At 38.5% G+C, this 228245-nt stretch overlaps 1 protein-coding gene and 1 long non-coding RNA gene across 2 annotated transcripts; both read left to right on the top strand.

Moving 5' to 3' along the window:
* The first annotated feature begins 22668 nt into the window (after nt 1-22668).
* On the top strand, nt 22669-226005 carry LOC134652292 (GTP-binding protein RAD). The gene is made up of 6 exons (XM_063507465.1): nt 22669-23129; nt 186531-186737; nt 186925-187101; nt 215606-215688; nt 220841-221030; nt 225597-226005. Exons 1-6 carry the CDS (start codon nt 22709-22711, stop codon nt 225872-225874), a joined length of 1356 nt encoding a protein of 451 aa, XP_063363535.1. The 5' UTR covers nt 22669-22708; the 3' UTR covers nt 225875-226005.
* LOC134652053 (uncharacterized) lies at nt 52619-66060 on the top strand. Its single transcript, XR_010097155.1, has 2 exons — nt 52619-52708; nt 65900-66060. It is a non-coding gene; the product is annotated as an uncharacterized LOC134652053 (long non-coding RNA).
* Nucleotides 226006-228245: the final 2240 nt, after the last annotated feature.

Here is a 228245-nt window from a genome sequence, read left to right on the forward strand (position 1 = left end):
TCAAAATGGCGGAGTCGTGATAGCTCCCGCCTAAACAAATAGTTGTATCGGTATCATAAGAGTTTTTTCTTTTTGAGATATGTTTATAGATTAAATAGCCAAAAATTCAGAAAATTTGTATCACTGGTTTTGGCGGTATTTAGATATTTAGTTTTTACTTGAGAATGAGTAGCTAAATTTCGTCAGCTTTAGTAAGAACTATAATGGCGTATTTTGCAAACGTTCGCTTTTTTTGTTTGCATCGGCAGGTCCCTGGTTCCATCCCCAGTAATTGTATACTGCTACATAACTTTTTGTATTTTTTTTATACTTACATTTCGTATAGTTGTTTTTTATTTTATTTTTTAATTTTGAAAAATGAAAAATTTCGTATTTTTCATTTATCAAGCGCGGGTTAAGCGTATTCGTTTAATTTTTGTTTGTAGCTTTATGTAGTTTTTAATTTTTTGTTTATATACATGTACTATACCTATATTTTAATAAATATTTTTGCCATACATTTATTCAGTTTTAAGCTCTGCTCGCGAGGTCTACAGCTCACAGAGCCACTAGTTATAGTTTGATACGGGTTTTAAAATACAAATTGTGTCTAAAAATAACTGCTGTCTACGTTACTCTATTAATCTTCTGGTGCTTTATTTCATGCTTGAAGTAAAATAATTTATTTTAAATACAGTCAAATACCCTATACTGTACCTTTGTTATCAACATTTGAACCAGACTCATTCCTTAATAAATAATGAGATAACTGTCTAAGAAGTCTATTTTGACATTATATTACTTCACCTCAGACTGAGGTAACCTCTCAAGTAATGTATTAATGAAAAGCGCCGGATTTAAAGCCTCACTAAATCAAGAGCAGCGATGATTTATGATGAAAAGAAACGGCCAAGTGCGAGTCGGACTCGCGCACGAAGGGTTCCGTATCATCACTACATAGTATAAAACAAAGTCTCTTCCCGCTGTAGATCTTTAAAACTACGTACTTAACGGATTTTGAAGCGGGTTTTTTTTATTAGATAAGAGTGATTCAAGAGGAAGGTTTATGTACCTATAATTTGTTAACCCGTGCGAAGCCGGGGCGGGTCGCTAGTTACGCATAAAACGGTAAACAAATCACGTTTGTTGTATGGGAGCCCCACTTCAATATTTATTTTATTCTGTTTTTAGTATTTGTTGTTATAGCGGCAACAGAAATACATCATCTGTGAAAATTTCAACTGTCTAGCTATCACGGTTCATGAGTTACAGCCTGGTAACAGACAGACGGACGGACAGACAGCGGAGTCTTAGTAATAGCTAGGGTCCCGTTTTTACCCTTTGGGTACGGAACCCTTAAAACGGCCAAGTGCGTGTTGGGTTTATATTTTTTTAAAGCTTTTTTCATGATAATCTCTTCAGTCACTAGTGGGTAGTTAATGTTTACGCTTATCGTTTCTAATGAATTTAAAATATAACCCGGGGTTTCCGGCCTTGTTCTAGTACGTGAGGTCACGTAATTTTTTATATGTTACCAAATACTAGCTTTGAGAAGGACAGCACCAAAATAATACATAAGTATTAAGTATACTTTTACGGAAGTCGTACTGCGGCGGTAGTACTGTCGCATTTTTGTCGCTTGTCACCATGCCTGTCACGGTCTGACAACTATGTAAGTGCGAAAGTGACGGGCATAGTGACAGTTGACAAACATGGAACCATGCTGCGCCGAACAAAATTGATATTTGACAGGTGAAGGTTACTAACGATGTTGTCTTAACACATACGTTCACTTTGTAGCGCTAGCGGTTCGCCAAAAAACGCTGCAAATGGTGTTAAAGGTATGAAAATTGGTACCTACGATTGATCTTTAGGACATTTGAAACAATTTGACCCGAAGCACCAACAAATAAAAAAAAACGAGAGGAGTTATGACGTCATCTCTTTTTTGTATGGAATTTAAAAAAAAAATTGTTTAGAAACCTATCGTGTGTGGTATTAAATGAAGGGGCTTTTTGAGCCGATTCCAAAAATATATCACATCATTACATTTGAGTTCTTTTTTTTTAATTATAATAAAAATAATTTTCAAAACATACCAAGTTTTCTCCAGATACAATACCGTTAATTTTTTTTTTGTAAAATATACCTCAAATTATACCTAATATCCTCATATCTAATCCTAATCAAGCAATTTTGAAAACATTCAGTATTTTTTTTTAATTTTTAAATTTATTGCGGTATTGGTTCTTTGGGTTGTCATATTTGCTCGTCAGTCGCGTTATCATTATTATATTTCGTAAAGTAGTCTCCTTACATATTTCATTGAAATGTTAGCACCTTTAACCCTTTATAGGGCACCCTGAGATATGAAATGGGAAAAATGACTATCATATATTATAACTGTATTGTTCTTTTGCAGAATTTCTAAGACTTTTAGGAGAGTTGTGGCTTGAATCTTGTATTTTTTTAATCTTGACTGTGAATTTGATTAAATTTTTACATTGTATACTAGGCAAAAATGTACAAATGACATGGTTACTTAATACACATAAGGTAAACGTACTGGTGCTCGACGCGGTCCCAATACATGCCATCTTAAAACATAAGTCATTGTCAATAGCGGTGACAGCAGGGTGTCATCTATTGGGCATCAAGGCCTGTGAACACCGGCTGAGTCTGCGTGACGCTTTGAGTATATACTCAAAGGCGTGACGTGCACGTGCGCGTGCGGCGTTGTAGTATACAGATCCTTATGAGAGACGGCACACCACTTGCGTGACGTGTGCGTGTGCGGCTTCAACATCCAACAGTTCACGCAGCCGGTGTGCACAGGCCTTGCATGTCGAGCACTAGTACGTTTACCTTAAATCTTTACAAAACAACTAAATAATTGAAAGTACCTACCTATGTTTCTTATTTGAATACGCTGATCTCTAGTATGAATTATTTCATAAGTAAACTTTGCCTACAAAACAACACGTCAACCAAACAAATTGTGTGTTTACACAGAGCCACGTACAGTGTTAACATGTGGGATATAAACGTTTGTTTCGACTTTTTTGCAATTTTTTTTTACACAACTTCGGTGGCAAACAAGCATACGGGCCGCCTGATGGTAAGCAGTCACCGTAGCCTATGGACGCCTGCAACTCCAGAGGTGTTACATATGCGCGTTGCCGACCTTTTAAAAACCTATACACTCCTTTTTTTGAAGAACCCCATACTGTAGACCCTCGGGGAATCCTCGGAAGGGAGCTCATTCCACAGCCGGAGCGTCCGCGGGAGGAAATTCCTCTTAAACCGCACAGTACGCGACCATTTAGGTTCTAGGGTGTGTGGATGAACACCCTGCCAATTACTGCCTGCCTGCAATTTACGTCGTTACCGTTAGGATTCGCTTAACCCCTGGAACGCCCCAGAATTACCGTATGGAACTCCTATACTAGTTACTAGCACACGTGTCTTGTTAGGGAATAATCTTGTTATCGGGCAAGTACTCAGAATTAATTGAAAAAAAGCGAAGGTTTTAGTATCGTTTTGCTTTAAATGTTTTGTCCGACATCTAAACCCTACTTATTTTCGATACAACTGCGAAAAAGAGGAAATTCGAAACGAGTGGCGATAAATTAAAACACGATCGAAGGGAGTGTTTTAAATCGACACGAGTTGCGAATTACCTATTCGCATGTGTATCGAACAACGTTTTACAGTACATATGGCACTTTAAAGTTTCGACATACGCACGAAAAGTGCTATTTTACGCACTAGTGCGGAAAAGTAGCCCCATATGTACTGTAAAAGATTTTTACAGTACATATGGGGCTACTTTTCCGCACTAGTGCGTAAAATAGCACTTTTCGTGCGTATGTCGAAACTTTAAAGTGCCATATGTACTGTAAAACGTTGTTCGATACACGTGCGAATAGGTAATTCGCAACTCGTGTCGATTTAAAACACTCCCTTCGGTCGTGTTTTAATTTATCGCCACTCGTTTCGAATTTCCTCTTTTTCGCACTTGTATCGAAAATAACTATTTTTTGTTTACAAAACTTATGATGTCGAACAATGTTTTTAAGTAAAATGATGATATGTCAAATTTTTTTTATAAAATGTTCCCTAGATGACGAAATTATAGAAATAGAGGTCATAAAGTTACTTCGAAATGAGAGTGAAACCAAAATAATGATTATTTATTTATGGCACCTGTTGTTAGTTGCAGTTAATTACATGTAATAGAACTGTCACTTATTACGTACATAATATATCATTTATTTTGCCAAATTAAATTTTCAGATCCTGAATCTTGACCACTGGTGTTTTTTAGTACAATTTGAGTGTAATAATGTGTAAAACAAGATTTTTTAAGTCAATATGTCCTAATACTATTACAAGTTAACCCCAATGTAATTTAATTCATTTTTAAATGGAACAGAATTCTTGATTTTTTTTTCGTTTTATTGGATTTAAAAAAAGAAACAAATTCTGATTTTTTATGGGCCAGTAAAACTCAGAATGTTCTTTCGTGCCACCGACTAACATAAAATGTTGCCTCAGTAAAAGTTTTTGTCAAAAATTTCATTTTTGATACAGGCTTTTATCACTGACTGTACTTTCCTTTCCACAGGCAACTAATACTCATAGAGACATTTCTAAAAACCTCAAACAAAATTAGGTTGCGTTGTTTTATCACAGAGTTCCTATGGCCACCTCCTATCTCCATCATCAGATCAGCTCGATGGTACCATTATATTGCATTGTCACCCGACTTAAATATGTATGCAAATTTTCAGCTTCATCGGAAACCGGGAAGTGGATCAAATTTAACTTGAGTTAAGTGTCTTGAGAGAACGGAGGTCTTCTTATAAAACACCGATGAGGAGGTATTTACTTTATTTGATTTTACAATTACGAGTTTAATTCAATATAGTTTAGAAGCGCGAGGGTGTATCGGTACACCGAGCGATTCGGAGCTCACGTGTAGCCTGGTCGCTGGATGCGAACTAGATGAGGACTCGATGAGAACTCGATCAGAACTGTCTTCCGCTGGTCGGGATGGCCGCTTATATTCATCCCGAAACCGTGGGGATGCGTTGTCTGGAGTCACGTAGGCCATGAGAAGTTTCTGGAGCGTTTATGCTGTCGCTGCCATTAAGATAATGAAGAGTCGATCCCGTGGGACCGGCATTAATTGACAACCGCCATAAAATAGGTGATACATTACATGCGCCTGTACTTGTATCAAAGGGTGCGTTTGTTTATCCCATTAGGTGCGTCTGCATTCCTTCTATCGACGCTGAAGATAATCTTTAATGTCTTGCCGTCGGTGTGTTGCTGGAGGTCGGGGATACGTGGGAAGCGTTCCTTAACTCCTCCCCCCTTAAGAGAGAACTAAGGGTGTAGCTTGTTACGCCCGTGTTCTCGATGCTGCTACGGCGTTGGGTGCACTTGAGGTATATGGCGCACCCGATGAGGCACATAAATATGCTTATGCTCCACACGCTGGGTATCCAAATATGTTGATGTATGTTTGATTTGATTGTTGATTCTAATGGCTTCAGGTGTATTTGTAAATCTTCATCCGTATATTGGATCTTATCTGTTTTTTGTTCTAAGTGCATCTGTATCTGCTGGACTTCTTCTTTGAATAGATTGTTGGTTTTCGAGATCACTTTAGTATATAGGTTCGCCATCTGTAGTTCACAGCCGGGATTAAGGTGTAGTTTATATGGCCCTTGGATGACTTCGTAAAACGTTTCATTGCAATTGATGGTTACTCGTTGTGGTCCTCTTGAGTATAACAGGAAATTGCCGTCGTTTATTGTTGTGATAGCTTCCTCTTCTTCTAGTTTCGTCGTAAGGCACGTGTGGTTGTTTTTGAGAAGCAGAGCTTGATGGATGCAGTCAGGTGTTTTATTGGAGTCCTTCCACCAAACGTGTTTGCAGACCATCATGGTTTTCTTAGCTTTGCATTGGTCAGCACTTGGGTAGGCGTACCATGAGTTTTTAATGAGGATTGAAGGTTTTTGGATTTCGAGGATTAGACCATCATGAGTCGGGAAAGGGATGAGGTTGTATGCATTACCACTTTTAGCTTTAATTTCCGCTATTTTTGCAACAAAGTGTATGACATTACTAACAGTGTAAACCATAATACGATCGACTTCTACATTGTTTGCCTCCTCAAAAATGTCTTTACAAGGTATTCCTGGCTTAGCTAATGTTATGCCTAACTCTAAGATATTAATTATATCTTCCATTAATATAAAAGTAGTTAAAATATCAATATTTGCCTTATTAGTAAAACTTACTTCGTACATAGTGTTTAAACGTTTTGTAATGCTTTTAAGCCTTAAGTCAACTTTGTTAATAGTTTCGTTTAAGTTGTTAAGTAATGTTTCTTGGTTATTTGTAAGGGTTTGAATGTTGTTATTAATTTCTTTTAAATCATTCGCATCAGGGTTTCCAGCTATAAATTTAACTATTGTTCCAAGACCATCAATGAGGCCGCGTTTGGATCGACCAACGTTTTGGTTCATTAATCCTTTTAATCTTCCTAATAAATGGGTATAAAGACTGTTAATGTGGTAATTATCAGTTTGAACTCTATTAGACATTAATTTGTTAAGGATGTTAAGGATTTCGGTTAGATTACATCTTTTGGTTAGATATCTGTAGCCTTCTATTTCTGCAATTGGTCCTATTTTTTCGAGGTATATGCCATTGGGATTTTCTAACTTCTTGATTTGGTAGGGTTGACTACCCTGGACTTGGAGGAACCTGTAACAACAACAGGCCTCAATTTATTTGCTGCTCGTCGTTTACCTCGACTATCCAAATATATTTTTGGGGCTTTTGTGTCGCGAATGTAGGTTTTTCGGCGAGTACAAAATACGTTAGCTTGTTTATTAGTGGTTGGGAGTTTTTCGTGAGTTTCGACTATTGGGGCTGGTAATTCGGTATTCTTATTATATTCGTCTGTTCTTTTTATTTGAGCATCCCGTTTTATTTTGTATATATAATCGTAAACCGTTTTTAAATGTTCTCTATGTTTTTCCAATAGAGTATTTAACAACTGTGAATCATGGAGAAAGTTAAACAAAGGTTCCGTTTCGATATGTCCAAATAAGATTTCATGTGGAGTTAATTTTGTGTCTGATTGTATCGAGCTGTTGTATGCTATTAATGCGAGTTTCATTTTGTCATCGTGCGGTAGTTTATTTTTATATTGTTCACTAAGCAATCGACAATGTTCTCTCAACGTTGAGTGGAATCTTTCGACGATCCCGTGTGATGCTGGATTATAAGGCGTAGTGAAATTAATCTTAATGTGATATAAATTAACTAATTCCTTAAGTAGTGCGAATTCTTTTCCTGCGTCAGTCGTTATTTCTGCAGGGACACCATAGTGTGCAAAGTAAGAAAGAAGTTTTGACATAACTGTTGAGCTATTTTTATCTTTTAATCTTTTAACTACTGCGAAACGAGAGAATCCGTCTACTATAGATAAGTAAAGCTTGCCTTCAATATCAACAACATCGCAAAAAATATGATTAAGTGGTCGCAAAGTTATTGGTGGCAATAACATTGGTGGACGCATTGGATGCCGTTCGTATTTGCCTGCCTTACAAATAGAGCAGTTATTAATATATTCGCGGATATCGGACATAATATTTTTCCACCAATATTTCCTACTAATATGCATTAAAGTTTCGGTAATACCGCGATGATTCGTTTTTCCTTCGTGATAACTTTTTATGATATCGATTTGCTTTTCCTTTTCAACTACGGTTTCCACTATTTCAGTACAACGAGTTATACGAATTTGAGGATTATGTTCTTTAGTGAGGATCTTTACCATTTCTTGATATAATTCATCTACGTAAAAGAAAGCGTAATAGTGAATACCTGGTTTTAAATACTCGCGTGCAAGTTTCCTGAGTGCTTCTCCTGGTCGTTTAGATGTATACAGGCTAACTTCTATGATTTCGTTACCGTCTTCCTTTCGCACGTTTATATTATCTAATTTATTGTGTAGTTTAAAATAAATTTGATGTGGCTTTTTATTTATGACATCATTCATAATAGGAATTCCCTGGTGTATGTTGTCATCTTGTGAGTGCTGTGTTTGGATTTCTTCGCGGTTATCATTGTAGTTAATTTGTTCATCCATGTCGCTACCGTTCTGAGCTAATATTGATTCATTATCGTTAAAATTAATTTTTACCCGTGACAAAGCATCTGCGTTCGAGTTAATAGAGCCTTGTTTGTATTTTATTTCGAAGTCGAATTCAGCTAGTCGAAGTCTCCACCTAGTGAACCTAGAATTGGGGTCTTTTAAAGACATTAACCAAGTTAAAGGTTTATGATCGGTGTAAATGATGAACTTACGACCATATAAGTACGGTCTAAAGTGTTTGCAAGCCCAAACTATCGCAAGTAGCTCTTTTTCAGTTGTAGAATATTTAGATTCTGTATCAGATAAAGTTCTAGATGCATAAGCGATTGGTTTTTCGACATTATCTTCTTTCTGAGACAAAACCGCTCCTAACGCTATGTCACTAGCGTCTGTGGTAACAATAAATTGTTGATCAAAATCTGGATACTTTAAAATAGGTTCGTTGGTAATTAATTCTTTTAGCTTCTGTACTGACTTTAAAAACTCATCATCTATTATAATCTTGGCGCGTTTTTTTAAGCATTTAGTCAATGGTTTTGTTATTTGAGCATAGTTATTAATGAATCTCCTATAATAGCCTGTCAATCCCAAAAAGGATCGTATTTCTTTTTCGGTTTTTGGTACTGGGAAATTAACTATGTCTTGTACTTTGCGTTGGTTAGGTGTTAGACCGTTAGGTGTTAACTCGTGTCCTAAGTACTCTACATGTTTTTGAAGAAACTCAGATTTATCTGGTTGTATTTTTAAATTATGTTGTCGCAAGCGTTCAAATACTTTTCGTAATTTTTGTATGTGCTCGTCCAACGAAGTTGAGTAAATGATTATATCGTCTAGATATACGAGGCATGTATTATATAAGAGGTCGCGTAATATTAAATCCATTAATCGTTGAAATGTAGCCGGAGCGTTTTTTAAACCAAAAGGCATGCGTAAAAATTCCCAATGTCCGTGATTAGTTGAAAACGCAGTTTTTTCGATATCTTCCTCGTGCATTTCTATCTGATGGTACCCACTCGCGAGGTCTAGCGTAGTGAAGTACTGAGCTCTACCTAATTTATCCAATATTTCCTCTATATTTGGCAGAGGATATTTATCTTCGATTGTCTTTGCATTTAATTGCCTATAGTCTATGACCATGCGCCAGTGTTGGCCGTAATGTGTAATTCTAATTAACAATTAATCATTTCCATTAACCATTAAATCCGCAATTAGTCAATTGCATTACGCATCAATTTAAATTAAGTTAATTAGAATTGAATTTTGAGACGTTTAATTACATTGATTGTCAATCTAAATTAACGTTTAATGCAATTAAATCAATTTTTTCATAAATTAATAATTAATGTTACTATTGCTTAGAAACTTGGAGCTAGGTATTAAAATTAAAAATAAGCATATGAATACAAGCTTCAGTGAATTATCAGGTCGTGATATTTTAAAATGAGACAACAAAATGACCCTGAAACCTGGCAGTAGGTACCTACTGGAACTCAGGTTTGGTGCAACATAGACACACGCCGTTTAGGCTATTCGACTCGTCACAATGAGCACTTGGGAGAGCACTACCCAAGATGGAGCTGATGCTGAACCTTGGCTGTACCTAGTGGAACTCAGGTTTGGTGCAACATAGACACACGCCGTTTTGGTCATCCGACTCGTCTTGATGAGCACTTGGGAGAGCAGTACCCAAGATAGAGCTGATGCTGAACCCTGGCAGTACCTAATGGAACTCAGGTTTGGTGCAACATAGACAAACGCCGTTTTAGTCATCCGACTCGTCTTGATGAGCACTTGGGAGAGCAGTACCCAAGATAGAGCTGATGCTGAACCCTGGCAGTACCTAATGGAACTCAGGTTTGGTGCAACATAGACAAACGCCGTTTTGGTCATCCGACTCGTCTTGATGAGCACTTGGGAGAGCAGTACCCAAGATAGAGCTGATGCTGAACCCTGGCAGTACCTAATAGACCTCAGGTTTGGTGCAACATAGACAAACGCCGTTTTGGTCATCCGACTCGTCTTGATGAGCACTTGGGAGAGCAGTACCCAAGATAGAGCTGATGCTGAACCCTGGCAGTACCTAATGGAACTCAGGTTTGGTGCAACATAGACAAACGCCGGTTTGGTCATCCGACTCGTCTTGATGAGCACTTGGGAGAGCAGTACCCAAGATAGAGCTGATGCTGAACCCTGGCAGTACCTAATGGAACTCAGGTTTGGTGCAACATAGACAAACGCCGTTTTGGTCATCCGACTCGTCTTGATGAGCACTTGGGAGAGCAGTACCCAAGATAGAGCTGATGCTGAACCCTGGCAGTACCTAATGGAACTCAGGTTTGGTGCAACATAGACAAACGCCGTTTTGGTCATCCGACTCGTCTTGATGAGCACTTGGGAGAGCAGTACCCAAGATAGAGCTGATGCTGAACCCTGGCAGTACCTAATGGAACTCAGGTTTGGTGCAACATAGACAAACGCCGTTTTAGTCATCCGACTCGTCTTAATGAGCACTTGGGAGAGCAGTACCCAAGATAGAGCTGATGCTGAACCCTGGCAGTACCTAATGGAACTCAGGTTTGGTGCAACATAGACAAACGCCGTTTTGGTCATCCGACTCGTCTTGATGAGCACTTGGGAGAGCAGTACCCAAGATAGAGCTGATGCTGAACCCTGGCAGTACCTAATAGACCTCAGGTTTGGTGCAACATAGACAAACGCCGTTTTGGTCATCCGACTCGTCTTGATGAGCACTTGGGAGAGCAGTACCCAAGATAGAGCTGATGCTGAACCCTGGCAGTACCTAATGCAACTCAGGTTTGGTGCAACATAGACAAACGCCGTTTTAGTCATCCGACTCGTCTTGATGAGCACTTGGGAGAGCAGTACCCAAGATAGAGCTGATGCTGAACCCTGGCAGTACCTAATGGAACTCAGGTTTGGTGCAACATAGACAAACGCCGTTTTGGTCATCCGACTCGTCTTGATGAGCACTTGGGAGAGCAGTACCCAAGATAGAGCTGATGCTGAACCCTGGCAGTACCTAATAGACCTCAGGTTTGGTGCAACATAGACAAACGCCGTTTTGGTCATCCGACTCGTCTTGATGAGCACTTGGGAGAGCAGTACCCAAGATAGAGCTGATGCTGAACCCTGGCAGTACCTAATAGACCTCAGGTTTGGTGCAACATAGACAAACGCCGTTTTGGTCATCCGACTCGTCTTGATGAGCACTTGGGAGAGCAGTGCCCAAGATAGAGCTGATACTAAACCCTGGCAGTACCTAATGGAACTCAGGTCTGGTGCAACATAGACAAACGCCGTTTTGGTCATCCGACTCGTCTTGATGAGCACTTGGGAGAGCAGTACCCAAGATAAAGCTGATGCTGAACCCTGGCAGTACCTAGTGGAACTCAGGTTTGATGCAACATAGACACACGCCGTTTTGGTCATCCTACTCGTCTTGATGAGCACTTGGGAGAGCAGTACCCAAGAAAGAGCTGATGCTGGACCCTGGCAGTACCTAATGGAACTCAGGTTTGGTGCAACATAGACAAACGCCGTTTTGGTCATCCGTCACATCTTGACGAGCACTTGGGAGAGCAGTACCCAAGATAGAGCTGATGCTGAACCCTGGCAGTACCTGCAGGTTCAATATGTGACGGATGACCTAAATAGCGTGGGCCTATGTTGCACCAAACCTGAGTTCCACTAGGTATAGCCAGGGTTCAGCTTCAGCTCTATCTTGGGTACTGCTCTCCCAAGTGCTCATCAAGACGAGTCGGATGACCAAAACGACGTGTGTCTATATTGCACCAAACCTGAGTTCCACTAGGTACAGCCAGGGTTCAGCATCAGCTCTATCTTGGGTACTGCTCTCCCAAGTGCTCATCAAGAGGAGTCGGATGACTAAAACAGCATGTGTCTATGTTGCACCAAACCTGAGTTCCACTAGGTATAGCCAGGGTTCAGCATCAGCTCTATCTTGGGTACGGTCTCCCAAGTGCTCATCAAGACGAGTCGGATGACCAAAACGGCGTGTTTCTATGTTGCACCAAACCTGAGTTCCACTAGGTACAGCCAGCTGTTCAGCATCAGCTCTATCTTGGGTACTGCTCTTCCAAGTGCTCATCAAGACAAGTCGGATGTGGCGTGTGTCTATGTTGCACCAAACCTGAGTTCCACTAGGTACAGCCAGGGTTCAGCATTAGCTCTATCTTGGGTACTGCTCTCCCAAGTGCTCATCAAGAAGAGTCGGACGACCAAAACGGCGTTTGTCTATGTTGCACCAAACCTGAGTTCCACTAAGTACAGCCAGGGTTCAGCATCAGCTCTATCTTGGTTACTGCTCTCCCAAGTGCTCATCAAGACGAGTCGGATGACCAAAACGGCGTTTATCTATGTTGCACCAAACCTGAGTTCCACTAAGTACAGCCAGGGTTCAGCATCAGCTCTATCTTGGTTACTGCTCTCCCAAGTGCTCATCAAGACGAGTCGGATGACCAAAACGGCATGTGTCTATGTTGCACCAAACCTGAGTTCCACTAGGTACAGCCAGGGTTCAGCATCAGCTCTATCTTGGGTACTGGTCTCCCAAGTGCTCATCAAGACGAGTCGGATGACCAAAACGGCGTTTGTCTATGTTGCACCAAACCTGAGGTCCATTAGGTACTGCCAGGGTTCAGCATCAGCTCTATCTTGGGTACTGCTCTCCCAAGTGCTCATCAAGTCGAGTCGGATGACCAAAACGGCATGTGTCTATGTTGCACCAAACCTGAGTTCCACTAGGTACAGCCAGGGTTCAGCATCAGCTCTATCTTGGGTACTGGTCTCCCAAGTGCTCATCGAGACGAGTCGGATGACCAAAACGGCGTTTGTCTATGTTGCACCAAACCTGAGGTCCATTAGGTACTGCCAGGGTTCAGCATCAGCTCTATCTTGGGTACTGCTCTCCCAAGTGCTCATCAAGTCGAGTCGGATGACCAAAACGGCGTTTGTCTATGTTGCACCAAACCTGAGTTCCACTAAGTACAGCCAGGGTTCAGCATCAGCTCTATCTTGGTTACTGCTCTCCCAAGTGCTCATCAAGACGAGTCGGATGACCAAAACGGCATGTGTCTATGTTGCACCAAACCTGAGTTCCACTAGGTACAGCCAGGGTTCAACATCAGCTCTATCTTGGGTACTGGTCTCCCAAGTGCTCATCAAGACGAGTCGGATGACCAAAACGGCGTTTGTCTATGTTGCACCAAACCTGAGGTCCATTAGGTACTGCCAGGGTTCAGCATCAGCTCTATCTTGGGTACTGCTCTCCCAAGTGCTCATCAAGTCGAGTCGGATGACCAAAACGGCGTTTGTCTATGTTGCACCAAACCTGAGTTCCACTAGGTACTGCCAGGGTCCAGCATCAGCTCTATCTTGGGTACTGCTCTCCCAAGTGCTCATCAAGACGAGTCGGATGACCAAAACGGCGTGTGTGTATGTTGCACCAAACCTGAATTCCACTAGGTACACCCAGGGTTCAGCATCAGCTCTATCTTGGGTACTTGTCTCCCAAGTGCTCATCAAGACAAGTCGGATGACCAAAACGGCGGGTGTCTATGTTGCACCAAACCTGAGTTCCACTAGGTACAGCCAGGGTTCAGCATCAGCTCTATCTTGGGTACTGCTCTCCCAAGTGCTCATCAAGACGAGTCGGATGACCAAAACGGCGTGTGTCTATGTTGCACCAAACCTGAGTTCCACTAAGTACAGCCAGGGTTCAGCATCAGCTCTAACATGGGTACTGCTCTCCCAAGTGCTCATCAAGACGAGTCGGATGACCAAAACGGCGTTTGTCTATGTTGCACCAAACCTGAGTTCCATTAGGTACTGCCAGGGTTCAGCATCAGCTCTATCTTGGGTACTGCTCTCCCAAGTGCTCATCAAGACGAGTCGGATGACCAAAACGGTGTGTGTCTATGTTGCACCAAACCTGAGTTCCACTAGGTACTGCCAGGGTTCAGCATTAGCTCTATCTTAGGTACTGCTCTCCAAGTTCTCATCAAGACGAGTCGGATGACCAAAACGGCGTTTGTCTATGTTGCACCAAACCTGAGTTCCATTAGGTACTGCCAGGGTTCAGCATCAGCTCTATCTTGGGTACTGCTCTCCCAAGTGCTTACCAAGACGAGTCGGATGACCAAAACGGCGTTTGTCTATGTTGCACCAAACCTGAGTTCCACTAGGTACAGCCAAGGTTCAGCATCAGCTCCATCTTGGGTACTGCTCTCCCAAGTGCTCATTGTGACTAGTCGAATAGCCTAAACGGCGTGTGTCTATGTTGCACCAAACCTGAGTTCCATTAGGTACTGCCAGGGTTCAGCATCAGCTCTACCTTGGGTACTGCTCTCCAAGTGCTCATCAAGACGAGTCGGATGACCAAAACGGCGTTTGTCTATGTTGCACCAAACCTGAGTTCCATTAGGTACAGCCAGGGTTCAGCATGAGCTCTATCTTGGGTACTGCTCTCCCAAGTGCTCACCAAGACGAGTCGGATGACCAAAACGGCGTTTGTCTATGTTGCACCAAACCTGAGTTCCACTAGGTACAGCCAAGGTTCAGCATCAGCTCCATCTTGGGTACTGCTCTCCCAAGTGCTCATTGTGACGAGTCGAATAGCCTAAACGGCGTGTATCTATGTTGCACCAAACCTGAGTTCCACTAGGTACAGCCAGGGTTCAGCATCAGCTCCATCTTGGGTACTGCTCTCCCAAGTGCTCATTGTGACGAGTCGAATAGCCTAAACGGCGTGTGTGTATGTTGCACCAAACCTGAATTCCACTAGGTACACCCAGGGTTCAGCATCAGCTCTATCTTGGGTACTGGTCTCCCAAGTGCTCATCAAGACGAGTCGGATGACCAAACGGCGTGTTTCTATGTTGCACCAAACCTGAGGTCCACTAGCTAGATAAAAAAAATTACGATATATTTTTGTTAATTGATAATTATCAATAATATTTTTAATTGTCATTAAAAATTGATTTAATTTTTAATGGTTTGTGAAGCATTAACCATTAATTCTTTTTAATTTTTAATGGTTCGAAATAAATTAATATTAATGCAAATTGATGTTAATGCGAATTGACAATTAATTTTCCTTCAATGGTTAATGGTTAATTCGAATTAACCTTTTCAATGGTTAATTTTTAATGGTAATTGGGATTAACGTTCGGCCAACACTGCCATGCGCCATTTAACCTTACCGGATGCGTCAGGTTTTTTAGGTACAATGTGAACAGGACAACTCCAAGGGGAATTAGACTCACGGATAATGCCATTTTTAAGTAACTCGTTAACTTGTTTGTCTATTTCCTCTTGTTGTTTTGGTGGTTTCCTGTAATTGCGCACATAAATGGGTGTATCATCTGTCAAACGTAATTTATGTTTAACTGTATGGGTAAAGGTAAGTGGCTCTTGACCCGTATGAAACACGTCTTTAAATTCGTGTACTAACTTGGTAATTTTAGCTTTTTCTTCCATATTCATATGATCCGTTCGAATCGTTAATTTACTAGCTTCCGTTTTGTTTATTTTAACATTGTCTAATACTTCCGATACAGATTTTAATCCATTCGGTATTGATTGTAAGAAATTATCAAAATTATTTTTGAATTTTTGGGGCCTAGGACTTAGGTTTGTGACACCTAATCTATATTTGCCATCTATCACTGACACTAATGCACAATTAATGAGGACGGTGTTTGTCCCGATTTCAGGGATAAAGTATTCGCCGTCCGGTTTGTTAGATACACATGTAATTAGATTATCCGAGAGCGGATCGATTTTTGAGATTTTCTCCGGATAGTCTATGCTAATTGGAATTATTTTGTTTGGCATGATAAGTTCACACTTTTTTGGATGAATTATTGCGTTAAGCTTTAAAATCAGGTCCCATCCTATCATTCCCGCATATTTGGGGTCAAAGTCATAGATCAAAAATTCATGTTCTATGTCTTCGCCTAACGGGTATAATTTTAAATTAATAGCTCCTCGATGTTTTGTTTTACTATGAGCAGTCGTAATTGTAAACTCTTTATCGATAACTTTATTATTAAAATTCCTATTAGACTTCAATATTGATGATCCAATAAGGCACCTATTACTACCAGAATCTATTAAGATTTTTCCTCCCCATTCATCTATAGTGATATATGGGAGATGATCTTTATCTAAATAATTTAATTTTACGTCAATTCGTTTTGTGGTCCTGTTTCTTGAAAAAAATCATCGCCATCATACGTGTTGGGGTCATAATTATGTTCGTAATTACCATTATGTTCATTGGTATTTATTTGTGTATTAAAAACTTCTACCGGTCGCGGTCTTGGCGGACGATTTATAGGTCGCCTACTAGTCGCGGTTCTCATTGAAATATCACTATCTAAATGGTCAGTTAATCTTTGAGGTTGGTGTTTTGGCGGGTATGTTTGTCGCCATTGTTCCGGAGTTGGTCGCGGTTGGTTGGCCCAATGCATTTGATTGTTGTTGTTATTTAACTGCAGATTAGGATAAGATATTTGTGCGAATTGGTTAGATTGGTGTTGATTTACGCGGTTTTGATTGAAATTCGGTTTTAGTATAGTATGTTGATTATAGTTTTTATTATTATAGTTAAATCTTGGATTAGATTTAAATGATTTTTCTTGTTTTCTCTGGAAGTACTCGGGGTGGACTTCTAACTCGTGTTTTAATTGATTATACGCGTCATCAAAAGTGGTGTGTTGCGCGGAACGGATTAATCGATCAGTCGCGATATCCAAGTGTTTACATAATTGGTCGATGCAAACGTTCTCCAAAATGGCTGTTGCTTGCGGTGAATCCGCTTTATTTTTCGCTGCGTACAAAAGTTCTTTTATTTTATCAGCAAATCCTAGAGCACTTTCGTTAGGGAACCGTTTAATGCGAGTGATTTCAGAAAGAATTTGTTCTATACTTCTAGTGTCACCAAATTTAGACCTTAAGGAATTTACAATTTCTTCTACCGTGTTGTTTGGCATGTGAGCAATTGCTTTAATTGCTTCCCCGCGTAACTTGCTTTTTAATATAATTGGAAACAGGGCCCTTGCGTCAGCGTCTGCTGCTCTAGCTAACATAGTAACTTGATTTAAAAAGAAATCTAAAGTTTGTCTATCACCTTCATATTTGGGCAAATATTTTTCGATCGTAGTATGATTCAGAGCCATTTTGATATAAAATTAATTAAATCCTATCAAATATGAAATACAGAATCGAACTCTTCTTTTTTTTTTTTTAAAGAGAAAAAAAAATTGTGGAAATGCGTACAAAATAATTAGGAAAATGAAAGGAAAATGTAGGAAAACTCACAGGGTAGCCGCCAGTGCGATGAGTACTGTGGTCTTCATAAGGCAGTGGTCGAATCTCTTCAGGTTGAAACCTTCCAGTTCGCGCCGACGATGTGTAGCCGCTGCTCGCTGGGAGACTCGCCCGTCGCTGTCACCAGTTAAGTGTCTTGAGAGAACGGAGGTCTTCTTATAAAACACCGATGAGGAGGTATTTACTTTATTTGATTTTACAATTACGAGTTTAATTCAATATAGTTTAGAAGCGCGAGGGTGTATCGGTACACCGAGCGATTCGGAGCTCACGTGTAGCCTGGTCGCTGGATGCGAACTAGATGAGGACTCGATGAGAACTCGATCAGAACTGTCTTCCGCTGGTCGGGATGGCCGCTTATATTCATCCCGAAACCGTGGGGATGCGTTGTCTGGAGTCACGTAGGCCATGAGAAGTTTCTGGAGCGTTTATGCTGTCGCTGCCATTAAGATAATGAAGAGTCGATCCCGTGGGACCGGCATTAATTGACAACCGCCATAAAATAGGTGATACATTACATGCGCCTGTACTTGTATCAAAGGGTGCGTTTGTTTATCCCATTAGGTGCGTCTGCATTCCTTCTATCGACGCTGAAGATAATCTTTAATGTCTTGCCGTCGGTGTGTTGCTGGAGGTCGGGGATACGTGGGAAGCGTTCCTTAACTCTTGCATGGTTTGATTACAGACAACGGGACAGGTGAAATTAAATATAAATAAAAGCTTGTATAAAAAACATACTAAATCTGCCACCGCTATTACGAAAGAATGACGTATAAAAGGGACTGGAAGAAAATCCCACTGTCGACAGGTGTTTTTAGATCGTGACGCCATTGTTGTGACGTCATTAAGATTATTTTAAACTCCATAGAATGCGACCCTTCTGTGAGACGAGAGCGAGAGATACGACCATTGGCTTATTTAATAAAGCTACAAGTTACAATTTACAAGCGGAAGTCTCTTTCTAAAGGGGGCTGATTATCTGTCCACCGGACGATATCGGTCTGTCAGAACAAAAAGTTGACAGTTACGCACAACTGACAGGCTGATATCGTCCGGCGGACTGCAGGTAATCAGTGGGCCCCTTTACACTTAGGCCACATATGTGTTATCTGTTTACTAATGAAAATAACCGATTGATGCAAGTTTTGTATGCAAAACTCTATTTTCTTAGTGTTACAATTTCTAGCAACGAAAACTAGTAGGTACCTACGAGACACAAATATAATAATATGTTACTTGAATGTTTATGTCAAATATCATAGCTAACATTTTAATATTTTTAATAATGTTTAAACTAAAAATGCATGAAATTTTAACTTTTTCAGTCAATGTTTATTATTGTATGCATTATAGGTATTATTGTGAACTAATTTTAAAGAAGTAGAGATATTAAAAAAATACTCATATAAAAATTTACAGACTCTTTATACTTATTTTACATCCGATACCTACTCATTGAAGTCCCTTGAACCCATAACCACCATAACTTTCAGGTAGAACAAAAATGGCTGGGTGTGACGTCACAAAACAACCGCCACACGCAGCTTTTCACCCTCGTCTCGCGCTGACAGCCCTGACCAAACACCGGGAACACTCGGAAATAATATTATAGTAGTTATTAGTATAGTCAGCATTAAATAGAGGCAAAAGTGGCCAAATATATCGGTACACAACCTTATTTCTATAGATATTGGAAGTTTCCAAAATAGTCAAATTTCTAATTGGAATAATTTTAGAATGCGACGGAGCCCCAGGGACTGAATACAATAGTTTCTTAAAGAAAACAGCATCAAAAATAAATGATAAATGGGGAAAGGCATATTCACAAATAATTTTCTGGCTGAAAGTTAAAGTCCTAATTTCTGTGATAAGAGCTAGCTATCTCCGTAAGAGACGTAAGAGTCAGAGGTACGAGACGACGTGTCAAAGCTTTTGAATGCGAAGACGGAGCAGGAATCCTGTACTGAAAATTATACCGAAGAGTGAAGATCCCTCAAAATATTTAATACATATATTTTATATGTTTGTAACTCTTACTGTCTCCTCCATACCTATATAATTGTTTACGTTGAAATAACCTTTATCGACATCGACATACAGCCTGATTCTAATTTTAATAAACATACCTACTATGTACAGGTAAATATGTCAGGATCGTATTTAGCAATTGGAAACCCGTACCACAGAATAAGTAATAGTATTATCATACAGAACGGACACGCACCGCCCCGCCCCGACTCGGATTACCTCGCCCGCGACTGGCCGCGACATGAATGTGTGCGTAAGTCGCTCTACTGAGATTCCGTCAGGATTCCGTCAGAAACTCAATGACGCGTGTACAGACGTGCCGCGCACACATATAAACGCAAATCAATTTTGATGTATGGCGTGTCCGCCCTGTGCCCGTACTCTCTGCGTACCCGGAAACAGGCGTGATTATATGTATATATGTATGTATATTTTACAGTGATGTAAACACCGTACCCAAGCTATGTAAAAAATAATATATTATAGTTACACGCTTGTGCTTCTTATATATTATGTATTACAATGATGTGAACTTATCTACATTTACCTACGAGGGCTGTTTGATAAGTACCCGTTTATGAAAAAAATAATCAGTTGTTTTTGTTTATATGCATTTATTTTTCTTCATAGTCTCCTTTTAACTCTATACACTTGTTCCACCTATATTCAAGCTTCAATAAACCATCCAAAAAGTATGATTTCGGAAAGTCATTAAAATAGGCCTCTGTGGCGGCAATGACTTCGTCATTTGATCCAAATCGCTTACCACCGAGCCATTTTTTCAGGTTGGGAAACAAAAATAAATCGCATGGGGTCAAATCTGGAGAATACGGGGGGTAAGGCAATAGGGCGTAGCGTAATTGTGTTAATTTAGCCATCACAACTCTAGACGAATGAGCTGGTGCGTTGTCGTGATGAGACAGTACTTTTTTATTTTTTAAATGGGGTCGTTTGTCCTTCAACCCAGCGTCAAATTCATCCAATAAATTGGCATAGTACTGCCCTGTTATCCTTTTTCCCTTTTCTAAGAACTCAATATGTATAATACCCTGCGAATCCCAAAAAACGGTCGCCATGACCTTTCCAGCCGATGGAACGATTTTTGCTATCTTTCGCGCAGGTTCACCCGGTAAAATCCACTGCTTCGACTGCCCTTTCATTTTCGGGGGGTAGTGGTGACCCACGTTTCGTCTACGGTCACGAAACGACGCAGAAACTCCTTCGGGTTACGTTTGAACACGGCCAAACACTGCTCCGAAGTAGTCAGTCGGTTCCGTTTTTGCTCCTCCGTGAGTAAACGCGGCACCCACCTCGCCGATACTGTCTTCATACCCAATTTTTCTTCTAATATGTTTTGTACCCGCTCGATTGGAACATTTACAGCATCAACGATTTCTCGAAGTTCAATTCGGCGGTCGGCTAAAACGATATTTTCAATTTTCTTAACCATATCGTCTGTAGTCACCTCAATTGGGCGGCCTGGGCGATCCTCATCAAAGACGGTTGTTCTCCCCCGCTTAAACTCGTTAAACCAGTATCTGACGGTTGTCATAGAAGGAGCACATTCATGGTAAACCGCTTGCATTCTTACTTTTATTTCATCACATGTTTTTCCTTCCAAAAACAAGAATCTAATTACAGACCGATACTGCTCTTTCTCCATTTTCACAATTTTAAGTTCACGCTTTCACTGAATCGCTGTCAAATGAGAAAAAAAGAAAAGAATGCTGTTTTTTTTTCAAATTTTCCCACCTCTGAAAAATGGCTTAAAACGATTGTATACATATTTTCGGCTCGTGATATTAATACATTTGGAAAACGGGTACTTATCAAACAGCCCTCGTATTTTTCAATAGGTAACCAACGCTACAAAAAAGTTATAATCACCAATTCACAGATTTATACATATATACCTAAACGTCTATCTAATCATAATAACAGATTTAAATATAACGAACTATTCTTGTATATATGTACCTATATATATTTCGATAGATTTCGATAAATTCTATCTATTCTATATCGCTAAGTTTTATCTCTAGGAAAACGCGCATTTTTGAGTTTTTATATGTTTTTGTATGTATCCCAGATATTAGGTACTTCTTTAAAACCTCAACAGTTATTTATTCACCACATGTAACAGTCAGTTACAAAAGCCTTCATTTTCCTCTTTCCGTCAAAAACTTCCCATTTTGCGATAAACATAAACATTCATCGTAAAAGCGCAAAGAGCCGCCCAAAGCCCTTATCTGCGAAGGGCGGCGAACAATCGAGCGCTTATCAACGACTAGCCGCCCAAAGATATATTGCGCTGTTTGGGTATAATTTTATTAGGGAAAACAATAGTTATAGGGCACACGATAATAGTTTATTCTGGGTAAATATTAACGCCTAGATATACTTTCAAACATTTAACTAAGTACGAGTGTATTCACGATAAAATGTGTTACCTTTAAACGAGCAATTCTTGTTTATTTATATATTTCGGGGATCTCGGAAACGGCTGTAAAGTATCATTCTATGGAACTTGCTAACTATGTAAACAAACCTCCATATTGAAACTGTCAAAAAATATGAATTTACTAGCGACTTTTGTTTAAGTACATAGTTAGCAAGTTCCAAAGAATGACACTTTAACGATTGGGATGAAATTTGCTTGGGGGGTTTTCGGGGGAATCGATATAGCTGTGTTGCCTGTCTCTGGAAAAACGCGCATTTTTGAGTTTTTATAATATATGTTCATAAATCGTAAATAATAACCGGTAGTATTTTTCAGTAAAAGAAAATACAATTCTATTATCAAGGCAATAAGAGTGCTCTAATATTTTTGTCAGTAGTGTAAAGTTACTTGCAACGTATTTATAATAAGGAAATTAACAGGAGTTATACAATTACGGCGGAAACAGGAAGCGTCTTACATAATTAAAATTAAGCAAGACTAATAAGCAATAGTCAAATTAAATTAACAAAGTTCCAAACTGGGCGCTTTAAAACTGAACTTCATCATTAGAACAAAGTGAATTAACAGTTCGAAACTTTCCTATAATAGACTAACAGTTAAATATTTAACACCGCTTTGATCCATTATTAATTGTACAAATGAGCGGGCGATGCAACAAGTCCGCCCGCCCCGTCAGTACCGCCGCGACCATGGCATCGGACGGACGCACGAAGCGCTCGCAGTCGATATGCGCGCCGGCTTCCGCTAGCATGGAGGCCCTTGTGGCCCCCATGGAGACCACCCCGGCCCCTCGCCGCCGCCCCGCAGCGCGCTCCCAATCCGCCAGAATCACTGGCGGCCGAAGTGTCAGACACCGGCGTCAGCAACAGCAACAGCAGCTGGATAGAGAGACCAGAGCGCGCTACAGCTCCGAACCAAGACTAGCAGAAGCAGAAACCCCCCCTCAAGTGAGAAGGCAAGCTTCAGCGAGACGCAGACCGCCGCCCGGGCATAACTCCCAACCACGCCGCTCCAATGCCTTCCTGGATGTTCCAAAACACCAACCAGAACAGGAGGAACCAGACGAGGATTCCTACAGGCTCCGGACCTTCAACGTCACGCAGAAAGGAGGTCAGTGTATCAGAACCTCAGAGCGTTCAACTCCGCTATTTTTAAACGTGAAAGTTTCAGTCGGCCTTCTTTTCAACGAAAGTTGGCAGCCGACCGTGTGCGTTTTGTACGTTCAAGTTTTAGATTTAGAAGCGCTGCAGGTGGCCTAGCGGGAAGAGCGTATGACTTTCAATCTGGAGGTCGCGGGTTCAAACCCCGGCTCGTACTAATGAGTTTTATGGAACTTATGTACGAAATATAGATTTTTACCAGTCGTTTTTCGGTGAAGGAAAACATCGTGAGGAAACCGGACTAATCCCAATAAGGCCTAGTTTACCCTCTGGATTGGAAGGTCAGATGGCAGTCGCTTTCATAAAAACTAGTGCCTACGCGAGCCGTGGCAAAATGCCGGGATAACGCGAGGAAGTTTAAGATTTATAGAAACATCTGCGTAACTTCAAAGAATAGGGGCTCGTGAATTGGTCCGTAAATCAGTTTGGTTTACTTTTGCGGTAAAAATAAACTAGCGCACTCGACTTGTGGAAGGTTACCCATGTTTATCTTTCGAAATAAAAAACGGTCCAGTCTTCCCCAAATTATACAAGTGACGTCACCGAAACTAAATTCGCTAATGAGTTCCTGGAAAGTACCTATATATTCGCTTGGCTTCAATGTGTTTGCGATTTCTCATCTAGTGCTCAGATAATATCTGACAGATATATCTTTAGGACATAAACAAACATTTTAACGATGCTTGTAATAGAGAAAGAAGTACGATGTTGCGACGGGGTAAGTCGTTTGAAATTGGAATCTTTAAGAGTAAACAACAGGAAGTAATTTCTATGACAATTTTTAAGACTTACTTGTTTTCCTCAGTGAAAACTGTTGCGTCAAACAAGACATAAGTAGTTTAAAACAAAGTCGCTTACCGCTGTCTGTCCCTATGTATGCTTAGATCTTTATAACTACGCAACGGATTTTGATGCGGTTTTTTAAGTTGATAGTGTGATTCAAGAGGAAGGTTTATACATAATTTGTTAACCCGTGCGAATAGAAAATAAACTGAAATCATATTTACGCTCATATCAATCAGTTTATATGCCGTTGGGCAATGCAGATGACGTCAATGAATTACAACATTTAGGTAAGATTAGGCCGACTGTGTGGCTACCACCAGTTTGGCACTGACATTAAACGCTATCGAGAACATAGTTTATTTCTATGCATCTCGCTCGTACTCGCATATTAGAGCGAGCGAGATGTATAGAAAGTAAATTACGTAGACGTTAGCGTATATGTCAGTTTTGATAATGTCAGTGACTCGTGGTACGGGTACTGTTCATTGACCGAGTGAAATACAGATCTTCGTTTCAGCTTAAATAAAAATGGTTTCGTATGTCTGACTGTTTTCCTCAACCAGTCGCATTTTCCAACAGATTCTAGTGAAATTTTGTGTGTTAACATATAATTATGTACTTCAATTTTGTTTATTATTAAAAAAAATGTTAATTTAAGAAAAAAAAGAAAAATAGAAAACATAATATATTATCAACGTTAGTATATTTCATTTTCTTTGAGTTTTAAACCACTCTTGTAGATCAAAATACGGCTAGGGCCGCCGAATATCCAACGTTTCATCTTACAAAAACCCTTATTTTGCCTAAATTTACCTAAACATACAAGAATGAATACATTATTATGAGTAGTTCGTTTCAACCCTTTGTTCCCCAAGTTTTTTGTTATATTCCGCCATTTGTTTAGCATAAGTTATTTGGTACAATCCGCCTAGCCAGAGTCAAGTAAATAATTCTGAATTCATTTTATTACAAAGACAAATAAACACATAGACTGGTATCAGCGCTTCTTATAATTGTTGATGTGCACATGCCTCTTACATACTCGTATTTAACTTATACTTTTTGAAATATTTGACGTCTATTACTTACATATTAATAAAGATTGAATACTTTATTACTTACTTTTCTTCTTGCCTCAAGTCAGTTGGAGCAACCAGGGAGAAAATTATCCTAATCTGCTTACAGAAGATATGAATTTAACTTGGCTGCGAGTTCAGAACTTTAGGATTAAGTTTTAGGAAGTTAACAAAATCGTGCTTAAGTTCTAGGACGTGTTAATAGGCTACGTAATAATCCATTTTGGTAAAGTTAAAATTTAATTATCGTGAACATTTATTTATACATTATATCATATTTCCAGACATTTTATGGGGCAAAATTTTATGACAGCTAGGGAGTTCCTATATCGATAAATTAAAGTACCGATACTTTTCCCGAATACCATCTCCGTATAAAAGTAAGATTATACGATAATATTAAAATAAAACTTATGAGAGAGGAAGAAACTCTTATTAGTATTAGTGTCTACGAACTTTGTCGTGAAATATATAGAATCGGGAGCGGATATCCATTTCTCACATCTACTAAAATAATATCTACGACATTAGAGGCGTTTGACCGTGACGTCTGGAGAGAATAGTAATAAACGACACAATAAATCAAACAATAATGTCTGATTTTTGTCAAGAAAATGCCTGTTTTCCGACAATATTTGGGAAGATTAATTATACTTCCGTATTTTTGTGTTTTATCAGTCATTACTAAAGTTATAATCACCTAACTAACGTGGAAGTGAGGGAAACAGTTTTCATTTGTTTAGATCAGTCAACTGTTTGTTTTATTTTAGATACTTACTTGTGGTTGGGTTAAGACGTTTTATTTAAGCTAAATATACCTATTTTTTGTTCAATCCTGGTTTCCCAATATATAATTTTGTATAATTTGATTTAATTCGGTAAGGTTAATGTGGCTAATTCCGTCATAGGGACTATTCCGTCCACGAGCATTTCTTTGAATTTCAATCGCAGGAAAAAAAAACCATCTGCTTTTGATTACCTATTCAAACTAAAAGCAATCGCTGCTGTGTCGATGAAATTATCAATTTTGTTGGTGGACCGAGAAAAACGCTAGTGGACGGAATAGCCTCTATGACGGAATTAGCCACATTGACCTTAGGTAAAAATAGAAAACACAGGTTGGTTATAAAAAAAAGTACTTACCTAGTAAATCGCTGTTGTCCATTTGGGTACCTACTTCTGGTATTGATATTTTTAAGGTTCACTTAACAATTTACCCTCTTTACACTTCAGCCCCTTTTATAAAGCAAAATCATTCTGCTCCATAAACTGTTCAAAGCGTTATTATCTAAGAAACACATCGTTGAACTAACACGAGTCGCGGTGAGGCATTGATGGAAAACATACAACCGCGAACAAAGTTTGGTTAACAGAATAATTGTGAATAATTGTTTCAACCTGAAGCGTGAGTGGTAACAGTCGTGGAACTCATTGATGGCGGGAAAGCTGGGCTCCGGAATCACTCAAAGGATCAAAGGAGGAAGGAGGAAAATAATCAAAGGATCTGACCTCCCAAGACGGCACTGGTGCAACCTCAACAGACTTCCCACTGGCCATGGTCGATGTGCTTACTACAAACACCGCTGTAGATGGGTGGAATCCCCGACTTGCATTTGTGTCGAGACTGCACAAACAATTCAGCACATTATAGAGGATTGCCCCCACAGAACATATTAAAGAGGTTAGAACGGCTATCGCGCGCAGTTAGTATCGGAACCGGTGTCGCCGCTCGTTCCTCTCCACATTACCACATTTCTCGCGCAACGGTAGTAAAAACTTGTGTGCCTGGTGAATGGATACGCTTCCTTTAGACAGATTTGATGTCTGGCTTCTTAATCTGAACGTTATTGTGGCGCAAAAGGCATGTTTACGTTTTTCGGTCAGCGCGGGCGAGTACTAGCATGCGAGCGTTTGCTCATAACCGGCGGCGACACGTACCCTGCTCGCATCGCCATTCTACTTGTTCTGTGATTGCCCCATAACGCGATATGCCAACGGACCTCCTGAAGACCTGATCCTAAGCGGCGAGGCCACCAAGTGGCTGATTGGACTTAATCTGAATTAATAACTGTTTTTTTTTTCTGTTTATTATACTACGCCATACGATTAAACAGAATCATACTTAGTAGGAAATGGGGTGCTATTCTAATAGCATTCGAGTCGAACGCTCAAACTAGGAAGTATACAATACAATATAATGAATACAGCAACTTACTCGTAAGTAGAGGTCAACTACAGGTAGGTAGTCTAAAGGGGTCCACTGATGATCAGTTCGCCAGACGATATCAGCCTGTCAGTTGTTCGGAATTGTCACCTTTTGCGTTTAACTGACAGGCCGATATCATCCGGCAGACTGATCATCATATATATCGTTTCGTCAGTAAAGTGCGGGCAGGCGTGTCTCACTCCGCGATTTCGTCGCTTTGCTACAGGTAGCTAAAAGTACATCCGTTCGGCCCCAATTTTGGGGAAAGCCATAAGCCGCGCGTGGCGCTGTCGCCACCTAGCGGCCATATCTTGTGCTGATCGTAACAGACGCGTTTTGTTAGAGAGTGATTCTTCTATACTTAGTACTATTATTTATTCTGTGGTGCGGGTGCCAGACTTTGACCATAATTTGTGACTTTTGGTACGTTACAATCTTTTCTAAACAATAAGAAATCTAAGGGCCGTTTTTGCATTTAATTAGCAGTCCATTAACTAATTAGAAAAAAGAAAATTGGAAAACTTCGACTCGAACCGGTGCGAGGTTCCACAGGCTGGAATAGGTAATATTTCATTACAAGAACAAAATTATTTTGAAATTTATTTTTTTATTTTGGCTAAGTAATGAAGCTAATTAATTTGTCCATAAAATAAAATGTTTTCTGCGACCTTCGTGTATTTCATGGTAATTTTATGGTATTCCGAGTTAATTTACTGGAATTCACTAAGTTAGTCACTGGTTCGCATAATTTTTAAAGTGTGCATGACGTTTTTCGGTAGTTGCTTTTAATAAAGGGATATTTGGGTTTCGCAAATAGCCACGATGGATTGTCGGATGTTGACTAAAGAATTGTTAAATGCGTTTCAAGACTAATTCGTATTTTTTTATATAAAAGAAAAAAGGGAAAACTTACGCTTCCGGCAGGATTTGAACCCGTAACCTCTGCAATCCGTGCGAATTGTAGTATCGCTCGCTCGTATCTTCTTGTTAAAAATTAGTTTAAACCTTTATCAGGCTGACAGTTCAAAAATTACAATCGAATATGAGTCTTACTCATTGCAAATAGAAGGGTTAATTCGTGATTAACTTTACACTTCCATGTTAGTTCACTCAGCATTCATGAGCAAAAATAAAAATAAAATCTTGAGTCGACTTCAAAATGTTGAAGTTTTTTATTTATTTAGAAAACAAACAGCATTTTACAAATAACTTACAAAAATGACTAAAAATATGCCTAAAGTTTCATACGTTACTACGAGTAAGTATAGACTATTACAATGAATTGTAGGTTACCTACTTAATTAAACCGAAAATCCCATTATTTATCTTCATACGTACATTTAGGTACTAAATGAAACTGACTTTTCGTGATTTTAGAAAGAAAATAATGTAACATTATTGGTGACAATGGTGTCAGGAAAATTTGCGAAGACAGGTAAGGCAGATGCCTTTTCTATAGGCATTTTCATATCTTCAATATTGTTCTTGCCTCAATTGTGATTCTGTAATATTCCGTTTCCAAGTTGATTATTTTTACCCTCGTACTATTTGGGTGTCAGCTGGCCGAAACGATAAGAACTGTACGGTTACCATCAGTTTGTCACTGACATAAACGCCGTCGAGAACGTAATTTACTTTCTATACATCCCGTTTTCACTAATATGCGAGTGCGAGCGAGATGTATAGAAAGTAAATTACGTTCTCGACGGCGTTTATGTCAGTGACAAACTGATGGTAACCGTACTGGACAAAAAATGTTCGTCGTTCGAAACGTCAGAAAATATAAAATACTTGAATAAAGTTCGCTAGATTAATACCTCTCGCGTCGAATGATGGTCTTGTGACGGTTCCTTCAAAAATATTTTGGTTGGGCTTTTATAATTTAAGAAATAATTGAATAAATATGTCTTTACCGCATTTTTATTACTTAAATGTTACATTTAACCAAAAATGTATTCTTGATGAATCAACAGTTTTAGACATAGACTATCTTATATAATATTATTTCGGGGATCTCGGAAACGGCTCTAATGAGTTCGATGAAATTTGCTATATGGGGGTTTTCGGGGACGAAAAATCGATCTAGCTAGGTCATAGTAACTCGCATTTTCGGGTTTTTATAGGTTTTCCAATCAAAACTCGGTCTCCCAGATTGAGTCTATGCGGAAAAAGAAGAGTCGTGGATTGTATTGGGCCCCATACATTCCACGACTCTTTTCTTTCCGCACAGAATCTATTTAAAATGAACTGTCGTAGGGACTATCATTCGACGCTAGAGTATAAATCCCATTACGTGAAAATAACTTGCCATTTAAATGAAAACTTTGCGTGTAGCATTTAAATAACCTATAACGTGTGAAGGTCAGAGCTTGGTCAGCCACTCGTGTCACGAGCTTATCTCTAATTCTTTGACTGTCAGTTTTAAGTTGTCATTTCACATTACAATTATTTAATTGCCACGTAAGCTTCCTTTGAAATTACCGCATTTACAGCGGCTATTCTGGGTCTACGGGTCTATAGTTTTATCTGAGTTTTATAGATAATATTTAAGATAGTAGGTACTTTTATACCGAGTCTATTTTATGCTTCATTTAGTATTATATGTACCTCGTTTTGTGTTGCTAACTATCTTGGCATTGTAGGTAATGGATGGAGGGGAGTAATCACGGAGTAATGTCAGAACACAGACAAGACATCCTCTAGACTGAGCACAGTAACGCTACCCCCTCTGCCACTATATACGGTAGTTTTACTCCATCTTCGAGTCAAAGTGGCAGAATCCCGTGCCGTGATTGGTCCGTGTCTTTGAACGGAACAATCACGGCCCGGGACTCGCTCACCTCGTCCCCCGCACCTCAGTATTTTTAGCAGCATCGGTTTCATGAATTAATTGCTCTAAACTCCGTCTAGAGGATTCCTAGTCTATGTGTCAGAAATATGTTTCGTTAAGCCTTGCGAATAGTGCTCCGACTGAATGAGAAACAAAACCGTGTTCAGCAAAGTGGTGGTATTTGAGCAACGTAATATGTATTGGAATTATGAAAACCAAAGTTACAGTTTTAAGTACCTAAAACATAATAGTTCACGATTTTGATTAGGTAATCACGAAGATTAACTCTCAACTCGTCTTATTTAATAACTTCATTATATTTCGCCTTTTTTCCGCCATTCGTAATTCCATTATTCTAATTATTGCATTGTCAATAGTAATGTCATTTACTATTGACAATGCAAAACACAACAATGTGCCTTGTTGCCTGTGCAATGTGTGCAATGGGGACAGGTTGCCAGGCAAAGTGATGGCAGGTGGGCCAAAATGTTAACGGAGTGGTGGCCGCTTACAGACGAAAGGAGTGCCTGGCGTCCGTTGGCTCGCTGGGTAGACGATATTCGGAAGATTGCGGGTCACTTCTGGATGAGATTGGCTCAGGACCGGGATAAGTGGCGTACTCGAAGAGAGGCCTATGCTCAGCAGTGGGCGATAAAAGGCTGATATGATGACGAATGTCGAATGCATTAATATCAGTCCAATACTGAAGTAAGATATTTAAACTAACTTCATTACTTGCCGTCATTAATTCATTCCAATCTCTATACACTATCACTATAGTTCGTTTTTTTAGCATTAGAAAGAACTTGCAAGAAGGTAAGCAGCGATCTTAACATGTCTTTTACTTGAAAAACGCTTTTTAAAAATAAAAAACTATTACTTATGAAAGCAGATTCAGATTCAGAGTTTTATTTGCTTAAACATGGTATATACAGGTCTTAAATACTAATACAATAGAGCTACATGTTTGGTCATAGAGACATGCAAATATTGTGTGATGTCATGTGTGTCGCATGCATCATATTTAAATGAAATTAATTAATATCTAAGTACTTACTAACTAGTTCTTATAACTATGAATATATGTCATTAAGATATTCCTGAATGGTGTAGTAGGCTTTGGATGTTTTGGATGAAGGCAGAAGAATATAAATGATCGTATTAGATACATAATTGTTACATATTTGCCGTAACTTATTTTTAAAATGTGTTTTTTAATTAAAAGACACATCAAGATTGTTTACCTTATTACTAATGCTAAAAAAACGAACTATAGTAATGTAATAAAATTTATCTCATGATAGTGTCTGACCCGTATTATAATATTTATAAATAACTCTAGTATAGTCACCTGCAAAAATATGTTACTCTTCGAAGGCCGCATAAATATGTGACACGCTATTATGGCTCTACAAATAAGCTCCTGTCAGATATTTTTGAGGTCTTCGTTGCGTAACATATTATTACAGGTGAATGTATCTACACCTGATGGAATATATTCTTCTCTATCTTGAGACAACATCAACTTGAAATAAAGTGCTACAAATGTTCAGTAAATGCGCCTATCAAAACGCCTTCAACAATGCCGTCAGTATAATGCACGATACTATTCATTTCACCAATCCAAAGACCAGTTTACTTTGACCTTCGATACAGTAATGTTGTCAGAAAACTAGGCTTCATATTCCACTAGCTCAAATACAAAAGGTTTTGCGAAGAGATACACAGCACAATGGGGAAGAAGCATTGTCTCTTAGGTTGTAATTTTCATCGCTTTTGGAGTCTTGACTCATGTAAACCGATACACTATGATCTTGAAATAAAGCTAACTCGTAGATTTATTATGCATATTATCGTAAAAAGTTATAGGACACATCGTGTATAGTGTGAAATATCATCACCATTTTGAATTTAACATTCTTATCTACAATTTCTATAATGTTTTCGGGACAAAAGCTAAAGTTTATCCATAAATGGCAATTGAAAAGTAAAACTGTGTGGGGTTGATAATATAAGATGCAACGGTTTAGGCGGAGTATGTCACTTTCTTAGGAGGTCACTTATTTCGAGTTAGGTCACGTTCTGAGGACGTCACTTTCTGAGGACGTCACATTCTGAGTTCGTCACTCTCACGTTCTCAGAAAGTGACGTACTCAGTATGTGACTACCTCAGAATGTGTAAATTGATAATTTTTCATTCACATAACGTAACAAATGACGGGAATCACACTGTGTGTACATTTAATTACACGTCAAGGTAGAAAAGGCAAACTTAAAATAAAATTGGTTCCTAAAAACCCTAAATAATAATTCCGGCAGGTTACTAGTAGTAAACAATTAGGAGCAGTAATATAAAAATGTGTGTTGATAAACAATTACGTTAAAACTGACGAATAGCATGGAAAATGATTAAAAGACATAAAATATGAAAACATAAACAATACTTTAGTGTCTGAATTTTTCCTGAACAGATTTTTTTTATAGAGCTGTCGATTTTGGAGTCACATTTATGGGCCATTTTATTTAAAGTTGTCCCCTACACTTTTTTTCAAAATTGGGACTTTTTATCTTATTTATACTCAGAATCATGAGCTCTTTTGATCCTAATAGGAGAAAAAAAAGTGTCCCAAAACTTCTATAAATTTTTCGATCTTTCCATTCCGTGACCGCCATACAAAGTTTATGAAAAATTGTAACGGAATGGGAAAAACACCTTGGGACACTTTTTTTCTCCTATTAGGATAGAAAGAGCTCGTGACTCTGAGTAGAAATAGCATAGAAATTGACAAAGTAAAAAAAAATGATAGGGGACAACTTTAAATAAAATGGCCCTTATACTAGTTGGCCTAAAAGTATAAGGGAAGCATTGGCAACAACACTTGGAGGATATAATCAAACGGAGACGCCATGTCTGTAATTTTCTGTACAAAACAGTCTGCCGATTTTTGCGGGGGAGGGGAACGTCAAATGTATGCGTAACGTAAAAATAGCCATGTCAGATAAACGTCAGTCCATACATTGTGTATGACCGTTGGCCGCCTATTTTCGACAGAGGGGAAAGCCTGTTAATGGCTACTCCGTTTAGTTGTATCCTCCAAGCAACAACACGCCAACTTCTTGGGTGTCATGGGATTGTGAGGCTGTATAGAAAATGTATTACGTTTTATAAGAACTTCACATTAAAGGATGACTCACGTTAGACCGGGCCGTGTCCGGGCCGGAGCTTCCAGCGCTTGTTTTTCTATGACAGATGACAGGTGATCACGTGACGCTTTCCATAGAAAAAGAAGCTCCGGAAGCTCCGGTCCGGACACGGCCCGGTCTAACGTGAGTCATCCTTTATGGGACAAAATGGCTTTCAGATACGAATCTGGGACATTAGGAATTCGGGAAATAGGGCGTTGGGACAAAAGGTGCTAGGTACTACGAGTGAGACAAAGAGGGATCGAAATTGGCATTATTTTATCCTGACGTTTTGAACGTGACATTAAACGCACTTGGTCTGGCATACTGGCGAGGAATTGTATATATAAACCATCTTTAGCCGCACACCTTTTTTTAACTATACCTATATAATATATTTCAGTTCAATTAATAAGTGAAGATTGTATATGACACCGTAAGATTGTGAACCCGTTAGTTTATAATCTAACGTAGGTTAGTTTAGGTTAGATTATAATCTCCCTACCGTCAGTTTATAATGTAACTAGCGAGATTATAATATGACGAGTGTTTACAATTTTACAGTGACATAATTATATAAGTTTAACCTCTAGGCACCCAGAGACCTATAAAAAGGTCTCCCGTTCCATTCTAATTTGAATCTTTCTTTTGACAAATCAAAATTGCATTTTTCTTGGCATGTTTTGACGTCTGGGCTGCTAGAGGATTAATTAACATACTTAACTAGTCATTACATTTGTCAACCTTATCTCATTGCAATACGGTTCACGAATGGTCAATTAACCACCTACCTTATTTACTTTTTAACATCAACATTTCAAATAACGCATTATCCCGTGAATAAATGATTACATCAGCAAAAGCTTGGGCGCCGTTAAGCCCGTTAATTACTTATTAATAAATATTTATTCAAAGCCTGCAAGCGTAACTTAAACTTCTTTATTCGAGGACCGATTTTTAGAGCACTTCTAATGCATTTTGTTTCTGCAGTATCCTTTCAGCAAATTATGCCTTTATGTCCTTTTCTAGGTTATAAACTATCTTACGTGCCGATATCGAAATCCGTTAGGAAGTTATTGCGTGGAGCAGGAACAAAACATCTGCCTCCGATAAATATGCAAATCTCCACAAACTTTCACATCTTTAATAGGGGTGACGATGATGATGATCCTTCCGACCGATTTCGGCGATGGAGACCACTTCGACTCCAAATAATATAATACCAAGCTTTCTCAAGATTACCTAACGTGCCAATCATTGCCGGTAACAATCTCAAGTCCTGCACGGCGCAGGTGAAAATTTTAAGGGTGTAAGTTTCATAAATATAACATTTATATCCTTATTCGCCTGAGCCACACCTCGGACACTGGCGATCAAATGTATGAAACAAACGCGTTCCTACGCACACAGCCTAAGCTCGTGTAGGTGAACGCGTACCATGCTTGTGTGAGTGAGATAAGACGAAGAGAAGATATAGGGTAACTGTGAGGTAACCGAGAGCGGGTCTCAGCGGGTGGGCGGCACTTTCAACGGGAGGCTGGGAGCGTCCATACTGTATGCTAGTACTCTTTATTATACTGTGCCTGAGCTGTGCGAGACTTTGCCAACAACACTAAAGTCACAAATACGTACACCAGAAGACCGGTTACACGCTGAGGGTGTTCCAGCTTCGATCGCGCCATTACGTGCACTTCAACTGTTTTGTGGTGCGCGTGCCGCGACCGCTGCGGGGGACCATCGAGTGCGCCGACTTCTGGCCGAAGGGTGTCGTGTTTCGGAGGCCGGGGCAAACTGCCGAATTTGACACAAGACCAGACGATTCAACGGAGACACGCCGTTTTGTCGGCCAAATAGTGTTTAGTTTGTAAGTTTATAAAATGAATATATATGTCGGCGACGGATGGTCCCGATGGCGGTGGGCGCGTGGGGGTAGTACCTAGATGTATTACTTCACAGCCAAAATAGTAGGTATGCTACCAACGCATGAAATAAACATTCGGACTCATTAACCATACTAGTGCCTACTATTATTTAAGTACTAAATCATCAAAATAACAACGATCTTACGATGGAATCGGATTCGATAAAAATAAAAAGATCACATGAAATCGTTCAAATCTTTATTTAAGTCAAACTACACCGGCTCCAACCCTACACCTCTGACCCGAGAAGATTTAACCCGGCAACAAACTCGGCGGGACACATCTTTTCAAAACAACACATAGTTTCTTTATTTTACAAAAGTAAGCTTCTAATGGCACATAAGAAATCAAAATAACACTTGGAATAAAACACTTAGCTAAACGGTTAAACAACGTGAGAATCTATAAGCTTTCAGAATAATCCTTCAGGTGTAAGCCTTCAGGAACGTAGCGAATTAGGCACGAGCTTGGCTAACGTCCGATCTCTAGCGCGGTCCGATCAAGAAGAAGGAAGCCAGTTCCAGCGGCGGAGCCAACCGCTCCCGCCTCCAATTCAAGTTGGTAAACCTGCCTGACCAGTCTACCAACATAACGACAAAAATGCCTGCTCGTGCCTACGTTCACTCAAGATACTACGTCATCTTGACGTTCCAAAGCCTTCTACCTGTCATTTAGTTCAACAATACGCCAAACATTGCTAATCGATTTTATACAGGCGTCTAACTATGAACTGTAATGCTGCAATACGTCTTTCTGGTGTCTCGCTCCGACACGGCCGTCCTGCGCTACACACGTCCTCGTGTGTGGGTGTACGCATTTGATTCTGTAACAAAACATACAGCACAGTATCTCATCGCTCGGTCATTCCTGACCAACAAATTGGGTCTCACTCAAATTACTATTAAAATCAAACTTTGTTATCAATCAAACCAGAAAAAATAATTGTTCAAAATTACTTTAACAATCCTCAATTCTCAAGTCAAAAATAGTCCATCGAGCAACGACTAAATAAAAATAATCATCAGTAATCATCGCCGCTATCTAACGGATACACTCCAATAATCATCGCCTCCATCTGGCGGATACTCTCAAATTTATGTGAAAACAAAACAATCCCAAACATCAAAAACAAATCACAACGGCTCTAATTCATTGCTCGACAGTATCACTACTATTGTCGTCAATACCAATTTACGAGGAAATTATCTGGCATAAAAAAAATTGGTCATATGTGATCTAAATTTCTGTAAGACATCTTAAAATAAATAACATTCTGAATTGATAGTTCCAATTTTACTCATATGAACACAGTACTTAAACGGGAATTCATTTTTAACAAAACAACACCAGTCCTTCGGTGCATTGCCAGTCCTTCGGCAGATACCAGACCCTCGTCAGAAGTAACTATCTCAGCTGCGTAAGTGCTACTCCTCGCAAAGAGCATTCTGCACATAAAAAGCAGACCACGTGCACCTCTTACATGCTCCGGCACTTCTGATGCGGTCACTAAAAAAAATACCCAGTCCATCGGGCATACTTTCAGTCCATCGAAAGCAAACCAGTATTGCCCAGTTCATCGGGCGTGCCTTCAGTCCATCGAAAGCATGACAGTATTGCCCAGTCCATCGGGCGTGCCTTCAGTCTATCGAAAGCAAAACAGTAGTGCCCAGTCCATCGGGCGCAATTTCAGTCCTACGAAAGTACAAGCTTTCAGTCCGTCGAAAGCAAAACAATGTTAACAGTGAATTCCAAAAAATAAAAACAGGTCTTTAAATCATGTTACTCGGAACCATTGGTACTATCAGCGTCAACTGATCAACTGAAACTGAACATTACTGATCAAAATCACTAAAGATAGCTTTCTTCTTTAGCTTTAACAACAGAAACTCGCTCAAGACTTCTATGCAGAAGTAAAACATCTCAAAATAATCCCAACGAAATGGGAACTGCTCACCAGCTTAATAAAGTATGATGCACGCGACAAAGTCAAAGGTGGTGGTGGTGAGGTCCAACCCAAGCACGGAGGCTGATCCTTTCCGCTTGCCGTTGCCGTTGCTGGGGCAGATTCCGAGAGACACGATGTGGTTCAACATAGCTGGCTGTTACTGAAATCATCATTTGCACGGTATCAGGTTTATCATGTATGCAGGCTAAACTCAACAGGTTTATGAAATGCAAGGTAGCAGACACAAAAAACATGTTTCCAATGTATACGGGAATTCAAAAATCTCAAGAATAAAATTTAAACTTCAATGAGTGCGTTTTATTTCATTCCATGAACAAACACATGTTCCAAAAATAAGTAACACGGTCAAATGGGCCAATACGAAAGGTGACAGCTTATTAGTTACGTTCGACTGTTAATGCTTCGCCATTACACTCAAAATAAAATTCACTAATAAACAATTAGAACGAAACCTGTCCTTTTATTTTCAAATCTCCAGTACAGAAGATAATGCACAGCTGCTTCTGTGTCACGGGCGTAATGGTGTCTGCAAGTTCGCTCGGCTCTGGCTGCAGGACACTGTAACATTAATTTTCATATGCGTAGCTCATGTTTCCATAGTATGCACGATTTGTGATCTATCACGGCATTACGAGCAATAATTTGTCGTAATTTTATTAATTACTAAACGTTACAGGGTAAAGATTACATAATCCTATGCATTGGCAAATCAGCAGGATCAATTTCTAACGGTGCATTGTATTTTCATGAAAAAAATATTTTTTGAGGGTAGATGCACAAGTGAGCAATGAAATAATATCACGTCGCGACAGCCAATATTTGATTTTAATTAACAATATGGATTTCACATCAAAATAACTTAAGATCACTTAGATTTAAATGGATTTTAAAAATTAATTGTATTTTCATGAAAAATCAATTATTGAGGGTAGATTCACAAGTGAGCGATGAAATAATATCACGTCGTGATAGCTAATACTTGGTTTTAATTAACCGTATGGATTTCAAATCAAAATAACTCAAGATCGCTTCGATTTAAATGGATTACAAAAATTAATTATAAAGAAACGTGGCGATACCAGAGATGACGTCACGTCACGACCACTCTGTTCGATAGCCCCAATCATAATTCACAATTTCACAATAATTCTCACCAAATAACAATGAATAACACTCACCATTCAATCAAGGTTAGACACGTGAGCTTACCTTACCACGTGTCCAGATTATGGAATGTAGGTCACTAGAAATACAAACCGGAAATACACCTGCGCTCCCACGTGGCTGTGTAAGCAATACATGAAACTCCGCATCTATCCCACTTCTGATGTCGGCGACGGATGGTCCCGATGGCGGTGGGCGCGTGGGGGTAGTACCTAGATGTATTACTTCACAGCCAAAATAGTTGGTATGCTACCAACGCATGAAATAAACATTCGGACTCATTAACCATACTAGTGCCTACTATTATTTCAGTACTAAATCATCAAAATAACAACGATCTTACGATGGAATCGGATTCGATAAAAATAAAAAGATCACATGAAATCGTTCAAATCTTTATTTAAGTCAAACTACACCGGCTCCAACCCTACACCTCTGACCCGAGAAGATTTAACCCGGCAACAAACTCGGCGGGACACATCTTTTCAAAACAACACATAGTTTCTTTATTTTACAAAAGTAAGCTTCTAATGGCACATAAGAAATCAAAATAACACTTGGAATAAAACACTTAGCTAAACGGTTAAACAACGTGAGAATCTATAAGCTTTCAGAATAATCCTTCAGGTGTAAGCCTTCAGGAACGTAGCGAATTAGGCACGAGCTTGGCTAACGTCCGATCTCTAGCGCGGTCCGATCAAGAAGAAGGAAGCCAGTTCCAGCGGCGGAGCCAACCGCTCCCGCCTCCAATTCAAGTTGGTAAACCTGCCTGACCAGTCTACCAACATAACGACAAGAATGCCTGCCCGTGCCTACGTTCACTCAAGATAGGTACACATCTTGACGTTCCAAAGCCTTCTACCTGTCATTTAGTTCAACAATACGCCAAACATTGCTAATCGATTTTATACAGGCGTCTAACTATGAACTGTAATGCTGCAATACGTCTTTCTGGTGTCTCGCTCCGACATATATGTTAGTCTGTAAGGTATTTGTAATATGCCTTGTTGCCTGATTTAAATTTCTATATAAAATAAATAAATACATACTCAGTCACTTAAGGGGCCCACTGATTACCAGTCCGACGGCCGATATCGGCCTGTCAGTTGTTCGGAGCTGTCAACTTTTTGTTCTAACTCACAGGGCAATATCGTCCGGCGGACTGCTAATCAGTGGGCCCCTTTACAAATCTTACATGCATACAGTCCTACATAAACTGATGAAATCATAATGTCCTTTAGCTTTGCCGCAAACGAGTAAAAAACTTGGTTTTCAGTCATTATCACTCACAAATTCAAATAATACGCAAATCTGGAAAGTTTAGGGATGCCGCAATTAAATTTGTCTGGAATGTTTGAAAGTTTGATTATTAGGCACCAATTAACGCTATCCTATTAAACTGGGAAATGGAGGAAAGATCTGAATTATCAATGTTAAAACTGGGAGGTATTTACAGTTATACGATTTAAATTATAAGTGGATACTTTTCTTATATAAACACTAGTATCTAAAAAAAATATTAGTTGCCTTGAGTTTACCTTATTAGTTATAGCTTCGAGTGATAATTTTGAGAATCTTGAGCACATGTATTAAATTAATGACGACCAAAGATCTGGAATATACGGCCCGGTCAAGCGAGAGTCAACCGTAAGATGTAGCTCACTGACTCAGTAACAATAACTTAACATGGTGTTGTCGTACCTATCTTTCCAGAGCTGAATTTTATTTCAAAGATATATACCTTTCTCTCGTCTACTAGGTACAAAACGGTTGACGGACAGCTCTTGTTAATCCTGTAAGCGTAATTAATATGTTACGCGCGAGTGCTCCGTCTCGGGCACTCAATTATTTTGTAAATAAACTATTCTTTTTGTCACGGTGCCAACTGTGGACACGTGAGGCGGTCAACGCTTCACGGAAATGGAATTGACCGTTTTTAAAGCGACAGAAAGTCTGAGTGAATGCAGGATTTAAACGTGTTTCTTTAAGCGACTGAAAAGATAATATATCGTACAAATAAATAAAATAACAACGCACCGTCACAGCATCTCCACCACATGTGTATCTAGGATGATAGTGGATGCAGAATTTAAATTTTATAGGGTAATTCGCCAGTAACTGGCCACTTTTAGTAATTGGCCGCCTTAAGCTAAAAATGAATTCTATTCACCTATAAACATAATTCATTTCTGTATAAGGCGGCTAGTTACTGAAGGCTGGCCAGTTATGAAACTATTTATGAATGAACCAGTTATGAATTCTGTTTATAGGTGAATAGAATTTATTTGGTGGGAAATTACTAACAGTGGCCAGTTACCTACTGGCGTATTACCCTACTTTATTTATACGACTGAAACTATGCCATATAAAAAAATAAAATAAAAATACACCGTCCCAGCAGCTCCACCAGATGTGAATCTAGCGTGAAATAGTATTGTTTAAACTCGAAAACGGAATAAATCAAAAAATCTCAATTATAGTCTAATTGACACTTATTGTTAGTCTCATCTGTGATGTTATTAGACAACATGTGAGCGTTGTCCGTTTCGATATCGGATGTACGATCCTACTACACTCGCTTCCGAAGTATCGCAGTATTCCAGTGTCGGATGTACATAGATATATCCGATATCCGACATCCAACAACATGTAGGCTGAAATTATCGGAAAGGGTGTCATTCTGAATCCCTAATAACTTTTGCCCTAAAGTCACTTGCCCTAACTGATTTGTCCTAATGGGCACATGCCCTAACGATCAATTGTCATAACGATTATTTTCCATAATGTAAGGTTCTAAAAAATGGTTAAGTTTTAGAACTTGCTGCCACACAAGAGGGTTAGGTTAGGGTTAGAACTGCGACCCGCGCAAATATGAAAATATGCTTAATAACATTAGGATAAGTAATCAAGAATTAGGGAAACCAAAATTAGGGCTTTTAGAGTTAGGACAACTGATCATTATGACAAACAATATTAGGAAATGCAAAGCTAGGAGAAAATACTTTAGGGATTCAGATATAGATCCATCGGAAACTAGTGCTTCTCCGATATCAGAAGTTAGATGGGGCCTATGAGAAAAACAGCTGCTAGAAATTGCCCTATGGCATCAAGTCTGCCGTTTTTGTATTAAGATTTTTTAAATCAATAAATACAGAAAAACGCATACTTTACGGGGTCCCTTTGTTTCCCATAAAGTTTTATGTCATAATGTATTGTTTGTCATATTATCATTAGTCATAAAACTGAAACCGTTAACTTTTCAGGATTTTCGTAAGGTTATCCTATAGAAAGGTTTTAGGTTAGGTTGGGTTTGTTTTATGGCAATCCTGGAATTGACGCGTTTCTAAACCAAATGAATTATGACTAACGAAAATGCGGGCAAACATTATGACTTAAAACTTTTTGGGAAATAATAGAGACCCATATTTTACACATTTTACTTCTACCCGATGTCAGATTGGACAATGTGGCGTGGACAAAAAGCGCTGGTGGCCTAGCGGTAAGAGCAATACGGAGGTCGCGGGTTCAAACCCCGGCTCGTACCAATGAGTTTTTCGGAAAAAACCAATAAGGGCCTAGTTTACCCTCTGGCTTGGAAGGTCAGATGGCAGTAGCTTTCGTACAAACTAGTGCCTACACAAATTCCTGGGATTAGTTGCCAAGCGGACCCCAGGCTCCCATGAGCCGTGGCAAAATGCCGGGACAACGCGAGGAAGATGATGATCGGATTGGACAATGTGAAAGCGCTCTAACAATGACAATCTGTTTAGGTATCCATCCAAATACGTAGTCAGCGTAGTCTACATACTCGTATGTTGGCGAATCACTGTCGTCTCGACTGTCGGAATCTTATGCAACAGTCTATTAGCGAATAAAATGACAAATGCCACACTGTGCTCTGTTTTTATTCACGATTCAGAGATTCTGCAGCACGTTTGTTAAATAATTGACGAAATTTTTAAAAGTGGCTGAACAAATGTTGGTCAGTTTGAGGAGTACAGCCTACAGTTTAATTTATTGCGCTCCTGTTATAGACAACATCCTGTATGTTGATGACCAACAACTGTGCCAAGTTTCATACTTTTGTCAAGAAAAGTAAAGTTAGATTTTTTTAGGGTTCCGTACCGAAAGGGTAAAAACGGGACCCTATTACTAAGACTCCACTGTCCGTCTGTCTGTCTATCACCAGGCTGTATCTCATGAACCGTGATAGCTAGACAGTTGAAATTTTCACAGATGATGTATTTCTGTTTCCGCTATAACTAAAACAGAATAAAATAAATATTAAGGTGGGGCTCCCATACAACAAACGTGATTTTTTTTGCCGTTTTTTGCTTAATGGTACGGAACCCTTCGTGCGCGAGTCCGACTCGCACTTTGCCGGTTTTTTTCTTGCTAAGAACCATAATAATGGTTCATCAGCGTACATTCTAACCGCACAAAAATGCCGTGACGCGTGTGTTTATTTTTAACCGCGACTTGATGGAGACTATACGCCGTTTGTTTATCTATCTGTCTCTTCCCACTTTTCCTGTGAACTTTATGTTTGATTGCTCTTTTACCCTTGATAAGTTAACTCGTTTTGTTTACGGTTCTTTTCAAATAGATGAAGCGCGTATAATAAGGACGTATTTTATTTAATGTCTCTATTTAATATAATAGCCAATTTAGTAGGCTAGTTCTACAAATAACTCTTCAAATACATGTACACAAAATTTTACGAGTACCACGTTTTGGTTGTTAGTTCTAAGTTCTGGGCTACAATTACCCAAGTTTCGACCAAAAGATAATTCAGATATTCCAGATAAGCGTGTATCTCCGGGAAACTTGGACCAATTTGGCTGTATCCCGCGGGATCACCCCGCTCATCCCGGGAACGGCGATTGAGATACAACTCGTACCTGAATGAAAAAGAAATAAGGCGCTTGGGACCACGGATAATGTATATTTTTGGGAGTACAGTCACTTGTCTAATTATAAAAATATATGCTGTTTGTAATAAACATTTTTTTAATATACAGCGTAGGAGAGCGGGGGGCTTGTTGTAACAGTTTTAGGAAACAGGCCGTATTGTCTAAAATGTGTATAATTTTATGATTCTGAGTATGAGGGTTTGTAAAGTATTTATCTAAGCACTAATTCCGATTACAAAATAATTTTAAATGTTTTACACCAGACACTTTTTGAAAAACTGGGAGTTGTTACAACTTACCCCGTTTTTTTTTTCAATACCTGGTCGAAACAGAGCTCGTATGCACATCCACTCGCTTCGATGTCTGGCGGGGCAACGGCGGTGTATACGTTATTCCTCGAGTTATAAGAAAGTCATTCAGCAAAAAAAAAATTATATAATGTTTTTAATTCCCCGTCAAACTTGAGCGTTATACCTACTACTTAGGTACCCCTGTTACATTAAGGCCCCGGCTCCCCTACCTATAATTAAAGTTTCGCTAAACTGTAAGACGACTGTGTAAAGTAATAAATTGACCTTTCCTAACAAATCAGAAAGAAACACACCAATTGAAACCTTATTGTTAAAAGTGCCCAATTATTTTCAGTAAACATACAACAACATTAAACTATAAAACTTAAATTTAAACTAAATCTAAAAAAGTAAAACTAATCTATATAACTAAAAACTACATATCCCTTGCGGCATGGTGCCGTAAATGCTGCAGCATTTCGTCGCTGTATCCTATAAAGTGCCCAATTACTATGTAGTGCCCAATAACTATAGCAGTCACCCTATTACCCTTAGGCCCACTTGCACTATTTTTTTAAATAATTAATGGGCTTACTCATGGCCACAGACTAGCCGAGGCGAAGACTTGGCCTACGATGGAGCGAGCCTGCCCAGAAGGTGCCTGTTCGCCCTTGATTTGAAGGTTGCCGGGTTATATGAGCTCGGAAATATAGACGCCGTCAAGGAATTCCATTCCTTGGCAGTGCGCATAAGAAAAGAGGAAGCAAAGCGCTTCGTGCGAATGGGTGGAATATCTACCAAGTAAGGATGGAAACCGGCCGTGCGTCTAAAAGTCCGATGGAGTCTAAAAGACCATCCCACTAACCCGGGTTTAAGCGGTTAAAACTTAAAACGTTAACCTTGTGTCAAATTGTACTAGTAACCATGGTAACTCCAGGTTTAACCAGTGGTGCAAGTGGGCCTGAGATGGCAATGACACAATTCACACAATGCTTCAATAAATTTGTAAACCTGCATCACCATCCACAAACTTCGAATGTCTGCGAACGACAGGTAAAGGCAAATAATCAATTTCGGGCCCCGGATCCGGTTCCGAATCCGGCCGCCGGATCTGCCTGTAGCCGACATCCCGCCACGTTTCGGCCCTTCGCTTGATAACAGTCGTTTGAGCGATTTTCAATTTATTCGTGTAAAACCATTGTGATTTATTTTCATTGTTTGGCATCCGGTTCGAAGGACCAACATTTTACATGCCTGCAAGTTTTTATCGCTGACTGTACTTTTCATTCAACAGTCAATTCTAACAAATTCTAATTAAAAAAAGGTTTCAAAATTGTGCTTATTGCACTTCAGTAATGATTGTGGTATTTCTAAATTTATCTTTTTGTAACACCTTATTCTAAAAATAAATACGAGTAATACTAAACTTAAAATAAACCTATTTAAAAATTAAAAAATAATAGAAAAAATACCCACCCATGAAAAAGGTTTTATCAGATATAGTCTATGTTTTGGGGGTCTAGCCAACATGACAATCGTACATACATCGATCGACAAACGGCAACCAAAACAAAAAAAAATGTATCGGGATAACAGAACAGCTAGATGTCATCATATTTCATTCTACCTAAATGTTTAACTTCAAGAAGTGGTTTTTAATTAATTTCCAATGTTTTTTTTTAAATTTTTATTGAGAAACAAACAATCATTATTTAACATTAGTCAGTAGATTAAGCAGCAGTAAATAGACCTATAGTTTCCTTAATTTACATATTAAATACGTAGCTAATGCACCCATAAATACAACAATAATTGTATATAATGCAAACAAAATTTTACAATACTTTAAACAAATATCTGTGAGCTGGTCTAAATGAATTTCAAGTGATTAACATCAGAAAAGTAAACTATAGCTGGTCAAGCAGATCTTGTCAGTAGAAAAAGGCGGTAAATTTGAAAAATGTAGGCGCGAAGGGATATCGTCCCACAGAAAATTTGAATTTAGCCCCTTTTTTTACTGACAAGATTTGCTTGACCAGCTATATGTACAGTCATGTAAAATTTAAGCTAAATAATTGCATCTACATATTAACAAGATAGGTTAATTAAAAGCTTATATAACTTATAACTTTTGCATGAAGTATCCGACGCATCATGCAAATAAATAAATGCACTCACGAGTAACTGAATTAACGGCAGCATCAGCAAGTTATATAATATTTTACTGCTATATTTTTTTTTGCAGGTAAAATGGCTATCCGTAATTCGATAAAACTTTTGAGCCCGGATTTTATTTTAATGGATCTATATCTGAATCCCTAAAGTCTTTTCTCCTATCTTTGCATTCCCTAATATTGTTTGTCATAATGATCAGTTGTCCTAACACTAAAAACCCTAATTTTGGTTTCCCTAATTATTGATTGCTTATCCCTATGTTATTAAGCATATTTTCTTTTTTGCAAGGGTCGCAGTTCTAACCCTAACCTAACCCACTTTTGTGGCAGCAAGTTCTAAAACCTAACCATTTTTCAGAACCTTACATTATGGAAAATAATCGTTATGACAATTGATCGTTAGGGCATGTGCCCATTACGACAAACCAGTTAGGGCAAGTGACTTTAGGACAAACGTTGTTAGGGTTTCATAATGACAACCTATTTTAATAACAGTGCCTTTTAAAATTTGCAGTGCGATATATGTCTTAAATCCCTATTGATACATATATTAAGAGCGTTGGTGGCCTAGCGGTAAGAGTCCGACTTTCAATCCGGAGATCGCTGGTTCAAACCCCGGCTTGTACCAATGAGTTTTTCGGAACTTATGTACGAAATATCATTTGATATTTAACAGCCGCTTTTCGGTGAAGGAAAACATCGTGAGGAAACCGCACTAATCCCAACAAGGCCTAGTTTCCCTTCTGGGTTGTAAGGTCAGATAGCGGTCGCTTTCGTCTTTTCGCCTTGTATGGGATTTTGAGTTTCCGAAACGTCCCGCTTGGCGCGCTGTTCAAAATCCCATACAAAAATAGACACAACGCAAGCGCACGTCACGCTATCGAATGAAATTTACACTAGGGTTTAATGAAACTGATTACAACAAGCATATGTTTATACAAGTATATATGAGTATTTACTTGTAAAAATCAGGTAAAAAGCACAGAAGATTTGGATGAAGATCAAAAAGCACCCATGATATTACTCAACAAAAACTGCTTTCCAACGTAAAATCTACACAGTAATATCTTCATAAACCTTAATTGGACAGAAATTAATATTCCCCCGTCACTCGACAACTCGGCAACGAAGGCACAAAGATCTCAGAGAAAATACAATTTCATTTCTGTAACCGTGAAAAGGTTATTAATTGTAAAAGCCGTATGTTACTTTAAAACATGTATACATATGGGTAATTCTTATTCTTATGTCTTTTTTGTCTAACACGTAAGAATAGCATATATTTTTAAGAAAATAAATAAACTGTATATCAATATACTTAGCAATTTACCTCTAGTTTTAGGTCAACCTAAATTTATTGTCCTAAGAGTATTAAAAACATATTAAAAAAAATTACAAGTTCGAAATGTCACGGACCGAGTAGTGTGACATCCCCGGATTTTGTGATAGTTTAATTTTTTTTGAAAAGATATGAAGTGATTTTGCAAGAATTTATATCAAACATAAAACATTAATCTCCGTTCTACAACATGGTTTAATAATTGTATTTATACAATTTTAAACAACATACATTTTGTGCTCAGTTTTCGTGTCACCGTCGCGCGTGGTGTGGTAATATAAACATGCGGTACTCGGTAGAAAATTATCTTTACTATTGGCAGCCTATTTAAAGTTTTTTAAGAACAGCAACACTGTGTTGTTGTCAGATTTGCAAATGGCTGATGGGAGAAGTTTTGTCGAGAATTATTTATTTGTGTTAATTTGTAAAAATGGTCAACCTTAACGCGTCACCGCCGTGTTTGAAATTTAAAAATAAGTACCAGTTTCACGTTATTGTTTGTAACATAAGATATACGTCATACATTGAAGATTAAGCTAGTTATTTAACATTTGCAAAGTAGAAGGTAATTTTTAGGTAATACCGAACATGCTCCAAATTGTCACGACCGTGGTCTCAAAAATCTGTCACCTCCACGGACTTTTGAGCCCACGTTTGTGACATATAGACACGTGGTCGTGAAATTCTTAATTAGTTTGATTAATTAAGAGGCATATATACTCTTTAGAAATGGTATTTTATTATCTATAGATCATTTGCTATTATTGCCCCACTAGCAAAGCAGAAAAATGTTTTTCGCGTGTATGTATTTATGTGTATCCACTTCTTTGTCACGCTCTACAGCATTTATAGTTTGACATATTTCAACATATAAGCTGTCATTAGGTTTGTCGTAGTCATGGTAGTAACTTAGGCTATGTTAAAATAATTATATAAATCAAAATAGTGGAGTTGGCCGCCAAAATGCCGAAATGTCACGACTGAGGGACAGTTTCTCACAACCGTGTTTATGTACTAATTTTATTTACCTATCCTGAGGGTATTAAGCTTGACCATATACATCAAAAATTTGCTTTTTGTATGTTCTTTTGATATATGTAACGATATGTGAAAAATAAAAACTTTTGTGAAAAAAAATATTTCTGGACACAATTTAATCACCATATAAGTACGACTTTTTAAATAAGTTGTCTAATTTAGAAGGTTTAGGTAATGTTCGTGTTTCGTAGAAGTATTTTTGTTGGAGTTAGTTATGAGAAAGTCGCGTTGTGCGTTATGCTTATGATTTATGATTATGGTGGTTTGTTAAGCTTGACATGAAAAAGCTGACTGTGGAGTTGGACTTCGGCAAAGCAAAAAGCGGCCAAGTGCGAGTCGGACTCGCCCATGAAGGGTTCCGTATTTAGGCGATTTATGACGTATAAAAAAAAACTACTTACTAGATCTCGTTCAAACCAATTTTCGGTGGAAGTTTACATGGTAATGTACATCATATATTTTTTTTAGTTTTATCATTTTCTTATTTTAGAAGTTACGGGGGGGGGGACACACATTTTACCACTTTGGAAGTGTCTCTCGCGCAAACTATTCAGTTTAGAAAAAAATGATATTAGAAACCTCAATATCATTTTTTAAGACCTATCCGTAGATACCCCACACGTATGGGTTTGATGAAAAAAAAATTTTTGAGTTTCAGTTCGAAGTATGGGGAACCCCAAAAATTTATTGTTTTTTTTCTATTTTTGTGTGAAAATCTTAATGCGGTTCACAGAATACATCTACTTACCAAGTTTCAACAGTATAGTTCTTATAGTTTCGGAGAAAAGTGGCTGTGACATACGGACGGACAGACAGACGGACAGACGGACAGACGGACAGACGGACAGACAGACAGACAGACAGACATGACGAATCTATAAGGGTTCCGTTTTTTGCCATTTGGCTACGGAACCCTAAAAAGCAAGGATTATTAATAGGGAGTATTACTGCAATGGTTTGCCGCCATAGTGCACCACTAGCGCCTTTTAAACCATAGAGTAACTGATACATAATGTACCTTAGACTGTTTTTGACAAGTTTTCACAGAATCAAATATGACATTGGTAAGTTCAAGTGAGGTAAATGCAACTATGGGGTTATTGCGTCTCTCCGTTCTTTCTCGAATACGATTGGTCGAAACGCCCTCTACTATGCAACGTTTCATGCCTGAGCTACTTGGAAATGAAACGTTGCATAGTAGAGGGCGTTTCGACCAATCGTATTCGAGAAAGAACGGAGAGACGCAATAATCCCATAGTTGCCTTACCTCACTTGACCTTACATCAATGCGGTTTGTTAGCCAAGGGTCTACCGGGAAACGCGAAATGGAAACTCAGCTTTCTGCCTCTTTATCGCTTGAATATGTAAGAGTGATAGAGAGATTAGATAACAAAATTTCGACTCTCTCATTTGCGGTAGACCCTTACATTTTGACTTATTGTGGGAGTGGCGCCTCCTACGCAGAGTTTCGCGTAATATTCCCTATTGTTGAATATAAGAATTCAAAACGTGCTAAAGAGGTTACGACATTCCTCTTAATGAATAATAGCTATGAAACACCTCTATAACCATTATACAGCTTTAAAACAACGTTTTTAATTAATCATACCTCGTCAATCCAATTCACGCTCATACGTAATTACGATCTGAAAACATTACCTGTTGTTTCAGTCAGCAGAGGCGGCCATGTTTTAATGATCTGCTTTCCAAAAATATCTGAACACTACAGCACTTTAATCCCTATGAAATAAAGTACATTTTTGTAAACATGTTTATGAACTGAACGTGTAATATTCTCGAGTGCAGCTTAACATTGTCGTATCTGTATATGAATTTGATTGTGATATACGGCCTTTGGGTTTTATAGGGCGCTTTATGCGGATAGTGCTTATGATCGGTATGGGCTTATGGTATAATGTGATTGTATAGGTACTTACGTGAACTCGCTAATTGTATAAAAACATGAACAGTTAAATCACTTCATGTCGTGAACACTTGAACGGTTTTCTGAATTAGGTGTAGGTATAAAATGTAAGAATTAGGGTTTAAAAATTAGATAATCTCGATTTTTTCTTACCAGATAGACATGCGAAAAACCGTTCACTAAGTTGAAAAGAGTTATTCATATCTTTCGCTCGCGGTGATATATATCACTCATTTCGCTCATTTCGCTCAGTGGATCTGTAGACTATATTGTTCCCTAGTGAGTAGAGAAAGAAGTCAATCAATCAGATACATACAGCCATAAGTGCGACCGAGATGGTGAATCACGCGATACGATCCCGCCGTGTTTTTCCGAAGCCCTCCGAACCGCTCCGAAACCTATTCGCGGTCTCACTCGCTCACTCGCTCCTCGCGCTCGGCCGACTCATTCGATTCATGAGTGGGAAAGAGCGCGCAAGGAGCACTGAGCGACTGAGTTACTGAGCGAGTTAAATCATCAGTGAGTTGAAAAGTGAGCGAGTTGAATCAAATGATATAGCTCATTTAAATCACTCACTCGCGAGCGACACATGTCTATTACCAGAGTTTGCGCTTTAGTAATTTGTGGTATCCACAGTATTTAAACTTGATGCCCTTGTTTTTTACCTATTATTTAAATAAACGGGTCATAATTCTTTTTGTTGTCTTGTTTTTTGTCCCCAAAAAATGTGACGGAGTGGAGCTACGTTTGTATGGGGTGAAATTTAGTTTTTAATTGTTATCAAGAGAATTATAATCTACAGCTAGAAAGACATGCAATAGCACTCAACTATTTTTATTGATTTGATAAAAGACAAAAATAGAAGCGTGACAGAGTGGTCAGAAACAACACAATGAAAATAATTTGACCCACACCCAAATATATCGCTTAGCCAGTGAAGATCGAACCAACCAAAAATTATACAAATCGGATTACCTAGTTTTCCCCGTAAATAAAAAATATAAACAGTCAGCAGCAGAAGTTGCTAAGCGGGCGAGGTGTTCAACATTACCTTGACGTGCTCTTATTCTCTTAACAATAAAGTCGCGTCAAGATCATTTTGAACAGCTCGCCCGTTTAGCAACTATTGCTGCTGACTGTACCTACGTCTAACTGCCGAAAATTTGCTATTAAGTTACCTTTATTATTGGGAGGTTCCAGAGCTTTTAAGACGCTTTAAATAATTTACTCAGTTAAGTAGCAGTTCATGTTCATGCTTGCAAACGCTTGTCAGGCTCCGCAGGGATTTTGAACTAAAATCTTTTGCGTTTTTGGCGTAGTAAGCCAATAGGTATTTACCTTTATTTCAATTTCAATTTCAATCATTTATCTCAGACATAAGCCCATATCATTTGTTTAATAGACTTGTATTAGTAGTACGTTCGTATTTGTCATGCTACTTCAGTCAACCTTGGTACTTTTTGTTCTGAGACTGACTGAAACAGCAAGACACGTCCGTACGTTTCCGTGAAAATACGATATTAAAAAAATTATGCACTACACCTGTACGCCACTTGACGTTATGATTCAGAAAAATAATCCTCAAACGTATATTTAGCCTGTATATAAAAGATGCAATAAAAGAGAGATGATTTCTAACAGAGTTAAGATAACACAAAAAGGACAACAATAAACAAAAAGAAATTACCTACTCGCACCAGTCTTGAACCCCAATCCTCTTGCACGTATTTCCACGAACATACCGTAACGCTATTGCAGTATACTTACGTTGTGTGAAATTGTCTACTATAAGAATCACGGAAACACTGTTTGCATGTGTGAGTTATAGTAGGAAAAAGCATGACAGCAACACTCCGTCGACTTTAAAGGGTGGTTTTTGCACAATGAAGTATTCAATGTTTATTTTAATAGTTCAATATTTACTTAAAGAGTTCGCTAAACATACTTTTAAGTATACAAATACCAAGACCATTCCATAAAAAATAAAACATGAAATTTTGCGAAAGTGGCGCCATCTAGCGAGGGTTAAGCTTTGAGTAACCTAGTCGAACCACCTTAAGAGAAATAGGATCATAAAATTCTTCCATTCTCCAATATTCTCCAAACATTGATATCTCATGCATAATAATATCATTATTCCCCCCTAGAGGGTTATCCCTCTGAAGCCTTGAAAAATATATTATAGTAATTGTTATTACTGAGATTTTCTTTCAGCCTTATATTAATATATAATGGGGAAAAAGTAATTTGGACGAGAAATGGAGAGAATAATTTCTCTCGGCATCGCTGCATTGCGAAGGGAAAAAGTGAATTAAGCTCCTATTGAGGTATAATGTCTCAATTTGGGGAACCATATATGTGACAAGCGACGAAATTGTGAAGTTATTGTGGGCAAAACTCACGCGTTCCTAACGCTTTTTTTTAAATAAGTACAGTAAATAAGTAAATAGAGATAAAAATATAAGTAAAGACAGGTAAGAATAAGCAGTCTTTTTGGTAAAAATTCTTTTACATAACTGTATCTTATATTATGTGTGCATAGTACATATTACGAGTAATATACAATTGAGCCATTTAATTTAAAATTATACATTATATTTTTCTATAATTTGGTATTTATCATAATTATATTATGACGACCGGTCTGGCCTAGTGGGTAGTGACCCTGCCTGCTAAGCCGATGGTCCTGGGTTCGAATCCCGGTAAGGGCATTTATTTGTGTGATGAACACTAATATTTGTTCCGGAGTCATGGATGTTTTCTATGTATATAAGTATGTATTTATCTATATAAGTATGTATATCGTCGCCTAGTACCATACAAGCTTTGCTTAGTTTGGGGCTAGGTTGATCTGTGTAAGATGTCCCCCAATATTTATTTATTTATTATATATAAGGTATTGATTCTCAGAATCACGAGCTATTTCGATCCTTATAAGGTACCTATACAAAGTGTCCCAAGATTTTCCATTCCGTTACATTTTTTCATAGATTTTGTATGACGGTAATGGAATGGAAGGATCGAAAACATATTTGGAAATATTTTGACACTTTTACCCTAAAACTGAACAAAAAGTGTTGTAGTGTATCTACAATTTTAGATAAAATGGCCTAGTTGTTAATTAGACGCAGAATTGTAAATAAGATCCTTCTAACTAGCTTATATTATTATATTCTACTACTATTAGCTATATCAGACGTGCCAAGTAATTTTAATGTCAACAAAAATTCAACGAATTAAATTCAAATTATACAATTAGCCAAGGCTCGCGGAAGTCAGATTTTTAATTAAGAACAACTTCAGGAAAAACGGCTCGGGAAAATTACTCGTAAAGTGAATTTAAAATATAATACGCTCGGTTTTAACGTTTTTCCGAGAAATCTTGAATGTAATCTGCTAATTATTTTACAATAATTAAGTTCTTGTTGAACTTGACGTGTGGAAAGCATTTTTAATATGTAAGTAGGTAGATTATATTTTTAATACATGTTCATTATGTTAATGTGAAATGTTAATTTCCAAAACTAGTAGAAAACGGACAGCCTACCAAATCAAAAAAGTAGCTAAATCTATTTCTTATCTACTTGGAGAAATCGATCGCTGGGTTTTATTTTGTAATTTTTATAAAAAATGTTTTGCAGTTTTTTTGTAAACTTACTTACCTACAGTTAGAAATGTATAAAATTAAAACAATATAAAATTAAATATAGCAATACACTGCAAATGGGTATCTATTGTTTCCCAAAAAGTTTTAAGTCATAATGTATTGTTTGCCTGCATTTTCGTTATTATAATTGATTTGGTTCAAAAACGCGTCACTTTTCAGGATTGCCACAAAACAAACCTAACCTAACTGGGTTTAAACCTATCTATAGGATAGCCTTACGAAAATCCTGAAAAGTTAACGGTTTCAGTTTTATGACTAATGATACTATGACAAACAATACATTATGACTTAAAACTTTATGAGAAACAAAGGGACCCCACTGCAAATTCACAAAACTAATTTAACTAAACTTATAACACACCTAAGAAAGTTTTATCCTAAATTCAGCCAGTTTTGCGACGAAATTGGTAATGTTTGCAAACTAACATTAGTACCTACTAAAAACATTAACCTCTTTGTGATAATCGGGCAAGTAATTAATAAACTTTGGTGCAAAATCGTATGTTTTAATAATAATATCTTATGTACGAACGAATAGGGACTAGGTGTAGGTACTTTGCTTTGTAAAGCAATTATTAACAGTTTGTTTTCTTAAGTCCTACAAGTAATACAACCCAATACATTCTAGAACTATTCTCCTTCTGCACAAATAGGTTTAATTAAACACTAGCGACCCGCCCCGGCTTCGCACAAGTTAAAAAAAAGTTTTAAAGATCTAAGCGTACATAGGGACAGACAGCGGGAACCGACTTTGTTTTATACTAAGTACCTATGTAGTGATTATTGACTTGGCACGATGTAAGTACTAGTTTAACTTATTGAACACCAAAGACGTCAGCAGACGCGCTAAGCTACAGCCCAATATCAACCTTCGTGCACGACAAGAATGTGTCGCCGCGCACGATAGGCGTGGTGTTCGAAGGGTTTAGTAATCTAACTTCCACTTAAACACCACTTAAACAATGCTATTGTCAATTAAATCGGATCCGTATTTGCTTTCAGATATCCATTTACTCTGCTTTATATTGTAAGGCGTATGTGATTAAGACAGGCACGTCTGATACGCTCTTATTCTACAAACAATAACATTATATAAATTAGAATCGGTCGTATGTAAGCACAAACTATATTTACACATACGTCCAAATAATTCTTAGTTATGTAAGAGATATTGGTATTGGTGTTCCGCCCTGGTTGATTAAAATTGGTTTTATAACCTCTATAATGTTAATATGGTTTAATTCTCGTCTTAAAGCTTATACTTATATCTAGTGTAGTATGATCCTTTTCTTTGTTATATGTACCTACTGATAGCTAGTTTATCTAACAGGCCTATTGGAACTGATAGATATTGGGACGGGAAGGCGCACAAGTGACACACAACGTAGCTGTTAGCGAACTGGTTTATTTAACCCGTTACCGGGATTATAACGCGGTGGGCGCAGCCACCGTACGTACTTAATACCTATGCATGCATATACAACAATCCCTTTCCCATAATCTTACACTAACTTAAAACTAGCACAGTCTGACGCTTAGAAGTACTGTTTATAATCAAAACGCGGGCGATCCCGCTTGAGCCGTGAGGACGCGGCCGGTGGGTCCGCGGACTCGGGAGGCGCGCCGTGCGCTGCGGCGCCGGGCGGCGGCGGCGGCGGCGCGCGGCCGGCGGCAGTTGCCGGCGCAGGCACAGAAGCCGGGCTTGGCGGCGCGGCCACAGACGCTGTGTCAAGAGGCCTCGCATCTTCCTCCTCCCCCATCGTCAGTTCATCTTCGTTATTCAGGCCTACGGGCTCGTGTGACGGGGATTGCCTAGTCATTGCTTCCGGTCCACCAGGTAATATGTTAGGCCCCCCAGTAGTAGCTGGTACGGTGGGCTGTGGCCCGCCGACATCAAAAACGGGAGGTGCGTCAGGAGATGATGACTCGCTGGAGGCTTCCAGTGTTTTGTTTGGCTCAGGATGACTCACGGCTGTCGGTGTGACTTGGCCCTTATATTTAACAACTTGGTTAATATGTCTTTTCACTGTTTTGTTTGTTTTGTTGTCCTTTATAAGATAAAGCACACGACCTAAGTTTTTTATTATAGTTCCCAGGGTCCAAGTGAAATGATTTTTATTTGTAAAGTTTTTATATAAAACTAACTCGTCCGTTATGAAAGGACATCTGTTTACTCCACGGTAATGTTTAATCTGCGAGCACTGTTTATTTTTAACAAAAGAGTCGAGTGCGGTGAGCGAGGTTGATGACCCTTGTGACGTAACACGCAGTAAATCTAATCGCGATCTTAATTGTCTACCGAATACCAGCTGTGCTGGTGATTCCCCGGTAGTAGTGTGTTTTGAATTTCGATAATGGAATAAATATTTCAGTAATTGATTATTTATATTTTTACTTTTGGAGTTTGACAAGAGCGCAGCCTTAAGGCCCTTTTTTATTACTTTAACATACGACTCCGCCATGCTATTACTAGACGGGTGATACACCGGTGACGTTAAATGTTGTATGCCATTTAAAGCGCAAAAGTCTGCGAAGTACTGACTGACAAAAGAAGTGCCATTATCGCTGACTATCGTACACGGAATACCGTACCTAGACATGAACTCGTACAATTTATCAACCACGTTAATCGACGACGAATTTGTTTTCATATCATAGCATCCCATCCTCGTCGCCACTGATAGATATTGGGACGGGAAGGCGCACAAGTGACACACAACGTAGCTGTTAGCGAACTGGTTTATTTAACCCGTTACCGGGATTATAACGCGGTGGGCGCAGCCACCGTACGTACTTAATACCTATGCATGCATATACAACAGGAACGTACACTGACATACACTGATATCATTTATTATGTCCGCGGCCTTAGAAAAAAAAACTGGCCAAGTGCGAGTCGGACTCGCGCACGGAGGGTTCCGCACCATCGTGTTTGTTGTATGGGAGCCTCCCTTAAATATTTATTTTATTTTATTTTTAGTATTTGTTGTTATAGCGGCAACAGAGATACAATCATTTGTGAAAATTTCAACTGTCTAGCTATCGCGGTTCATCATCACTTCATCAGATACAGCCTGGTGACAGACGGACGGACGGACGGATGGATGTATGGACGAACAGACGGACAGACGGACAGCGAAGTCTTAGTAATAGGGTCCCGTTTTTTACCCTTTGGGTACGGAACCCTAAAAAGCGTATTAAAATAAATGTTAAAATTTTATTAATTGTTAATAATCGTTAGTAACGGCGGCAATATTTAAACTGCCAAAGAGGCCAAAGAGGCCAGAGAAAACTGTAGCATAGTTTTTTTTTAAGTATTCTTTTTTTTTTCTAGCTTAGGGCGCGAATATTTCAGCCTCCCGAGCTCCCCTCGTATTAATACAGGGGATGAAATTATACCAGTTATTATACATTTGATTGAAAGGGCCTTTGTGAACGGTCAACATCTTGTAATTGGTTGAAATTGATATGTAAATGGTTGTGAGGACTGTATAATTTGAAAAGGATCGACTTGATTGCTTCTTGTCAACTTTGGTGACAACATTTAGATTATAAGTATTATGATACAAACAGCTAGAGGGTAATTGTGAGGCGGAATATTTTAATCGTAATGTATTTGTTGAAATAATGAAATGAAAATGATAATCATTGTCGGGAGTGACTTAAAACAAGTGAGTCTAAACCGTAAAATTATTCAAAATCATTGGTGGGATGTTAAGGGGCCCACTGATTACGAGTCCGCCGGACGTAATCGGCCTGTCAGTTAGAACAAATAGTTGACAGCTCCGAACAACGGACAGGAGTAACAGGCCGATATCGTCCGGCGGACTGGTAATCAGTGGGTCCCTTTAGATATAAGCATGGTATCCTCTGGGATAATTTTTACAAGTGTAACAACATAATAATTGTATTCTTAATTGATTTTTTTCTGTTTCAGGTAAGACTGAACTCTGCTTAAGATTTGGAACAAGCAGGTCAATATGAAGGTTAGATTTGGGTTCACGCTGCAAAACCGTTACTGCTCTGTTACAGCGTTGCTGTTGATTTTGGCATTTGTTTACAGCAATTCTGTTGGCAGCGATACTAGCATTGTTTGCTAGAGCAACAAGCAAACAATTCTAATAGATAAGTACAAAAAAACTATATGAATGTTGCCTCAGACATTTTTACAACCGCTAATGTACCTATTTGCTATCATTAGAATCGAGCTATTGCCAAAAAAGTATTTTAAAATTTAAATTTGAACACATTATTTAGGTGTGGACCCCTAGGCGGGTAAAGGTATCCAGGCATTTCCAATTGTCTCTAACAGATGCTATTTCTGTCCTATTTTTACCGGCTATCTCTACGATTTCGTCTTCCCATATCTCTTTTCGTCTTCAAGATCGCTTTCTTTGTCCATCTGCCATCTTGGTAAATATAAAAGTTAAATGAAAAAAGATGTCGCACAAAAGGTGGCCAGGAGTTGTTCGATAATGCCCTAAATTTGCCACCTCACGGCCGTTAGCACAATAGAGAAAAAGTCGCGTATCTATGAACAATTGTCTAAGTTACGACCTTTTAGTTGTACTGCTTAAAATAAGAGTGGTTCTTAGTATGTATACAGGGTAGGGAAGATGCGATTCGAAATAGAAAGGGATTGAATAAAGTTTGTATCATACTGTATAGCTTCAAGCGATTACAAAACAAAGTTAAAATTTACTAAGTATTTTTCCCATAGGTTGGGTACGTGAGCTGTCATCTCAATACAATTTTGCGATTTAACGTTATAAATTGTATGAAGATGACAGCTATCGCTATCACCATATCCAAGCTATTAAAATTAAATTAAATATCCTTTATTATTATCAACTAAGGCCCATAGATACATACCTTACAAACTAACATACATACAGTAATAAAAATCTTACAAGCTAGAAATTATTTGGGCGACACGTTCCGGTGTAGGATTTGGCAGATTCCCACGGAACAATAATATGTCAATAATATTACAGCCTTGTCAACCTGTCAATTTCGCCACCCGTCCAAACATGTCCTTTATGTGCCTTCCTGAATTGAAAAAACAAACAAGTACCTGATGAATCGATGATAACAAGCAATCATAATAAGTGTTTGTGTTATCATGAATATTTCACCCTCATTTATGTATATACCAAATTTTTATATATTCGTATACGTAAGTATATATATGTGGCTTTCCATAAGAGAAGGGTCGTTATACTTCATGGGGTTAAGTACCTTTCCATCAGAAAATAGTCCTAATGCCCCATGTGCATACCGAACCAGGGCTATAACCGCGAAAATCGAAGTTCGCAAATTGCGACATTTTTCTCTGTCACTCTTATTACGCCTTCATTGGAGTAAAAGAGAAAGATCCTCGCAATTTGCGAATTTCGGTTTTCGCGGTAGCCCCTCTAAATTCGCCGCACACACATCAAATTGCTTTAATTTCATGTAGATTTACTAATTAACTATATATGATTGGACTGGGTATTAAAATATTAATTAATTAACTTATATAAAATAAAATAAAAAAACATTCAGATCACACTTCCGATTTTACCCTGTATGCTTACTCTTACGCCCTTGTAGGTTCTGTCAGGGGTAGAAAACCTTTTATAATAGATGCTAAACGATGAGAACCCTCACAACTTTGCCCACCGCACGTGACATAAATTTCTGGAGCATGATTTAGAAGATTAAGTTAAAGTTCCTCATAAATATTTGTTGTTTTCGCTTTTTTTCCGTTGGAAAGGTCAGATTGATTAGTGTAATAAAGGCACGGCATGTACAGTCGACGTCAAAGGTATGTTTACATTTTTCGCCTTATTACAAAGGAGTAGGTAAGGTGCAAAAGTGTAAAAATATCTTTACACAGCCGAAAAGGTTGGTACTTAATCACCACTAGAACTAGAAATCAGAAGTGGCCAACTAGGAGCCCGATTAATATGGCGGTTTGTTTACATAGTTAGCAAGTTCCATAGAATGACACTTTAAACATCGTTAGCGAAGAAATTATAACAACAAACATAAACCAGCCAGTGGCTATCAATCTTTCCGTAGCTCAAATAATCGTTCCCCAATACCGGCATTGCCAACTTAATGGAAACGTAGTTTAGTATAAAATTGCGTCGTCCAATTTACCTTTTAGAAACAAGGCCAGCTTAAATACCAGCTGAATTAAAAACGACGTATTTCCAAAGAAAACCTACCTCAATTCTGCCTTGTTAAATGAGAAGACAGAATTTCATGATAACATCGCAATTTCATACGTTAAATAACGCTAAAGTGAAATTTAACTGCTTATTTCGGTCGCATTTTTTCTTCATGTGGTGAATTTATGTTGTCGTTTACTTACTTCCTTAGATGTATTTGATTTTTAAAGTAGGTAGTTGTGATGAACCTTAAGTTTTGTACTCCTGGTTTTGATTTAAGGTGGTCTTCAACCTTTACAATTGCGAAATCCATATTGAAAAAAAATATCATATTAATTGAAAAATAATATACTATTTGAAAAACTAATATAAATATGATTAAATGAAAGCATCAGACTTTTCCATTTATTATTAGTCCTATTCTGTAGCCTCACTTACCTCGCATTATGGTTCAACTTCTTCAACTTCAACTTCAACATTTATTCAGCAAATAGGCCACAAGGCACTTTTACACGTCAACATTGAATTTACATACAAGCAAAATAATAATAATAATACATCAACAATTATTAAATACAACTACAACTACCAAATCAAACTAACGTAATACAATTACTTAGAGATGTATAAGGTCTCTTAATGTCGAATTACATAAAAAAACTATAATAATAATATTAAAATAAAAACAAAACAGATACATGGGAAAAAAAAATCTAAACTTATTTAGAGGTGTAAATGTCTCTAAGTGTCAGAACTAAAAAAATAACAAAGTTTATCAAATTATCCTTAGAGATGTATAGGGTCTCCAAGAGTCACAATCCTGTATGATTAACACATTACGAGAAAAATAAAACATACGAGAACCGAATGAGGCGTCTCACTGCAATTAAATTAAAAAATAAAGTTACTAAATATATTCGTGTTAGCTTAAACCACTGACAATCCAACCTCTAGACTGAGCTTAGGCCAATTCTTTCATGAAACCGATGCTGCCAAAAATACGGGGGTGCGGGGGGACGAGGTGGGTCAATTTCTGAACACGATTTTTTTTCTGTCCGTGATGAAAATCGCGGGTTAGCATCAGATAATACTTACCATTTTTTTTTTACATAAAGAAGTCACACTTTCACACCGAGTTCCATATGAATTCACTGATTAATTGGTTTTTAGAGTACACTTAAAAATACCTAAAGGCTCAAATTACTGCTCCCGTGCCCTGTCCGGAATCTACTTTTGAGCATAATGAAAAATCCTACGAAAAATTCTACATTAGTATCACTAATTTAGTGTCAAATACTTAAACTAGATGATATTTACTATCACTGAGCACATACACTATTAACTTCATTGTGGTAAATAACTCGTGATCGATGTTTAAATTTTGTCCGAGCGCGCGTGTACAATTTCGTCGGCAAAACTCACAGGGCTCTGACAGCCGACGTCTGTATTTGAACCGCCTCGTGTCCCGCCTCACCTGTACTGGCAGTATTCGGCTGTCTTTCAAAGCAAACGGATGTACGTCAAGCCGTGGCGTGTTTGAGCAAATCGCGTAAGTATTTCGGAATCCGGGTGGGCGACAATTTTTTTCTAATTTCGATGCCCCTTATAAATTTTATTTTCCACATAGCTTTTCAATAACAATTGTCATATTTAGGAGCCCTTTATGTATCTTTATGTAAGCGATAACATAACAGTTTGGTCAAACACGATTTAAATTTTTGGCGAATTTTTTTATTACGAATTCTAATTTCCGTGCCCTAATTCCCATAGCAAATTTACCTAAAACAGCTGATTAAGTGGCACGGGAATTAGAAAGTATTACATTTATTGTCAACAAATCTTTTATTGGGGGCACTTTAAGTTAATTGGCAATGTTTACGTCATATTATTATTACATTTATGTATATTGGCATTGAATATATATTATATGTAATAATAATATGACTAGGGCTTGCAAATATTCGAAACTTTCAGATATTCGAATATTCGACTTTTTCTGACGACGTATTCGAATATTCGAATAATTATTCGAATATTATAAAAAATAAGAAAAGGAACGAGAAATCGGTTTATTATCGTTTTATTCAAAAGCTTTTTTCACATATTGCTAAAACTAAGGATATTTGTCAGAAATCCACTTAATTGACTAGATTTTATCATCCTACTATTTATAAGATGCCCACATTTATAAAAACAAGTAAAACGCCAAAATTAGACGTATTTAATATTTCTTGATAAAACTTATTATAAATGCGTCGTTGCGTGAAATAATATAACTTTAACCGTCCAAACACCTAGGTATGTAAGATATTTTTTTAGTAGGTAATTATTTTCCGATTTAAATTAACTTGTCACTCAGAGGCCTGTAAAAAGGCCTTTAATTTCATTGTATTTTGAATCTTTATTGACTTTATTTGTTTTGGCAAGTTATTATTCCTAATGGCCGGCTAATTATAATAATATTGGAATATTTAAGGGGAAAAGTTAGTTGAGTGAGTACTGGGTGGATTATTCGTCAGCTAAAGGTGCATGGTTAGATTACCAAGTTGGGCAGGTTTGGTATGATTAAATTTGAGAATTGCGATAAGTGGCAAGGTTTAGACTTCAAAAATTCGCTTAACGTACGCTTGTACTGAATATACAGAATGACTCTTTAACTTAAAACTTACGCACCATAAAAATAACATACTTTTTGATTTCGTTTTCTTTTAAATTGAGTTAGGTTTCACTGTATTCACGAAGTCTATCGAGCGGAATACAGTAAAAATATTATTTCCTTCGTATTTGGGTACCTACCGTTCCTCATTCACTGTAAATACCCGTAAAACACACAGAAACTGTAACTACAGCGGATGACATAGATTTTTTTATAGTAATAAAAAATATTCGAATATTCGAAACCTGAGCGGCCGAATATTCGAATATCAAAACAGGTCGAATATTCGACAAATTCGAATATTCGAATATTCGAATTGCAAGCCCTAAATATGACGTATATCTTTCTATTTTGCATTTAAGGAAATCTTAAAGAATGCACAAAAATTTGTGAACGGTTTTTTAGTATAAGTACTATAGTACATACAGGGTGGACCCGAATAACCCGGGCAATTTTAATACGTAAGGTAAGGTGGGGTAAGACGACACCGGGGTAAGACTATCACTTGTATGGAATCCTTGTACTGTTAGTTTTGCCCCACCTTACCTTATTCATTGATCATATTATAACATTAAAATATTATATAAACATAAAACTATTTCTGGAATTATTACATATTATACCTGTACCTAAGGTTACATGAAACAAAATGAATCAAATTTGCATTTTTTTTTTGTAAATTTGACAGCTGACAGCGTATACCGTATAAAGTTTAAATATCTGGGAGACCGAGCTTTGCTTGGAAAACATATACCTACCTAAAAACTCAAAAATGCGCGTTTTCCCAGAGATAACACCTAGCTAGATCGATTTTTCACCCCAAAAAACCCTCATATATGATCAAATTTCATTCGAAATCGTTAGAGCCGTTTCCGAGATCCCCGAAATATATACAAGAATTGCTCGTTTAATAGATTAGTTGTTATAAATTAGCTTTTCTAATTCAAGAAAAAATAAATATATATCCTATTCTTACTATATTATAAATGCGAAAGTATCTCTGTCTGTCTGTCTGTTATCTCGTCACGCTTAAACCGCTGAACCAATATCATCTTGATGATATTTGGCATGGAGATAGTTTGAGGCCCGGGGAAGGACAAAGGATCTAGGGGCACGGCAGTGCCGCCGCCAAGTCGAGCAAAACAAAGTGGCACGGCCGTACCATCAAATCTCAATAACATTCTATCAAAATAACATTTAATGCACTTTACAATCCCTTAGTTTTGTCACTGACACAATCACTCACGATTATCATTATTTTAAGGTACTTCTAGCATACCCAAATTTGAAACGTAATTTGGTTTTAGCTTTTTAAGCCAATAAAAATCTAATAATACTGCAATATTAGTCACGTTCTAAAGATCTAATAACTGCATAAATAAGTTTGTAATCCCATAGAAATATATGCGATAACAACGTTACCTTTTAGTTCTTACAATTAGTAGGGAAAGTAAAGGTACACTACGACGTACGATGTGAGTATGAATAAAGATGTGTATACATAGTATCTGTATGGTATGGGTTTGATTACCTGAAAAGAAGGACAGCCTACAAAAAGAGATGGGATCCTATCAAAAACATTACATGTAAAAAGATGCAAGTTTCGCAACGCAGTTCTTCTACTACAAAAAAGTTTTGAGATGTAATGGGAAACCAAGTCGGTTATTTTAGTCAGTGCCAGGGGGTATTAAAATCGTAATACTATTAGATACCTTATTAGGGTTCCGTAGCCAAATGGCAAAAAACGGAACCCTTATGGATTCGTCATGTCTGTCTGTCTGTGATAGTCTTACCCCACCTTACCTCATATGTGGTCAAACAATTTTTTGTGTTATGAATTTATGAAGGCAGCATATTCGATTTCTTCAGATTAACTTACACAATAACTTCTTCTCACTGTGCCCCTATTTACTTATTTCTTAGTATCATTTCCTATACGGCCATATACCAGATCATACACCTTGTACCTATCTACATGCAGATACATCATGACACTTTTTAATTTAATGAATAGTTTTGTATGTATGTATGTATGTAAGTAGGTATTGTTTTGAAATATGTACATTTTACTAAGAAAGAGAGATTAGTTGCCATTAAAATCAAGGAAACGATTAGTCAAATACGTAGTTTTTAGTGTATCATACTTTCGTAGATTTGTCGTCCGAAACTAATATTAAAGAAGGTAAATATGTTCGATGCCGCTTCAGTATGGTTAAAGTACATTATTGTAGATTAAAATATACATAAATAATAGTTTTAACTACCAAAATAAGTTAAGAAAACAATTCCTGTGCCATGTTCTAATTTCCGTGCTAGTAAAATCTAATTCCCATGGACACACTAATTCCCGTGCCCTGACCAAAATTTTAAATTGAAATAACTTTTATAGTTTTATGAATATTTTTACCCCATAAGAAAATTAATGTTTATTATATTTTTTATCAAATTATCAGCATAATTTTTTTTGTGTAATGTTAGTATTTCAAAATTCCATGGGAATTAGACAAAAATGCTCGTTTGGTGAAATTGACCCAGGTGAGCGAATCCGTGTCTTTGAACGGACCAATCACGGCACGGGATTGACTCGAAGATGGAGTAACGGTAGATGTGTGGCAGAGGGGGTAGTGCGACTATGCTATGTTATGCTAGAGGTTGGATTGTCTGTGGCTTAAACAGACCCGTCTCCACAAACAGCACCCGTTCACGAGTACGACGCGTATCTCAGCCATCGCCTCCCTCAACCTTCATTCGGGAAAGTGGCGACCCGATCAACGACGCCACCGTAAGCAAAGACTTAAGCGAGCATGACATGTTCAAGCTACCGGCCAATATTAATATTAAATAAAATAGTGCTAACACTTTGTGCTCGTATGTTACATAAAAGACGGTATAGCTTCACATAATTACTAGGTTAGTCGTAAAATCACTCTTATTTATGAAGCTAGGTATCTAACATTTTGCAAGGCATACCTAAGGCTCTTTCGGGAACAATACAATTTAAAGCATAGACAGTAAAATATTTCTACAACACAAAGTCAGCCGAGAATCAACCTTACGTTCTAACATTTAAAGTCAACTATAAATACGATTTTGTGATAGTTACTCGTATGAAAAAGGGAAGGTATATTCTGTGTCAACGTGCAATTTGATCGGTAAGCAATAACGCACGTATGACTTTCAGAATATATACTCGATTCATGCCGCAGTGTTCTATACCCCTGCTTATGTATCTACTATGTTAACTGAAAAGGGTATCTGATAGAGTCCTTATTGTCAATACGCTATGGCTTAGTTTAGAATAAAGCGGGTGCAAAAGGAAGTTTGTAGGGATCTGTGTTGACGACCGGTCTGGCCTAGTGGGTAGTGACCCTGCCTGTGAAGCCGCGGTCCTGGGTTCGAATCCCAGTAAGGGCAAATATTTGTGTGATGAGCACAGATATTTGTTCCTGAATCATGGGTGTTTTCTATGTATTTAAGTATTTGTATATTATATATATCATTGTCTGAGTACCCACAACACAAGCCTTCTTGAGCTTACCGTGGGGCTTAGTCAATTTGTGTAAAAATGTCCATTAATATTTATTTATTTATTTATTTATCTGTAGGTTTATCAGGTATAGTCAACATTTTATTGTGTTAACGTTTAATACGGATCCTCTTGTTGTTTTTTACGATGCCGTTTTTTATACACAGGTTTTTACAGAAAAGGGCTGTATTATACTTATACAAATCTTACCAGTACTTTTAGATGTACCTTAGGTAGGTACATTAAATTATTTTATTACTCGTTACTTTATTTCAAACAGATTTATTATGAAGGCAAGCTTATTAAAAGATATCAAAGTCAGTGTCAATGTTTCTGACACAATGAAAAGTGTAACTTAGAAATCAATTTATATTTCGTACCGATTCGCGAAACTCGGAATCCCAATCAAACTTCACTCCTTAAAGCCTATAATTGCGGTATTTCTAATTAAATTGGTTTAGGGAAAAGGGCCCTTTTCTGGCTTGTAATTTTCTTAACGGCGTAAAAACCCGAACCCTTTCAAAAGCGTCAAAGGAATGTCGTTTTCTCGACACGATATTTGAATTTAATTTGAGAACCTTGTGCTTGTTTTCGGCAACTTATGGAAAGGTTTCTTATTTTCTTCTTAACTCCTTTTACAAGCTCATTATTTATTTTTTCTACTCCCGTACTTTTATTTGTCATTTAAAGGGTCGTGCACACAACTTTAAAACCCTACCTTATAGTTGTCAAGACAAGTCTTTAGTCTATTCCCCAAAAAAGAATTTGTGCATACACGCAGTATCTTTTTGGCGATTTTACGATACTTCGTGTAATGATCACTTAAAAAATATTGAATGAAATACAGTGTTGCCAACCTTATTTTAAAATGTCATCTCTGACATTAAGTGAACCATAGACATGTTTTTTTTTAATTTCATTCATTAATTCATTCTTTTCCCGCCCGTACTCTCCATTTTTGCTACTTCTTGAATTAAAAATATTTGTTAAATTTACAATTTTATTTAAAAGTAAGTGATTGGTCGTAGAAAAAGTATTGTATGCAACGTTGTTTAACTGAGTCAAAAAATACTCGTGGCGTCTTTATTAATAATTTTCGGCTTCGCCTCAAATTGTTACTCACGCCACTCGCCTTTTTTGACCTCTCTTAAACAACGGTTGCATAAAATACTATCAGGTATTTTGGTCAAACCTATTTGTCAGTCAGTAAGAACCAGAAACTATACTTATTCTTTTCTTTTGGGTGGTATAATAGTACTAGTGTAAAACAAAGATAGTATGATTCTCTCTGTCCATGTTTGAAAGACAGTCCCTTGACAAACTTTTTCGACAGAAAATGTAAAAACAAATGTACAAAATTTAGGATTCTCGGACCACAAAGCAACTAGTATATGTATACTAGAACCACAAAATTATTACACCACATGGACGATAAACAAAAGGCTATATAATACAGAGAATATAAGATCATTTAAATTAGCACTTCAAAAAATTGACTGGGAAAAAATTATATTAAAAAAACAAACTCTTAATTATAACTATAACATGTTTAATGAAACATTAAAACGTATTTTAGACAGCTGTATACCAATAAAAAAAGTTAAAATATCAAACAAACCGCGAAAAAAATGGCTCACAAAAGGCATCAAAATATCGTGTAAAAATAAAAGGCTACTCCGGATTCTCGCAACATACACCAAAAATCCTATACTTACAAAACATTATAAAGACTACGAAAAAATATTAAAAATAGTAGTTGCCAAGTCTAAAAAACATCAATATATAAATGAAATAAAACAATCTGAAAACGTAACGAAATCTATGTGGCGAATTATTAGAGAACGCACAAACAAAAATGAAAAAAGATACAATCATAATATCGAGTTGTCGATCCGTAATAAACTTACGTCGGATTCGAAACAGGTTGCAAATGCTTTCAACAGTTATTACGTATCGGTGGGGATGGGGACGGCTGGCGGGGATACAGGCACGGCCCCTCCGCGCGGCCGGCCTGTGCTCAACTCAACCACCAATACCATGTATCTGCGCCCGGTGGAGTTAAAAGAAGTAAATTACATAATAAAATCTCTAAAAAATAAACATAGCTTTGGAATCGACGAACTATCACCTGCTTTGATAAAAAAATGTGCCGACGAACTTACTATCCCTTACTATATGCTCATTAACCAATCGTTCGCTGAGGGGACATTCCCGGACCTTTTAAAGACCGCCCTAATAAAACCTATATACAAAAAGAAAGGAGACCGAACTAACCCCAGTAACTATCGACCCATTTCACTACTCCCAACATCATCAAAGATATTCGAAAGAGCCATCTGCAAGCGCCTTTATTCTTTTTGTGAAAAATATCTGATTTTCGATGACAACCAAAATGGATTCCGGAAAAACCGTTCGACCACCTTAGCCGTCTATACATATATGCAGAAAGTACTAGATATACTTAATAGTAAACATTATGCCATTGGAATTCTATTAGACATGTCCAAAGCCTATGACAAAGTTCAATATCAAATACTTCTACAAAAATTATACGGGATCGGCGTGAGAGGAATAACCCATAAATGGTTTACCTCTTATCTAGAAAATCGAATACAATACGTGGAACTACAAAGTATCGATTACAAAACCGGTAGTATAAATACTATAAATTACGTCAAATCTGATGTGCAACACGTACAGAATTCCATCCCTCAAGGAAGTGTCGTCGGATGTTTGCTATTTTTAATTTATATAAACGACCTCCCAAAAATAATAAATCAAAATTGCGTACTATTCGCTGACGATATTTCCGTGCTCACATCATGCCTAAATGACCAAAATCTTAACGAAAATCTAAAAAACATATTGACAAATATAACTCACTGGATGAACGATCATAACTTAGAAATAAATTTTTCAAAGACTAAGTTAATGCAATTTAGGCCCTACCAAAAAACCCCGTTACAAATAGACTTCTCATACAATAACATAAAACTAGAATGCGTTGATAGCTTTACACTTCTTGGCTTGGATATCGACTCCAATATAAATTGGAAAGCGCACGTAAAAAAGATTGCAAATAAAATGTCTAAATTCACCTATGCATTAAGAGAACTAAAAAAAACCACTGACCTAAAATCTGCCCTTGCAGCTTACTACGCGTACGCCTATTCATGGTTAAAATATTCTATCATCCTATGGGGGAATAGCACAGATGCAAACGAGTTGTTTATTCTCCAAAAAACATGCGTAAGAATATTAGCAAATATCTATTGCCCTGACAGTTGCCAACCCTACTTCATAAAATTTAAACTCTTAACCTTAACTTCAATTTATATCTTTGAAATTTGCAAATTTGTACGTAAATACCCCGCTCTATTTAAAAAAATTGCTGACCAACCTAGACGATACGAATCGAGATATAAAAATAACCTTATACAGACAACAAACTCAAATCTGAAACTACATAGCACAAGCCCACAAAATATGGCCATAAAAATTTATAACAATTTACCTAACGAAATAAAAGACATCGAATTGGAAAAAATATTTAATAAAACTTTAAAACAATACTTAATCAAAAAATGTCATTACAGCTTACAGGAGTATTTTAATGAAAATGAGTAAACAGCAAATAAATATTAGGTACGCCGGTCTAACTTCTAAATACCTACTTGCGAGTAAATATAGCTGATCCATTTTACATAATCGTACTTGTTGTGTACCACGGTCTCGGTGCGAAAGAAAAATTTACATACCTACTTATTTGTATAATTCTAGAATATTTACTATTCAACCACCCTGCAATTGATGAAATTATGCTCGAAACGACTAGTATTGTTTATTCCCCATCAGGCGCCCATCAGGGTTTCATGTGTCATTTGTGTACCTACCTATACTCTTAAGTACTTGGAAAACCTGTAATGTACATGTGAATTGCAATAAATAAATACAAATACAAATACAAAACTTCATTTTGATTGAGTCGTCGTTCAGCTTGGGCAAAAATGTGACGTCTCAAGCGTAATGATACATTATGAAGTTTCGCTTTTATGCTATTACTAGCGGCCCCGGCTTCGCACGGGTTAACAAATTATACATAAACCTTCCTCTTGAATCACTCTATCTATTAAAAAGAACCGCATCAAAATCCGTTGCGTAGTTTTAAAGATCTAAGCATACATACAGACAGACAGACAGACAGCGGGAAGTGACTTTGTTAAAACTATGTACCTAATGATTAACATTACCGCCGCTCCAATACTATTGCGGTGCTATGCGACGTAAGCGCCAACCGCCATAAGTTACCTTTTCCGTGGAACATCACAAATGCTTTCGTATGTCCAACTATCTGGACAGGTTTATCAACCTATTTTCTTGAAAATTTCTAAGCATATTCAACAATTATAAGATAGAGTCTCTGCGGAAAGAGAAGAGTCGTGAATTTTTTTTTTGCTATCGCTACCTACAGTCGACTCTTGTTAATTCAAACCTGCGATAATTCGAACCTCTCTATAATTCGAAGTTATCACGAGTTCCCTAGAACATCTCTTTATATTTCGAAATAAATCAATACATACAACCGCACATTTTGAGACAAGTTCAAGTTCGTCGTTCCACTCTTTCGTTGGTTATGTGTACATATATTCAAAGTTAGTGTTAGTTACGAGTCCTAAAAAGTATAAATGCTTGACGATTGCTGAAAAGAAGGAGTTAATCGAAAAAGTGGAGGTAGGTGGGAAGACAAGTGATATTGCAAAATAATTTTCAGATCAGTCTCAGCAATGTGCATTGAAGTAAACTCATGTTTCAGACATCTTCCGAAACTAACCTTTTATATTGTAAAAAAATTAGCACTTAATCAGTATTTGATTATTACCTACCTACTCAATAATTCGAACTTTCATATTTTTTCTCTCAAAAATTTCGAACCATTTGATATTTCAAACTCTCGATAATTCGTAATATTTTAAAAGTCCTTCGAGTTTCGAATTAACGAGAGTCGACTGTACCAAGTTACATAACATAACAGTGAACTTCATTTCATATGACCGCTATTGCTGTCAAAGTCTGGCGGCATCGGGAGCCCGAATTTAATTAAATAACTTTGTAGACTACAACTGTCTGATTTCACCACACTGAATATTACACTCTAAAAAAAATTTGGTTGGCCCTATCAATATCTTGATAGTCGTAATCAAGCATCTTGATTCCATACGAGCCTAACAAGAACTTAGACACATCAAATAAGGTAATTCTGATTGCTATTACTATATCTATGTAACTGAACCAATTAAGATCTTGTTCAATATTTACACGAAAAATAATTATGCTAACTAAATTGATCCTAGCAAGATCAACTAAGGGCTTGATAATTATTATCATGATAAGTTACTGTACCAACTAATACAAACAAGTCAGTTTAACTAAGATGTAGGTCAATATTAACATGAAGAATTACTGTATTAACTATTTGACCCAAATAAGTTCAACTAAGAACATGATTACATCGACTAATGCACCTTATTAGCCTGAACTAAGATATTGTTAAATTTGAATCTCAATTGTTTAATCATTTCAACTAAGATGTAAATCAATGTTAACATGAAGAATTACTGTATCAACTATTTGACCCTAATAAGTTCAACTAAGAACATGATTGCATCGACTTATGCATCTTATTAGCCAGAACTAAGAAATTGTTAAATTTGAATCTCAATTGTTTAATCAGTTCAACTATGAAGCTTGTCTAGTACAATATACCACTATTCATCAATTGTACTAGTACAATAAAACACAACAACAAACAACAAGCTTCATAGTTGAACTGATTAAACAATTGAGATTCAAATTTAACAAAGTAAAGTTTTATGAAAAGGGGGTAAATGAATAAAACAAAAAATATATATAATAAGATGTTAAAAATATATATAAAAAAAATAAAAAACTAATGTAATTAAGTATTTATTAAATATAGAAAATGTAAAATAATCCTATTATGTATCGACCTATAACTGTTTGTTACGAATAATAAATTTCATTTCATTTCATTTCATTTCGATGTTATTTATTCATCTAAACATTTAGAAAACTAAACGTTTTACATTTAAAAATCGAACTTTCTTTTACATACCTTACATATATATTATAATTAACATTTAAAACGGGCTACAAATATAATGACCGTTTGGCGTACAACCGTCGATTTCCCCCTTATGGGTACCCGTTGGCGGCAGGCTCGGGGACGTCTGTCGCCTACACGAGGGTCCCTGGGATGGCCATTGGCCAATGCGCAAAAAATGGCGCACTCTTAGAGAAGTAAAGGGAAACAGTTCCTCCGAAGTCGAGTCCGCAGTTCGGACAGCCGCTGGCGGGGTTTCGGAAGCATGGTCCCGATCGTTTCCCGTGCCTCGCCTTAAAGCCTTGAGGCCGCCAACAGAGGGGTTTTACTGGGTAGACCTGGGGTCTCATTAGTCCACAACAGGGATTCCCACATAACCCTCCCGGCCCGTCCCCGCGCCTTTTATTCCCGTCGCCGCGATTATCACTTGCTCCATGTTGCACATACACTATTATACATTAGGTACACAAAGCAAAGGTAACACGTTCACTGTTCCAGGCTTGCCGTGAAATAAAGGCACAAGTAAAGTTTATTTCGTTGACGCGTACTTGAATGACTAAGTAGTTGAATGTTGAACGTCGAGGCTGAGACTGACTCCCCACTCGCACAGGCGCCGCAGGGGCGCGGGCGGGGAGGACCGCGGGTCCACCGGTGCCCCCCTATTTATCTCTTGATTAAACGGATTAACTGATTATTTAATTTAATTATGAAGAAAATCGATTTAACAAATAATTCTTAATAGAATGGAATATTAGTTTCGTAATTAATACAATAACTTGATCATAATGGGATTGAATGTTTTATCTTCGTTGTTCTAAATATTATATGTTTAGTTGATTAAAATACCAAGTCTTATGTAAATCAACAAAGAGAAAATAGTCACATAAACTATTAAAATGTTCATAACTATCAACATATTTATCTGTTTTAATTAATTTGTTAAGGATTGAATCAACCTACGTTACATAATTATGCCAACAAGTTAATGATAGATGCAAAGTATACAATTGTTAGGATTAATAACATACCTACTTTATTAGTTCAATCACAGATACACTTATTGTTTTAAGTAATCGGGTTTCTTTGATTTATATAAGATCGTTATTGTTATAATTAACTTAACGTCAACTAAGAGAAAACTGCTCTTAGTTGGTCTTCATTTTTTAGAGTGTAACTATACTCGTAGTAATATAATTAATTTTCATGATATTTAAGGCAATAAAGCCTACTGAAAGTTACGAGTACCTATCTACACTAACCGCCATAAAGTCAATGATTTATAACTCAAGATACGTTATAGGCGTTCCAAAATTGAAGCGCTATCTTGTGACAAATTGGACAAGTTTCGTTTAGACGCGGCTGGACAAGCGAGAAATGTGCACGTGCTAACAAGCTCCCGCACACCGAAAGAGAAAGAGACGACCTTATGTTTAACAACGAGTGTGACAAAGATGGATGTAATGAGAAAACTAATCAAAAATAACAGATTTCTTCGAAGGCACAGAAATAAATATGGAAGTATTTTTTGTGCTCCTCAAGTACGAGTATAACCTATCTATGCTTATATAATATCATTGCATAAAGTTAAAACTTGCCAGAAGATTTAAACAAGGAATTTATTAACATAATACCTATAGTAGCTATATAAACTAATGTTTTGTGATCGTAAAAAGAGGGACGGGTAAAGTGTCATTCTATGGAACTTGCTAACTATGTAAACTCTGCTCTTTGTGACTGCCGTCAAGAAGCTCAGACTATAGAGCACATCATTCGGCGTTGCCCCTTACACTCTTTCTCAGGCTCCCCGGAAGATCTGTTTAAGTTAACATCCGACTCAATCTCGTGGATCGGGTCCATGAATGTGGACTTATAATTATAGTTATGTAGCTATTTAATGTAAAAATGTTTATGTATATACGCCATACGATAAAAAAAAAACTATGTAAACAAAAGTCACTAGTAAATTGACATTCAGAGACAATTTTAATATGGCGGTTTGTTTACATAGTTAGCAAGTTCCATAGAATGACACTTTAGTATATCTCGCCGCGTGATACTGTCGCGCCAATCATGTGCTAGCCCGGCTATCCAGCCATCCGGCTAGAGAGAATAATCTATAACTATATACTGTATGTCTACTTGATTTTCGCACTACCATGATCTATCATTAATTTCCTTGGCGCTAAGTCAATATTGTTTGTACACAGTAAGTGTTTGCGCCATCTAATTGCCACTGTGTCCTGTTTGATTCCTATTGGTCGCGCCGAGCGAGTTTAGGGGCCTTACCATGATGTCCTTATTGCGATTCTGTTTAGGACCTAAACTGGCCCCGTAGCCAACATGCGAATCGCTAACGCTCCGCAGCGAACGAAACGCAACTGTCCCTGTCACGCTAATATGGAAGGGTGATAGAGAGACACAAAGCGATTCGATGGCGAAGCGATAGCGATCGTCACCTTGGCTAGGCCGCCTGAATCGCTAAAGAACGAAGCTATGCGACTTATATAGCATCCATAACTCAGGAACAGATATTCGTGATAGTCACAAAAATAAATGCCCTTACCGGGATTCCAACCTGGGACCTCCTGCTTCGTAGGGATCACCGACTAGGCTAGGAGGCCGTTAGAGGCCGAAATTGAACAGATTTCTACTGATTTCTACTGGAACACTAAGGATAATTTAATGATAGTTATCTGATAATTTATTTTTTATGCCTGATAATTATCGATTTGATAATAACCGTAAATTTAAAACCTCAAATATTAAAAAACGCACCATTTTTTTTTACTATCAAAGAATTCAAAGAAAATTAATATAGCACGATCCATCGGTAAGCTAGTGGAACAACATCGTTGTCCTCTTTGACGTTCTGGACATGTTCTAATTAACTTGCCTTTCGAAGCTTCCTACACCCTGTGTAGGACTGTACTTGTACAGTCAGCAGCAGATGTTGCTAAGCGGGCCAGCTGTACAAAATGATCTTGACACAACTTTATTGTTAAGAGAATAAGAGCGCGTCAAGGTAATTGCCCTCGCCCGCTTAGCAACTTTTGCTGCGCACTGTATAATGACATAATTATATACATCATCGGAACGAGTAACCCGACAGATTTTAACAGATTCCTGAGGACATAAGGAGCAATAAATGTTATATGACTTTGGTCAAATTCCGCAAGAAATATGTACACGTGTGTGTGTGTTTTCTGCATACGCCACGTTATTGGTTGCAATTAACGATTATGATTATTTATTTTTACATCTTGGCGAAAAAAAAAACATTACAAAGAATAAGTAGAGGTAAAGTTTTTTTTACAGATATTGCGAGTTTCCTTAAAAACTTTAATATCTGTCAGTAAGTATGTCTATGTCTAAACCAAGTCACATAGTGGCAGCAAAATATATTATATTACTATTAGGTATATTTATGTATCAAATTTGTTTTTCCTCTAAAGGGGCCCACCGATTACCAGTTCGCCGGACGATATCAGCCTGTCAGTTGTTCGGAACTGTCACCTTATGCGTTTAACTGACAGGCTAATATCGTCCGGCGAACTGGTAATCTGTGGGCCCCTTAAATCCGAGTACCTAGTATCGCAGTGAGCTCAGCCATAAATATCCCCACGTGCGGTTAGCAGGATGTTTACTCGACTAATATTAAACCACTATCGACTTGTGGGAAATTGAGAATATTGCCAGGCGTGGCTCACTCCACGATTTCGTCACGTCGCTACAAGTACATGCGGCCCACACCAATTTTGATGTCTAGCCTAGTATAGTTGGTGCGCACCGCTACGGAACGGACGCCTGCTCGCAGTGCTCGCGCTTGCGCCACCTAGCGGTCATATCTGTCGTAAAATCGTAATAGATGCGTTTTATTAGAGAGTGACCCTTCTGTACCGAGTACTATTATTTATTCTGTGATTTTGGTTCGATTATAATGTGTAGCCTGTTTTATCATCTTTTAGTGAATGTAATTTTATTCTATCTCGTTAATTAATTATGTAGGTAAAAGAAATATTTAACAACTGATTTATGGAAGCAATCCCAAAATAAATAAAATAGGTAACAAGCCATTTTTTAATTCCTACGAAGGCTCCATATGATAGTAATAATAAAGTGGTTCTATATGAAACTATATCGGATATTAGGGGGCAAAATTAAAGACAAGTAGAGAGTTTCTATGTCGATAAACTCAATCTAAATAATCGATGCTTTTCTATAACTTAATAATGAAAAACGTATACAGATGTAGTACAATTGTTTTCCTTCGTATTTACTAGGAAACGGTCGTATTTGTGGTTATGTAGCATAATTTCTAAAATCAAATTTCCTAAGTACGAAATTCCTAAAGACAGAACATCGAAAATCAAAATGTCTAATGTACGAAATTCCTAAAGATACATGTCCTACGGTTAATCAACCTACTATTTAAATGTCTAAAGTACAATACTGCTAGTGCACGAAAATACTAACGATCTTTTTTCCTACGTTCAGTTGACTGAAATGTTGATTTTCTATATATTGTCATTAGGCTTATTGAGAGTATTTTGAGCACTAGACATATTGACTTTCAAAGTATTGTCCTTAGGTATTGTGTACAAAGGAATATTGATTTTCGAAAATGAGATCGTTCGATTAAAAGTGTATTAGGACATGCGTCTTTAGGAATTTCGTATATTAGACATTTTGATTTTCGATGTTCTGTTTTAGGAATTTTGTACTTAGGAAATGTGATTTTAGAAATTATGCTATATACCCGTATTTGTCATGCTTCAGTCAACCTCAGTACTTTTTATATAGAGACCGACTGAAATAGCAAGACACGTTCGTACGTTTCCGTGAAAATACGATGGAAAATAATTATGCACTACTTACATCTGTAACTAAGAACGAGCTAGTTAGCTTTAAAATATTATGCTGACGAGTTTCTGGAAACTTACCTATGTAGGATATAAAATATCCTCAGACGTTTACTAGTTTCTAATCTAAAGGAAAACTTCCTCAGGAAACCAGCATTCATGTTCAAAGCTAGTTTACGCTTGCAAGATGGTTTTAATCCGTTTGATTTTCTACCTTTAAGAATAAACAAAATATAGTCTATATTTAAAATATGCCGCCCAAACATATGGACGCGTCCACTCAGGCCTTACACTTACACACACTTTTATCTGCGTCCTTACCATGTTGCAAAGCATAAAATCAATATAACAAACATCAGCGAGACAATGCTGCCAGTATCTTTGGCACTTTGCGCTAGGGGCCCTTTTTTTTAAGTAGTAGTTTAGTTTTGTAGGTAGTTCTAATTGTAGGTTACTTTTTATTGTTAGTTTATACTTATGTTGTTGTTCAATAAAGATTAAATTTAATTAAAGTAATTAATAAAAACATCATATGTTTGGGCGGCATATTTTAAATATAGACTATATTTTGTTTATTCTTAAAGGTAGAAAATCAAACGGATTAAAACCATCTTGCAAGCGTAAACTAGCTTTGAACATGAATGCTGGTTTCCTGAGGAAGTTTTCCTTTAGATTAGAAACTAGTAAACGTCTGAGGATATTTTATATCCTACATAGGTAAGTTTCCAGAAACTCGTCAACATAATATTTTAAAGCTAACTAGCTCGTTCTTAGTTACAGATGTAAGTAGTGCATAATTATTTTCCATCGTATTTTCACGGAAACGTACGAACGTGTCTTGCTATTTCAGTCGGTCTCTATATAAAAAGTACTGAGGTTGACTGAAGCATGACAAATACGGGTATATAGCATAATTTCTAAAATCACATTTCCTAAGTACAAAATTCCTAAAACAGAACATCGAAAATCAAAATGTCTAATATACGAAATTCCTAAAGACGCATGTCCTAATACACTTTTAATCGAACGATCTCATTTTCGAAAATCAATATTCCTTTGTACACAATACCTAAGGACAATACTTTGAAAGTCAATATGTCTAGTGCTCAAAATACTCTCAATAAGCCTAATGACAATATATAGAAAATCAACATTTCAGTCAACTGAACGTAGGAAAAAAGATCGTTAGTATTTTCGTGCACTAGCAGTATTGTACTTTAGACATTTAAATAGTAGGTTGATTAACCGTAGGACATGTATCTTTAGGAATTTCGTACATTAGACATTTTGATTTTCGATGTTCTGTCTTTAGGAATTTCGTACTTAGGAAATTTGATTTTAGAAATTATGCTACATAACCACAAATACGACCGTTTCCTAGTAAATACGAAGGAAAACAATTGTACTACATCTGTATACGTTTTTCATTATTAAGTTATAGAAAAGCATCGATTATTTAGATTGAGTTTATCGACGCTCGGAGCGGAGCGTTCGGCGGGGCGTGCAGCGCGGCGTCGGGGCCAGGAGTAATTTGAGCAGCGTGCACTAAGGCCGCTCCTATACGCTTGCATTTGTTTAACATGCACGCCGCACGCCCCGCCCCGCTGCACGCCCAACTCAAGCATCCACTCAGGCCTTATACTAAAGCCCCTAATCAGAGTGTAAGATCACGTGTTCACAAAGATCACTAGTAATCTGGGTTTTATAGGAGACAAAGATAGATAGCGCTATTCGTCACCGAGACATTTACAGATCTATAACCACGGAGATGGATCTATATGACCACAGTTTAAAATGTTTAAATGCGGACATATTCCATATTCACGGGCTCAAGCGGGGCAGAGCGAAAAGAGGAAAGTAAGACGTTTTGCAAAAGCTTTTCGGTTGTCAATGTGATTTTTGTCAAAATGAACTGAAGTATAGTAGTAGCAAGGAAATTATAGCTTTAAGGGGTCTAGGGTTTGCAATCCGGATCCGAAATGTATGAAATTATCCGGGTCTGGATCCGGACCCGCGGATCTCTCCATACATTTCGGATCCGTCGTACAAACCCTAAAGGGGCCCAATGATTACCAGTTCGCCGAACGATATCAGCCTATCAGTTAAACGCAAAAGGTGACAGTCCGAATAAATGACAGGCTGATATCGTCCGGTGGACTGGTAATCACAATCAGTGGGCCCCTTAACAGCTACTTTACTAATACTTAAATACTAGAGTGACGTAAATATTTTACGAGTATTTCTTGTATTTATAAGTTTCTTGGTTCCATCTGATGAAAAGTCAACCGTACATTTTGAGCTAGGAACTTGAATAGTTGTGTCATACGTCTACGTGTTCGTCCGTTATTATGCTCAGTGTTCGTTAATACAAAAAAAAGCTGCAATTTGGCATGTGAAAAAATGTACGTATATCAATAATGTAAAAAAAGAACTATAAAAAAATATAATAACTTCCGATACATGTATAAAGTGGGAATGAACTTCAACCCTGAGGGGCTACCGCGCAAACCGGAATTCGCAAATTGCAGGGATCTTTCTCTTTTACTCCAATGGAGGTAATTAGAGTGATAGAAAAAAAAGCGGCCAAGTGCGAGTCGGACTCGCCCATGAAGGGTTCCGTATTTAGGCGATTTATGATGTATAAAAAAAAACTACTTACTAGATCTCGTTCAAACCAATTTTCGGTGGAAGTTTACATGGTAATGTACATCATATATTTTTTTTAGTTTTATCATTCTCTTATTTTAGAAGTTACAGGGGGGGGGGGGGACACACATTTTACCACTTTGGAAGTGTCTCTCGCGCAAACTATTCAGTTTAGAAAAAAATGATATTAGAAACCTCAATATCATTTTTGAAGACCTATCCATAGATACCCCACACGTATGGGTTTGATGAAAAAAAAAATTTTGAGTTTCAGTTCGAAGTATGGGGAACCCCAAAAATTTATTGTTTTTTTTCTATTTTTGTGTGAAAATCTTAATGCGGTTCACAGAACCAACAACCACCAACTTACCAAGTTTCAACAGTATAGTTCTTATAGTTTCGGAGAAAAGTGGCTGTGACATACGGACGGACAGACAGACGGACAGACGGACAGACAGACAGACATGACGAATCTATAAGGGTTCCGTTTTTTGCCATTTGGCTACGGAACCCTAAAAATGCCCGCAATTTGCGAATATCGATTTTTGCGGTAGGCCCCCTGACCTATGGGTGTGGCGTATGTGAGTTTCCTAAAGATTTTCTACTTGTATCTATGAACTGTGTAACTGACAGTTAAACCTGTAATTATACCAATCCAGCCGTTAACGGCCCGTTTATGGCGGATGTTAAACGCGTTACGTGGAACCGGGCGTGTGAAATGCTAGGCTTTCCGCAATTTATCCTCGTGACGCCCGTGTACTAAATTTTGCACATGTTCCTAAATTTATTTTAACTTGTAGAATTAAATACAAGTTCTAGATGTTCATCTATCTCTATCTCTCTGGCGGTTAAGTACGACTAGGTTTTAGTTCTATATATTTCAGGTCATCATATTTACGCTCCACTTCTTAAACGGCTACCTTTCCGTATCGTCGCTGCCGTGTCACGCGCATCTCGTGTAACTTTAAAAGTTGAGTTTCGAGATAATTACGTTTAAAGTTTTAAAGATTCAAATGCTGTTATCGTTGACGGTTTATCGTAATTTTTTAATTTTATCTAATCTACATGTAGGAAATATGGTCACAGAAAAGGATCTTTAATTTTTTTTTCGCATAATTGAATAGTTTTAATTTTATTCGAATTAAATGGTTCCGCATGACCAACTCTTCCATACTATAGTGGTCACACGAAGTCATGTAAGTCAAGTTACATGACATACGCGTGATCAGACGTGCCACGTTTTAAGCGAAATAATATTGTTGTCGTATAAACGAAGCGCTCGTGTCTGACGCCATCGGCAAAAAAATGAAGTTACATGAGTTAGTCATATGCTCTTCTCAGTAAATAATGAAGATTTCCAAAATGTTATTTTAGAAGATATATATTTAATGGTTTTTAAGACGATTTAGACTGGTTACCCGTAACTCATGTAACTCGAGTTAATGGAGTTTGGCGTGACACGTCAGGTCGTTTTTCTGCTTGATACAAAATTCAAGTTTTTTATTATTGTTATAATATTAATCTAGTTTTCCTTAACATAGGACAATAATGGAACATTATATACATACAAATACTTCCAACATCCGTATTTCCAAGTAAACACTTACATGGTTGAGTTATTTGCTCGCCCCAAGCGGAAATTAAATATGTCTTGAGTGTTCAGCGTTTGTCGGGTGGAAAATTCTTAGTGAAGGAATTGTTGGCTCGTATTTTATAAGTGTACTAGCGACCCGCCCCGGCTTCGCACTGGTTAACAAATTATACATAAACCTTCCTCTTGAATCACAATATCTATTAAAAAAACTGCATCAAAATCCGTTGCGTAGTTTTAAAGATCTAAGCATACAGACAGACAGACAGACAGGGAAGCGACTTTGTTTTATACTATGTAGTGATGATGGTGTTCAAAATGAGGAAAAGTACTCAGGGGCCTAGCCAAGGTGACAATCGTTGATAGAAATGCCAGTCGACTTAAACAATGTGTGAAAATAGTCACCTGATTTCTCGTATCATTTGTCATATCGATACATTTTTTACACGATACGTGTAAGCGAAACATTTGAGGTTGTACGTGCGAATTTTGATTTGTCCCATATTTTAAACAGTCTCGCATCATGCGTGTCAGTGTCACAGTCCCGTACTATGAATACCACATGTGACATTATTATGATATACGCAAAGAGAACGTGTTAATTTGTCAGAATAAAGTGTCAATCAATAGAACTTGCTAACTATGTAAACAAAAGTTACTAGTAAATTGACATTCAGTGTCAATTTTAGTATGGTGGTGGTGGTAGTAAACTAGTTAGCAAGTTCTATTGAATGACACTTTAGATGCTTTTCAGCGAAAAATATCGTTGACATTTTTTTGATAGCAATTCAATTTGCAGCAGTGATGTCGCAACAGTAATGCAGCTGCGGTTGCCATTGAAATGTCACTTTTAATGACAACATCACTGTTGTGCGGGCGGTATAGCGTTGTGCGGGCGATGCTGCTCTGTTCTGAAACAAAAGTTCTACAGGTTGCACTTCGGGGAGTGTGCTCAAGAGCTACACGAGCTTATTCCACCGTCCCCATTCTACCATCGGACTTTTAGACGCACGGCCGGTTTCCATCCTTACTTGGTAGATATTCCACCAATTCGCACGAAGCGCTTTGCTTCCTCTTTTCTCATTATGTGCACTGCCAAGAAATGGAATTCCTTGCCGGTGTCTATATTTCCGAGCTCATATAACCCGGCAACCTTCAAAATTCAAATCAAGGGTGAACAGGCACCTTCTGGGCAGGCTCGCTCCATCGTAGGCCACGTCTTCGCCTCGGCTAGTCTGTGGCCATGAGTAAGCCCATTTATAATAAGTAATAAAATAAAAGTAAATGTTGCTGCGCTGAAATGTAACCTTAAATGTGACATTCGAATTGCAACTGCAGCTGCGTTACTGTGCCAGTATTACCGCTGCAGCGCTGACGCGGCCGCGGTAACTGTCAATTTACTTCATAAAATGTTACGTTCGCTACATTGCTGTCACGCTGTCTCGATTCGACCGTTCAATACTCTCATTTTATCAAGGCAATTGACAGTGACAGATGCCGAGTCCATGCCGCAGCAATAACGCCGCAACAGTAACGCTGCTGCAGTTTCCATCTGAATAATACCATAAGGGTAACATTCCATTTCTGACCGCAGCTGCACTACTGGTACTAAACGCGTCGCTGTTACTGTCAATTTCCATAGTAAAATGAACAGTAGTGCAGCTGACGTTGGAAATGGACTGTCACCTTAATAGAGTCTGTTCGGAAAGAGAAGAGTCGTGGTATTTATTGGTCCCCACACATTCCACGACTCTTCTCTCTCCGCACAGACTCTATAATGTTTTTCCTATAAACAAAGCTAAGTATTTATGTCATATATTATCTTTCATTGAGTTTTCTAAAAGCTAAGCTAAGTATTTATCTTGTACCTTTTCACTGGTACCCGAGAGAGTGCGCCTCGAGTTCGCTATGATAATTAGAAGTGCGAGTTAATTTTCTAATTAAATTATAAGTTTGTTTCATACACCAGTATTACTGGGAGTTTGATAAGTTCTTGTAGTTTGGAAGTAAGGCTGCGTCTTATGTTTAAGCGGATCGTTAAGGGTGATTCATGTTGAATTCATATTAGATCTATAAAGGTCTTTCACGGCGGATCTTCTCTAATCGTAGTAGTTCATTAACTTTTGTTCTATTCGACTGTTGATGTTATAAATCAAGTCAGTGATCAGTCAGTCAAAAATGGTTGTTAATTTGTTAATTGATTGTTTTTTACTAACAGCCGGGGGCGAGTGGCATTCAAGGAAAAAAGCTACAGGACAAGTTTTTTTTTATACTTGTCTGACTAGATAAGTATTTAGTCTACCCGCTCCCTCAAAAGCCACATCTCAAAAACTTACTTCGGGAATGTAATCCGAATTAAAAAAAAATTATACATCATTAGTCTAAATATCGCTTACGTATTCTAATAAAAACACGCAAACTTGCATAGGTGAGTGATGGCAAACTGCGATCATATTGACATGTAGTAAGTTCAAATCGGCTTCCAGGGGCCTATTGCATACTAATAAAATACAAGCTATTTAATTACTATTAGTAATTTTGTATGTAAAATCAGTAATGACTAATAGTATTAGCTTGTATTTTATTATGCAATAGGCCCCAGGTCTATTTGATGTTTAAAAGTTTAAAAATAAAGATGTGCTATTGATATGATATGAACTTACTTTGATGATGTCGGCGGCGCGGCGGGTTCGTATCGTATGAGTGGAAAAGGAGTTGAATTAAAAAAAAAATCTTTTCGAGGCAGAAATTTACAACATTTAAACATGCTGTGCGTTGTCTGTCAATATAGATATATTGACAGACAACGCATTAGATAAGTGTAAGGCCTGAGTGGCCGCTCGAGTTGGGCGTGCAGCGGGGCGGGGCGTGCGGCGTGCATGTTAAACAAAATGCAAGCGTATCAGGAGCGGCCTTAGATGCATGCTGCTCAAATTACTCCACGCCACGCTGCACGCCCCGCCGAACGCTCCGCTTCGAGCGTCCACTCAGGCCTATATTACACTAAGTAACGCAACTGTTTTGTGTTGGTATCAGTAATGACAGTAATAAACCAAGTTGCGATTTTCAAAATTCGAATAAACCTCCAAGTTGTCCTGTATCAGGGATGCTTTTCAGCACCATTTCACCGACGCCCGGCACGTTGGCGAGTTACACGAACTTAATAAAACTTTTTTGTTGCTAGTTTGCAAACAAACTCTTTGGGAGTAAGTTAGTTGGGATAGCTACTCATTTTACGGGTGTTTCTTAAAGGGATTTGTTTATTTTTTCTGTTTGGGTTTTCTCAAGGAAATAGGTAAACTTTAGGGTTCATTAATCTTTAGTCAAAATGCCTGAAAATAGTCGATTTAGTGATTAAATTTGACAAAGAAAGTTAACATTATCATCAATTTTACAATTCAATTACATGAAAACTTAAAATTACAATATACCTATATTATAGGTATACATAGAAACGAAATAAATAAAAATATAAAGGAATAAATCACCAAGGCCTCCAGTGCCCAGGGCTTTTTTCCTTTGTATATGACATCTATTTGGTTTACTTATAGTTTCAATAGTAGTGTGCTTAAATAGTAGGTAGGTACTTGTAAAAAACTCGTATTAAAATCTTTTCACGTAATTTAATTTTCACCTCAGCAGCTTGAACAAGGGTACTTTGCTACTTAAAAACAGTGAGCAAATTCGCATTTTGCTCACTGAGTGAGACAAAATGAGCAAAATACGATTTTTCTCACCCAGTGAGCAAAATGCGATTTTGCTCACTGTTTTTTTAAGTAGCAAAGTACCCTTGTTCGAGCTGCTGAGGTGAAAATTTAATTGTTGGTATATCTTAAGAAAACATGAGTGAATAGAGGTACCTACTGATGAAGAAGGAATAGGTACATTTTTCGGGTTCTCTAATATGTTCTCACTGCTGAGGTGAAAAGTTTTGTGAACTACACGAGATCAAAGTTATTTACATCTCGTGCGCTTTTGAGTCCCTTACTACGCTCAAGATTCTAAATTAGATTCACTCGCTACGCTCGTGAATCTAGTATAGAATCTTTCGCTTGTGCGGGACTCAAAATAAGCACTCGAAGAAATATCAAACTTTGATCTCTTGTTGTACAAATAACTATTGTTCTTAGAGTACCTATATACATAGATTTTTAATTTGCATTGCGTGATTGCGGGTATAAAATAGTTGCATGATCCATAAAACAATATCTATATATATACATATAGGTATTAGGTATCTCTATTTGGAAAATAGTTCCAGAATGGCAAATAATTTTAGAGTAGTTCTGCTATTTACAATTAAGTATTCAACAATTTCAACACGTAGAAAATTAGCTTTTCTGTATTCGCATGTATTAAGTACAAGGCAAGATAATTAATTCAAGTAACTATGTCGGAGCTCAACTTCAGTTCAACTACTGCTTATGCAAGTAGCTTTAGACTTAGTGTTGAGAGCTAAATACGGGTTAAGATTTAAACTTGCAAATATAGTTTGTGCCTGTTGCTAAAATGTTCAAAAGATAATTACTTCTAATAGTTCTAATAGCCCAAGCTTCACAACTTATATACATAACGTCTATGTAACTTTTAAAAGTCATAATGTAATGTTAGTCAGATTATCATTAGTCATATTTCTGAAATCGTCAATCGTAAGGTAATACTATAGATAGATAGATGAGGTTAGGTTTGTTTTATGGCAATCCTGAAAAGCTACGCGTTTCTGAGAAAAACCAAATTATGACTAACGAAAATGCGGACAAACAATACATTATGACTTAAAACTTTTTGGGAAACAATAGAGACCCACCTTACTTTCTAAACATCTCGCTCGCACTAATATGCGAGTTACGCACACGCTAGCGAATATGAGATTGTCAAACTGGTGGTAGCCGTACAAATATCGTACGCCGCTGCGCCCGCTGTGCCAATCAGAGGGTCTACCGATAAAAACGAAAACCTAAATATCGTTATCTGCCTCTCTATCGCACAAATCTGGAAAAGCGATAGAGATACATTTTGTCTTGGTGCGACACAATAATGGCGTGACGCATCTCATGCACGACTTTTACCTTATTTCGCGTGCCCCAATCAACATGAGCGATCTTCAAGGTCGTGTCACAATTGTAACAAGTTTTTAATACTGAATCAGGCTTTTGGCCTTGTCTGCCTACTTATAAGGGATAGGAAACGGATATTAAAATAATTTTAATGAAATTCCGTTGCTCCTTTGGAAAATTAATATGTTTGGCGTTCTCCGATTTTGCCGGCAGTTTTATTGAATGTTAAAGTTGCGAAAATGCTTATTGTGTGCGAAAATTATCTCCGAAACTAAGTTATTAATTTGTCTGTTCTAAGCTCAAAGCTTATTGGTCAAGTCAAAGAGTAGGTACCCATTTCATTTCATTTTCATTTATTTCATTATAATAAATTACAGTATAAATTATGCTATGTCAATCTACAATAATTTATATTATGATCGTCAGTATATTAAGTACAATTTAAATTGAACCCCTAGTGTAAATTTCATTCCATGGCGTGACGAGAGTTTACGTTTGCGTTATGTCTGTTTGTATGGGATTTTAAACAGCGCGCCAAGCGGGACGTTTTGGAAACTCAAAAATCCCATGCAAAATGACACTTAACGCAAACGCGGACGTCACGTCACGCTATCGAATGAAATTTACACTAGGGGTACTGGGGCCTTACCATGATGTCCTTATTGCTATTCAGTTCTCGGCCTAAACAGAATCGCAATAAGGACCTCATGGTAAGGCCCCTGTAGCTTATAATTTACTGAATGCGTAGGGTTGGGGCCCGATTCGGATTTTGCAATAGACATCTATTAGGTATCTTTTAGACATCACCAAGATACAATAACGATATTTTAAAGATCTAACCTGTCAAAATTGACATTTCCGCGATTCTGGAGATACTCTTGAACGATTTCCACAAGATATGACTTAGAGATTCAATTCTCATCTAATAGATATCTAACTCTATCTAACGTTAAAGTGACATTGGTTGCCCGAATTGAGCTGCAAAAGAGAACTAGTTGAAATCTAAACTATAACGTATCTATAGAGAATGGATCTAATACGTATCATCTCTTGTGAATATCTTGAAGTTCGAATACGGCAGTTAATCCTGCTCACGTTTCATGAATCACCGCGTCTATCCATTTTCTTGCTTTGTTTCTAAGGAAAAGTTCGTAATTATCGGATAAGCAATGAAAGTAGCTACTACTTGGGCTTAGCTAAGGACCCCTTGTTGCAATAATTACGGTTTGTTTTGTTTTTCTTATTCTTAGCGGAACAAAAGGATATATTTATTTTTGTTCGAATGTGTGAATTTTTCTATGTAACTTTTAGTGTAAGGCCTGAGTGGACGTTCGAGGCGGAGCGTTCGGCGGGGCGTCGGGCTCACAAGTGATTTGAGCAGCGTGTACTAAGGCCGCTCCTATACGTTTGCATTTGTTTAACATGCACGCCGCACGCCCCGCCCCGCTGCACGCCCAACTCGAGCGTCCACTCAGGCCTTATACTTAGAGAGACACGAACCTAACAGTCGCTTCCATACAATCTAAACTTTACGCTCTCATTTTAAAACAAAATTCTGAAATAACATGCAATTTGACGTGAATTTTCAAGTAACATATATCTATGTATGTATATGTATGGTATTTCAATTTTAAACAGAAGTATATTTCAAAGTAAACAAGTTAAATGGTAAAACAGTTTGTGTTAAAGTATAATTTCGAATTTGGAGTCCATTCACCATATTAATTTACGCCTGTAGGTACATTCCCCAGCCTGACATAATCCAAGGTAAGAGACCGACTCTCGAGAGTCACTCGAGACATCCGCGCGCTCTACGCTACGCTCTACGACACTTGACTTACTCTCGCGACACAATGCGCACTCGATAGAGCTCAGGTTATCGGAGATTAATATTCTGGAACTATAGCTCACTATAGTGTACCACAGAAATTAATGTCATTAACCCTTAAGGGGCCCACTGATTAACAGTCGGCCGGATGATATCGGCCTGTCAGTTAGAACAAAAAGTTGACAGTTCCGAACAACTGACAGGCCGATATCGTCCGGTGGACTGTTAATCAGTGGGCCCCTTTAAACCGTCGTTTAAGTTTCCCCAGCAAGCTCGGCCGAATTTCACCTTCCCATATATACAAACGGAGTTTCATTCTCATTTTAAAACTCCGTGTTGGATTGTAATGAAATTTTACATACAATGGCATGAGGTATACGTATCTAGTTCTGTAATTAGTTTGTATAGCTCCAGTTTATAAAACAAACGAAATATAGCATAAACAAGTTTTGTATGAATAACTTAAATACGCTGTATTTTTTAACTAAGGTTTCTGAAGGTACATAAACCAATTATAGAACTAGATACTCGTATACCTTATCCTATTGTAATACGTTTGTATGGAGAACGGAGCTTGCTCGGGACCCTTAATATACAGGTTGTTGGTTGTCTGACCATACTCTGAGGTAATATGTAGGTAATACAGAATAACTTTTACTACGGCGCCAAAACACCAAAAACGCCATCGAAAATATACGCTGTATAACTAAAAGCATTACACTGGATTACATTTGCAAAGATTTCCGTCTTGTTTTTTCCTTGCGTGGTATGAGGAAAAATTTGTGTTTTCCCGGCTACAAAGTTTGTTTTAAATCCTCGCTACGCTGAAATCCCATTTCAATTTATTATTATTTTCTCATATTATACTGTATGTTGCGTTAGAAACATTTTAGAAGATGATTCAAATGCTATTTTAGTTCGTGCCTAACAAATTTTATTTACCTCAAAAAGTATACCTATACTAAAGTGTCATTCTATGGAACTTGCAAACTATGTACACAAACCGCCATATTAAAATTGTCTCTTAATGTCAATTTACTAGTGACTGTTGTTTACAAAGTTAGCAAGGTCTATAGAATGACATTCTAGATGGAGATAATTAATCGTCGTCAGTCTATCTATAGGACTCATTTACAAAGATAATTTGACATAGAAAGCAAAATGTTACGGTAACGCTATACAAATTTATCGTCCAATTAAAATAAATGTCGACAGGAAATTTTATGATGGTAATTAATTTTGTAATGCTTTATTAAGGTCATAAGGTAAGGGTGGGGTAAGACCATCGCCGGGGCAAGACAAACACTTGTATGGAATCCTCATACTGTTTGTCTTGTCCCGAGCAAAATAAACTATGTCTTACCCCACCTTACCTTAGTAATTTTTTAATTACCTTTACCACCGGCAGCTCGATTTTTAGGAGAATTACAAGAAATCTGTCTTGGCATTCTTCAGTCTATTTGTGAATGAATGAATTTATGTGTACACAAAAGTGTCGTGATCATGACGTCACTATCACGAAGCCGCCTTGAAGTATGGAAAACAAGAGAATTGCTATTTTGACGGTTCAATAGACATTTTGTTACCAATCAAAGCAAAGACAAATCATGTCAGTTTTACAGGAACACTTTATCTTTATAATCAAAATCACAGTTAAACATTTATATCGACACTTTGGTCTGTACTAATTCTATTGAGATATCAAAGCGTCGCTCCGAGACATTGGTTCCAACTTTAATGGAGTCCCTTGCGATTGGAACTCTGTCGCAATAAGGAAATTTACGATTCCCTTTTTAAAGTCCGTCGTTTAACTGAGTTACGAGACACTGTATCGAGTTGATTTCAGTATTATAAAATATAAATTTTAAGGGATCATTACACCTTACGTCTTTGTGATAAGGATATTAATTGTGCAGCAATTTTGTCTAAAGATTTACGGATACACATTCCTTAAAATTCCTAATGTAGGTAATGTAAAATATTTAATACGAATTAAGCAACTAATCCAACTGCCTTGTCGTATATTTCGTTAGGTTTCAGTAGGGGATACAGATAAAGGTAGGGTAGGTATTGATTGCAGAAAGATCTTTACGAAAGGTTTGGTATGAATAATTTATTTATTGGAAAACAGCCTTGGATAATGATTAAAAGCATCCCCTTCCAACAAAGCAAACGGTAACTACAGACACCCAATAATTCATCACACATACATGCATACGGTCTTATGAACACATACATACATAACTGATGTGCTCTCGTTCATATATATGCGTATGTTTAAGTATGCATCGATCGCCCAGTGGCGCCCTCATTAGGGGAACTGTTTTCTAATAAACCAATTAATTTAATATATAAATCAGTATATTACTATTGTTGTCCTGATTCCCCAACTTTTGGTTTTTGTCACATAGTTTTATTTTGATTTATCACGAAGGTAAACGAAAAAATGTGGCCACCATTGATAAAGCGAAAACTAACCAAAATAACCAAATAAACCAATAAAACGTGGCACTTTTAGAAGCAGGCAAAAATAAAAAAACGAAATTATGACAAGGATAAACAATAGCGCTTTCTCTGCTACTTCTGCTGAAAGTTCTATAGGACCATCTCGTCCGGTTATCATGCATCTCCCCCTCCCCCTAGTTGTCTCTAAGGTTTCGTTGCTGCGAGTTATAAGCGATCACTCTATGTCTAGTACAATCTCAAAATTATATGTCAACAGAGATATTTTAACGTGTTAGGAATGCTAAACTGTAACTGCAAATTTGCACATAAGTATCATTCGTTAATATATTTAACTGCCTAATCCCTAGGCAATGGTGTGAGCCCTAGACAAAACGAGATCTCAAGCTTTATAGCCTAGACTCTAGAGAATCAAGACTTTATTGTCCGTAGAAATTAGTCTGGGGAATTAAATGTGAGTGAACAGGCCAATTCGAACGCACACTGATAACTGCATGATATCTAAATAATGTCATTCAGTTATCATGCATTTCACTCGTACTTATCCGTACATGTATTGGCGCGAGCGAAACGCACGGTAGCTAAATGACATCATTCAGTTATTGTGATGTCAGTGTACGTTTGAATTGCCTGTAAAGAGAATACAAGATGGAATTTAAACGAGACTGTAATGATAAAACTTGATGGCACTGTTAGTACTGAAGTTAAATTAGAAAAGGCATCTTTAAGTCTACCGTTTAACTGAGGCGGTTGTCAGGATTTATTGTATGACCTATGTCAGGCGTGGCTCACTCCGCGATTTCGTCGTGTCGCTACATTACAAGTACATGCGGCCCACACCAATTTTGGTGTGTAGCTATAGTAGTTGCCGCGCACCGCTACGGAACGGACGCCTGCTCGCGCTTGCGCAACCTAGCGGTCTGTCATAATAAACGCGTTTTGTTAGAGAGTGAACCTTCTGTACCTAGTACTATTATTTATTCTGGACCTAGGTACATATTATTCATCTCGCAAAATAATTTAAACAAGCATCCTGTCATCTTCCTCGCGTTTTTTGTCCCGGCATTTTGCCACGGCTCATGGGATCCTGGGGTCCGCTTGGCAACTAATCCCAGTAATTGGCGAAGACACTAGTTTTTACGAAAGCGACGAAGCGAAACCCAGAGGGTAAACTAGGCCTTATTGGGATTAGTCCGGTTTCCTCACGATGTTTTCCTTCACCGAAAAGCGACTGGTAAATATCAAATGATATTTCGTACATAAGTTCCGAAAAACTCATATAACTTTTTGTATGCCCTACATATTATTCATGTGGCAAAATATTGCCCATAATTTAAAAAACCATCCTGTATTGTTAAATAAAACCAAACATATCGCTCTTTGACTAAATAACAGTAGTTCAAATGCAGACCAATTCCAGTTACAAAGCGCTGAAAAAAAAAGTTTGGAAAAAAATAACACAACTCGGTCCCAACAATTTCCAATGCGGCAATCCAGATTAAGGGGAACTGGCAATTTTTGCTAAAACTTCGCCGGATTGGTTTTGTACAGCTTGCCACGGGATTTAAAACTTGTATGGTGTACTTTCAAACTGGAATTAGTGATTCCGTGCGTTTGGGCTGAATAAACATTTTTTTTAATCTTCATGGCATTTTAGATTTTTTTTATAAAGCATATTATTTATTGTCTTTTTTTTTATATTTCTGTTATTTAATTAATCTTCTTAACCAAGTTATGTCTAAGTAAGTATGTACTTTAACCCCAGAGGGCACTTGCACTTCATTCCATTGATTTTTTTCGGAAAAATTGAATTTTTGGGAGGACAAAAGTACACATTCTGTTAAAACAACTGTCTGTTTAAATACTGTTGACATACAGTGAGAGCGGTATCTACTCGTATCCTCAAAGTTTTTATAAATCTCAAAACAAGTATACCTACTATAGACTTGCCATATGTATACGCCCGGTATACAAAGCTCTCAATTTGGCCTCTAACTAACACTTGTTGCGTCTCTTTCTCCTTATGAGAGAGAGTGCATTAAAGTAACGTTTGGATGTTATCTGCAATTAAGGTGATAGCCATTTCCAACTGCAATTGCATTACTGTTGCAACATTACTGCACCAGCGGCGACTGCTGCTGTTGCAACGTGCAGTCGCAGCAGCGTTCGTTCGTTGCTTGTCAATGTTATGTATAATGACAGTGTCAGAAGTATAAATAAAAAACAACGGGTTGCACTCAGGGAGTGCCGGCAGAAGTGAAAACTCAATGACTAGTGCAAAATGCACTATGTATAATTGAGGTTAACGCCATCTAGCCTTAGCGTTAATTACTTGAAACCCCTAAGCACATCACTGTTAGTACTCGAGTTATATTAATACCAGTTAGAGCGAAACTCACTACATGACACGACATTACATGTAACAGTTTTTCATGTAATGTCATTGAGTTTTTCTTTATTGATTTAAATGCCATCTAAATGAGTGGCCATCTAAATCTTACGGTCACGTGATCGTCTTACGCTGTCTCGAGTTTAACATTTTTTCCCCACCTCAAAAAGTGCACAGCGCCGCTAAAGAAGTTTTCACTTCAAAAATACTAATTTACTTTCGTATTATTTACGAGAAGAAACAAGTGACGATAATGTTGCCGCCTCTCTATCTGCCAATTTCCTTGATAAAATGAGCGAACGGAATGAACGTCATATTAATCGCCGCAGTATTGCGTTGGGGGTTGTCACGATTTTTACACATTATTAAATTGTACAACGGGATTTAATCGCGTATATAAGTTTTAAGATTTACCTTCGACGTTTCGAGGACGGCGTTGTTCCCGTGGTCTCGGAGAAGAGTGGCTAAAGTTGACATCAACATCTTCTAGTCGTGCGAGTTTTTCGAACTAGTGCACTTGGTCTTGCTTGTCAGCACTTGTCAGCTTAAACATTTTCTGTTCAAAAAGTATAAAACGAATATTATTCAAAATATACGTTGGTATTTGCAAATAATTATTCAACTGAAATTCACGGATTAGCAAGTATAACATGTCATCTGTATCACGCTCGCAATATATCAAGTTTAATTGGTGCACTGCACGTAACATGTGAAATTCGGAACAAAACGTAGTAACACATTACAAATTATTCGTTTTATCATCTAGCCGCCCATACGTCAAACCTTGCCAAGCAAAATGAAATTTTATTTTGTCAACACAATGTTCAAATTAGAATGGAACAGGAGACCTTTTTATAGGTCTCTGGGCGGTTTATATTACTTTCAGAATCGAGGACATTTTGTAACGTTGAATATTGTGTCGGCACTGAATTTTAATGGGGTTTAAATTTAAATTGTTATTTTATTATTCTGCCGGAACAGGCAATCAACGGAGGGGTGAAATGGAAATTTTTACTCCAAAATTTAGTAGGTTTAATAAAAACACGGAATAATACTGATAGGAAAATAACTCCAAGCATTATACTGCTAAATGGGTATCGTCTTGGGTCGTCCGATTCCTTTTTCGTCAAGTTCTTAAATTAGTCCTATTCTGAGCGCCTACCGCGAACCACGTTCGACGTGTTGCCTCTCTGTCGCACTTGTAAATTCGTACGTAAGTCTGACAGGGAGGTAACACGTCGAACGTGGTTCGCGGTAGGCCCTCTGCTTTCGTCACGCATTCTACATTGAAAGCCCCCGACGATTGTGACGAATGTAGAATGGGTGACGAAATCAGAATAGGACTAATTTAAGAACTTGACGAAAAACGAATGGGACGACCCAAGACGATACCTACATGTAATAAAGTGTGCGGAAAGATTATATGCAGACAACGATGAATTACAATAGGAATACTAAATATAAAAATAGTATTTTATACAATCGTGATATAATGGAGAACTTTTCAGTCGAGTACTGTGTTTAGGCAACGAAGCTTGCTGAGTTGCCTAAGTAAGGTACGACATTTAAAAGCTCGATTATATCACTATTGTATACAATACTTTTTCTACGAGTCAACAAAAAAAATACTTAAAACTAGTAGAAGAATCATATATGTAGGTAAAAAAACCAAAAGTATACAGCTAAGATGCGCTAGCAGCCGCGATACATTCATACTCTTACGCGACCCGGCCCCCGCGCCCCGCGCCCCCGGCCGGTTGGTCAACGACACCTTCTCGTAACTCATGAGGCCCTGGTACTTGCTCCGCGCTTTCGATTGGTCAATTTCATTATAGTTGACTAAACTGTATCGAAATGAATATTATAGTTGACTAAACTGTATCGAAATGAATAATATAGTTGAGTTGGGGTCCCATAGTGAAAAATGTATGCGATTTCACTTTGGTATACGTCTTAATTCAAGCATTGCAGTCGACGAGTAGAAAAAATCTATTTAAATAATATTAATCTATGGCAGACTCGGTGAGACAAATTATGCCTTGAGATTATACAACATTAAATAATACGAGTATGTTTACATGTTTTTTCGATTTTTTTATTATTATTAGAAAGGGGAGCGAAAACTTTATACAAATTTGTAAATGATCCTAACTCTTATAATAACAAAAAAAAAACAAATGAAGGGGAAAACTGTATGTATTATACATTATTCTCTTTATTTACTTGAACTCTTAGGCTAGGTGATTTATAATATGAATATAAAAGTAAAATATAAAAACACTTACAAAACAATAAAAAATACATATAAACATATTATAAAAAATCTAACCTAGGGTGCCGCCAGCAGCGGGGCAAGGCCCCAAGCTGCCGGTGGTCAGGGCCGCAGAGAGAGGAACCGGCGGACTAACCGCGCCGTGTCCAAGATCACCGCCTGCTGCATCTGGCCCTTGATCCAACCACCTAGCGAGAGTCTCTCAAGATGTTGGTCGAGACTCTTCGCTATTAGACCGTTCGCTGAAACAACTATCGGGACAATGATCGTCGAATCAACATCCCAGATGGCGGTTATCTCGTGAGCCAAGTCTAGGTATTGACTGGACTTGTCCTTATCGGCTTTCACGAGATTCTCATCATGGGGGATGGTGATGTCAACGAGCACGGCCCGGCGTTACGCTCGATCTATTATCACAATGTCAGGCTTATTGGCTACAATAGTCCTGTCAGTGATGATAGATCGATCCCAATAGAGCGTGGCACGACCATTCTCGAGAACTGGCGCAGGTGAATACTTGTAGTACGGTACTTCGCGGTCTACAAGACCGTATAGAAGAGCAAGCTGCTGGTGAATAATCCTGCCTACGAGATTATGTCTGTGCAAGTACTCGCCGTTAGCAAGATGAGAACAACCGGAAACCGGATGCCTGAGTGACTCTCCGGGTCGGCGGCATGCCCGACAAATGTCGACCGTACCGTCCTTCAGGATATATTTCCGATAGTTGTTCGTCATCATTACTTCGTCCGCAATTGCACAGGCAAAACCCTCGGTTTCTCCGAAGAGGTCCCCGAATCGTAACCAGTTCACCGACGCGAGCAGGTCCACATCGGGTCCCGTGAGGGCCTTGTAGAACCGCCCGTGTAGCACCTTACTCTGTATTATTAATTTGGATACCTAAACCTATTTTCTGTAATGTTAATATCCAGAGAGAAAAATGGGGCACTAAGTTTGTATGATGAAGCGGCAACGATTTATTTTAAAATGTATTTTATGAAAATTGTAACTAAAGAAATAACAATATTATTCATCACTGAACATGAAAGATGTTTAAATTTGCAATAGGCCTCAGAGTCTCGTAATATAGTTATATTTGAACGTATTGTCTTGCTTTCTACCCCAAGGGAAAACATTTATTTTATACACACAGGTTCCTAAACCAATTTACCATTTATCACAGTTATCCCGGACTTTATTAACTTTTTAGGTCACACGATAACGTCTGATACACTCCCATTCCAACCTTACTTACAAAACATCATATCTCTTCGAAATAAACAATTCGAAAAACGACCTTGGTCCATAGACAATACAATACAATTTTGAATATGAAGCATAGGAAAGTTATGGGTTTGATAAAGTGAAGCAACAAGTTTTCTAATAAACTGTTGATTAAAATGGCTTCCATTGACATTTTTCGTTCTTATAACTGAAATGCAGTAAGTGGGTAAGCTTTGTCACACAAATTTGTACCTTATTTAACTTTCGTTAAAGTTTCATATGGCAATTGAGTTGCCTAAATATACACGGTGTTTTTTTAAAGACCTTTAATATCAAGGGTGCATTTATGAGCTTAAATTATGTAACTTATTGCTCAAAGAAACCAGTATTCTAATTAACTCAATTTTGGAGATAATTTATGTTTTACTTTTTTTCTAATAAAGTAAAACATCATACGCCGTGGTAATCGTACGAACGATTTACTTAGGGCCTTAGGGCCTATTTACATTTGCCACTAAACGTAAGTATTACGAGTAGCAAGTAGTAAATGCATGAACACGCAATAAACACTAATCAACGTGTATAGACTAAGGTCTATACACCTCCTTCCTTATGTTAATTATATTTCAATATCCCTTCCCTAGTACGTCGAAAAACACCGTGTCACAACTTACTATATACAGGGTGCTTCCTTTAACAGGAGCAATAACTTAAACTAAAGGCTGTACTCCTCAAACTGACCAACATTTGTTCAGCAACTTTTAAAAATTATGAATCCTTCAGACTTCCTCTTTTTCATACAAAATAAATATTGCCTTCAATGTACGCTGACATCAGTGTGTTTGACGTTGCTTGTCACGCTTTAAACATAACAAAATTTGCAATACATTGCGTCTTAGAATAAATTTTAAAGTGTAATAAAAATTAAAACATGAGTTATTTTCAAAAGTTGCTGTACAAATGTTGGTCAGTTTAGTTTAATTTATTGCTCCTGTTACAGGAAGCACCCTGTATATGTTACGCAAAAATTTAAAAATACATTCTCTGCTATTTTTGAAAAATGACTGACCCATGAGTGACGTCGCTACGAGCTCGTAGGCCCTCTACGTCAGTTACGGCAGCTACGTCAGCCTGCTACGCGGTTATGACGTACTACGTAGGTAATAAATACAATGGGCCCGATTCGAACAATGCTTAAAACATGTCACAGCGATACGATACCAATCTCGATCTGTCAGTGTCAGGAGACATTACTTCAACCAAAAAACGTCACTTTTCACACTGACAGATCGGTATCGTACCGTTGTGAGTTCTTATAGGCATTGTTCGAAGCGGGCCGAATATTTATGATTCTAACCTAACCTCAGTTACGTTTCCAACCTTCTTTGAATTTCTGTAGAAAATTTTATTTACAAATTTGTAATTTTAATTTTGAGAAATTTTAGGTCGTATCGAAACCAGTTAAAAATCAAAACCGGCCAAGTGCGAGTCGGACTCGCGTTCCAAGGGTTCCGTACATTAAGTCCGACTCACGCTTTACTGCACTTTTCTAATAGGTTTTCCTGTCATCGATAGGTAAAGAACTATTTTGTGTATTTTTTCAAAATTTTAGACCCAGTAGTTTCGGAGATATAGGGGGGAATGGTCGGACAAACAGAGAGACAGACGCACGAGTGATCCTATAAGGGTTCCGTTTTTTCCTTTTGAGGTACCTACGGAACCCTAATAACAATTGTTAAATTGGAGTTGACCTCAAGGCAAGGATATTGGAAGCTTAGTGGGAGTAAGTATTATTGAAACCGGTTGGAGACCGCGACACAAGGGATTAGGGAGCCCGGGCTTAGACGGTTAAGTGCGGTTTAAATTTATGAGGTCAGTGTATGAGATAAATACATTGTTATTTCATGAAAGGTCTTCAGATTATTATCCTTATTTCACATTAATCCATACTCAAAATTGGATAAAAATAGCCATCGGCCGTATGTGCTTTTTTCTGTTGATTCAATTTTTGGAAAATATTGAAACCATAAAGTCCACAGCTCTGAATCCCTAGTGTAAATTTCATTCGATAGCGTAACAGCGTTCGCGTTTACGTTACGTCAATTTTTGTATGGGATTTTGAACAGCGTACCAACAAGTGGGACGTTTAGGAAACTAGAAATCCCATACAAAATGACACTTAACGAATGAAATTTACACTGTCCTACTGCTCACAGGCTAACTGGTTACTTTTGATCTTTGTATTTTATTATTGTTTTTTTTTTACCAGAACTGCTTTTTACGACAGTTCCTTAAAATCATGTCAAATATATCGTCTTTGTATTGAAATACGATACAAATAGGTCGCAAATTGTGGGAAGGAATAGAAAGAAAATATTTACTGTTAAATAATTTAGACGGGGCAGGGCAGCGTTCAGTCTCTGCCACATTTTGTTTGTGGCAGTATGGTCTCATACATAATGTATGACGGATGCGAGGTATATTTATTTTGTTTCCACGTACAAAATAAACCTGGATACCTAGTGTTTTTAGATAGTTATCGACAAGTTTATCGAAGCGTTAATTTAATTTTAAAGTTTTATAGTTCGGTAACGAATAGTATCGGTTTATATTTTCTAATTCACAAGTAGGAGGGGTATTCAAAATATTCTCGGTATGAGAATGAAAACAAACAAGTACGAAAAGTTTGATATTTTTATTTTTCAATATACTCCCCCCCTATGTTCATACACTTAAAAGATCGATCAATTATTTTTTTTAATCCCTCGTAAAAATATTTTTTATCTTTCGTGTAAAAATGCTCCTCCACTGCCGCCTTCAATGCTTCATCGTCAGAAAATTTATTTCCACGCAGATCCTTTTTAAGATTGGGGAGCAAAAAGAAGTCGCTGGGGGCTAAGTCCGGACTATACGGTGGGTGAGTAACAGTTTTAAACCCACGTTCAACAATAGCTGCCTTGGCAATATGAGCAGTATGGACGGGGGCGTTGTCATGCAGAAGCAGAATACCTTTGATTAACTTTCCTCGCCTCTTTTCTTTAATTACATCCTTTAATTGACGTAGAATGTTAGCGTAGTACTGTCCTGTGATATTTACACCTTTTTCTTTATAATCGATTAGTAATACTCCTTCACAATCCCAAAATATCGTGGCCATGACCTTGCCAGCTGAAGGGATGACCTTCAACTTCTTGGGATGAGCTGAACCCTTAATGTGCCACTGCATGGACTCTTGTTTACTCTCTGGGTCATAATGATGAACCCAGGTTTCATCTCCAGTAACTATTCTTTGCAGCACCTCATCAGGATTTTCACCGCACAGGTCAATAAAATCGGAACAACAAGCTACACGCATGTCTTTTTGAAGCCGAGTCAGCATTCGCGGAACCCATCTTGCACTTACTTTTGACATATTAAGATGGTCATGTATAATATCATGTACGGTACCAATAGAGAGATTGGTTACTTGTGCTATAGATTTTACCTTCACTCGACCATCTTCCAATATAAGTTTTTCCACTTTATCAATATTTTCTTGTGAAGTAGCTACTACAGGCCGGCCAGGTCTAGGGTCATCTTCAATACTCTCCCTTCCGCGTTTAAACTCGCTTGACCACTTTTGAATGGTAGATAAAGAAGGAGCAGACTCACGGTAAACACAATCCATTTCCTCTTTTATGGTTTTTTGATTTTTACCCTGTTTTGTCAAGAATTTTATCACGCATCGATGTTCTAATTTAGTTAACATTGTCAATTCGCACAGGATGTTCATGTTTGTTCAGCAATTGCAGAAAAACAAAAGACTATCTCGGTTCGAATTATACTTTTTTTAATGTCAATGAATAAACCTTAGCGGCCAGTAACGAAAGAAATTTTAGAAGAGGTCGTAAGATATCAATACCGAGAATATTTTGAACGCCCCTCGTAGGTATTTAACATTGTAAATAAGTATATTACATTGGGTTACCTATATGCGTTGGTTATACGAGTATATAATATGTACAAGCGAATGTATGTTCCTATTTATCATCAGAACAATTAAGTTGTTTCATTTGTTTGCTGTTTTCGATTTATTACATAAGACTGTTTTGAAGATTAATATTAATTAATTTAGGTTACTACGTAATAACGAAATTTTGTTTGAATTATTTTATATACCAAAGTATTACGGAAAAACCAATGCAAGTAATATTAATCAAAACGACTTCCCTCACATTACCTTTAAACAAAAATTAATAAATATAATATTAATTATGAAACATTTAATGTCTTATAATCCAATCATACTACGTCCCAAAACTCAATAAATCAAACCAAATACAACCCTATCCTCTTCTCCAAAGATGCAAAGTGCAATAAACGTGATTCAGTCTCCACATATACAAAACAAGTCCTTTGAAGCCTCCTTTCATCTTCTGCATGACTTGGGGAAAACACGCGTCACGTATCACCCAAATTAAATATACCTAGTTGTCGAAACGTGTCTCGTATGCGTGATCACCCTGTATACATAAAAGTGTGTGCAATCAGAATATTGTACGAAAAAAGGCATTTTTGCGGATATACTCGGTTTTTGTTTGCTGAAATCGCCTAGTCAGACCCCTAGTCAAGTAGTCACATAATAAATAATAGTACTAGGTACAGAAGATATACTCTCTAACAAAACGCGTATATTACGACAGATATGACCGCTGTGGCGTCCGTTCCGTAGCGGTGCGCGGCAATTACTATGTCTAGACACCAAATTTGGTGTGGGCCGCGTGTACTTTTAGGTATTACTTGAAGCGACGCGACGAAATCGCGGAGCGAGCCACGCCTGCCCTAGTGTAAATTTCATTCGATAGCGTGACGTGACGTACGCATTTGCGTTAAGTGTAATTTTCATGGGATTTTGAGTTTCCAAAACGTCTTGGCGCGCTGTTCAAAATCTCATTCAAAAATAGACAACGCAAACGCGAACGCTCGTCACGCTATCGAATGAAATTTACACTAGGGGTTCAGGGGAGGATATTTTAAGCTGAAAATTCTTACTGGATAATTTACATTAAACATCTTAAACTAATTTTTTGACAACGCAACATTCCTTGTTTAGTCATGGTCTAATAAAACATGTTCTTCTCTTCCCAGAGTGTCACTTGCCTACGTCACAATAACATTGCCACTTTATTTCAACATAACATGTTACATGGGTACATTATATCTATGATTAATAATTTTCATTTATATGTATTTTATCTTAAATTTTACAATAACACGTTATTTTTAATTATTCGTTAGCAATATCTTCCGATTCACGAAAGAAATTTCAGACGTTCGGGTAATTCTGTTTACACTACTGGCAACACAGGATAGCGCTGTCACATTTGACAATCCGCCATTTTGTCCCTGACCGTCATCCTTGTCGAACGCGTGTTAATTGTCATTTCCTTCTCGCTCAGTGTCAGCAGTCGCAGTGTTTTCCAAACTTTTCACGTCGTAAGCTTGGTAATTAATGTTTTGTTACGAAAATGGTTGGCTGCTCTATTCGGAACTGTAAGAGTAGGAGTGAAAATTGCAGTATATATTTGTTTTATTTTACTATGTTTCTACATGAATAACTTAAAATTCATGCCGTTAAAATAATTTTCACCGTTGGTTAAAATTCTCCCACATTTTAAAGTTTGAGAACCTGTAAATAGCATGATGACGTAGGCAAGTGATAGGTAATTCGCGAATCTCGGAAGAGAGTACCAGGCGGAGTATGGAGTATATTATTATACCATGTTGTTTAGTATAATTTTAATGTATTGTAAGTAGTAGGGCATGCCTCAAAGACTAAGTAAATTATTATTTAATTTTGTTATAATATCGCAAAGCTGATGTTTTAGGGTTCCGTATCCGAAGGGTAAAAACGGGACCCTATTTCAAACACTCCTCTCTGTATCTCATGAACCGTGATAGCTAGCCACTCTAGCCAGTTGAAATTTTCACAGATGATGTACTTCTGTTACCGCTATAACAACAAATACTAAAAACAAAAAATAAATATTGAAGTGGGGCTCTGATGAAACGTGATTTTTTGCCGTTTTTTGCGTAATGGTACGGAACTCTTCATGCGCGAGTCCGACTCGCATTTCGCCGGTTTCTGTCAAAGGTTTTCATTCCAAGACGTTTCAATTTCCTTAAACTTACTGTCTATTGACTAGGCTTCGCGTCTGTTCAGTCGTTTTGTTACAATGGTTTGTACAGTCATCAGATATATCGGAGCGGCCAAGATGTTCACAATATTTGAACACTCACTCTAAAGCCCTGACAATAGAGGTGTGTTCAGATATTTGTGAGCGCCTTAGCTGCTCCGATATATCTGATGGCGACTGTAGTCTCGGCCTAGAATATAGGCCACCGCGCGGTCATGCTTAATGTCAAGGCACAGGCATTCTTTGCATTATTCTGCCCCAGTATGCAGCAGCGATAACAGCCGTTTGGTATTATTTGCAAATAAAGTAAAAGTTGTAATATGAATATTAAATAAAACGGCGCGACTGCATCACGAGTCGTTAGTTTGTATCGCTACTGGATCGCTTCTTTTGCGCTTTGTGAATACGATAAGGGGTTAAATTCATGTCGCGATTTATTTCACGAAACGCGCTACTGAATTGTTGCAAAAAGTCTCCGTGTGCTAGGCCTTATTTTGAGTTTTGTACCCGAAGCTATGTACGTACTATGTACAGAAGCCTTCTAACAAAACGCGACTGTTACGACAAATATGACCGCTAGGTGGCGCAAGCGCGAGCAGGCGTCCGTTCCGTAGCGGTGCGCGGCAACTATTATGGTTAGACACCAACATTGGTGTGGGCCGCATGTATTTGTAGCGACGCGAGGAAATCGCGGAGTGAGCCACGCCTGCCCAAAAAAGTAGCTTTCTATTATACCGAAATATCTGACGCGCCGTATTATGCATACCTACTATATTACGTTGATATATCGTGGTATAAAGGTAGGTACATCATTGAGTGCCCACCTTGAAGGTATTTCATACCCATCCATCAAAATATATCTGTATCTTACCAAAGATACATACAAACGTTCACGCGATTTTAGCACGTAAGCTGTTTGTACAGTTGATAAACATGTATACATTTTTTCACCTTATTGCAATGGATTACGGTGAGGGAATGTCTACATACATATGAACTCCGCTGTAATTAGGGGTATATTCGTGTGACATGACGGAACATATATGGGTCGGACCTGACTGACCGCATCGCGTTGGTGTTGGACGTAACCACATATGCGACACTAATATCTGTTTCGGAGATGTTCCATATTTAAATATGTTATTTAAAGGTCAGGATACTCTGAATTATATATTTAGGGTACGTAGTCAAATATGAACTCATATTTTCACTGTTACAGTTCTACCTTCGTTCTGTTCGTGTTCTGTTCTTATTCGGATGATTGCGGGTCAATTAATCAACAAAGGCGAAAAGCGCTGGTGGCCTAGCGCTAAGAGCGTGCGACTTGCAATCCGGAGGTCGCTGGTTCAAACCCCGGCTCGTACCAATGAGTTTTTCGGAACTTATGTACGAAATATCATTTGATATTTACCAGTCGCTTTTCGGTGAAGGAAAACATCGTGAGGAAACCGGACTAATCCCAATAAGGCCTAGGTTACCCTCTAGGTTGGAAGGTCAGATGGCAGTCGCTTCGTAAAAACTAGTGCCTACGCCAATTCCTGGGATTAGTTGCCAAGCGGACCCCAGGCTCCCATAACCCGTGGCAAAATGCCGGGACAAAACGCGAGGAAGATGATGATTGCGGGTCAATTCTGGATGAGATATTGGCTCAGGATTGGATAAGTGGCGTACTCGATGAGGCATATGCTCAGCAGCGGGCGATAGAAGGCTGATATGATGATGATGATGAGTTCTACCTTAGTTGGTCAAAAGGTGACGTAAAAGCCCAAGCGATTGCATATACTTAATTTTTTTTATTCAACCGCAGTCTTTAAAGGGGCCCACTGATTACCAGTCCACCGGACGATATTTATTTAAACTTTATTGCGCAAAATACAAATAAAATGTACAAATGGCGGACTTAATACCTAAAGGTCATAATCAGTGGGCCCTTTTAATTATGATTGTCATTCGTGTCTGACGTACAACTTCATGTCATTAAACCGAGTCGTGCCCGACCGCATATCGGTCGCAGCATAAATGGATGGATAGGGAAAATACTTAATATCATTAATATGTATTAAAAATTCTTACGAAACCGCCTCCATTAAACTGCTCCCAATCCAATCGAAGTTATCATTTTAAAACGATATAGGCTTAAATTACATGAAAATTGGCATATCTACGTAACATACCTATTCGTTTATTGCTAAAAATTGGTACTAGTTATTATTGCAAAAAAATTATTTTACACAGAAAATAAGAACATCAGGCGATTCGTCTACTTGTTTGCCTTTTATTATCATAATTAATATAGGTACCTATATATACATTTTTCCTATTATGAATATTTTGACAATAGATGATTTTTTTTTATCAATTATTCTTTGAAAAAACCGGCCAAGTGCGAGTCGGATTCGCGTCATCTATAGGTAAAGAACTATTATGTGTAGTTTTTTTCAAAATCTTAGACCCAGTAGTTTTGGAGAAAAAGGGGGGGGGGGGATGGTGGGACAGACAGACAGACGCACGAGTGATCCTATAAGGGTTCCATTTTCCCTTTTGAGGTACGGAACCCTAAAAGCTGTTTTCATACCTACCAAATTGATTTACAATCTCTCTAGCAGCCGTATATTAAATTTTCTACAAATTGTTTCCCGAAAACTTACAACAAAGTTTGTTATTGTTGAACAAACACATCACTATTCCGGTTTAAACCTCAGAGCAAACCCTTATGTATCTTTCGCACGTTATCAAAAACGAACCTTAACCTATACGTTTTAAAGTCGCTTTTTCAAATACCAAAATAAAGTGTTCAGAGAAAAATCGGTATGGTAGTTTAAATATTAATAAGGCCGTTGTTATCGGGAGATAACGGCGGGCCTTGTTCGATTTTGTTTTAATTAAGATTTTGGGCGTTATAGCGATGTTTTTGTAGTTAAGTTCGCTTTCGCAACCGGAAATTGGCCCCAAGTTATCATAAATTACGTAAGTAAGTATCATCATCTTCCTCGCGTTGTCCCGTCATTTTGTCTCGTGGTAGCTTGGGATCCGCTTGGCAACTAAACCCAGGAATTGGCACCGGCACTAGTTTTTATAAAGCGACTACCATCTGACCTCCTAACCCAGAGGGGAAACTAGGCCTTATAAGGCAATATATTGGAATTAGTCCGGTTTCCTCACGATGTTTGCCTTCACCAAAAAGCGACTGGTAAATATCAAATGATACATAAGTTTCGAAAAACTAATTGGTACGAGCCGAGGTTCGAACCCGCGACCTCCAGATTGCAAGTCGCGTGCTCTTACCGCTAGGCTACCAGCGCTTACGTAAAGTAAGTATATTAATTACAAATACAAATCGCTTATAAACTGTAATAGATCTCAAAGAAAAAGTGTCCAAATCCGGAATCAACCCCGCGTCTTCAGCTAACGGCCTGACCCCTAGACCACCCAGCCACGGCAGTACCCTTCCCAAATTTTCTGATGTAAATGCTGTTTTTGAAAGGCTACGCGTCTTTGATCAACTCTAAGGGCTCTTTAGTGTAAGTATGACATCTTGTTTCGATTTATCTCAATCTCAACATATAATTTTTTCATCCAATGACTCCACCTAAGCTTTAAAAGCCCTTTTGATCGGTATGTCACAACGTAGTTATGTCCTTTTTGTGAAAAGATTAGAAAATCCCCTGGTCGTCCTAACCGGCGCCCCCTGGCGGCGAGGCCGGTCAAATTCGCATGCTTGGTGAATTCGTAATGGGGCATTACGTCCCCTAGCCACTTGGGTAGGTTGATGCATAAAATATAGGAAAATATTAGAAAAGTTGGGAGTTGGGTCTTTTGTTTCTATTATGAAATTATAAGTTATTGTCGTCATAGTTTGAAGAATGTTTCAGAATTGGCTAGGTGATATTCGGATGTCGACTGCAGCAGCATTACTGCTGCGGCGTTGACGCGGCCGACGTCACTGTCAATTTTATTTATAAAATTGGGAATATTACGCAAAACTCTGCGTAGGCCCAACTACAATCTAAATCCATCACAATCTGGAAGTCTACCGCGAAACAAGAAAATCAAAATGTCGTTATCTAACCTCTCTATCACTCTTGCATATTCGAGCAATAAAGAGGCGATAACTAAATTTCGATTTTCGCGTTTCCCGGTAGGCTCTTGTTGACAAACCGCGTTGATGCATCAATGTCATATTTTATTGTTTGTGCAAACTTGTCAAAAAAAAGTTTAAGGCACAGTATGTTTAAGTTACTCTATGGTTTACTAGCTAGCTTAGTGCTGCATTTGCAGTAATAGCCCCTATTTTATTTATAAAATTAGTGACGGATGTTGAATCTGTTTTAATCTCTGCAGTAATGTGGCAACGAACGTGACTTATAGATCTGAACTGAACGCAATGCTACAATTGTAATGTAACTACAGTTGCAATCCGAACGTCACCTTAACATTCTATAAGTATCTATAAAAAGAAAAAGAAAAGTTATACCTGAAAACATTATTTGAGTTTTTTTGTAGATGTACGATTTTCAGAACTGAAACACTCTATTTTATCACGCATACCAAACGATTACACATACAAACATACGATTTTCAGAACTAAAACCAAAAACTAGCTCATCATATTTTATCACGCATACTAAAAGAACCATAACTAAGAAATTATTTTGCTGAACAAAATCTAACAACACATTTCTTCTTTTCAGGTAAGCAGAGTTTGCGATCAACGAATGCTTGTTGGCGTAGCAATTTAGTTTTTTACAAGTAAGTATAATATACCCCTTGTACTAACTCATTGAATGATGATACGTTAACTAGACGTATTTTTTTAACTGTTATTGATAAGATTAAATTGACCTTCAAGAAAAGAGCGAACCTGCTTCCATCTAAATGCCGGCGACGCACTTGTAACCCCTCTGGTGTTGTAGGTGTCCATAGCCGACGGCAATGGCTTACCATTTGCCGATTCGTCTGCTCGTTTGCCCTGCTTTATCACCTCCTGCCCTGCGTAATTTTTTTTTGTATATATTCCATCCACGACCTATTCTGAGTTCTTATCTTAGAATAACTTTATCTTAACTTCCAAATTCGAACACAAACCAACTGAAAGTTAAGTGAAGTTGATGTACCGGTCGATGAGAGATGTGGGAGAATTAAAAATGCAGCGTTCATGCAGATAGGTAGTGCAAGACTCTTTATTCAAGTAAACAACTATGCTTGATGATTTTTAGGACCCGTAACGCCATCTATTAGAAGTAATGAGTATTATTACATAAGATTGATACGTTCAATGGTTCACATGCAAAATTAGGACTTTAAAATTATTGTGATTACATAGTAGATGGCGTAAACATCAAATCGTATATGAATTAACTTGAACATACTCCCCCGGAAAGGACGGAGTCCTTTACACAAGGTAAAACACATAATTTAGTTACAGATCTTTGCAAAACACCAGAAATTGTACGTATTTCGTAAGTCCGAGTTAAGCCATCAGGGCCGGGATGTTTCCCTATAATACGGCCCATAGGCCAGCTTCCAGGCGGGAGTCGTTGGTCTTTGACCAGTACCAAATCGCCTATGTCCAGATCTTTGGTTACGCGGTTCCACTTAGGACGTTGCTGAAGACGGGTTAAAAACTCCTTCTGCCACTGTCTCCAGAAATCTTGCAACATCTTTTGCGGTAGCTGCCATCTAGATAGCTGGTGAATCTTAGAGTCTGTATAGTCATCATCAGGGATACTAACAATCTGTTCAGTGGTCAAAAAATGACCTGGGGTTAACGGCTGTAAGGAATCCGGATCATCATTGAGAGGGTATAAGGGCCGAGAATTAAGGCACCCTTCAATCTGGGTGAGGAGCGTCGTTAATTCTTCAAAGGTGAGGGTTGAATTTCCTATGACCCTTTTCATATGATATTTGATAGACTTAACGCCGGCCTCCCATATACCACCAAAATTTGGAGCTGCAGGAGGAATATACTTCCATTTAATCCTCATATTGTCCAACAGGGCTGCAAACTCGTCTGGGATTCTTGCTTGACCTTGGCGCCACATGGCTATCAAGTCTTTCTTGGCTCCTATGAAATTTGTGCCATGGTCGCTCCACATCTCTGCGCATCGTCCTCGTCTAGCTACGAATCGTCTTAAAGCTGCTATAAATGCCTCTGTACTTAAACTGCTCACGAGTTCGATGTGAAAAGCTCTGGTCACCATGCAGACAAATAGAGATATGTACGCCTTGGTGGATTTTGCCCCACGACCTTTGCTCATACGCACGTTTATAGGTCCTGCAAAATCTACTCCGCTGATCAAAAAAGGCTTTGCGGGCTTTACTCTTATAGCAGGCAGATCCCCCATGAGCTGACTGCCGGTTTCTCCTCTCTGCCTGATACAAACGATGCAATTGCGTACATATTTCTTTATTTTATTAGTCATGTTGATTAGCCAGTATTTGGATCGAAGATACATCACCATCAATTGCGGACCGCCATGAAGAGTGCTGCTGTGTGCTTCTGCTAGAAGAAGAGGTAACAGAGCATTGTCTTTCGTGATTATAATGGGGTGCTTCTGTTGGGCTTCTAAATCAGCATGGCGTAGTCGGCCGCCTACTCTCAACACACCCTTTGGATCTAAAAAGGGGGCGAGTGACAACAATCGACTTTTCCTTTTCAGCTGTCTCTTACTCTTTAAATCTTCAATTTCTTCTTGAAATTCGATTTCCTGGGATCGTCTTAAGCAAATGGTAAGTGCTTCATCTCTCTCTTCAGTCGTCAGGTAAGTTGGTAAGTGATATTTATTTTCTCTCTTTCTTTTCAGGTGCAGCATCCATCTACGACAGTATGCGATTATTCTAACCAGTTTCCCGAGCGACGAGTATTTAGCTATCAAGGTGCGTATTAAATCCTCTTCATTTTCTTTAGTTGTAGTAACTAATGTTTTAATAACCTTTCTGCATTCTAAGTCTGTTTCAGGTACTTCGGTTCCCGGCAGTTCTATGGCTGGCTCCTTGAGAAACGCCGGTCCATTCCACCAGAGTGTATTTGTCAACAGCTTTCTAGGCATCACTCCTCGTGAAGCTGGGTCCGCTGGATTGTGTTTAGTATTGACATAATACCACCCGTTTATCTCGTTCATCTTCTTTATTTCAGTAACTCGGTTTTTAACAAAAGGAGTCCATCGACCTGGGTCGCCTTTTATCCATGACAGTACCACTTGTGAATCTGACCAGGCAAATACTTGATGTTTTTGAACTTTTAATATGCTTACTACATGTTTCAGGAGTCTACACAGCAGAACAGCAGCGCACATCTCCAATCTGGGCATGGATATTTGCTTTAAAGGCGCTGTTTTCGTTTTAGCCGTGAGTAGAGATACTTGTACTTGCCCGTCTGTTTCGATGACTCGGACGTATATTACGGCTGCGTACGCACTCATCGAGGCGTCAGAGAATCCATGAACCTCAATCGAGCTTCTGTCTGCGTTGGTATGTATCCAACGATTTATCTTTACTTCTGTCAATGCAGGAATCTCTTTTCTAAACTTCAGCCACTCTTCCTTCACGTCATCTGCGAGTTCTTCGTCCCAACCAACACCTAATTGCCATAATTTCTGCATGAATGTTTTAGCGATTACTACCGCAGGCGCCAGCCAACCCATTGGATCAAATAATGAAGCTATATCGGCTAAAACATTCCTCTTCGTGACAGGTTGTTCAGGTGAGTCTTTCAAATTATTAGTTATTTGTAATTTGTCTTCTTTAGTGTTCCAAATGATACCCAAAGTCTTAATACTGTCTCTTCCATCTACTTCTCTTTGGGCCTTTGGTGATCGTTTTACAGGTTCAATCTCTTGCACGAATGCTTCACTATTTGAACTCCACTTTTGAAGCTCAAGCCCACCCTTTTTGAGAATTGCTGTGATTTCTTTCTGATTTATTTTAGCTTGATCTTCTGTCTCATGCCCCGACAGGACGTCGTCCATGTAGAAATCCTCTAGTATTATACGCTGTGCTTCAGGATACTCTTGACCCTCATCTATCGCAACTTGACGTAAGGTTTTGATGGCCAAGTAGGGAGCGCAAGAGGTCCCGAAGGTGACGGTAAGTAGTTTGTAATCTTCTATCGGTTTTTGAGCATCAGTTCTCCAAACAATTCTTTGATAATTTGTATCTTTTTCATTAACTTCAATCTGCCGATACATTTTAATGATATCCGCGACATATGCGATTTTGTGTGTTCTCCATCTCAGCAGTATGTCGCGTAAATCTTCTTGCAGAGTAGGGCCTACGAGTAATGCATCGTTTAAGGTAACCCCGTTAGTTCCAGCACATGAAGCATGAAATACAACTCTAACTCGTGTAGTTTGTTTGTCGTCTCTTACAACAGCATGATGTGGTAGGTATACGCAATTCTCGGTTAGTTCTTTATCATCTACTTTCTTCATGTGTTGCAGATCTATGTACTCTTGTAAGACGTCGTTGTAATCTTGTTTCAATTTTTGATTCTTATCTAATCTTCTTTCTAGCGACATCCATCTCTTCACTGCTATCTCTCGTGAGTCACGTGGTAGCACAGGTGGTTCTTCTCTAAATGGCAACCTGACCACGTAACGACCATCTTCTTTTCTTTTGTGTGTCTTCTCATAAATGTCTTCTGCCTTCTTTTCGTCTGAGGTTAGTGTATTGATTTCTTCTTCTATGGTTTCTAACTCCCAGAACTTCTTCAGCATGTTGTTAAGATCAACATTGAGATGCATGCTGACGATGTTTTTTGTGGCAGTGTGTTCTGTCCTCACATTTCCGCAAATAATCCACCCCAGGTGACTGTCTTGTGCTATAGGTGTTCCTGAGGGGCCATTGATCACTCCAGGTTTAATAACTTCGCTCCAAACTTCGACTCCTAAAAGCAAGTCGATGTGACCTGGAGTGTGACATGTTGGATCTGCGAGGCACAACTTCTCGACATGTTTCCAGTTTTCTATCTTTACTTCATTCTCCGGCATAATGTCGGTGACGTGTCGTACAACATAAGTAGTTGCCTTCATCTTCATCTTAAGCTCGATTCTTGATGAGAACTCTATTTCCGTTACATACTTGAGTGTAGTCTTCATTTTCTCAACTCCCGTGACATGCCCACTGACTGAGGTACGTCGTAAGCGAAGCCTTTGTGCTGCGGCCTCAGTTATAAAAGACTCTTGTGAACATGGGTCCAACAGCGCTCTCATCAAGTGTTTTTCTCCGTTTTCAGCATATACTTGCACTAATGCAGTTGGCATCAGCCGCGCGCGACTCCCCGTAGTGAGGTGAGATATAATACTCTTTTTATTTTTATCTTCTTTTTCTTCCTTGGTATCTTCTTTATCCTCTAAAAGCTGCGCTGATGCCTCCGGAACCGGCGCAGAGGTCTGAGACTGCGGGCTCCACGTGCTGTGCAACAGAGAGTGGTGTTTTCTCCCACATCGGCGGCAAGAAGATCGATGTTTGCAGAACTTGACTGAATGCCCCGGTACCAGGCAATTAAAACAAAGCCGCCAGCCTTGCACATATTCCACTCTCTTATCTACTTCAAGTTTCGTAAACTCCTTACAAGTGTATAATAGGTGGTCTTGGTTACAAAAAATGCATTTCTGTTCGCTCTTATTTACATGAAAACTTCTTTTATTTACAGGTGCACTCGACGGCGGAGCTTGTATCATTTCCAAAACACGAAATCTTTTTTCCAGGAACTTGTCTAACATGTTTAGTGTTGGTAATTCACTAATCTCTAGGGACCCGAGCTCGAGTTCCCATTCTTTGTGTGATTCGGAGTCTAACTTATTGACAATTAAATGAATTACCAGTGTATCCCATGTATCTACTTGTATATCTTGATTTTTCAATTTATTCATACATTCACTTGTGGTGTCTAACAAATCTCGTAACCCTTTTGATGTTCCCGTAGTTAATTTTCGTTGATTCACTAATCGTGCCAAAATTGTGTTTACAATAATTCGTTTGTTGTTGTATCTTTTTGATAAAATATTCCATGCCATGTCGTAATTACTCTCGCTGATAGGTATATGCTTAAGTAATTGTTCCGCCTCACCTGATAAACAACTTTTCAAATAATGCATTTTTTGCACTTTATTGAGTGTGGTTTTATTGTGTATTAGCGATGTGTACATATCGTGAAACGAAGTCCATTCGTGATAACTGCCCGAGTACTGTGGAATATTAATTTTAGGCAGCCGGACTTCATCACTAACACTAGTGGCAGTTGGAGGGTTATGTGAACTCGATGTACTTTCTCCGCTCCGTGAACTTAACTTCAATAACAAGTCCATCATATCTGACCGTAACTCGATGTATTGTTCTTCGACTTCCATAAAATAATCTTTTGTGAAATATTCATACTTTCCTCGTTCATGTTTAGGTACCAATTTCAACATTTCCATGTGATTGCTGTGAAACTGATTCCAATATTCGGTCAATATTTCCATTCGTAACTGTACATAACCACTAGTCAGTCTTTGTTTCGGCGATTTCTTGTAATTTGAAATAGTTTTCGTCAACATCGCGTACACGTTTTCTTGTTCCTTAATATAGTCTTCCATAATGAAGATATAAGCACACCAACGTTTGTATACACTTATCAAGTCTATTTATCACGTATTATACAGTTTTTTCACTTTAATTTCTTCTTAAATCCATTTAAATTCGTTAAAACGTAAACAACATTTGAGGTTAATTTCGATGTCACACTAATATAGTTCTTATATCCGTTCGGTAAGGACCACTTTTGTACCGGTCGATGAGAGATGTGGGAGAATTAAAAATGCAGCGTTCATGCAGATAGGTAGTGCAAGACTCTTTATTCAAGTAAACAACTATGCTTGATGATTTTTAGGACCCGTAACGCCATCTATTAGAAGTAATGAGTATTATTACATAAGATTGATACGTTCAATGGTTCACATGCAAAATTAGGACTTTAAAATTATTGTGATTACATAGTAGATGGCGTAAACATCAAATCGTATATGAATTAACTTGAACAGTTGAAGTTTAAAATGTTATACGAACAGGTTAGGTATAAAAACGAATTGTCAAATCAGAATCGACCTCTAGACCCTATTTATCGCAACATCTATTATAAAATATCGGCTGGCAACGTAACTAGGTTTGGGCACGCCCGTTCACACTCCATTTGCCGCGGGCCGGCCCACTGGCTCAGAAATATTGAACTTTCTAGTGGGCGACATCCCTGTAGTGCTTTCACGGATGTGGGGGACTGTCGGGGAATCTGGGGCGAATATAATTTTGAATTCCGTGAAACCACTCTACTATAGTCCAATAGTATGATAGGAAAAAAGAGATGCTTATTAAATACAATAAAAAAAAACCGGACAAGTGCGAGTCGGACTCGCGCACGGAGGGTTCCGCACCATCAACAAAAAATAGAGCAAAACAAGCAAAAAAAAAACAAGCAAATAAACGGTCACCCATCCAAGTACTGACCCCGCCCGACGTTGCTTAACTTCGGTCAAAAATCACGTTTGTTGTATGGGAGCCCCACTTAAATCTTTATTTTATTCTGTTTTTAGTATTTGTTGTTATAGCGGCAACAGAAATACATCATCTGTGAAAATTTCATCTGTCTAGCTATCACGGTTCCTAAGCTCAGAGCTAGCGTCAGCATGGGCACAAAGGCCTCAATCTTCCAGGCAGAAGTCTTCGCCATCAACAAATGTGCGGAGATTAACCTGGACAGAAACCTAAGACACCAACATATCTACATCAACTCAGACAGCCAGGCTGCTCTGCTGGCACTAGAATCCCTTGAGTCAAACTCAAAACTAGTCCAGAACTGTAAAACAAACCTAAATGCACTGGCTAACTCCAACAAAGTCACACTTAGATGGGTACCAGGGCACTCCGACATTAACGGAAACGAAGAAGCAGACGAACTTGCAAGAAAGGGCGCAGACACACCCCTGGTCGGCCCAGAACCGTTCTGTGGAATCACAAAACGGGATGCATATTCTCTGCTCAGCGACTTAGAAAAAAAGAGAGCAATCGATTGGTGGAAGTTCGCTAAAGGACAAGTACACTCGAAAGCTCTAATCAAAGGGTTCAACAGCAAAATCGCTAAGGAGCTTCTGGGGCTCAAAAGGCACAAAACTTGCGCGGTGACTAGAATACTGACTGGACACTGTAAGTTGAACAAGCACATGTTTCAAATTGGCAAGAAACAAGATGCGACATGCAGGTTCTGCCAGGAGTCAGAGGAGACTGCAATGCACATTCTCTGTTCCTGTGGACCACTAATGTCAAAAAGAAGTACCTACTTAGGGCGGCATGTATTGCAACCCTATGAGGTACAGAACGTTACGGCCCAAAGCATCTGTAATTTTCTGGATGCAACGGGCATTAGTAATGAACTTTAAAGGGCCGTCACAATAGATCAATACTTGGTCGACGTGACACTCAAAGGCCCGATACCACCCCAATAATAATAATATCACGGTTCGTGAGATACAGCCTGGTGACAGACGGACGGACGGACGGACGGACAGACGGACAGCGGAGTCTTAGTAACAGGGTCCCGTTTTTACCCTTTGGATACGGAACCCTAAAAATAGGAGAGGCATGATGGTAGGACACCTGATACGGCATGACAACTTTTTCCTAAACATCTTGGAAGGCAGGATTGAGAAGACAAGAGAAGAAGGGAAATCTAGAATGACTTATCTCAGCCAAATAAAAAAAATGCGTCGTATGAGGAAATTAAAAGACTGGCACAAGAAAGAAATGATTGGCGATTACTCCATCGACAAGAACAAAGCTCTTAAGTTATGATGATGATGATGATAGTCCAATAGGAATGAAACAGAAAAGAATAGAACGCGTTTATTCGTGGCAAAAAAGAAGAAAACAACACATAAATAGGTAACATAACTTAACATAAAAGCCCGGTCCCGACTTAAAGGTGGAAAAAACCCAGTAGTTACCACTGGTAACAACTTGGTGGTAACACTGGTAACTAGTGGGGTGGGAATGACCCAATTTAAACTGCCGTGAGTCATAAATAACATAGCTAATTTTATGGTGGAAAAATAAGTGAATTTAATTGTAAAATTAATCTAATATTTGCAATGTGGGCATTCTGATTTTTAAAATATCAATGTGATTTGTTATTTATATAATACAAACATATCAACAATATATTAACTTTTGGTTCGGGTTTTTGAAGCGCGCTAGATTGACTGCGAGTACATATTCACCCGACTTCTATTTTTAAACATATACCAACTTTTTCATACACCTGTATGGCGTCGGGTAGCTGCACAAATCTCTGTTTTGACATTTTGCTGGGGCATCAGTTAGCCACGACCACGACCAGTGAAACCTGTGTCGAAACGTCGGTAAATAAAGGTAATAAAATAAATTGTATATAAACTCCACCAATGTAAAAGGGCACTTCAGCATTAAGTGAAGTGTGAAACGCCTTTTAAACTGACTTTAAGCGATAGCTAGGTAAGTAGGTACTCTTAGTTTCCAGGTGGAAACGTGAGGTAAATTCACCGTTGCAGATTGCGAAGCTCGAAAAATAAAGTACTCTGAGCGTTGTTTGAGGAGAAAATTGGGGAATTTACGAGAAAATAATGGACGTTGAAAAGAATGCTGCCCAGTTTCTATCGTAGCGTTTTTATTCGCTTTACTCACTCAAATTTAATATAAACTCCGTGATAAAATCACCATTTTGACATTTCGTGCCGTAAAATCGGCAGCAGTATTGCAGCGCCACATTACTGCCGATTGCATTGCTGCCACAAATGTCAAAATCGATGTCGCCGCCCGGAATTTTGGTATTTGCAGCAGCAATGCCGGTGACATACTGCAACAGTATTGCTGATGCAATCTGAATCCGAAAATAAAACATGGCATCTGTCAAACGCGTATATGAAATACTTCGCGAATCTTCCGTAAACGTTCGTATTTAGATTACCCACAGCTATGATATATGGCTCTCCAGAGCTCCCTTATTGATATATAATACGAGGGGAGGCTGAAATATTCGCGCCCTAAGCTAGAAAACAAAGAAAAAAAAACTATGCTACATTTTTCCCCGTCTCTTTGGGAGTTTAAATATTGCCGCGATTCTTCTTTCCAGTCTGTTACCCCCTGCTGGGGTGTAGGGTTCGAATCTTTTCCTTCCACTAACTCCGGTCCTGGGCAGCTTGGGTAGCCATTCCCAATACACCCAGCTCTTGTTCCACAGAACGGGGCGCCAAGTAGATTTAGGGCGACCATGTTTCCGTGTGCCGCCATTACTAACGAATATCTGGGTGACCGAGCTTCGCTCGGAAAACATATAAAAACTCGAAAATGCGCGTTTTCCCAGAGATAAGACGTAGCTAGATCGATTTTTCGCCCCCGAAAACCCCCATATAGCAAATTTCATCGAAATCGTTAGAGCCGTTTCCGAGATCGCCGAAATATATATATATATATATATATATATATTCACGTTGAATGAAATATTAATAACATGTAAGAAAATTAAACGCAAAAAATCCAAAGACAACAATGACATGTCTACTGAAATTATTGACTGCTTCCCGCCGGTTGTAATATCATTATTCCTATTATTATTCAATACGTGCATCCACGCCGGAGTATATCCTGATAGCCTAAAGGAAATTAAAGTACAGCCGGTTTACAAAGGCAAAGGTGAAATGCACCTACCTAAACATTTCCGTCCGATATCACTGATACCAGTTATTTCAAAAATATTTGAGCGAATGATAAGCAATAGGATAATGAATCACATTACATCAAATAACCTATTAAACCGGCAGCAATATGCCTACCAACCCGGGCGGTCGACGGCGGACGCGGCGCGCGATGTTGTGACGCGAGTGCTGGCGCACCTGGAGGGCGGGCGACAGGTCGCTGCGGTGTTCTGCGACCTGTCGCGCGCCTTCGAGATGATCGACCACTCACTCTTACTAGCCAAACTCTCCCGCTACGGCTTCAGTGGAAGTTTTCATGACGCCATCGCCTCGTTTCTAAGCAATCGAAGGCAATCTACATACGTGCTCAATACGAAGTCAATTCTGGAACCGATAGGATGTTCTGCTGTTCCTCAAGGATCCGTGATGGGCAATAACTTGTTTCTGATTTTAGTAAACGATATCACAACCGCTTGTCCCTACCCCGAGTATGTGATGTTCGCCGATGACACCTGCATCATAGTCAACGCCGATAATTTTGACAACTTAAAATTGAAACTTGCCCACGTAATGCATCAAATGGCCGAGTGGTTTAAGGCAAATGGTATGTTACTAAATGTTGATAAAACTAATATAATTCATTTTCAATTAAAAAAGACACACAATCCAATAAATATAACAGTAAACGATATCACAGTTCCCCAAGTTGACACAACAAGGTACTTAGGGTACATGATCGACGCCGGGCTGACGTGGGCCGCGCACGTCGACCACATGTGCGATAAGCTGTCCTCGGCGTGCTACGCCCTGTCCAGACTCGCGCCCACCCTGTCTGCCAATAACCTGCGTAAAGCGTACTTTGGATATTTTCACTCTGTCTTAATTCAAGGAATTGACTTATGGGCCACGTCGGCCACCTGGGAAAGACTCTTTAAATTACAGAAACGTGCCCTACGCATCATTGATCGGAAACCGCTCGACCATCCGGCGAAAGAAATATTTAAAAATCATAAGATCTTAACCTTGCCTAGTATATATATACTGACAGCTTGTGACTACATACGCGAGAACCTACATAACTACCAAACACTAAATAGGACGTCACGTAGGCAACCGCTGCTAATAGCTCCAAACCGGCGGCTGGCGAAGGCCCGTGCAGCGCTCAGTGTTGCAGGGGCGAGCATATATAACCATGTTCCTCTAAACATAAAAGAGGCTAAAAGCAACGCAGTATTCTCTAAAAAACTGAAGGCAATGTTAATGGACCTAGCGTGTTACACTGTCTCAGAGTTTCTGCAAATGACCAACCCGTTGACCCTAACACATCAAATACCGGTCTATAACAAATCATAGTATATATGAATGTAAAATGTAATAATTTTAAGATAATATACTTAATACATAATGTAAATAATTGATTAATTATGAACTGTGTGTACCCTAATATTATGTTGACTTATAAATATGTTATATTTACAAATAAATGATCTGAAATCTGAAATCTGAAATATATATATATATAAATAAACAAGAATTGCTCGTTTAAAGGTATTAGATAGATTATTAACGATTAATAATTAATATTTAATACTCTCTTTCATTTTTTTTCTAAGGCCGCGAACTTTTCAGCCGCCCCTCGTATAACAGCCTATTACAGTGCTAATACTACCTTCAACGAATCATCTAAAACCAATCAGTATTAGGCCTCTCATCACGCAAAAGTTTTATGAAACTCGAGGTCCCGCTTATGATATTTATGTTGACACAGTTGACCATACGTGATTCTTACTGCAACGTAATAAGGCTCACCAAAAGTCAAATTGTGCTGCGGTTAGTACATTAATAAGCCCTTTTGATTCTAGACTAAAATACGCAGTAAGCTGTGCAAACAAGATATCCGATAGAGATTTGTTACTCAACAAGAAGGAAAAACGGTTACTAGGGGTGTAATAATGATGGGATTTGTTTTTATTTTCTCTTTATACTTACCTATGACTTGTGTGAGTAACTGTGTAGGTAAGCTCGTTTCAAGATTTTTAAGCACAAAAGTGAAATTTTCTTTTATATTATTGCACTGCACTGCAGTGTTGCCTACTTTCCCGCACTAGTGCGTGAAATAGCACTTTTCGTGTGTATGTCAAAAGTTTAAAGGGCCTTATGTATTGTAAAACGTTGTACGATACACGTGCGAATAGGTAATTCGCAACTCGTGTCGATTTAAAACACTCCCTTCGGTCGTGTTTCGGTCGAATTTCCTCTTTTCCGCACTTGTATCGTAAATAATTATTAGTTAAAATAAGAAAGCGCTATTTTACTGCAGCATCAATTTTCATTAACATATTCTGTATCTGTCAAAATGAAAAATAATGCAATAGACAATAAACGATAACCATATGCTAACGATGTCAAAAGTGTATGTTATTATTAACACCCTCTTTTTGGAAAGTAACTTAACCATCCTAGGGATATTTTTTTAATTCTTCTACTGGAATACACATCAGAAAAATCTAATTTAGAGTAGAATGAGTCAAACATTGCCAAATCTAACTCCTTCCTTCGTCTTTCCTTGATATTGGACAAGATACAAAGAATTGTGCTGTAAGAATGTCTCTAACTGTCACATTCTATTCTACAACACGATAAAATATAATGAACTCTGACAAAGACTATCTGTTAACATCTAAAAAAATAAAACAGCATTATTAAAATATAAAAAATGCAATGTTTCATAGTCCAGTATTATCGGCTGTCATATTAGTTATTATTGTTATCATTTAAATGAACTCGTAATATAAATCATCCCAGGAAATATTTCTGTTTTTATGAAAACGACAAACCTGTCACCACATTATTAGCTCACCAAGCAAGCCACATCGTTAAAATGTATCCTACACTCATATTCACCGCCACGCAAACATTGATGAGATTCCGCCATTCCGCCATCTTCCTATTCTACTCAATAGCCCTTAAAATAGCGTACGTTCCCATTCCAGTAACGCACCATCGCACATAAACAGCATTTGTTTCACATCAAAGCCGTAACGTTTTCCAATTTTAAAACGGCCGAACGGTTCCGAAAATAACCGAGGTGGCCCGACCGGAGACGAAAATAGCAGACGCACAGACGTAATTCTTGACCCTATTTCATGGATTGCCTTGCTTCCGCTTCGGAAATATGCGTAAGTTGTAAAATTGGAATAGAATTTGAGAGGGATTCATTCAGTTGCAGTACATTTTGCCTGTGGTGGTTTGGCTTCACCGAAGTTCTGTACGACACCCTGCTTCAAACTGACGTACTAGGTCTTTGTCAATTTAAAAAGCTTTAAACTATATTGAGGAGTGGAATGTATATTTGCTTTTATTAATGTCCAATTGTCAATATCAGAAATAGATACCTACATTGTAAAAAGTAAAAAAAAAAATAACGGAACCCTCGGCGGGCGAGTCCGACTTCCTTTGGCCAGTTTTTACTTCTAAAGCATAATTCTAAACCATATTGTCTGAACAGGGTTTTACAAAAAAGAAATATGAATAATGATTCACCACAACTTCAAAAGTCACTTCACAAACTTTTTAAATAACCGCGTTCACACAATAACTCAGCATTAATAAATCCCACAATTTTACGATCCAACGAGTTCCTTAACAACACTCAAGGGACTTAACAGCCATATTCGAACTTTAAGATACGTCAAATATTAAATATTGAAACGATATGGATTGGATATGTCAGTGTCAAACAAGTGTCTAATGTGACATGTGACGTTTCTTCAAACAAACACGTCACTTTTGACACTTTTTTGACACTGACATATCCGATCCATATCGTTTCAATATCTGATATTTGACGTATCATAAGTTCGAATATGGCTGTATTAAAGTATGAAGACCTTAACTTCTACTTTTCAACAATTTTGATTAGTACACTGTACGCGGAATCGACATCTTTAAGAACTTTTCAGGCAATTTCCTTATTAAAGTCTGACATTGATGGCAAATTGCTCGTTGAAAGCTCAGCTTTGGGAGGAAATCTTTATGAAAGATTGAATAACTATTTGCGAACGTAGGCAAAGTTAGAGTTGATTGTAGCCAATTAGTTAGTACTTCTGAGCATTTTCCGCAAATCGACAACCATTGTGCCTATTTTGCGTGAAACGGGGTAGCGCTACTCTAGCCACCCCAGCTCCTCCATGAAGCCTAGCAATGTTTTTAGGTTGCTAAATGCCTCTTTTAGTATGCACGGAGTCCCTAGGTATTTGCTCCTGTATACTTTTACCTGATTGCAGTCTATTACGAGTAGGAAAATGTGTTTTGTTGTTTCCTCTCTTTCCATGTACTTGATTAACATGCAGAATTGATTGTAATAGATAGACGAAATATTTTACTTTTCGATTGGCGTTTGTCAATTTACAATTGTCATATTTGGTTGGATGGTCAGCTTCATTTGGCGGTCCTACAAACGATTGTCACTGGTGTATGCCCCGAATCGCGTTACTGACATTTATTTGTGTGACGGGCAGTTTATTAATAGTATTTTATGCAACCGTTGTTTAAGAGGGGTCAAAAAAGGCGAGTGGCGTGAGTAATAATTTGAGGCGAAGCCGAAAATTGTTAATAAAGACGCCACGAGTATTTTTTGACTCAGTTAAACAACGTTGCATACAATACTTTTTCTACGACCAAGCACTTACTTTGAAATAAAATTGTAAATATAACAAATATTTTTAATTCAAGAAGTAGCAAAAATTGAGGCTACGGGCGGGAAAAGAATGAATGAATGAAATAAAAAAAACATGTCTATGGTTCACTTATTTGTTTTTTGTCAGAGATGACATTTAAAATAAGGTTGGCAACACTGTATTTCATTTAATATTTTTTAAGTTGTCATTACACGAAGTATCGTAAAATCGCCAAAAAGATACTGCGTGTATGCACAAATTCTTTTTTGGGGAATAGACTAAAGACTTGTCTTGACAACTATAAGGTAGGGTTTTAAAGGTGTGTGCACGACCCTTTAAATGACAAATAAAAGTACGGGAGTAGAAAAAACAAATAAAAAAATCAACAAAAACGCATCACAAACGTATTAAAAATAAACTCGACCAAGTTATTATTGCATCCCGTGAAATGCTTCAACCAAGAATTCTGGTGCAATGTGTTTGGAATGTCAATGGACGCTCGTTTCGCCGCCCGCATCGACAAATTGGTCGCGTGACTCGCGTGGTACAAATAGACGAAATATTTTCTATTATTTGAATGCTCGATGCGTCAAACTTTTAGCTCTAGTTAGTTAGACAAATAAATATTTTGAGTTAAGAGGTGACATGTTTAATTATATTTTGGAAACAGATTTCTGCTAATGTGACTGTCGCCTATATAGAGTGAAGTTTGATTAAAATAACGAAAATGTAAGGGATAATTTAGAAGGAAACAATAAGTTAGAGTGTGTGCGGAAAGAGAAGAGTCGTTAAATGTATGGGATCCAGTACATTGTCTTTCCGCACAGACTAAGAAGTATCAAAAATGCTTGCCGCGTCATAAAAAATATTTTGTTGGAGGATTTCTTTATTTTATTTTTATCTTAATTACATGTAAACAAAAAATGGCCACTAGATAATTTCCAAAAGCCTATAAAACTCAAAATCTATGCCAAAAGCCACCATTATTGCATCACAAAGTTCACGGCGCCCTGAAATGCCACCCTTTTGGATAAAACGACCTATGTTCGTAAAATCACCATGTCTCTTAAGACTTTTTTTACTAATAAAATGAAGGCTTTGGCATTCGCCGCCCCATCGCGTGCCAGGCCTGCGTTTGTTCTCCTGTGACAGCTAGAATATTAAATCTGGCATAAATCTGCAAATCTGGAACAGTTCTTTTAAATACTTTCAGCGTTTAGGTACTACGCTCATGTACAATCTGGGCGCTAACTTGGCATGCGTTTGTGGGGTAAAGGTCATAGCAAAGTTCTCATGTAAAGTTTGTATTGTTACTTTCTTTTTTGACTAAAATGTTGGTCTTACGTAATTATGTTGCCAATAATAATATGTGTAATTCACCGAGCTAATGCTGCCAGTGCAAAACGCATAATAAAACTAGAAAAGCAGTAACATTAAGGGGAGTACTATAAAAAGAAGAACTATAGTACCTAAATAAGTAAGTAAGTAATCATTTATTGGCAGATTGTGCATATCAGTTTACAGATGTTAGTACCAGAGCTGGAGCACCGTTAATCAAAAAGTTAACTTCGTTAATCGTTAATCCGTTAAATAAAAAGAACGTTAAACGTTAAAACGTTACTTGTCAAAAGTTTTAACGGAAGTTAAAGTTAATCGTTAACTTGAAATCGTAAATATACGCAATAGGAAATAAAACTAGTAGAAATAATCATATCGTCGTGTCGTGTGACCGCTCGGTCTCGAATAGTAAGTAAGTTGTTATATTTGTCTCGCTCGCACCCGTGTATCTTATATGGCAACTGCTCAGGTTGCCGCAATCGACTCTGTCATACTCTCGTAATAACAAAATTAATACGGCGCTCGGGGTAAGCAATATGAGACTCTTAGTCAGTAGTACGATCCGCGCTATGTAAAGTTGCACTGCATACAAACCTAACGCAAAGTAGTCGGGACGTAATCGGCGCGGCGCGGCAGCACGCGGCCTTGGTGTGAGCAGGTAAGTACTCAGGTATTAACAATTAATGGACTTAAGGAAAGTTAACGGAAGTTAACAAGTCCGTTACAGGTATAGTTGTGCCGTTCTCGAGAACGTTCTCCCTTTTGTATGGGGAATGTTCTCGCTCGAGAATATTTTCCATAGTAAATTGAGAACGTTCTCGAGAACGGCACAACTATAGTTACAGGTTTTTAAAGTTAACTTAAAAGTTAATCCGTTACTCGAAAACTTAACTTCGTTTATTAACGATTAACGGATTAACGGACTTCTGCCGAGCTATGGTTAGTACATATTGATTAGTGAGTGTCACAACCAACCGGTTTACGGCACACAGTGTACTTATTCCTAAAATGCAATATTATAATAACAATACAAATAAGCTATTAGCTAACAAAAAAAAAGAAAAATTAAATAAAAGTCAAAGTTATACATAGTTAACTAAGAAACTTTTGTTTATAAAGACGCTAAAAGCTTCGTTTGACTCGATTATTTTGACCATTAAAAGGGTATCAGGATGATCAAAAGAAGCCCGCAACTTTCCCGTTAGAAAGCATCCCTTAACAATAGGGTAGGTAATTTGATTAAGCAAGTCGATATAATTCAGCGAGGCGGGTTTAATCGACTTTAATCGATATTGACAACTAGATTCATAAACAATTTGAATCCGACAACGGAGGCATCTAATATAACTTGATCCAGACGGTAGGAGAGACATTGGCGTCAAACGTTTAACACCCCTATTTTTGCATCAGAGACTTAAAACTTATAATTTTTAAATTTAAAATCCATCATGCCAATCAAGCAATCATCATATCAAGCTTCATGCCAATTCTCAAATTATTAAACGGATTAAAAGGAGATCAAATTTTAGGGCGTCCGCTAGCTGGCGCGGGTGCACGCACACGGGTGCCATTGCAGGTAAAACCCATCGCACGCGTCCGCGCCAGTTAGCGTTTTGATCGTACTATTTTTCGTAAACCAGTACGGTTACCATCAGTTTGTCACTGACATAAACGCCGTCGAGAAAGTAATTTACTTTCTATACATCTCACTCGCACTCGCATATTAGTGCAAACGGGATGTATAGAAAGTAAATTACGTTCTCGACGGCGTTTATGTCAGTGACAAACTGATGGTAACCGTACCGCTCCGAGCAATCGTGCGCCTACCGCGAACCACGTTCGACAGCTGCGTTGCGTTGCGTTTCGTCACAAACGACGTTGACGTCGCGTCGTCGCAACGCATTAATGTGGCATGTCATAATGTCCTAATAAAATATGTACAAAAATTTTGTACATATTTTATTTTCGTCGTGTTTGTAATCTACCTACCTATTTGTAAAATGTGTGTTGTCGCAGCAAACAAATAAACGATTTATTTATCTATCTATCTATCATAAAAAATATATGTAAAACGACGCAGGGTTGACGTCGCAACAACGCGACGCAACGCAACGAACCAGTGTGGGCTCACTCTAAATGGACAATGGCAGCGAAATGGTAGGTAGGTTGTGAACAATTTACGATGGCAAGAGCTTAGGGGAAAATGCGTTTTTCTCTTTATTAACTCTCTGGGTTCCATTCGATAACATTTCAATGGCGTTTTCTTTTCTTTAACTTGGATACGGAAATGTCTTTGTGTGGATTTTTAACCACAATTCTAGCTGTCTTCAATTTTGAAACATAACTCATCACGTTTATATTCTGTTTTGAACACATTTCCTTTAGAACTGGATAAGCGATTGCGCTCCCATACAAAAGGGTATAGCAGGATAGCCTTTGCAAAATTGCCCTCAGCGTTTTTGGGTCGAAACTATAATCAAACGATGCCTTTTGAAGAGGTAATACCCTGCACAGAGTTTCATCCCTCTGTTACCCCCTGGGGGTGAAAAACACCCGATTAACCCCAAAACTGTTTTATTCATTTTTTCCTAAACTATGAAAGTGACGAATTTCAAATTTTGTACAAATATTAATGAGACTAAAAGCTATATTGTTTGATTATTGTTTCGATCCAAAAACGCTGGGGGCAATTTTTTAAAAGCTATTCTGCTTTACCCTTTGACCTCAATTATTCTAGTTATGAGCTCTTTCTAGTAATTAGGTGGTCTGTCTTCCTATCTTCAGTTCTCTTCTGTCTTCCTATATAAATCCTTTCGATTCAAGTATTTCGTTTCACTCAATAAATATATAGCCAAGCTATTTGGCGTATAACTCTTCCGGAGTCAATGTTTTCCAGGCATTTTTGATTTGGACACTTTCCAGGTTGTAACGGATGAATAATGTCCAATCGTATTTCCGTTTTGTTTTTGCTTTAGAGCACTTGGTAAAATAATAAGAAAATATCTTTATTACAGAATATTAAAAACTCCATAAAACTTTGTTGTACTATATCATTATATTAGATACATTAAAATTTAATCATAACAATAATTTTTATATCCATATTATAAAATAACCTAACTTAAGACCAAAAATAAATAAAGAGAATAATAATCGAAATAATATTTAAAGCAATAAGGTTACATTTGAATAGCGACTGCTTCATTTCGTTGCTACAGTTGCAAACGGAATAAAACCTTTAATAAAACCGTGGCTCTGTAACGATCATTCGGAAAATGTGACTATCCCAGAGGCCAATTCCAACTTATGTTGTGACAACAAGATGATATCTAAAACGATGTCAGTCGTTCAAGCGTCTCGCTCGCGCCAATAGATACATGTACCCACAAGTACATAAAAGTACGAGCGACTTAGGTACATAATTTAGATATTTTGATATCACAATGTAGGTTTGCAATTCTTCCCAGTCCAACTTTTGATTGCCCTCTTTCCGAGCTAAAAGAGAAAAGCTATAAAAGCTGTACCATCCTTTACAGAATTTAATAGCAAAACTAATACAATTTCTTATTTCATTAAGGAAAATTCAATGTCTCTGTCAAAGAACTCTGAACTTTTAGTCATAAACTACAAGTGGCTGCAGTAGATATACGACCCGATTCGGATTTTGTAATAGACATCTGTTAGATCAGCCGCATTCGAGGGAAGCCAGTGCTGTCAAACTGGTTTAACTTGACAGACATTCAGACGTACTCATTTGAGTAACCACTGTTGAATTGAATTGAATTGAATTGAAACTTGTAAGATATCTTTTAGACATCGCCAAGATACGATAATGATATGTTTAAGATCTAACCTGTCAAATTTGACATTTCCGCGATTCTGGAGATACTCTTGAACGATTTCCGCAAGATATTACTTAGAGATCTAATTCACATCTAATAGATATCTAACACGATCTATCGTAAAAGTGACATTTGTTGCCCGAATTGCGCTGCAAAAGGGAACTAGTTGAAATCTAAACTATAACGTATCTAGAATGGATCTAGTACGTGTCGTCTCATGTGAACATCTTGAAGTTCGAATACGGCAGATACTAATTTGCTAGAACGTTTTATTAGCAGCAGCGACATTATTGAGTAAAGGGTACTAAGAACAATATCAAAACAAAGAACAAAAGCTAACACGTTTTGGAGCCTTCCCAAATAAATGTTTTCAGAGTTTTAGTTATCAATATATGTAATACCTGCAATGTGTAACATAGTATATGCGCCCGATTCGGATTTTGAACTAGATATCTTTTAGATATCTATTAGACATCACCAAGATACGACAACGATATTTTTAAGATCTAGCCTGTCAAATTTGACAGTTCCGCGATTCTGGAGATACTCTTGAATGATTTTCACAATGTCAAAAAAGCGGCCAAGTGCGAGTCGGACTCGCCCATGAAGGGTTCCGTATTTAGGCGATTTATGACGTATAAAAAAAAAACTACTTACTAGATCTCGTTCAAACCAATTTTCGGTGGAAGTTTACATGGTAATGTACATCATATATTTTTTTTAGTTTTATCATTCTCTTATTTTAGAAGTTACAGGGGGGGGGACACACATTTTACCACTTTGGAAGTGTCTCTTGCGCAAACTATTCAGTTTAGAAAAAAATGATATTAGAAACCTCAATATCATTTTTGAAGACCTATCCATAGATACCCCACACGTATGGGTTTGATGAAAAAAAAATTTTTGAGTTTCAGTTCGAAGTATGGGGAACCCCAAAAATTTATTGTTTTTTTTCTATTTTTGTGTGAAAATCTTAATGCGGTTCACAGAATACATCTACTTACCAAGTTTCAACAGTATAGTTCTTATAGTTTCGGAGAAAAGTGGCTGTGACATACGGACGGACAGACAGACGGACAGACGGACAGACGGACAGACAGACAGACAGACATGACGAATCTATAAGGGTTCCGTTTTTTACCCTTTGGGTACGGAACCCTAAAAACATCTCGTTACCTACGTATTTTTAGATCTCAAATTTTGAGATCTAAAAATACGTAGTGATGGGTAGGACATCAATTTAAAATGAGTTTGTATGAGTACCTCATTTTCTAAAATGTGGTGTTACAATGTCTTACTTCAAATGAGGTGAGGTACTAGCATATTTTCAGCGTCGACTATTCTATTAATTCCAACAGCGACATTTTTTTTATGTATATACATATTTATGTATTCATCACTTCCTTTACGCACGCGAGCACCTAGCGCCTCGCGCGATCCAGTGACTCTCTTGTGAGTTGTGAGGAGTGTATGAGTTTTGAGGGTCGCGAGACTCGCGAGTGAATTTGAACGGATAAGAGTTTTTTTGAAATTTGACGTGTGTGAATGAATAGAGAAGTGAAGTAAGACATTTTTGCGGTACGAAGTACTGCGACAAATTAACAAAATGAGTGGTACAAATGAGGTGCCTCACGAGTGAGCGACTCAACACTATCTCAAAACGACCTTAATACGATAATTTAACGTAAAGTGACATTGATTGCCCGAATTGAGCTGCAAAAGATATCTAGTTGAAATCTAAACTACCAGTTATCTAGTACATATCGTATCGTTCTCATTTCTAGAACGGATCTTGTTTTCCGAATACCGCCGTCTGTCTATGCTACACTTGGGAATACCGGTATATTATACAGGTTAGAACATTTCTAGAGACTGAGCTGACAGGATAGTGTTATCTAAGTGATCTACAATCGTAAAGTTATTATAATCGTAAAGCTGGATAAAAAGTAAAACAAAATCATTAAAATGAAATATTTTTATACCAGTGTCAACCCTACCACTACAAATTTATTTACATTTTAAATTGACACAAAATGTGTCATTAATTTGACTTTACATTCGATGCTCGGATCTACTTGCTAGGGTTGAAACATGCAGATTTTACCACTAATGTTAACAAACTGTATTTCATAACGGTTAGAAATATTAACCATACAAATCCGACTCATATTGGAGCCACTGGGAAATTAGAGGTTAATAAGTGAAAAATAACGTACTTTATTAAATTGTACAACAGGACTTAATCGCGTAGGTATCTAAGTTTTAAGATTTACCTCCCACGTTTCGAGTTTAATCAGTGAAATAACGTACGTAGCCTAAACAATTTCCCGTTTGAAAAAAAGTTCTTCGTTCTGTTCCACCCGATATATCGGTGTTGACGCAAGTTGCTTATAATTTAATATCGCAGCTCAATAACCGTCGCCTGGCGATAACGTGTGATAACCTGATAATACCTTCCTGCATAGTTCACAATGACCAATTAGGAACCTTATTGCAAAGCAATTAAGGTCCATTGATGGTCAAAGAGCGTCGCAGATACAGCTACCATCGCCACACTGTTAACTGACAGTTCGTAAACTTTATTATAAAAGGCATACGGTCCTTTAATGGACAGTGAAGAGTGTTGCTGTTTGTATATTGTAAGACGTAAGTAACAGGTAATATGTTAACGGTAGAAGCTTAAACAATAAATTTGCTTTCAGATGTGCATATAATAATTATTATTGGGGTGGTATCGGGCCTTTGAGTGTCACGTCGACCAAGTATTGATCTATTGTGACGGTATGTGCATGTAATAGTAAACCTATCTATCCGCCATCGCTGTAATGACGACGACCTGCCTGGTGATACCACCGTATACACGAATGAATTGTGATTTTTTGGCAAACGTCATATTTACCTCATATTCTACGTATCGGGTCCGTATTAAATTATTGTAGTTTTAATTTAAAAAAAAATAATAATTATATTATTTTGTAAAAAAAAACTGTAACCAAGAAAATTATTTCTAAAAATTCTTTAGCGACGTATTTTTGAGCCATCCTGTACCTATACAGCATGTGGCCTGTAACACGGGCGAATAATTAAAACGTAGATTCTACTCCTCAAACAATAAAACTTTTGTTCAACAACTTTTTGAAATTATGTAGTCTTAAGATTGTCGCTTTTTCAAACAAACTAGATAATATTTTCAATGTAAGTACTTTAAATTCCGTCTAATTGACATTGCCTGTCAGTCTTGTCACCGTACAGGCATAATCAATTTCGTGATACATTGCGTGTTCGTATAAATTTTAAAGTGTTTTAAAATCCAAACCACGAATTATTTTTAAAAGTCGTTCAACAAACATTGTCTAGTTTGAGGAGTAGAATCTACGTTTTAATTATTCGCCCGTGTTACAGGCCACACGCTGTATAAGAAAGGAATAGTGACATAGAAGTGGCAAGCGACGAACGACATCCAAAATTCTTCGTTCTCGACGACGGCCCTTTAGTGGAAGTAATTTAATTAAGTTAATGAGTTAACCCATGACTCTAATTAGGCGAGGCACGAACCTTCCCAGAAATTGTGCAGGGTGTTATAAAAGTAAACTGAAATAAAAACTTGATGCTTTGAAATGACAGGTGTGAGATTTTTGACGGACAGTGGCAATAATAGTTGTCAAAGGAATGTCTCATTTCAAACATAGAGAGAATCATTATAGTTTGTCAAAGGACTGTCTCATTTCAAACATAGACAGAATCATTATAGTTTGTCAAAGGACTGTCTCATTTCAAACATAGACAGAGAGAATCATTACTATCATTAGTATCTTTGTCTTACACTAGTACTAGCACCCAAAAGAAAAGGATGAGTATAGTTTTCCTGGTCCTTACTGACTGACAAATTGGTTTGACCAACTTGGAATTTTCTAATCAACTGAAAGAAATTCATTTAGGAGTTTGCTAAGTTTTTTCTTGTTCAGTAAGTTGAATATAACGGAACTTTTGCCTATTACTCAATTTTCTGAGTTAACCTAAAGTCTAATGTCATTGTTAAAAGCTTGTTCATTATTTATGTTGTTTTTGTTATGCTAGTTTTAAGGTATTTATGTATGGGCCACTAGTTGCCTGAAATAAACGATTTCATTCATTCATTCATTCATTATTTACCTGTATCATCCTGTATACATATATTATCCTCATAAAGTCAGCCATTTGGACTTTGTTGTTTAGTAAATTGGCAAGAATTTCGTTTGTTTGAGAAAGCAAAACAAATACTAAAACCAGTTCTGAACCGCAACAAGTTTTTGAACCTGAATCGAGCTCCTAGTCCTAAAAAAATGTCGGCAAAACGCTAGCATGTTAACCTCTAGCAGCCCATACGTCAAACCTTGCCAAGCAGAATGAAATTTTATTTTGTCTACACAAAGTTCAAATTAGAAGGGATCGGAGACCTTTTTACACGACTGCCTCAAAAAAGGAGTCTATTGTTATAGGTCTCTGGGCGGTTAGAGGTTAAGACTTAAGACATCGATCTTCCTTATGTTAGTAGACAATTTTAACCCTGATGAAGTACTATTCTCTCTTCTTTTATAGTTCCGATAATCATCCGTCCACTGACCCATTTGAGAACTCCAACACCAAAAAGTTTAATATCCATTCTCTTCAAAAGTCAAAGTAAACCTTAACTACAGCGCTTAAGGTATATGTTATATATTGACATGTGTGGGTAGATAAGAAGATCTGCGGGTACCCCCAGTTCGGTTCTAGCCAGCAAGCCAGCACACGTACGTAACATTCTGGCGACGGGATTTAATTCGGAAATAGGCTAAAAGTGCATTAAACATAGTGTTTGAATGTTTAAAAGTGTTATTTAGTGTGGTGAATAAAATGGCGGTAAAATTTTGTGAATTTCATATGGACAAAGACAATTGGAAAAATTACGTGAATAGGTTCGACTATTGTTTGCTCGCGAATAGTATTCAGACGGATGAGTTAAAAAAGGCGAATTTCTTTGCAGTTTGTGGTCGTGATTTATATGATCTCGTTGAGTCGTTAATTTCACCGAAAAAGATCACAGACATAACCTATACAACGGTAAAAACCACGTTAGACGATCATTTTAATCCAAAACAAAATGAGATAGTGCAATCGTATAAGTTTCATATGAGGTGTCAATCGAGCAGTGAAAATATAAAAGAGTACGTGGCTAGTTTGCGTAAATTGGCTATAGAGTGCAATTTTACCGATTTGGATCGTACGTTGCGCGACCGGTTAGTATGTGGCATTCGTGATAAAGATATACAAAAGCAACTGTTGCAACAGACAACGTTAACTTTTGATCAAGCGGTAAAATTAGCGTTAACGGCTGAAACGGCGGACGCCGGAGTGATAGTCATGGCGACGCCAGCGACGGCAGCGACCTCTAGCGTGGCGCCTACTAGTACAGGCGGTGACGAGCCAATGGAGGTTAATAAAATTAAAGCTAAACCGTTGGAACCGAGCAAGGATTGTTGGCGGTGTGGCAAAAAGCACGGAAATTTCTGTAGGTTCAGATATAGTAGGTGCTATGTGTGTAAAAGAATGGGCCATATTGCAGAGGTATGTTCGGAGACACGAGACAAAAGTAAGTCAAAGGAATCGAGTCGGGTTAATGGATTGTATGAGGATGTCTCGTGTAATTGGGTGTCGAACAAAGTGGCTCCATTCTATGCAAATGTAGAATTAAATGGTCGACTAGTCAATTTGGAAGTCGATTCTGGAGCGGCATTTACCATGTTGAGAGAAAGTACAGCGAGGAAAATTTGGAATGGAAACTTGCCAAGGTTAGATGACTCAAGAGTTAGGTTAACAACCTGGACGGAAAATCAGGTGGAGTTGTTAGGAGAAGCCACAGTTGATGTAAGGTTTAAGAACATACATACAAAATTAAACTTGCTGATAGCGAAAGGCAATGGGCCTGATTTGATGGGCCGTGATTGGTTTCCAGAGTTAAAGATTGATATTCATGGAATTTATAACGTGAAATTGGAGGACGGAGGTATAGATACTTTACTGGAAAAATATAAAGAAGTTTTTCAGTCTGGTTTAGGAAAGTACACCGGCCCGGTAGTAACCATACCTTTGAAACCTGATGCGAAACCAAAATTTTTGAAGTGTAGGCCTGTGGCGTTTGCAATTAAAGAGAGAGTTTTACAAGAGATTGATAGATTAGTTGCAGAAGATGTTTTGGAACCGGTGAGTCATTCTGAGTTTGCCAGTCCTATAGTACCTATCATTAAGAAGAATGGGAAAGTCAGACTTTGTGGGGATTACAGGGCCACTGTGAATACGGCTACTGAGACTGATACTTACCGTCTGCCTACGTTAAATGAAGCTTTTGCGGTTTTGCAAGGAGGAATTATTTTCAGTAAGATAGATTTAGAGCAGGCTTACACCCAGGTGGTAGTCGATGAACCGACTTCAAAACTACTTACTTTAAATACTCCTAAAGGATTGTTTCGGTGCAAAAGATTAGCTTTTGGGGTTAAAGCCTGTCCTGGAATTTTTCAGCGCATGATGAGCAACTTATTGGCAGGCGTGTCAGGAGCAGCAGTACTGTTGGATGATATTGTGGTCACTGGACGCACAATACAAGAACACAGTGACAGACTTCAACGCATCTTGCAGGTCCTAAAGGAAGCTGGGTTAAGAGTCAACAAGGAGAAGTGCAAGTTTGGGAAGGCAAGTGTGGAGTTTCTGGGACATGTGATTGATGCCAATGGCCTACATCCTTGTGGAGACAAGATCAAGGCTATAATGGAGACGTCGGCACCAAAAAATGTAAAGGAGTTGCAGGCTTTTCTTGGATTGCTGAATTTTTATGACAGATTTATAGCACAGAAAGCAACGGTAGCTGAACCACTGTACAAGTTGTTATTGAAAGGAGCCAAATGGGTATGGTCACCAAATTGCCAACAAGCTTTTAGTCTCTTGAAAAGAATGTTGACTACAGGGAGTACATTAGTACATTATGATTTAAAGAAACCGGTGGTTATCACATGTGATGCTTCGCAGTACGGTCTGGGTGCAGTTCTGGAACACAGGATGGAGGATGGTTCTTTGAGACCAATCATGTTTGCTTCCAGGACGATGAGCTCTCATGAACGAAATTATTCGCAGATTGATAAAGAGGCTGCTGCAATTATTTTTGCAGTACAGAAATTTTACTCATATATTTTTGGCCGTAAGATAGTCATTCAGACAGACCATAAACCACTTTTGGGTATATTTGACCCAAAAAAGCCAATACCTAATGTGATATCACCCAGGATGTTAAGATGGGCTTTATTGTTAAACTCGTACGATTACGAGTTACAATATGTTGAAGGGAAAAAAATTGGGAATGCTGATGCCCTAAGTAGATGGCCCGGTCCTGAAAGCAGTGGAAAAGAAGAAGAGCTGCAAGAGGTGAATGTTTTGTTGCTCAATGAGACACCAGTGGAGTTACAGATGACGGCTAAGGAGGTGGCTAAATTGAGTAAAACCGATGGTATATTAGCAAAGGTGATGTTCTGGATTAGGAATGGTTGGCCAAGTACAGTAGAAGAGAAATATAGAGATTATTATGTAAGAAGGGATGAATTAACAGAATACAATGACTGTATATTGTGGGGAGGTAGAGTAATTGTGCCTCAGAAGCTACGTGAAGGCGTTCTTCAAGAGCTCCATAACAATCATGATGGTATAGTTATCACCAAAGCAATGGCAAGGAGTTATTTCTGGTGGCCTGGTCTCGACAGAGATATAGAGAGCTTGATAAATAATTGCCAAACTTGTAAGGAAGTAAGGAATATGCCAGCCAAAGTGACGCACAGATGGATTACCCCACCAAAGGCTTGGTCTAGGCTGCATATTGATTTTGCAGGGCCTTTCATGGGCAAAGTTTTCTTAATATTAATTGACGCTTACTCAAAATGGCCGGAGGTCAAAATAGTTAGTGACCAAAGTTCAAGTATGGTAATTAATAAGCTAGAGGAGATATTTGCTGAACAAGGGCTGCCAGACACCATAGTGAGCGATAACGGGAAAGCGTTTACGTCAGAAGAGATATGTCAATATTTTAAACAGAATGGTATTAGACATATACTGGTACCTCCATATCATCCTGCGTCTAATGGACAGGCAGAAAGAACGGTCCAGACAATAAAATTGAAGTTAAAAAAGATGTCACATCTCCCATGGTCAACCAAACTGCAAAAGATATTGTATTGGTTGCGGACAACACCCAGTTCTGTCACCGGTAAAACACCCGCGGAACTCCTTAACAATAGACGTTTCCGAACTAAATTTGATAGGCTACACCCTCTTTCGATTCAAGAAAAGGAGACAGAAGATATCCAGGAAAATGAAACAAAACGTGTGAGAGAATTTAGAGTGGGAGAGACAGTCTGTTTCAGGAACTATAGAGCTGGGCCGAGATGGTTAGAAGGGACAATAGTCAAAAGGATTGGAGTGTTAAGATATAAAATTAAACAAGGAAATAAATTATTTATTAGACATGTCAACCAAATGCTTGGTTTTACTAGAAGTGGCACAGAAGAAGAACCACAAGCGGAAATCAAGGCAAGTAATAGTAAAGAAGTTCAACAAGGGGAAGAAGAAAGAGAAGATGAGGGTTTTGGCACATTAAGAATCCCTCCACCAAGTCAGTGGGCAGAGATGATTGGTGTTAAAGGTCCAGAAGAGTGTGTAGTACTGGATTCGGATGATACAGTGCCTAGAAATGAACTGAACAGTAATAAACGACCCCGGTCAAGTGAAAGCCCACCGTCCAGCAGACCATCCTTGAAAAAGATAGCTCTTCAAGGATATGGTAGGACAGACATTGAGTCTGATAGTGGAGATGATGAACATTAGAGTGCAGATAGCCAATAGTTAGGTAGTTACTAAATAATAACAAAGACTATGAAAGCATGTTAGGGTATTAGTGAACAATATAGTTTAAGTGTATAAACAGTGTAGTGCAAAACTGACTGAGTGTCATCTATCCAGAGGGAAAGGCATGTTATATATTGACATGTGTGGGTAGATAAGAAGATCTGCGGGTACCCCCAGTTCGGTTCTAGCCAGCAAGCCAGCACACGTACGTAACAGTATATTTCTGCAGTTCAAATGGAATTGTCTTCGATCTTTATATAATTTGATTCTGATTGACGTGACGCCTTACAACGTCGAAGCATCTATTCTCCTTACAAGACAAATAATACCTTAATGAGTGAATCTTAAGGTGTGTTTTTGGAGAATTTTAGTTATATTCTTACTAGTTAGGAGACTATAGTCCGTTTGACGTAACATCTACCACAACATACACTTTACAAGGCAAATTATACCTTAATATGAAAGTCATAAGGTGTAGTTTTGTAGTTGATTGGTTGTTAAGTCTTTTTGTGTGGTAATATTTTCCGTTTGACGTGACTTCTACCACCATACCGAAGCGTCTATTCTCCTAACGCTTTACAACACAAATGCTACCTTAGCATGAACATCTTAAGGTTTATTTTACTAGTTGAATAGCGATGTGGTTAAATCTTTTCTGGATTGGAATATAGTCCGTTTGACGTTATGTCGACCGTGAAAGGAGTAGGTTGTGGCAGTTCGCAATCGCAATGAATTAGTTTGTTACTAAGCTCAAAGCACTAAAGACTCACTTCGCTATTATTTATGTTCGAGTGGTGTTCAAACTTTAATTATTCAACTCAGAAATTACTCGGTGAAATAATTAATTAAACAAACTCCTAGCCTATACAGTAGTGCCTATGAAGAAGAGGAATAACATAACCATAAAACTAACTAATAATAAGTACACAAAATGAGAGGTTGCGCTAAATGGTCCTAACTCAGCTTGGTGGCACGGTATGAGCCACGTGGCACATTCCGCGACGCTGATTTTCAGTAAGGCGCAGGGGATGGACTAGGTGGCACTCAGTAAAGAACACAACAGAACATAAGATAGTTTATATCATCCTCATTCTACGCAGACGAAGTCGCGGGTAGAGGCTAGTGTAAGATAAAAATATTCAATGTCTGAAAATACCAGCACGTTTTTCGTTTGCCCACTGCTGCTGACTGTATTTTTTTTAATCGTAACGTTTTAAGGCCCAAGCCCCGTAAGTTGTACCCTTGAGACGCTTTTAGTCCGTTAGGTTTTTACATTTCAAAAAGCGACGTTTAAGGAAAGAAGAACTAAGAAGACACTGCTGATTTTCTTACAGCTTTTACACTGTCAAATTTTCAAATTGTCATTTTCAAAGTGTAAAAGCTGTATAAAGGGGCCCACTGATTAACAGTCCGCCGGACGGTATCGGCCTGTCAGTTGTTCGGAACTGTCAAATTTTTGTTCTAACTGACAGGCCGCTACCGACCGGCGGACTATTAATCAGTGGGCCCCTTAAGCTGCTTGATAAATTGATTGAAACAGGGTCAAACTGACATATACACTAACGTCTGCGTAACTTACTTTCTACATTTCGCTCGTACTAATACCTACGTGAGTACGAGCGAAATGCATAGAAAGTAAGTTACGCACACGCTATCGAATATGTCAGTGTCAAACTTGTGGTAGCCGTACTTCTTAAGAGTCAATCAAACGGTGAGTCATTGTCGGTATTGACGTTTTCTATGCAAAAAATCTACTCGTTCTAATGTCTTTGTATTAGATTTTCTAGCAACGAAAACTATTACCAGACATGGATGTATGTACGATTAGCGACTAGCGACCCGCCCCGGCTTCGTATGGGTTACACAAAACCTTAACAAATTATACACTTAAACCTTCCTTAAAAATCACTCTATTGACAGGTGAAAACCGCATGAACATCCGTTCAGCAGTTTTTGAGTTTATCGCGAACATACATACACACAAACAGACAAACGCGGCGGGGGACTTTGTTTTATAATGTGTAGTGATTTTCATCTTGGCTAGGCCCCTTGAACATATTAAACAACATGCCCGCTTAACTAACTGTAGATCTGTTTTCTAATTCGATCACAAAAAATACGCAGCGAAATATTTTTCAAAGAAAAAGCAACAAAAAATTGCAAAGCAGGAAGTAGAATCATAGTCTACATTCTAGAAAAAATCTAAAAATTAAATCTTTCTTAGCCTCAACGCATTCCTTTAAATGCCGGTATTCCACAGTCGTATTTTCCTAACGAGATTTTTCTAGAACGTCGGGTAACTGAACAGATTTAATGCGAGGAAATCAACTCGGGGAAAACACTTTTGATTTATTCCTTGGGATAATGGTGTGTACTGGTGATTTGAGAAAGCCTGCATTCTAAATGAAGTCAAGGATTGTGAATTAAACATGGATTGGTACGAAGTGTTTACCACTTTGTATGCTCTAATAACTCATATTATGTAAAAATGTAGGGCCTTGAAACCATAGTGTATGTTCTTTTAATTTCTCAGGTGTGACTCCTCTCGATGCTGGATCTGCTGGGTTTTCTTTAGTGTTCACGTATGGCCATGTAGTATCTATGTTGTTGTTGATTGCAATGACTCGGTTCTTCACAAATGTTGCCCACTTCAGCGGGTCTCCGAGAATCCAGGCTAAGGTTACCTTTGAATCTGAATAAGCGTACGTATGTTTTTGCTCGATTCTCATAGCTGTAGCGACGTGTTTCAGTAGTTGACTCGGTAGCAGTGCTGCTGTTACTAAGTTCAAGACGGGGCAAAGTGAGTTGTTTCTTTATCGGTGAGATTTTTGTTTTCGCCATGATGAGTGATACTTTGACTTCTCCGTCTGGTTGGATTACTCTGCTGTAGACTACTGCTGCGTAGGCTGACATTGATGCATCAGCAAAGCCATGCAGTTCTACTAACTCGCTGTTGTTTGTCGTTCCAATCCATCTCTCAAGTTTCACGTTTGACAGGTGCTCTATACCTTTGCAGAAAGTAACTTAACTTTTGGACGCCAATGACCGATATATCCGCACCGTAGGTTCAATGCCAAAGACCGATTAATCGGTCACAGACCACAGAGCAACATCGACCTACGTGCATATACATAAAGTTCAACTTCAGTTTTGACACTTCAATGATGTGGCGTCTGAGTGACAGCTTTTGTGTTTGATACGGCGTGGAAAAGGTTAAATCATTCCTATTAGAGTTAGACCAATATAGCTAAGTCTTATTTGATTAAGTCTTTATCTTATACCTTTAAACGAGCAATTCTTGTATATAGGTATATACCTATAGTGGAACTATATCTTATCTTATACCTTTAAACGAGCAATTCTTGTTTATTTATTTATATATATTTCAGGGATCTCGGAAACGGCTCTAACGATTTCGATGAAATTTACTATATGGGGGGTTTTCGGGGGTGAGAAATCGATCTAGCTAGGTCTTATCTCTCGGAAAACGCGCATTTTCGAGTTTTTATATGTTTTCCGAGCGAAGCTCGGTCACCCAGATATTCTTATACCTTTAAACGAGCAATTCTTGTTTATTTATTTATATATATTTCGGGGATCTCGGAAGCGGCTCTAACGATGTCGATGAAATTTGCTATATGGGGGTTTTCGAGGGCGAAAAATCGATCTAGCTAAGTATTTTTAAGAAAATGCGCATTTTTGAGTTTTTATACGTTTTCCGACCAAAGCTCGGTCTCCCAGATATTTTTAAATTATTTGTCATAGTCATCTTATGTATTATCTCATTAAAAAATAATAAAAGCGGCCATAATTGTGTGACCCCCATTGCATTCTAAATCATTTATCCAAAGCTTTATACGCTAAAGATCCAACAAAAGAGTGAAGAAAAATTGAATCCCGAGAGAAATATATTTTCCATTCATTTATGAGGAAAATGGAGCCCAGTCCAGGCATTCAGATTTAAATCTGTTGTATATAACAAGGATGTTGCGGATGCAGATTTTTTGACATCCGCGGACGCGGATGCAGATGCGGATGTCAAGATTAGGTACTTAGAAAACGTCAAATATTACATTTTTAGTATTTTTTTATTTAAAAAGAACGAAACGTTTAGTATTTGAGCAAGAATATAGGTGCGTTATATTTAATAAACAGTAACTTGGCCGACTTTTCTGGATCTAGAGTCTAGATTCTAGACGATTTCGTTATAGGTAATGACGAAATTACCTAGCACTTACGCCGCCGCTAAGACGTTCCTGTACCGACTTGTTCGACATCCGCATCCGCATAAGCTCCGCATCGATTTTATGCGGATGCGGATGCGGATGCGGTTGTTCAAAATAATGCGGAAATTCCGCGGTTGCGGATGCGGATGCGGATGTTCGCAACATCCCTGGTATATAATAGGTGTTCGTATTTAGGTAGGTACTCATTTGATTAAGGGCCACTTGCACCATTCACTAACCCGGGGTTAACCGGTAAAACCTGGAGTTACCATGGTTACCAGTACAATTTGACACTAGGTTAACGATTTAACCGGTTAACCCCGGGTTAGTGGGATGGTGCAAGTGGCGCTAAGAGAATATAAAATCTATAGAGACCAGTGTGACCAACTTTTTACAAGAAGCTGAAAATTTGCATAAGTACATATATATGTAAGTCGGGTGACAATGCAATATTATGATACCATCGAGCTGATCTGATGATGGGACAGGAGGTGGCCATAGGAACATTGATAAAACAACGGAACCTAATTGTGTTTGGGGTTTTAGAATTGTCTCGATGAATATTAGTTGCCTGTGGAAAAAAGTACAGTCAGCGATAAAAGCTCGTAACAAACATTTTTTTTGCCAAAAACGTAATATAAAAATTAAGTTATCTAATACTGATTATAAAATTGGATAACACATGCAATTTACATCTTTACAAATAAAGATATGACCAGTAAAGTAGGGTGTTTTTAGTCGGGTCGGACAGACAGACAGACAGACGCAAGACTGATCCTATAAGGGTTCCATTTTTTCCGTTCGAGGTACGGAACCCTAAAGAGAAAGAAATGTTCGATTATCTCAAAAACCATGAAACTTTTACTAGACCTATAAACGCCACTTGCGCCAACCCACTAACCATAGGTTAACTAGTTAAACCGTTAACCCAGTCTCAACTAACTCAGTTGTACTGATAACCATGGTAACTCCAGGTTTAACCGGTTAACCCTGGGTTAGTGAATGGTGCAACTGGCCCTAATTCTATTTTATGTATGTATGTATGTATAAACTCTTTATTGTACAAAACACAAATTTAGGGCACAGGATAGGCAGTACAAAGGCGAACTTATACCTTTAAGGATTTTCTGGACCTGCCTAAGGTGCTGTCGGTGTATAGAAAGTTTCCCTTTAATTACTGGACAGCCTGTATAGCTGACTACATGTAGATACGTCTATCTGTCACCAAGTAGAAGTATCCTACGATATATCAACTGACACTCCTCTGACAAAACAATTATTAGGTCAGGTTTCCGAAACCGACACAAAGGCCTTTGCCACCTCTATGCTGCTTCTATCCGTAGTCGGGTAGTGATACAGATCACTTCGCCCATATAGGAATAAGTAAGCTTAGAGTGGTTATTCTATACATGAGTTTCCTTAATTAATAACAATAGTCCCAATGCCTGCTGAGGCCGGTGAGGGTCAAAGTTTCAACTCGTGATTTCTCGAAACTATGTTTCAGTTAGTTATCATGTTTTAGAAGTATACCGACAATATGCACTCATATTTTTACACTTACATACTGCCGTATTCGAACTTCAAGATATTCACAAGAGACGACACGTACTAGATCCATTCTAGATACGTTATAGTTTAGATTTCAACTAGTTCTCTTTTGCAGCGCAATTCGGGCAACCAATGTCACTTTTACGTTAGACAGAGTTAGATATCTATTAGATGTGAATTGGATCTATAGGTCATATCTTGTGGAAATCGTTCGAGAGTATCTCCAGAATCGCGCAAATGTCAAATTTGACAGGTTAGATATTAAACATATCGTTATCGTATCTTGGCGATGTCTAAAAGATATCTAACAGATGTCTATTTAAAAACCCGAATCGGGCCCATAGTTGCGTTACCATCACCACACATAGTTGCGTCATGTGTGCATTCCTTATAAGTCAAGTCAATAAAGCGTCTAAGATATTTTGTGACAGCGAGAATTCCTCTATATTAAAAAAAAACAACGGGTTGCACTCCTGGAGTGCCGGCAGAAGTGAAAACTCAATGACATTGTAACAGTTTTTCGATCAGGTCACGTGTCCGTCTTACGGTCACGTGACCTGTCGCGAGTTTAACATTTTTTCCCCACCTCAAAAAGTGCACAGCGCCGCTAAAGAAGTTTTCACTTCAAAAATAAAAAAATATATATTCACGCGGAGTCTATTGTAGATGAATATATGTACAGTATAGTGGATACTAGGTAGATATATGAACACTTGAATATTCCCCTCACGAGTAGACGTGCAATTTGTTAGAGGACACTACTATATATATACGCAGTAACCTAAGTAAATAAATACATGTTGCACTCCTACATTTTTAGGAAAATACAAACAAAGGCAAGTAAATAAATTTTTCACACCTCCTATTCAGAAAAGAGCTTTTTCTTCCCTGCTAGGAGGGATCAAAGTGGCACTTTTCCTCCCTGCTAGGAGGGATCAAAGTAACACTTTTCTGTTCTAGCACACTATTTTAATATTTTTTTGCACATTTTTCTTTAGCTTAAATAATCTGTTTAAGCATCAGATTGTGTCAACACTAAGATTTTTTTTATTTTCCTCATAGTTGATGTGAAAAGCAGTATGTGTCACACGGTATCAAAATTATTTCGTCTTGGGCGTTAACACTTGAATCCCTCATTACGCTCAGGATTCTACTTTAGAATCCTGAGCGTAAAAAATAAAATAAAATAAAAAAAAAGATGGCAGAGCACTGTACTAGTGATCCAGCGGTCGTGGGTTCAAGTCCCAAGACATTGAATTTTTCAACTTTTAATTTACCTCCAAGTTTAAAGACAAGTAAAGTTACAGAATAAAAATCAATATGCCGCTAAAATTTTTGGCTAAAATTGGACATGCTTATCTTACTAACGTGCAATATTATGTTATTATTGTTAATATTATGCTATTATTGCTTTAACAAAAATTAAGAAGGAAGCAAACGCTTGAATTAAATTAAGTAACGATTTCTTTTTTTTTTTCAGGTAAGACTGACATTATCTTTGCGGAATTCCTGAATATGTAGGTTTTTTTGCAGATGACGCAATTAATATTCCAATTGGAAGGCAGGAATATTCAATAATTACGTAATTTACGATCACATGCCAACCTATGATAATATGAAGATGGATTATTTTGTTAAACCTCGTATTTATTGACGTTTTACCTTACAATTTCGGGGGCTTATGTAGCAAATAAATAAGTTTTTGGCAAAAATTTAATTTTTGGTACAAGCTTTTATCGCTGACTGTACTTTTCTTACGACAGACAACTAATACTCATCGAGACAATTCTAAAAACCCCTAACACAATTAGGTTGCGTTGTTTCATCACAGAGTTCCTATGGCCACCTCCTGACTCCATCATCAGATCAGTTCGACAGTACCATATTATTGTATTGTCATCAGAACTACATACAGCTGCCAATTTTCATGACGTTACGATCCTTGGAAGATGGTTAAATTAGTTACCTTAGACACAGAATAAGTAATAGTAAGTATTATCATACAGAACGGACACGCACGGCCCCGCCCCGATTCGGATTACCTCGCCCGCGACAGGTCACGACATGAATGTGTGCGTAAGTCGCTCTACTGAGAACATGTCAGGATTCCGTCAGAAACTCAATGACGCGTGTACAGACGTGCCGCGCACACATATAAACGCAAATCATTTTTGATGTATGGCGTGTCCGCCCTGTGCCTTAGATTCCATTACATAGTTAGTTACATACAGGTCGACCTAATAATAATAAAAAAGTTTGTTAAAAAGGGAAGGAATGGAAAGATTCGCTCGCTTCTGGTAAGCTTCGGTAGCTCATTTGGTAAGAGCAATCGGACCGGTGTTCCAAAAGCTCGTATGTCTTGCCCAAAGCGGTGAATTTTAGTATAGTTTTCTCTGAAATGTTCGTCAGTACTTTTTATACCGAGACTGACCGAAATAGCAAAACACGTGCGCACGTTTCCGTGAAAAACGATGGAAAATAATTGTGCACTACATCTGTAGTATCGTGATCCTTACGAATATAAATGTATAACTATAATCGAATCAATATCACTATCTAGGTCATAGCAATGAATGGACTTAAATTATCAATAGCAATGAATGGACTTAAATTACCGTACTGTTTTAAATCTGTCTCCTGTGTACTCTGACGAGCCATTCGGCACGGAATAAAACAAAATGGGAGGTTTTTGCCCGGGCTTTTGAAGCTCGAACCAACCGACAGTCGACTTTCATACTCGAATCAATCTCATCTAGGCTTATTCAGGTGCTGTTTCAAATATACCTTCTTTTTATAGCTGACGAAATACAATTAGTACGTACGTACTTGTTGTTGTAGCAGAAGTTGCTAAGCGGGCCAGGTGTTCAAAATAATCTTGACGCGACTTTATTGTTAAGAGAATAAGGGCGTGTCAAGCTAGTGTCAAGGTAGTTTTGAACACCTCGCCCGCTTAACAACTTCTGCTGCTGACTCTACTTGTAATAATATAGGAGTAAGTATAGAAGTTATTGAACAAATCAAACGCAGGGTTCTACAAATATAATTTTAGTAATATTAGAAAATCAGTCAGTCACATTTTAGTGCATTGGAAGTAGTCCAAAACCAGCGATTTCACGCAAAATTGCGAGTGTTTATCTATAGTACATACTCTAAAATAGAATGCAAATGAATTGAATATAATTTATCCTAGCTTTTAGTTATAAATGGAAATAACCAATGGGTTGATGTTCCTTATGATAAGTACCTATTTATTGAATACCTATAAGGAATTGGTTGGCAATTATTGTTTGTGACAATAATACCATAATAATATATGCCTGCTGAGATCGGTTCATGGGTGTCTATTGTTGCACCTGTGAACCGGTCCCAGCAGGCGTTCTACATGACATTAAAGCTCTCCAAAAGGCCTCTACGTGTTGGATCTATATCCCCACGCAAGCCTATCAAAAGACCGGGATTTATATGCCCGTGAAAACAATATATATTTAGGAATAACAGTCAGTTACATAAACAATTACTGTAAAAGCTGGAAAGGAATGATGTCTGTTCAAAGTTTCGTGTCTCAGTTCGTTCGTGGTACTTCAAATAATTAGCATTATGTAAAACTGTGATGAAATAGGTAGAATCCCAAAAAAATTTTCTGCAGAAAAAGCTTGCTGTCAATCATTAGGTAAGTACAGTCAAAGAATTGAATTTTCGTACCCATTTAGTACTTTGTCACAGTGACATAGTCACAGACAAGACATCCTCCAGACTGAGCATAGTAGCGCTACCCCCTCTGCCACAAATATACGGTAGTTTTACTCCATTTTGGAGTCAAAGTGTCTTTGTGTGCCGTCCGTGTCTTTGAACGGACCAATCACGGCACGGACTTGCTCACCTCGTCCCCCGCACCCCAGTATTTTTGGCAGCATAGGTTTCATAAAATAATTGCTCTAAACTCCGTCTAGAGGATTCCTAGTCTATGGACATAGTATGAGGTATCAACTTTCATAGTGATTGTCACTGTGACAAGGTACGAAATGGGTCGGAAATTAAATTGTTTGACTGTACAGTCACCATCAGCTATATCGGAGGCTAAGGCTCTGACAAATATGTGAACGCGCCTCTATTGTCAGGGCTTTAGAGTGCGTGTTCAGATATTGTGAACACCTCGGCCGCTCCGATATATCTGACGGCAACTGTACAAGCAACAACATGAGGCAAATATTTCCAAGCATTATGAAATAGTTATTTGTACAACAAGAGATCAAAGTTTGATATTTCTTCGAGTGCTTATTTTGAGTCCCGTGCAAGCGAAAGATTCTATACTAGAACTAATTTAGAATCTTGAGCGTAGTAAGGGACTCAAAAGCGCACGAGATGTAAATAACTTTTATGTATGCTGACGACCTAAAGTTTGCACGCACTATAAACTCAGCTGACGATGTTGATTTGCTACGAAGTGACTCGGGCAGGCTAGTCCACTGGTGTAATAATAACCAAATGATCTTAAATGCTGGAAAATGTGCTCATGTCAAATTTACGAGGAAACAAAATATCATTCGGTCAGAATATAGTATTTGCGGCAATACCCTTCAGGAAGTTGACACAATACGCGATTTAGGAGTAGTCTTTGATAAAAAACTTACTTTCATCCCTCAAGTGGAACACATATCTAAGAAATCTTATAAAATGTTAGGGTTTGTTATAAGGAATGTTAAGATGTTTCGACGCAGTAATACAAAGATTTTGCTTTTCAACAGCCTTGTGAGGAGTATATTAGAATATTGTAGTGTAGTGTGGCGTCCACACTACGCTACTCACTCTTTAAGACCGGAGCGGGTTCAAAAGCGGTTCCTGCGGCACCTGACTTTTGCAGAGGGCAAAGCCAAAACAGCCGTTTCGTATGCCCAAAGATTAAAACTGTTCAAATTTGAGTCGTTATCGCTACGCAGAGGCATCGCGGATGCAATGTTCTTGTATAAATTATTGAATAATGACATAGACTGTCCGCAACTCCTTGGCCTTCTGCACTTCCGTGCTCCAAAGAGAATACCTCGAAACCCGATAACACCCCTGTGCCCCCCGCTCCGTAGGACGGTCCACGGCAGCAACTCACCTGTCCCTAGATTATGCAAGGTAGTAAATAGCTGTAGCCATATAATGGATATACACTTTGACTCTGCGTATCACTTTAAAAAATCTGTTCGGACCTGCTTAGCAAAAATAATAGTATAAGTTAGTGATATCCACTCAATGTAATAATGTCTGCCCCCTTTATTAGTTTAATGCCTACATTATTATTGTAAACGGTATGTTAAGTATTATTTATTTATTATTTATTTATTTAAACTTTATTGCACAAAAGAAAACTTATCGTACAAAAGGCGGACTTAATGCCAAAAGCATTCTCTACCAGTCAACCTTAAGGCAAAGCAGAGAGATTGTGGGCGGTGCAACTGCTACTACTACTAACAAAATTTAATATAAACCGCAAAGCTAATTTAAAAAATTTTACACACATAATATACACGATACATATAATATAAATACATATACCTAACAATTTAAATATATACAATAAAATATATAAATTATATAACTAAAACTAGGAATCCTTCATTCTAGCAGCAAAGAAAGCACGTACCGATTTCTTAAAAGCGAACTTGTTTGGGGCATTTTTAATACTAAGGGGGAGTCGGTTCCAAAGGCGCGCTACCTGCACGCAGAACGAATCTGACATGAAGCCAGTACGATGTGGAGGGATGGATAAAGACATATTGCCAGAAGAGCGAAGCTGACGGTCGCGAGAAACGCCGTAGTATTGAAAGAGGGACTTGAGGTATACAGGAGAGAGTGGATCGTTTAGGACAGAGTATAGAGAGCAAAGCATGCGAACACTGCGTCGTTGACGGATGGGAAGCCAGCCAAGCTGGGAGCGGTACGCAGAGACATGATCGTACTTACGCAGGCAAAAAATGAAACGAATGCAGTTATTGAGAAGGCGATCCAACTTATTGAGAAGTTCTTCAGATAGGTCCGGATAACACACATCACCATAATCAATTATAGGTAGAATTAGAGTGTTTATAAGGAGAATTTTAGTCTTAATGGGCAAAAAGTGCTTTAGCTTGTTTAGTGAATGAAGAGAACCCATAACTTTTCGGCTGACCTCAGAAACCTGCGCTCTCCAATCCAACGAACTGTCGAGCATAATGCCTAGGTCCTTAACACTGTGACTAAATAGTATTGGTGAACCGTTAAAGTTTACTGGTGCAATAGTGTCAAAATCCAGTCTGGCGACCTGTCGAGAACTACCAATAACGATAGCTTGGCACTTAGACGGGTTCACAATATATTATTATTATTGGGTGGGTATTGGGTGGGTATTATGTAATTTTAGTACCTTATTAGTCAATGCAAGTGGTGTTTACCTATAAGTAATTGTTACGCTTAGCATAATTACTCAAAACGTTTGTTGTTGTACTTTATATAGTGTAAACTATTGTTGGTGAACCAATAAATAAATAAAAAATAAAAAAATCTCGTGTAGTTCACAAAACTTTCCACCTCAGCAGTGAGAACATATTAGAGAACCCGAAAAATGTATTCCTTTTCATCACTTACCTATTCACTTATGTTTTCTAAAGATATACCAACAATTAAGTTTTCACCTCAGCAGCTTGAACAAGGGTAATTTGCTACTTAAAAACAGTGAGCAAAATCGCATTTTGCTCTTTTTGTCTCACTCGATGCGAAATGCGATTTTGCTCACTGTTTTTAAGTAGCAAAGTACCCTTGTTCGAGCTGTTGAGGTGAAAATATTATTCTGATGATTGTCAAACGTCTCTCCACATGTACTCAAACATGTAAACAATGTTTACTAATATTTGTTTATTTTTAATTTATTCCAGTTGACGCTACAATTTTAATGAAGAATAGCAAATTTCTAAATTCTCAAGTTCTAAATTGAATATTAATATGGCGGCATAACCTTCAAAGAGGCAATTATGTTGTACGGAAGAGACGTTTAGTAAGCTCTCTAATAAAGTAATAACTTAAGGTAGGTAGGTACCTACTACTTGTGACACTAATGAAAATTATTATTAGGGCTGAATTAGACGGCGCGCGAACTCACATGCGATTTTAGTTACATTGCGGACTGTTGCTTTACGTCCAATTCAAAGGACCGATCAGAACCCGCAATGTAATGCAACTAGCATGTGAGTTCTCGCATCGTCTAAATGAGCCCTGTCTCTTGCCAATGAGAGGCAAGTAGGCCAATAGGGAATATTACGCGAAACTCTGCGTAGAGGGCGCCTCTCCCACAATAAGTCACAATCTAAGGGTTTACCGCAAAACGAGAGAGTCGAAATTTTGTTATCTATCCTATCTTATGCATATTCGACCGATAAAGAAGCAGTTAGCCGAGTTTCGATTTCGCGTTTCCCGGTAGGCCCTTTGTAAACAAACCGCCTTGATGTATTAATGTCATATTTGATGTCATGTTTGATGATGTGAAAACTTGTCAAAAAACAGTTTAAGGTACAGTATGTATAATTTACTCTATGGTTTACTAAAGGCGCTAGTGCTGCACTCTGGCGGCAAAACATTGAAGTAATACTCGCCATTCAAATATACATTTTGATATTAAAATTATATCTAACTATGATGTAATTTTGTTCTCATTCGCCCATGCATCTCGCTCGCTACAATACACGTACGATCAAGTAAAACAAAATGCACGTGCGAATAATAACAAAATGAGATCATGTAGATAACATTTAATATCAAAGCACAGAACATATTAAAGAGGTTAGAATGGCTATCGCGCACAGTTAGTATCGGAACCGGTGTCGCCGGTCGTTCCTCTCCACATTTACTAACACACGCGCAACCATAGATGGTAGTATTTCTATAGATGTGGCCTACCGCGTGCCCCCGTAAGGGATAGACATAGATGACGTCACAAACCCGGGGATACCATATAGGTAAAAATTACCCCAATATTATCAAATATTGGGGTAATTTTAATCACGTTCGCGAGTCGTTCGCCTACGTAAGACGTAGCGATAAATAAAATATCAATGGGCCAATTTTATTTTTTTATTTTTTTTATTTAGAAAACCAACAGCCTTTTACAAATAAGTCTTACAAAAATGACTAAAAATAGGCCTAAAGTTTTATACGTTACTAAGTTGACTATTACAATGAAAAGTAAATATACTTGGTCAACCAGATCTTGACAGTAGAAAAAGGCGGCAAATTTGAAAAATGTAGGCGCGAAGGGATATCGTCCCATAGAAAATTTGAATTTCGCGCCTTTTTTTACTGACAAGATTTGGTTGACCAGCTATAGGTTACTTAATTATAAATTACCCGTAGGTATAGTTGTGAGTACAACACGCAAATAAAGTAAGAAAACAATGCAAAATGTTTACTTGAAACAATTTTTCAATTACTAGTAAACAAAATATGCCGAACTTTGTTCTTGAAAACGGACAAACTATGAACAAAAATGTCTATATCATTAAGCGATTCATTATACATATTACAAGTACGCCTAAAGAAAGAATTTTTAGCATACTGTGTGCCACAGGAAGAAATAGAAAAGGTAGGTTTTCGTAATATGCTTTGAGCATATCCGGCAGTTTTGCGTCGGTGCCCAGTTTCTCCTTCCGGTTGCTAAAATCCATTTAGCACGCGTGCCTGCATCTTGTGGAAATCTGGAGGTAATAAACGAAATATTCATTTTGTAATCTGTCACTCTTATTGCAAAGTTAAGAATTAGTGCCTGCAGCATATCATAGAATTAGATTCTCTGAGTCGTGGCAAAACACCCTATAACGTTAGAAAGAATCCGTAATGCTTAAATAAATATAATTTACATTCTAATTTAAACACCGTTCAATTTTATTGCTCGTATATGTCCAGTTCTACAGCAAAATTTTATAAAAATGTTATTAAAATACAAAATACCCGAATTTTGGGGTAATTGTATGCATCACGGGCTGGTATCCCTCGAATAATAGCAATGCGACTAAATTGAATACACGTTATTGAAAGGTTGACGGCTTACTGTCAATATGCGTACGTAATTTGGTCGGTTAATTTATCAGGAAATATTTATAGGTTATTTTTTTTACCCGAGTTATTATTTACTGTAAATGCTTTTTCTACTCAGATTTTAATTGATATAGATTGTAGGATGCTGTTACTAAGCATGATAATGTGACCGAAGTATAAAATACTGTATTTACCTGTGAAATGTTACGTTGTCCTGTTTTTGCCGGCAGTCACTTGTACAGCGCAAAACTGAGCAATTCACCATATTTGTTGAATTGTTAAGTACTACTACATGCACACGAAACACTGATTTCAATATTTTTCCTGATAATCTTTGCACTGTTCATATGTTTCACACCAATTTGACGTTTACGCATTGTTTGTATCCCACCATAAACTACGGTGGGGAATAAAAAAATATGAGACTGTGACAAAGACAAACAATAATAGCGCTTTCTCTGCTACTCCTAGTGAAAGATACATAAGACTATCCCGTTCTGTCAGTTATCCCCACCACTCATGCCATGCCCTCGCGCGCAACGGTAGTAAAAACTTGTGTGCGTGGTGAATGGATACGCCTCCTTTATGGCTCCTCTACACGATGGGCCAGCGCCGGCTACTCCAAGGGACGCAGCCATGCGGTAGAATGAGATAGCAAATCACTTGCTCCCTCTGACGCACAAATGCGTCCCTTGGAGTGGCCGGCGCTGGCCCATCGTGTAGAGGAGCCATGAAACAGATTTGACGTCTGGCTACTTAATCTAAACGTTATTGTGGCGCAAAAAGGCATGTTTACTTCATTTTCGGTCAGCGCGGGCGAGTAGCATGCGAGCGTTTGCTCAAAACCCCGCGGCGACACGTACCCTGCTCACATCGCCATTCTACTTGTTCTGTGTGTCAAAGTGTACGTTCAAATTGGCCTCCAGAAGACTAAATTACAAAGAACAATTTCACGTTGTATATTTTGATTAGTTAAATAAAACTGAATTTATCCGCTTTGGCTTACCTACTAGTGAAATGTGTAAGTAAGTACCTATTATTAAATTACTAGCGACCCGCGCCGGCTTCGCACGGGTTAACAAATTATACATAAACCTTCCTCTTGAATCACTCTGTCTATTAAAAACTGCATCAAAATCCGTTGCGTAGTTTTAAAGATCTAAGCATACATACAGACAGACAGCGGGAAGCGACTTTGTTTTATACTATGTAGTGAGTGACTAGCTTTTGCCCGCGACTTCGTCTGCGTGGAATTAGTAATTTAGGTACTTAGCTGTTATTTTATCCAATCTGCGTTTTGTTGATTCCCCATACAAACTTCGACCCTCCTTTTCACCCTCTTAAAGGGAGATTTGTTAAATTAAACCTACCCTTTGTCCTTCCCCGGGACTCAAACTATCTCTGTACCAAATTTCAAATAAATCGTGCACCAGCGCCGATGCTACACCGCGCGGGCGGGACAGTTCCTATCGACAAACTTCGTTATGCAGTTGTTGTTAAGTTCTCATACAAAATTTCACCCCTCTAAGGGATGATTTCTGGGATAAAGACTATCCTATGTCCTTTCTTGGGACTCAAAAAATCTCAATACCAAATTTCATCTAAATCGGTTCACCGGTTTAAGCGTGAAGAGGTACCAGACAGACAGACAGACTTCCTTTTATAATATTAATATGGAAGTATGGATTCAATGTTAATTATCAATTTCGGAATATTTCACAATACCTAATTCAACGGAACCAAAAAAACTTCACAAACAAAGTTTCTTTCATCCGAAGTAAAATAAAAAGGCTTTGATTTGCGTCTTTGGGGGTTCAAATTAAATTAAAACTTGGCGAAGAGACGGTTGGCGGAATAGGAATGAATATTACGTTTGAATATTGACTAATATAAATGAACTTCTATGTCTTTCAATTTGACTTGGAGTTTCTTGATTTGTCTTGTAGTTGCGTTGCAGTAATATTAAGTAATTGCTCTTTGTTTCAATTGTAATTTGTGAGCGTTTGTACATATTATCTTGTGAGCGTTTTGGGGTCATCTGTAAGCCCGCAAGAGTATTTCACAAATAAAATAAATTAAATTAATATTTGTTTATTGCAAAACGTATCTAGTGACCTTAAGTGTTAGCAAGACATCTTATGACACAATTAGCAATGCAAAGCGACCACCAAACGATCGTATCATACCGCATATCAGAACCATGACAAATTTGAGAATCTGAATACAGAATAATCCTTTACTTTTTAAAGGGATTATAGTATAAATTATCTCAGATGATTTTTTCGGGCTCGAGCACTAATCTGTTAAACAAAAGCCTTTGTTTTCATGAATTTGAACCATATAAATAGAATGATAAATTTGCTTTTTAAACGGGTTTGTTCCCGTTACTTAAGGGGACGGTATATGACGTTTTCGATTTAGACCTCACTTTGTGCAATCAATTTGTTCAATGAATGATTAATAACTGCATTAAATTATACGCAAATCTGTTCACGAAGAAGCCGTGTACCGGCTCTTCACGCCATATTTTTTTTTATTTCCTGTAATTCTCTACAAATCGACACTAAAAGTGTCCAAAAATCAAAATATGGAGTTCCGTTTGAGCAAGACGCATTACAGTTTTGTCTTTGACAGTAATTGAGTTGTTGTGGGATTTTGAAGGCTAGATAACTAAACTACCAGATTATTATCTACTTATATTTTTACTCACAAATACAACACAGAAATTCAATCCCAAATGTAAACTTTCGTATAATTTCCATACATTGACGACATCACTCAAAACTCTTCTTCGAGTCAGATGGCCGTTGGCCTTGCATCGAAGCAGACGTGTACATCGTCATAGCTCGTTTTTGACATTAATAAAGACATTTCATCATATACGCATACGAAAATGTATACCAGTAGATAAATTGTATTTCATAAAATAGGGTAAATAAATATAATCACGTCGAGCTCCAGTCAAATTTTAAATGTGAGTTGTTGTTATTTACGGGTCGTAACGGTCGAAAACAGCAGTAAATTATCCTAAAACAATACGATTACAATCGAATTTAAGTAACTTGTTCCTTCAAAACCCGCTTAAAATGAAAAAAGTTTAAAAACTCGTTTTACTGATTGGGATTGATTTTCATTATGCTGGTATCAATTTTGCGTCATTATAAAAATGTATATGACTTCTGTACGTCAATGACTTTTGATGTCAATTAATTGTAATCTTGTATTTATGTTAGAGAATATTATATGTTCATTTAAATATTACTCATCTATTAATACGAAGCGTAATTCGTTTAATACCTAAAGTCTTGCAGTGTCTACACCTACGTTCGTTCCGTCTATGTATGCGATTACGTAACGTGCTGTTCTGATAATCTTCAAGAATCAAGATAATTAATAACGGCAAGACCAGCATTTAGTACCAGCGAGTTTTGCGGATTTGGAGACCGAGATGAAGCTTACAGGCCAATATCGCTGCGGCCTGGCCTGCTTATTGTTATGTGTATAAATCGAATGTTATATTAATTTACTATAAAAAACAATGTTTTATTTCAATGACATTCTGTGCGTAGAGGTATGTATGTTTCGGTGATTATAAGAATTATGTCCACACAATAATCGTGCAAAGCAGAGACTGCATTATTTCTTTACGGTATAAGCGGTAAGGAAAAACTCATTGGTATCCTGGCTCGTACCAATGAGTTTTTCGGAACTTATGTACGAAATATCATTTGATATTTACCACTAGCTTTTCGGTGAAGGAGGAAACATCGTGAGGAAACCTGCATACTCGTAGTGCATACATTTGCGAAGAAATTCAAAGCTGTGTGTGAAGTCCCCAATCCGCATTGGGCTAGCGTTGAGATTATTGTCTATACAGGATGGTCCAAACCGTGACGTCCAAAAATCGTGGGCTATCATAATGTACCCCATATGTATGTTAGCCGATTTTTCGTAGTTTTCAAGTTATGATTTTTTAAGCTTTTAACTTTTCCTATGTAGGTAATATTCTCCGACCGTCCATAGTCTGGGACCGGTCTGAAAACCAGCGCCGGGCACCTAGGCCCGGCACACGCTGAGACTGGAACCCTGTGCCTAATACAAAGATCTTCTCACTTTTGTTTTGTATATGATAACAACTGTTTTATTTTATTATGTAAGTAATTCTAACTCTATTTTATGTTCATGTATGTGGCAATAAACAATTCTTATTCTTATTCTTATTCCTATGAAATTCCGGGGTTCCCATACAGAGTGGCTGAAAAATAACTGCATTCCGTTGCCAGGGAGGTGTTGGGATTATACTGAGCAACTTTTACAACCTCCCTGGCAACGGAAATGCAGTTATTTTTTAGCCACTCTGTATGGGAACCCCGGAATTTCTTATGAAAAGTTAAAAGTAAAAAAAAATCATAACTCGATAACTACGAAAAATCGGCTAACATACATGGGGTATATTCTGATAGCCCACGACGTGAGGAATCTAAAAAAAAATTTTTGGACGTCAAGGTTTGGACCACCCTGTATATAGGCTGAATTATTATTATTATTTATAGGCGGTACGGTACCGTTATTATTTATCAATACCGCTTCGTTTTGAAGGTACTATACCTGTTGAAATATAAAGTACGGTACCGGTATAAAATTGCAGCAGGTACAACAATTTTTTATAGGTGTACAGTCAGCTGCAGAGAAAAGGTACCACCCCTGCATACAATCTTCTATGCAGGGGTGACCTGCAGCTGACTGTACCTAAACCATCACTGACCGAGCGTAGGCGAAGGTCTCCGTTTCAGCTTGGGCAAAAATACTTTCGTTTGTTCGAATGTTCTCCTTTGCATATCACATTTCTCAAATATCTCGAGAAAATTTGTAAGCAGATTCGGTAGTTGGATATAATTACTCGGTTTCTTTTTTTTTTATAAGTTCTAATAGGCAGAGATTGGCATAAAGGACTTAAGCGACAGTAGGGTCTGTGGTACTTAGACCATTGTGATTATTCGTAGTGTCCGACCGAAGATTCGGTTTCGGTTTCGGTTTCGGCCATAAAATCATGTTTCGGCCGTAGTTTCGGTTTCGGCCAAAAAACGGCCGAATCTTTCGGCCTGGCCGAAACATACGAAATAGTACTTCGTATTATGAAACTAAACTATGTGACAAAGACCAAAAGTTGGCGAGCAAGTAGGACAACAATATTTATATATACAGAAATTTGTGTTTCGGTCGGACACTAATTATTAGGTACTTACTGATTACGCTGCGCCGCGTGGAACGTGAGGTGCGTTGGGGTAAGTACATACAAATCATTCAAGAAAAAAATCCCTTTTAAGATCACTCGTGTGTCTGCCCCTAATAGACTAATTCAATTGAAATTTGGTACACATTTTTCACATATGACAAAGAGTCGGTGATCCAAAGATGGACTAGTAACGTAAATAAATAAACTTTTAACTTTGCGGCCATTTTTTTGTATCGTGTGATATATCAGATATTAAATTGTAAGATATTTACTAATAATAAGCATTGGTCACGTAAATTATTTTTAGTCTTTTTTTGCAAGTATGAATGATATAGAACATTATTTCAATTATTTTTAAAATTAAGCCTATCCAAAGGCGACTTGGAAGATGTGTCATGGGGATCTATATTCGTTGGGTGAAAAACAAGTTTTTTTGTCTAATTATCGTTTAAAACACAATCGATCGGCAATAACGCGGGCACATAAAACAAAAAACTTCTTTTTTCACTCATAAAACTCCTTAAACCTAATAAGAGCTAAACAAAAACAAGTGCGAGTCGGACTCGCATTCTAAGGGTTCCGTATATTAAGTCCGTCTCACGCTTGACTGCACATTTCTTATAGATTTTCCTGACATATATAGGTAAAGAACTACTTTGTGTATTTTTTTCAAAATTTTAGATCCAGTTGTTTCGGAGAAAGTGGGCGGAGAATGATCATTTTTTGCCTATTTTCATGAATAACTGCTGAACTATTAATCCTAAAATTATAAAAAAAGTTATGTTTGAGATTCTTACAATGAGCTCTTTTATTTGATATGTAACACTATATAGTTTAAAAAACATATTTTTTTATTTTTTCATTTACCCCCCCCCCCCCCAAAAATGGCTACCGTATTTCAAATTCTCTAAAATACATTTTATTTACGTTACACGTCCATCTTTGGGTCACAAATTTACATTTGTGTGCCAAATTTACATATGTGTGCCAAATTTCAACTGAATTGGTCCAGTAGTTTCGGAGAAAATAGACTGTGACAGACGGACGGACAGACAGACAGACGCACGAAGAATTATATGTATATGCACTTATCCCAACGCACCTCTCGTTCTACGCTGCGCGGGGTTCATTGCCGCTCCTACCGCCGTAAGTGTAAGTACAACTACATCATCAAGGCTACGATCGAAGATAATCAGTTCAGCACTGAAATAATAGCGGTGGAATGCCAGTATAATATTTAATTATTTATTTTAATTTTATAAATTTAATAGCAAAATAAATAGCGAATATAGGATACTCGTACAAGTAAATCTGTAAAGATCTTAGGGGTACATCAGCCGACATATATTATTAAATTTTATTTTGTCGGCCTTAATTAAATTTCCACCCTGCCGAAACTTTATTTATTTAAATTTTTAATTGAATTGATTTTTCGCCTTATGAATAACCGTATAGAGTAGTAAATAACATTTTACATCTGACTTAATGACATCTGGGTTTATTCGGTTTAACTTTACAAAACGCGTATCTCGACAAAGCCATAATATGCAGAAAATAGTTAACAATCAAATGAATTAAATTAGAATTTAAATACGTCACGTGTGACATGAACAGACAAGGAGAGCAAGATTTAATGTATTGTTTCTCTTTCTTCTTTCAATGGAACGTTTTTACAGTTTCTGTTCCTCAAAAGAGGTCAGTGGTTAACACTAAACTCAAAACGCAATCTTAAAAAAACTTGATGGGTCAATGTCCTGTCCCAGTAAAGTGAGGTAGTGTGCGTGAAGTGCGCTTGTGTGTGAAATGGGGTAAATTGACAGAATCTGAAAATTTACCCACCTCTACCGTCACCTTAAGTAGGGTCTATTAGCAGTAAACAGGTGTAAGCACTACATAAAGGAAACAATACCTTTTGTTTAATAGACTAGGGCCCGAGCTCCGAGCCCGAAAAAATCATCTCAGATAATTCATACTATATGTATGTGAGTATCATTGTTTACGAAAACTTTACAGTTCTTGGTCTTAACAAAAGCCTTGTTTGGAAACTTTGCTCGGCTAAGATTAGTTTGGCATAATTAGGAACACAGCGCTTTAAATTTCATACTTTATATCACAGAATATAATTATAGTACTTACTCGTACTTTGTACAGAAGTGTCACTGCCACAGACAAGACATCCTCTAGACTGAGCATAGTAACGCTACCCCCTCTGCCACTTATACGGTAGTTTTACTCCATCTTCGAGTCAATCCCGTGCCGTGATTGGTCCGTGTCTTTGAACGGACCAATCACGGCACGGGATTCGCTCACCTCGTCCCCCCGCACCCACGTATTTTTGGCAGCATCAGTTTCATGAAATAATTGCTTTAAACTCAGTCTAGAGGATTCCTAGTCTATGGTCACTGCTTAACACCTTAAAGCAGCGGTCGGCAACCTTTTAGCAGCCAAGGGCCACATAGTTGTTAACGAAGTTGACACGGGCCGCACTTTGTTAATATTTATGACTAGACTAGATATTGTCGTGTGTCAATATTACATACAAAATAGCCAGGGAGGCTCGCGGGCCGCAAGTGACAGGTTCACGGGCCGCATGCGGCCCGCGGGCCGCGGGTTGCCGACCGCTGCGTTAAAGGATGACTCGTCCAAACTCCGACATGACATTTTCTATGACGGCTGATCGGTGATCACGTGGTGCTTTCCATAGAAAACGAAGCGCCGGAAGCTCCGGCCCGGCCCCGGCCCGGTCTGAGTCATCATTATGCTCAGCCTCATTGCCTCCTTAAAGGTCTATAAATTCATAAGGAAAAAAACCAAAAATGTGATGTTATAGGGTGGTAATTTTTACCATACATTTTGCATACAATTCGTGTTTTATAAAACTGTACCTACATTTCAGAGTGTACCCGCTTTAATTGCTTATGTACCTATACATTAGTATACAGTATAATATACTGTTTATATATTGTTTTGTAAGTGTTTTTATATTTTACTTTTATATTCAAATTAGAAGGAAAAAAATAAAAAAAATAATGCAATAGGTTACTTTTTGTCTGTTTACCAGAGGCCATCCTGTATAGCCTTCTGAATCGTCCAATACCTTGCATGGGTGATTGTCCAAAGTGACCCCTGTTTGGCAAAGCCAAGCAATCTAGGATACGTCAATAAGCCGCCCTAAACTTGCCTTCAAAATTATGTAGATTTAGAGTTATGTATTCACATCTGGAGGACGATTCTGATTTAACAATTTGTCAAGGGTTTGATCTTGTTTTGATATGACCTTGACAATCGCTCACGCTGACGTTTGTGCGCGAAATTCGTGATGGATGGATGTCATTAAGCATTTCACAATTCGGTCAAACACATTTCAGAAAAAGGTGAAAAAAGTTCTGTGTACAAAACGTCAAAAATTACAATATAAGGGCCTTACAAAATAAAATAAATTCAACCATTTTTCTTACACTATTCATTTGTTTTGTCTGGCGGGCATTAAGGCTCATTTGCACCATCCCACTAACCCAGTTTTAAGCGGTTAAACCGTTAAACCCAGTTTCAAATTGTGTTGGTAACCATGGTAACTCCAGGTTTCAAAATTTAGGCCCAACAGAGGCTATAAATCTTAGTGACTAATGGTGAAATATTTGTAAACATTCACGGTACGGAGCCACAAATCTCAGCTCAGTCTAAATCCAGACTTAAACAAAGCGAGCGAGACAAGCGTTATCGTCTGATTGTGGGTTAGATCTGTAAGTAGGGTTTGCACGACGGATCCGAAATGTATGGGAAGATCCACGGATCCGAAATGTATGGGAAGATCCGCGGATCCGGATCCAGATCTGGATAATTTCATACATTCCGGATCCGGATTGCAAACCCTATCTGTAAGTTATCATAAATACAGGAAGCCGATTAAAACTTACATAGGTACTTTGTGACATCAAAATTATGTCTAAACTAGCTTTTGCCCGCGACTTCGTCTGCGTGGAATTAGTGACAGCAGCTAAAGTAAATACAGCGCCTGGATAGTGCTAATATCAATTTGCGCATTGCTTACTACAAAATTATGTCTAAACTAGCTTTTGCCCGCGTCTTCGTCTGCGTGGAATTAGTGACAGCAGCTAAAGTAAATACAGCGCCTGGATAATGCTAATATCAATTTGCGCATTGCTTACTACAATTATTAGGCAATTCATTAACTCTTTCAATTCCACCCCCTTTGCATTCTCTTTAGGAATGATTTCCGGCATAAAAACTATCCTATGTCCTTCCCAGGGACTCAAAATATCTCTATGCTAAAGAGGTTCTTAAACAGAAGATAAAGTTTGGATGTTTATCACTCTACCACGAAAAACAGTTAAAAAAGCTGACGAAATATTAGCACCCAAATGTTCTTTTACCTAATTTAACATAAATACAGAATACCCCGAAAGTAGAGAGGGGTGAACTGCGAAGTAAAAGTACATTTTTGGAAGTGTATAAAACTAATAGGCGAAAGAATTCGCGGGAAAAAACTAGTTTAAAAAGTACATAATGTTTGTAAACACATACAGTACGGTTTCTCAAATCTCCGGTCAGTCTAAATGCAGACCTAAACACTGAGTCTAGACGTGCGCGTGCGGCGATGACGTCATACGACCGTTATATAGAGCATTCTCATTTATAAACATCGATAAGTGTAAACGCTATTTAATAATACCTAACAAAAGAAAACGTTGGGTTAAGTACCCACAACAAAAACGTAGAAGGAACTAAATGCCACGAAATGGCCTAATTTCAGGGCTAGAACCGCGAAAATCGAAGCAAATTGCGGGCATCTTTCTCTGTCACTCTACTTACGTCTTCATTGGAGTAAAAGAGAAAGATCCCCTCAATTTGCGAAGTTCGGTTTTCGCGGTAGACCCTTAGCATGTTGTTGGTGCGACTTCCAGCGCTGATCTTCCGATGAGACATGAGACCATCAAGTGAGATGATGAATGAATATCTTACAAGGTCTTTTTTAATCTAGAATAAGTGAAATCATTCAATTCGTCACCAGAATGGATCTGAATGTCTTATTCTTCTTCTTCTTCTTCCTTATCCAAGTTTATCTGGGGTCGGGCCTCCTTGTGCATCGGCGCCAGGATATTCCATCCCAAGTTGTCGTTGGTGTAAGTTTCTGGGCTTTTAAATCCTTCTCCGCAGTTGACCACCAGGTGGTCGGCTGCCTCTTCCTCTAGATAGGGTACTGATGTTGAGTACAGTTTTCACAGAGTACCTATCATCTCTGCGCATAATGTGACTGAGCAGTCTGGTCTACTAATGTGCCTAAGGAAACTTTCCAAAAATGCGAAATCTTTCGGAAATTTAACGTAGGAAAAATTCGGAAAATTTCTTACATTTTTGTATGAGAATTGAAACTTTTCAATTTTAAATTTAAATTTCCCATACTTCCTAGTAAAAGTTTAATGAAATTTCCGAGAATTTATAGAATTTTATGGAAACTTTCCGCAACTTACACATCTGTAGTCTGGTCGTCTGTCCGTCGATAACTGATGGTATTTTGTCGTGTCGTTGACATCTAATTTTGAATTTAAAAGTCCATAGTTCCACATATGTATGTCAATCAGCCAGTCAGTCAGTTGGTCTATGTCAGGTCGCCACGGAGGTTCGAAGCCACGACACTACCCTTATCCCAGTTTATCTAGGGTCGGGCTTACGCATCGACGCCAGGATATTTTGTCCCGGGTTGTCGTTGGTTTAAGTTTCTGGGCTTTCAAATCCTTCTTCACAGTTGACCACCAGGTGGTCGTCTGCCACTTCCTCTAGATTGGGTACATCACATTATGTACATCTCTGGCGCGCATAATGTGACCAGCGAAGTCTACTTTCTCTCAGTTTTTCTGCTACTGGCGCTGAATGTATTTGAATGTATTCAAATTCGGAATATGAACCGCTCTCGGATGTGAGTAAACATCGATTTACGTCACAACTCAAGTGCACCGTGCATAATGGCGAATAAAACGGTGAGTCATACGGGTGAAGCTAATTTTGGTCGCTGTAGGGCGATTAAGTGTAGGTTATTTTTAACCAACGGTATAGCGGAAAGAGGTTATGGGTTATAATATATATGGGTTATGTCATGTTCTAAAGAAAAAGTGACCAAGCCCAAGTGGCAAGGGCGGAACCGAACCAGCGTCTTCAGCTTAATCTAAATGTGTCACTTGACAAAATGTAGTTATTACTACAGTATTCTGAGTACATAATAGTTATTTACGACACAAGTGTGAAAAATAGGAAATTCGCAACAAGTGGCGAATTATAAAAGTTTTAAATCGACACGAGTTGGGAATCACCTGTTAGCACGTGTATCGTACGTTTTAGAGTACATACATATAATTATGGCCCTTTAAATTATCGACGTAGTTACGTAATGTGCTTATTATAGCACCGGTGTCGTAATTTAGCACCAGATGTACTGTAAAAAGGTATTAAATATGTATTTTTAAACGTATTCAACCGTAGTATACATAAAGTAATTCGCTAAAATTGACAGATGTTAGAGCTATAAACGAACTTTCAGATACGTCAAAAATTAGATATCTAAACGATATGGATGATATGTCAGTGTCAAACAAGTGTCACAAGTGAAGTTTTCGTTTGAAGAAACGTCACTTTTGACACTTGTTTGACACTGACATATCCGATCCATATCGTTTCTATATCGAATAGTTGACGTATTTTAAAGTTCGAATATGGCTGTTAGTCATGGCGGCTTATTTCAGTGGAACGTTAACTGCAAGTAGGGCGGTTAAGTAGGGCTATTTTTGAGCTTGTAAAATTTAGTGCCGTTTGTGCCAGTTTCATTGCGAAAGTGTGTAATAATTATATTAATGGTTACCTAACGCCTGAAGGAGCCTGGCGTACGCTTTTAGTAAGTAAACGATAAGCTCCGGCCCGGACACGGCCCGGTCTAACGTGAGAGATTGAGCCGTGTCCGGGCCGGAGCTTACGGAGCTTATTTTTCTATGGAAAGCATCATATTGTGATCATCTGTTATAGAAAAGTAAGCGCCGGAAGCTCCGGCCCGAACGTGAGTCATCCTTAGTAGGTAAAATCCAGAGAGTTGGCGTTAGCACTGTTTTCTACGAAAGTGACCGCCATCTACACCAATATGAGAAAGCTAGTCTTTATTCCGATATATCCGACTTTCTCAATATTTTCCTTTACCAAAAAATTATAACTAATATTTAGAGCTTACATGGCAAATCAATTTGATTGTTTTATGTGCTCCTGTCATCAAATCAGCTCGATGGCACCATAATTATTATATTGACACTAGGGTTTGCAATCCGGATCCGGAATGTATGAAATTATCCGGATCAGAATCCGGATCCGCGGATCTTCCCATACATTTCGGTTCCGTCGTGCAAACCCTAAATGTCACCCAACTTACATATTATAGTATCAACTCCTATAATGTTTCTACAATATCACTTGTAAAATTTTTCGGCACTGTTTGTCTTCTTCGTCGTCCATCCATTGTATCTTTTTATGTAATGACTGTTTGTTGCCATAATAAAATAAAATAAAATAAAAATAACACGTGAAGTTTCAGCTCCTTAGAATAATGAGAAGTGGGTCTAATTTAACTTGCATGATTTGACTTGTATTTACAAACATTGCAAGTAAATAAAAGCTTGTAGAAAGCCGTTGCTTATCTAATCTCTGTACAGTAATTGGCTAAATCCATTGAGCTGACCATCGGAGGGAGATTGCCTTCCGACATCGCTACATTTCCCATGAGGGGGCCTATGAGGGGGGGTTTTGAACGGGCGGTGGTATACAGGATAATGAAAAGGTTGTTAGGTTTTAATGTGGTCTAAAGGGGCCCACTGAATAACAGTCCGTCGGACGGTATCGGCCTGTCAGTTAGAACAAAATTTTGACAGTTCCGAACAACTGACAGGCCGATACCGTCCGGCGGACTGTTAATCAGTGGGCCCATTAACTCGCCAGAGAAGATGATATCTTCAATTTTCATTAATTTTCTATCAAAACAGCGCGTGAAAAGGCACCTTCAACGGGAATCGTGAGAAATGAGCCGTGTGACGAAGCATTTAAGCGCAAATTGAGAAACCTTTTGTTGGGTAACCCTCTGTACTCTGTAAATGAGTCCATGGAATTGAATTTGCAATTTCATTTATTATTCAAATGATTTATGTATTTAAAAAATTACATTTTATTCTATTGTCATATTTTATACTTATATTGACACGGTTTTGTTTATTGTTTATACATATAATATGACGATCCTTATTGGGAGAGATAATTAATTTAATATTTTTTAGCATGTAATGTATGACGATCATGATAAGAACATAAACATAATTTTGACATTGATGCAAATTTATAGTGTAATTTTTATCGTGAAATAAAGAAATCTAATCTAATGAAAACAAGTTACAGGGATCAGTGTATAATGGTGATTTCCACGGCAGATCATGGCGTTGTACATTCTGTTACTCTCTTTACAGAACATCGCGTGTGAAGTGCGTTGCATAATAGTACATGTCATCTTTAAACTTAAATCACTGTCAATATATTTATGTGACAGCAGGCCCCAATTTCACATCGGTGACAGGTGCGGCAATTGTAAAACGTCACTGTTGCTGACGTCACAGGCATCCATGGGCTACGGTTACCGCTTACCATCGGGTGGGCTGTATTCCTGTTTGCCAACATCATGGTATTATTTAAAAAACTTTATTATCCCACCAAAAACATTTTCATGTAAAATGTTGCCAAGACGAAATCATAAGGCTCGCACTGACAAAAAGTTATCAGATATCTTGTAGAGCCAAGCTTCTAACTCTACAGGCCCTACCTTCACAGACTCTACACCTTAGTCAAAATATGTGGCTTGACCGTTTCGTCACATGGGCGTAAGGTGAAATATGTATTCACTATTCATTATTTTTTATTATAAAATAGTTCTTGTAATAATGAAACGGCCAAGCCACATATTTTGACTAAGGTGTAGAGTCTGTGAAGGTAGGGCCTGTAGAATACAATTATGGTGGCAAACAGGAATACGGCCCGCCCGATGGTAAGTGGTAACCGTAGCCCATGGATGCCTGTAACGTCAGCAACATTGATGTTTTACAATTGTCGCACCTGTCACCGTGGTGAAATAGGAGCCAGCTCTGAGGATTAGCATGTCGGTTGCGACATTACTGCGGCGGCTTTGTTGCCGCTGCTGTATCTGTCAATTGAATGACATTCGGCAGCAAACATTACTGCCGCGATTATGAAGGTTAATCCGTTCAGTCAATCAAGACAATTTAATAGGCACAGCGGCATCAACGCCACCGCGATAATATCGCAACAGTAACGCAACCGTAGTTGACATCCGAATGTTACCTTTACTCGTAACGAATGCAGCATACAAGACAATCGATTTATTTTATTCTGTTCTGTTCTGTTACGAGTACGTTCCGTTCCGTTCCATTCTATTCTATTCTATTCAATCGATTTACCTACTAAGCAGAGATCCAAAAACGTCATGCATTGACATCTGGTGTAGCCCGGCCTAACACAAGAACACTCTTTGTAACTGCCACTGTAATATGTTGTTGTAATAGATAAATTGTAGAAGTTAGTATCTTCTCTAAAATACTCGTTATTTCCAAGCTTTCGGCTTGGAAAGTCACAGCGAGTTTCTAATCAAAAGCTAACCGTTTCAAACAAACTAATTAATTGTGTCCCAGTTCTCTATACCTTTGAAAAATACCGGAACGAAATAGAAAAAACAATAGGAAAACACGTTCTGTAACATGTTTACAATTCAACTTTGAAAAGTGTTGATTTTGTTGCATATCCTTGAGATTTAAGACCTTTTATAATTTAGTAAGGATACCGTTAAGCGCTTAGTTTGAAAACGTCTTAACTCTATTCGATATTAAGGAGTGATAGGACCTTTTTAAAGCAGTATGTGGTCTCGTGTCCATTGTTTCTGGGCTACTGTAAGTTTTTAATTACAAACTGGGGCTGCGACACTTCGTTTACCGCTCATTAAGAGCTCGCGAATACGGAAATGCAGTTTAAAGTTTAGTTTGAACGTTGGAGAGTTTTGTACATTTTGGGGAATTGTTGGTCAGTATTTCATAAGCATAAGCAGGTAGATATATTTATATATTATTTGTGTTTCCATGTACTTTTAATCTGAGGTTGTGCAATAAAGAGGATTTGTATTGTATTGTATTGTATATCTACACAATGGCGCTTTCATTGTAAATGAAAACATTTACCAAAATGTGTTTTTCCTGCATTGGTTATCCGCGCATCGGCAACCGAACCGTAAGTAGTATTTAGTGGTTATTTATTTTATTTTTACTGTATTTCTTTTTATCTTTTAAATTAAATTTAATCGTATGTAATGGGTCTATTGCCTGAATAAAGAAGCATTCATTCTTTCATTCAGTCATTCATTCATTCATTCATTCATCCATCCATCTATTCATTCATTCATTCATTCCTTCATTCATTGGTTCATTCATTCATTATTTCATTCATTAGTGACATAATATTCTGTTGGGAGTCTCTGGTTAATCGCATACGACGTTAATCATTAATCATTATGCTGTAAAATAGGTACCTAAATAAGTAGGTGGGGTTAGAAAGTTATTATATGAATTGCGGACTTCTCCATAAAACGTAGTCCCCATTATTCTTCCTAGTTATATATTGACTATGCCCCCTTCGTTTGACTATGTTTATGGAGAATCGGTCGATCCTTTTCGTCTTAAGTGTCACCCTAAAGTTTTTTAAGGCGTCATCTTATAACTTTAAACGAGCAATTCTTGTATATTTATTTATTTATAATTATATGTATATATATTTCGGTGATATCGGGAACTGCTCTACCGATTTCGATGAAATTTACTATATGGGCGTTTTCGGGGGCGAAAAATCGATCTAGCTAGGTTTATCTCTGGGAAAACGCGCATTTATACTCATAAGAACATTTATATTGATATTTTGTTGTATTTTATTATTACACTGTATTTTATTTAAAATTACAACCATTTATTTCACTCGCATTAAATCTAAAGAGCTAAACCAATTACGGAATAAGATTAATAACTTTCCTCATACTTATTCTTGTAAATAGCCGGAAAAGGATCTCGAATTCAAAGATTTTGTATCTAATTTAATTTCTTCTTACATTTCCTCTCATAAATTACATTCTACTCTCTACAATATTAAATTACATTATATCTTTAGCTCCCTCAAATATTAAATTACATTATATTTCTAGCTGTGAATTAATACCGATTATTATAATATTAGGCTCTTGGGCAGCTAATCTGACTAACCCTTATAGGAGTGAGGGTTTTGGGATGTTAGGGTTTGATATTATCTTTTAAGTACGTCGTTTTTTATCAGATATCATCTGGCTACCAAATTACTTTGATTATTGGTTTTCCCTGCTAATATTATAAATGCAAAGTAACTCTGTGTATCAGATCTGTCTGTCTGTCTCTCTCTTGACGCTTAAACCGCTGTTGATTTAAATGCAATTTAGTATGGATATAGTGTGAGACCCGAGGTTGGTGAGGCGATAATCTCATGCAGACGAAGTTGCGGGCAGAAGCTAGTATAGAATAAATTGAGCTATGATTCTTCAGATATGGAGCTTACAAGTGGATAACCTAATTTTACTTGGGTCATCAATCATCCTCCTCCTAGCATTGTCCCGGTATTTTACCACTGTTTTCTTGGGAATATATATAATTAATAAATAAATAATAAATAAATATTATAGGACATTATTACACAAATTGACTAAGCCCCACGGTAAGCTCAAGAAAGCTTGTGTTGTGGGTACTCAGACAACGATATATATTGTTAATGGTAAAGGCGCACTGGTTCTGATAGTATGTTTATTTCATGAAACCTAAGAGTACACTGCCAAAAAATGGTATCAAAAAGAACATCAAAATATATAAAAACAAAGAAATTCAAATTACAATAAAAGTATAAAAATAAACGTATAAAAAGGTGCGTCGCCAACATTCCCCCCTTTTTTATTAAAGGGGGAGCTTAATGAGCTTCCTCAGGGGCCGCCGCAAAAGGCCTCCAAGGGTGTGCACATCCGCAACTCGCACGACGCCATCAGGACCCGGGAAGACAGCAGTAATTCGCCCACGGGGCCAGGAACCTCTCGAAGAGTTGCCGTCCGCAATAAGCACCAAGTCTCCGACTGCTAGTTGGGGGACCTCGCCTCGACCAAATCTGGGTGTTAACGTTGGGAGATATTCTTTTACCCAGCGGCGCCAAAAATGCTCTGATAATCGGACAGCCTTACGCCAGCCGCTTCGTGATAGGAGGTCCGTTTCTGCTGAAGTGACTGGAATTGGGCGACCTGAAGACGAACCCAACAGAAAATGCATGGGCGTTAGAGATTCCTCACTCAGAGGGTCCACGGAAACGTGAGTAAGTGGCCGGGAATTTACCAAGGCCTCCGCCTCAGCCAAAAGTGTACGTAGCACCTCGTCAGTTGGAGCTCGTTCAGTGAGAGTCACCTTGAGTGCAGTTTTCACGCTCTTCACAAGCCTCTCCCAGCAGCCACCCATAAACGGCGCCGCCGGTGGGATGAAACGCCAGTTGATTCTCTGCGCAGCAGCGAACTGGGACGTAGCGTCGTCGTATAAACGTCGAAGCTCCCGGCTGGCACCCACGAATGCAGTTCCATTGTCTGACCACAGCTCTGATGGGGTACCTCTTCGAGCGATGAATCGGCGCAGGCTCATAATCGCAGAATCGGTTGACAGACTGTCTACAATTTCTAAGTGGACTGCACGTACTACGAGGCAGGTGTAAAGGGCGACGTATCTCTTTTCGCGTCTTCGGCCAACGGAAACTTGTACTGGACCAAAGTAATCCAGCCCTGTGAATGTAAACGGTCGTTTGTGGTGTCCAAGGCATGCTTCTGGTAAGTCTCCCGTCACGGGTTGAAACTGTTTGGCCCGGCGTATTCGGCAAAATAAGCAGTTGTGGGTGATATTGCGGACGGTACTTCTCAGTGACAAAAGGTGATAATCTTGTCGTAGCTCATTCACAACGGTCTCTGTGTTGCCGTGGGCAGCCCTGCGATGGTGGTGCTCGACAAGCAGGCGCACAGCTGGATCTTTGCCATCAAGCACAATGGGGTTTTTCATCTCGTCCCGTACCTGCGACGCTGCCCTTATTCGGCCAGACAAACGCATAAGTTCGTCGTCTCCGATGGTCACTGATAGCTTGGATAAACGGCTGGTGCGTGGCAAAAGCTGGGCGGGATGGCTATCTAGACTGGCCATCTCGACAGGAAAAGTGTTCAACTGGGACTGGCGTAGAACGTGAAGTTCGGCTAGACGTAGATCTGCGGCGGTCAGGCCCGCGGCAGATTCGCGCACAGAGCGCGGGGCGGCGAACTGTTGCCATTGGTTGGATGGCTGAAACACAAAACTACACAAGCCCCCCTCTAAGCGGACTAAATTGTCTACACATAGACCCCTTTTAGCTAGGCAACGGATTCTAAGTAACGTCAAATACTTGTGAGCTATGGCTGTTGCGCGCACCAGCCTCACCCAAGAACTGAACCGTTTAGGATCGGCTGAGACTGGCTCGAGCTTTTCAACGTCACTAATGAGATGAACTAAATCAGGACGCGCTGCACGTTTGCTCTCTTCTTCCATGCCTGGATATTCTGGTGAACTGGGCTCACTGGGCCACTCCGTAGAGAGCAAAAATTCAGGACCCGAAATCCATCGCGATTCTGGAGATAACGTCACTCGCTTGATGCGGGTAGCATCATCAGCAACGTTGAGTTGACTTGGCACCCATCGCCATTCTTTTACGTCGGTTATTTCCATAATCTCGGCTACTCTGTGAGAAACAAATGGTTTAAATAAGCGCGCCTCGCTTCGTAGCCACCCCAAAACGGTCATAGAATCGCACCAGAATACACGATTTATAGGCTTGAATCTGTGTGCTTCGCAAATTGTTGAAGCGAGACGGGCTGCGATTAACGCTCCTTGGAGCTCTAAGCGATTGATGGAGATTTGTTTTAAAGGAGCTACGCGGACTTTGCTGCATATAAGAGCCAGCTTCACTTCACCATTTTCTAAGACGAATCGCCAATATGCAACCGCAGCGAAAGCCGACTCGCTCGCGTCACAAAACAAGTGAAGCTCGCACTTATCAATCTTTAATTCGCCAAGTAAGTAGCAGCGTGGAATCTGTAAACCAGAAATTGCAAATAAATCCTCAAACCAGAGTCTCCATGCTGCACTGTCACTTGGCGACAGCTCCTCGTCCCAATCGATACCCTTACGCCACGCATTTTGGAACATGATGCGACCCGTTATCACTACTGGCGCCAGGATACCGAGTGGGTCGAAAACCCGCATAACGTGAGCCAATACCTCACGCTTTGTGAACTTATTTGGCAGCGCGCGTTCTCTTTTAATTCCGATATTAAAACCTATTTTATCGGAAACTGGTTGCCAAATAAGTCCCAGTGTACGTACAGGAGCAGTGAGGCGTCCAAGATCAACATCTACGTTATTTCTAGCTACAGGGACTTCAGCCAAGCTCTCTTTGGGCAGTAGACGCAGCGCAGAGGGATTGTTTGAGGTCCAAGAACGCATCTCGAAGCCAGCATGTTTATGGATGTTGGTGATCTCGGCGGCAAGTTTTGCGGCCTCGTCAACACAATCTAAGCTCACTATACAGTCATCCATATAGTGGTCAACTATGATGGCTCGAGCCGCGTCTGGAAAGCGCTCCTGCCATTCCACTGCGTTTTTGTTCTTTATGTAAATGGCAGTGAAAGGGCTGGAAGCGGCACCGAAAATCATAGTTGACATACGGTATGTCATGATAGGGTCTTTAGGCGAGTCGCGCCACAAAAACCTCTGAGCGTCGCGATCCTCTGCTCGGATCTTGAGGAAACATCTCGCGAATATCACCAGTTAGGGCAATTTTTCCCTCTCTAAACCGCAATAAGATTCCGAGCAGGGGCTGCAACAAATCTGGACCGGTTAATAGAAGTGAATTTAGCGAAACACCGTGATTTTTAGCAGCAGCATCGTGAACAATTCTTAATTTGTTCGGTTTGTTTGGATTGGTTACGCCGAAATGTGGTAAAAACCAAACGGGCGCCTTGGCGCTAGGCTCTTCCGTGCACAGTTCAGCATAACCTTTCCGAAACATGTCGTGTATGTTTTCACGGTAACGCTCTGCATACTGAAAATCACGGGCCATCTTTTTCTCGAGACTAAGAAACCTAGATAAGGCAAGCTTGCGACTATCTGGCACAGATAAATTGTCCGACTTCCAAAGTAAACCGACTTCAAAATGCCCGTTAGGCAGGCGACACGCAGTACGTTCGAGAATTTGAATAGCGCGATCATCGTCAGCGCTGCGCGCTTCGTGTTTCGAAATGCCGATTGAGTCTAAACTATACTGCTCGCGAATCAACTGCTCTAAAACTGCGCGATCGCCGACACCCTCCAGTACCATCGGTCCATTTTCCCAATCTGTCTACTTTACCAAACGGTCTACTTTCCCGATCTGCCTAATTGCTTTTCTCAATCCGTCTAATTACCTATCGGTCCACTTTCCCGATCCGTCTAATTGCCGATCGGTCCACTTTCTTCATTGGTCTACTTGACCAAATGGTCCGCTTTTCCGATCCCATGAAAAACATTTCATGTAAAATGTTGCCAAGACGAAACCACAAGGCTCGGACTGTCAAAAAGTTATCAGATATCTTGTAGAGCCAAGCTTCTAACTCTACAAGCCCTAACATCACAAACTCTACACCTTAGTTGTAGATGACGGCCTCCTTTTGATATCGAATACTCTTTTATACTTTTTCTAATGTTTTGTCACATTTTTTCCTATGTCTGTCACTCTTGTCAATTAAATAAAATTACACGTATTTTGCAAGATTTCTACGTTTTAATAGCTAATTAAGCCCACAAGATCTTGACTAAGATGTAGAGTTTGTCATGTGAGGGCTTGCAGAGTTAGAAGCTTGGCTCTACAAGATATCTGATAACTTTTTGACAGTCCGAGCCTTGTGGTTTCGTCTTGGCAACATTTTATATGAAATGTTTTTCATGGGATATTGTTTACTGAAATGATCCCAGACATTTTGTTCGTTGTAGTCACAAAACGGTAATTTGCTGCAACGCAATCAGTTATATTTGATTAAATACTGTCAGAACAATGACGGTGTCTCACTCGCACCTGTTACAATACTGATATGTCGGTCCTCTGAGGTTGACACATATTGACTTGGCATTATGCTGGCACTAAGCGTTTTTAGTATTCAGAGAAACTGGTGGTTTGCGTGTATAAAAAATACATTTCGCGAATCGCCAAATGAAAGTTCGCGAAGTTGGTACTATGCTACGAAACGAGTGAACCAATGGCGAAAGTAGACAACGTGCTCAAGTAGACAAATCGGGAAAGTGGACCGTTTGGCAAAGTAGACAGACCGGGAAAGTGGACCGATGGTAAAGTGGACACATCGCGAAAGTGGACCGTTCGGTAAAGTACACAGATCGCGAAAATGGACCCTTTGGTAAAGTAGACAGATTGGGAAAGTGGACCGATGGTACTGGAGGGGCCGACATCCGCGACCGCGGGCTCGCTCACTATAGCGTGGTTGACAGTTTCGGCGGGAGCGGTTTTACTGCAACCAAAGGCGAATAGGACCCAACCTAACGCGGTTTTAATCGCGACTGGTTCTGCCCTAGTGCCCTCGCGTATAGCCCTAGGAATAGTGAGGTGCCAGTTATCGAGACCGACTATAATCGATGGCTGTATGTTGCCGTAACAAAACTCATCCGCGATGTCTGAAAGGTGAGAAAATTTAAGCACGCTCGACCTATCGGGAGTTTGAGTAGCGAGACCTAAACCTTTCATCGCCCGCGCTTTACTAATATAGTGCGTATCCTTACCACGGCGACCTTTCATTTGGAAATCGACATACTGCACAGACGTATCCTTTCCTAACCCGCCGACACAGTCTAATCTCATGCGCCTCTGGGGTCCACAGGCACCTATTTGCGCGGCGATATCTTGCTCAATAAACGAACCTGTGGCCCCGTCGTCTAACATGGCGTACGTATTCACGGAACCTAACGGACCGGACACGGTTACGGCTACGATCTTCAATAACGGGCGAGCAGGCAACGTCTGAGCTGGAGATCCCGAGGCAACCGATGTCGATGTATGGGTCAGAATCTCCTTTGATTCGACATCGTATGAAGCGGAGTCGCTCACGACAGTAGGTGGTGCGGCGTGGTCAGCAGGAGCTCGCGGTGTAGTGCCAGAAGTTCCCGCTACCGGCTCATCATCATCTACTTCAACGTGCGCAGCTGCGGAACGCTCGTAATTCGGGTTGTGCAGTAAAACGTGGTGACGGAACGTACATCCGTCAATGTCACAAACTTTCTTCGCCTTACAAAAATTAAACCTATGCCAACCTATTTTGAGACATCGATGACAGACTCTTTTCTTTTTAATCAAACTCCATCTGTCATCGATTGACATCGACTTAAATTTGTCACATTGAATTAAATCATGCGGTTTTTCACACACGACGCATGATTTAATTTTAGGTGCAGTCGCCGATGAATTCAATTTAGCGTTATTTCGCGATGTTGAATTTGAATTCACAGAATTATTTTCAGCGGCAACGTGCACATTATCCCTGGCCCGCCTACTATCTACCGCTTCTGACGCAGTAGTCGGCTCAGGGATTATGCCGAACCGAGACTGCAGGTCGACTTCGTTAGCGAGGAAATCAGCTAGATTTTCTAACTTTGACAGACCGGCAGCCTCATAACGAACGGCATAGTCTAGCCATTTAGCTCGCAACAGCGGAGATATTTTAGTAATTAAAGCCTGAAATAGTTCAGGCGAGGCCAGATATTCCGTATGACCCAATAAACGTATTATTTCGACACAGTTGCGAACTCGACTGGCAAACACAGCTAAATCCTTACCTTCAGCGCTCACGCGCGGCAATGCGCGCACCGCAGCTACTTCGTGCGCCACCACCATCTCGGGGCGGCCGAAGCGCGCGTCGAGCGCGCGCACCACGACGCTGGGCTCGCGCGCAGACACAAGCAGCGCGGCGACTGCCTCGCGCGCCGCGCCCGTCAGCGCAGTATTCAGTCTTGCCAGATTATTCGCAGCTGTGTAGGAACCTTGTGTGTTTTCAAAGGCTTTTTTCAAGCCAAGCCAATCTAAATGCGACTTGCCATCGAAACGGGGTAAAGGAACACGATTAATGGCGTGGCCAATGCCTTTATTTACACTGTCAACTAAAACACCCAGACTTTTAACCAACTGTGGAACTTCTTCTCTCTCGGGCCGCTCGGGATGGGCCGCAGTCATCGCAGCACCATAGTCGCGACGTTCAGGAATGACCGCTGACATCGCGACACCACAGTCGCGGCGTTCGAGAGGAGCCGCCGTTATCGCGGCACCACAGTCGCGGCGCACAGTCACTGTCCGCACAGGGGACACGACATGCGCGCGAGGGGCTTTAGCTTCCAGATCCCTGAAAAAAACATTGTTCGTAAATGTTTCCTCATGGTTAAAAGCAGCTTCAGACTTACTGAGCCATTGGTCTATATTAATTTGGCTGCTCCTAGAGCTATGGTGACTCGCGTCGATGGCGGCGATCTCTGCTTTTAATTCTAGCTCTGCGGTCAGTTTTTCAAGATCAGCCAGCCGGCGTGCATCTAACTCTGCAGCTTCAGCGGCCTCACGGCGGCGGCGTAGTTGTTTCGCTTCTAGCTCGGCGAGGCGACGCGCGTGCTGCGCTTCAGCCGCTAATCGCCTGGCCACTACCGTAGACGAAGAGCGAGATGACGTACTTACGGGACGGGATCGTGAAGGCGCCGGTGGTGCGGTTGTCGGGTCGACAAGAGGGGCTGAGGGCACGTTCGACGGCCCAGCCTCACTCTCCGCAACGGTCTTACCTTCGTTACCATTCTTACCCGCTTTCACCGATCGTGTGACGACCATATTTACCACAATTAATACTGCTTTTTTATTTCTTAATTTTGACTCATACTTAATTCACTATATACTATCACTTTTAAATCCACGAATGGACCAAAAATGTTAATGGTAAAGGCGCACTGGTTCTGATAGTATGTTTATTTCATGAAACCTAAGAGTACACTGCCAAAAAATGGTATCAAAAAGAACATCAAAATATATAAAAACAAAGAAATTCAAATTACAATAAAAGTATAAAAATAAACGTATAAAAAGGTGCGTCGCCAACATATATAATATACAAATACTAAAATACATAGAAAACAACCATGACTCAGGAACAAATATCTGTGCTCATCACACAAATAAATGCCCTTACTAGGATTCGAACCCAGGACCGCGGCTTCACAGGCAGGGTCACTACCCACTAGGCCAGACCGGTCGTCAAATACATAAAATCACGGCTATTTCCCGAAGGGGTAGGCAGATACCACGGATTTCCACTTGCTACGATCCTGACATACCTCTTTCGCTTCCGTTACTTTCATAACATTCCTCATACACGCTCGCCGGTTTAAGGTGCACTTGACCTGGCCTTTCATCAGATCAGAGAAAGTCCTAGTTTTTATGAAAGCTATACTACCACCTGACCTGAATATAATAGAATAGAATAGAATAGAATATATTTATTTGTATTAATTGTACATCGTCAGACTCAAACATTATTTACAATTATTATAAGATAGCTTAGCTTATATTATATAAATTTATTTTATGGTTTCGACATATTTAATCATTCATCCAGGAATTCTTTCACCGAGTAGTATGCTTTTGATGTGCAGAACGTTTTGAGTTTACGTATGAAGCAGTGTTTAGTACTCGATTTTTTGATTACCTCAGGTAGTTTATTATAAATTCTGGCACCTATTACCCTTAAAGACTTCCCTGATTTCTGAAGTCTATGCATGGGTACCGACAGCGCAGGTTTTCTTCTCGCTGAGTAGGTCCTTATGTATCAACCTCTAGAGATGAAAGTAAGGCTTATTGGAATTAGTCTGCTTTCATCACTGATGAAAACACAATCTGGCTTCACCTAAGCTGAGAAGATATTAGATTGGGATTATATTTTAAGCGAGAACTGCGGACCATCAACAAAAATACACAGAACTGCATGAATAATCGTAGTGTGTAAGTTTAGTTTTATTTGTACATAGGTTAGCTAGTTAGTAAGTAGTATGTATGTATGTATGTATAAACTCTTTATTGTACAAAACACATAACACAAATTTATGGCACAGGATAGGCAGTACAAAGGCGAACTTATCCCTTTAAGGGATTTCTTCCAGTTAACCTTTGAGTAGATGAGAATTGATGAAGAACGGTAGACAAATATAGCACCGAGTACAATAGACTAGAGGAAAGTCAATAAAATTATAAAAGATGGCGAAAATAGCAGGAATCAGGATTTGCATCTTGATTGGCAGTAGTAATATTTGTTCGCCTGTCATGGCAAAACAAGAATCGTTCTGTAATGAAATATTGAACACTTATGTATATACACGCTTAATGCAAATGAACGATCATTCATTCATTCATTCATTCATCATTATACGAGTAAGGTGACTCGCAAAAACCTGATCTGATTAAAGCAGCTCTTATAATAAGGGTTCGGGTTTCGGGTTGGGGTCTGATATTAGCGTTTATTATACGCCATCTGGTTCAATTATTGTGGATTTGGATAAAAGCTCGATATCACGAGTTTTGTCAGATTTGAGTGGCTAAGGGATGGACGAGGGACGACTATTTTTACCCTCATTTATTTGAATCAACTATCTAATACCTTTAAACGGGCAATTCTTGTATATATATTGGTGATCTCGGAAACGGCTCTAACGATTTCGATGAAATTTGCTATATGGGGGTTTTCGGGGCGAAAAATCGATCTAGATAGGTCTTATTCCTGAGAAAAAGCGCATTTTTTAGTTTTTATATGTTTATGTAATATTTTTTCTTAAACACGACATAATAAATGAATACTCACATAAATAGCGCGAATTTATTTGCATAATATAAAACATATATACAGTGGTACTACTAAACTAAATTTAATAAATAATAACTAGCTGAAATCTAAAATAGGCCCTTGAGGCATTTACCAACGATGCTGGCGGCATTTCCTCGCTGTATCGCAATGCTGAGGGCCTACCGCGAACCACGTTCGACGTGTTGCCTCTCTGTCGCACTTGTAAATTCGTACGTAAGTATGACAGGGAGGTAACACGTCGAACGTGGTTCGCGGTAGGCCCTCTGATGCGAGGTAGCCGCCAGCTCTTCGGTCACCAGTTACGTCAACCAGACGTTGCAATTTCTGCAAACAACTTGCGTGCGCTGGGACCCCATGGACCTAGAGTTAATAAACATGTCACTCCCAATATGAGTCGAAACATGATTATCAAGCAATTTTAACATACTTATGTAAAATAACAACCCCCTAATAGAAATACAAAGGTCAAGAATCTAATGCAAAATAACTCGTACGACATTTGCATGTCACTAGCGATATGTCAATAAAAGTATGCATTTCCCAATTTTCCTCTAACCCCGCAATCTCCGGTCAGCCCCAAGAAATGTGGCCTAGCATTTGCATCATTTCCGCATCGGTTGCTGACGATTCCACACAATGCCTTTCACTTATCCCATTCAAAATTGAACTTTATGTCAGTGAGATAAGAACTATGATATAACATGTGCAAACCTTTCCCGTGTTCACTTTCAATGAAAAAGGAATCACGTCTATCCTAACAGCGCATTGAATGTGAACCTTATTGGTGTAAGTTTAAGGTTGAATTTGGAATAGGAAATAAATCCGAAAATGTTGTTTTGAATGAGATGTACGTCGAATTTCTAGCTTTGATCATGCTACCAAACTTATTAGGTTATTTGTGTTGTGGTTTATTATTGAATTTATTATATGCGAAATTGATAGCATCATCAGGCTGTATAGATATGTGTGTAGGGATATTTTTCAAAGAAAGCTACATTCTGCGAAGTAAATAAGTAATAGATTACTTTGTACCACTTTTATTATTATGAGAATAAATACCGTGTATGACTTCTCATCTTAACATGGATTAACTTAGTCTCAAGCTAAGCAAAGCCACAGAATAAATAATAGTACTAGGTACAGAAGATTCATTCTCTAACAAAACGCGTCTATTATGACAGACCGCTAGGTGGCGCAAGCGCGAGCAGGCGTCCGTTCCGTAGCGGCGCGCGGCAACTACTATGGCTAGACACATGGTATAATAATCAGGGGCGTATTTACCCTAGGGCCAAGGGGGCCATGGCCCGGGGCGGCAGACCGCGGGGGGCGGCGAAACCGCCTCCTCGCGGCTTTTTCTGGGCGCCTTTTATAATCAAACTTAGCTATATTTTTTATTATATTTTAATTGACATTTAAATTAATAAACAAACGAACGCATCAAACCCCACCAATTGCTTAAAATATCTACCAACAAGTACCTAAATTAAGCAACATTTTCGTTCAAGAAGTATTAGTACGGCGCATGTAGGGCGTGATCACCGCCTACGAAAATAAAATGAGCTTGAGGCAACTAAGCTTACTCATAAAAAAGCGGCCAAGTGCGAGTCGGACTCGCCCATGAAGGGTTCCGTATTTAGGCGATTTAAGACGTATAAAAAAAAACTACTTACTAGATCTCGTTCAAACCAATTTTCGGTGGAAGTTTACATGGTAATGTACATCATATATTTTTTTTAGTTTTATCATTCTCTTATTTTAGAAGTTACAGGGGGGGGGACACACATTTTACCACTTTGGAAGTGTCTCTCGCGCAAACTATTCAGTTTAGAAAAAAATGATATTAGAAACCTCAATATCATTTTTGAAGACCTATCCATAGATACCCCACACGTATGGGTTTGATGAAAAAAAAATTTTTGAGTTTCAGTTCGAAGTATGGGGAACCCCAAAAATTTATTGTTTTTTTTATATTTTTGTGTGAAAATCTTAATGCGGTTCACAGAATACATCTACTTACCAAGTTTCAACAGTATAGTTCTTATAGTTTCGGAGAAAAGTGGCTGTGACATACGGACGGACAGACAGACGGACAGACAGACAGACAGACATGACGAATCTATAAGGGTTCCGTTTTTTGCCATTTGGCTACGGAACCCTAAAAATAAGGGCCTTAAAGAAGCATTCCCATATGTAGAAATTGCATTGCGCATTTTTCTTTGCACCGCAGTGACTAATTACAGTGCAGAACGATCATTTTCTGCACTCAAAAGAATAAAAAAATTATCTACGCTCCAGGGCCCGGCCACATGTCAGCGGTGCGACGCCGCCGCCGCCGCGCGGCGTCGCCCGCCGCACGCAAAACTTTGCGGTGCCGAGCGGCGTGCGGCGACGCGTGCGATGCCGCGCTGCATAGTAAAATATAAAATTCGACTACCAGTTGTTTGATCAGACATGGATCCCTTCATAGCGATAGCGGTTCGCCAAAAAACGCTGCAAATGGTGTTAAAGGTATGAAAATCGGTACGATTGATCTTTAGGACATTTGAAACAATTTGACCCGAAGCACCAACAAATAAAAAAAACGAGAGGATTTATGACGTCATCTTGTTTTGTATAGAATAAAAAAAAATTGTTTAGAAACCTATCGTGTGTGGTATTACACGAAAGGTCTTTCTGAGCCGATTCCAAAAATATATCACATCATTACATTTGAGTACATATATTTTTTTTAATTATAATAAAACTAATTTTCAAGACATACCAAGTTTGAGCTTCTCCAGATACAATACCGTTAAAATTGTTTTGTAAAATATACTTCAAATTATACCTAATATCCACATGTCTAATCCTAATAAAGCAATTTTGAAAATATTTACATTTAGTTTTTTTTTTAATTTTTAAATATCCTCATATTAGGTATAATTTGAGGTATATTTTACAAAAAAATATTGAATGGTATTGTATCTGGAGAAGCCCAAACTTATTGGTATGTTTTGAAAATTATTTTTATTATAATTAAAAAAAATGACTGAAGTGTAATGATATGATATATTTTTAGAATCGGCTCAGAAAGCCCTTTTGATTAATAGCACACACGATAGCTTTCTAAACATTTTTTTAAAATTCCATACAAAAAATAGTTGACGTCCTTATCTCGTTTTTTTATTTGTTGGTGCTTCGGGTCAAATTGTTTCAAATGTCCTAAAGATCAATCGTACCGATTTTCATACATTTAACATCATTTGCAGCATTTTACTGAATTTCTCGGTGTACTGCCAGCGCTATCACACGTGTTCTGCTCTTGCTGCTGTTAAGAAGGCGAAGAAATAAAAAAACAATTGAAAAGAAAAAATTGGGTGAACCCATATCTTCGTATAATGAATGAAGATGGAAATCATTTCAAAAGAAAATACGAGGCGTTGAAGATGACTGAAAATAAATTTTATAACTAGATATTTTCGAATGTCTGTGCCGTGTTTTGAAGAACTTTTAAGCAAAATATCACCTCGACAACAGCAAGAGCAGAACACGTGTGAAGGGATTCATGTCTGATCAAACAACTGGTACCTAGTCGAATTTTTATTCTTTACTATGCAGCGCGGCATCGCACGTGGCGACGCACGCCGCTCGGCGGCACCGTGGCGCCGCCGGGCGGCACTGCTAAATTTTGCGGTGCGGCGGGCGACGCCGCAGAGCGGTTTGCGGCGCCGCTGATGTCGCACCGCTGACATGTGGCCGGGCCCATCAGCGAAGAGCGCCTGAATAGCTTAGCTCTTCTTAATATAGAAGCTGAGCTGACAAACGTTTTAAATTACGACAGCGTCATTGATGATTTCATCAACCAATTTGTACATAGGAAAACAATGTAAATGCCTATGTGAGTAAATGTTTAGTTTTTTTTTATTTCACACCCCAAAGGTACTTGTTGCAGGTTTTTTCCTAAATAAAATACTTTATCGTCACTGATGAAGGGGGGCGGCAAATCAAAATGGCCCGGGGCGCCAAATTTGTAAATACGCCTCTGATAATAATATACTCCGCCTGGTACTCTCTTCCGAGATTCGCGAATGACCTAACTGTCACTTGCCTACGTCATCAATGTCATCATGCTGTTTACAGGTTCTCAAACTTTAAAATGTGGGAGAATTTTAACCAACGGTGAAAATTATTTTAACGGCATTAATTTTAACTTATTCATGTAGAAACATAGTAAAATAAAACAAATCTATACTGCACTTTTCACTCCTACTCTTACAGTTCCGAATAGAGCAGCCAACCATTTTCGTAACAAAACATTAATTACCAAGCTTACGACGTGAAAAGTTTGGAAAACACTGCGACTGCTGACACTGAGCGAGAAGGTTTATAACAATTAACACGCGTTCGACAAGGATGACGGTCAGGGACAAAATGGCGGATTGTCAAATGTGACAGCGCTATCCTGTGTTGCCAGTAGTGTAAACAGAATTACCCGAACGTCTGAAATTTCTTTCGTGAATCAAGGGAAAAGCTCTTTGGTGAATCGGAAGATATTGCTAACGAATAATTAAAAATGACGTGTTATTGTAAAATTTAAGATAAAATACATATAAATGAAAATTATGAATTGAATTGAAAATCTTTATTTCAGGTCTGTCGGCCCATATTCTGTTTACACTGCTTATTATAAAGAAATATTTTAACTTATTAACCATAGATATAATGTACCCATGTAACATGTTATGTTGAAATAAAGTGGCAATGTTATTGTGACGTAGGCAAGTGACACTCTGGGAAGAGAAGACCATGTTTTATTAGACCATGGGCTAGACACCAAAATTGGTTATTCGTCGACCGCCATTTTGGTAACATCGCCTCGTGATTCATTTCTTTGTTTTTGCTTATTAATATTGTTTAAAGTGTAATATTGATAGCGTATTATGCAGTAAACTAATGTGGAAGTGTGCAGATAATGAAAAATTAATCATGAAACGCGTTTAACCACCATTCTGGCGTCAACGCCGGGTAGCCCACGCGGGTTCTTGTAAAGTCCAGCTATCGCCTTACAAGAACTGAGAACCCAACTACTTACCGAACAACGTCGTGCTCTAGAGCATTTATTTTGGTATTTCTACCTCTAACCGTGGCTGGCTAGAGCCCTAGAGGCCATAGTTTTATACTTTTATACCGTACACTGACTGAATTTTATTATTTACAAATAATTTTAATTCGATCCCACGTGGGATCCACTTTGACGTTGGCGAAATCATCGACAGTATCGATGGAGCCATATTACCCAAAGATTGATTGATTGATTGACACCAAAATTAGTGTGGGCCGCATGCATCTACAAGTGAAGGTCCTTGTAACGACGCGACGAAAATCTCGGAGTCTTCCACGCCTGTCATTTTCCATAGCGCTGACTAGACGCTAGTGTGGCCACCTAAGAACTTTTTGTAAAACCAGCAATTCAATATTGAGAGTAAATACGACTGACGTATCGTAATCTACTAGCTTCTACTAGGCTGTTCGTTTATCGCTTGTGGATCAAAGTGTCCACTCGTTTCCGCTTCTACAGGTGCAAACCAACACAAAGTATAAGCGGGGAGCGTATTAAGAAATGTAAATATGATTCTAAAAAACATTTTGAATAGAAGTTTTGTTAAAATGAAAATACTAACGTTGACAGTTGACAGTTTCAATTGCAATACGGCAGTGACAGAATTTACTTTTTAGGGTTCCGTTCCCAAAGGGTAAAAACGGGACCCTATTATAAGACTCCGCTGTCCGTCCGTTCGTCCGTCCGTCTGTCACCAGGCTGTATCTCACGAACCGTGATGGCTAGACAGTTGAAATTTTCACAGATGATGTACTTCTGTTGCCGCTATGACAACAAATACTAAAAACAGAATAAAATAAAGATTTAAGTGGGGCTCCCATACAACAAACGTGATTTTTGACCGAAGTTAAGCAACGTCGGGCGGGGTCAGTACTTGGATGGGTGACTGTGTTTTTGCTTGTGTTGCTCTATTTTTTGTTGATGGTGCGGAACCCTCCGTGCGCGAGTCCGACTCGCACTTGGCCGGTTTTTTTCAAGGACATGGCAGTGACATCAACTAGCTGTTTCCCGTTCCTGCAACACTGCAACACCAATGCTGTCGCAGTCGCAATTTAACCGTGTACACTAAAAAACTAACTGTTAGCCGCGCTCATTAAGTTATTAAAAAAATAAGTAAATTTAAAAAAGAACCTAAAACCGATTTTGTTGTTACAAACCAACCTGTTAGCTGGTGTAGCATCAACATAGTTCGCAAGTCCTAATGTTTATGTACGAGTAAGTACCTAGTAACAAAATATTTTGTTACCTATCATTTCATTGTGTCCCACCGGGATAGTTCACACTAGTGGGAGTCAGATGACACTTCCTTGCCTGTTTTGTACCATGTAAGTAAAATAATGTAAGTAGTACCTTTATTAACTCAATTAAATTTTACATCTTTAAAAAAATGGTGCGTTTTATTAATTGTAATAAATCGCTAGTCGCTTATAACTTGTAAGCAACTAGTCCGCATCCGACAGTTCAATGTTCCCGCTTTGATTCCAGTAGAAATGGCGCCGACAATGCCTGTCTATTCGATTCAATTTATACTTCGCCTTTGGTGTGTTCATGATTCTTACGTTGTAAGGTACTTAGGTCGTATAAAATCTACAATATCTTGGAGATCGAGCTTTGCTCTGAAAACATATAAAAACTCAAAAATGCGCGTTTTCCCAGAGATAAAACCTAGCTAGATCGATTTATCGCCCCCAAAAACCCCCATATAGCAAATTTCATCAAAATCGTTAGAGCCGTTTCCGAGATCCCCGAAATTTATATAATAAATATACATATAAATAAAGAAATAAACAAGAATTGCTCGTTTAAAGGTATTAGATAGATAGATATATTAGATTAGATACACATACAAATAACTGCATTCCCGTTGCCAGGAAGGTTTTGGGATTATAGCTGAGCAACTTTTACTACCTATTCGACCAACCCCGAAATCGCGAAAAAAGAATTGGATGTTTCATACATTTTGGCTGGTCTATTTTCTTTTATGAATGCTGAATATACAAAAATGGAAACTTTTTCATATAACATAACCATCTTACACTACTTATTGCTGTATTCTTGTAAAAGTATTCGTCATACTGTGCAAGTTTTAAACAAAACTAAAAATAGTAAATACCCTACTGCTTTTAGCTAAATGTGTGGTGGCGCAGTAAAAGGGTAATTGCCTGGGTTTTTTAGAGACGTCACGTGCCTGAGGGACAACATTTTAAAAGGTCACGTCGGGTGTACAAGCCTTTAGAATGAAATGCCAACTGTCAGTTCGCAAACACGGACTTCGGAATTGGCAAAGTGTCAAACTGTCAAAGTTTAAGAAGTGGAGGCATTGACGTATATATATTTCAGGACTGGCCTTACGGGTAATAAGAATGGTGCATGAAGGCTTCAGACCCATATTTTTTATCCCCAAATTCATCTCTTAAGGTGCAATATATTTAATTTAGTACGAGAGTCCTAAGTGAGAAAAGTGGGGAGAGAATTACTCAATAGGGTATTATACTGTATTTAATAGTTATTTGTACAACAAGAGATCAAAGTTTGATATTTCTTCGAGTGCTTATTTTGAGTCCCGTGCAAGCGAAAGATTCTATAATATAGAATGTAATTTAGTAGATAGGCGTAGTAAGGGACTCAAAAGCGCACGAGATGTAAATAACTTTGATCTCGTGTAGTACACAACATTTTTCACCTCAGCAGTGAGAACATATTAGAGAACCTGAAAAATGTATTCCTTCTTCATCACTTACCTCTATTCACTCATGTTTTCTTAAAATATACCAACAATTAAATTTTCACCTCAGCAGCTCGAACAAGGGTACTTTGCTACTTAAAAACAGTGAGCAAAATCGCATTTTGCTCATTTTGTCTCACTCAGTGAGCAAAATGCGATTTTGCTCACTGTTTTTAAGTAGCAAAGTACCCTTGTTCGAGCTGCTGGGGTGAAAAATAAATTCTTTCACACCATGCATGAAATAAAGCACCAGATAATTTTTAGAAAAACACAGATAGGAGTTGTTATTATTAAACACGTGTTTTATTTAAAAATCGCATAGTGATATAAAAAGTAGGTAAGTTGACCGTGACGTCACGATGTAATGTTTCATATAAATTACATATTAGCAAATCGTTTTGGCAGTTCTAAAAAAGTAACTGATTTGACTCGTAGGAAAATACCCTATGGATTTCTACGCAGGCAGCTACATTTGAATAATTATGAAATAGGTAGTTCAGTATAATGAATGTATGCTAATTAAAACAAGAGGGTTTTACAGTTACAAAGAAAATGCTTACTAATATTGCAATGCAAAATTATCCGCTGGCTTTGTCTTTGTGCATTTGAAAATGAAACAACGCAGCGGTGCGGTGTGTTTTCTTGTATAAAGATAATTTATGTTTATGACACCTGACGCTTTACTTCTGTACTCTGTAGGTACTGTGTTCTTTTTTATGTATAGAACATAAAATAAAGGTACATGTTTTATTTCATTATTAGACTTCAACTTCAACATTTATTCAGCAAATAGGCCACAAGGGCACTTTTACACGTCAACATTGAATTTACATATAAGCAAAAAAAATACATCAACAATTATAAAATACAACTGCAACTACCAAATCAAACTAACGTATTACAAGAGTTAGACAGGCTTATACGCGCTGTTATGCATACTCAGGTTACTAAAACCCTTGAACGGACCAGATTATAAGAAATCCTCAATTCAAACCTAGATATTGCCACCTTGTAGTCCTATAAATTCTACTAAAGGACAACAATAAGATGATATAAGGTGATCCCTTTTTCCTTATAAAGGATGTTCCATCCTAGACTGCATCGGCATTTACCATCAGTGGTGAGATTGTGGTCAAATGCTTATATTTTTAATAAATAATAATAAAATCTTATTGTGCCCTATAAACAGTAAACAAACAAATGTTTTTCACATCATCTTTTCGGGAAATGGCTTTTTCTAGATAGCCCTGCTAGATAGGATCAAAGTAGCAATTTTCTTGGATCGTTGTGGCACTTTTCTGTTGTATTGGACATGTTTTTGCGTACTATTTATTTAGCTTGTATGACGTGGAAATCAGTATGTGTCACATGATAGCAAAATAATTTCCACCTTGGGCGCTAACACTTGAATCCCTTACTGCACTCAAAAAAATAACTACCTCGAAAATCTAAACCTAAATTTAACATTAACCTCCCTTGTTCCAGGAATCGTCAACCGCGGCGACTCATTCCGCCGCCGCCGCTCCCGCTCCGGCTCGCTAGCACCGTCGCCTGCGCAGCCCGAACCCAGCGAACGACGTGTGGTCGCCCTACACAGGGTCGCCATGGTTGGCGCGCCTGGCGTGGGGAAGACTGCCTTAATCAGCCAGTTTCAGACTAGCGAGTGTATTAACGCATATGACGGACAGAGAGGTGAGTTACATGCTGTTTCATGTGTTGCTCCACTACATATAACACTGTTGAGGAACCCAGCGAACGACGTGTGGTCGCCCTACACAGGGTCGCCATGGTTGGCGCGCCTGGCGTGGGGAAGACTGCCTTAATTGGCCAGTTTCAGACTAGCGAGTGTATTAACGCATATGACGGACAGAGAGGTGAGTTACATGCTGTTTCATGTGTTGCTCCACTACATATAACACTGTTGAGGAACCCAGAGAACGACGTGTGGTCGCCCTACACAGGGTCGCCATGGTTGGTGCGCCTGGCGTGGGGAAAACTGCGCTAATCAGCCAGTTTCAGACTAGCGAGTGTATTAACGCGTATGACGGACAGAGAGGTGAGTTACATGCTGTTTTATGTGTTGCTCCACTATAATACTATCGAGGGACCTATGGAATGTTTCACCCTACATGGGGTCGCCATGGTTAGTGCATCTGGCGTGGGGAAAACTGCCTTAATCAGCCAGTTTCAAACTAGCGAGTGTATTAACGCATATGACGGACAGAGAGGTGAGTTACATGCTATTTCATGTGTTGTTCCACTAAATATAACACTGTTGAGGAACCTAGCACACGTGTTTACCCTACAAAAGGTTATCATGGTTACGACAAATATCAGGAAAACTGCGCTAATTAGTCAGTTGAGTACTTATATAAATGTCGTTTTATGTACATATACAGCTGATATTCCTAATTCACGAAACACCTAAAGTTTATATCTAATGAACGAAATAACTAAAGTCAATATACACCACAAAATCCCTAAAAACACAGTAATGTAAATTGTACTATATGCCCAAGTTAACATATTAACAGTAACTATACGTTACTGCCTGCGACATAAATATGCGACGCACGTAATTGTATAAATAGCATGTAAGCAATAATAGCCTATAAATATATGTGTTAAGTTTAGATTTAGGCTCTCTATACTTGGATACCGAGAATACAACACAACTTCGGTAATGTTTGGTTTTACTTAAACTCCATTTCGACCCTCCGACTACCAAGTCATCTCATGGCGATCCTGCCAGGTGTTATTTCAAGACCAGACAAAGGTCAAATACCCGTACGGATATTGAATACGACTGATAAGCCAGTTACTTTAGATTTATCAAAGTTAAAAGTAAACAGATTATGTAATTTTGATATTTGCAATTTTGACTCAAGGAGAATTAGCGTCAATAGAGTAAAAACCTTATTAGATCTTTTAAATTTACACACTTATTTAAACACAGAGGAACAGTTAAGTATAGAACAAATTTGCGCAAAATACGCAGATGTTTTCCATCTGCCAGGCGACAAGCTTACTACAACAAACTTGCTGGAGCACAAAATTAACTTAAAAGAAAATGCCAGCCCAGTATACGTAAAACCTTACAGGATACCACATGCCTTACGCAAAGAACTCCAAACTCAGATCCAAGATATGCTAGACAACGACATAATTGAAGAGACTACTTCCGAGTGGTCCAGTCCAGTTTTGCTTGTTCCCAAAAAGAGTGATAAGTTAGGAGAAAAGAAATGGAGATTGGTTGTCGACTATAGGCAACTAAATAATAAAATACAGGATGATAAATTCCCATTGCCCAACATAACAGAAATATTAGATTCCCTAGCAGGTAGCATATATTTTTCAAAGCTCGATCTTTCCCAAGGTTATTACCAACTAGCTTTAGACAAGGAATCCCGGAAATACACCGCGTTTACGACCGATAAAATGTATTCAATGAAGAGATGTCCCATGGGGCTCCGAACAAGCGGTAGTGTTTTCTCAAGGCTTATGACCATAGCCATGTCCGGATTAAATTACAAACAATGTTTTATATACTTAGACGATTGTATTGTCATAGGAAAATCCATGACGTCACATAACCATAACCTTACTCAAGTTTTAGAACGTTTGAGGAGCGCGAATCTTAAACTAAATCCATTAAAATGCGAATTTTTACGTAAAGAGATAATGTATTTAGGACACAAAATAACTTCAAAAGGAGTAGAGCCCGACCCAGCGAAAGTAGATGCATTAACCAAATACCCAAGACCAACGAATACAGACGAGGTCAAAAGATTCGTAGCATTTGCCAATTACTATAGACGGTTTATTCCAAATTTCGCGAACATAGCTTATCCCTTAAATCAACTTTCCAAGAAAAACGCAGTTTTTAATTGGTCTACAGAGTGTGAAGCAGCATTTTTAAAATTAAAAAATATTCTTACTAGTCCACAAGTCTTAGATTATCCAGATTTTTCGGAAAATAACACATTTACGTTACATACAGATGCATCAAAAATAGGATTAGGGGCAGTATTATCGAATGCTAGCGGGAAGGTAGTCGCGTACGCAAGTCGAAATCTTAAGCCAGCCGAAACGCGATACCCAATCATAGATTTGGAATTACTTGCCATAGTTTGGTCGACAAGACATTTTAGACCCTATCTCTTCGGGAAAAAGTTTAAAATTGTCACCGACCATAAACCATTGATCTATCTTTTTGGAATGACTGATCCTTCGAGTAGATTAACCAAATTTAGGTTGTATTTAGAAGAATTTAATTTTGATATTGAGTACATTCCGGGGCGAAACAATGCAGCTGCAGACGCATTGAGTCGTTTACCGATGAATAGTGAAGATTTAAAAAATATTAGAACAAACGTTGTATCAGTCATGACCAGAGCCCAATCACGGAAACAGCGCGCACAACAAACTTGCGATCAAGGTGACTTAGCGACAGATGTACCCGCAAACGATAGGCTTGATCAACCTAGAGTTGTGGAAATCATCAAAGCACCAAAAAATTGTATTGAACTCATATTAAGTTCCAATTATAAGTTAAGTAAGACATGTCAAAATAAAATAATGAGTAGTAAAGGAAATTTTGAGTACGTACCAAGCAAATCATGCATATATCTAACATCCCGATCGTTATCTACCGTAGGCGTGTTAGCGAGGGAATTAGAAGAATTTTGCAAGAAGCAATGCATAAATGAAGTTATAATAATAAAAGATAAATAGCTAAAAATGAATTTTTAGCTAGCTACAAATGTGATATTCCTAGGATCCTTGTAACAAAAGGTGTTACGAAAGTATACGATAAAGAGGAAATAAGAGTTATTTTGAACGATTTCCATCTATTACCCACGAGTGGCCACGCGGGGGTGAATAGAATGTTAAACAATATAAGACGTCATTACTTCTGGCCAAGAATGAGCCACGATGTATACGAATACGTAAAGAAATGTGCACATTGTCAACACAACAAACACACTAATAAATACACTAAGGAACCAATGATGATAACTACAACACCAAGCTCATCCTTCGAAAGAGTTTCTTTAGATATTCTAGGACCTTTAGAAGTAGATAATTATAACTATAAGTACGTATTAACAATTCAGTGTGAACTGACTAAGTTCGTCGAAGCATACCCTTTAGAGAGGAAAGACACCGAGTCTGTAAGCAAAGCATTTGTAAATAATTTTATTTTAAGATATGGCGTACCAAGCGACATCATAACGGATCAAGGTACCGAATTTATGTCCAGTGTATTTAGCGATATTTGTAGATTATTAGGTATCAATAAACTACACTCGACTGCTTACCACCACGAAACTATAGGAGCACTCGAGAACACGCACAAGAACCTAGGAGCTTACCTTAGGATACAATGTAGTAATAACCGCACAGACTGGAGTACCTGGTTAAGCTATTGGTGTTTTTCGTATAATACCACCGTACATACCGAGACGCAATATACGCCATTCGAATTAGTTTTCGGCAAACACTGTCGTTTACCGAATAATTTAATTTCTTCTGTCGACCCTCTTTATAATTATGATAGTTATACTAAAGAATTTAAGTATAGGTTACAAAGAGCTCAGTCAGAAGCTAGAAATAATTTAATGTCTAGTAAAGTAAATAGAAAATTAATGTATGATAAGAAAATGAATTCTGTGCAATATAAACCAGGAGACTTAATACTTTTAAAAAATCAAGTAGGCGATAAATTAGACTCCATTTATAACGGACCTTACAAGGTCATAGAAGATATGTCACCGAATGTTAAGATATTAAAAAATAATCAGGTTTATATAACTCATAAAAATAACACTAAAATGTATTTTGAAACTAAGTAATAACTAGATTATTATTATATTCAATTAAAATTAGAAAAAAATGTAAATGCAACTGCGTGTGTCACATTTTTTTTCTCCTTTGTGGGGGTGAAGGGTAACTTTCCAGGGAGGTGTACTATATGCCCAAGTTAACATATTAACAGTAACTATACGTTACTGCCTGCGACATAAATATGCGACGCACGTAATTGTATAAATAGCATGTAAGCAATAATAGCCTATAAATATATGTGTTAAGTTTAGATTTAGGCTCTCTATACTTGGATACCGAGAATACAACACAACTTCGGTAATGTTTGGTTTTACTTAAACTCCATTTCGACCCTCCGACTACCAAGTCATCTCAAAATAAAAACTAATCCTCGTTTTCACAAGAACTCACAAAAAATTTCTTAAGCGTTTATTAATATTTAATATTTACGCATCAATATTACATCGATAAATAATGCGCAACGGTAATCCATCCATAAAGCTTAATTTATTCCTTTCATTTCGGGGATAAAGAAGCCAATTCTAATTTAACAAGTGACCATCAATAGTATTTTATACAATCGTGATATAATGGAGAGCTTTTCAGTCGAGTACCGTGTTTAGGCAACGAAGCTTGCTGAGTTGCCTTAGTGAGGTACGAGATTGAAAAGCTTGATTATATCACTATTGTGCGTATTAAAAAGTGCGTATAAAGACTCTGACAACAATTTCTTCTAATAAATATATAAAATGGTTATTAATAATAATTTATAAAATAGTAAATACAGTCATAATGCAAACATGTCAAAAAATTAAAATTATTAGTACCTAGTAAATTATATTATGTTATTATTATTTCTTCTTATTTATAGGTTTTATGTAAATCATAGTGGCAGTAAATAATATTTTTATATACCCCGGTCAACGCCAAACCATATGGCCCTCCTGATGGTAAGCGGTTACCGTAACCTTGGACGCCTGAACCAGGGGTTGCCTCAACTAACTCAAGGTCGTATCAAAATAATATTAAAACCATATCAAATTCTAATCGAATCTAACAGAATCGGCCTGTTTTATTTCGCTTTGTCATCAATGGATCCTTTTTATACTTTTTTCAGTCAATTTAAAAGACACTCGAAAATCACGAACTCGTCTCTAAAACACAGTTTAAAATGTGTAAAAATAAATGCACAAGAAACAAGCAACAACGGTTGCACTCCGGGAGTGCCGATAGACGTGAAAACTCACCTCACTATGTTACAGACACCCGGTAACACGATACATACGTTTAGTATTCTATTTATTTATTATATATTATTATCATTCTTAAATAAGATCACACTTTTTCATTGACATGTTTATTTACATACTGCCATGGCAACGTCAAATTATTTGAACATAGGTAAAGAGTCTTGAAAAGGAGTCCGCAACATAAATATCAAATAACATTGAGTTTTTCTTTATTGATTTAAATGCCATCTAAATTATGAGTGGCCATCTTACGGGGCTTACGGTCACGTGATCGCCTTACGCCCCTTACGGTCACGTGATCGCCTTACGCTGTCTCGAGTTTATCATTTTTTCCCCACCTTATAAAGTGCCCAGCGCCGCTAAAGAAGTTTTCACTTCCAAAAAATATCTTTTAAAAATGCGTAATTTTATTTTTGAGGGAATGCGTCGTATTTTTGTTAAACCTTAGGTACAATACAATACATGATTTCCGCGGTCCCGAGCACGCACATTTGTCTCGCTTACGCTTACGTTCAGTGAGAGGGAGAGAAGAACACGAACCTACGCGGCCTTAACGAGTAACACTTTTTATTACACCTACAATTCAAATGAAACCTCATCAAACATGTCAGGCATGTTCCGTTGAGGGCAACTCATTTGTTTTATTTTACCCTTCTATCCTTTTCACACTTATTAGCTATCCTCTATACGTCTCGCTTTCACGGCGTGACGTTTCACGTTTGTAATTCATTATCATTATTATCATTAATTTGCAAGGATATACGTGTACAAATAATTTCCGTAAGCTTATATTGTGGAATTTTGACTTTATTGAATGCAGTTAGGGATTAAATTTGAATGTATGTAGGTAAGACATGTTTGGCGTGTCAATTTAATATCATGTGATATGCCTGAAGCGATTAGGAGAGGTATAATATTTATTCATGACATACACGCCTTTAAGAGCCAACAGGAGTGGTAATTTCTCCATACAAACGTACTCGACTGTTTCCTCCGTGGGTTTTGAAGCTAGAGCAATGATTTTTTCAACACAGATTAATATTGTCAATATCTGAGTCGGACCGTTTTGCTTTTTTGATATTTTTGTTTTTTAAGGCGCTAGAGCCCTTCTAAAATGGCCAAAATGGCCTAATTGACTATTCCGCAATGAGAGGCGTGGTATTCAAAACTGATATCAATTAGCCAAAAAAGCAAAACGGTCCGACATAGATAATTTCATAATCATTTAGATTTTCAAATTTGGTTACGATTGGTTAAGTTTTGGAGGAGGAAACAGTCGAGTGCGAAACCTCGATTTTTGAGATTTTTACGCAGGATTTTTCGGCTTGTCCTTATCTCATTAGTTTTAGGAGCCGCTTCCGTTAGCGAGACGGGTATATTTACCTAAAATATTTAAATCTCAGCTCCTGTTTCATCTTAATTTCGGTCGATAAAAAAGTTTATTAGAATCGGACCATGCTAAGTTTTTATTTTTCAAAAAACCAAACCAAATTGGCTGTTCCGTTCTTAACGTTTAGTTTTTAATTAATTAATCAAATTTCCGCGCGCTTCTACCGTTTATCGATGCAAAGCCAAAACGCACTTCACAACGATACAATATTGACATTTTAGCCAATAGGATCGTCCGAAACTGCTCGGACGACACGCTAAGGACAACGCCTCAGCAGCGCCTCTGTTGGCGAAAACGAGAACTAGCGAGACGCCGCGGCATGCGTATCGACCGCTATCGATTTAAATCGCTTTATATGTTTTAAGCCTCCAAAACTAAGTGTTTTAGTGATATATCGTGCGTGACAAAAGGCCTAAGACTATTTAACGTACCGCCGGCCGGTGTGTGAAAGAAGAAAAGGTGCTGAACATAAAAGAAGAACCAGTCGCATCGAGAGGATTCCGCCATTGCTGCAGCATAAGGTCAGTCCAGTGCGTGATATCCTTTGGTTATTTTATCGTGTTGTACCGTTTATTACCGGCGAGTATAGATATTTATGCTCGATCCTGAATGTTGTGAATTGGCATTGCATCTCATACCAAAACCGCGCCATTTTGCAACATATGTTGGTGCCGAAACCAGGGAACGACCTTTTGACCTCTATTCACACGGCCTACCAAGTACCAATTTCACTTCGTAACCTTTCTAACATTGTCGTTAATACTCGTTTAATATCCTTACCTACCGTGTAAACGAATTGCAACGTCAATCTATCGCGTAATTACGAAGTTAAAATCATAGTCTTTGGTTCATGTTGTCTCGCTTACTCCAGCGTCTACCGAATTTAAAACTGCTTAATCATTTCACTAAAACTATCGAAATATACCGAATCATTTATAACCGAATTGTTAAGTACCTAATCCTATAATTTTGTAACGAAAACTACAACTTAGGTACAATATTTCCTACCTACGGGTATTCTGAGAATTAACTTCCCAGTGTAACGAGACCTCCGTCTTACGGAGTTTTGTACGTAGTTCAATCACGCCTTTCGTTGGCCTTCTGCCTTTGTTCAAAGAACCACATAACTTGACCCCTCGTCCGAGGCGTAGCATACGGCGACTCGGGTCTTGAGCGTGTTTTGTACACAGGTGTTCGGAATTCTTATAACTCGACTAATTTTCTTATTTCTTACCGCTCGACTTACCGTATTGGAAATTGTAATTATATTTTGGAAATCCAACTTATCGTATTAATAACTTTAACGGAAGATAGGTATTGTAAACGTTTAATTAGGTATTCACTTTAGTAGTTCCGGATTTCTCAAATTAATTTCGTGTTATAACATTTTTATACTGGACTTTCTTTCATTTTATTTTCTATCGACTTTACCGATTATCGATAACCGTACCGAGTGCCTTTTGAGTTCATTTTCGTATAAATTGACTAAATTGATTAATTTTACTACATTAATTCCGCGAACTCGGGGTGCCGGTTTTAATAGTTGCCGCGTTATACAAACATCGACGCTGTTTTTATTGTGCTATCACTGATAACGTATAGTGTTTTTAAATACGAGCTTGTTGTTTTAGCGTATATTATTGCGTATTTAGTAAACATTGTTTTCTAACCTTAAACAATGTCTTACCTAACAAGGCGTAAATCTAAATCCAGTGTAGGTAAAAAAGGTACCGATACAACTTACACTGTCAACAACTTACCGAGTTTACGACGTAAACGAACTATAGCGTATAACCGTATAGCGAAGGCTTTGGAAATAGGGACCTTAGCCAATACCGATGATTCACAAGTTGAGTTATTTCTTTCATATTGTCAGGAGATAAAAAATATCGCTGATAGTTTTCAAGAGTCTCATCTTATCATTTCGGATTTATTAGGGGATGATGAGGTCGACGACAGTGAGAACGAGATTCAGGAACGATTCGACAAAGCGTATTTTAACGTAGTGGCCTTACAGCGTAAATTTTCACCGTGTTCGTCTCAACAACCGGGTATTTCGAGACAGGACATAACACCGGGTTCGCATAGTAGTAATATGCGACTTCCAAAAATTTCGCTACCGACCTTTTCGGGTACTATTAAGGAATGGCCCGAGTTCATCGCGACTTACAATGCGCTTATTCACGAATCGACCCTTTTGAGTGAAATTGAGAAATTTCATTATTTAGTGTCCGTTTTACGCGGTGACGCTTTATCGTTAATCAGAACGTTTCCTGTTGCAAGTGAACATTATTCAAGTGCATACGAGGCTCTCAAGTCCCGTTACGAGGACAAACGCGACTTAGCTTTTACGTGTTGGCGTGACATTTTAGATGTCAGTTTTAAAACGACTAGCGCTCAAGATTTTCGACACGCGCTAGATACAATCGATGAAAATCTAACTATTTTAAAACAGTTGAAGTTACCGACCGAACATTGGGACTTTGTCCTGTGTTATAATATTCTAGCCAAGTTAGATACAAAGCTGCGACGCGAGTTTGAGGAGAAACACACCAACGTGGAGATGCCTCAGTACAAGCAAATTAGGGCATTTTTACACGCGAAAAGCGAAGCTTTGTTGCGCGATACGCACTTTACCGCCGTTACTTCTAAAAACGCGAATACTTCTAAAGAGGCAACGGGAACTTTACAGAAACCGAAGCGACATAGCGTCACGCATACACTCCTCTCTCCTACCGTGAACCCCCTTCCAAAGGGTGGTGACAAACAAAAGGTGAAACCGAAAGTTTCGGGAACTCCAAAAGTTTCGGGAACTCCAAAAGTTGTCCGAAAATGTTCCTTCTGTGGTGAAGAGCACAACATATCAGTCTGCAAGGACTTTATAGCTAAATCGGTGGATGAACGAATGGCTATTACCACGGAGAGGAAATGGTGCTACAACTGTCTTAACGCGTCTCATTCAGTGCGACAATGCACATCGATATTCTCTTGTCAGAAATGCAAGCGGAAGCACCACACTCTGTTGCACCGGGAACAAGCTGCCAGCAATCCTGAACCTTCTGGTGAAAAATCAAGCTCAGTCGTCTTACTGGCTAAAGAATCGTTGACTCCGTCCAATTCACCTTCGAATACGACCGTGCTACTGGCAACCGCGCTCGTCCAAATTCGTGATGCTTCAGGCGAGTTTCAGACATTCCGGGCGTTATTGGACGCCGGGAGTCAAAACAATCTTCTCACTACACAAGCGGCTCAACGGCTAAAGTTGGAGCCTACACCGACTAGTGAGGGGCCCTGCGGCCTAGGAGGTGCACCCGCAACAGTGACTGGCAAGGTCACATGCGATATAGGTGCCAAGGATACCGTACATTTTCGCCTGGAAATGTTTGTTTCACCGCACATTTGTGATGAACAACCAATCGGAAGACTCAATACGAGTGGATGGGAAGAACTCAAAACATTACCGTTAGCTGATCCTGGTTTTGATATTCCTGGTCCAATTGATGTCTTGCTCGCTGCCGATGTCTTTGCTGAGTCACTTCTCGACCAACGTTTGAAACGCTGCGTCAATAAACCGCGTGCTCTCAACTCTGTCTTCGGATGGCTGATTGTCGGAAGAATCCGACTAGCATCGTCGTCTTTATTAAGTGTACCTACACCTAATAAGGATGACAGCTTAAACAATATCGTTCAACGCTTCTGGGAAATCGATACCGTTCCACATTCTTCCCGATTAACCCCAGATGAACAGCTCTGTGAAAATAGTTTCACAAACGAGCATTACCGTGACGAGACTGGTAGGTACGTCGTCTGTCTCCCCTTCAAAGATAACGCTGAGCCTGTGTTTGAAGGCTCTCGGGAGATAGCGTTACGACGCTTCCATGCTATCGAAAAGCGCCTTTCTCGTGATCCAGACTTGAAACAACAATATGTTGATTTCATGACCGACTACATCGAAAGTGGTCACATGACTTTGGTGCCTGCTAAGCACATGGGTCAAGGCAAGTTTTATGTGCCGCATCACTGCATTTTGCGCCCCGAGAGCGCCACAACGAAGCTTCGCGTTGTTTTTGACGCTTCAGCTAGAGATGCGCATTCCAAATCGCTTAACGACTCGCTATTAACAGGCCCAAAGTTACAATCCAACATTGCGGAGATTCTTCTTCATTACCGGGAGCACGAAGTGGTCTTTATGGCCGACGTGCGCCAAATGTACCGTCAAATTACCGTTGCTCCGCATCACCGGGATTACCAGCGTATTCTCTGGCGAGCTCACCCAGATGAGCCTCTTCAGGAATACGTATTGAACACCGTAACGTACGGGGTCTCCTCGGCTCCGTTTCTTGCTTGCCGAACGATCCAGCAATTGGCCAACGATGAAGGTCATAAGTACCCGAAGGCCAAAACCGTTCTAACTTCCGATATTTACGTCGATGACGTCGTTACCGGAAGTTCTTCGCTGGATGACGCTTGTGACATCAAGTCACAGGTTATCGCACTTTTCAAGCTCGGCGCTTTCGAGCTACGAAAATGGGTAAGCAATCGACCCGAACTTCTTAGGGATTTGCCCTCGGAAATGTGTCTCTCGGACGCCATCGCATTTACCGAAGCCGAAGACACCACCGTTAAGGTCCTTGGCCTTAAATGGGAACCCGCTTCAGACTCGTTCGTTTTTAACGTCCAACCTTCGAATCAACCGTGTACCAAACGAACGATTCTAAGTGAGGTCGCCAGAATCTTCGACCCTTTGGGTTTCTTGTCTCCATTGACAATCCAAGCCAAAGCCTTGATCCAAAAACTTTGGATTCTCGGCTCTTCGTGGGATGAAACTCCTCCTCCGGAAATTGTGTCCCAATGGAGCAATTTCTCTCAGCAACTTCCTCAAGTTAGAGATCTGAAAATCCCTCGCAAATTCACCATCGAAGGTGCTCAATCGTATCAGTTGCACGGATTTTGTGACAGTTCTGAGGTAGCGTATGGCGCCGTCGTATATTTACGTGTCACCGAGTCTGATGGCTCCGTTCGCGTCCACCTCGTTTGCGCAAAGGCGAGAGTTTGTCCTCTCCGGAAACAATCTTTGCCCAGATTAGAATTGTGCGCAGCAGTGCTGCTTGCAGATCTCATCAAGTTCGTCAAGGACACGCTGCGGCTGCCTGTCGAAGAAACTTACCTTTGGTGCGACTCAACCGTTACATTGGCTTGGTTACGCGCTCCGTCCTCTCGTTGGGTGACATTCGTCGCAAATCGTGTTAGCCACGTGCAGGACATCGTTCCTACCGCTTGCTGGAGACACGTTCCCTCTGGAACGAATCCCGCAGATATCTGTTCACGAGGGCAGATGCCTCGGGAACTTCTCACCAATACGCTATGGTGGGCGGGCCCAGAGTGGCTCTCTCACTCACCGTCTGAATGGCCAACAGATCTATCGAAAGATCGCAACACCGATAACGTCGTACTTTCCGAACAGCGTCGTGTAACTCTCGTAACAAGTCAAACCGAACCTATCAAGCAAACGTCAATAATCGATCAGCTGTTAGAGAGATATTCGTCGTTGGACAAAGTCTGTCGCATTCTAGCTTACGTGCGTAGGTTTTGTACCAACGCGCGTAGCACCGCTTCACGATCTGAAAGCTTGCTCATAACGGACATCGAGCGCCATCGCGCGCTACTAGAAATCGTCAAGCATTTCCAAGATCGTCATTTTTCCGATGTCATATCGAAACTTAGGTTGCGAAAACAGCTACCTCGTAGTCTTCGCAAACTAAATCCGTTCCTAGACGACCAAGGCATTCTCAGGGTGGGCGGACGACTTGCGCGCTCCGGCTTAGAATTCGAACATAAGCACCCTGCCTTATTGCCTAGAAAGTGTGTACTTACGACACGCGTAATCGAATCCGTCCATCGGAAAACCTTTCACCCTGGTCTAAATACGACTCATTATTTAGTCCTGCAACAATTCTGGATCCTCGCGGCTAGGCGAGCGATACGACACCAGCTTTCGAAATGCATCCGTTGCTATCGTCTTCATCCGCAGCCTCTGCAACCGTTCATGAGCGACCTTCCTGACTTTCGAGTCAATCAGGCTAAACCGTTCTCTGTAGTCGGCGTTGATTTCGGTGGTCCATTTCGCATCAAACTCGGATCCCATCGCGGTGCGAAAATCGACAAGGCTTACTTATGCCTGTTTGTGTGCCTAAGCACAAAGGCCGTGCACTTGGAGGTAGTGTCAACGCTATCAACCGACGGCTTCATCGCAGCCCTACGTCGTTTCGTTTCCCGCCGTGGCCGTTGTAACGTCATACATTCGGATTGTGGTACTAACTTTGTCGGCGCGAGCTCACAACTAGCGGCATGTATCGAACGAGCCTCGCACGCAGAACGTATCACTTTCAAACGCAACCCCCCGTCCGCTCCACACTTTGGAGGGATATGGGAGATCCAGATTAAGGCCGCCAAGACACATTTATATCGCATCGTTGGCGACCAGGTCTTAACCTTCGAACAATTATCGACATGTTTCACCCAAATTGAATCGATTATGAACTCGAGGCCTTTGTGTCCTTTAAGTTCCGACCCTAACGATCTGAACGTCCTCACACCCGGTCACTTCCTGACATTAGAACCCCTGACCGCAGTGCCAGACTCTGACTACGCGGACGTTAAACTTAATCGACTAAACCGATGGCAGCTCATCCAAGCGTTCCAACAGCAGTTCTGGAAACGCTGGCAAAATGAGTACCTACACGCCTTAACTCTGCGGGCAAAATGGACCAAAGACTCAACACCGTTAACCGTAAATTCAATCGTACTTATCAAAGACGAGAACCGACCTCCTCTTCATTGGCCGTTGGGACGAGTTGTCTCTCTCCATAACGGACCTGACGGAGTAGTTCGGGTGGCTACCGTGCGAACCGCGAAGGATAACTTAGTTAAAAGGCCCCTGGTCAAACTATGTCCCCTTCCATCCGAATAATCGCTCCCATTAACAACGTTCCCTAGTTTTAAGATTAGTTTCGTAAATCGTATTTTTACCAATAGTTAAGTAACGTTTTCTTTTTCTTTCGGGAAAATCCCATTGGTATTTTGGTGGGCGGAATGTTCCGTTCTTAACGTTTAGTTTTTAATTAATTAATCAAATTTCCGCGCGCTTCTACCGTTTATCGATGCAAAGCCAAAACGCACTTCACAACGATACAATATTGACATTTTAGCCAATAGGATCGTCCGAAACTGCTCGGACGACACGCTAAGGACAACGCCTCAGCAGCGCCTCTGTTGGCGAAAACGAGAACTAGCGAGACGCCGCGGCATGCGTATCGACCGCTATCGATTTAAATCGCTTTATATGTTTTAAGCCTCCAAAACTAAGTGTTTTAGTGATATATCGTGCGTGACAAAAGGCCTAAGACTATTTAACGTACCGCCGGCCGGTGTGTGAAAGAAGAAAAGGTGCTGAACATAAAAGAAGAACCAGTCGCATCGAGAGGATTCCGCCATTGCTGCAGCATAAGGTCAGTCCAGTGCGTGATATCCTTTGGTTATTTTATCGTGTTGTACCGTTTATTACCGGCGAGTATAGATATTTATGCTCGATCCTGAATGTTGTGAATTGGCATTGCATCTCATACCAAAACCGCGCCATTTTGCAACATTGGCAGTAAATAAGAACAAAAACAACTATACTCATCCTTTGCTTTTGGGTGCTAGAACTACTGTAAGACAAAGATAGTATGATTCTCTCTGTCTATCTTTGAAATGAGACGTCCTTTGACAAACTATATATGAAATTTAACAAAGAACCGTAGGTACTATGTGTAGGTATGTATAATGTTGTTTTCTAAACTCGTAAACTAAAGACTTTATAAAAGTGTGGACGCTGAAGACAATGTTAACGAGCCATCACTGTGACGCTGGCAGGCAATATGTGACGCTCCCCTCACGATGAGGCCATGAAATGAGCGATTTGCTTACAGAATGTCTAGGAAAGAACCGTAGGTTATGTGTAGGTGTAATGCCTTCTAAATTCATAAACTAAAGACTTTATAAAAGTGTGGACGCTGAAGACAATGTTAACGAGCCATCACTGTGACGCTGGCAGGCAATATGTGACGCTCCCCTCACGATGAGGCCATGAAATGAGCGATTTACTTACAGAATGTCTACGAAAGAACCGTAGGTTATGTGTAGGTATAATGCCTTCTAAACTCATAAACTAAAGACTTTATAAAAGTGTGGATGCTGAAGACAATGTTAACGAGCCATTAATGTGACGCTGGCAGGCAATATGTGACGCTCCCCTCACGATGAGGCCATGAAGTGAGCGATTTACTTACAGAATGTTTACGAAAGAACCGTAGGTTATGTGTATAATGTCTGTATTCTTAACTCATAAACTATAAAGACTTTATAAAAGTGTGGACGCTGAAGACAATGTTAACAAGCCATCACTGTGACGCTGGCAGGCAATATGTGACGCTCCCCTCACGATGAGGCCATGAAATGAGCGATTTTCAGAATGTTCACGCCAAAATATTATCAGGCTTACTTATTCTAATTTGAATTATAGGATATAATTTCGCGGTTAGTTTCACTAGACTTATATAGACCGGGATATGAACCGTGATTACCTTTAGTATTGTTTTCGAGCTCCCGATATTTCGACGCAGTTACATGCTTCTTGTTCACCGGTTACCGCAACCGTATGCTCAGCCGATGCTGGTGCTGGTGAGCATAACGACTACACACTCTTTTTACAAGACAACCATGAAACTAGTAATCTTTAGAATTTACTAGTATCATTCCTAGGAGTAGTTGCTCTAAAAGACAAGAAAATTTATCTAACATGAAAAAAACAACGTATTTTTGGGGACAACTATACCTACTTACAAGATAAAATTAAAATGCTAGTTTTCTCAATCCGCTATAACAGTGGCCACACACGAAACGCTCACGTCGTCTGCAGCGACAGCGGCAAATTTAATCTCCAATTCATCAACTTTTTCCGATTAATCCAGAGCCAGTAATTTTCTTCTTTGATTTATAACGTCTTGGCCAGATATGAGAATTAATGTAGATATATTTTATATATATTATTATTTTTATATTTATTATTTTATTTAAACACAATGTCATAAACCTCTATTATTATGCTCAAAAAGGCAAGTAACGGCCAACATAAAGTTGAAGTACCTATTTTGTTACTTAAAACAAAGAATCATTCATTCATTCAATCAATGCAGTTTGTTTAATATAGCTGATCAAGCAAATAATGTCAATAAAAAAAGACGCGAAATTCAAATTTTCTATGGGACGATATCTTTACCTATGTATCAGCCCGGAAAACCCGCGGGCGACAGCTCATTCCAGTTTAGCTGTGCGTGCGGGCTAAGACACATAAAAACAGACAGCCATACATACAAACAATCATTTTATTGGCTACCTAATATCTTCAATGTACAGAATGTTCACTTCTACAATTTTATAATAAATAGTATAAGACAATTCAGTTCATTCATCAAACTGATTTGACTCATTCTTCAGATGTGACCCATGACTATCATGTTCGTATGTATGCTGCATAGTTATGTGAAAACTCTGTCTGTGTGCGTGTAATTTTTGATGTGTTGAATTTTTTTGTATTGTGCGTTTGTCGCAACAGCAAAATCTGTATCTGTTGAGTTACTTATCTTTTGGTGGTGTGCTGTAGGTGTTTACCTCGCCCCCCGCTTAAAGTGGCGAAAAAATTTGTTCGAAGAGTTTACGTTATCACATCTCCTTAGGCTATATACTCAAAGGTATATACATTACTCGTAGTTTTCTTTTCAAGAAATTGCAACACATACTCGTACAAAGAAATTAGAGCGAATAGAAATTTTACATAAAATACTCACTCCATTTTTGCTGTAAGAATCCCTAACGATCACAATCTACGAGTATCTTTTCCAAGTCCCGCATATGCGACGGTACATACAATACGTGTTCCACTGCAATGCACTAAACAATTTACAAAATGCACTGAAAAATAGCAATATCTCCTACCGACCGACCAGAACTAGACCAAAATTGTGGCGAAACAAGACCTAAACATTCATAACTAGTATAAGGAATCAGAGGTCACCCTTACTGGTCTTTGCTAGGTAGCGATTAGAGTAAGTATGCATCGTGCCTCGATCGAAAAAGGTCGTAACTGCCTTGTATTTCCTCAAGGATAAGCCTATTTATACAAGATGCATTAGAATCACGCGACAGCGTCACGCGACATGCGAATCTAATAAGAATTCTGCTGAGTAAATTAATGTATACTCTATGATATGGCGAATAAGGTACAATTTCTAATGTTATTGGTATACACTTTGTGTCCTAGAATTCAGCTAAAGCGATGGGTGCAAAAACATACTCTATGAAATAAGAGCCAAGGTTCAAAATCCAATGATAAAAGGTTACACTGCAGGCCTAATGTGATTGCGTTCATGATAATTTGAGGATAACTAATTGTAAGTTTAAAATATATATGTGGATAACTATTTAAAATTAAAAAAAATAATTACCTATATGTAATATTATTCTGTGTAGCCCGGAGGTTGACTAATTACTACTAAATGCCTTCTGGCATTAAGTTCGCCTTTTGTTCACCTTTTTACTTTGCAGTAAATAAAAATTAATTAATAAAATTGGAGGTTTGCTGCAAAACTTTGATTAAAATGGAATCGTTTTAAATAAACTACAAAACTTTCTTTCTAAAGAACACGCTACGAAACCTTCTTCATTAAAGAGAAACGGGCTGATTCGATCGTGCACCTGACATCAAAACGATATTTGAATGATATCTGAATCATATCACATATCAGTTAGCTCTCATTCGCGCGGACGTCTCGCTCGCACAAATACATATAAGTACAAACAAGTCAGATCGAAATGAACGGGCGAATGACAGATGACTGATATGATTCTAATAAATTAAATTGTATTTTTTTCCTTATTTTCTCGTAATTGTTTAGTTTGACGTAAATAAATGTATTTTCTTTCTTTCTAATGCATGTTAATTATAAGATGTAATTTTTTTTAAAGATGTGTCTCGCCGAGTTTGTTGCCGGTCCCATATTGGGATACCTTCCTCCAATTGAGGGGGGATTTAAATCTTCTTGGGGCAGAGGTGTAGGGTTGGAGCCGGTGTAGCTTTATTTGACGTTCATAAGCGCATTGTTATTATGCCTACATGAATAAACTATCTTTTATCTTATCTTATTATCTTTAATATTATTCAACTATTGGTTTGATGTAGTAGTAGTAAAACACTTTATTGCAAAAAATTAGTACCTACATAACAAAGAGAGAATACAATAAATGTGTACAAAGGCACACTTATCATTTTCAGAGATTCTGATTCTTCCAGCTAACCTTAAGCTAAGCTAACAGTCTATGGTCTCATCGGGAAACCAGCAACATGCTGAGATGAGGCCGTTTTGTGGCACTTCAATCTTATTTTGTATTTTCTTTTATATTTATTGTCTCGCTTGTTTGTGCTTACGCATAAATTATATTATTATGTTATATTCTATTCTATTCTTTAAGCAACTGAAAGAGATAAATAGAAGATGGTAGTCAAAGATGATTTGATGTCAGGTGCATTTTCGAATTGGCCTAATAGTTTGAACCATAGCAGGTGCTACGAAAGTTCTACGACTCTGCTATGACGCTACGCCGCACACTTGACGTTCAAACTTGGCTATTGTCAATAGTTGAACAAGAAGATGCATTCAAACTTTAAAATAATTATATTCGTAGTACAGTTAGCAGCAGAAGTTGCTAAGCGGGCGAGGTGTTCAAAATTACCTTAACGCGCTCTTATTCTCTTAACAATAAAGTCACGTCAAGATCATTTTGAATACCTCGCCCGCTTAGCAACTATTGCTGCTGACTGTACCTATCTATTTATTATTAACATGTACTTGCACCAATATTTATCATATTGGTCTTTCGTCATTTACGTGATGATGAAATTGACACCACTACACTTTACAAAAACAGTCGCCCGCCGCGTCTGTCTGTTTGTATGTTCGCGATAAACTCAAAAACTACTGAACGGACTTTCATGCAGTTTTCACCTAACAATAAAGTGGTTCTTGAGGAAGACACTTAACAAATTGTACACGTAAAGTGTATAAGTAATAGGGATTAAGACACGTGTTGAATTTTATAACAAAATCTAGTAAAATAAATAGCAAATGAGCAATTTATCAGAATATTGTGGATATTAAAAAACATATGGAAATAATACAAAAATACAGCACCTGAAAGTTTCAAAATTTTAGTTTTTTTTTTAACTTTCAAAAACGAATTAAGTAAGGATACCATTCGATTCCTCACATTTTATCCAAATAAGGATTGTACAACAACCATATGCATAAACGCAATATTTCACCGACAAAAATGACATTTTCTTGTTTCGTTCATACTTCAAGATACGATCTCAGTAGCCTTGACGTCACGTTCATATAGCGATTTAAGTACGTAAGGGCGTTTCGCGAGTGAAGTACGACTGTCGGACTTTGACTATTAATTTCTGACTTTTGTATATGCAATACAGGGTGGCCCATTTAGATCGGTCAGTATGGGAAAATCAGAACTATAAGACATACGACGATCTCTTCTTAGGAACCATGTCATCGATTTTAGTAACAAGAAAAACTGCATTCATACATTTAATTTTTTTTTTGTAAAATGTATTGAAAAAAAGCGGCCAAGTGCGAGTCGGACTCGCCCATGAAGGGTTCCGTATTTAGGCGATTTATGACGTATTAAAAAAAACTACTTACTAGATCTCGTTCAAACCAATTTTCGGTGGAAGTTTACATGGTAATGTACATCATATATTTTTTTTAGTTTTATCATTCTGTTATTTTAGAAGTTACAGGGGGGGGGGACACACATTTTACCACTTTGGAAGTGTCTCTCGCGCAAACTATTCAGTTTAGAAAAAAATGATATTAGAAACCTCAATATCATTTTTGAAGACCTATCCATAGATACCCCACACGTATGGGTTTGATAAAAAAAATATTTTTGAGTTTCAGTTCGAAGTATGGGGAACCCCAAAAATTTATTGTTTTTTTTCTATTTTTGTCTGAAAATCTTAATGCAGTTCACAGAATACATCTACTTACCAAGTTTCAACAGTATAGTTCTTATAGTTTCGGAGAAAAGTGGCTGTGACATACGGACGGACAGACAGACGGACAGACGGACAGACAGACAGACAGACATGACGAATCTATAAGGGTTCCGTTTTTTGCCATTTGGCTACGGAACCCTAAAAATGGTGGCCATTTCAAAAACATACTAAAATAAATTAAAGGATATGAGTACAATGCATTTTATTCATTTCAGACATCATGTTTCATAGTAACATTTACTGCTTATAAGACCTACACAATCGATATCTAAATAGAAATAATTTTAGATATTTTTTTTTCAAAACGTCAGAGTTCGATTCCCGAGCTGAGTACACATTTTTTTTTAAATGTATGAATGCAATTTTTCTTGTTACTAAAATCGATGACATGGTTCCTAAGAAGAGATCGTCGTATGTCTTATAGTTTCAGATTTTCCCATACTGACCGATCTAAATGGGCCACCCTGTATAGACATTTGACCCTAACAAATCTGATTGATTGATACCATAAATGAAAATTTGTCATCTAGCCTATTTGAGTTTGTTCGAATAGGCTTTCTTAAATATTAAGGATGACTCACGTTAGACCGTCCCGTGTCCGGGTCGGAGCTTCCGGAGCTTCGTTTTCCATGGAAAGAATCACGTGATCACCTGTCATCTGTCATAGAAAAGTAAGCGCCGGAAGCTCCGGCCCGGACACGGCCCGGTCTAACGTCATCATCATCATCATCATCATTTACTCGGTACTAATTACTGTACTACTTTACGCGTAATATCACAGAATAAATAATAGTACTAAGTACAGAAGACTCACTCTCTAACAAAACTCGTCTGTTACTATCAGCACAGATATGGCCGCTAGGTGGCGACAGCGCCACGCGCGGCTAATGGCTTTCCCCAAAATTGGGGCCGAACGGATGTACTTTTAGCTACCTGTAGCAAAGCGACGAAATCGCGGAGTGAGACACGCCTGGTAATATTCCTTTAATTATGGCCAAGCCTTAACGTTATTCATGATATAATGTTATTCTTACACTATGAATGAATGAATGAATGATGCTATGAAAACTATGTCGGCACCTCACATTAATCTCTACGGACGGAATCATTAACCCGGAACGAATGGAACTCACCCGGAAAACATGATTATGATAATGTCAATAAAATAACGCTTCCAGAAAATAATACGATGGATGGAGAGGCATTCGGGCATGGGTCTCTATTGTTTCCCAAATAGTATTAAGTCATAATGTATTGTTTGCCCGTATTTTCGTTAGTCATAACTCATGATTTATTTGGTTCAGAAACGCGTCACTTTTCAGGATTGCCATAAAAAAACCTAACCTAACGTTACCTAACCCGTCTATACGATAACCTGACGAACATCCTGAAAAGTTAACGGTTTCAGTTTTATGACTAATGATATATACTATGACAAACAATACATTATGACTAAAACTTTAGGGGAAACAAAGGGACCCCTTCAGGCATTCTCACTGCCCGTCTCGAACTTTAAGATACGTCAAATATTACGTCTAGATACGATACAGATTAGATATGTGAGTGTCAACAGTGACGTTTCATCAAACAAAAACGTCACGAATATTAAAGTTAGAATCGGGCCTTCAGTCCGATTTAATTTTGACATCACTTTACAACAGCGCCTGTACCCGTACCATGTGTCACGGATAGTGTCAAAACTGATATATTATAGTACTTTCTAAAAATCTCGCACTAATATGCGAGTACGAGCGATATGCATAAAACGTAAGTTGCGTTCTCGATAGCGTTTATGTCAGTGCCAAACTGGTGGTATTAGCGTCACTGATATGATGATACCAAAATAAGTTTTGCAGCCATATTCGAACTTTATGATACGTCAAATATTAGATATTGAAACGATATGGATTGGATATGCAGATATTAGGGTCATTGCGCTAACAAAAACTTTGTTTGACACTGACATATCCAATCCATATCGTTTCAATACCTAATATTTGACGTGTCTTAGTTCGAATATGGGCCCGATTCGGATTTTGAACTAGACATCTATTAGATGTCTATTAGACATCACCAAGATACGACAACGATATTTTTAAGATCTAGCCTGTCAAATTTGACATTTGTGCGATTCTGGAGATACTCTTGAACGATTTCCACAAGATATTATTACGATATTTTAACGTAAAAGTGACATTTGTTGCCCGAATTGAGCTGCAAAAGAGAACTACTTAGTTGAAATCTAAACTACAACGTATCTAGTACATATCGTATCGTTCACTAGTCTAGAACCGATCTTGTATTCCGAATACCGCGGTATGGCTGTTGGACTCTACCGTTCTACTTACGCGGTGACGTATGTATACATTAGGACGGTCATATATATTTATTTATTTATTTATTGATCAAATAAGTAACACAGCATTACAGTATAAAATCAAGGCACTGTGAAACTACAAGTATAAAAGAAAAGATACAAGGAAAAACAATATACATAAAAATTAAATTAACTAAATATTTGATTTCGGCGACGACGTAACAGCGTGGCTCCGTAGCGTCGTCTGACTCGGCGTAGGGTTCGGCAGGTTGCCCCGGAACCGCCGAAACACCACACCCTTCGGCCAGAAGTCCGCGCTTGCGATGGTGTCCTGCAGCGGCCGCGGCACGCGCACCACAAATGAACTGAAGTGCACATAGTGACGCGACTGTAGCTGGTGCACCCTCAGCGTGTAGCCAGTCTTCCGACGGACGTACTCCACCACCTCTTCGGACACGGCGGAGTAATGTAGGCGTGACACGTAAAGCGCCTTACTCGGTGTCGCAACTCGTAGGCCAGAATTAACCGGCTCCGCAGTGCCACACAGAGTCTTACGAGGCGCCCTGCGCGCTTTGCATTTCCTTTCCACCAGTGTGAATCCCTCCTTATCCACATCGGTGCGGGAGGACTTCTCCTTAAGTGGAGCCCGTGCTTCATTCGCCTTGACAGGCGGGTTGACCCGGTTAGCTGCGACAGGCTGACCGGCGACGTCAGCATATGCACGCTGACGTGACTATGTATATACATATAAGACGGTGATATATGCATATAGGACTGTGACGTATGCACGTGGGCGGGTGTATCGCGGCCGGGGGCATCAGTCAGTCGCACGATATGTCGCGACATGCTGATTAAACTGCGTGATACTGTGTGGCCACGAAATCAACTGCTTTTGTTTCGGAACAAGGCGTTACATACCTACTGCCGTATTCGAACTTCAAGATATTCACAAGAGACGACACGTACTAGATCCAATCTAGATACGTTATAGTTTAGATTTCAACTAGTTCTCTTTTGCAGCGCAATTCGGGCAACCAATGTCACTTTTACGATAGATCGTGTTAGATATCTATTAGATGTGAATAGGGTTTACAATCCGGATCCGAAATGTATGAAATTATCCGGATCTGGATCCGGATCCGCGGATATTCCCATACATTTCGGATCCGTCGCGCAAACCCTAGATGTGAATTAGATCTCTAAGTAATATCTTGTGGAAATCGTTCAAGAGTATCTCCAGAATCGAAGAAATGTCAAATTTGACAGGTTAGATCTTAAACATATCGTTATCGTATCTTGGCGATGTCTAAAAGATATCTAATAGATGTCTATTACAAAATCCGAATCGGGCCCACTGTGTGGCCACGAAATCAACTGCTTTTGTTTCGGAACATACATACATACATACATATAATCACGCCTATTTCCCGGAGGGGTAGACAGAGACCACGGATTTCCACTTGCTACGATCCTGACATACCCTTCCTTCACTTTCATAACATTCCTCATACACCCTCGCTCAATTCTTCAATTTTATCTTCGTAAATTGCGTTACGCTTACATTTGAACGCCCCCTTAATGCGAAACGTGGTATGTCATTTTATAATTCGCTCAAATGATTTTTTTTTTATTATGTAAAATAAGTAGGTACATCACATATTATGTATTATGAGGGTCTTAACTTACATAATTACCGAAGAAAACTTGCATTATCGCGATGTTGTGTAGGTCTCCCTTTACTGAATTTATTAGTGCATACAAACTTAATATACATAAAAAATATAATTAAATAACTAACTTACAAAACTTAAAGACTAAATCTAAAAATAAATAAAACTAAACTGAAAATAAATAATTACAAAATATCCCTCTGCGGAATGGTGCCGTAGATACTGGCAGCATTTCCTCGCTGTATCGCAATACTTATTCTTTGTGCGAGGAAGCTGCCAGATCTACGGTCACCAGTGGCGTCAGCTATCCTTTTTGATAGGTCCTTAAAAAGGGCAGACGCGTTCGGACCCCACGGGCCAAGGGTCTCGACACCAAATGGTACGAAATCGTATTCGGGGCCGAGACCCCTATATTTGGTCTTTTTTAATTGTTCGGCCGCCTCTACTGCCGCGCCGGCTTTTGCAGTAGTGCTGTGGAGATGGGACGGGGCTAGGGTGTCCACACAGGTGGCGTCCCACACCAGGACCCGACCCATCTTCCACGGAATTAGTGACATTCCGTCTGGTCTCTTACCATCGTCTCTTACAATACCAGGCCCCAATTTCACCACGCCGACATTTGTCAGTGACATATGTCGGGTGACAATTGTCAAGTGACAGGTGACAAGTGACAACTTCGTAAACTGTTTTTGTATAGAAGTGCTTATAAACATGACAGGCATTTAGTTACAATTGTCCAATTGACAATGATTTGGTGAAACAAGAGTAGTTTTTATAAGTCGACATATTTGTCAATTTGTCGGTAATTCTTGACATGAGATCGGAGCTGTGTCAGGCTTGGGTGACAATTGTAGTGTTTTCGTTGTTAGCAAACCCCGTTATCATTGTTGCAGTTCATTGAAAATAAACGTTGGCAAAACTGTGTACCCTAAATTCGCCTTTAGGGTACAAATAAAAATCGCTTTAAATCGCTTTTAAATTCTTCTTAACTAGCATTAAATCATAATTCCATTATAAATTGTAATTGTTGCCTATGAAGGCGTTTAGTAATTCAACATTTAGGATTTGGAATAAGTCTCAGTATAGTAGTGTTGAGTCGCTCACTCGTGAGGCACCTCATTTGTACCACTCATTTTGTTAATTTGTCGCAGTACTTCGTACCGCAAAAATGTCTTACTTCACTCCTCTATTCATTTTACTCATTTACTCGCGCACATCACAAACACCTCTTCCCACACAAATCATTCACACACTTCAAATTTCAAAAAAACTCTTATCCGTTCAAATTCACTCGCGAGTCTTGCGACCTTCAAAACTCATACACTGCTCACAACTCGCAACAGAGTCCCTGGATCGCGCGAGGCGCTAGGTGCTCGCCTGCTCGCCGACACTCAAAACTCAAATGTCTCAAATGAAGAAACGAGTAATGATCCACACTGTCAACTGCCGAACTACAAACCTTATTGCAACGACAAAAGGTCCACCAAGAAATGCGTTGAGTTTGTACCACTCACCGCCTCTCTGTGACATGAACCCCTCAAAAATCCTTTCAAAATGAAACAATGAATTAGAAATACCCAAAGAGGGAGTGAGACCGACACGCGACGTACTTCAATATCGCTTCGCGTCACCACCGAAAATACGTTAACAATTAAACACGAAAGACAACAAGCGTAAGTGCTGCAAGCTTTCATACATCTTAAAAAAATGGAAATAGTTGACGCTGAAAATATGCTAGTACCTCACCTCATTTGAAGTAAGACATTGTAACACCTCATTTTAGAAAATGAGGTACTCATACAAACTCATTTTAAATTGATGTCCTACCCATCACTACAGTATAGTTTTCATAATTAAAAAAAATTATAATGCGAAGTTGGGGACCGGTAGCGAAATTAGGTATGTTTAGGTAGGTATTGTTTTTTAATAATTTACTTGGGCGAAGTTGGGCACTAACAGTAAAGTTAGGGTTTTGGTTAGTTAGAAAATGAATCTCCGCGAAAGCAATAGTGGTGATATTCTTATACAAGGGAATATATAAAGTACGAATAGATTCCTACTTTGACGTCACTGACTTTGCATTTGCAGAAAAAATTACTTAAAACAAACAAAAAAATAATGCTTTGACGCCTTGTGAACAAATAATGTAGGTATACGCTGCATTAAAAGGGGTCGGGACACAGATGGGATCTCAATCAATATCATGTTAGTGATGACAACACGGCACATCGAAAGCAATTAACGATCTCTTGTGAAGAATTGACAAATATGTCGACTAGTAAACATTACCCTTGTTTCACAAAATAATTGTCATTAAATTTAAGATGGACAATTGTACTAAACTACCTGTCATGTTTATATGAAGTTCTATACAAAACAATTTACGAAATTGTCATCTGTCACCTGTCACTTGACAATTGTCACTCGACATATGTCACTGACAAATGTCGGCATGGTGAAACAAAGGTCTGTCATTTTTTTGACAATTGTCGTACCTGTCAGCTTGGTGAAATAGGGGCCAGGAGGCTCGAGAAGAGCCGGTACGTTGACGCTGGTAAGAGACCGGCGGAGAATATAGTTAAGCGCGGCGTGTCTAGAGAAGCGGCCGGCGCTCCTTTGGCAGGAGAGCCCGTGGTGTCCGAAGGCGTCGACGTCAGTGCCGCAGGGGCACCTATGTGGAGCACAGACCCGGACGCCGAGTCGCAGGCAGGCCGCAACGCGCAGAGTGTGCGGCTCCAGGAAAGTGCCGGTATGCACCGACGGGAAGGCGTGCAGCCAGGCGCCGGACTCCCTGGAACCGGCTGCTAGCAGTCTGGCGCGTGCAGAACCTGTACTGCGGCTTAAAAGACAGTCATAAGTAATTTTGCATTGTATGTCGTCCCAGGCCCTTTGCGAATTTAGATTTTCGGGAAAATCCTTACCCGGGCAGGCGATGAACCAGGCGTTTTTAGACTCCGTTAAGCCAGTAATCTCATAGTTTGGAGGACAGGCCCTCAGGATTTTACCTAAGAGAGTTGCTGAACTATGAACGGAAGATAAAAACGCCGGTGTAGACACACTTGAAATTTTGCGGATCCCTAACCCACCGTGGCGAATGGGAAGGGATGCCTGGGTCCATGACTCTTCGCTAAACTGCAGGTTCAAAATTGATTCCAAATTAGTTTTTATCAAGTCGTCCAGAGGAGTTAATAAATTTAGGAATTTTGTAAAAGGGCAGCAGCGAAGTACATACATTAATTTTGGTACAAAAAGGCAGAATTTGATAATAGTTAATGCGAAATGCGGACCAATTTCGAGAAGACGACTTTCATAAGTTTGAAATTTAGAGGTAGTATCGTATGCGAATTTTGAATAGGATTCTTCAAAGATAGGAGACCCTAGGAGGCAAAGAGAGTCTTTGTCTGTTAATTTAATGTTTGGTGTAAGCAGATCAAATTTTGGTTTTATATCCGAAAAATGTAAAGAGGTATTGTTAATAAAAAGTTCACACTTGTTATAGTTTAATTCTAGACCAATTGTTTCAAATTTTGATTTTATAGTTGTATAGAAATAACTAACCTACAAAACTTAAAGACTAAATCTAAAAATAAATAAAACTAAACTTAAAATAAATAATTACAAAATATCCCCCTGCGGAATGGTGCCGTAGATACTGGCAGCATTTCCTCGCTGTATCGCAATACTTATTCTTTGTGCGAGGAAGCTGCCAGATCTACGGTCACCAGTGGCGTCAGCTATCCTTTTTGATAGGTCCTTAAAAAGGGCAGACGCGTTCGGACCCCACGGGCCAAGGGTCTCGACACCAAATGGTACGAAATCGTATTCGGGGCCGAGACCCCTATATTTGGTCTTTTTTAATTGTTCGGCCGCCTCTGCTGCCGCGCCGGCTTTTGCAGTAGTGCTGTGAGAGATCTGAGTTCTGACAGTACTGATTCGAGGTCGCCTCCCAGGGTTACTTTACTTTAATTCATTTAGATTCTTGGCGTTGGCTTCGCTTCCAATAAATGGCGTTTTTAATGGCCACACATATACATGAATGTAGGTAATTCTCTTTAACTCGGTTACATACAACTTAATTTGGCGGCTGAATGCGTAACTGTCGTGTCTACTTCAAATGTGAGGTTAATGAGGAATACACATGGAAATATTTTAGGCAGAGCTGTAGCCAAATAGGAGGGTAAAAACGACTTTATTGTATAAAGTAGAAGGCTCAAATTCTGATTGCAACGGTTTGAGCTTTATTATACAAACTGGCAGTGATAAGTGTTATATAGGTAATTTGTTGTAATCACGCGAGTAATCTGATTTATGTATAATGATTATATACAATATCTGGAAAACCGAGCTTTGCTCGGAAACATATAAAAACTCAAAAATGCGCGTTTTCCCAGAGATAAAACCTAGCTAGATCGATTGTTTGCCCCCGAAAACCTCCATATATTAAATTTCATCGAGATCGTTATAGCCGTTTCCGAGATCCCCGAAATATATACTTATATTAATAAATATACAAGAATTGCTCCTTTAAAGGTATTAGATATACATACATGTATTTTCACACTCGTGTCAATTCTTCTCAATAGTTGAAATTTAAACCTTATTTTGACTCTAGAATGGCAAAAAGAGTTTCCAGATTAATTCCTAATCATCTGCACAATTCCATATTAGTTAACTGCATAATAACTGTCAATAATACACTTTAAACAACATGAATGAGCTAAAAACAGAGAAATTATTCGAAAGTCGATCAAAAATCCATTTAGATACAAAACAAATCCTCTTTATTGCACAACCTCAATAAAACATTACAGATAGACACACATATACATGAAGACAGAGGTAACAACAGGCGGTTTTATTGCTAAAGAGCGATCTCTTCCAGACAACCTTTATGCATAGGTTTAGATACTCTGATTAACGGAAACTATGTTTGTTTCAGATCCTGATGCAGAACAGAAAGTATCCATCATGCTGAACGGGGAGGAATCAGAATTATATTTCGTCAACTGTACTACTTCTAAGGTAAACCTTGCCAATTCTTTTAACATAAATGTGTAAAGGTACTAACTTCGTCTGCGTGGAGTTATTAATTTGGGTAGCTTATTTTTACCCAATCTGCTTTTTATCGCTTCCCCATACAAACTTCCACCCCCGTTTTCACCCCCTTAAAAGGTGTGATTTCTGGGATAAAAACTACCCTATGTCCTTCCCCGGGATTCAAACTATCTCCATACCAAATTTCAACTAAATCGGTTCAGTGGTTTAAGCGTGAAGAGGTAACAGACAGACAGACCGACTGACACACTTTCGCATTTATAATATTAAGTATGGATTAGACCCCATAATGTATGCTGATGTCCAAAAACTTCCTGCGCGCGCAGCTGAGGGCCTACCGCGAACCACGTTCGACGTGTTACCTCTCTGTCGCACTTGTAAATTCGTAAGTATGTGTGACAGGGAGGCAACACCTCGAATGTGGTTCGCGGTAGGCCCTCAGAACCTTCGAGAAAAGAGCGTCCTGCCTTTTTAAATACCGACAACGCACTTGCGACCCCTCAGGTGTTGCAGGTGTCCATGGGCAACGGTAATTGCCAACCATCGAGCGATTCACCTCCTCGTTTGCCTCCTACATCATTAAAAATTACAACCTATAAAAGGAGTACCTTTTCATGTGGATAAGGGATAAATAAGAAAATTAACCTTTATAGCCCTTAACTTTAGGGTACCTATGTCTACAGGAAATACGCAAACACAGTTTTGTGTTTGACCCAAATACTCCCATACTTGTTAAAATAGTTCCAACAAACAACTTGAGTTGAAATATGGCAACTTACCGCGGTATTCGGAAAACAAGATCCGTTCTAGAAAAGAGAACGATACGATATGTACTAGATACCTGGTAGTTTAGATATCTTTTGCAGCTCAATTTAGGCAACCAATGTCACTTTTACGTTAAATTATCGTCTTAAGATCGTTTCAAAACCGTTTTGAGATCTAAAAATACATAACGAGACGTTTTAGACATTGTGGAAATCGTTCAAGGGTATCTCTAGAATCGCGGAAATGTCAAATTTGACAGCCTATATCTTAAAAACATCGATGTCGTATCTTGGTGATGTCTAATAGATATCTAGTTCAAAATCAGAATCGGGCCCATTGCCTCGATAACAATCTCTTTGTGGCGTTCGATTCAACCAAACGTAAAGCGTAGCCGACCGTGCGAAGAGGGGTTGTGTAAGAAGGCATTACTCTCATTGATAAAGGGCTGAAAGGTTGACTGACCTGCTTTATCAATGATTGATGTCTTGGTTTGATGAAGGTGTACATAATGTGCGCTGACATATTTACAATCATTACTTTTCAATGGCCCTTAACGAGTTACTACATGTTAACGAGTTACTACGTGTTTAGGGAAAAGACCATCTATCAGTACGGCTACCATCAGTTTGGCACTGTCATAAACGCCATCGAGGACGTAATTCTAATTTACTTTCTATGCATCTCGCTCGTACTCGCATATTAGTGCGAACGAGATGTATAGAAAGTAAATTACGTTCTCGATAGCGTATATGTCAGTTTTGACACTGTCAGTGACTCATGGTACGGGCTCAGGTAAAACTGCTAGAGTCTGTGCGGAAAGAGAAAAGTCGTGAAATGAATGGGATCCAATACATTCTACGACTCTTTTCTTTCCGCACAGACTCTATCTACATGATTTTTCGTCGCTTCTTGCGTTTTTATTTCTGTTGTTGGACAACATACTCGTAATTACTTAAATTTCTTACTTAATTAATACAGCTTTAACTATCTTATAGTGCGGCCAGACATGCAGGGATTCGCCGAATGCCAAACCGATTTTTTCAAAAAAAAAAAAAGCAACTTTTTGGAATGTATGCAAACTTTTTATATTAATAATATCTAGAGTAGGTACCTACAGTAGATTCAGTAGATTAACTCCAATGAAATTCTTGGAATGCCAAAGGAATCTCCGTTGCGTAACAAAACTTTGAAGAAAATTAAAGTGTCAACCGGATTTTGTCGCAGTAATTCGGCGAAGCGCGAACCGTGTGGCCCGCGGGATAATTTGCTTACAAATTGTTTGATATAAATGAGGGGACTTTAGAGTTTAGAGATTTATGTACGATTCCCACCGAAGTAGTCCCACCGGAGTCGGCGCGCATTCGACATTTGTACAGACGCAAACCGATCCGCTGCTCGCGGCCGCGACCGGCTCTGGACGGACTTCATCGCTTCTGTCATACATAATATAAGGTACCTACCTAGGGTAAAACGGGGATATAGCTGCCTTGATTGGAATTTCTCTAGCTTCGTGAATGAAACACAATATGTTATCACAGGGCGGACACGCCATACATCAAAAATGATTTGCGTTTATATGTGTGCGCGGCACGTGTGTACACGCGTCATTGAGTATCTGACGGAATCCTGACATGCTCTCAGTAGAGCGACTTACGCACACATTCATGTCGCGGCCAGTCGCGGGGCGAGGTAATCCGAGTGGGGGCGGGGCGGTGCGTGTCCGTTCTGTATGATAATACTATTACTTAATCTGTGATGTTATTTTATTTATCTATCGAGAGACTCTGCAACTACAACTAAGTTGCTTGTCTCTATCCTAAACGTATTTTACATGGATTAGGCAATTATCCCCTATATGGGATAGTTGTCCCAAAATTTAGAGGTCCGCAAAAATCGCGAATGCTCTGGAAATATCAAAGATAATGTTTATTCCTTTCATAAATTTGAAGATAATAAACCAAAGTACCTGCCCGTTTTACAAATAAAGAATCTTGCTTTTTGTTCTAAGAGATATATACAGTAATTTCAAAAAGTGGGACATCTATCCAACTTTTACCCTATACCTAGTCACATTGAAAATGCGCTCCGGCGCGGCCCGACTCCAGCCCGTCGGTGGGAATCGTACATGAGTTGAAATCAATACTTTGTTATAAACTAACGTAATATCGCAACATAAACATTACAGGAAGTGTGTTTTTTTTCTATTGTCTTTGCTTCACCGTAGAATATTACAAGTCAATAGTCTAAGTAGGTCAAATATCCGGATGACATGAATTTTCGTTTCTTTAATGGATTCAATGAGTCAGCATAATGTACCATAAAGTCTCAATAGGGTATAGAGTAGTCTTAGAGTAGGTACGCATTCTTCACGCCACAATAAGTCCGTTTCCTTTTAGTGAGTTTTTGTTGATATTAAAATACATGCAAACGCTAGAACCGGCTTAACCTTTATTTTTAGGGTTCCGTACCTCAAGAGAAAATCGGAACCCTTATAGGATCACTCGTGCGTCTGTCTAACTAAACTACTGGGTCTAAAATTTTGAAAAAAATACACCCAATAGTTCTTTACCTATAGATGACAGGAAAACCTATTAGAAATGTGCAGTCAAGCGTGAGTCGGACTTAATGTACGGAACCCTTGGAACGCGGGTCCGACTCGCACTTGGCCGGTTTTTTGGGTCTAAATTATTTTCGATGTCGTGGTTCTGACCACTCTATCACGCTTCTATTTTAGTATTCAACCAAATTATTGCATGTCTTTCTAGCTGTTGATTATAATTAATTATCTTGAGAAAAATTTATAGGTAACTAAATTTCACCCCATACAAAAAACTCCACTCCGTCACATTTTTGGGGACAAAAAACAAGACAAGGAAAATAATTTTGACCCTTTTACTTTAAATATTTCCAAGTGAAACATTATTTTTAACTAAAGGAAACAGGCACCCGTTTCTGATTATAATTTCTTGATCTGAAACTGTATTGGATTTGATCTGTCAGCTATCAAAAGTGTAATTTCTTGTTCGGTTCTGGGGGCCGATTCTGATGTTAACAGTTTTGATCATTTATTGAGACGACCTTGACGATTGGCTTGGATTGAATAAAATAAAAGAAACTTTATTCAAAAAACGTTTAAACTAAACTTAAGTAAAACATGAGACATACAGAAGTCAAGTCACTGAAAAGGTCCCCACTCAGCTTAATGTCAAAATACCACCTGGATAGTTCTCAATTTATATGACTGCGGTCAGCCTCGGTTCTCTATTGTTTCCCATAAAGTTTTAAGTCATAATGTATTGTTTGTCCGCATTTTCGTTAGTCATGATTTGGTTTTTCTCAGAAACGCGTAACTCTTCCGGATTCCCATAAAAAAAACCTAACCTATCTATAGGATAACCTTAGGAATTTCCTGAAAAGTTAACGGTTTCAGATTTATGACTAATGATAATCTGACAATCATTACATTATGACTTTCAATCATTATGTCAAACAAGGGATCCGGGTCAGCCTCAACTCCATCAAACTTTTCATACATTTAGTATGATTTGACGGAGTTTAAACGCAGGCACAAATCTGGAGAATAACCCACCTAAGGATCTCAACGCTAGTCTTCCGTGGAAACCCTTTTGAGAGAGCGCAACTACGGATTGGTAAATTATCTGTTCTTAAACGCTTCATAATGCCAGTGTCTTTTCCAGTCTGTTTCTTCCGTACAAAGTGCTCTTTTTTATTCAATTTATTGATAAAGAACAGTCAATGAACTGGAACGGCGTTTAAAGTATTCTTTAGAACGCGATTTTATATTTTACTTTTTATTTTCTCTCTGGAATTCGAGTCACTGAGCTTTAGTCATCAGCAGTAGATAATTTTGAAACAATAATAATGGCTACTTTTCAGATTGTGAACGCAGAAGCGAGAAACAGGCGATATTCTGTCTCTGTCTCTGCGTTAATGTAAAAAACCGGACAAGTGCCAGTCGGAACCGCCCACCGAGGGCTCCGTAGTTTTTAGTATTGTTGTTTTAGCGGCAATAGAAATACAGTTCTACTGCTTATAATGACATCGAAGGGAATGACAAACACGTCATAGTACTAAGCGGATGTCATATAAAGCATAGTTGTACAACTTTATCAGTGAACATTTCAACCGTCTAGTTATCACGATTCATGAGATACAGCCTGATGAGAGACAGACAGACGGGGAGATAGAGGGAAAGACAGACGGACAGTAAAGTCTTAGTAATAGAGTCCCGATTTTACCATTGGGGTACGGAACTCTAAAATTTCACCTGATAGCTCAACCTACCTCGATAAACAAGTACTCAATCTAAAATGCTGCTTTTATTTTGTTTTAGGAGGAAATCGACCGCTCAGAGCCTGCAGACGCGTTCGTGCTCATATACAGCGTGGTCGACAAGGCGTCCTTCCAGAAGGCTGAGCAGGAGCTGGCCAGGCTACTGGACTGCGATATGCTGAGGTCGAGGCCAGCTGTGCTGGTTGGGAACAAGATAGACCTGGCACGGAGTCGGGCTGTCTCAACACAAGGTGAGAAGAAACAGTTACACAGAACAAACACACACACAACAACAACACACAAACACAACAGTTACAACACAAAAACAACAACAAACAACAACCAGTTAAAACAGCAACAACAAACAGTTAGAAACAGTAACAACAAACAGTTAGAAACAGTAGGGTGTCACTATCACTTAGAAACAGAGTTAAATCATGTGGGAAATATTTTCCCTCTGCCTTATAAAGGCTTGAAAAATCCTCCGTCGAATTATAACATCGCCATATGTCAAGTAAAACTTTTCAGAAAACACATTCAATCAGCTTTCGAAATACATAATTATATTATATGGGACAATTCAATAGTATGCAGGCATATATATACCTAAGTTTACAGACGAAAACAAAACGTTACCATCGTCAGGACACAAGCAAGTCAAAATGTTGATATTAGTATTATTAAAAAGCATAAGCAGGCAACGTACTTTACCAATACATAATTGAAAATGTGTATGCAAAGGATAAACCAAATACTCTGTATATCTTGCATCTATAGGTAGTTATACCACATTACAACACATAGGTAATTATAATGCTTTAGCTCAACACATAAATAACACATACACGCGATCCATTACACGAAATATAATTACAAGCCCGAATACGAATCTAAATAATGTTTCGTGTTAGAAGTCTGTGTTTACGGCTGCAATTATTTCGTAGATTGAAATCAGGCGACAAGAAACTTTATATCTTTATTGCTTTTACGTCCGAGATTCCGAGTACACAATAAAAGGTTAAAAAAGTTTAGTTGGATTTATTGTGATATAAAAGAAACCTCAAGGCCATATAAAAATGGGAAGATACATGGACATAACTTAAAATATAAAAGTTAAAGCTTCATACAACTGAAAAACTAAAAATAAGACTGATAAGTTAAAAAGAAATGTAGCTACACTAAAAAATTATAAAATAACTAGGGTACCTATATTTCCGCGATATGGCACCTAAGTTAACTAAGACTTGTATAGTTTTACAAATACATAGTAATTTTGTAAAACGTAGACTTATGTCTATCAGTGTATTACCAACCACGTTTTACACGTTGGAAATAACCAAAAAGAGATTATTTAGCTTTAATGTGAAGTAAATTTATAGGTACACTGTTGTTTTAAGGTTTTAACCAGGCAATATTGGGCATGGTAGGCAATATCGAGTTCCGGTAGGTACGTTCCGGTACGTATCTTGACAAATGACTCACAAATAGTTTTCAATTTCCTAAAAGTCCATTCAGCTGTCAAGTTGGGTAGTTTATTTTGGTTACTACGGGGGTTTTGGGTTAAAATAAAGGCAATTATTTATGTATCACGAATATTTGTTACTATGTTACGGATATGTGCTATGTATTGTATAATTATGTAATTACGTATACACTACAAGCACATCAGGATCCCCTCTCACACCCTATACGCGTCAGTCCGAGTGATCGACGGTTATAACGCCAAGATGGCTGCCTCGGACTAATGTGTTTTAATATAATTATTAGTAGTACAGACTAGTAACATTCAATACCAACAACTTCCATACAACACTGCGTTTCTCACGTACTTTTCTACTATTTTTCCATTTTATTTTTATAAGTATAAAATTGGTTACCGATTGCTTTAATGATTTTTATCGTAACAGTTTTCCTGGTAATAGCTGTCATGTCATATGCACTAACAAAGCATTCGAGACACATTATTTTTTAATTCTTGATACTTTTATGAATAATACAACTGCGGTTATTCAAGTCCAATTTTACGTTTACAAATTATACATTTTAGTAGAATGTCAGTGTATATACGAAAATAACTGAAATATAAAATAATAGATTATACAATCAGGGCATAAAGCAACCCATGAGTTTTAATATCCGTCGGTTTGTTTATGGTATCTTATCTGTGCCGGATCGTATCTAATTTTGGCCTATTTAAGAGCCCATCAACGTGCACACTAGCGCCACTGCTAAATAATCGTGATTATTTCAATTTAACGAAAGATATTAAAAAAGGGGGCTGCTACGTACTGTATCTTGTATTAAAGTACCTTTTGAATACATCAAACTAGTTTCTATGTTGCTGGATTAGTCAATCTATAAACTCAAAACAAAAACGGCCGTTTTAACTTTGGACGCATGGATTGACGAATCCAGCAACATAGAAACTAGTTTGATGTATTCAAAAGGTACTTTAATACAAGATACAGTCCGTAGCGGCCCTCTTTTTTAAATATATTTCGTTAAATTTAAATAATCACGATTATTTAGCAGTGGCGCTAGTGTGCAAGTTGATGGGCTCTTAAGATATTAGATTTATTTTAGTTAAGGCGTGTAAATGTCAATATTTTTTGTTTTTATTTAACTTGCAATGTTTGTATGTAGGTATGTATGTTCGGGTAAAATATTGCAAGCTAAATTAGACCCACTTTTCATTGTTTCATTGAGCTGAATCTTCATATTCGTGTAAGTTTGGTGACAATGCAATAATTATGGTAACATCGAGAGAAAATTGCAGGAGACTACAAAACAGAAACAAAAATAACGAAAACAAGAAAAACAAGACATCCAATCAGACTTCCAACCAGCGATGCCGATCCAAACGAAACCTCATAACGTTATGATTTTAATTTGCCAGATTGGCGACATTTACGTGAGGTGACATTCTGATTCAAACTGCACCAGCGTTACTGCGGCAGTATTGCAGGGCGACATTAAGGCCGACTGTTTGCTGCCGCAAATATCAAAATTCCGGGCAGCAACATCGATTTAGTTTTTTTATTACTTTATTTGCAGCATTAATGCAGTCGGCAGTTATGTCGCAATGCAATACTGCTGCTGTCAACCGCATTAGTGCAGTAAACGTCTAAATTTAAAATTAATAGAGTCTGTGCGGAAAGAGAAGAGTCATGAAATGTATGGTATCCAATACTTTATAGGTTCCTTCACACAGACGCGTTTTCCGGGCGGGGCGTGAGCGTTTTATATGTAAAAGCGGCGCGCCCCGCTCACGTCCTGTCCGGAAAACGCGCCTGTGTGACGAAGCCTTATATGTACCCTGCAGCACGACAAATACTGCCGAGTGCATTTATATCGCAAATCAAATGTCTAAATCGACGTTTCTGCCCAGATTTTTGACATTTGTGGCAGTAATTCAATCGGCGTTAATGTCGCCCTGCAATACTGCCGCAGTAATGCTGGTGCAGTCTAAATCCGAACCGTACCTTCGTATTGACGTTCCATTCGTCTGGGAAATCAATTTCCCTCCATTATGGCGGATGATGAGTGGCCAAATTGGTTCTTGGCCGCGCTATTTTTATGCTCGGTTGGGTTAGTCTCAATTACTTACGTAGTTAGTTTGTGGATTGTAGTTACGAGAAGTATACTGATGTTTAATGATGAAGTATTTTATTTCGACAAGGGAGGGATTACTATTTTGCAACCGACTATAAGAAATTTTTATTTGTTTTTTTGTAGTTTTTTTTGTCAGATTTTGATACAATTCTGGGCGGAATAAAAAAATAGAAGAGGGATAAAATGAACTTACCTATGTAATTTTGTGTTGAGTTACGAAACTACGATTTTATAGTACAGTATACCTACAGTAAAACCGCGCTTCTACTGTATAGAATAGGGACCGCTATATATACCTACAGGATGGCTAAAAAAGAACTACATTCCTGTTGCTAGGGAAGTTTTAGGATTATACTGAGTAAATTTTACTATGGGACCAACGCCGAAACCGCGAAAAAAAAATTTGGCTTTTCATACATTTTGGCTGGTCCATTTTTTTGCGATTTCACTAAATTGTGGTTTTCTTTTATACTCGTACGTTGTTGTTAACATTATTTTATCTTTAAGAACTAACCACGAAAATCGAATATAAGTTGTGTTTGATTCAAACAGTACGAAGAATAACTTCGCCTGGAAATGAAATAACATTATTTTTCAGTTAAAATGAAAAAAAACGTTACAGAGCAACATAAAATAGTAGAAAAAAATTCCATTCGAAATTGTTGCCATGTTTAAGCGTTTTACATCAAAAATGTGACCGTTACGTAGAAAGTGGCGCCCTCATTTATCTTCTACTATTTTATGTCGCACTGTACCTACAGAATCGAGAATTCAAGCTAAACTTTAGAAGTAGGGGTAAAAGTTTTATGCTTTCAAAGAAGTCACGTACGATTGCAAGAGCTGTTAGAAAGTTCTCGGGGTTTTAGATGGTGTCTATCGATAACGCGTTATAAGTTATAAATGAAAAAAACCGGCCAAGAGCATGTCGGGCCACGCTCAGTGTAGGGTTCCGTAATTACCAATGATTTATAACTCAAGATAGGTTATAGGCATTCCAAAATTGAAGCGCTTACCTTGTGACAAATTGCCTTTAGACGCGGCGGCGATATCATGGTCGCGTCGCATTTTTATCACTTGTCATGTCATGCGTCACTTTCGCACTTACTTACATATACTTGTTAGAAGGTGACAGGCATGACAGATGATAAAAACCGATCATCTTAGCCCTACAGATCTTTAACCACTTACAAAATCCTTCTTTTCAGATGGCAAATGCCTAGCGTGCACATACAAAGCGAAGTTCGTCGAGGTCTCCGTCGGAATCAATCACAATGTGGACGAACTTCTCGTCGGTATCCTCAGCCAGATCAGACTGAAGAAACAACAGTATTCAGCCGAAGGAGGAAGGGAGTCGTCACCAGCCCATTGGTACAAATCTAGGGGCGTAGTACGAGCTAGCATGAAAGCCCGACAAATGCTCACCTGGATATTCGGTAAAGAGGATTCCAAATTCAAAAACTGTGAGAATCTAAACGTCCTGTGAGTAGAGAACGACGGACCAGTGTTCGTCTAATGGAATTTGGACTTTATAACAAGTGTGATTAAGTGTAAATTTGCATTGTGTTCGTTTTAAGTGTTATATTCGATTTTACTTTTAAGTTCGCGGAGACGTTTCAGCCAATGTTTAAAGTGGGTGATAAACGAGTGAAAGCTTATCCAGATAAAAAAGGGGTACAAAGACAGAGAGCATCATACTGTCTTTGTCTAACGCTACTACTAGCACACAAAAGAAAAGGATGAGTATAATTTTCCTGCGGGCGCAGCGTGGTTCCATTTTTATCGCCTGTCACTATGCTAGTCACTTTCGCACTTACATACTTGGTAGAACGTGACAGGCATGGTGAAAAGCGATAAAAGTGCGACCGTACTACCGGCGCTGGTTCTAAATGACTGACAAGTTGTGTTTGCCAGACTATAAATAATACCAAGTAGCAAACAAGCGTGATGACGGTAAAAGAACTTGAAACACTTAGGGCTTTAATGCTGAAAAGATCAAATTGTGAGTTGAAAAAAGTGTTTCAACTTATTAGCTCGTTTATTACTTACGCTAAAGCAGTTGATTGGGTTTGGGATCTTGGGCCGAAAAAAAAACAACAATAAATCCAAGGATAAAATCACAAATAACAGTCTTGATATTTACAGTCTCGTAACCAAACGGTGTAATCAAATAAAAGGGATAACGACTATCGACTATTCTGCATCTCATTTTAACAAATAGCTGCATCTCTATCCAGCCAACCCCGAAAACAATCAACTCGCACGCTCGCATACTAATGGCTGCAATATTTCATCATGTTTTATCTCTCTCTAACTCGTAAGAGAGAGGAATAAAGCTAATACGTTTCCGAAAAGGAGTAGGAAGGTAGTAACGCCAAATAGCTATTGGTAGATTTAAATAGTTATTGTGCCAAATTTTCGAGAGAATTTAATCTATAATCGTTAAGTGTGTTAAGAAAATTAAGTGAGAAATACAGTATTTTCCCCGTATTTACTGTTTATCTTAAAATGACGTATCAGCAATATTTTACTCTTAAGTGACACAATTTATCATGTAGTTTAATATATATCGAGTTTATTGGACCATTCTGTGTATCGTAAGATATATAACTTGTATCTATGTATATACATACCGTAACAGTGGATTATTATAAGTAAAAATCTTTGGAAGACCAAAAAATTATCCTGAAAATATAAATATTAATACGTAATATAATATATAACTATGTCCTGCCTCCATTATACAGAAAAGATAGTCCAAAAGGCATTATTTTAGACTCATACGACCCAAAAATGTATTATAAAAGCCTTTTGTCAAAATTTTCAGATATCCATTAGAATGGAATCTAATTATACAGGCTGATTTCGGGGTCGTGTACCATCATTCAGAATTCAAAGATGAGCCTAATGATGTTGTTAATAATTATTTATCACCAATAATGATGACTATTTTTCAGATGACAAGAAATAAAAACATTTTTGTATACAATTTGGTCACCCTACTCAATGTGACGGCTAGTCGCTTTCCATACAGCGTATGTCAAAAGCCGTAAGGTGGCCATGATTTACTTAGTATAAGATTAATAAAAAAATTACTTGAAAATTTAACTAATTATTGTTTAATCAAATACTACCATATGATAATGTGGATCATTTAAAGAGTCATAAAAATAAAGTGGTTCTGGATACCCAGACATGACGTGTATTTATGTACGGAATCCCTAAGAAAAAGAACCTAAACATTGCACATTCAGTATATTATAAGTAATATACGATCTTTCTATGAATACGTAAATTAATTTTCTAATATTAATCAGGGTCCACCTATTCCTTCCATCCACGCCAAACAAATTAAAAATAAATTAATTAACATTAAAGCAAAAATGTACAACAATTTTGATAAATAAAGTACCTACTAAAGTACCTAAGGGTCAGCTGAGCTCTCCCAAATCCCATGTTTGTATTTAGAAGTTTTCGTTAGCACGTACTTTGAAGCAACTTTATAAATCCAATTATCATTAATAAGTGCAAATTGATAAGCCCCTTAATTTTTTTTAATTTTTTTTATCTACTTACGTGAAAGAAGCCCCTTAAATTGAAAAAATAGACAACGTAATAAATAAAAACTTTGAATGCAGTTTTGTTGCTTTTTAAAAATAAAATAATGTTTTCTTTAATTAAAACGAGTTAACTTAAGGTTTTAAGGCACTTTCCCCCAGGGCCCATTATTTTTTTCGACACTGTATACATCTGTGTATATTTAATATGTCAGTCTCATGGAAGTTTAGTAATTCAAATATACATGGACATATTTACAGACTATGTAATACCTATTAAAATTACTTTAATTAATTGTA

This window comes from Cydia amplana, chromosome 11 (assembly GCF_948474715.1).
Source record: "Cydia amplana chromosome 11, ilCydAmpl1.1, whole genome shotgun sequence".
NCBI classification, from domain to species: Eukaryota; Metazoa; Arthropoda; class Insecta; order Lepidoptera; family Tortricidae; genus Cydia; species Cydia amplana.

Bases quoted from the DNA above. Each gene is read 5' to 3' on its own strand.
- LOC134652292 (XM_063507465.1), top strand. From the start codon at position 22,709: ATGGCATCGGACGGACGCACGAAGCGCTCGCAGTCGATATGCGCGCCG. The intron at 215,689-220,840 runs GTAAACCTTGCC...ATTTTGTTTTAG, and splicing joins TCAACTGTACTACTTCTAAG to GAGGAAATCGACCGCTCAGA. The intron at 221,031-225,596 runs GTGAGAAGAAAC...CCTTCTTTTCAG, and splicing joins TCGGGCTGTCTCAACACAAG to ATGGCAAATGCCTAGCGTGC.